The 288,358-nt window shown below is 41.6% G+C and overlaps 7 protein-coding genes across 19 annotated transcripts; 2 read left to right on the forward strand and 5 right to left on the reverse strand.

Moving 5' to 3' along the window:
- Nucleotides 1-27,517: 27,517 nt before the first annotated feature.
- Nucleotides 27,518-136,360, reverse strand: LOC142366192 (ryanodine receptor 3). Of its 6 annotated transcripts, none has more exons than XM_075448009.1 (104): nt 136,152-136,360; nt 115,345-115,464; nt 110,829-110,933; nt 106,256-106,330; nt 106,016-106,094; nt 104,867-104,979; nt 103,621-103,720; nt 102,384-102,477; nt 101,493-101,567; nt 100,308-100,464; nt 99,514-99,678; nt 98,956-99,077; nt 97,830-98,010; nt 95,870-96,005; nt 93,366-93,461; nt 92,970-93,088; nt 91,197-91,330; nt 89,975-90,216; nt 89,644-89,836; nt 86,434-86,650; nt 86,257-86,361; nt 83,963-84,066; nt 82,600-82,683; nt 82,075-82,234; nt 80,850-80,997; nt 80,369-80,571; nt 80,108-80,282; nt 79,529-79,737; nt 79,237-79,436; nt 78,941-79,007; nt 78,694-78,854; nt 78,445-78,610; nt 76,729-76,815; nt 75,864-76,090; nt 74,476-75,280; nt 73,859-74,059; nt 71,144-71,246; nt 69,585-69,716; nt 64,009-64,282; nt 63,731-63,845; nt 63,286-63,418; nt 62,593-62,696; nt 62,320-62,455; nt 61,886-62,072; nt 61,642-61,750; nt 61,436-61,556; nt 60,737-60,906; nt 59,435-59,655; nt 59,089-59,179; nt 58,187-58,327; nt 57,428-57,591; nt 57,200-57,278; nt 56,883-56,972; nt 56,633-56,779; nt 56,330-56,392; nt 56,124-56,199; nt 55,723-55,846; nt 55,453-55,568; nt 55,306-55,373; nt 55,084-55,205; nt 54,863-54,912; nt 54,242-54,302; nt 53,169-53,407; nt 52,361-52,442; nt 52,148-52,278; nt 51,673-51,996; nt 51,250-51,490; nt 51,042-51,129; nt 50,865-50,957; nt 50,211-50,225; nt 49,204-49,374; nt 47,330-47,389; nt 47,121-47,255; nt 46,516-46,628; nt 44,416-44,512; nt 42,644-42,753; nt 42,313-42,364; nt 42,179-42,235; nt 41,986-42,085; nt 41,823-41,902; nt 41,669-41,745; nt 41,213-41,286; nt 40,199-40,216; nt 39,513-39,593; nt 39,280-39,368; nt 39,064-39,192; nt 38,820-38,924; nt 37,566-37,647; nt 36,110-37,422; nt 35,931-35,989; nt 35,626-35,800; nt 34,890-34,976; nt 34,602-34,799; nt 34,231-34,361; nt 34,094-34,136; nt 33,848-33,975; nt 33,679-33,739; nt 33,410-33,556; nt 31,694-31,828; nt 31,447-31,603; nt 31,166-31,230; nt 30,476-30,576; nt 29,862-29,913; nt 27,518-28,566 (listed from the first exon to the last, which is right to left on the reverse strand). In XM_075448009.1, exons 1-104 carry the CDS (start codon nt 136,197-136,199, stop codon nt 28,471-28,473), a joined length of 14,661 nt encoding a protein of 4,886 aa, XP_075304124.1. In that variant the 5' UTR covers nt 136,200-136,360; the 3' UTR covers nt 27,518-28,470. The 6 variants fall into 6 exon arrangements, with proteins under 6 accessions (XP_075304124.1, XP_075304123.1, XP_075304127.1 ...); XM_075448008.1 differs by having other exon boundaries at nt 55,708-55,846; XM_075448012.1 differs by lacking the exon at nt 50,211-50,225.
- Nucleotides 136,361-139,313: 2,953 nt separating this feature from the next.
- On the forward strand, nt 139,314-190,490 carry LOC142402565 (formin). Of its 2 annotated transcripts, XM_075488098.1 has the most exons (19): nt 139,314-139,395; nt 140,209-141,849; nt 148,151-148,317; nt 154,584-154,704; nt 156,127-156,188; nt 157,787-158,517; nt 160,812-160,953; nt 166,222-166,309; nt 169,153-169,214; nt 169,443-169,531; nt 170,364-170,493; nt 170,590-170,736; nt 170,851-170,910; nt 171,006-171,126; nt 177,502-177,594; nt 182,045-182,096; nt 186,852-187,001; nt 188,396-188,477; nt 188,577-190,490. In XM_075488098.1, the coding sequence occupies exons 2-19, from the start codon at nt 140,280-140,282 to the stop codon at nt 188,619-188,621; spliced, it is 3,912 nt and encodes a 1,303-aa protein (XP_075344213.1). In that variant the 5' UTR covers nt 139,314-139,395; nt 140,209-140,279; the 3' UTR covers nt 188,622-190,490. The 2 variants fall into 2 exon arrangements, with proteins under 2 accessions (XP_075344213.1, XP_075344212.1); XM_075488097.1 differs by lacking the exons at nt 139,314-139,395; nt 140,209-141,849; nt 148,151-148,317 and adding an exon at nt 152,015-154,461.
- A 535-nt stretch (nt 190,491-191,025) lies between these two features.
- grem1b (gremlin 1b) lies at nt 191,026-192,337 on the reverse strand. The gene has a single exon (XM_075447909.1). The coding sequence runs from the start codon at nt 192,335-192,337 to the stop codon at nt 191,789-191,791; it is 549 nt and encodes a 182-aa protein (XP_075304024.1). The 3' UTR covers nt 191,026-191,788.
- A 2,233-nt stretch (nt 192,338-194,570) lies between these two features.
- On the reverse strand, nt 194,571-202,016 carry arhgap11a (Rho GTPase activating protein 11A). Of its 3 annotated transcripts, none has more exons than XM_075448015.1 (12): nt 201,309-202,016; nt 200,435-200,502; nt 200,237-200,333; nt 199,889-200,145; nt 199,572-199,735; nt 199,337-199,477; nt 199,042-199,113; nt 198,486-198,659; nt 198,268-198,397; nt 197,373-197,481; nt 196,661-196,775; nt 194,571-196,574 (listed from the first exon to the last, which is right to left on the reverse strand). In XM_075448015.1, the coding sequence occupies exons 1-12, from the start codon at nt 201,435-201,437 to the stop codon at nt 195,136-195,138; spliced, it is 2,895 nt and encodes a 964-aa protein (XP_075304130.1). In that variant the 5' UTR covers nt 201,438-202,016; the 3' UTR covers nt 194,571-195,135. The 3 variants fall into 3 exon arrangements, with proteins under 3 accessions (XP_075304130.1, XP_075304132.1, XP_075304131.1); XM_075448017.1 differs by having other exon boundaries at nt 197,331-197,481; XM_075448016.1 differs by lacking the exon at nt 199,042-199,113.
- A 449-nt stretch (nt 202,017-202,465) lies between these two features.
- Nucleotides 202,466-205,688, reverse strand: actc1b (actin alpha cardiac muscle 1b). 2 transcript variants are annotated; one of them, XM_075448022.1, is made up of 9 exons: nt 205,579-205,688; nt 204,519-204,669; nt 204,280-204,408; nt 203,977-204,087; nt 203,804-203,888; nt 203,380-203,541; nt 203,099-203,290; nt 202,805-202,986; nt 202,466-202,710 (listed from the first exon to the last, which is right to left on the reverse strand). In XM_075448022.1, the coding sequence occupies exons 2-9, from the start codon at nt 204,645-204,647 to the stop codon at nt 202,567-202,569; spliced, it is 1,134 nt and encodes a 377-aa protein (XP_075304137.1). In that variant the 5' UTR covers nt 204,648-204,669; nt 205,579-205,688; the 3' UTR covers nt 202,466-202,566. The 2 variants fall into 2 exon arrangements, with proteins under 2 accessions (XP_075304137.1, XP_075304138.1); XM_075448023.1 differs by lacking the exon at nt 205,579-205,688 and adding an exon at nt 204,973-204,983.
- A 2,658-nt stretch (nt 205,689-208,346) lies between these two features.
- On the forward strand, nt 208,347-231,394 carry eif2ak4 (eukaryotic translation initiation factor 2 alpha kinase 4). Its single transcript, XM_075448014.1, has 39 exons — nt 208,347-208,749; nt 208,894-209,009; nt 211,048-211,150; nt 211,226-211,399; nt 211,748-211,828; nt 211,939-212,063; nt 212,162-212,256; nt 212,354-212,511; nt 212,641-213,179; nt 213,331-213,446; nt 214,380-214,534; nt 214,640-215,082; nt 215,175-215,247; nt 215,336-215,425; nt 215,506-215,628; nt 215,717-215,821; nt 215,915-215,978; nt 216,094-216,173; nt 216,269-216,370; nt 216,450-216,500; nt 216,587-216,823; nt 217,415-217,490; nt 217,782-217,903; nt 218,205-218,254; nt 218,924-219,092; nt 219,678-219,794; nt 219,918-219,983; nt 220,058-220,228; nt 220,322-220,456; nt 220,690-220,797; nt 221,175-221,303; nt 224,196-224,282; nt 224,362-224,474; nt 224,566-224,624; nt 224,982-225,085; nt 226,009-226,077; nt 226,741-226,785; nt 227,663-227,778; nt 230,718-231,394. The coding sequence occupies exons 1-39, from the start codon at nt 208,621-208,623 to the stop codon at nt 230,773-230,775; spliced, it is 4,953 nt and encodes a 1,650-aa protein (XP_075304129.1). The 5' UTR covers nt 208,347-208,620; the 3' UTR covers nt 230,776-231,394.
- A 1,224-nt stretch (nt 231,395-232,618) lies between these two features.
- Nucleotides 232,619-264,131, reverse strand: LOC142366197 (cysteine-rich motor neuron 1 protein). Of its 4 annotated transcripts, none has more exons than XM_075448018.1 (15): nt 263,426-264,131; nt 259,432-259,593; nt 258,985-259,158; nt 251,141-251,383; nt 247,793-247,972; nt 245,551-245,754; nt 244,450-244,578; nt 243,998-244,151; nt 241,557-241,678; nt 238,830-239,048; nt 237,758-237,973; nt 236,433-236,666; nt 235,639-235,746; nt 235,178-235,359; nt 232,619-234,809 (listed from the first exon to the last, which is right to left on the reverse strand). In XM_075448018.1, exons 1-15 carry the CDS (start codon nt 263,721-263,723, stop codon nt 234,615-234,617), a joined length of 2,820 nt encoding a protein of 939 aa, XP_075304133.1. In that variant the 5' UTR covers nt 263,724-264,131; the 3' UTR covers nt 232,619-234,614. The 4 variants fall into 4 exon arrangements, with proteins under 4 accessions (XP_075304133.1, XP_075304135.1, XP_075304134.1 ...); XM_075448020.1 differs by having other exon boundaries at nt 236,445-236,666; nt 263,426-264,130; XM_075448019.1 differs by having other exon boundaries at nt 235,178-235,356; nt 263,426-264,130.
- Between the last annotated feature and the right edge of the window lie 24,227 nt (nt 264,132-288,358).

Raw genomic sequence — 288,358 nt, forward strand, 5'->3', positions numbered from 1 at the left:
TGAAGTTCTGCTTTCAGAGATCCAAAAAGGAAAATCTGTCATTTCTAGCAGTGTCAGCAGTAGTTCGTAATGTCACCGAAATAAAAAATAAATGGTTTGATATGAAAATGGCTTAAAAAAATTAAAAAAATGTCTCGCCATGGGCAGGCGCTCGATGACTGAAACTAAAGCCGTGCAATCAGCTGTTGCCTCATCATAATGGCTCTTTGATGGGGCGGTTAATGAGGGGGTCTTCTGGCACCACACCTTCTGGTCTGCCTGGGCTGGTGGGAGACCCTTGTTCATGGCAATAGTGTGCAAATCTGGCATGCCTTCTCTGGGCTGTAGAGCAGTTTGCCCCCAGCTGTATGGAGACACCCACCAGCTCAGTGCGCTCCACGACAGCGCGGGGGCTTTGATGCGTATATGTGTGCATTGCTCCGATTATGATTTGCAGTCCAGCCACGGCATGAAAGTCCCTCTTAATTTGTACTAGTTGGACAGCGGTGTATGGGAATTTGATGTACCATGGGTGATAAACTGATGAGAGTTTGGACCAAGGGGAGCGCACGACTCACAGAGGACACCCCCGATCTGTCTCTCATCTCCCTCTGAAAGGTTCAGTGGCCAAAAATCCAAAGATGAGGACCTGGGCGTGTGGTGGAATTGGGTTTGATCGGCGTGTTTCTCTCTGGAGTTGTGGCTCTAGCAAGCTGCATATTCTAAATCGCGATGTCAGCCATTCGTTTGTCTCCACACGTTCTCTTCAAGAGCCTGACGCGCTAAGGCATCCGAAAGTAGAAAATCAGCCGCTGGTTACGCTTCCCATTAACCTTGTTATATACAGATTCAGATTAACCTTCGATTAGTGCACAATTTAAGTCAAACAGAATAATTTCAGCGTCATTATGGGGTATAATGTATATCTTTATTTATGTTTTCTTCAAAGTAATTAAATATACAATCCATTAGTCAATCAAACTTGATTGGAACAACAGCGGACTATTTTACGAAACTCCTACGACAGGTTAGCCTGGGAATTCCCATGCTGCTTTGCGCTCGATTTCATTCTCACTGCAAAGTCAGCCTGGAAACCACCGCCCTTATTTTTGCTAGAGTTTGGGAACCAATCACAGAACGACGGGGGGAGCAAGACGATGACGACGTCCATGCGCTACACCGAAGCTTGTAGAGCGTTAATCCAACATGACAGCGGACACAACGTTACCGTTCAATGCAGCCTTAGAAAGTGTTTCACCCTAGGGTCATTTGAACCGTGATATCCAGCCAAGTAGCCCACCCGAAGTTTTTCCGATATTGGCTGAACATCAGCTGAGTTACCGAGTTATTAAATTACCACACTAAAATCACATGTCATGACACCAAACTTCTACAGTAGTACAAATATGGTCTGTACTCACCAAACGATGCATTTGGAAGTTTGTACATAGTCCAGGAGTTTATTATTATCATCAACACAAGCCTGATAGCTTTTCTGCTGCTAAAGCTTCGTTGACGTCACTTCTGGGAGCTGGGAGCTTCAAAGTAAGATGAGGGTTGATCTACTACTGTAGACAACAAAGCAAGGCTGCTCAATTTCTCCATTATTAAAATAAATTCACAACTCTACAACATAAAAATTCATGTAGAATATAGCATATAGGCCTACTTTGTTGTCAATTTGAGTAGCTTAGAGCGCAAGTTTACTTTTATTTTCCATTTTTTTCTTCTTCCTCGTCGAATTTCTGTCGTCATGTGGTATAAGTGATACAATTGGCTATGAATCGCGCGCAAAGCAGCATGGGAAGAACCTGACGTCATTTGATAGACATTCGTAGCGCCCAATAAACGGCTCTAGGCATTCGTAAACCACGCCTCAAATACGAGAAAATGCACACCTAGTTCCCAGACCACCATCTCATCGAGATTGTGGACGCGTCAGCCAGGCTAACGACAGGTCTGGATCACTCGTGAATTCTGTTCGTATCTGAAAGAAAACGTAAAATACGAAAAGATTGGTGAATGCGCAAATTCTCTTAAATAACTCGTACGGACGATTTAAGAACAAATCTGTGCGTACGAACGCTTCTTGCATGAGGCCCATTGTTTTTTGCCTGAGACAAGTCTTTCCATATCGTTTTCAGCTCAGGTACGTGTCAGGACCCCTGCTGCGTTTGTTATAAGAATGTGTTTTTGTATGCTAACAGAAGCTCATGGGGTTTCTTGTTGTTCATTAGTAAGATCAGTTAACTTCAATATCCTTGAATAATTGATTGACACATTTAACGTAAAGTGGCTTCTTGATGAAGAGAGATGAGGACAGTGAAGACATGAAAGATGAAAGAGTTGCTTTTAATGGAAAATAAACACAGATGGCCTCCCCAACTGCTGAAAAGTCCTTATGCATTGACTGTCAGAGGTATGGCGTCACACCACTGGAGTATCGAGAAAATATTAGAAGTGACACATCTTCAAAAGTTTGAGGATGAGTCAAGGCTAATTCATAAAGTGCACTTTGACAGTTTGAAGTGCCACTCTTGTCTTTTTAAGATGCCTCAAGTATGGCTCTTTCATTTCCATTCTAAATAAGGTTCCCATCATGGTTTGGAGTGGATGCAAGGAAGGAGGACCCAGGTGCAGATACGGGTCAGGAGCCAGGAGATAACTGAAAACTTGGTTTATTATTGAATAGAAGTGAAAACCACAGCCAAGCTGGAAATACCAAAAAGCTGAACTAGTAAAAACAACAAACACCTAAGGAAACCAGCAAAACCAGACAGCCGGGGGAAACCCCATGGGTATATCAACGGCAGGATCGTGCAAAGAATGAAGAAAACTGGGAGACTAAATACTGTGGGGAGAGTGATTAGTGAGAACATACAGCTGAGGATAATGAGCACAGGTGAAGGGAGTGGAGCTGACGACTGGCAGGAGGGAACTGAGGAAAGGTGAGGAAATGGCAGGACAAAGGCCCCGTTTATACGATAGGAAGACACAGATATTTTCCTGCGGTTTGGCCTCTCATTTACACCAAAACCCCATTTTTAATCACAGAAAACGATTATTTCTAAAACCTCCGGCCAAAGTGGAGATTTCTGATAACGCCGGTTGACGTAGGTGCATTGCCTACCAACGTCGCCCCCGCCGGTTTTGGATCCGACCTGGGCGAACCGCGGTCTGGTGGGAAAACTTCGAGAAAGAAGTCGGCCTCCCGGAGGAGTGGCACGAGAACTTTCGAATGTCACGGTCATCCCTACTGTCGCTTTCGGAGTTACTGCGTCCGACCATAGAAGGTCAGACTACTGTTATGCGGTCGCCAGTCAGTGTTGAGAAAAAAAGTTTCCCTCACCCTGTACTATTTGGCTGATGAGGGTAGACTTCGTAAAACGGCAAACGCATTCCTTTCCCAACACTGCCGCCAATAGTTTTGGCATATTTATGCGGGTTGATGTAAATGACAAGTTTTTTGAAAACGATGTTGTGTGCACAATGTTATTATTGAAAACGGAGGGGGGGGAATATTCTTTTCTCTAAATACCCGGCAATGTGTAAATGTGGCCTGAACTAAAATACTAAACAGAGTCGAACCAGAAAAAAACACAAAAAATACATGGATCGTGACAGTGCTATCCATGGTTTAATGATGAGGTTTACTTTCCTGTGGTGTTGTGTGCTAAAGTGATGTTGAAGTTGCACTGATTTCCCAACTGAGTGACAGAATTTAGAAAAGACAGCAACTTTCGATGACTCACATAGAATCTGCTGCCAAAGGCTTCATATGAAAAAGCAAGAGGCGTTGGTGACATTAACTCAGGAGAAAGATTTGAGAACACAAATATCTGTCAGACCAAAAGTAAAAAACTATTCTCATCCAGGGGTCATTTAAAACGGCTGTAAGTCAAAGGGTCCTGTGTTCCCTGAATTTGAGACCAATTTGCTCCAGTTGCTGATTTACAGTACTGATGTTTCACTCACTGTTTACTTTATGTTTCTCTTACTTTTTCACTTCCTGCTTTGTTAGGTTTAGATATCAAACATGCTTAGTTAGAATGAAACAACACAAATTCCGTTTTTAGGTTTAGTCACCCTAATTAGTTGGTTCGGTTTGTGGGCCAAAACAAGTTAGTAAAGTTAAAGGAGAAGATTATGGTTTATTATAATAAAGTATGTGATACCAACAGAGTGACAAAAGCCTTGCACGTTACATGGTTTCAACCCCTTCCAGCATACTAGAATGAATTCTGTGTAACATGCAATTGAGTCCATGTGTAATTGTGTAAAGCTGGCAATTGCTGGAGAATTCACAGTGAATGTATATACAATATTTTCTTCCTCCTACACTGCATATGCCCCTGGAGCATAACAGATACTATATTGCATGAGCTGCAGTGACCATTAGGGATACGGACCACAATTGTTAAGGGAATTCAGGATAATCCTAATTTTTCAACTTGTGAATACAATTAAACACATTTAAAGATAGGATTATACAGCAGCAATGATATCTTATCAATAAGATGCAGTTCCATCTATCTCTCTGCAAGATAAGAATGGCAACATAAAATCCAGATGGCAACTTTAATGCTAGCTTTGGGCACTGGTGATAACTGCCTGCATTGTTTTATGAACACAATAACCTAAAGCTATCTAAGCCAAGTGCTTGGACAGAAAAAATCATGAAGCTGTGTGAAAAACAGCAGTAAATTGTATTTATAAGCTTGTGGCTGGGTGAAAATACCTGTGGAAGGCACTTGAGGCTTCCACAGTGGATCAAGTGTCACTATAGTATCCGTTTTCTCCTTTCAGTGCTGTTTAGAGTAAAATTAGCTGTTTTCTACAGCTTTTTAATCCCAGGACAATCAAGAGTTATAGAGGGATGCTTGTTCAATGTGCTGGAGTTGCTTTACTCCCTATCCATGTTGCAACAACCTGTTGTGCAACAATCAAAGTGAAACCCTTTGTTCTCAGAGGGATGTCAGTGTGGATTTCTGCAACGTTGGTTTTGACTATGAAGAGGGGACTTACAGATAAATGCAATGAATATGTTCTGGCTGACAAAGGCTTGCTGTCCTCTCCTGATATGTGACAACTTCAACAGCATGAGCTTAACGGTGACCAAAAGGAGACAAAAATATGCCTCCAGAAACCAAAGACTCAAGGACAGGCAACCCGCATTGGCCTTCTTCTGCAGCCTATGGACGAGTCCACAGCTTGTCTTTCTGTCTCTTTTTTTCCCCTTTCCTGATCTGAAGACGGTCAGTATGATTCATGTCACTGTTTTCTTTTATTCTTGTTTCTGGTTGCACTGCCCCCTCAATGACGCAGGTTGTCAAAAACGGTAAGCTATGATTGGTCAGTGACTAATGTGTTATGTATTTTGGCCAAGTCACAGCAAGAAGTCATGACTCTATAATCGCAGCAATGATAAATGAAGTGCATGTTAAAGCTGGCTTTGCAAACAAGCTGGTTTAGTTTTTGAGTATGCCAAAGCCTCAGAGAGCTGATATTATGGCTGCAGTCTTATCATTTAAATCAAATATTGCTCTATGACCCGTCCTGGACAACCAACTTTAGATCAAGCGGTCAAAAGGGTGTAGCTTTTACATCCCGAGTGTGAGGGTGGCCATTCATCAGCGCTGACGCTCCAAATTACACATGTTGATTCAGGCAAACATCCAAGGAGGAGTAAATGGACCATGAAGTGCATATTCAAAACTGCTCAGAAGAATGGAGAGACATTATGAAAAGCTTTTAGAGAATTCCCTCTGCATCCCTTCAAGATTTGCATTTGTCAGCAGCAGTGTCAACCACATTCATAGTGTCCAGTGAGAATAACATGCATTATTCATAGATAGGATGAGCATCACAACATTTAATTATGCATTCACAGTCTTCATCAGCATCTTCAGTAACATTTCTGCTTTTGCTGAGTGATCCTGCTAATATGTGACTGCCCTTCTCCCCAAAATGTCCCCGTGTGGCATTTATTCATGACTGTAGAAAGTTACTGCATTTAAAGAATATGCGACTTGTAGTGGCTGCGAGAGCAACTGCATGTGAAGAATATAAATGGTGTCTGTGACAGTACGCTCGCGTTGTAAACATATATTTTTGCCCTAATCATTTTTGTTTTCTCAGCCCTACGAAATAGTTTTTATTTCTAACCTGAACCATGTTATTTTTATAAAGCCAACTATGTGACAATGTTTCGTCTTAATGTAACATGTTTAATGTAACCAAAGCAACCAGTAAAATGATGCCCACAAGGATGATGGCTGTGTTGTAAGAAGAATGTATTTAAGTCCTAATCACGTTAATTTTCTAACCCAAACCAAATGTAGCATCGCGATAGTTCTGGCAGACCACGTTGTCAACGCGCCCTTTGGCTATTGGCTGACGCCGACCCAACCCTTATGGCTGTCCACAAACCAACTGCGCTTATTGGTAATAGGCTGCTGCTCGCAATTGGATGCTGGCATTTGGGGCGCTTCATTTAAACTTGGTTGCTGTCACTGTTCTTTTTGCTTCCTGCTTGCACCCACCACCTCCCCTGCTCCACCGACTTTTCATTGCAAACAATGTCATACTGTTGTCATTGTTGCTTGCTCTGTTCTAGGGGGTTTGTTGCCTTTACAGCAAATGGAAGACACTCCACCTGAGGATGCTGCTGTTCCCTGTCTTGGCTTCCATGGAGCTCATGGAAAAGTCGGGAACTTCCTCCGAACAGAGCCATACCGCCAAACACAAATTGTAGGCATTCAGAATAAGCTTCTGAAATTTATCTCTGTTTCTCGTCTCATTTTGACAAGAGTGGTTCTGACAGAACTAATGTTATTGTTCAAACCAAAGCAAGAAGTGACAACCAAGAAGTTGTTGTGTTCTCAGTAATGTTGCACAAAGGCCTATGGTTAAAAGCACAGCACTTACTGTAGTTGCTCCATCCATCTACCATTCCTTCCTCTGTATGATTAGAACTTAGGGATTTCTTCAAACAAAACACTTGACAATGATGTCGGTTCTGGTGTGGAATCACTCATGAGTCAAATTTCCCTTCTTCTGCTTGTAAGGGCAATACTTTACACAACGCCATTGTGAGATGCATTAAGGGATATGAACAAGCCATTCATATGACTGTTTCAGCTGGAGGACTTGCTGACTTGATTGATTTACTTCCCGATTTTCATTGCTATTCACCAGCTGTGAATAGAATGATGTGATCGAACCGTAATCATCATCATGAAGATTGCTTCCTACCTTGAAAAGCAGTATTCAAAAAGGCGGCAGCATTTTGAATGACAGCCTTCTCATTAGGGATACGTGGATCATTACCAATCATTTTTATACCCACCGACTACAACCAATTATCTTGATTACAGTCATTCGTTTGTCTTTGTGCCAGCCAGAAGACATCTCCATCTCCAATGTTTCTTTTGGCTTTGTGCGCTAACTGTATGTTTTTGTTGGAGGAGCTGAGAAGAAGCGAGATTAAATAAGATGGTGTTATCCTTGACATTTTCTCTATCACTTTTTACTGCCTCACACATACTTGTTCTTTCCCTGTCTGGTCCTCCGTATAATCCTCTCACCTTCTCGTCTGCGCTCAGATCCATCTACAGTAGTAAGCTTACCTTTTTTCTGAGATTTGAGGGTTCATGGTCCAGGAATGTGATCAGGATCAAGATTATGGAATATAAAGATATATATATATATATATATATATATATATATCACATTGAAGGAATAGTCTGACATTTTGGGAAAATGTTCTTATCCTATTTTTTTTCCAAGAGATAGAATAGATCAAATCAAATATATGCTGCAAAGATTGAGGACTTCACAACCAAATTTGTGGGACAAATGCGCCTGTCTCCAGTATTGGGGGGGGGCACGTCGCCCCCGTGCCCCCCGTTTCCTACGCCTATGGTTACATCATTTAAAAAACACTTGTAATGGTCACAAAAATGTTCCAATGTGATCGTCTGCTCTTGCTTGACATCTTCACTGTCTATCATCTGTCTCATTAAAGGAAATTTCTGCCATTTGTGTCACTCAGTGACTTTTCATTCTGTATAATATGCCATTAGAAGTTAAGAAGACACATTGCATCATTTCCTAAAATTATTATACTGTCCTCCCAAAACAGCCCCGTGGATCTTTTGTTCACACAGGCCATGGCAACTTATAATTATGTTCAAAAGGCCCTGAGAGTGTCAAACTGGCATCAGTGATGGCAAAATTTGCATTGACCATTTGCCTTATAGATGGGGATTGAAAACTGAGCCCACGTGAGAACCTGTTACAGATTCTCCAAATCATTGGATTCTTACACTTCTGATTTTAACAATCCCTCTAATCACAAAGGTCGTCATTCGTCTCTCACGGCACAAATTCCTTATTCTCACGCAGAGAAAAACAAATTCAAATTTTATAATGTTGTGGTGTAAAAAGAGGAGACAAGCATCTCCAGTCTCCCAAACTTGGCAATTCATACACCCCACAGAGCAAGATCTCTACCCCACTTGAGAAATACATCTCTCTGCCTCTTGCTGATATTCTTTTCTCATCAGTTTGAATGACTTATTCCCATTATCTGTACGGAGTTGACAAAGACATTAAACCCAAAGTTTAATAAGTTTCAGATAGTAAGCAGTTGTGTTGATGCTTAAAACCTGTAGTGGTAGTGGTTTAAAAAAAATGGGTTGAGAATTGTTAAGGGGATTGATAAAGAATCAAATTGATAAAAAACATTTATACACTGGGATTACCTAAATATAATCAATTCACCTCTAAAAAGCATGAAGAATGTATTTTAGTCCAATCCATTATGTTTAACCTTAACCAGGTAGTTTGTATATCTTGACTTGATTCCATACTCTATGAATGATTGTTCTGCTTTATCATATTAAATATGGAACTAAGAGCTTCGATAAGGATAACTAGACCTCTTTTTTTCTCTTTAAGGAAAAAGAAAGTCCAGTTGCCCTTCTCCAGCCTCTCTGGATTACCGTGACCTGGACGACAGAGAAACAGAGACAGAGACACAAGGCTAGTAGAAACTGAAATTTACAACAATTAGTGAGACTGACATATAATAAATGGCAACCAGGACATGATGTGCTAAAGTATTTAAATCTGTGATTATAATATATTTGCAGAGAAGAGAAAGAAGTCAGCAGTCAGTACCCAGCCAAAGCTTCAAGATACAGTTTTATCCGGCAGGAGGGAGGGTAATGGAAACTCCATTGTAGGGAGTCATTTATTTTGAAACAAGATGAAAAAAAACAACGAGTAATTGCTCTCACTGCAAGACTTCAACCAAGAAAGTTGCCAAAGATCCATTTAAAGACAATTACATGGAGAGCATCTTCACAGAGCCTGATAATCCAAAAGGCCTTAGTGCTGGTTTGAGAAAGTTTTTTTTCTTTCACCCTTCAGACAATAAAGCTTTTTACCATCACTCATTAAAGACAACTGCACAAATGTGTAAGACCCTCTCTTCTGGCCCAGACAACAGTAACAGTTCTGATGAGTGCTCTTGTCTTGTAGGTTAGTGTCACACGATAGAAACCATAAGGAACCCCATGTTTTAAAATTATCCTTATTCTTTATGAAAGTAACCCTTAAGAATATGTGTGTGTTTTTTAGAATTTTTTTTTTTTTATTACAGTTTTTACCGCTAACCCTAACCATTTATGGGTGACAGTAAAGTAGGAAAGTAAGAAAGCACAAGTGATAGGGAAGTAGAAAAGTGAAATGACTGTGGAAAAGGTGCGGAAAGAATCTCAAACTCTCACCACTCACCGTCCTCCTCCTCATACAAAACTAAATCCACACAGTGTTACATGAGTACATCGTCATGAGACTTTGCAGGAGAACAATGTCATCATGCAGAAGATGCAGCATTTGAATGCTATCACAGAGAGAATGTAGCATTTTCATTTAGAGAAAGAAACAAGTGTGGGAAAGCATAGGGATGGTACAATTTTGGAGCCTTTTTAAATGTGAAATTGCAATGTTTTGCACTGTGGACTACATTCTGCCATGAGGTTGTGTTGTAACTTTGAACTGCAGAGCTCGAGCAAGAAGGCGACAAGAGTAAATGAGGACAGAATTTTAAATCGACATAAATATTCCCAAAACGTCTCCTAGTCTCACTTCACCATAAATGGAACAACCCGATCTCATGTTAGATTGGACAATAGCTGCATTGTCCAAAGTGTAAAACAGTGCAGCCTCAAAACTGTACCATGGCTACTTTTACCATCATGGTCAAAGAAAATAGCAGGCTAGGAATGCAATGCTATCTCACAATTTACAACCATGAACTGACGCGTGTTCTGGTAAGATTGGGTTGAATTCTAATGATAAATAGGATCATCTTAAGAAGAAGCTTACAGAGTTTATGTTGCTGTTTTTGCAGCTCCAACCCTATAAAATGTAATCAACAATTATATTGCCATAAACAAATAATCACTTTGAGATCAACAAAATCATTTTTTTGAGTAAAAATTTATTTTTTCTATATAATCGTTTAAGTCACAAAAACATACACTGACTGATATTATGTTGTACTTGAACACAGTTCTGTATTTGGTTCTAAAATGAATACAAAAAAAAAAAAGCCATTTTTTTCAGCTGCTCAAGAAATGTCAAAACTTTCTCCTTTTGTGGGAACATCAACAGCTACTGTCTATCAACTTCAACCTCCTTCATAAAAACATTGAGGGTGGTGCAGATCTGGATAGGTGGGAAAATACCTGTATCTCTAAATATAAAGACAAATAAAGAAAAATTTTCTATATATTTTCAAGCTCCTCCGGACACCAGTTGCAAAAGTGAGCTTTTTTAAAAATCTGAAAAAGATGTTCCTGCAAACACTCTAAAATGAAGCTCAGCATGCAACACCACTTTGACATGTGGTAAAATTCTGCAACAATCTCTGTCATGGAAAATCATTAAACTGCAGCACACAGTGGAAGTGCTGTAGTGTTTCATTTTTGCAATTGTATTAAACTTAAAAGAACGTAACACAACATGGCAGGAAATCTAGACGATCTCCACATATAAATCACTATGCAGGAAAAATAAAAATAATTACTGGACGGGGGTGGGGGGGCTCAGTTTTATTACTAAACACGAGGGGCAAAAATTTCTCTGTAGACTAATGATCGCAGCATTTAATAATGAAGCCATTTGCTGGATGAGTGAAGACCCTCATAAAGTATCTTTGTGTCTTTAAGAGCTGTCATCATATTATCTTCAGAAAAGATTATGATTAATCTCAAAGGGTAAAAAAACATTCATTTCAATAAATGCTTGGGAAGTTTAATGGCCTTTTTACAAATTAAACCTTTCTCAGTAGTGAAGCTGATGACAAGACAAGGCACACAGGGTCTGTGTGTGATTAATTAAGGTTTGGGTAAAACAGAAAAAGATGTTCAATGTAATATTATGTAACTGGATTGTGGACTTGTATAATAGAAACTTTAAACTGCTGGCACTGTATGTCTGTCTGTCCTACTTATGTCTGCAGTTTTACAGTAGGTCATCTTTTGCTCCTAAATGTCGGTTTGTTCTCATTGTATAATACATTGTTTTGTTGGGAAATGGTTCATCTTTGTATTCTTATAAACTAAGCCTGAACAGTTTCAGATAACTTGTTTCATTCATCGGTAAATGAGCAGCACAGCACACGAGCCTTCCACGCCTCTTTGCTACTTTCTTGTATGTAATCTTTAGTTGCTTAATATCCACCCCACTGTCATGTCCTGTCCCGAAATGCCATTAAGCTCATATTGTTATGACACCTCTTTAAAATATTGGAGTTTACTCGATAAAGCAGATAGCCTTGCAGTTGATATCACTCAGTCCTGATGTCCAACAGGTCTGCTTGTTTGTGGCACAGATTTTTTTCATCACAGAAATGAGCTGAAATGATTGTGTTCATAGATTGGCACAATGTTAGTGGATTGCCAACTGTGTTGCAGTAGGTTTGGCCTCAGGATGGGTCTCACAACCACTTTTTGGTGATCTTGCTCTTGTCTCAGTTTCAGACAGAGTGCACTGTCTGGCTGTGATTTGAAAACTCCCTGCATTAAATGCAACCAATAACTTGACTCGTTTCTAATTTTAAATGTTTTGTGACGTCTGGAACCCATCGTCTTACTTTCAGAGAGTAAATGCAAGAGAATGGCAGGGAGTGGAGGCTAGCTGAAAGGACATGTAGCCCAATTCCTCCATGATAAAATGTGTCTGCTTAAACCACAGAGAGTTTATCTGAAAAAGAAGAACAAAAAGAAAAAAACACAGCCCTGTGTAAGTTCTGCAGCCCAATGCTTTCTGGGATGACTGGAACCATGTCCAACTTTTATGGGCGCTTGAATCCGAAACATATAGAGAGTTTAATGTAAGTGAAGCTAGCAAAGCATTATATAACACTTGTATTCTGTTTCTGTATCAAAACCTCTCAGAAATATCTTGATGCAAGCTAGTTTGGAGGGAATTAACAGCTCAAGTTGTCATAAGAGGATAATCTGCTCCACCTGACCAACGTTCAACACTTGTTGGACGTTCCATTAATCATAATTGTATGCCGCTAACTCTACAGCTTAGTTTTATCCAATTATCTTCTTTGTCAACCTGGAACAACTGTCTCTTCATAGGCCAACTGTTTTCAGTAGGCTACTTTATACAGTAGTTTGGAAATGAGGGTTATTGAGAGCAGCCAGGAGTGACTTAACCTGCAGAGTGTGTGAAAGAAAGCGAACTACTCAGAGTCTACTAAATACACCATTTTATTAAGTTATTAATAGATCAGTTTGAATGTTTTTTTTTAGTTTGAGTTGGCTACACAAATGCAGATTAGGTTTGAGGGAAATACTCACATCTAAGATGCATCAAGATGCCAGTGTGGAAGACTTTTAATCAGTTCACAAAAAAAATAATAATAATAATTTTCTGTGTGTTGATAATACAATTTTGAGTTAGGATATGGAAGCACTTTGGCTTCTATGAAGTTGAACTGAAATACTTTGGGTTACACAACAAACATTTCCAGCTGGAGAAGGATGAAAAACACTTGGTTGTAGCTGCTGCTCACTAAGACCATCGAGAAAGCGATGTCAAAGCTTCATCCAAACTCGAAAATGATGAAGCAAATTACAAACTCCATTGCATCTTTTATTGCCAAGGATCTGTGTCTGTAGTCGGTATTAAAACCTGTTTTATTTGTTATATTGCGCACTTTGGAGCTGAGACACAATGTCCCGTCTTGAAGATATTTTATTGTGATCTCTAAACTCTAAACTCTAACTATGCACTTTATCACAGATGATTAGAAATTTCTTGTGTGCTCCAAACAACAGCAGTGGGTGATTATTTTGGCCATTTCACATAACAAGAGGACGTTGGTTAGAAATTTGTTATTTCTGTTTGTGATTCAGAATAATGCTGATATCTGTATTTGGATCAAAAGCATGCTTCTATGAGCACTCTTTTCCTTACCTGTTGGTTCTTTTTCAGTTGTTGGAATGGAAAAAAAGATGCATCAAGCTGCACCGATAAGTATTTTACAATCGCATACCAGGCCTGTGAATCGAATCAATGTGAATCTAATCGAATCTGATCAAATCATGAGGTAACTCGAGATTTCCATCCCCAATAAAGGTCATTTTAACCTTTGATCCAGTTAAATCATACTGCTTGTGTGTTTCAGGGTCACCATTCACTAAGAAGAGTCTAAGTCGATTTCACCTCCTTTGGTGTTATTTGTTCACAGAAAACAAAGGAAAATTCTAAGAAATTAGATAGACCTCTGTAAAGCTTCATAGTTTACCAAGACATTTCTTAAGGTGCAAAACAGGTTCAAATTTTGAGAAGGATCTTGTAATTTGCACAAATCAAAATGTGCCTACAGCTAAATTCATACTAATACTAGCAATGCTGATAACAAAATTGGACTTTCTGTTTGCTATTTGGCCGTACGGATACTCCGATTCATGAACCTGTTCCATAATCCAAAATTGATCCATACACATTATATGCAAGCAAAGAAAGTCTAGCTTCTTGCACAATCCTCTTAACAATCATTCTGTCCAGAGAGGTTTGGCCCATGGTGTCAGAGTTGGATCTGTACTTGAATTGTCCCCTGCCGTGTCAGCACAATAGAATACCCATGGAGTGAGCGCAGCCTGTTCAGCTCCCCTCAATCCCTCACTCAGCACTGCTCACCCTGCATCACTGCATGTCTGCACTGCTGGTCCTGCAGCATACAGTTTCTCAACAGCTCATGTGCCCTGTCTAACCTTGAACATGAAATGGATTGTGCACAAACAACAACAACAAAAAAAACAAGTTGTCTGCAAAAATCCAAATCTTTTAGCTGCTGTGGATATACATTTTTTGTCAGGAATCAGTTCCGGTAGAAGGTTTTAAAACTGTATCTGACAGAAGAAGCTATTTTCTCACTGATACTGTAGTGAGTGAAGAGTGTCCCCTCCATGCTTTGTAAACCTTGGCTTTTTTAATGAAACCTCCGTCCAGCAGGCTTCATGCTTGTTTTATCGAAACAACACAAGAAACTTCAGCAGTTGTGTTATTGACCCTCTGTCTTTGCCAGTTTAAATAACCTAGATCTGGCAATTCAAACATCTAAACAAAAGACAAAATGCATAATGTTGACATGTGTCATTAAAATAGGCTGTGAATGAGAAAACAACTCCACTGAGCTTCATCTTCTTTTTGTAACCCCTAGTGATTTCAAATTTAGTTACTCACTTATTTTAAACTCACTTAAGTTTGCCTTTTTTTCTTTTTATCTCCATCTGTCTCTTTAGCCTCGTTTCCACTATGCAGTCCGGTACGGGTCGGTTCAGAACGGTTCGCTTATTTCAGTGTTTCCACTACCACAAAGCGCACCGGTCCAATGGAACCCGTTACCATTTTTGTAACCCTTCTGCATGGGGTACCCAGCACACAGGACCGGTTCCAGGCTCTGCTCTCCGTTGTTGGTGAGGAGGCTGTGCAGCGGGAGCTCGATGGCGCTGTGCGAAACGAAAAAGTTTTCCAGCTGATTGCCGCAAAAATGGTAGAGTGGTTTCAACCGGACGGCGAGCCAGTGTCGCATTAAGCTGAAGAAGCTTAGAGGTGGTTCGAAATTATGGAAATTATTTGTTATTTGCTGTTATTTTCTATTTACGCTTCGGCACGCACTCTGCCCACCCCTGAGGGTCCCCTTTGTACAGTGGGAACGCAAAGCGGCCCAACCCATACCGGACTGCATAGTGGAAACGAGGTTTTTGTGTCACGGTATTTGCCTGGTTTTGATTCTTCTCAACCTGCTTCAGAATGGCAAGTCATTTGGCAGCTCGTTCATGCTCACACTATTTTCTTAGCGTTGGCAGAGTAATATCAACGAACATCCAGTACAAAATGTCAAATAAAACACGACAGAAGCAACTTTTCGCAACGAAATTTGATATTGATGACCAGTGCACACCAGTAACCACTCCGGTGAGTTGATTATTTTGAAAACGGACGTTTATTGTGCTTTTACGGACCTTTTAGGACATGCACATGACTTGCCGTTCTGAAGCAGGTTGAGAAGTCAAAATTAGGCAAATACCGGAGACAGCAGTAAACATCAAAAAAGCGGTGAGGGGGGTTCTAAAACATTGCAGACGACTCAGAAAATAGGCTTAATGTTGAAAATACCGCAGTTCCCCTTTAACTGATTGAAGAATAAAAACGCTGCAGAAGCAACAAGTGCTTCATATTCGCATGGGTTGATGTGAGGTGCTTCATTAGATTTGAGTTACTTGAGGCAGACGTGGATAAAGTTTTTTTCCGTGGGCATAGAGTGCATGTTACATAAACATTTTTGCCTTTTATCTCCACGGGTCTCACCCGTAGTGCCGGTACTTCCAGTTAGAGAATACTACCTTTGAACTTTCCTAGCTCGTTGCCGTTTGTTACGGCCACCAAGGCACAACATATTTGGAGGCCACGAGACAAGATTGAGGGTTCAAAAATATATATTTTATTATTAAACTCTCTGGAACTTTAGTTCTTGATTCGGCTGCTTTTGATTTTCTGTGAAGAAAAGAGAGTTAACTTCCCTCAGTTTTCCCGTGTCCCAAAAAGAAAGAAAAGGGAAAAACACAACCCCAAAAGTATTAACAGAAAGTTGGACCTGGTGAGACGATCAAACAGAACAAAACGGTACAGCAGGGGGCCAACCCTATACAGGGCCGTCGAAGCCCCTGCTAGTACCGGACTAAAGTGAAAAAAACCTAATGCCAAAGAAAGATCGAAACCAGGACAACCGGTCCCACCAGGCCAAAATCATAACGAGAAAACGAGCAAACAAAGACTAACCAAAAATACCGCATGGCAGGCTGGAGACGTCAGCTGCGGCCTACAGCGACTGGACGCGCGCGCACCGAGTCCGGACGCGTTCCCGTTGGTGCTGGAGCAAGCGGAAGCGAGCGGCAAGGTGGAAGTGGAATTTTCGACATGTCAAAACCCAGCCTATTAATAGGCCAGCGCCACAAATTAACGTAAACTAATTACTAATGTGCCCAAAGCACATAACACCGTTGTCGCTGTCTTGTGTGTGTTTAGTAGTAGTGGTCAGCGCGTGCAGTGAGACAGCGTGAGCAGGTCATCCGCCCACACAGCCAATCATCATCGCATTTGCAACGGTGTCATCATCCCCACCCCTGCTCTCTCCAGGCAGCATGCAGCTGATGTGTACCCGAAAGCCTACAACCAAAGTGTAGTAACGTGCCACTTTATATTCTCAGTAACGATAACGGCGTTGTAACAATGGGAAAAGTAATTAATTAGATTACTCCATTACTGGAAAAATAACGCCGATAGTAACGCCGTTATACTTAAACGCCGTTACTCCCAACACTGTATATCTGTTACAGAAGCAATGCCGGAACTGCACCAGAAGCTCAATGGAAGCTCCTGACTTCACATTTGAACACGCAAACCCTTTATTCTCTATGAAGCAACATATTTTTCATCAACGAATGTCTCATAAAACTGATCTTTTTCAAGAAAAGACTTTGGCTGTCAAAAAAAAAGACACTTTCTAAGAAGTCTTTTCTAAGACACAGAATGTAGTGGTACAAGCCTGGCACACAGAGCGACAGAGAGATGGGGAGCCAGATTTAAAAATCAGGAAATGAGCAAAAACCAAAAAAGAAGCAGCATCTGGCTGCACTTCAGTAATATTGGAGACTGTGAAGCTGAGTGCAGAATTTGTAACATGAAAATATCCGTCAGCAACAAACCTGCATAGACATCTCTGAACCGCCCATCCGTCAGTGCAGCTGCCAACCACTGACCCTGGAAAAGTGTCCTGCACTTATATACCACGTCCGTATGCAACTCAAACCAGAGAAAGCACCCAGTGACCCTGAATGAAAAGCCATTTGGGAGCCGTAAGAGACGGCTCTTCTAAGAGACCCGAGCCAAAAGAGCCAAATCTTTGAAAAGAGCTCGACCACCCATCACTAGTGGAAGTATCATTGTTTGGTGTCAGGGATCAGAGGGCTTGATTATGTTTTGTTTGAAATTGGACCTTTTAACAGCACAGAAGCAAATCCTCCAAGAAAGTCTCAATTTTGATCTTAAAGCAGTTTGAAGAATTGTATAAAAAACGGATTTATCACTTTGCTTTTTCCTTTGGACCGCAACAATGACACAAAAAAATTGTTGCGACGTGAAAATGAGGTGTTAGTGTGAATATGGCTCATGTAAACAGAGCACAAAATCATTTATTTGGGGAAAATAAAGCTGAAATTTGCTTGGTACATCACAAAATTGCATACCGATACAGACACAGGGCCTTAAATTGTGCGGCAGCAGTGATGTCATTCACTGTGTCAATAAAAAAGTACCAAAGCGTTCTTTCTTGATCTTCAGTCGTGTACATACAACTCCCGAAGTAGCCACCAGGAAATAATGAGACAGTCCATGATTTCGGACCTGTCTTGTTCTTCACCTATTTTTCTTAGGCCGAGTCCACACATACATTGGTAATTTTGACCTGTTTTACCTCCTTTATTTGAAAAAATAAGAAACAAGCTTTGTAGCACATCCTGACACCTCTGTTCTTCAGTGTAGTTGTAACTGCATATTAATATGGAGACATGTAAAAAGACCTGCTAACAAGGTTAGTATCAATTTAGTATCTGTGACATCGAAAAACACAAAGACACACATTCTGACTTTGCAAGCCAAAATCTTTGGATTTTCATTCCACTCACAACCTCCTTACTATGTTGCGTCTTGTTTTTTTCATATAAGTTAAGATCGTTGTGGTCTTTATCTGCCTGGGTGTCTGCGAGTTGAGTAATCATTTCCTTGTTTGTATTTCTGCCTTTGCTTTGTAATCCATGTCTGTGGTTGGGACCCAGGAATTTGGGGGAAATCCCTTTTTTATGAGCGGTACTTTTTTTTTTAAGCTTTGTCATTTCTGTTGTTCTTGTTACTTTACACTTTCTCATTCAACACCAAACTCTGGGTTTTAAGAATAATATTAAAAATAAAATAGCAGTATTCCCACTTCTGACATCATGGCAGATGTAAAATACCAATAAGTACGTAGAGGGAGGAAGACAAATTTTTGACTGGTATTTATTCATTGGCAAGAAATACAACGCATAACTTGTGTTGTTGCAGGTTGGGTTAATATAAAGGTTTATATTCCTGCAATATGAGCAGTTTTCAATTATAACAAGGCTTTAACAATAAGGCTTTAAGCTGAAGGTAAATTATTTTGCTGTCCTAAGAATCCTATGCCAAAGCAAACAGTTAGAGACCATCAGAGTTGAAGAGTGCAATTATCTAAATTGTCCTTCTCCCACTTATCTCAATATAAGATGATGTAGCTTCCAGGGTGTTGTTTGTTGTGTGAAGGTTCCTGACAGGAAGCACAAGGGACCATACTGTATGTAGCTTCTTCTCACCAGTCGGACACTTGTCTGCAGGTGGCCTGCCTGCTCTATGTGACAGCACAGACTGTGGCTCAAGCTGCTCTCTTTTTCTTCCCGTCTCAAGCGATCTGTCACTCCACTGCGGCCGTGCACCATGAGGGGCCTTAATGACAGGCCAGATACAACTTTCAGCCATATTGCATCAGCACTGCAGTGGGAATCATACAGAGAGGACGACAGGAGTTGAAACCTACAGACAGAAGTGGAGCGAATGTTGCCAGACTGACTGTCGACAAAACTAGTTTTAAAAAATGCCATTTTAAACCACAAAGTTATACAAAAGCAAAAAAAAATTAATTATGTTTTGTTGATGTTTGAGAGGTTACCTGGGTAGGGTAGTACCAGAAGAAAGAGTGAAATGTCACCTATGTTGTGTCACTATATCCTTAAAGGGACACTATGTAATAAATTAAGTCATTTATTAGCTCAAATCTACATATTCATTCATAAGTTAGTCCTCATTGGTGTAAAATTATCTCTGTCAAAAATCTCACTTATCCTCCCTGAGTGAAGAATAACTTGTCTGTATCTACATAGAGCGGGTAAGCTCTATGGAGGCCGCCATGTCCTTCCGGTCTATGAAAAACGACGAAGTGCCGAGAGGGACATAAAGCACTCGAATCGCGATTTCCCCGCCAGGCCTGCAAGCGGAAATGACGTCATTGTGACGTCATTTCCGCTGAATGGCTTATTACAGCCGCTAATGCTAAATAGATTTTATCTCGTAAATGATCCCACTAATAATGCATTGATTGTTTCCAAACTTCTGCCGTAGTACACATAGGCTCTTAACTCACAAAACGAGGCATTAGAAAGTTTGTAAGTTTACCGGGAGTTTATTTACCGCTGCTAATGCTGCTTAATGCTAACGCTGCTAATTCTAACGCTGCGTCGACGTATCTTCCGGTAACTCCCGGAATATGACTAATTGCATTGTTCTCACACCAAAGGCTATGTCAACTTATGTTATCTGACATGTTAACTGTCATCTGTATTTATAGTGTTGTTGTATGTGTGTTATGTAATCCTTTGTACTGTGTGTCTTGATGTCTTTTTGTTTGTATGGACCTTGAGTCTGAAGCCGTAGCTTCTTGAATCTTGACACATTCCGCTTGCCGTAGTTCAAGAAGTTGCAACGCACATTTGAAAACGTGAGGCGCTAGAGAGCAAATTCATTCGACTTTGCAAAATAAAATTGCACCACTAGATGGGGGAAGAAATTACATAATGTCCCTTTAAGCCTCTGTCCATGGTCCATGTTTTGTAATGGCTCTGTGCTTGAGTTTATATGTTAAGAGTCCTTTGCTACAAGCTACCCCCTAAATCAGTGTTTCCCAACCGGGGGTACGCGTACCCCTAGTGGTACGCGGAGGTACTCCAGGGGTTACGCGGCACACGGGGAGTTTTTTTTATTTTTTTTTTTATTAAGGCCTCACACATTTATGGAGGACTGTTTATGAAGGAGACTCCAGTTTTGTGATGAATGTTACATGAGTTAGGCCTGTTAATGTATTCTTATAAAGAGAGAAATGTTACTTGTTTAAGTTAGATAACAAAGGAAGATTATTTTTGATTTAGTATCTATACTATTTTGGTTAATTATTTATATTTCAAGAAAATGTTTTTTATTCTTATGTTGAATTCAACGGAGGTTAAAAAAAAAAGAGAGAAAGCCTGAGAATTTTATGTTCAAGTTAAGGATATTAAATAAAATGATTTTCATGTAATAACCACTGTGTTGCTCTACTTTTGGAGAATCATCGCACGCGTTGTATGTGTGAGGGGGTACTCATGGTGTGACAAGAAGGCTCAGGGGGTACTCAGGCCAAAAAAGGTTGGGAAACACTGCCCTAAATGACCTCTTTCCTTAAAACTTTCCCCTTCTTTGAAACCGGGTAAGGTAATGGAGTAACTGTGTAAAACGCACTGGGACACAACAGTGCATCTTTACTCTTTCATGCATGAATTCTGGCATCCAGGGTGTGTTTTTTTTTTCTTGGGCTTTCTAAAACAGATTTTGATGATGTCAATTTTCTGAAGAGTTTTTCAAATGTCTGCTCTGGTGAAGACACTTTTAAATGTTCATTTGTAATGACAGCTTAATGAGGGAGATTTTGTCTCAACTATGAGAATTAAATTGCTTTAATACACCATAATCACTACTTTTGACATATTTCATTCATACATACACACATTATATATATGTAGACACAGATTCCTTCAGTCCTGAATACAGTGAGTTTGTCAGTTTAGCTGTATCTGATAAATGAAGAGGCACACTTTTCTATATCCGTAGCAACACAACACCTGTTTGCACTTTTAACTTCACTTAGTGGGTTCCATTTGCATTTTACATTTGTTTCTTTGGACAAACTTGATCTCAATATGAACAAAATGTTCAACATACGATAGTAAATCTATATTTGATATTGTTTTGTAAAAAACACACAAAAATGGGATAAAGAAGAGAAAGACAAACGAAAAAATCCATACACCAGCCATTGTGGTGATATCGTTTTAAAGTTTGAAGTCAACTTTAGTATTCAATAGATGGGGCCATTACTAATCAAATTAAAAACTAGCTGTATTAAAGACTGCTTCGAAAAGGTGATTGAGATAACAAACTCAAAAGGAATCAATTGAAGAGTTGCTTTTTTTTGCTTGTTTTGAATAACTGTCCACTGCATGAAAATGGTCGGAGCTGCTTGTCTACAATCTTCTTGGTTACCACTGACGATCTTTGCCAAATCAGTGCCTTTCTGAAAAGATCTGAGATTTTAAACCTGAGCTGCTCTGAGCAGCAGCAGAGAAAAGCTAGATTTATTTATTCATTTTTTTGGTGGAAAGCTTTGTCTTTAGCCACATAGAAGTAGAAATAACCGACAAAAAATGTTGGCACTCCGCAGAGAAAAGTGCTCCATAGATACTCAGCCCAGAGGATGAAATGGTAAGGTGATGGCCTTTAATATCCGAAAGGTGAAAGATCTGGTAAAACATACATCAGAGCTCTGAAAATGACTGAGAAGTGATGTGATGTAACTTTTTACAACTTAGGTGGTGGAAGTATATGACTGTCATTGGCCAAGTAAAGCTACACCTATGAGGAATTTGTCTGGGTATGTTAGGGCCAGACAATAATAGTGAGTAATAATAATGAGAACAATGATAGTGACAAAAATAGTATAAATATGACAATAAAAGTATAAATCTGTAAGAATAGATGGGAAATAAAATGTGGAGCCAGGTATGACAAAGTCTTTTTGTATGCCAGTTGGTCCACTTTTTGGGTGCATACGATATTTTCAAAATAGGTGAAAGGAGTTTTATCATGTGCCACAATCAGGTCAGAATGTCCATGTGTCCAAAACTTTGATTCGTGACCAACTTCGCTTGTACTCAGCGCATTAGCAAACACTAAGAAATGCAGATTGAGACCATGGTAAATGTACCACCTTTGATTTGCATAATATCATCAGATGATATTAGCTTGTAGCTTATAAATCCACAACAGTGAGGCTCTGACATTGACTGAGAGAAACCAAGGACTTTATATGCACAGGAGACTGATAAGCCAGTGAGTGCAGCTGTGATGATTGACCATCAGAAACCAGGTGCAGAGAAAACCAAACAGTAGGGGGGGCAACAGAGCTGAGGCAAGATAGATTAAGACTACGTTAGATAAATATAAAACAAAAGCAAAGACAGCAACTAAGGCAATCATAGAGAGACTAGAAAATTAACATAAAAGTACATCGAGAATTGACTAATACAGAGAATAAATCCCAATTTAAACCCATAACACCAAAACACTTTGACCACAAACATGGAAACAGAATCCAACAAAACACAGAAAAAACAAGATAAATAAATCTAACCCAAAGTCACCAAATAAAACAGAAAAACTAAAAATGCTAACATGTACACAAAAAAAAAGTTGTTTACTTGATCACCATTCTTTAAATGAAGATGATTCGTGTGGCTGCAGTTCACTGCATGCAGTGGCGTGCACAGACATTTTGGGGGGCAAGTGCTCGGGGGGGGGGCACTTTTTAGCGCACGTGGAACACTATATTAGAAAAAAAATTACACGCACATGTAGGGGTGGGCGATATGGGCAAAAAAATATATCTCGATATTTTTTAGGATTTTCACGATAAAGATATTTTGACGATATTTTAAAAAAAATTAAACTTGCGTTAAGATCACAATAAAATGAACACAAGCATGCAAGTCTAAGCACACACGGCCGGTACAGTGAAACTGCGAATGGCTCAGTTATGGTTCCTTTGATCGCTCTACCGTTACTTGGATAACTGTGGCAATTCTAGAGCTAATACATGCAAAACAAGCGCTGACCTTCGGGGATGCGTGCATTTATCAGACCCAAAACCCATGCGGGGTGCCTCTCGGGGTGCCGCTGCCGCTTTGGTGACTCTAGATAACCTCGAGCCGTTTCTCAGGCTACTTCTCCCTCCGGAGAGGGAGCCTGAGAAACGGCTACCACATCCAAGCAGGCGCGCAAATTACCCACTCCCGACTCGGGGAGGTAGTGACGAAAAATAACAATACAGGACTCTTTCAATTCTTTAACCGGGATCAATTGAAGGGCAAGTCTGGTGCCAGCAGCCGCGGTAATTCCAGCTCCAATAGCGCATCTTAAAGTTGCTGCAGTTAAAAAGCTCGTAGTTGGATCTCGGGATCGAGCTGACGGTCCGCCGCGAGGCGAGCTACCGTCTGTCCCAGCCCCTGCCTCTCGGCGCCCCCTCGATTCTCTTAGCTGAGTGTCCCGCGGGGTCCGAAGCGTTTACTTTGAAAAAAATTGAGTGTTTGTTCAAAGCAGGGCGTGGCGTGGCGCCGTGGTAAGGGCAGAGGACCACTGGCGCCGCACATTATTGATTTTTGGTGATTGAAAAAAAAAAAAAATATATATATACTGTATATATATAAGTAGCCTATATCTCGATATTGCAAAATGACTCATCGTCAAAACAACATTCACGATAATTTCGCAAACGATACATATCGCCCACCCCTACGCACATGTTGAATGAAATTAAAGTGTACTGCTCTAAAGCAGCATCCTCCTTGGTGCCATGTCTTTAAAGATGTTGATGACCTCGCTGTGATTTATCGCAATGTCTTTTTCAATGGCAAGCAAGAGAAGGTCAGAGAGCCTTTCTTCACCACACAGGCTTCTTAGTTTACTTTTGATGATTTTCAGCTTGGAAAATGATCTTTCAACTGAAGCAGTCGTCACTGGTAATGTTGCATATATTCGGATCATTTTGACAAAGGCAGGAAAGATCAGCTGGCCATTGTTTTCCCTCAGTGTTGAAAGTATTTCTTGTAGGTTCTCTGAAGTAAAGCTGGAGTGGAAGACCTTTAGTTCTGTCTTTAGCTGCTCCTCATCTTCTCCATAGAACTCACAGAGAATGTGCATAGCTTCCATGGCTTCTGTGCTTGGTGTGCCTACCCAGTTAGCATGTACAGTTAAGGGCTGGAATGACTCAATTATTCTTCATCTGGGGCTTCATCTAATATCCAGAAAGGTGAAATACAAGCTATCTCCTGAAATATGCCTCCACTGACTCAAACTGAGCACCTACTTGAGACACTGTTACTGCACAACAAAATGATTACACGTTGGGCTTAGAGGGCAAACGGTAAGATTTTACTTGATCTGTATGTTACCTGGCTGGTGGGGCACGGGAGAAGAATCCTGCCTGCGACCTGCCTGGGTGTGTGTGAGGAGGTGGCTCATTTCGGGGCATTGTTTTCAGTCGTTTTTAATCGCTCAGGTTTTCAAAAGATCATTTCAAAACCGGCCTCAGTAAAATGTTAATAATAATAATAATTAAAAATGTCTATGTATGCACGCCACTGACTGCATGCATGCATGCTGGCTTGGCAACATATTTTTCTGCATAAAGGAGCGAAACGTTGATGAATGGTGGTTTCTGGCTGATGACCCTGCAGCTGACCCATGGGCACCGGAGGAGGTGCGACAGGCAGCAATGCCCAGCAGGTTTTAACAGCTACCTGTATAATCTTTCTGATGATAAACTAACAATTCTGCTGGTCTATTGTATGAGACAGTAGAAACAAATGAAAAATAAGGAAAATATATACATGTAACAGTGGCAGTGAGCCATCAAACAAGTGTGACACAACTTGTGAGGGACTCCATGCCTGCAGTGAAACATTACAAAGGTCATATAGATTACACTGACCAAATATCATTTTGATCACATTATGTCCCTATGAGGAATTTTTTAACATACAAGGCCTTTTGAGAAGCTGCGACAGAGACGTTTTCCTACATCTGTTGCTGAAAACCACATAAAACACTTGGGCCTACTTCTCCTTACATGTGGCCAAGTTGAACAAGCTTGTGCTTTTTCATAACCGCTTTAGAAACGCTTTTTGTTTGTGGAGAGTTTGTAATGGTAGCCTAATGCCTTCCAAAGGCTATTGCATGATTAATTCAGTGAATTCTATTTTAGAAAATAATTGCCCCACAGCAGTTTTTACCAGCTCTGTCAGTCACAGGTGAATGTTGGGGGCTTTGTGTGTGCATTGTTTTTAAACTTAGTGTTGTGCAGGCGAAGGGCAATCATGTATCTGCTTGTTGTCTCACAGTTTCCAGTCAGAGATTATGAGCCGATTTCATCATTTAGTATGTTATGTTATTCCTTGGTGCCTTCACGGATTTGATAGTGTGACGTGCTTCCACGAAATGCGTTTTGGAGAGACGACTTCAGAGAAATCTTTTCTTGTGAAGCACAGCTTAAGCCCTGTTATTTGTAGGTCATTCAGAGTAACTAGTTAATGTTTTCGAGTGTGTTTGTGTGTGTGTTTAAATGCCTGTTTTAACCCTCTCTTAAATGTGGGTGAATAATAAATGGATCTCTTTGGAAATCTCGTCAATTTTTTTATCTAACTTGTGGCAGAAAAGATCATTTATGAGTACAGAAATTTGTGAATGTAACAGTAAGCGTGTTTATCTAACGATAAAACATAATCAGTCACAAAGTGGTGCTAACTTATCCACTAAACTTCATTATTACATTGGCTCCTGATCATTAAATTGGTGTGTTCCAGGCTTGTTTTCTCTGTTCATAATCAGATGTTGCTATGATACTTGAAACAGTGAAACATGTTAAGTAGAAGCGTGTACATAAATACCCTATATCCTCAGCAAGCTGCTGACGAAGAAGATTATAGGCCTCACCTCATTGACTTGACCGTGGGGCACAAAAACATAAAGGGGATGAGGTTTTCATTGATTTGAAGGTTTACTGATTTATTTGTTGCCATTTCGTTTTGTGAGAACGATTACCCAGAGTTTTCATTATGTCAAATTACAGAGAATTGTCACATCTCTGATGATACACATTAGCTTTCCCCTGTTCCCTTTATGGAACATGTGTCGTGGTCTGTGTCTTTTTGTGTCACTTCCTGACTTTTTTCCTCAGTTCCCTCCTGCCTGCTCATTAACTCCTCCATCTCACCTGTGTTCACCTATCCTAAGCTGCACTTATTCACCAATCACTCTCCCCACAGTGTTTAGTCTCCTTGAAGTTTCACAGCATTGGTCAGATCTTCTGCACTCCTCAGGTTGTCCTCCCATTGCTGCTTGGTTTTGTTTTCCCAGTTCATTTCTTGCTCCTAGTCGTTTTTGTCAGTTCCTGGGTTTTATTTTTCTAGGGTTCTTTTGGTATTGGTTCGCCGGGCCTTTTGTTAAAAATAAATCGTTTTTCTTTTCAATTTACCTCCTGGCTTCCAATCAGCATCTGCACTCGGCTCCTCCTTCCTCGCCACCTCCAACACGTAGCGCTACATAAAGCAGGACTGCTTGGTGGAGCTTGGAACAAAATATTTCAAACTTTAAATAATTTGCTCTGAGATTGTCATGCACTCGGAACAATATTTACTAAAAGTTCATTTAACTATGACAAAACATTTCAAAATAGTAGTAACTGTCTTTGGGATGTTGTTACAAGTCATTCGGTGGAAGACAAACAGCAATGAGTTGCTTCATAATTTAAAAGAATATCACTTTGACTACCAGAACCTCGGCAGAGCTGTTACAGATTGAGGAGGCAGAGTTGCTCACAGCAGCAGGCTGCAGCACTGTGTGGTGCCCGAGGTGTGGTGACATGATGCGAGTTGACAGGTGGCACCATGGGTAATATTGCTAAAACTCCCATCATGCAGCCTGCTGAGATCCCATCCTACCTCTCTGGCCAACCAAATGTGAGCCCTTACTCAGCTGCTGCTTATTTATTTCTACATTGTGATTAAAAGCTGCAGGAACGTCACAGTTGGGATATCGCTTGGAGGTTTTGGGCAAGTGACATTCATTTAGAAGTAAAGCTAAAGGCTTAATGCACACAGTAGGTATATTATTCTTAAAAGTTCTGAATTAGCAGCAGAGACAGATGTTGACTTTGTGGACTGAAATAACTCGCTGCATCAGAGCTTTTAGACTTGGAGTGTTCTCGATAGGAAGAGAAGTGTTAACATTAACAGTTTTTCGATAATTTCTTTATTTTTTTTTCCCATCAAAAGAAATGCACAGATCAACAAAGCTATTACATACAAATGGCCATACAATAGCATTTTTTGTTTGTTCATGTTTGAGGGGTGATCAGTAAATTCTCTTGTCATTTTTACACTCTGTATCTTGAACATTTGCAGTTATGCTGCATTCAGCAACAAAATGAAAACGCAACAATGCTGTTCTTCCGTGTTCAAATGAAAACGTTCAGCCACAAACTTCATACTGTATCTGGTCAGTGACGAGTTACCGCTCCACCAAAACTGTACTAACATACAACAAAGAAAAAAACAAAAGTTTTGCATAGCTTCATTGTAATGTAGATACAGTACTGTAAGGCACTTCATGAGGAATTTTAGGCATTTTTTTTTTAACCTTTTACCACTTCATTCTACAAACTTCACCTTAATATGCAATGTTACAACATCTTTTTTTTTTTTCCTTTGTTTTTTTTCGTTAGATCACACGTTTGCACACTATGTGTATCTACTATACTTCTCTGCTTTTCGTTTGGCATTAAGTCTCAAGTACAACATTCATACATTGTGCATAATATGACTGACACATTGTCTCATAACCCCACACAACCCACCATTTCTCAAAAAGACAAACAAAGAAAAGAAAAAACAATTGTGCAATGACTTTGGGTTATGTGGAGTAAAAGGCAACACGCTGTCAAAAACAAGTTCCAAATCTAATAGAGAACCAATAAGTCTGAGCGAGTTACAGGTCTATTTCCTCATAGACTGGTACTGTACCAATGGTGAGAAGGGCACATGTGACCCCGCCTCCTCACCCCACCCCTCCACTGTTTTTTTTTTTCTTGATTTAAAAAAAGTAGTCTCTCTCATAGTTCCCCTCAAACAAGCCCAGAGCAATGCTGGGCCGACTGTGTGAGCATGTTGTAGTTAGTCATAGTGTAGTCTATCCAAGCAGATCTTCATACTGCTTGCGGAAGCAGTCTCCAGCTGGGAAGAAATCCCACAAGCGCTCCTGATACATCTTCCACACGTACGACTCCTGGACACAGATAGAGAGATAAGTCTTTGCCCAGAGTCTCAACATGTTCTTCTTAAAGAGGAAATCTCAAGACATCTTTCCTTAGTGTGCCGTGTCTTTTCTGTGGTCTACAAAGTTATGAAGAGCGCATCAAATTGAGTTAGACTTTCCACTGAGAACACTCCTTCTGGATTTTGTAAAACACCTCGTTGGCAGTGGAGGCTTTTCTTCCCGTTCTTGTTTACATCACCAAGTAACACATGTGCATAATGCCCAACTGGCTTGGTACAGCTATGACAATGAATGTGCAGCTGTCTTGCGCTCCACCATTTTCAACCAGTTTTTAATTTCTCTTGGCTAATTAGGATGAGTGGGCCAATTTCTTTGAGTGGGAAGTAGTTCTTGAGATTAAGATAAAAAACAAAAGAAAATTGTGTATGTAGGCGCAGGGTCTCTGGAGGTTAACCAGAAAGGAGGTAGAACAAAGCGTTTCAGACAGTGCAGGAGGTGTAACGTACATTATGGCTTTATCTGCTTTTTCGAGCAAATAAAGCAAAACCTCCCAGAAATAAAATTAGGAACTTGTAGGAGAGCACAGTATGTTTAAGGCTGAACCTATTCTAAATGCAATTAGAAATGTTTCAATTTTCACAAATAAATGGTCACATATTAATCATATTTCAAATCTTTTACAGTGTGTTAGGCTGCTGTAGGTGACAATTTGAGCTGGTGATCATTGACTTGGCTTTCAACGTTGGTACACACTCAAACATTTTTGAAAAAATAACAACTACCCTCTTTTTGCTCCTCTTTAAAGACTAACAATGTGGCAGTTTCACAAAGGTACCCCATTGAGCTGGGCATAAATGACAGACGGCAGGTTACCAAACTCAAAGTTAAACTCCATTACATTTCTACTATTTTATATTCTGAGTTCAGATTTCCAGGATTGACAGTTTCAAAGCAGCCCACCTTGTTAGTCCGTCAAGTTAAAGTTAGTTAACGAGACCTTCCGGGTATTGATACTGAAATTAATAGAATATTGTGCAAAATTTCCTTAGTAAATTTGCAGTAATGGCATGTTTTCTAGTAATCATTATTGACCAACTTTCCCCCTATTACCTTGATAATTTCTCTTTCTCATTATTTGGATCAGATTTTATTTCTATCTGCCTGTTATCTTAACAAAAACAACGAGCACCACAAAAAGCACCAGTCAGGAGTCTGGACACCTGCCTATTCATTTTGAATGAGTGTATATAAACTGCGTACAAATGACACAGTGAAAGTTCATTAGTAATGAAGTGATACTCTACCTGGCCAGTGTGCTCTGTCTCATCCTTGTTGATAAGGTACATCAGGAAAAACCTTTAAAAAAAACAAAAAAATATCCCACCAAATTAGTCTATTACTATGGGTAAAACAGCGAACAGAAAGCGGCAGAAAGCTGTGCTGATGCGCATTTGATTTCAGCAACACTCGTCACATAATGCCTCGCTCTGTTCCCAGGAGGCTTCAAAAATTCTGACGTAAGTGTCTAAACAAAGTAACAGCAGCCCATCTCCATCACCGAATCACCTGTTGTTTCCCAAATCAAGTGTAAATGGCAATGAGCTTCTGTATGTCAGTGAGCGTCACAGCATGCCAAATCATGATGAATACTGTATGAGAGCACGCTATCACAAACCTATTTCCCAATAACGTTCATGGCATTAAATCGTAATGAAGCAACATTATGAGGCCGATCTCATATCCCTCAGCCGGCTGACTGTGACAGTCACCTTTTGGGGTTTTGGTCATCTGGATCACTGCAGCTATTGGTGACTATGACCCCAGTACTGTGCTAATGTGCTAAAGCAGAAAAGAAGCAATACACGATGGTGAAAAATGACAACAAACTAAGGTTCTTGTATTGAATATTCATACTCACAGGTAGTTTGCCAAATTGTGCTCTTGTAAGGTGTGGGTCTCAAAACCATGGGGTGTTGTGTCGAAGTAATCATTACCGATGCCACAAATGAAACATTTGGTCTGAGGATGGAAAATTGAGAAAACATGATTACAGCACACACTTTGTTTTTGCCGTCTGAGCTTCATTGTGTGAGCTCTGCTAATCCAGAGACAGGTTTGCATCAGTTTTGATGGGATTTTTCCCAATAAAGGCCAGTTCATTTGTCCGGACAGTACTACTCAGCCTGTTGGCAGCTGTGTGATGTCTTCTGAGAATCTGAACATTTCCAAAGCCTGATAAAGATAACCCTGAAGATTACTGAAGGCAGCAATCTCTACCCATTGCAAGTCCAAGGTTGCATATTCTCACGTATTTTCTCCAAAACTTCGCTCTAACCACTGAAAACTGTAAACACAACTTTTATTTTCCCACATTAAAAACAATGGCTAAAAGTGCACTGACATTTTGACTTTTTAAATACTCAAGAGAGAAGGAGGTCGGAAAAGCGCGCTACGTGTTTAAACTCCAGAGTGGAATTAATGATGAGCACTTCACTGCATCCATTAAAATCACCATAACACACTGATCTCCTTCATTTGAACCTGCTGACCCTGAGTCTCCCTTAGCTTTCCATAAGATAATGCAGGTGTGAATCAAATGTCCTCTCACTTCCATGTCTTCTTTGACTTGCTCCTGTTGGTCTCTCAGCTCTCCAAAGGCATCAATGATCAAACCTGCAGCCACAAAGACATTTCTGTGAGTATAATAGACATAATAGGGTGTGTAATGTAGATATAGTACTGCAATGGGGAGTATTGAAAGTGTGCAGGAAGCCAGCATCTTTGTTTTAATTGGCCAAGCCTATGACGTTGCTTCATGTTAATATTCATTGCTGAAATCTGAATATCTTTGAAATAAAAACCGTGTGTATGTGCAGAGCCCAGACTTACCCTGGATGATGGCCAAGAGAATGACGATCACAAAGAAGAAAAAAGTGATGTCAAAAAGGATGCGGTAGAGCTCATAGGGGTCACCAGCTGGGTCCTCGATCTCATCCCCGATGCCGCCTCCTGCTCTCACCCCAACATACATGTGGAATAGGTAGCACTGTGGAAACAAGGAGGGTCAGTTCAAATGAGAGACTAAGAGACAAGTTGAGGATGAGTCTAAGCAGTCTGAACCACTGCATCTGTTTACCGTCATCATGTCATCACACTTCATGTCAGGCTCATCCTCATCCTCACTCTTGTTGTAGAACTTCCTGAAGAAGTTGAAGGCCACCACAGTGTAGAGATAAACCACAACTGCCAGCAGGCCCACTGTCAACACCAGCTGCGAAGGAACACAGAGAGCAGCCCTTAGAGACCACTCATGTTTTGGTTTTGGAACACTGTAGACAAAATGCTCTCTGTAACAAATGGCAAAACCTTCAGGAGGAATTCAACGGCTCAGGAACAAGTTGGTTCAAAATCAGAAGGGATGAGAAATCCTATACAGAAGCTGTTTATTAAAAGAAAATAAATGAATGTACACTATCAGATGTAGTTTAGACACTGATTTACTTGTCAGCTTAAAAGGAAACAACAGAGAAAGTGACAGTAAAGTGGATTTGGATTGACAGCATGATTGATCAGCCCACAGGCCGCTGAGTCGGGAAACTGGTGACGTTTCCTTGTGGCCTCGCCATTTTGGAGTATTTTTACCCTCTGTGACTAACGCAACATTAAATTTTGATTTCTGCCTCTAGCCGTTTTACAGAAGATCCACTGTGAGAACAGATTCAAATGAGGACATTTGAGCCATTTGAACTCAAACTTTTAAATAACTTTGGTTTATTCATCTATTATTTATTGGTTTATAGATTTTAGCATCCCAGCTTCCTTCCTCCCTTCTTGCACACCTCTTTTTATCCCTACAACCTACTAATGTTATCTCATGAAGTAGAGATGCTCAGTTTGGAAATAAAGAAACAAGATGTGACAAAGAACATACAAAATTTACAAGATGGAACTCTACCGGTGCACCATGCATATAAAGGAGGAGCATTACAGAAGGTAAAATACGTAGGCTGGATTTCAGCCAGCTATGTAATAGAACAGAGGTTTTTCCTCAGAGGGTGGGAGCCTAACTCCCATAGAAAAAAATAAGTGAGCTTAGCCAGGTGACTAGCATGCTGTATAGCTTACTAAAATGTTCATCACAGAGCCGAAAGCAAATCATGTTAAAAATATTTGTTCCTTATTGGTCAAAACTGGTGAAAATCTACAAGGTAGAGACAGACAGGAATTTAACTGGCAGAGCCAAAATGCCATCAGTGGAGCAGTGACATTCAAGCAGTGATAAAACTGTGTCTCACGTCAGGGAATTAACAGATGCTGCTATCAACGCAACCTTTAAAAAAAATGCTGTGTAAAACTGTCATTTCCCTTTTGGTGAATTTTGAAAAAAACAAAAAACAAAAAAACATCCTCTCTTGATAAAAGAAAAGTTGTATCACACTGTTAAGATACAAAAAACATGAATTCTGGCCTATTTATTTTCTAAGATATACTTGAGCTGAGAATATATCACTCCCCAAGAGGAGTTGAGTATTTTGCAATACTGGATTATCAGAAACTTTTTCTGAACATTTATCAAAAATCTATCTAAATGTATGTATTTCTTACATTTTGGAAGATGTTGAACCGCAGGATTGTAGATTCTGTCGAAGTCTTTGTATGTCTTAATGCAACTCTCCATACTGTTTATTCTAAGGTTTTGAGTCACTGAAGGCCTCTTGGTTAACTTTTTTTCTCATAAAATAGCCCCAAGGGCCAAAACTTTCCTGATTCTCGTGAAACCAACATCAGCTTCCAACTCTGCAGTGGCCCCTGCTGTTTGGAAGAAAAACTGCATCACACTCTTCCTCCTCACCTGTTTGCCATTATGGGTGACAGAGGAAAGGATGGTGCGGAGGGTCTTGAAGCCCATAGCGATGTCCAACAGATGGGCAGCAAAGAAGAAGTTGTTGTAGTGGCCCAGAATGGACATGGTGGTGTACCAAACTAGATACAGGAATGACTGGTGAAGACACAAAATTGATTAGGATCCACGTGTTCTGTCATAATATCATCTCTTAAACCATTTAATCACCCATCAAAACACAGAGTACCTCCAATTCATCATCAACTTTTAAAACTTACATTATCTGTAAACACCACCCCCAATTTCCAGACATGGTACTTTGTATCGATTGAGCCCAACCTGGCAACAGAGAAAAGTTGATATGAAAGGCTCATATTTTCAGTTTGACCTCTATTTTTGCTTCCAGCAGTCCCAGCTTGACAGCTATTTATCGGTCTAATCTCTCACCATGACACCAGCGAGGCCTCCTTCGCAACAGTTTCCTCTGTGGGGTTGAAATCCAGGGCACTCTTGTCCAACCCCAGCAGCTCTGCTATCCTCTCAGCTCCGTACAGGTCTCCATACTTCTTTATCACCTACAAACAGCAGCCACAGAGAGGAGGACACTGTAACTGCCATTCAAAAGGTTCAGGCAGAGTTAATGCACAGCTTGTGTACAGTACAGATTTAACCCAAATTCCATTAGCCACTTACTTTGCGTTTGACAAATTTATCCCAGTAGTTGTTAGGAAACGAACTGATAAAAACAGAAAAAAAACAGCATTAAACTGTTGTTTGTAAAAGATTATGACTCAGAATTTAACAACTGTGCTGTGCTGTAGCTGACTCACGGAGTGTTGATGACCAGCCTGTCCCACTGTCCTTTGATGTCGTCATCAGACGGCTGTTCAGTGATGTAGAGCCCAGCAAATTCCAACTTCCTTGCTATCTCCTTCTCCCGCTTGAACACTACCAGAGGCACCTGGAGCAACCAGATTTGTGTTAAATGAGACCACGATACAGAAGTGTTAAAAGAAAAAAAGCAATTTCTGAAAACAACGTTGGGAAGAAACCGACATTCCTGTAAAACTGTGCATGCAAGATGTATTTTAGTGTTCTTGTTCATTCCTGTAGGTACATGAATGCCGAATCAGTGTGAGAAAATAACAGTTCTAAATGTCTGGTGGGTTTCACTCTTACACCTTTAATGGAGTTAACGTACCTTCAGGTAGTAGTAGCCCACAACGCACAGGAAAGATATGATCGTGTGTAGTATTGCCAAGCAGCGAAGCGTTGGCGCCATGTAACCCGTGCTCTCCTGCAGGACAAAGTACTCGAGAGCTCCTTCATCCTCCTCCTCCTCTCCGGCTCTACCTCGACCGTTCCAGGGATCTTCATCGTCTGAGAAATCCCCGGTCACCTGGAAGACAATCAGACAATTTTAAGAGTTCGACAAAGCACTGTGAAACCCCCACTGCATACATCAGGAGATGTTTAACTAAGAATGTACCTTGTAGAAGAGAAGAATGAAGTTGATAGCAAAGGCAACAAAAAGTGCCAGAAAGCGGAGGTTGTAGAAATTTCTGGCCAGGTAGTTCTGTGAGAAACATGATCAGAAAAATATTGGGATTTGGTGTAGTTTAGCAACAAGGGTATTTTTTTTTTCCATTCTTAATGTGCTTAAACTAACCTCTAGTTTTTTTTAATAAAATGGGTTTGCAATCAATTTTTATCAGTGATTATTTAAGCAGAAAACCACATTGTTATGATAAAACTTCCCTCTGACTATAAGATGTTAATTCTATGCAAAATCTAAATACCATGAGTGAATTCCCTGCAGGTTATGCAGATGTACAGTGGTTTATTCAGCCTGAAGTAAAATTTGCATTAGCTTTACAAAGAATTAGTGAGGAATTTTCAATTAGGTGCAGGCAGCAGGAATTAATTTCAAGTACCACGTCTGTTCTTTTCTCTAGAGAAACCACCATTCATTTTGAATATCAGCCACAATTAGTTATTCCTGACATTTGTTTCAGATGGAATTATGTAAGGGGATGTCACAAAGAGGGTCCCACCAATTTACATTAATTAGAGATTTATAAAGCACAGGTCAATAAGTCGCACAAGGGTGTCTGACGAGGTTTTTTATGCTCGTGAGTCAGATACATGCACATCGTGCACATCTGAAATAATCATTTTATAAATGAGGCCTTGGTCTTAAGAGTGTTCTGTGGGAAATATCTGACCAGCATCTTAGTCTGGTAGATTTCCAAGCCAGCAAAGAAGCTGGCCATGAAGGCCTCTGGTGGTTCTTTCCTCAGACCGAGCCTTTTCTTCGGGGCTCTCTTCTCTTGCACTGGGGGTTCTTGGGGGGTTTCATCTTTGGCCTTGTCATGGTCCTTCTTCTCACCGTCCTCTGAACTGCAAGCAATATTATTCTGTTAGCGACAGACTGTGCAGTCTTTTAAGAGAATCCATCCAATTGCCAGATATTGTACATACTGTATATAAAAAGGCTCTTTAAAAAGAGTCTACTCTAAATTACACTCACTCTCCTTTCTCTGAATCAGATTTGTAGTCTCCATTTGAAGACGTCTTCTTTGCAGCCATCTAGAACAAAAACAATACTTATGTGAATAATTTTTACATTCGGTAAAAAAGAAAGTCATAAATGAAGACATAATGACAAATAGTGCTACATCCGTTTTTTTTCTAAACACGGTTACTGACCTGTGCCTTTTTCTGCCTGACAGCACTGGCTATTGATGGAGCGTCTCCCACCACCACCTCAGATACATCCCCCAAGCCTGGCTCAGCCCCATGCTTGCCCTCTCTTTTGGGCTGTATGTTGAGCAGTTCAGCCATCAGGTCGGCCTCTGTTGCATCACCCTGAGCCAACTGACCCATCTCCGCCAACGCCGATGCCTCATTCGCCTCCATCTTCTCTGCTTCCAACACATCTCCGTGGATCCCAAACTGAGTGGGGTCTGGCATGTTTCCCAAAATATCCGTCACCTTCATATTCTTAGCTCCCTCAACGAAGCCGCCCCCAAACATTGTGGTCCACAAGATATGGAAGAAACCCCAAACTAGGCTGTAGACAAAATGGAACAGGCCTGTGATGATCATCCAAAAGAAGGAGAAGAAGCCCTGCACCATCTCCTTCACACTCATTTTCCTGAATTTCCTGTACTGCCGCCTCATGCTCTTGAGAGTGAGCAGCTGTCGGAAGTGACAGAAGCTCTTTCTCATCGAGATGCAGGCAATGGTGAAGGCTGACGAAGACTCCATCATCACGCTCTCCTCATCTTCCTCTTCCTGGTTCTCCACCACGCTCTGGCTGTCATCCTCATCTTCTTCCAGAAGCTCAACTGGGTCCGGCTCTGAGATCTGAGAAGCCAGCTGCATCTCAAAGATGGTGTCTTCGCAAAAGTTGACAAACAGTTCCATCTTCTCGCTCTCCCCACCCTCATTGACTACATCGAATATGAACTGACGCTTTGACTCTTTCACCTGTGGCTTTTCCCACTGCGTGCGACTCGACTCGCTGATCTCAAAGTAGACTCTCTCGATGCGCTTGGCTCCCCCCATGATCTCAATACGACCCAAGAACGGCTCAAAGTAACTGAGAACGCTCTCAGCCAGGTCGAGGAACGTTGACAGGCGACTATCATGGGGCATATGCTCCGAGAGGTTGGTTAGCAACACAGCTACATTGAAGCCGATGTCTTTGGCTGGTTCGTGAAATCTCTCCACAAACTGCTTGTAGCTGAACAAGTCGTTCTCATCAGCCTCAGCACAGGAGAGAAGAAACTCAATCTCAGATTGAGAGTACTGTTTCTGGTTCTCCATGGACTTCTGGAAGTCCTTCTTGGAGATGACCCCTTTGCTCTCCGGGTCACACTCCTTGAAGCTATCTGAAGTGGTCAAGTCCTTCAACTTGAGAAACATGTCAAAAAATTTAAGAATCATCTCCACATTACTGGAGGATTCCACCAAGGTGTCCACCATCTGTTTGCCAATAGTTCCATTGACAACATTACCTGTGAAACCATAAAGAGAATAAAGCAATGTTTGTCAGGAAACAGAGGAACAGGAAACACTCCTTTTGCATTGAAAAAAAAATCTAATTATTTGATTCAGTTCCGAGCAAACCTCTTTCATGAAAGTCTGATAACAGACTAACCTTCAAGAAGAGAGAGCATCATGACGATCATGTCCTTCTGCAAGTCCAGCAGCTCCTTCAATAATTCGATCTGACTGGAGTCCTGATAGGAGAAGGGAGAGGAGGGAAGCCTTGAGAGTACATCACAGACCACTGATGGCCTTCCTGTAAGGACACCCTTTCAAAAACCCTGAGCTGCAGTAGAGGAAATCAAGGCTTCTTGGAATTCTTTTGAGAGACAGAAGGTCCCTCTAGGTAACATCCATCCATCATCACCAAGGCTGATGTTATTTTGCTGTCTCGGAGCAGATGGCTGGGTCAGTCTAACTTATTTAGGGTCTCTACGGAGCCTGTACTCCACGTGCCAAAAATCGAAACCATATTCTGATGGGCTGAATTCAACTCCCTCCACCTGTGCTCTCCCTCACCATGATTTCCACTGTCAGATCCTGCCCTTTGTTAAGAGACTATGAGATTTTTGGTTGTTTGTATTTTTTCATTCCACTATTGGATGACTGGAAATTTCATAGATGGAGTCATACATCAGCTGGCTGAGTGAACTGACATGTTCCGTTGTACTGCAGTGGCTTGAGGTTATCCTCGAGGCTGGAGAGACCTCTGGTGGCGTTATATAAAACATCATTTGTGTACAGTTTTTTAACTCAACAAAACCATGAGCAGTTTCATAGAAACATACTTCTGTTAGTTTTATATTTAAAATTGACATTTTTACACACATAATTACAGCTAACTAAATGTACACACGGCTATGTGTTCGAGCTTATGGACACTCATGGTAAATGTCAGAATGTCACTGAGTTCAGCTGAGGTTTGGTTGGAGCCGAGATGATAACCCACACATATATCTATAAATAAAATAAATTATAGCGGCGTATGTGGGTACACTGGCATTAGCAAAGAATTGGCTAGTGTTGCAGCTTCCAGAGGCTTTCAGCAGCAGCCTCATAATAATGTTAAAAGCAACTGTGAGTTTCTTTTTTTTTGTAGTGACACCACAGGTAGCCAACATAGATAAATAAAGCTTGACAAAGAGACATCTTTGTGGTTATAGTCGGTATTCTAAATCAGCAACATATCAGCTGTTAAAAAATCTCCAGTGAAGGTAAAAATGCAGCAAATGATACAAATGGTGATTGGAAAACATTCAAATAAAATAACAATATGGAAAATGTTTTTGTTTTTTTTCTCTCTAAGAATCAGAACGACAATACGAAACTACAATGCGGCATTTTTTTTCAGACATGAAACACATACCTGTGATAACTTCATCTGCATGTTGGCAAAAACATGCAGGAAGCCCACCACTGCATCCCACAGCCTGCTGTGAGCCAGACTCTGCTGATTACCTATGCACGGGCCCTGGGGCACACAGCAGTGTGACACAGAGGGAACACAGACAATTAGATCATCAGAAATATCCTCGGGATGTTAAAGGACACGATGGGTTATTCATATACTGTAAATTCAAATTGTAGAGCAGTGTGTTGTGATGGCATACCTGAATATACTCCGTTAAAGAGTTAAAGACCTGTTTGGCCACTGCTAGCGCTTTGGAAAAGTTTCTCTGTCCGGCCTCATCAATGATATCCTTACCAGAATAGTACCAGTAGAAATCACTGATTGATTCCTAAGAAAATAGAACAATAAATGATTTCAGTCATTTTTTTTGTAAACCATATTGATGATCTATACATGATCCGCCACAAAGTGATACCTGGAGCCTGAGCAAGTAGTCCACAGTGCTAATGATAATGTTGACGGTTGTTGTATTTCCTGTCTGAGTCCTCAGGAAATTTTGAAAATCTAAATAAAATGACAGAAAAGGATCATTTGTTGCAGTCGAGTACCTCCAAAGCAAAATCTAAATTATTAAAACCTCCTCAAAAACAAGCAAATCGAGAAAATGATGTATTTAACTCTGTTGTATGGAAAAAAAAGTCCACCTACCGTTATTGTGACCCTCACAAAGAAGCTGCAGAAACCTAAAGAGATCCTTAGTGAACTCATCGTTCTGCAGTACCTTGGAACCTGAGAACAGGAAATTAGATTACCTGTCCTTTTCAGTGATAAGAAGCCTAAAGAGCCATCATTTTAATGGCATCAGAGCTTACTTAGTATTTACCCACTCATAAAGCTGTTTGTCTAGTTGTTAAACAGCATCAAATTATGTGCATTATACTCAAGAGTTTAGAGCACATACAAACGGTCAAGTGCATCATAGCAAAAATCAAAACAAGGTTAAAGATAGGAGTAAAACTGAGCCTTGTCGTTTATTACCAGCAAAGCTTTGTTGTTTTGTACAAACAAAGCTTTAGGAGATTTAGTTCTTAACAAATACTGGTTAGTATCATCAAAATAAAAAAAAAAACACAAGTAACAAGCACTGACGTCTCATAAAAGAAGAAGTGGAAAGGTTTGAGTAAGTTTTTGGGAGTTTGACCATGGACTGATGTAAAAAGAGCATGCATGCGTTCCTTCAGTCCAGGGTACAGAGATGGTAGTTATATTGCATTCAGAAGAAGGGAGGGGGAGGAAGGGGCCGGGAGGAAATGAAAGGAATAAAGGATTGGGGCGGAGAGCAATCAAGATATAAGCATTGCATAAAATGAGTAGAATCTAAACCATGTATTTACCCCGCTCACTCACGTTGACTGCGACCGATGACATAAAAACATGGTCAGAAGAAAACAAACGAAACAAAAGCAGACATAAGCAAAGGAGAAGACATCGAGATTCAATCAGAAGAAGTAGGAACAGGAGAGAATGATAGGGCTGTAGATATATACTTCACATACATTGATTTATGACACTGACATACAGTAACCATTCTTAAAAGTCTTAAGGTAGAGTCTGCTTGTGAGGCAGGGGTTTAAAGTTAGACAAGCTAAAAGTTACCATCACTTATGCCTGGGCTTATGAAGTGAAAATGAGCTGGAGTATGAATGATAAAAAAAACATATTCATATACTGTATGCAATCCATCAGTTTTAATAGAAACCTGTTATTAAAAAGTGATTCTTTATTGGATGTATTTGTGACTGTGGGTGTTTTTTAGTGGCAGACAAGGGCCAGACAGGACTTTGACATACAGTAGCACAGGTTTACCTGCAGGTTGACATGACAACATGTAACGAGAGACGAACATGATATGGAGATGGACTTGAGCGACAACAAACTAAAGAGCAAATGTTCTGTCAAGCTAACCCCTTCTGCATCTCTTTCGCTGTCATTTACAAGCAAACCTTTCATTCTGTTTGCTGGGTGACGTCGCTAAAAGTTGAGAACTTGGTTCACACATTGTATCAGTATGCGGCTCGATACCCAATCTGCTGCACAGATTAAGCTACCAATTTTATCACCTCTGTTTCATTGCCGGTTTATGAAGATACTTTCCGGTCTGCAGCAGATCAGCATTCAGTGATAGCACAGAGTGCTGAAAAGTAAACTGCTGAACTTTTACTGTCGAGGTTCTGTCTATGTTGCGACTTTTCAACAGTGACATAAGCAGATGACTTGCAGTCCATTTAACTCTTCCATGGATAAATGCTCTATGCTTCTCTCCTTGCAGAGGACAAGTTGTTGGCTCACAAAGTTAAGAGTCAGCTAGTGCTGTGTTGGAGTTTACCGCGTTTATCCTTCTCACTTACTTGATCCCTCTTCAGTAACCATACCCAGACCTTCAGCTTTGTTTTGCCTTTCAAAAGCATTCAGGTCAAGGACGCTGTCCAAAAAGAAAGACACACACTGAACTATTATACGATGAATTTCAGTGGCATGTACATCTGCAACAGATATCTTAAAGGAGCACTCCAATAACTTAACTTAAAGAAATAGCAAATATCAAAACCCAGAGGGATTTATTTTTAGGTTAGAGTTCAACAGGGAAACATATGCAAAATGAATGTCAATCATAAATTCAAGAAGGGAAACTAAAAAGACTGAGCTGAAACAAGATCAGTAGTGTTTTCTTAGATCTTGATGTTACTGCTTGAGTCAAGTGTAACTGGTGGAGTCCCCCTTTAAGATGCAGTTGAAACAAAAAGGAAATAATGTTGTTTGTAATTGTGTAATAATTGTGTAATAATCAATCATGGCTCCGTTACCTGCATGACATCATCAGTCCAGACAAACTTTTGAAAAATCCAACATCTCTTTTTTCCTTCAGATAGTCCAGCATTTTCTGTATCAGGATAAATCAAAGTAAAGTTCAAATCAACCTGAATCTGTCAATTCTTCGAATTGAAAAGGGCTGCTTACCAGCTGGACCAGTATGTTTCCCCCGTTGAGAATGGAGATGCCTAGCTTGAGGGTGAAAGTCACAGTAGCAGCGAGACGACCTGAGGGGAATAAATCAGGGATGATAGTTCAACCACAGACTGCTGCTGCATGGTGGCAGACAGGTCGTTGTGCGTTTTCCTACCTTTGCTGGCACTGATCATCTGCAGCACCATCTCTGCAGCCCCTCGATCGTGGAGTCGGGCTTGCTGATACAACATCTTTTGTTTCTCCATTTCTTTTTCCTGTATGACATCAGAAAGTGCTCCATTCATTCATTATATTTAAACTGATTAGAAAACTGGGATGCAGAACATTTTTCTGAAAATCAACAGTACCTCAAACGTTTTCTCTTTGCCTTCCTCTTCTTCCTCTTCTTCACCCTCAGCACAACTCTGGCAGAGAAAGCGAATGTCAAACCAGCACTTCTTTTGCAGGGCAGCATGCGAGAGTAATATAGAGAATGAGGTACCTTTGCCATCATATCCGCATAGGCAATATACAAGGGATCCTCTTCCAGAGAACTAACAAAGAAGGAAGATACATTTCTGGTGGTTAAACTTTGTACACCTGACATTCACATCTCATATACTTTTAGCTGCTTTACCAACAAGACTGGAGAGAAATACTAAAACACTGCTTGTGGTTCCTTCCTAATATAAAATATGGCTATGATTTATGCTTAATGTTCTCTTTATTAGCTGAGAAGTGAGCCAAAACAATTATGTAGCACAGATGGGGCAGCTTGTCCTGGAGCCAAGTGACCAGGTGTGTGTGTGTGTGTGTGTGTGTATGTATTTTACCTGCATTCAGTCAGAGCATTGTGGCTGAAATGCAGAATGAGTTGGTGAAGAGGGTCTGGCTGTTTTCTGACCTCTTCCTCTTCCTCCTCCTCCACTTTAGGTTGTGTTTTCTGGACAAAAACATAGAAATCAACCGAGGAGTACTCCTAAATTCAACCATATCAACTGCTCAACTAACAGAAAATCTGCACACTAACACTTAAAAAAACCTTTCAACATCTCTTAACAGAATCAGGTTTCAAATTAAAAGAAATGCTGGCATGCACAAAATAGACCACAAGCAAATGCATGCATCCATGTACATGCTAGTATACACACAAACACACACAGAGAGGGTGATGTTCAGCAGTGTTAGATATGAATGGAGTTAGGCATGACTCTCCTGTTGTAGACATGGTATCATTTGATACCAGAGCAGAAAAAAAGTCTGTTTTATGGCTGGATGAGGTTTATCATGTCCCATGTCTATGATTTCAAACAACATAGTAATATCTGACGGTAGTAAAAAAAAAAAAAAAAAAAAAAAAAAAAAAAAAAAAAAAAACAGTAATAAAATCCAGTTTTATCTTAATTTCATGACTGAAAAAGAAAGAACAGAACTGTGAGGGCTAATAACACTTTTTAAGATGTTATGTTGTGGTGATTTGTGAAATTTGATTTTCGTATTTTCAGATTTCTTTTATGGTTTGCAAAATGCAAAAAAGTGTTCCATTAGGTTCCATAAGTTTCATTTTATTTATTTTTTTCTGTTACTGTTTTATTTCTAAAAATGGGTTTTCTGTTTTGTCATATTGTTGTTTTTGGTTGTGCTTTTGTGAAATGTTGTATTTTGAATGAGTCATTTCTGAATAGTTAGGTTTTGTGTTTTACATTTCATGAAATTCTCTTGAGTGGTTTGCTTTGTGTTTTGTTTTTTTTGTTGTTTTCTGTGATGTTTCTGTGTTTTGCTTTCAGTAATGCAGTGTTTTCTGACGTGGTGTGTTTGTTTTTTTGTTGCTGTGCTCCTCTGTGAAATATCGTCTTCTATTTTGCTGCAAAACCTTGTATTCTCTTATTTTGTTGTTCTGAAATCTGCATTTCATGCTTTCTTCTTTTGCTATGTCCAGTGTTATAAAGTCTTTCTATTTTTAGAGTGAAAAAGAGTTTAAGGCTTCATAAATATTTCAAGATCCTAAGAACTGAAGCCTCTTCAGGGTTCAGTCCAGTTCATTACACCTGAAGCTCTTAGTCTGAAGATGATCTTGGTGACTGACTGTCCTCACAGATGAACAATGCACAAACATCTAGAGAACGTTGACAAATTGTAGATTTCATTTTATTGTCGAATACAAAGGCATATTTTTTCTGGAGCACTTTTGTGAAGTTGCAAAGGTGATCTGCTGTGCTTTCACTACAACAAATTTCGTGCATGACTGTAAAGCTGTGAAAATTTAGGAAAGAAACGGAGCTTTCATAAATTTCCCCGGTAAGTCGAAGCATCTTGACAGGATGCTTTCTTACCTCAGTTGGATGGGACACAGAGGTCAACTGACATCAGCTGGCTCTGACATCAGCGGTGATGTCATGCTCAACAAAAGTGGGTCTAGATAAAGACCACGGCATTGATGACTGAGAATGACTCAGTGATACACGGTGGAAGCGGGGTGAATTTGACACTTCTGGCACTGAAAGTACTAAGTAGAGGAGAGTGGTACGAGTGATACAAGGCTCCCCGCAACACATGACTACCGTCATGAAGACACCGGGGAGGGGGAGACAACACGAATACTTACTGCAAGGTCCTGCACTAGCTTCTCCTCAAAAGAGTACTCCTCTGTTTCTATCCATATTCTCTGATAGGCCAGGAGGAAGAGGTTAATAGAGCGATGCCTAGGGAGGGGTAAGAGGAGATTAGCCAGGGTTAGATAGGAGTGCAAAGCAGGGGAGAGGTCCCTTTAGGAGGGGATCATAATGGTTAGTTTGAGGCTACTGGTACTACCAACTGGTTGCCTAACATTTACAGGCTTCCTGCCAGACTGCTGAGTTGGTCAACATTTGAGAAAAAAAAATAAATTAATTCTAGTCCTTAAATCTCATCTGCAGTTAGACATGACGCTCACAAACGGTTACAGTTGAAAGTGTTTGAATATGCAACAGTAAAAGGAATAAACTGCAACCATTCTCCCATTTGTTAGGAGTTAGCTTAGCATTAAAACTGAAGGTTAGCATAGCAACATTTTGCAAGCAAGTCGCTGCACCTAGCCAATCCAGTTTATAACTCATGTAGAAAAACATAATTTTTTTTTTGGTACTGTATCATGACATAACGAGCTCATTAGCAAATAGGGTTGCCACCTGTGTCTGACAAAAATCCTGGACATTTTGACCATCGAATCGACCTTTATGTTTGTAAGCAACGGTGCCTTTCGCACATCTAACCCAAGATAAAAACCGTCATTCTAAGCGACAATTGTATAGCTAAAATTAGTAAGAATGACAATTTCTAGTTATTTGTTTAGTTAATTGCTTTATTTAATAGCAGACCTTTATTATTTTGATATATTTTCAACAGTTTTTAGTTGTGGACACCTGGAGGCACACACACTCTCCGTCTCCACCTTACCATTTCTAATGAACCTCCATGGTGCGTGCCCCCACCACCACCACCCATGTTATGCTACGTCATTTTTGTAGAGCCAATAAGGCTGTGTATTATGGACGTAGGCACGCTTCAATTAAACTGAAACACACATTTTGCGCATCATGTACAAAAATCCGGGACATTCAGTGTCCCGGATTTTTATTTTTATTTTCGTGGACAGACCATGAAAATCCTGGACAATCAGGAAAATCCTGGACAGGTGGCAACCCTATTAGCAAACCTTTCCCAAGAAATGACACAAAAGCACTTTATCACTTTTTTGGCTAGCTCATGCGTCAAGCTCAGTCTGGCTGACTTCAGACTAAGCTTATGTTGTGTTACTGTAAATGTGTGGCCCAGTGGAAATACCAGTGAAAATTAAAGTTAAATCTTGTGGCAGAAACCAGGCCTGAAGGAGAGCAAACGGTAGTTAAGGAGAAGACCGCAAGTCAAAGAGGCAGCAACACTGGATCAGAGTTACATTACCGTCAGCACTGAGAGCAGACTGTCACAGTCTGTGTTCACATGCATTATCTCCAGCCAAATGTGTCGGTAAGCTTTCAGGAAGTAATTTTTGTTTTTGTGCCTGAGGGGATGAGGTAGAGGCACAATAGAATGTGATACTGAGGACAGAACAAAGATTTAACAGAGATACAAAGGAGAAAAATATTAGAAATCCAGTACGCAATAGCCTCACATCCTTACCTCTTTCGTGGATTCATCACAAAAAAAAAAACAAATAAAAAAGTAGTTGCTCCAGCATTGTGCATGCAATCTTGTAATCATAAGCTACGCTTGATCATATTTCACTGTCAACAACTCTGAATAAATGAGCCATGCTGTCAGGCAGGCAGGTGGCCTCATCTGAGCACATATTGAAGACGGACACCCCGAGGTCAGGCTTCATAATTATTTTCCTCCATACTGCAGCACTCTGCCCGACTTCCTGTGATTGAGTTACAGAGCAGCAGGCCATGAAATTGCCAGTGTCCATTCTTTTCTACTCTTATAAGTAGATAACAGCTATAGGCTAGACATGTGTTTTACAAACAGAGAGAGGATGTTCATTAATGCAGGCTCAGAACCCAAGAAAAGTGAAAGAGGATTGTGAGAAAATGGCAAGGAGAGCTGAGGCTGCCTCTTTCTGCTGGAGAGAAGTTTTCATTTGATTATCACAGAGCTGTTTAGATTGGGACAATGATATGAATAGGACAAGTGTGAACATTTTAGGTGTAACACTGCACAGTAATACCTCGGCAGATTATAAAGTGGAGCCATTCGGAAGCAGGCGACAACTGCTCGCTTTCTCTGTTTGGACAGTAATTTCTGCCAGACGCATTTTTTGGATCTCAGTGGCTGTTCCACCTAATGAAAGTAGAAGAGATAATATCATTCAAACATTTTCAAACAAGGAAAACCACAGAAATAACTCACTGCTAAGAAGTGTTTTTTTTCATCATGCATCAATTATTTCCTCACTAATGGTGTTTTATATTTTGGTTACTCATCCTGAACTTGTCTATTCCTTATTTCCTGTGTGAAAGCAGAGAGAACTTTCACGAATGACTGCAGTTAAGTTTAGTCATCTGTGACAAACCAAATAGAAAGCACAGGTTTTTTTTTTTAAACCACAGATGGGAGGATAAGCTGTGATATTTTTATACACAGCCCCAAAGCAACTCTGCAGTTACCATTGCTGTCCTTAACAGCTTTGTTTGAGTTAAATGTATGTCCAGATCTTTGTTCAGTGAACCTGACCCCTTAATATTTTTGATATGCACCACGGTTTAATAATAAGACCCTCCCTGAACGTCACTTATGGCTCAAAGTGAGGCAGCAAAAGTGTAAATGTTTGACCTGCTCCAGGTTGAAGACAGCAGCAGAGATCCTCTGGATACGATCCACCACTCTTTCAGGGTTGGGAGGCCCCTCGATCCTCATCGCTATGTCTTTGTACAGGTACAGCTGCCACCTCACAGCAGGGTCCTCTGACTAAGAGTGAAATTCACGAAAACATGTCAGACCCATATCATATAAAAGCTATTACCGTAAAAAAAATTGCATACCTTTTCTCGCAGGTGGAGATTCTGACAAATGTGGTCTTTCACCTCTTCATCCGTATCTTTCTGCAATGAGAAGGAACAAAACAACTTGCTATAGAAGGAGATGGAGATGTATTGACATGATAATGTGCTTAGATTAAAAGTATTAAAGGCAGAAAAATATTATCTGTAACTGTTATTCTACTGTATATTGTATGATTTGATTATTGTTACTTTCACATTGATGTAAAACAAATATTTTAGAGTTCTAGCTAATTGAACTAAAGATCCTTTTCAATTATTTTGTAGACAAGAAATGATTGTATTCCCTGTGGATTAATACTGATTTCATTTGTTTAATGTTGTCCATTAATTGTTAATTAATTGTTATTATTAACAATCCAGAAAATAGTGAAACATGATGTCAGTTGTTAAAAAAATTTAAATATTTAATCATTTATTGTAACTTGATCCACTGATTAATTAAAGTCCCACTCTCTGAATAACTTATCTGTTGTACTGAATATTGTTACATTTTATGATTTCGCCATTAAAAAATAAAAAAACACTCTGAGGGCTTTATCACTGCATGGAGCATGACCTCCAATTTCTTCCTGATTCAGTAAGTGGGGACATATGAACGTGCTAATGAGCTCCACCCATATCTACACCTCTACATTTCCTCAAAGTCTCCTTTGATTACTCAATTCTCACTCTGTTATGCTCAAATTGTAAAGACCAAACAGCAAAAAAAAAAAATTATTCAGCTGCTGGCACCAGAATCAAGGGCTTTTCACATAAGATGCAGCAACTGCTTGCACCTGTACAGCCGTGTGGGTCTGTTGGACCCAGGGAAGACACACAGTCTGCCTGGGTATCATCGTTCGAGAGTTAGCTGTGTGAGAAGTCTGACATTGTGTGCAGCCACCTGCGCGGGGAAACCTGCTTCCCTTTAGGATTTTTGAGCCCTGTGCCACAGACACAGGGTGTTTTCTCGTCGAAACAACATGGCTTTTTCCCTGGCAACATGAATTGCAAACAAGAGTAGATCAGAGAGAAAAGACATCACATCCCCGCTCTGTCTTGCTTTGCCCTGGTCAGCTGGGAGGAGCGATTTGCCATGGCGTCTTGCAAGAAAATGAAGAAATGTAACTTTTTGACATGGCTGCTCATACAGTAGCACAGAGCAGTATCTCTTAGATAAATGGTTGGAACAGCTTCAAACTTTGTAATTAGTTTAGTTGCAAACCCAAGCTGTTGATGGATCAAATTTCCGAAAAATTAATCCTGCAAATCTGTGTCCTCTCTGGTAGGCAGAGAGATGAGATGAGACACTGGAATGTCTCCAAAAAAACTATCAACTATCAACATCCGCTTCAGTTAAACATCTTTAGATGAGATATGAAGGCTTACAGAATCTGATTTCATGTTATTACAGTCATAAACACAACATGTCATCTATGGCATCTCAGCAACCAGAGAAAAGCACGTCAGCTTTGCTTCTCTACCTGGCTTGTGCTGGCTAAAACCTGCTCTAGTTGCACCCAGCAAGTAGCCAGGATTTGTTTTGATTGGTTGGTGCTGGTTCCTCCAAATAACCTACAGCGAACATTGGGGCTGTCTGACTTTGTCTTTGAGGATAAGGGCGGTAATTGGTATGGTAATGATGGATGATGTTGCTCGTGATACGTTTTGTGAAAACGTTGATTTTTAGTGGAGGGAGACTTGAGTAATCATTTCACTTCTACCTGTATAAACTACTGGGTAGTTTAACTTACGTACCTTACATGTATAGCTATATATACAACAATTTTTTTAACAATTATGTACTAAAAAAATTATACACTAATATATTATACTGTGTATCTCTTCTTGCAGTAGCATTCTTGCTTTCTCACCATGAGGTAGCGGGTCTTAGCAAGAGTGATGAGTTCCTGATCCCCAGGTGTACACATGTTGAGGCCAATCGGCAGCATCTTCTTCAGAGCGGCTACAATCAACGAGGTCTGGATGGAGTAGAACTCACCGCGCCTCTTCTTGTGTTTCCTCTCCTGGTCTTGCCCTCCAGACTGGAAAGTTTACCATAATAACCTCAGAAAAACACTTACGGATGAACAAACTGTAAGTGCTTCAAGCGGCTGGATAAGTTCTTCTTTCAAAGGTAGCTGAGATTAATGTTGCACTAAAAGAATTCCTGTCAACACATGAGAGTTTTCTATCTAACGGAGGGAGCACTAACACTGTATTTGAACAAAAGCCAGAAACAATTGAGGCATTCATTTTTCAGCCTTAGCAAAAACTGTGACTTGAGTTAATCATCACTGCCACCAAAACATTAAGGATGAGGCCTCACACCTCAGCTGAAAAGCAGAACTGCTTCTGTAAGAACTGAGAGATATTGTTAGTGATGCAAGACTGTAATGCTGAGCCAACCCAGTGCAACTGACTCAGTGAAAAGAGCAATCTCCATGTCAACATTTATATATATTTATATATTTATATATATATATATATATAGTACATAGTGTTTACACTGTCACACACACATACAACTTCATGACACATAGACTACAACAACATATACATATACTATAACTACTGGCCAAACACATCTGAGTATCACAATCAATCAACTCCACACATGATCACATGATTTGCCAGAGAAGAGCAGGGCTTCATTACTCCATATACAAAGTGTTCCACCCATAAGGCAATGAGGAATGACCAAAGTGACCATGTCACACGTGGTGATGAATGGAGGCCACAGATAATCTGGTAACAATATATAACTACACTATAGACTATGTAGCACAGCGGCACAAGCTATTGGCTTTTCTGCTTGGCAACTCGAGCATTTAAGCCAATAAGCTGGCAGGAAAACAGCTCATGCACTGCATCACTCTACCTTTTCCTTAAAGGACTGTTTGAGATAGAGAGATAGAAGGATAGAAAGAGACAGACAGATAGAGGCAAAAAAGGATGAGAGGGCAATTAATGAATGCGCAAAGTCCTCAAAACAGCTGAAGCAGGCAGACATGAAATTAAATGCTGGCAGGGGCTGAGAGATGAAAGTTAGTTAGTCTTGTCGATTGTAACAAACATGCATGTGTATTCATATTCACACAATATACACACACATATGTACATTTTAATATAGCCATATCTTTATAAGTTATATACTGCTTTCAAATTTGAAGCAACGGTGCTACAGTCAGAGTTTTCTTTGCCACAGGTGTGTGTATTGAGGTATGTGTTTACACATAGCTCCTGACACTGTCTTGAACATTCGACATGTTAACATGTGAGCACATGTAAACACACCTAATGTGTTAACATGGCAGGGAAAATGTTAACATGTATCTTGCAAGTAAACTTAAGTTTGCTTTTCTTGTCTGTCTCTCAGAAACATGAACATGAACATTTTCATTTTTTTTCTTTTCTTTTAATGCCATGATGGGTTAAACTGCCAAGAAAGACTGAAAGGGCGTGAATCTGCTGCAGAGTAAAGTCCAGAATAAGATAACAATGTTGAAAATAAGTGGGTAGGTACAAAGGCTACCTTAGACATCTTTGTTTTATTGTCTCCAGTCAAGAAGGAAAGGTTGTTGATTTCATTCTGAACCACAAAGTTCTGCTCTTCTCTTTTGAAATTCTGGAAAACAGAAAAATAGTAGTCAGCTATGCAACCATCATATTGACGTTCAGACCAACAGATTCAACAGATTTAATCATTTACATGTGACTTGCACCAGAGGATGAATATCTCTGCCACCATTTTGAAGAGCTCATTGGAGTCTGAATCTGGTTCTTTCAGCCACCTGGACCTGCAAGAAGTAGAAAAAGAATAGCACACTCACCGTAATCCCTCTGCAGACAGCAACATCTGCCCCACTTCTAAATACTCCTTGAAAACAACTCCTTCAGTGACTGCTCCGTCAGCTAACCTGTTGTTGTCCACGTAGCGAATGAGCATGGGGTAAAATGCGTACAGGTCCCTGCAGAGCACGGCGAACTCATCCAGGATGAGCAGCTCGGCCTCCTGGGTGTCCCCTTTACTGTCTGCCTTGAGAAGCTCTTCTTCAGCTACCACCTTCACCGTCTTCTTCTTCAGTTTCTCCAGCGTGGGCAGGAAGTGGCTCTTCAACAGGTCTGCACGGGCCTTGCTGATGATGGGTTGCACATAAACTGGAAAGTGAAAGAAAGGAGTCATTGATTTTGCCAATCATGATTAATTCAAGCATGAAAGTGTGCACAATGAGTGCATATGCATGCTTAAAATGTCACAGTTACCATATTTTTTCATCATTTTGATAACTCCTCATAACTTCACCACATAGAACTGAGCTGCGGTAGTATCTAACACCCACCTGCAATTCTCTTCATCCACGAGGCCTCATCGATACCCAAGTTGTTGTTGAGGATCTTCAGGATGTTGCCAAGGATGAGGCTGAGGTGCTCCGAGGTGACGGTGGTGCAGCAGATGCTTCCCCCGCTGGCCGGCTGGTTTTCAGGACCCCTTTCCCACCAGTACGACAGGTAGTTACACAGCATGGGTAGCACCACCTCAATCACATGGGGCATCTCTGTGTATCGTGCTCCAGACTCAGCCATGTCATTGATGTCCTTCATTATGCCATCAAGCCGCGGCATTCCTGGACACATCTCCTCCACTGAGTCTCGTATCCCAAGGACTACAACATCCCACAGGATTGAGATGTGATTACAGCAACTTTTACACCAGCAAGTTATGTAGTTTGTACTTTTATCTTTTGTTCACGGAAGTCCATTACCCATGGTGACAACTGTTCGGGAACTTTTGGGTTTTGAAATAAAGTAACTCACCGGCTCGATCTCTGGCACTCTTGGTATTAAACACGGAGCAGGGGTTGTACATGTTGAGCAGCGGCTCCAGGAAGGCTACAGGCATGGCCCCAGCCAAAGTCGCCAGACACTGACCGAGAGCTGGCAGCTGCCTGAGGAACAAAAAAAAATTGATTAAATAAGTTTCTTTGCCAAGGTTATGCTCGATCAATGCGACGCTGAAGCTTGGGATACCTCTCCACATAAATGTTTTTCCCAGTGCCCAGTGCATAGAGGCTGGTCAGGATTCGATAGCAGGACACTTGGACATCATCCACTGGGAATATGAAAAAAATTGAAAATCAGTAAAAATGAAGTTGCATCTAAAGTTGTATCAGTAAAGCTGACATGACAAAACCGACAAAATAATGAGATAAGCGTTGTGTTGATAAAACTTTGTTTTTCTAACTGATCATCTTTCATATCAACGCAGTCAAACTCTCCACATTCTTTTAGGGTGTAAGTATGCTCCCTCTATGGTCAAAGACATTTCTGTAAAGTCATTCCTCTCATCACAATCTTCCATGGAGCTGTTTCAAATGCTATAGTTGGGCTTAACTTTTAGCCCATCTTCCTGCCTTAACTGATTGTCAAAAATTGCACAACCTCAGCAAATCCAGTGAAATACATGATTAAGCTCTGTTAATGTCTCTGGTCCTATTTCATGCTTGATCCTCCCTCGAATACATATCCAACACAAAGATAGCAGCACACGAATGAGTAAAATTTTGCCCCCGAACAGTATGCGTAAAAGTCTTGGTAAATATGGCTGCAAGTTACAACATCATTATTACTCAATGAAAATGTTTAAGAATATGCCAAAACGCTTAGTACACATCACAGGGTATGACAGAAATTAGATTATTTTCTAAAGTACTGGTGAAAACTTCTTACATGTAAAAATTGTGTAATCGTGTTTTACATTGAACTTGACACTTGATTCTAGTTTTTTTGCAGCCTTTCAAGCGGCCTGTTTGATCATTTCTTTGCCGTCAGGACTCACAAAGCAGGTCTACTCCAAAGTGGTGTTGAGTGATGTGTTCAAACAGAGCAGTTAGGATGGGAAGCAGAGCCACGGTGGTGTAGTTGATATTCTGCGACACCCCTTTCATCTGGGAGCGGGAGTGAGTGAACTTCCCAAGCTTCAGGTTCTCAAAAGTCTTCTCCAGGTCCTCCGCAGCGTTCTCAAAGAACGTCCTCAGTCCCACCCTCACCTGCTCCGAGCCCGACTTCATAACTGTCCTGTTCGCGTAAAGAAGAGCGGGAAAAAATTACTGAAAGCAAAGAGGAAGGTACGCAAGAGTAGGGCTATAATAAAGTAGCGGAAACCTCTTGGTATGCAAATATGCAATTACTTTAGTGTCGCGGTGTGTAAAGGTTTCAGTCATGAAATATGAGACATGTTCATCGACCTGACTGCCTTCATACTGAAACATAAATTATTTATTTAATGAACTAGGTGAATATTTAATTCAAGGTGAATCTGCAAGAGATGAAGCTTCGAAAGAACTATATGAAAAAGCATGAAACATTAATATGATTAGTGTTCACAGTTCATAACATTGGTAAAAATGAACTGCCCATTGTTCAGCCTTGATGTGTCATAGAAGGAAGGAAAAATGAGAAACAGAGTCTGTGGGCGTTGGTTGTAGCTCTTCAGCACAAACAAGACACAATAATGCATTGCTGATTTAGCCTCATTATGTGTGAGCTGCATTAACAAACAGTACACCGTCTCTAAAGAACACTATGAGCCGTGGGCAACATGTGCCGCATGAATTTGTGCTGCTTACTTAAATGCCAGAGCAGGCTCTTAGTAAATGCCATCACCTCCCAAAAGAATTATGGCAGTTTGAAAAGAAACTCTCACAACAAAAATGCTTCTCTTTCGGGTCCAGATGGGGTTAGATCCACTTATCCGTGGAAGGCTGTAAATAGCTACCAAAATAGTAGATGTTTAAGCAAATCATTAAAGTAAGGACCCTTGGGTTTTTTTTTCAACTTTTCATTTCATGAAGAGAACTGAAAGCTGCTGAGTTTCTTTTGTGCTCAGATCTTTGCCTAGTTTGCACCCACCTGGTGTCCAGAGTGTGTGCCAGGATGTGCAGACAGCTGACCATGGTGGTGGAGTCACTCCCTACAAAGAACCACAAACACAGAGAGTCACCATTTTCTCCTCCTCAGGTTTGCTTCTGGCCTCTGTTTCCCCCTGTATCTGTGTACACTTAGTCATTACTTACTTTGTAAACCAGTATATACTCCCTGGCTTTCTCTTTTCTCTAGAAAAGGCAATCAAATGGTTGGAGAGGTTGGACCTAACCTTTGCCTGTTCTGTCTCCAAATACCTCATTTTGCATGATCCCTGCCTGGTAACTAAACTTTAGAATTTGGTTGTATCAGCCTCTGCTCTCCTGCATTTGGCTCCTCTTGAGAGTTTTAAAGTTTCTTATTTAACTCTAGGCAAAAAAAAAAAAAAAAATGTTTTTAAGTAAATGTAAAAAGTAAAAAAAAAATCTACAATATGTCAAAGGATTGGCTGCAGGCCCAAAGGGAATTTTACAGATAAGTGTTTCAATAAAAGCCTTGAGCAGAAGTATTTAGCGAGCTGTTAATAAAAGCCCTAAGACAACACACACACACACACAAGCAAATACACGTGCCCCCGCATCCCTGAACAGTCAATTTTAATCAGCTTACCAAAGAGTGAAATCCTATGTCTGACAAGAGCTGCCAGTTTACAAAACAAGCTGAAGGCATGAAGAATAGAAACAGGGAGGAAATCAGAAAATCACAATGGGTTGATTCTTCAATCAAAGATTAGAAATTAAGAGTTTAAGATTTCACACAGAAAATGGTAAGTCATACTACTGTCATGTCGTGCTGCTGTGCCTATAGTCCCAATATGTGAGAGCCGTTACCTGGTGACCATCTCCTTCTCTTTGTTGGAGGCGTAGCCACTGCTGCTTAGGTTCTTGTTGGGGGAGGAGAGGAAGTACAGAGAGTGGTTCTTGAAGTACTGGTCGATGAGAGGGAGAAGAACCTGAAGGAAAGCCACAATGATCCCAAGAGCAGATCAGGTTAATGGGCACGGGCAAGTACTCCATACATGATCAGCAAACGTATTTGTGCTACTTCCTTACTTTTGCGAAAAACTTGATCTCTTGTTCATGAGGTGACCGGTCGGTTTTTCCACTTGCAGCCATGGCCTCTATATAGAGAAAATATATTTAGTTTTAAGAAACAAGACTGCTGTGAGTCTCTTTTAACTCTGTGTTATATTGTTATACCTAAGTGGGTAATGAATTCTTGGGCGGAGTCAACATACTTGAGCAGCTTCTTGAGGAATTTATAGGCAAACCTTTTCTCCATGGAGGAAGAATCCTGCTCTAAGTCCTTCAGACCTCTGCAACGTAAGAACGTATTATTATAGAACAATTTGCTTTCTCATAGTGCAATACTCGCATTTGATAATATTTGATAAAGCACTCCACCAATGTGGTTAGAAGTGCTGTAAAGATCATATCATAACATCAGTGACATACTCTCTGCGAATTGACCTTATGATGCTATAGCCATTAATTTGCAGGAAGCGAAAGAGATCCTGAGCCTTCTCTCGGTCACGAGCCTTCTCCTTTGCTGTCAGCGTGTCGTAGGGTACCAACAGAGGATGCGTTCCTCCACCTGGAACCACAAATAACCCAGTGTTCAGACATGATTAAGTCTGTCTCTCCACCGAGCGTCTATGTGAGGGCAGATGGAGTGGCAGCACCTCTCAGCTGAACCAATTTAGTCAGGACTAGTGAGGCACACTCGTGCATACAGTCACAAGCACATTTAAACACAACATCCCTGCAGCTCTTGTTAATCCATCCGCACAGATACTTAAAAAGTCTCTCTGTCTGTTTTGCAGGTGTCTTTGTGAAGTATGCGCTCTTGATTGCCTTCATTAGCAACCCACCTCTGCTTCCAAGGTCACTTTTTTTCTTCTTGGCCCAGATGTTATGGTAATTCTCAGCCACAACCTCCAGCATCCCCTTGGACCAAAGACAAAAAGAGAAAAAATTCAGCGAGGAGCATATACTGCTTTTGATCTCACATTCATCAGAGAGGTCATTTGAAACAAAAAAAGAAGGAAGTACAACAAACAAGCGTAGAGTCACTCACCTGCAGTTCTCTGGACAGAACCACGTTGCTTGTGTCTATTGGGCTGGGATTGAAGCCATTGGCCTGGAAATGGAAATAGAAATTAGATGCTGTGAGCACACAGTGTCAATGTGTTAACACAACACCTCAATAACGATATTTATGCGTGCAGCAGACACAGACTTGATTTCATGACCCTTATTCACTGCATACTAATACTGCACCTCAGCCTGGATGCATTATGAACCTTTTTCAACACATTATTAATGGTCAGGTGTAATTACGAAGCAATTCAAGACAAAAACTTTCATGTTTGAACTGTACCTGAGAAGCCTGAGAGATTTTTCTCATTTTCTCATTCTCCCTCTGTAGAGACATGCTCTCTCCATCCTTTGTCCTGTCGATGCTCCAGCCCATTGCCAGCATACTTTTCAGAGACTCCCTAATTGGCCCTCTGTAAATCTCCTTCTCCTGGAGCATGGTGTCACAAATTAATAACAAATAATAAACTAAGAGGCAACCTAAAGGCATTCATCTTTAGGTTGTCTCTCCCGTGTGCTGTATTGTACTGCACCTTTTCTGTCAGGGCTTTGTAGGTTCGGAGCTGAGGGTGAGTCTTCGCCTTCTCATCCACGCTGTCTCCATATTTCCAGCCCAGCTGCACCTGCGACAGAAGCAGAGAGAGCTGCCACAAAAGGAAAAACTGTCCCTTACACTTTCAGTCCCCTGCTCATGGGAGCTACCATTTGGGGTGAGTGACTTTGAAGTTGAGTACGTATCAGAAATTAAGGAGTCCGAATGCATTTAGCTCTTTCTGTTCTGCGCTCTTGTAATACTTTAACATTTAATGCCCATTACGCCCCTAGTGGATGCTCATATTTTTGTCCTTACCTTCTCTGCAGACCATTTCTCATGGCAATGCTCAGCATATTTGTTGGCAAAATGCTCAAGCTTCTCTGGAAGAGCAATGCTAGAGAAAAAAAAAAACATTTCAAAATTACTCTGAAAGTGTGTGCCATTTTATGTTAGTGAAGTCACTTTCATTTCAATAAAAATTCAATATATTAAGTCAGGGTGATGCACCATTTTTAATCGATTACTGACTCTAAAACGGCTTACTTAGCAGTATTGATGGGTTTAGGGTCAAAGTTTCCCTGAGCATCTACAGACATAGGCTTTTCCACCGTGGTACTAATAGAGGCATCAACGTAATCTGGTGGCAAGGCTCCGGCTATGGCACTGAGACAAGGCATGGCCATCTTGAACAGCTCTGGGTCATATTTCTGCATGGGGAAAGAGAGAACGATAAAGTTAAAGGTTTCATTCACTGCCTGGAATATGTCATTATACAACAGTTCTGCAAGCAGAAATTTTACTTAACAAATACAAATAATTAGCCTGGTTGTCAATTTAAGCTGGATCTAAATAAGGCTGTAAAGTCTCTCTAGTCAGTGCCGGGCTAGCGGAAGAGACGTTAATGAAGAATTATTCTAAAAGCTGAACAACCAGCACGCTAGAGGCTTTGGATCAATGATGGCTTCCCAGTTATTGATGTTTTCAGACCAGCCCTTGGCATGGCCTCCTTTCATTAGCAGACATTTAGAGAGATGTGCTGAGGCCAGCTATCTGCATTGCTAATAAGGTATTTGTGTCAATGAGGCCCTTGCATGTATACTTGTTAGCCAAGACCAGGATAAATTCTGCCTATTCCACTGATTTGTTTATCACTTCTATGGAACAACTGCAGTTACGCATTCTTAGAAAGTGGTCATTAAAAACTAGTTGATCCCAGGGATTTGCCAAACACATGTTAAGGAAAATGATGTGGTCAAAACAAAAACATGAAGGAAACAAAGAGGAAATAGAACGGCATCTTACCCTCTGGGACAGAGAGTCAAAGACTCCCCAGAAGATCCTCTTGGTGAGCAGTAGTTCATCTTCTGATGCTGTACCAAAGCTGCCCCAGCCCGACGGGAGGCAGTAGTACTTCCAGTTCTGCTCATAATGATTGGTAAGCAGCTGGAGGACACAAAGAAGACAAAGGGCAAGACTTATAGTGATATATGCAGAATTTAGTAAAGTGGGTGGCTCATGACATTAAGCACCAATTCTGCCTACAGTTGTACACGCCTGTGCTAGAAAATACTTAAATTGAAACAGCTGCAGATGTGGAATGATTATCCCCATTGTAATGAAACACAAATGAAAGTAAGAAAAAGCAACCGTGTCTAAAATTCCACTGGCCATTCGAAATCTATTCCTTCTCTAGATGAAGTGGTGCAGCAGAGCCAACAGGCCTGTGATCGCATAATCCAACACTTCATCCCATTGTTTTCCCTCCTCTAGCCGCCTGCTTCTTGCACACCAGATTATTAACACCACAAGTGTGTTACCACCATGCACCTATGAGTGTGCCAGTGTGAAAGAGAGAGGTGAAGAACCGCTATGTTACATCACGGGTACACCTTCACTGGAGCTGGTGGAAATAGGTTATTGGTAGCTCCCTGGCAAGCAGACAGTCGAATAAACTGAGGGAATAGATTGCGACCGAGCAGCAACCACACAGAAATGAAATGGGGCTAGATTTTTTTAGAAAAGAAAAAGAGAAGAAAAATGAAAAAAAAAAAAAGAAAATCAGACACAAGAAGCAGTTAAGAAGGTGTACAGGGAATAATCAGATTTGAGGCAGGCAGGGCAACATGGGATATAGGATCAAAGATGACGAACTGAATTAAATAGGTAATATAAAGATGAAAATAAATTCGGAATTTTTTTCTAACCCTCAGAGGCATCTTGCAGTATTCAGTCAGCAAGGGCACATCAAAGACGAGGCGACGCAGGAGCTGCTGCAGCATGGAGGGACGGAGGTGCCTGCAGAAGAGGGTGAGAGGAGATAAGACTGTTGCCGCCCTGAGCTTCTTCGGACTTTAACCTAGTTTGTCACACTGACTTAAAGTAATATCTCGAGAAACCTGGCTGAGAGGTATATTAGAATGTTCCTAGAAAGCTGATAAAACGTGCTGTTGATCTTTGCTAATCCTGCCAGGTGAGATATTGAAAAACACATTTTATCACTGGCTAAAGAATCTTTTAAGCCCAGAAATAGAGTTTTACTGTGCTTCTCACTTGCAAACGGACAGCAGACACTCCTCTATGGCATCTCTTTGTGCCTTGGTCAGTGAACGGCCCTTGGAGAGGCGGTAGATGGTGTGCAGGGTGGAGTCGATGAGGGTGGCGTAGTGCTCGGTGCCGGCAAAGAGAGGTGCGCAGCGGGTGAGGAGGGGCAGTATGGCTGAACCGATGTAGCGATTCATAGCCAGGGCCGTCTCAGTGGTGCACAGACCCTCCTGTAGAGAGAAAAGCAAAATCCGGTTCACAATGTTAGAAATAACACCCTCAAGTTTAGTTAGTTTATTGGTATCTGTATCAAGTGCTGGTATTGTCTATTGAAAGGAAACTTTCAAAAGGAAACCAAAAATATCTCAGATTTGTACACATGCAAGGATTAAACTAAATATGTGTCAGTGTAATCAGTACTGCGTGTTTCCTGATAGAAGAGATGATTGCCGTAGGTTGAGTGATATTCTTAAGTGTTTCCATATCAACCTTAGGGACTGCCAGAGCAAATCCAGAATGAGTCAAACGAGTTATCCAAGTCTTTTTTGAGAGCTTTCTCTGCCGTCAAGATCAGAACTCAAACTCTCAAACACATACACAAGCTCTCACCATAACTGCCCTCAAAGACTACCAGAGGCCAAAAAAAGCTATGGCATATTCCATGTTTCTGTGCTTTCATTAAATATTGGAAAAACTTTCTCCCATCAGACGCCACATTGAAGATATTGACAGGTGAAGTGAATGAATACAGTTTTGCAATCAAGTGTTCAACTGGATCCTGGCTTTCATTAAACCCCCCAAAAACTCTGTTAGAGACAGAGCACAGCAGGACACTGTTCTCTGCTGGGCTGCACAAACTGCTCAGTATTGAACGAGGTTCCAAAATTCCCAGATTGCAGTTTGACTGAGCATCTGCCAGACAAGCTAGAACCCAACCCAAAGCAACTGCTTAACATCCTGAGGCCAGACAGACATCACAGGGCATCCGCAGTGGTCGATGGTGGCTGTCTTGGTGACCTTGAGGAGGATTTGCACAATAATAGCCAGATGTTTTTTATCATGTGGCTGGTCGGTGTATACGGATTTAAGAGCTCAGAGTTGAGCAATTGAGCCAGTTTTCCTGTACATCCTCAAAACTCAATAAAATTCAGCTAGAATATACAAGTTAAAACAAAACCAGAGCTCAATGATAGTTTCTTGTAATACTAGAATACAATGCTCCCACACATTACTGATCCTGATTCTCCATGATGAGGTTCATTGGTTGGCTATTCAGTGCTTCTCTCCCACGCTGTTGTCAGCTCTACCTACCGTATCCAGAGAGGTAGCAGCCCTCAGATCAGGGAGGAAGCCCACTTCCAGCAGGTGGAGCAGAAAGCTCTGATCTTCAATACCATACACCCTGTCTAAAAACAGCACCATGGGAGCTTTGTGGTCCGGGCAAAAACAGGCTGACATGTCTGGCTCGGTCACTGATCCATCTGAGGGAAATCAATACAGACACAGAAAGGCAAAATATTGGAACAGCGTAAACCATGCAGGTTGTGAAGTGGTGAAATACCCAGGGAGAAGTGTACAGTACATAATGGCAAGTCTTTTCTGATTAGGAGAGCCATGTGTATTCATTAGGCTGCATACGGCAGTTTTCTGGTGCTGGAGCCTCTTCATTCTTGGCCTGCTGACAAAGCTTGTGTGGCGGTGCTCACGGCAGCAAATTTAAGAGCCGAGTCTTGCCATGCTTATGCAGATCAATCAATAGAGCATGACAGCTCGCTATAGAAATCATCTGGCTTACTCAGAGTCATGGGAGTGAACAGTAAAGTGTAGTGCTGATTAAAAAGGCATGAGCAGAGAAATGAAATCAATAACTTTCCGCTTCGCATTGGACGTGCACAGCTTTGTTACCATTGTACTTTAATGTGTGCAACACATCCTGATGTGACGTGTAAATAACAAGAATGTACTATCTGATGGAAGTATATAAAAAAAAGCAGACATCCTCACGAGTACCTTTGTTGATAATAGGCATTTTAAGGGGAATACTGATAATTCCCACGAGGTCCTCAGTGGGCACCAGGGAGCGCAGGATGGCACGAATACGGAGAGCCTCACCTTTCCCCTTGTTGATCAGCTGATGAAAAGGCGAGCAAATGAAACGGGATAAAACAGCAAACAAGTTAAAGAAGGACGAGGAAATGTCACAGCTTAAAACATACGTGCATCTCAGGGGCACAGCGTCCCAACAGGTCAATGAGTGCAGAGTAAAATGACATGATGGCATTGCCCATGTGGACCACCTCCTCCTCATCATCGCCATCAGCAGACCTAGCACGGGAAAAAGGAAGAAGATAAGGAAGAACAGCAACCGCAAAGACACAAGTAAAGGAATATTAAACAGTCGGTTGAAAGGTAATGCCTTAGCATTGCTTATTGACACTTTGCTTGATTTTCATGGCTCACATGTCAGAGCTGAATCCCTGCACGGAGCCTGGCAGGTCCAAAGCCGGCGTCTCAGAGATCTTAATGGCTTCCTTCATAGCAGCCAATAGGCCGTTGCCTCCTTCTCCTCTCAGGGCAGGTCCAAAACACTCTGGACGACGAATGAGCAATTTGACCACAACACTGGAGTTCTCTTCCACACTCTCACCTGGAACACAAACACAAAAACCACTTGGCTGCATACGCTCAGGATAACACATCACTTTACACTTCAAAACTCTACATATGGCGACTCGATTTTAAAGACAAAACTCCAGGTATGCCCAAGCAGCTGGAGTTCTTTCAAGCCTTTTTTAGTTTTTTAGCATGTTTTCCAAAAAGAAGCAGAAAAAAAGCTAAACAAAAACAGTGAGAGATGAAATTATAGAGAGACTGGAGAGTAGCTGCAGTCATACCGTTAACAAAGACAGCAAAGCGCAGGAAGGACAGATAGCGCTCTCCTTCAATGGGGTTCCATCCAATGTCTGGGTAACCTTTAGCCAGAAGCATTGGACAACTCTGGAGACCACAACCGGCCAAGTAGGTGACCACCTGCAGGTATGTAACATAGATTACATCCCATTGGGCTCAACATATCCATATTCATTCAGATCCCCCACCTTCATTTGACTTTCTCTATGAATCAAGCAGACTTATTCTAAACTATAACAATAGAAACAAAGTCCTGCCTTGTCCAGATCAGGTTCTTCCAGTGCCAGAGCCAGGCCGTTGTTGTCCATCACAGAGGAAGCAGCTACATCTAGAGGAGTGGATCCCCTCATACCTGGAGAAGCTGCAACACAAAGCGCACGCAGGGTCAGCGAACTTGCCAGTGCTTTTATTTTATATGCACATAAAAATAAAATAAAAAAAACAGCAGGGGGTGGTATTTCCTCTCTTAAAATGTAATCAGCAGCTTATCCACCAACACTTGCCTCCAGATTAGTGTCACCTAAGGCTCAATAGGTTGTGTTCACATTATTTATACAATTTGGTTAAAGCTTATTTGCATGGTCCAATTTAAAAAAAAAAAAATTAATGCCATTATTTCTCTTAAACTGTTTATTTTTTATTCATTGCCACAAAACTTCATGACTGGCTAAATGTTTGCATGAAGCAGTCGGTTGATGTCAAAAGTTTTTTATGAAAACTTATTCAATTAGTCTTTTATACTTCCATTCAGGTAATTTAACAACCACCAAATACTGCCTTCATTTCATGTTCATCATCTAGCATATTTTACACCAAATGTTTTGGCTGATTCTTGATCAGTTAGTGCTGCCTTCAACAGGTAAAAATGACGGATCAGGTTACTGTAGCTTCAGTAGCCATCAGACCATTGTCCAGTCAACATGAGGGCTAATGAACAGAGCTGCACCCACCGAGTCCCACGCTGCTGTTCTCCAGCAGGTAGCTGAGGTGGTCAAACATCGCTTTCTGGTTCTGGCGGCTGATCCGGCAGAAGTAGCAGAGGAAGCGACAACAGCTGGCAACCATTTTAGGGAAGGCAATTTCCTGCGGGGTGGCACAAATAGAGTAAGTGGTATCCTCCCTTGGATTTTAATACTAGATCAGACATCACGTTTCAGTCCTATTTTCAGGCAGCAATGTTACAGTTTCATTAACGGTGGTTGATGCTGTCACAGCCACATCATCATTTATAAACACTCATCCTTTAACCATACTTCACACAGAAAAGCTAAAGTGAAAAACTGGACGAAAAAATACAAATGCTTTGTTTCTAGTGAGGAAGAGTTGTGGAGTGCATGGGTGCCTCTTAACAAACTGATACAGCAGAGATAAATCTAAGAGTAGAAGTTGTGAAACCTGGGACTTGTCTCCTCCGAGTACATTAACCATGACCTCCATGACAGTCTCATGCATGCCCAGTATCCTCATCAGATTTGGGTGCTGGTAGAACACTTTGTTGTTCATGATGTCACTGCAAAGTAAAATGAAATACTATATAGCAGACATTCAATAAAAACGGGTGACAAATTACAACAAAATAAAAAATAATAACTTATTCAAACAGATTTTTCATTTCACAGAAGGAGTTTATCACCTAATCTCAGAGGAAGCTGATCTCTCATCTAAGAACCTACCCAAGTCCATCTATCATGAGCTTCTCCTCCTCTTTTCCCATTCGAACTGACAGCAGAGATCTGATCTGACCGAGGGAGGCAAGGAGGTTTATGGTGTCCTGGACTGAGGCAGCACTTATGGTGTAAGTCTTCCTCATGGCTCGGAGCAGCTCTCCAATGCTGTCGTACTGTCTCCTCAGCAGGCTGAACATCTTGCGAACGAGCTCTGGGTCCTGGATATGACACTCCTGGGCCCAGCTGACCATGGTCTGAGAGATGAGCTCCTTCAGATTGGCTGGACAGAAGGTTGAGAAAAAATGAGTCAATGTTCTTTGTATGGGTTTTCAAAAATTAGAATTGCTAGTAAGAACATGTCACCATCTTTTTTAAGGGCACATTCTAAATGGAGCAAGCTAGAAACTTTGATGATATATCACAGCCCCATTTCTAAAAAAGCTGTGATACTAAAAAAGAAAGATCAAATCAAAACAGAATCCATTGATTTCCAAACTATTTAAACTGTATATTAAAAAAAACTACAACGGCATGGACATTACGTATTGTCTAATAGCCTTTATTTAAAGGACATTTATCTTAGAGTACATCTATGTCATCTCATCGCAGAGATTGATGAAAATCACCACATTTAACACAACCAAAGAGTTGTTTTTTGTGTGTGTTTATCATTTCTGGAGGAATAGAACTGCACTGATACAAATCGACAACTTTAACTCACTGATGCTTGGTGTGAGGCGGCAGGCAGTACACATAACTGTTTCCACTTAGAATGACTGCCAAGAGAAGTGGGAATGAATCAAAACACTACAGATATGAGCCATAAAACAACAACACTGAGTTCAAAGATGCTAAAATAAAAGGGAGATGACAAAGTTGGGTCAGAATTTTCAAGCTATTATCAATTATTTCTATTATCATTGTCATCATTGCTTTTTGACTTCATCACACTACATACTGTACATAAGCTTTCATTTACTTTCACAAGTCATATAATGGAAAAAATAGCTGTGTGTAACAACACAGTTACTAGTTTTGGAAAGGAATGTTGGTTCAACCAATGCAGGATTTTCTACATATATATCTATATATTGTTGGCCTTAAGAGGAAAATAAACTTTAACCTTCCTTCTATTCACTGACATGACAGCAAGAGAAAGCGACCCTCATTAGGTTGATTCTACTACTCCAATCACAGAGCTCTATTAGGCTGCAAGAGTTCCCACTTGACAGGTTGCGCTCTGCTTTTTATACACAGCCAGTGCTTGATTTCAGTAAGAAAAAGAAAAATATGTTTCAGTGATGAAAATGAGACCTTGAGCATGGAGCATTAAATAAATACAGACGGCTCCTTCTAAGCCTTCGTTGTGGTTTCAGCTTAAGAAAAAGAACAGCAGAGCGGTGTCATAGAAGCTACTGAACTCCACTTTTAAAGCATAGGGGATCAGATGTGTTTGGTGCAGACCTTTTTTTCTGTTGTGTGGAAAGGAAAACACAACTTTCAAGCTCATTCACGAAAAGACACACTTTCAGCGTAGGAAAAAAAAATCCTTTTGCGTAAAGAGTAGAGAAGGGAAGTTGCTACGACAATAATTGTTGTGCTCCTGTGGTTAAAAGGAGACTTGATTTGTTCGAGGGTTATCCGTAAAGCATCATTAAAACCAGATCAATACATTGTGTGACTTAGGGTGTAGGTTTGTTCTTAGGATATAAATACACTAAAAGGGAAAAAACATTCAGGACCATAAAAAATGGAGTTATTTACTGATTTACTGAAGTTAGCCGATTGCATTTTTAAGACCACTTTGAATGGCATGTATTTTAAGACTATTTGACAGAGGGCTGTTGATCAATGCAGTCTATCCAATGAAGTGTCTCTACAGCAGAATGACAGCAGTAAGAGAGCCCGCTGCCAGGAGGTGTGCAGATGTCAGAAAAAGTCCCGAAGCGTCAGCTTGTTCCAAAATGAGAAGTGGCATTTCATCCTCTTAGCCAACATGCTTCACAACACCTGACTATAGAACACATCCACTTGTTCTCTTTTCATCTGTTTTGGTGTCAAATGCGCGTCACCAGCATTTCCCCCTCAACAAACAAAGCTGGCTGTTAAAGAGTTCCATTAATAGGAACTAGCATCTTTTATGGTGTGAGAATCCGCACACACACCTCTAATGCTCTGTCTCACACACAAGCACGGATTTCTTCAAGGCAGGTCATCACGTCTGAGCATTAAATGCCTCAGCTGGATGAACCATTCATCAGAGGAGGAAAACGGCTTCCGAGCTCCTTTTACTTCTCCCTTTTGAAATAATGGCCATGACAGCGGCGGCGCCCCTATCTTCAGGGTCTCTGGGAGTGAAACGATGCGATGGGGAGGAGAAGTTATAGCTGGCGTCGCAGCACAGAATAGGTCATATGTTGTCTTCACTCGCCACCCTTACTTCCTCCTCATAAACCCTCTTGTTAAATCCAAATAAAACTATCTATTTGGCATGCAGATCAAAAGAAGGACCAAGTCCAATTAGCATTTTTTAGCCAACGGCTAAAAATGGCTTTCAATTTGTCCTTTAGTCCATACTAAAGCAACTCAAACACCAATGCACGGATTGCTCTGAAATCTGTGCAGGTATTTATGTTGCTGGATGAACCTTAGTTTGATGACAGCTTGACCTTTCCTCAATGGAATATCTTGATATATATAATGGATAGATATGCCTTGAAGCTTTTTCTTCTTGAGGACTGATTAATCAGCAGAGCTTTTAAAGCAACGTGACACATAGAAATGCAAGTGACACCCTTTTCAACTGTGTCTTATGACCCGCAAGAATGCTGTTTTCACACAGAAAGATGTGTGTTTAAATAAGTTCTAAATTAGCTTACACTCGCTTAAAATGCCATAAGACTATAAGTAATAAGCTAAATTAAATAAGCTACAACAAGCTGATTAAATTTCTAATTGACAGTGGTATGATGTTTAGTAACTCACATTACTTTTCAGGGAACTAGCATGGAACAATCAGGGCATAAAGGGATGGTATTCCACTGACTCCCGCATGCTGTGTTGGACCACATACTCTGATCAACACTCCTCTATGAGATAGTAAGACTGTATTTACAGCCACCACAGCAGGACTGAAAGTGAGATGCCAATGGTTGTGATCAATCCCCTCTCTCATCTGTACCAGCTGTTGCTGTCAGTTTTATAGCTCTCATGCGTGACAATATGCAAGAAAAACATGTGTGTCTGCAAAAGAAAAGAAAAAGAAAAAAAAGTGAGCTCCATGCCCATTTTTGTTAGAAGCAGCATCGATAAATACCGCAGGCTCATTTGAAAGGGGGCTTTTCTCACTAAACTCCTTATTGGAACTTGACCAGTACCAATAAGGACCTAAGTCTGTGGTGGTGGTATTTTCTGCAGAGACACACTCTTCTGCTTTTATTTTTCTTTATTTCTTCGTATCTTCCTGTGTTTGGGTATAGATTAAGTAGTCATTGCCCACAAGGATAGTGCCAAGGTATGAGTTCTAAAAGAATGGCACCCTATAACAAACCCTTCTCCTCGCTTTTCTTTATTCTCTGCGTGTGTATCAGTGCAACATGCACATTCAATCTCAATCAGTAGAACAGGGATGTTCACATTAATCCACTAATGGGGGAGCTTAACTTGTGGGTAGTGTGTATTTCTAGTATTTTCTATTTGTGCTTTTAAAAAAGTAACCACTGTGAATTTGAACAGGAGATAGTTATGCCTTTTATTACTCTTTCACTTCTCTGATTTACCACCTTTTATGCCACTGCGGTGGCCAAGTTTGAATGCTGCATTTGCAAACTCTAACCCCTTACTCGGCTTTTAAAATATGTTCCGCAAAAATCCATCAGGCGTACCTTTTGAGATACAGAACTTCTGATAACCTGTATCACATTACACCAATGAAGCGACATACCGTAAATGACATAGTTCTCTACAACAACCTATAAAGGGATCGATTTGTAAACTGTAAAAAAAAAAATTAAACTCTTACTACAAACATATGCAGCCATAAAATGACTTTTTGCAGATTTTCTGTCATGTTACTCGTCTCTTTTGCTCTCCGATGCCCAGAGATTTTAGTTAAATGTGATGACTCCGAACTTTTGTGCCACTAAAAACTTGTCTTCCGATCCGTCAGCCATAAAACCCTACAGAGACCATCACCACCATGAGCCAAAGCATTAGTTTCAGGAAATATACTCTATTTTCATTCCGCTTTTCTCCCTGAGATGTGTGCGGTGGTCTATAAGCTGTCCTGTCAGGGTCACACCGAATTCCTGTGGAGAGATTGCCTTTGATTGTCTTTAGTCAGCAACACAGATTTAATCCGCAGATACATTCTCAGGATTTCAAGCTGAATCTTAGAGCGCTTTCGAAACGGAGGACAACAGACTATTTCACATCAGGTAGTCCATAGATAATCAAAAGCAGCTGCAAGGGAGTTTTTTCAACATAATTTTAGGTGTCTTAACGTCGCAGTAGACAAAGAAATACGAAAATAAATAAAGAAAGAAGAAATAAAGAAAGAAAGAAATACGCTGTTGAAAAAAAAACTCAACGCATCCAGCTGCGAGCAGCGGTTTCAAACCACTCTCCTGCTTTTACACTAAACAATGAGACAGAACAAACAAGAAAAGGTAGAGTGCATTTATATCAGTTAAGAAGTAATCTGCATTAGTAATTTGGATGTCCCTGACATAAGTGGTACGCCAGACGAAAAAACAATCCAACTATTGTTTCACCACATCGATTGATCACAGCATCTGGAATGGCTTTTCCTTTGCGGTGTATGTGCTCGTCCTTTTGTAGTTTTCCCCATCCATACATGCGTGTGTCTGTGGGTTTAATCAGGTGAAGGGTATAGCTATAAACTCTGTTTTTTTTCTTTTTATTATTCTCTCAGTTTTTCTCTCTCCCTTCACAGAGCAGCTGACAGAGGACGCTCTTCACTCTGGAACATCTCCTCCACCAGGCTGCATATTACCATAATAAAATTGAAAAGAAATTGGAATGGAAATGACTGCTATAGAGCGACTCAGTCCACACAGCAGCCACTGGTTGACATACAGGCAAGACTGAGGAAGCTAGAAATGCAATACAGGTGCCCCTCCTGTCAATATTACCCTTCTTTTGTGCCAGGCGCACAGACAGAGAGCTTGTACTAGAAGAGGTGAAAAAGGGCAGGAACAAGCAGAATGTACATGGGAGTAAATAGAATAGAAATTAATTTAGTGGTTGTTCTTTGTAGGGAGAAAAAAGAACTGTTATTTGGTCGAAGAAAAAAAGCAACCTCTTCAATTTCTTTCTTTGGTTTAGGGAGAGGAAAAGAGAATCTGTCACCTTCAAAGATTTAACTCTTTCCAATGTGTTGCTACGGATACAATGTCATAAGTGGTTTAATGTTTTCTGAACGGGGTAATGATCAGTTTTAATCGACATCACAAGGCCAATCGTGAATAGATTCTTTATCAAGGTTCACGTGCAATGGTTCAGTAAGCATCAGGGCTTCAGTGATGAGTCAATTGTTCTAATAAAAGCAGCGAGTTCCTCACATGGTGCAGCTTGCTCCTTCTCCGTGGGCTCTTCTGCTTTGTGAGACTGACTTTTGATCTTGTTCACCAGCATTAAGAGGCGACCTTTAATAGATGTGTCTTGCTCGTATTCATCTTCCTCCATAGGGATTCCTACAAAAAAAAAAAAAAGACAGACATACACAATGTATACGTGGTATAATCAAGCATCATCTCTGTCAGGCTTGGCTGCCTGTGGGTTCGATAGAGGTCTTGTATGCATTATGCAAAGAACAGGATGTACAGCATCACTCTCCTATTTTTAAAACAATTTTATGTTGTCTTTTATTGTTCTCTGTAGGGAGGGTGCCACGGCACGTTGACATAACACGGCAAAGCTGGGATTCCTATTCGCTCAGAAGTAGCATGGAGGGTTGAGCAAATTAATTATTTATCAAAATGTCAGAACAATCGTAGAGGCACTGAACTATACATCCTCAGTGGAGAGATGGAAAAAAATACAGAGTGAAAAAAAGAAGCACTTCATGAAGGATTGGTACAATTCTGCTGATGCCGACACAATAGCAGCTCAGAAAATAGTAGGAAAAATGTACAATCAATACAAAAGCCCTCCACATTTCTCTTTCCCAAGGTTGATTTTTTATTTTTTTTGTCCCATGCGTTTTGCGCAGCTACGAAGCAAATCATATCTGCCAGGATTCATTTCTATTTTTGAACAAATTCCATCTAGAACTAAACCCTTAATGTTTAACAAAGCAAAGCTTTTATTTCTCTCAGGAATTTTACTCCCGTGTGTGGAAAACTACGAGCGAACCAAGTTACATTCGGATTTTTTCTCAATGCACTTGTTTATTTGCAGCCTTCAGAGTTAGTGGCGTAAGAAAGCGCCATGACAAAATTCTTTTCATCATCTTTTCATGATCAACCTTCACTGAGGCAGCACAGGCATGGCCTCTGAAATGCTGTATTGTGCTCCCCTACAATAAATCTCATGTTTGGGAAGAAACTACAAATTCTCAATAGAATTTAAGTCAGCTGAGGAAGTGGGCCAAGTCATTACTCACCTTTAAAGCTTTAAAGGCCCTTAGGCCTTCATACATCTTATACTTAGTGACACAGTGTGTGCCCTCCCCAGCACCGAGACAGAGCCCTGATAATTATTCTCAAGTTGCTTTTTGTGAAAAAAGGGGTGCTGGGCTTTTGCAATTGGAAGCTGCCTCATCATTAAGCATCTTAATGTAAGGTATTAATCACTTTAAACTACACACTCGCTCTTTACACAAACCCATTTCACTTGAAAATGCTAAAATCTTTAGCGTTCATTTGTGCGTGGACTGAATTTGGATAATGTGTGTTAAGTTCCGAACCCTCTCTTGCATCGTAATTGTGTCCGCTGTGTATTTTTACATCATGATCCATGCTACCAGTTCATGCCGCTTTTGTAAAACGCCTGCAATAAATCCTAAATTGACTTCAGCAATACAAGACCTCAGCATAATGCTAAAAACAATAACGCTCATTTTGTGATAAACGGAACCAATAAAGCAGCTCCTAAAGATTTTGCTAGATCTGAATCTCACCACAATGGAGCTGCAGCTGGTTGTGAAAAATGTAGAGTTCCTCCTGGATGTCTGTGGGACACGGACAGTCCTCGCCCATGCTGAAGGTAAGCAGCATGTTGATCTGAAATTTGGAAAAAAAAATCAGAACGACTTGTGACCTTTTTGCCGTATCACTGGTGACTCTTCTTGTGGTAAGTTTCAAATGACATGTGAAATAGATATAATCTTATTGTAAGAATCACAGAGAGAAAAGGAAACCAGCTTAAGTGGATCACAGACTAAAGGACAACATGACACGTCATTAAAGTAGCTATGAAGCCCTGTACTCTGTCTCCAGCTGTGACCTTAAAGAGACACAGTAAGAGACACTGTAACGAATGTGCCTGTGTGCGTGCATGCGTGGTGGAGTGTGCCCTCACAGTGAGACCTTAGATTCATTTGCCTTGGAGCTTTGCTCGACACACTTACAGAGGAGCACTTTCAGGAACACTTAGAATAAGGTGCAACTTTTACTCTTTATAGGCTGAGGGGCCAAACTGGGACACATTCAATGAATTGAAGTCTAACGGTTGGAAGTGGAATTAACCATGGGTATGTGGAAAATCCCAGATGTTCTGGAAGTTCTCCTGTCATTTATCCAGTTACATGCATAGTTTGAAGCAGAGAGCATGAAAATCATCTTTCTATTCACTGTAGAATTGCATTCAGTTTTTTAATTAGTTCTTTGAATAATGAGCCAACCTTTAATATAAAACGTCACACTTCAGATGCAACTTATAAGCTTGGCCTGATTAGATATTTTGAGATCTATGAACATGTATATAACTCGTAATAATTCCATAGCTATCCAACTCTTACTATATTAACGACCATGACACAAGAAAAAAAACAAAATTATTTTCGTTACACCAAAGCCAAGCTTTTGAAAGCCAAGTAAAACATTCCAGTCTGACCAAAACTGAAATTCTCAAAGTTGAACTAACACAGCTACAGAGGCCGTGAAATGAATTACTCCTGCCTGATAACGGCCTGGGCACTAAGCGCATGCTCCACGGTTCCTATTGAGTACACCAAAGAAGAAGCTGGTAACTACAAAGGATATAGTGCATCTTTTAGTGAAAACAGTAAAATGTAAGTGGATGTTAATGGAGCATTTCCATTAAATTGGCTCTCTAACACATATTTTCCTATTTCTTTTGGCAGATGACTAACCCCATCAGCAATTGTAATTGAAACTCAGCCCATAAAGACTATGTGTAAACTCACAGTCACTCAAAGCATCTCCAGACTGCTGCTCTCCTCTAATAAAATGCAGATTTTATAATCGCTGCATCATCGGACAAAATCACCATTCCAGCAACATAAGGACAACATAGCTGTAGTGAATTCACTCGTGCTTTGATGTATGATGAGCTCCTACAGAGAAAGTTAGGAGTGGCAGGATGCCTTGGATGTTTTTCTCACACAGTCCACAGAATTGGACATACTTTGGTTTATGAATCAATTCTCATCCCAGGCATGTATATGGGTGTAAAGGAAAGTAGTCAAATCAGCTGACCAATTCGAGCTATTACCATAGCTCAACTTAACTGTGCATGCTGAAGAAGTGCAAACACACACACACGAGTGAACGACAGCAGCAAAACAGCAGTAAAGAGTCTCTTTACTGTATGAAGCCAATAATGTGTTGTTACATGTCAATGTTAGGTCAATGTTAGGTCAATGTTAGATCAATGTGGCTCCTGATCTGTCGCCCTGAAGATTGCAGGATTGGTTACATAACCGGGACACTTCTGGGACATTTCTGGGAAATGGTCAATGGTTTCCACGGTGGAAGTACTCAGCCATGGTGTTGACAACTTGTTTCTATCACTGTCTTCTATCATAGAAAAAGCACTACATGAAGAAAGTTTAAAAACTAGATTTTCACTAGAGGCTATCTGGAAAAAAAAAAGCCAGCTCTATTTTTAGACCTGCAGAAAAAAAAAAAATAAGAAAAGAAAAAACTAAAAGAAGCGGTGAATAAAAACTGAAGGTCCTACGCGCCCACACAGGTGATTCCACTTATTTTCAACCCTTAGAGCTCCTCAGTCATGTGGGGGAGTAGACTGTAATGTGGAATGGGGATTTAAAATTGGCAGGTCCGGTGAGGTAGTTGCAGGGCTGAATTGACGTGAGTGTGAAGACGAGTCGGTGTGGGAATCCAACACAGACTCTCTTGTTTTCCGTCCCTCCTCTAATTCCACAATGCCTGTATGCTGTTTGAATGCATACTATGGGGCACTTCTATGTCACTTTTGCTTTGTTTTGTGTGAACAGGCAAAGGTCAGTGGCTTAACAAGGGTGTACTCTTTGTGCCGTGAACAATATCTGGTTTAAAGTGGATAAATCTATAATTGTTCTCAATGCAAGGAGTCCTGGCTGCTTATCCACCGTCATATGATTATTCAGGCTATACTATATCAATAATGAAGTAATTTTCTTCTGGCTGGAATGAGATTTCCCTTAAATTTGATGTCAATAAAATCACATCATCCACTGATTCATTACATATTTGTAAACAATTCATGACAATGCACGTATAAAATAAAAACTTTTGAAGCCCCCTTTGGCTGCACCACTCAACAACCAACTATAGATGCTGAAAGCATACGGGCACTTAAATTAGAGTGGCTCATCCTGAGCTTTCAAACCACATTGCCATCTTTTTTTTCAGCATTGGTTTGGTCTCACCTGCTCTTGAGGAGGTGATCTGAACTCTTTGGTCTTCTTTGCTGTAACAGCCGCAGACATATTGAGGGCCAGCATGAGCTCATTGTAGCGGAACTTCTGGTTGTACTGCAGTTTGGAGACAAAGTTGTCGGAAAAGGACACGATAGCCTCGATGCGGTGCTTCAGCTCACAGTCACAGAAATAGTGCAGCAGCTCGCACATCTGGGGAGCAGACAAGAGGAGGGGAAACATTTGCTCGGACGCAAGCAGCGTCAGCGCTGTGTGTCAACGTGCAGCTCTTACAAGCAAGACTGGCAGAAAAACATTAAAACCCATGATGACTTCACATTATCCCACTTGTTAAAAAGACATCTATTCCCAAGAGATCATTTGTTCAACGTGAGACAGCCATTTCATGTTTGACTGACCTCTGAATAGGCCTATTACAGCAGAGCAGTTATGGAGCATGTGATTGAGAGCACAGCTGTGTCTTTCGCGGTGAACTGGTACTTCTGCATGTAAGTGTTCATTGATTTTCATGTTTTCATGATTTACCTTCATTGCTTTACATGAATGCTTAACACATTTAGGATGAGGCTAAATCTTCTGTGCGCGAACGCATGTATTTTCATTATTACCTGTCGTTTGACGGGCTCCGGCAGCCTTTTCTCCAGCAGTCCCTTCATTGGCTGTTTCGCCTCTTTGGCTGCCTCCTCCTCTCCAGCTTCCACTGCCTTCTCCTCCGTCCCCGTCAGTCCTTCTTTGTCTATGGCACCTGTGACCCCCTCCTCGCGTGTCTCTCTGAAGACATTTCGGTCAATGAGCTGTAAAATCTTTTGGACGTCCTCGCTGCATAAAACCCCCATAGTCAGCAAGGTGCTGATGAGCCTCAAGATTGGCACAAACTGGTACTCCACACCTCCTCCAACAGGATCTCGAATGTGGTGCCCACCACCTTGAACAGCCTCTGTCAACATTAAAATAGCTTTCTCTTTCAGTGCATCAAGTGGGATTTGGGGACTGTACAGATAATCCCGTTTGGTGCTGATGAAACAGGGCGGGGTAAAGTTGAGGCGGGGTTTAAGAGAGGTGCTAAGCCCCACCCCTGGCGGGAGGTGCTTTTTAGAAGCATCAGAAAAGAGACGAATGGAGCGTGTCTCAGCTGTAACTGGAATGATGAACTCATCTTTCATCATGAGTCGGGCCTCTTTGGCTGTTTCCAGGTGGATGCTGATCAGGACATTGTAGAAGCCCTCGCGTAACATGCCAGACAGGTACTGATTGTCTATGGTGTATAAAAGTTGTGACTGGTCCAGGTGGCTGCAGAGGGCGTGGGCCACACGGGTGTTTCCCAGTGCACAGAGGGCACAGTAGAGCTTCAGGGTGTGGTAGTGGAACGTCTTCATGTCCTCCTGCTCCGACAGCTCCATGATGTCGACGCACCTTTGAAAAGAAGAGAGCCGGTTGTTTCCAAAGTACAAAGTTGTTTCCAAATGGACAAATTTCTGTGTCCGACGATGCATTTCACAAGATTCCCTATGGTATTCACTCTTGATTGTGTTTAGAACTGCAAACAACCCATCAGTGGATGATGAAAATACAGGAAACCATAGAGATAGATTTTTTCCGTACATCAGTCAAAAACAGTGGTAATAAACCAGCAAATCCTCATTTTGAGAAGCTTGAACAGTTGGTGACTGAGATAATGAATGATTCACAATTGAAATTTCCTATGTATCAGCTTTTTAAAGGAAGCTCATTACAGGACGTTAAATGAGAAAAAAACTATTACTCTGATGTCCGACAGCTAAAAATAAAGATACAGTAAGCAAGAACTGAACTCACTTTGTCTACTGATCAGCTGGGGAAAAGATATGAGCACTTAACTCATATTTAAAAATGTTCTTAGTTTTTTAACTCCCTGTTCTGAATTAAACATTTGACATTTGATGTACCATATAATATATGTGGAAGCCATGTATTGACTTGCGTGTTTGTAATTCCTTTAAGATCCGTGAAAACATACCTGTTCTCCTCGGGTATGTGCACAGCCAACATCTGCAAGGGCTCCACACACTGAACCACCCAGCCGTGCCTCTCATTCACTCGTGCCGTCTCCACTTTAAGGAAGGTGTTGGGCATGCGGCTCCACAGCACTGCATTTATGGTCTGGACATATAGTCGTGGGGGGCACTGGGGCACCGGGTTCTTGTGTTCGCTCTTAAAAATGGCTGAAGACAGCGGCATGGCATTCTGCAGAAGTACAAAAAAAAAGGTGGACTGCAAGGATGAACTCTGAGCTCTTCTACAACGTTCTTTCATTTTGATAAAGTTTTAAAAGACACTTCTCTGGGACAGAAAGTTCTTTTAAACTGTATGAGTATCATTTATCATTTCTCTTTTAGAGTTGTGTCAATCAAACTTTATTTATATAGCCCTTTACAAATAGCCAACTGGTACTCAAAGTGCTTTACAACAGGATAAAACCAACAATACATAAAACAAAACATAAAACACGATTCAGAAATGGTAAAAGTGCTAAAAGTGCTAAAAGTGCTGCAGGGCATTAAAAGCCTTCCACGAGTGCCACGTTTCTTGCTCGGTTATGCATTTTCTGCCCTGAAAAATAGCATCTTTTTTTGGTATGGCTCTTAATATCTTTGCAGGCATTTGCATGATGATGTATTAGACTTGAAGCTCTGGCGGGAGGGTGTAAAGCTATAAATCCTCCAGGGAAGAGGTTTTATCTCAGAATACAGTGTCAAGTAGAAGGAACAGTGAGAACAGGGCTAAATGAGTGCATAAGAAGATTCTAACTTTGTCCTTATGGAACTGCAGACATCCTACTGTACAGCGATCATTTTGTAATGGAGAATATGATGGGACTCTACCTTTATTTTTGCCAGTTCAAACTGAAAGAGGTTTGGGCTCGTAGGTCGCACAAACACAGCAGGAAAGAGCTTTGTGTTTGGTTCCACCTAGAGCAAAGAAAACGTAGAAACAGGAAGTTAAAACCAAAACTTGAGCAGGAATAGGAGAGCGTGAGTTGCAGAAAGCCACTTAATGGTGCGTCATAAAAACCTTTCTCTTAGTGTATGCACACCTTTGTGTGTATGCGTGTGTGTGCGTGTGTGTGTGTGTGTGTGTGTGATGATCTCAGAGTGTCGGCTGGCAGGATGAGTCAGCTTCACAGAATTTCAGTGACGAACAACGTAAGAAGATTATACCACTTGAAAGGTTCTTTAAGATTAAGTTCTAAAAGTACATCTGAACCAGAAAATTCCAAGTAAAAAATTCAACAACACAGGCGCCACTGCTCTTTTAGGAAAACATGAAACGGTTTGCAAAGAGTTGCTCTCAAGATCAACAGACTGAGCAGCAGAATGACTTGATAGAATGAGTGAGCAGCTGAACAGGCAGTAATTTTGCAAGGACGGGTCATTCGAAAGACCCTGTGCATTGACACGGACAACAAATGAAAATAAATTCCAAAAACCATGTAAAAAAAAAAAAATCAAGACACTGTGCTAAAGATTTTTAATTCTATTGATGGCACTGGCATGTAAAGGCTTAAAAAAGACCCCTTTTTGTCCTGACATTATATGTAGGGCAATAGAAAGCAATATGAATGTACGCATCACCCAGTTTTAGACTGAAATTTAAAAATAATACCAAAATATTTCAACAAGATTTGGTGCATATCGTGTGAAGCTGTACCCAGCTCAAGTTGTTAATGGATTAAAACTGTTTAGCCTTTATTAACCACCTATAACTCAAGCCCCACCACGTTTGCAGCATACTACTGGCAACATGTTTTGCTACTCATGTGCATGTATCTTCCTTTCTGATCCTTCCTTTTCTCTTGGCTTGTGTCTACAAGCCTCAGAAAGTGTCGATCCAATATTGTATCCTCCCTCATTTGCAGCTACTGGTTAGCTCAGTAAGCTTAGTGCAGCAACTGTGTACTGTAGTAGTACTGGGATATGTAGTACTATCATTTCACCTCGTTACTTTTTGACATCCCGTACATACATGGCTAAATTCACTATTTGACTAAACTGCTGATGGCATCAGTTTTAAGACATTTATGAATGAGAACATCATAATTACAACTTTTTTCTAGTAAATAAAAGTAGGAAAATCACATTGTTTCACAAATGCTGTTGCTTCTCATTCCAAAAACATTGAAAGTCTTTGTACAGTACAACACACTGTACTATGTTGAGCTACAAATGTAATTAAGTTTCAGCATCAGATTCATAAAGCAAACAACAAAGCATGATTATAAAAGCAAATACAGCAGCAAATATGACTATTTCTATATTCTAAGACATACACACAGACACACACATATATATAAATATATGTAGAATAAGATGTAACTTTGATTTATGGATTTGGTTGACTGTTTAAATATGCAGAATATATGGAATATATTTTGTAATTTGTTTGATTACCGATCGTCCATCTTTATTTCAATGTCCTGCAGTTTTTTTAGTCTATGTCGTATCTGTTGTGTTTTGAGTGAACCGCTGTAAAAGTTGTACTATTCTGCATTAGCTAGAAGGATAGCTTAACAAATCCTAACATGTTCTTGTATTCTGCACCTGGTAGGATGTGGATATCTCCTTGCCGTTGACAGAGAATGTCACCAGACCGGTTGCCAGGTCGATCAGACAGCCAATCTCCAGGTCGACGTTGGTGCGACTCGAGGCGTGGGCAGAGCTGGTCACATCACCGCCCCACACCATGTAGCAGTTGCTCCTCCTCACACTGCCAATCAACAGCAGATAAAGACATTTTTCACATTTCATGTGACAGTTTTAATGCATAGGATGGTGAACGAGGGCCCTCACCTCTCATGGACTCGTCCTCGTTCGTCACCCAGGGTTACAGTCACTGTTCGGTTCTTGCTGAGGTTAAAGTTGTTGCTATAGTAATGGTAATCGGGGGTTACCCATCCCACCCATACACACGAAGGGTCCTGACCTGCGAAGACTCTCACTGAGTGGTAGTACTGTTACAAAACATAGAGGAGTTAGTGATAAATGTGGGTGTTCCACCTAAAAGGTGCCATTATGGAGAGAAGGTTATCAAATGTACCGTGGTGATGCTGCTGTAGTCCACTCGTCTACTTTCCTCGCTGTGCCTCACAGATCTTAACGGATATCTATGAGACACCAAATTAAACAGGTGATGATTAAGTAAACAGCTAGTTTGGCTTTATCATTTACTTGACTACTATAACATGATACAACAGATAGATTTAACTGCATCACCTTAACTTCAAACATTCATTACACAAAGTGAAACTGACTTTACATCAACATCCACTTAATGGCACGATAGTTTGTTTTTTGCAACAGGGCTTAAAGTCCTAATTTCGGAAAGGTCAGCACCTGTGTTTAACTTTAAGGATATCCTCCTCATGCACTCCATTCATGTCTACAACAGGACTGGTCTTGAAGAAGGAGTGGAACTCTACAGGCATGCTGAGACGACAAAACACCATGTCAGCATTGGTGTTCTGAGTACCGAACGTCTTGTGAGTGACTTTAAGACACGGAGGGCTGTCAACGGTTCCGTCAATCCTGGTTACCTGCAAATCGGAGGAAAAAAAGGATTGAATCTGTCACCTGCCAAATTTTGTCTTTTGTAAACAGCAAATGTTTCACTGCGCTCTCATCTTACTGCGATGTGGTTGTGGTTCTTTGGCACATTGACAAAAGTGGGCAGACGCTTGCTGAACCACATGGTGACCTCTCTGTTCATGTTGACAGCAAACGGTTCAAATCCCTCCTGCAGGCCACACATCGTGTAGAACTTAAAGGTGCTGGCATCCTTCCCCAGATTCATGCGGCCCACCTGAGCCAGACCAAGACTACACACTGGAATGAAGCCTGAAGGACGGCGATAGGAAGTAAATGAGGAACAGAGGAGAGATGTAGAGGTAGGAAATAATAAAAGCTCCAAGAACCCATACAGCAGGAAGGCGGGGGAAATCAATCCAGCTTTTGCAGAAAGGCAATATACAACTGTCATATCAAATAAGGAGGATTTTATCACAGGGACCCACTTATTTTCAGCTACTATCCCAAGCATGCCCATTTTAGGTTAAAGCTCGCTGCTCTGAAGGGGAGGACCTTATTAAAAGATGATAAGATGTCTAACAACTCTTCCTTGAATCGCTTCATGAGTCTGACGCTCCCTGACCTTAAGCTACTTTAAGTCACTCACATCATACCCACATTTAAACATGCACTTTCTCACCATCCTCAGTTTCAAAGTCGGTGAAGCAGAGTTCAGAGCCTTTGGTTGTAATCAGGATCTCTCCATTAAGAGTGAAGATCATGGACTTGTCCTCCATGTTGATCATGCAGCCCACTACATCCCCAGCATGCCAGCAGCGCCCAAACAATCGGCCGCCCATGTTGAGACAGTGGCCCTGTGTACAACATATGCTTGTAGAAATAAATTGCCACATTAGTGATACAATAAATGAGACTGATTAAGGTTTGCTTGACAGCTTACCCGGTATCCATCAAAAACAAAAGCTAGCTCATCTGTGCCAAGCTCCACATCTGGCTTACATCCAGGTCTGGCCCAGCCTACTCTCATGTCGCCTCCCGTAACGGCCTCAAATTCAAAGTACCATTTTCCAGTCCTCACAGCGTACGTCCTCTCTACTCTGAAGAAACGGATCTTATCGATGCTGAGGCGCTCAACCACTTGTGCTACAGGGTGGAAGAGACAGACACAGCACAAGATACAGAACAAATACAGAATTCCATTTTTGGAAATACTGCTTACAAAAGACTGGTGGGTACACTCGAATGCAAGCCTTTCAATACTCTTTTTGATTTTACATAAATGGAAAGAGGGTGGGAGGCATAATCCTATATCTGGACTGGAAGATTAAGTCAGGGCATAATGCAATCAGCATTTTATTATGTCCTATGTAACTCGAACTTCAGTGCATTTTGATAGGCGTAACTGCATGGGTGAAACTCACCGCCTTCCTGGTCTGAGGGCTCAATGTTGTATCCGTATCCAATCAGAGTGCGGATAGCCTCCCGCAGGCTGTCCCTGTTCGACTTCTTGGTACGCTCATCCAGCAGCACATAGGGAACAAGGCGAGGGTTACGCTTGCTCTTCAGATCCTGTGCAGAGAAGAGGAGATTTGGAAAAATGTTATGCTGATGAGAACTCACTCCCAAACAGCCCTGTTTGTCTCATCAGTTTTCATTCTGAATCGAGGCACGGTCATATAGCTGTGGCATTTATTACTGCTATGCTGTCAGTCTCTTTATTTTAGAGGTTAATTGACCATGTAGTATGTTGCCATTGGGCTATTGCTGCTCACTGCTTCTTCTATATTTCTGTCATATCCATTAGCATTAGTCCCACCGGGGGCCATGGCACAGTTATGTTTGTGTTGTATTAGCACTACTTAAGCAGATCTGTGGTGCTTTATTTGAAGTCTTGCAGTTATTATTTTGTAGGTTCCACACCACAGCGCATGACTGGAAACCTTGTGGATTTCATAGAAGGCACTGGTCAGGTATTAGGTGCCATTTTGTCAGGGACAGCTCATCTGTAAGCCTTAAATTAAGCTTTGGAAGATAGCATGAGGACAGATTTAAAAAAAAAAATCAGTGAGCAGAATGTTTCCTCATTATTGATGAGCCTTTAATAACCCAGTGAGTTTGCTTTCTACATAGTATTTTCCACAATGCAAGTCGTGTAAGTAAAAGGAAGCATAGACTTGAAAGATGGATTTCACAGGGCACTCTTTTATTTGCATATGGCATGTTATACATTCAGTTAAGAAAGAGAAAAAGCTATGATTCCTATGACAGTTTGTCATATCCAGATTCATGGCAAGAGTAATAAAACGGAACAAAAGCTGTCTGCACAGCTGTACATGCATAGCATTTATCTGGTGGATGCTTGTATGCAGTGTGTTCTATGGCTTGTTGTCCTTTGTTGCAGAACATCTTGTGCATTCAATAATGTTTTGTAGTTCAGAGATGTCAGACTGTCTGACAAGTATTCTAATAAGATATACATAGATTTTGTGGTAGATTCATAAATGATCAATGCCGGAGAGAAATCTGGAAACAGAGAAACATGCCTTTTTATATATCAGAGAAGTCTTTTTTCCTCTTAGTATTTCTACTTAAAATGACTTTTAGTTTTGGTGCCGACGTCCTAAACATGAGTGGACTGTGGCATACCTGCTGAATGCCGTAGGTCCATCCCTGTTTGATGCGGTCTTTGGCCCACACATTGTGTGCATTCTCTGCCAGTTTGTCCACTAGCAGCTCCTGACCTGGAGTCAGTTTGATATCAGACAGGTCCAGAGGGGATGGTTTATAACCATTGGACATCATATAGCTACCAGGAAAAAGACATAAAGAAATATTTCTCCATCAGTTGTGGGTGTACTGAGAGTAAATCCAACAGGACTAGTTCTAGCCACATTTACAGCCCGAGAGAAATTTCATGGCAGTACATTGTGTTAACATTTACTGTCCTTTTTTTTTTTGCTCCATATTGTTGGAAATATTCTGAAAGTATTGGGCTTTGTATGTTCTGAATTACAGTTTCATCTAAATCTCTTAACAGACATGTTGTTTTTTCACATTAAAGATATTGCAGTTACGGTTATAATTTCCAGCTAGATGTTTGTACCATGAGATATGAACTGAACAACAACCCAACAAAAAAATAGTGTTGCTTTTATAATCGAGCCCACTTACTTCTTCTGTAGTTTTATCTTTTTGAGGGAGTCCTCAGCATTTGGATTCACGTGAACAACACGGCAGCCTAATGCCAGGAGAGTCCTGAGAAAGGAAAAAACACATCCTGTGAGAAAAATCTGCACAGAACATCAGTACTGATGTTACAGTACGTCTCAGCACAGTAGCAGCAAACATGTGGTGTTGGAAACAGATTAGGACATGCACAAGTTTCGCCCGTTTCTGCCTGTTTGAAGAGAAAGGCGAAACAAAACTACAATGAATGAAATAGGTTTGAAATCTACTTGACAAAATTTCTCCACTCCTTGTTAAATGATAATGTGGCAATAAAAATGAGTTTGATGTAATTCAGAAACCCATCAGCGACAGCCAGTCCTTCAATCAAGCACATCCATACTGATTGTAGCACACCTTGGTCTTTCCCTTTATCCTTCTAAGAGCATTTAGGTGAACTAGTGGGATTAAATTTAAGTGTAATCTCTATAAACTGATATCAGCACACACCGAGGAATAATCTGTGAACAAGGGATACAGTTTTGTTACCTAAAGGTTTGTTGGTTTCTGTCCACAGACCAAGTAGTTTTGAGAAATTACGTTTGTGGTTGAATGCATATAAAAAGTTGCATGGACAGTTAAAGACAAACTGGCTCATCTGCTGACGACAAAGATTTTCATTTAAATCTATCTATGCATTCAAATAGCCACTGGTAAAAGGAACAGCAAGTCTTGGCCCAGATATCCATTAGCTGTTATCTGCTGGCTATACTGCAAGCCCCGAAACATTGAGCCAAGTCAGCTCAAATTACCTTACAGGACCTAGGAAAAACAGCTGTTGATGCTCATTAGCCTGGAAAAGGTTACAAAAGCATTGTAAAGAGTTTGGACTCCACAAATCCTGAAGACAGATTGTGTAGAGTGGAGGAAAATTCATTACCTTCATCAACCTCCTTGGAGATCAACCAACAAAAATCACTCCAAGAGCAAAGAGTATATTAGTCACTTTGATAGTGGTCTCATGATCATTAACACTTGCCAGAGGAACATGAGAAAGCGTATCAAGACAAAATCAGCAAGCACGGAAGTGGTTGTACCACAGTCTGAGGAAACCGGCACACATACCAGTGTTAAGGTTTTTCCTGCTCTGCTGATGTGCTAACTGGTTTAGTTGCAATTATTGCTGCATAAGGGGGTCCCATAATATATTGAAAATAAAAGCTTACATACTTTTGCAACTTATATTGTGCAACATTTGATATATTCTTCTTATCAGTGAGTTATTTACTGTAATGTTTTGTCTCATTTGCATAATTCAGTTCTTTCTCGACAGACCACGAAGAAGATCAACCCATAATGCTCAACGTACTTCAGAGTCTCCGTTGACATCTGCAGATTGTAGTTCTTTTCTGTTTCTGGCAGCTTTGAGAAATCCACCAGGCACGGATGCTGCCGCTTATTATCATCCCTTATCTGTGAGACGGAAAAAAAACAGTTAAAATATATCAACTTTCTTCTGTTGCTTTGTTTTTCATTAGCACCATATATATGGATACCACATGGACAGGTTTGTTAAATATACTGTATGTATATGAAATATACATCCTTGTAAGTCATTGCGAGCTAACAAGGGAGCTGGCATGTGGTTTGAGTGCAGGGTGTGACTGCTTGCAGTGGTAAGACAGTCAGACGGAAAGTCTCTAGTGAACATGTTATGGAAGAGGAACAGGGGAGCATGTTTTCTTGGAGGAGATATTGAAAGGTGCGCGTCTGGAATACTGTGCTTTAATGTGTCTCTGAAGGCTTTATGCCGAATAATCTCTTTGACAATGCTGCTTAGAGGAGGTGGCATGGCTGTGGTGGATGTTAACCAAGAAAACATGCAAGGCTGCGTACAGATATGCAACCGTGTGTGTTGGGGGGAGGGGGGTTCAAAGAACATCAGCCAGCTCTTCTGTGAATAGTACAAGAACTATGGGAAAATATGCAATTAACCTGGATGAACAACACCAGTGTTGCTTATTCCTCCTGGTGTGGTACCTCAAATGAAAATGCTGTTGTGATCAAATGTAAATATTGGAAACTGAATGTCACATATTAAGCTGCAGTTAATATGTGCACCTTATCTAATATGATTACCACTACTGTATCTGACTCTTTGCGACCCTTTTGTAGACAAACCTTTCTTTTCTCTCTTGCTAACTATTCATGAATAAATGTTGTGTTGTGGCTTTGTAAAGAGTAAAGGACTGTATAAAAGCGGAGGGAGGATTCTCAAATCTATGTTTGTATTATAGACATAAGAGCTGAGTTCCAGGCTGTTGTTGGTTTTGTTGCTTTAAGACCAAACAGGTTACTTTGGCATCGTTTTGTGGCTCATTTACAATAAACCAAAAAGTCTTAAGTCATGAATCTTTTGCATGTTTATTACTATCTTTTATATTATACTTTGCAAGTAAAATTCTGTTTCTCAGTTGACAGATTTGAATTGAATTGTTTGAAGAAATTCTCTTAAAGTCTTGCCTTGAGTTAAATGAGAAAAATTGTCAGTTGGCCTACTTGATCCAGAAGACTTGTGGCTTGGCTTACCATAAGCTGTTCTAACATTTTTCTCAAAGAACACGTTTACACCAGAAATCTTCAATAGTTAACATCTTGCCCCCTTTATTGCTCCAACATAACCTCTGAAAAGCTTCCATTGCCTCTGAGAAAAATAGTCACGCTTTTGATAGAGCAATGCTAGCTGCTTCTTTCTGCCTTTGTAATCACAACATTTTGGTTTACATTTGGATTTTTCAACCAATAAGTCAACACCTAATCCAGTTGCTAATTAGATCCGCTCAGAGGCACCAGGTGGCTGATTTTAGCCTCTGTGGGTATTCAAGCTAGCGGTTCACTCCAATATTTGCTAAGCCTACCATCTTCGGCTTTAGCTTCACATTTAGCATATATCCTGTAACTCTTGTAAAAAAATATATTCAAAAAATAACAATGGGACTAAATGGTTAATTATATAACAGTGTTATAAACTCTCTCAGTGTAAACAGGCCTCTCAAATAGGACTCATAGTCACCTGTAGTCCTGCAATTTAAATTTTGATGATGGGTCATCCCTTGGGTTTACATTCCAATGACAGCCTTTGGAGAAATAATTAAACAACCCCAAAGCCTTTCTTTCTAAAAGAAGAATAAATCAAGATAGACTATTACAATTCTGACTTTGCTCTTGGTTTATTGCAGCGTCGAAATTGCCAAACATCCTGTTCTGCTCATGGGTGAAACGATACTAACTCATGACTTATTCTAAGACACACAATAACACAATGACGTTGCTACAAACAAACAAACTGGAGTGAAGCGTCTAAATGAGCACTATGAAAATAATTGAACACTAAAAATGAGAGTGTTCTTTTCACTTACCCTCTTTTTGGTGTGAACCGCAAATTATAAAAGAGAAAGCAAGATGATGTACAGGCTTCTGCGATGGTTACATTCTGCAACTACTCATAACATTTTTCATTTTCATTGACAAAATGTGTAATCATGATGTTTATCTCTCAACAAACATGGCAAAATGTATGGGTTATGCTTTTTTTTTTTTATCTTTTCCACCTAAGTGATGATCTTGTTGCAAGAGCAAAGAAATAATGAGCCTATTTCTTACCTTGCCATATGTCCATCCCAACTCAATCTTATTCATGCCCCACAGTTCATGAATGTTCTCAGCCAACCTGTCCCGAACCTTTTCCAAATGAGGCGGCATGACAATCTGAAGCAGAATGAATATCATTGAGACCTTTGTTGTATGAATCACCACTTCGCACTCCTCCTGTGAGCTTACCTGGCTGGTCTCCACAGGTGTGGGGATGAAGGAGGCCTGCGACATGAACTGGGCAGTGCCCAGCAGATCTCGGACTCCATCCGCATCTCTCTTGTACTCTTTCACTGGCTCCACCTTCATTTTCTCTTTGGGCAGAAGAGCCTCATAACATGGAGCATAACTCGATGGAGGCAGGAACTTAAAGTCGCCATGTCTGCCCCCCAACAGGAAACGTACCCTAATGAGAGAAGATGTTTGTTGAAAATGAGGGAAGAAAAAAAAAAAGGGTGTGTAAATATCAAATATATTAAAACGGGTAGCTTACTCATTAAAAAAAAAAAGCAGCCAGTGAAAAGAAAATCAACCACCAATCAACTTAACCACCTTTTCCTCTTTGTTATCGGTTTCATTCAGTTCTGCTCTATCAGGGGCCAGTTGAGCTCTGAAAAAGGGTCTCCAGAGGCTGCCCAAAATAACTTCACGAGTAGTAGAGGTGACGCAACCAAGCCCGTTCTGTCTGGAGCTCTCAATTATTGAGCAGTGAAGTTTTGTGGCTGTCATTTTCTGGCACGTTTAAATCCATGGAGATGTTCACCCTTTTCACTGGGTCAGTTTCAAGTACAAGCATGGTGGTGTCTAACCTAACATTCAAGACTGGTCACATGGGGCCATTTTTGCACAGGAAATAGTGAAGTATAACTAAATCCTAACTGGCAGACTGAAGTGGCAAATTTTATCAATCAGTGGCAAGATTTGATTTAATGAACTTCTTTTTCTTTTCTTTTTTATTTTGAGCACACAAATCAGTTCTTCAGCTGGGGTTTTTAGGATTTTAAGGGATGCAGCGTAAAAAGATCTGAATGAAATTAAGCTAGTCAGGTTACAGTGGCTACTCCTATCATTTCTGTCTGTGAGAGTTGCTGACAACTTGTCAGAATGTTCATATAAAAACTGTACATTAGTGTATTGAGGAAAAGGTCAAAGACACACAAAACAAAAATGTACCAAAAAAAAAAAAAAAGAAGAAGATTTATACAAAAATGATTCCCTGTCAGTGATATGACACACCGGGAGTGTGTGGCTGTGCTTTAGAATGTGACCACTGTAAAAAGTGTATATCCTCGTTAGCACTGAAAACAAGAGGAGCGTGCACAGTCACTTTGTTCTTTGCAAAAATATGTCTAATTTCAGCATTGTTAGTACAGAAGCATAGTAATGTTTTGGAAAACAACCTGGCGCTGAACTTGCTAATTGAGATGAAACTCGGGTACAGTTTACCTCACTATGCTAATGAGATCAACTGCTAGTACAGAACATTTAGGGACTCAACTAATGATATTACACTGGTGCAAGTACACACAAGAGAGAAGCTGTGACTGTTTAATTTCTCCAAATTTACAAGTACGTGAGTTACGGTACTGAAGGCTTATTCATTTGTAGCTTTTCTCAATGCAAATGCTGTGTTTTTTCGGGGCTATGTTTTGTTATTTAATTTTTATTCAATAAAAAAAGAAAGAATCTTAATGTACTGCAGTCCTCTATTATGCTCAACTTTTTATTTAATTTTTTTAGGAAGATGCAGACAGCATATATGCAAGACACATGATATTAATGGACAACACAAATTAGATCCACCACACGTGTGTGGCTGGTATCAGTTTTGTAAATTAGTGAATTTTCCGAAGTGATCGGGTTGCTAAATCAATGGCAATACACAAGCTTCAATAAATAAGCGATACTTGACATTAGAAAATGATTTCTTCTTTTTTTTTTCATTTCAATTATTGATACAGATTAACAGTAAAAGTCAAAAGAGAAAGCATATTTGGAAAAAAAAAAAAGGCATGTTGCTTTAATCGCATGCAACCCCCCACACTAGAAGATCTGCTATTACTTATTCATGAATGAATTTTTCCATCGGGCAGTAAGTAATTAATTCAGTTTCTGATGGTTTATATGAAAAAATTAAATCATACTCATCTCTTGGTGTCAAGTGTCTGACAATGGAAAACTGTTGATGCAAAATGCTGCTGTGCTCTTCGATAGCAAAGTCAGTCATGGAAAAACTGCTAGAGCATGAAATTCCATTTTAAAGGCTTGTCAATCACTCTATCTGTGGTCACCATGACAACCAAGAGGAATATGAAGGCTGCCTTGTTTTTAACCTGTGTCTAATGTAAATGCTTTGAAGTGTATACACGAGACCTGAAAAATACAGAAAATTGATTTAATGAATTTCACATGCGCATCTAGATTTTGAAATATTTGGAAATAGACTGTTTCTGGCTGTTTGTGGAAAATATAGGCTTAAAAATCAGACTTTCAGCTTTCATTTTTTTTATTTTCCCTTCAAGATTGAAGAGATGGTTTAAGTGTGGCTAAGAATAGCTTTTTGTAATTTGCAGAAAGAGCAATTTCAGAGGTTCAGATGTAACTGAACAATTCACAGTTGACAGGTGACAACTATTCATTCTCTTTTGATCAGTTCAGCAGTTAAAAAGGTCTGGAGTTGAATCCAAGTGTGGCCTTTGCATTTTGGGAGCTGTGAACCAACATGCTTTGAGAAGGGCTCTAATTGAAAGTCAGAAAGAAAGTAAAAATCTGATGGTGACAACCTTTATACAGATGAACAAAAAGTAGCATCCAAGACAAATGGGTTGTGACTGTGGAGTTTTCATCATCCACTCCAGGAGGAATGCATATCATTATCCTAGTCTACCATAAAAAGATCACACGATTAAGGCAAATGCAGAAGTTTCAGCACTACGTGTAAACCATTCATCAGCCTAAAGATAGCTTTGGACTTTGGACAGATGAAACTGAGATCAAGCTAAAAGAGACGCAAAGAAAAACATATGGAAAGAGCTTTGAATGGCTTGCCTTCTGAAGCATAAAACACAATCTGTAAAAGATGTAGCACAGACACGTGACCTCCTTATGGCACTGGGTCATCAGAGATTATGTGTCAGCAGATAAAATGAATACCGACAAGTACAGGGATAAACTGTCTGATATGAGTCAACCAGATGCAGCAGAGTTGATTAGATGGTGCTTTATGCTACAGATGGACAATAAACCTAAACACACTGCGAAAGACACCCATGAGTTTTTTATGGTAGGCAAATGTTTACCTTCTGCAAAAGCACCTAATATCAACTAGATCAAACTCCATGTCACTTGTAGAAGACAGGCCACAGACCACCACAAAGGAGGAATGTAATAAACACTCACTTCACCCCTGCAGAGAAGCTGACGACAGGGAAGAAGAGTCCGTCTGTGTTGAAATTTTCAAACATGCCCTGGACGGGCTGTCCGTTAATCCTGAAGGAAATGCTGGGCGCTCCCAGGTCCAGACAACAGCTCACCACGTCCTCTGAGGTCAGGATGTGCTGGTTCACAGACGCGACCGCCCGCGGGATACGACCTGTTTACCACACACACGGTTATGTTAATGCCACCTGGAGAGGGATGCTGGTAAAGATCAAAGTCTGTCAAACACACAATGTGTAACGATCTCAGTCACACACACACATAATCACTGAGATACCCTCCTCTAACTCACCTGACCAGAGGTGGAGTCCGTCAAAACCATACGAGTAGAGATCATCCCCTACTCCATTGCCCCCCCAGCCTTCACCTCCCCCAGGGTAGGGTGCATAACCTTTGCTGTTGGCCCAGCCCACTCTGAGGTGGGAGGGCTCGCTGGTTACAAAGTGGTCCACCTGATCGATCATCAGCTCATAGTACCACTTCTTATATTGAGCTGAGCCCTCACTCACCCCCAGGAAGATGTTTGGTCTCATACTGGCGAGGAAGTGAAATGTGAAATCATTAAATGTCGCCCAGAGGAGCAAAGATCTGTTCAGATATCAAGTTGGGATATTTCATTTCTCACAAAAAAAAAAAAATGCAAAAGTTTAGCCCAAGGACATGATCGTTTGTATCTAATGCATTTGGGTGTTGAACTGAAAAAGTCATTTCACTAGTGAGCAGGCAAAGACAAAATAAGAAAATAAAATGGCAATAATAAGGAAAAATAGAAGATGTACTGTAACAGCCCAGTATGATCTAAGCATACAGTGTCTCATGGCCTGAATGTTACATATGGTTGAGTGTGCATAGTCCACATTCCAGTTTGTAGAACATGTTTTTAAGGCTACATGACCCACAATAGGCGTATGGGTTCAGGTGCATACCCTGTTCACCAAATTCCATAGCCCACAGATTTAAAAGCTGAATATACAGTTGCACATAATGAAATCCTTGGGACTCTGGAGCTGGTTTAACTTAATTTAACACATTGTTACCATAAAATGGGTGACACTGTAAGTAAAACCCCAATTCCCCCAAAAATGTGGACACTGTGTTAAAATTTAGATGGAAACAGAATACAATGATTTGCAAGTCTCAAAGTATTCATGATAGAACATATAAAACGTATCAAATATTGTAGTGAGACGTCTTACCATTTCATGAAAATATACGAATGTCTCACTTTCCAAATTTGATATGTTTCTATGTCCTATTGTTCTGTTTTTATTTAAATTTTACACAGATCCCAAAAAATATGGGGAACTGGAGGAGAAGTCACTAAGAACTCACCTGGTACACCAATTGTGCCTTTGCTGAAATCACCTGATAACATTTATTTGACTGAGACTACTTTCCTACTTAATCACGGCTTTTTTAAGCATAATTTTGGAATGTCATTAAATAATCATGAACTAGAATATCCGAGAAGCATGAATTTGAGGGATGGCGTGGTGGGCGGATGGTTTTCTCACCTCTGGACGTCATTGACCAGCTGGGTTTGTAACAGCAGATCTCTTTTGGGCAGCAAGTGGTCACAGATGAGGTTCTGATTGGTTCGCACAGCTACACCATTGCACACACACAGCGAGCAGAGCACATCCAAAATCTAAAATGAGAGCAGAGGCGTCAGGGAGAATAATAAAAAAAAACACTGAGTGTAAGACCACAGAAGCCCTCCAGAAGCTGATTACGTATTTAATTCATTTTCCCTGTTAAAAGCTGTATATGAATCCATACCCTCCCAGAAATGACTAATTATCTGTGTCCCTAATAACTGTCCAGGTTGCTTCTCAGGGGACAGCCTCTTTTCATGCAACCACTGCATAATTACTCTGTGATGCTTACTGGAAGTAAAAACATGTCCAATAATATCCCTTTGATGTTGTCTTAACATAGCTGTAGAATTAATCGGGCCGGGAAGTTCAGCCAAGGGTGACAGGCTGCTTTATCATTGACCTTTTCCTCCTGCTTTCATAGCAAAATGATACACTCAGGCAGATTTATGACCCGGGCCAGCGACCTGCTCCTTATCTCATTTCACCGGTAAACAGATTGATTGGTGACAGGACGGGCCACAAACCCCAAACCCCCCCCCCCATCACGAATTGAGGTTTACGCTGGTTAAAGGTAAAAGCAATCAATTAATAGCTGAGGAGAAGAAGAGGTGACAAAAGAACCCTTGAGGAAACTGGCATGGAAATCAATATGCATCCAATGAATGCTCTCAGGGAGCCTAATGAGGACAGAACTGGAGATGAGTATATGCAAAAAAAAATACGCAGAGTGCAGTCTCACTGGCTCTTGTGCACTTCCTTGTTTGACTTAAAAAAATGTTGTAATTCAGTATGGAGATTTCTTGCTAAGAGTTAGATTGGACAATCAGACCCAGCAGCTCTGTAACTTTGACGATTTCAAACATGAACACCAGGGGTTTTCAGGAGAAAATGAAGATAATTTATTATGGACTTTATCTGTTCACACAAACACATCTCAAGAGCCTTTCTGCTGAAGATGTGCTCTCCCGGTTGGAAATGCAGGGGAAGAGTTGTCTAAAGTGTGCAGGAGGCAGCACGAGATGCAGAAGTTAGACTATGGAAATCGCTGTGTTTTCAATTTTCAATTTTTTCTTTTCTTTTCAGCCCTTCGTAGCAGAAATCTGGATTGTGATTTTCAAGGCTTAAACGAAAGCTGCACAAACCTTTTAAAGCTTTTTATGAACACGTATTAAAATTGTGGCTCCAGAGCAACCCTCCTACCATTGCCATTTACTTTAGCAGTCAGCTGCATTCACTCAATGGAGAAAATGACTTTAATTATTCAACTTGAAAAGAGGAAAGGAGACGAAACACTGTGAAAAAACTGGCTCATTGTAATCGTCTAGACTTTTTTGTCTTGAGATCTTCATATGCATCATGAACTGTACCTTCTGATTGTGCTGTTATAGCCCAGATCTCATTAGTTCTATGTTCGTCAAACACAATCATAAAGGTAAAAGGTACATAAAAATACATACAACTCTAAAAATGGCAAACCATTCCATTGAGAACATACTTCCTTGTATTTTCCGCATTTTCACCAACACCTTAAACATGTACATCTTCATACATAAGGTTGCATCCACTGGAGCACATTCTCCGTACACATCAACATCATTATAAACAAAAGCAGAGCCCAGAGGTGTATTTCATATCGCAACAGTCTCCTGCTTTTTACATTTGACCGCAGCGCTGCTACTTAGTGCTCACCTTGTGGTTGCGTCCGTGCTTGTAAAGCAGTGATATGATGGACTTAATGTGTCCTCTCTGGATGATATTGAGCGCCTCAGGGCTCTCAATTAGAATGCAGTGCAGAACTTCCAGGATGCCTGCACAACCACAAAATTCATCAATTAGTTGACACCCGCACAAGAGAAAGACGCAGCAGAGGACACTTGTTAGAGACATCCAGTCCACACGGATCAACAGAGAACAATGAGTGCTGCTGGTACAACATGAACTATAAATATAGAACATAGAAGCACCACCAGTACAGGCACCTATGGATTGCTATCAAAGGAACTTAGTTTGCATTGTCTCACTGTTGTTATTCAAAATGCTTCACTTTTACTGGAGGCAGAGTTTGTTAAAGAACGATGTGTGTACCTGAAGAAGACTCCAATCTTTCCAACTTGCTCACCAGCCAGTCCAAGTTGTTAGAGAACTGGGTGCAATTGTTCCGGTTGCCTCGGATTAACGCTGCTGCAAGTCACAAGAACAGAATGTGCATAAGTCAAACTGGACTAAAGAAAGAAACGTTTGATTGATCGATTTCAATGTGCAGCCTAACTCGACGTCTTACAAAGTAGCAAAACAATGTCACCCAAAGGTGGAGAGCACAAATTCGTGCCAAAGCCAGTTAGGGGGGGGTATAAGCTTTGACACTCTTGTACATATTAATTTTGGAGGGTGTCTAAGATGCCTGGAGAGAGTGGGACAAGGAGAAGACAGAGACACAAGCAGATGAACACACCCAGACAATGTATGTATTGGCAAAAAAAAGACAGGGTCATCTAATGGAGACAGACGGAGAAGTAAAGGAGGAAGGCATCCCAAATCCACTTAGCGCTGCACCAGGTGTGAGGAGGAGGGAACAGGGGGGGACAGAGACGTGGTTGGAACACTAATTTGAGCCAAGAGGTGAAATCAGTGCAAACAAGAGTGTGAAGGACACTCTTGAAGGGTGGAGGGAGTTTTGTGAAGCAAGATGAAAGATTAACTTTGCATCTGGCCCGCCCAGATTCTCTTAAACGAGGCATATGCATATATAAACACACAAAAAAAGTACGTTCTCTTTTAATTCTAAGATTTGACATGTCAGGAGAGTAAAAAAAAAACATATTTTCCTTCAAAGGTCTTAAAAATGAGTTCAAATGAACGAGAGATCACATGTTAGAAACTAAGCCGAAATCCTGGAATCTGTTTGTGCCAGTCTAAGGGTCACGGCCCCGGGTGCTCCAACTACAACTGGTCCCACTGTTACCTTATCAGCAGTTTTTCCATGTCCTCATTCAGCCTTTTTTTTTCACGCGTCTTGTGTTCCTGCTTCTTTATGTTGAGTTTGCTTGCATTGCTACACCTGTCATTACTGCCTTCTTCTTCTCCTTCTTTGTCAACGATCACAATGGCTGGTTGGTTGGTTCACCAGCTTATCATTCTTGATCTGGAAAAGCCATAGGATCCTACATCTGTAAATCTCCACCACCTGTAGAGGCTTCTCCCATTTCCAACCCATACCCAGTACAGATTTACCTGTACAGTATTCCAACCACTTAGTTATGGCGTTCCATGTATGCCGTACCTGCTTGCATCTTACGCCCCACAGCTATGTGCTGGATTGTCTCAGAGCTCTCTTTGCACAGTCTGCACCAGTTGCTCTGTTTGGTGTGGTTAACCCCGGGCTCTTTTGCTCCCGTGCTCAGCACTTGTACTTGTAGAGCCACAATCTGTGCGTTTGTTCTCCCTTTCAGAATAGCCTTTTCTAGCAACTGATAGGACTTCTAGAGACCAGCCACTTTGTTAAATCTGCTGGTGTCACATGCCTTGCAGGGGCTTATTCTTCCATGATGGTTTCTCCTCTTCTTCCTCTCCCTGGCTGGGGTTCAGCTGCCTGAGGCATTCACCGAGCAGTTCATCACTAGGGCCATCTACCTGATGGACTCCGGGATCTTTGCTGTTTCTTCCTGGATAGTTGCTCCGATGCTCACTAGCCCCCGGCCTCCTTCCTTCCTAAACAGTCTCAGGGGATCAGACTTTGGGTGAAACCCAGCATGCATTGTAAAGAACTTTACCCCTGATATTTGAGGTTTCTATCACCAGGGATGTAACTGGCAGTGCATATGACTTGATTGCTCAGACTTTGTCCTTCCCATTCACCTGACTCCTCTTCACCCTTTCTCTTTCTAGGTTCTTAGTTGTAACTGACTTCCTTGCAGCCTCTTCATGTTTGCTATTTGTCTGTGGGACCCCAAGGTATTTGTAGCTGTCTTGTACATCTGCTATGTTGCCTTCTGGTAGTTCAGTCCCCTTGGTGGTGGTCATCTTGCCGCTCTTTGAAGCCATTCCACTAAATTTATCTAGTCCAAACGACATTCCGACATCACTGCTGACGGCAGGATGTGCAAACAGAGAAACAAACAAAAAAAGAGAGCAAAACAACGTTCTCATTTTAGTGAGATATGTTTATGTCTGATGGGGCATATGGCTGCAGTGTAAAGGTTTAAAGAGTTTTTTTTTTTTTTTCAATGGTGGTGGTTGCAGGAAGAAGCAGACAAAACAGATAACAACACAGTGAAAAAAACGTAAACTGTGCCAAGAGGGGACACCCAATTTTTTTGTGTTTATGTGTCTGTGGTTGTGGGCTGACTGTCGTTGTTGGGCTGCTGCCCAAGAAGCACATCACATAAACTGGACACAGTTTTGTATGAATACAATGAATATACATGTAAATGACTGGTAAACTATCAGGTCAGCACAGAACTGAATCATCCCACCGCCAGCTACTTTATCTGCAAAAGACTCACCTCTGAGATTCATTAAAGTAGTTAGTCTACGTGTGTGTGCATGTACGTTTACACGCGTGTGTGGTATGTGCTTCACTGGCTTATTACCCAGGAGCTCATAGAGCAGGTTGAGAATGTCCTTCCATGCTGCTCCGGCCTCTGACCCGGCACACTCCCCAAAGTGGGCCGCACTGTTGTAGACGTTCAGACGATCAATACAGTTCACCACAAGAGTCAGCATTCCCTAAAAAAAAAACACACAGTCACCCAACACGTGAACAGAATTCTATTGCTCAAGGAAAGAAAATCACATATACACCACGTGCACATTAATGAACTTCTAATTAACTTTCTATGCACATTCTCTGGCTTCAAACTGTAAAATGTGAATTCTTTTCATGTCATACATATTAGTGAAGCAAGGAATAAGTGTAACTAACAATTGAGAGGGAAAAAACATCAGTCATATATTCATTCCTCAGGTGAAGTGAGCAAAAAAAAAACTAATCTAACTGACACTGAAAGGTCAGAACATTTGAACTGCTACCCTGGCAGACAACTCTTGTGAATTAGCTAAACTATTGATGCGAGAGCATTGCAAAATCAAAGGTTTTGCTGCCAACTGGGTCTGACAAGAAAAATGAAGGGGAAGAAGAGGTGCAAATTAGCAACCACGGGACTGGAGGAAAACTAAATATGAGGCAAGTAAGGCAGTAATTATCCTCCAGTGGTAACTAGTCCACACATGCAACCTTCCTGAAGTGTTCAGAATTACAAATGCTCACCGACATGGCAAATGTTCAGTAGACTAGAACATGACCACCATTGCTGAATATGTTCAAGTGTGGACCAACAAATACACAAAAACTTTCCTAACTGGATTTAAGACCCATTGAAAATTGGCTAGTCCTTCTCAAACATGAGATTTACCGCGAGAGCAGACGGTACACCTCTATGACCAGCAGTGTGAGAGCTGGGGTTGCTGCTTTAGCAAAAGTCGATCACGAACAGAACAAGAAACTAAAATAAAAACTTCATTCATAAAAGGAAGTTATTGAAAGAAAAGATAGCCATATTGGTCAATGAAATTACTGCAAGACCAAAAATATCATTGAATGTCACGTGGTGTAATACTGTATTTATTACACTTATTTTAAAAAATAAATCAGAAGACACAAATGAGAGGGGAAAGATTTTTTTAAGAGCCTAATAGGTGAAATCTGTCTCCCGCTTTGAATCGGCTGACCATCCTGAACGAAGCTGTCTGCTGGACCATTTGGTGGATGTGTCATAGTGATTGATGCTGCAGAGGAATATCTACAGTGATCAGATGTGCAAAATGGATGGCGTTAAAAGACAAAATGGAAATTGCAGGTGATTTGTAATGCTGGCGAAAATCATGAGTCAGCAGTTACAGTGACAAATTGACCTCCTGGATGTAATATCTTAGGTGTGGGATAGGGACTGTCTACTTTGGCCTGTTATATTCACACAGAGAAATAGATTAAATACTGTGTTAAAATTCTGCAAATGGATATTTTAGGATAATATTAATCTGTTAAAAAATAATTACAAATACAGCATTTTATCAATTCCTACTTATCTGAGGTCTCTAAAAGATTTGTTGATAAATTCATGATGTTTTCACCAGAGTGAATAAAGGGCAGTTTAGTTAGTTAGCATCACAGGGCCCCTCAGTAAGGCAGCAGACATATAATAATTGATGAAAGCAATTTAGGCCCTAGCGGCTTAGCAGGAAGCTTCAGTGCACTCACGCCCGCCTTGGGGAGAACTTATAACACAAAAATTGCTGACACATTCATACGCAGCGCCTCCAAATTCTGGATGGCAATGAAACATGCCACAAAGGATCAATTGCTTTTGCAGGTTTGCCTCTGCTATGGGCTCAGTCACACATGCAGTCCCTTACTAAACTGCCTCAAACACACCTCTTTGCTCGGGGGTTTTGCAATACTCTTGCTGCACTGCGGAGCAGATGGTGATATTATTAATTGATATTTCATATGAGCTGCTAGTTTACTCAGTCTTCTGTGATGGTGACACTCACTTCTTGTTTGAAGAGGTTCTGCCTGTTCTTGAGGGAGCGCAGCTTGATCTGCCTCTCTTCATGTTCCAGCTCAGCATCAGGGAGCTGGAAATAGGTGATGAGGTCATTGAGGGTTTGGAGCACCTCCTCGACAGGCAGGGCGACCAGTGCTCTGTTCTTAACGCTCAGGCAATCAAGGTCTCTGTGATGGGGACACAGACAAATAAACACACACACACATATATATAAACAGTGTAAATATATATACATATATATATATGAATATGAGAATGTTAAAGCTATATCAGATGACAAATCTTAATGGAGAGTGTTTAAAAAATTCTGTATTTATCTTTATGTATATATTTATACAGAATTATTAACACTAACATTAACACTCTCCATTAAGATTTGTCATCTGATATAGCTTTAACATTCTCACATTCATCACAAATCCAATGAACCACTGATAAATACCCTCTAATTGGGAGGCTGGGCTGACTTCAGGATAGGCAGCGATGACTAACACAATGTTTAGCCCACAAATTCATTCATGCTGAAATACTGATTTCCACTGGCCTGCTAAAAATAGCTCCTGTCGTATGCATGGGAAGGGTGAGGGCAGAGACGTACGTGTCACAGCCGCAGGGGAGGCTGACAGCCTCTCACATGTTTCCACCACGAGTGCCCCTCAGCCTGACCCGGGGGACTTTGGTAAGAAATAATGGTAGCATCCATTTATGGGCCACGGATCTCTTTTTCGTAGCAGGCTGTACGTAGCTGTGATGCTGTTGCAGTGGTTGCCATTTGGAGACACATGACTGCACCACTGAGTGAGCTGTCTAGTGTTTTGGCACCCCACTCATTCAAACTCACAAGCCCATAGCGGGACTCTCCACTGGTTTGGACAGTTTGACAGACTGGGGCACTTTGGGACGTCAACTATAAGTCTTGAGCTATATCATTTGGTAATGTGGCGGCATCACAGACTTGCTTTAATCATCTTTATCTTATGTAACTTGTACTTATGGCCCCGCATTTTGCAAATTACCGTGGCGAAGTGTCTAAAGACAAATGTGAATGGTAATTTGATTTAATTGGGTAATTTGTGCAATCATATCACGGTGCGCAGAGGTGAGTAACATACCTGATGAATCGGTTAAAGAGTAGTGTCGTGTTGCGGATGATTCGTGCAGCGCGGGACTCTTCGTGTTGACAGCGCTGAAGGGTCAACCCATCGTCCATGTGACCCTCAGAATGTAAACACGCCTTGAGAGGGAGAGAATGAGGTGAGACAATTGATAAGATGATATAGGAAAAGGGAGTAAAAGACAGATAGAGGAAGTATTTAATGAAGACAAGGTTTCCAGCATCCGTAACCAGCAGTGAGACATAATGTCTGGAACACAGGTGCTGACACTACAGGCTATCTGGCAGTGTTTAAATGGAGGACACGTTGTCAAACACATAACTGCACACACACGTTTCTATCAATTCTGCTACAGCAGACAAGGGACAAGGTTTATATTTAGTAGAGGCGGAGATACAAAAAACAATCTTCAATCCTAACCCAATCAACTCATTACCCTTGATATAATTATCTGCTCAGCGGAATCTTACTTATCTATTAATTGGAATTGTTTTTCATTTGGATGTTCGCTTTTACATATAAAGATGTTTCCTGCTTGTGTGTGTTGCCACTCACTCTTCTCTTGAGGGGACCCAGACGAGAAGATTTAACATCAGGTGCCTGGTAGGAGAGCCACAGACCTGTGGCCACGTGCATGATGAAGCAGAGTGAATCCCCATACTTAATCTCCGCCACCCCCATGCCCTCAATGTCCCGCTTGGGGCTCTGCTCCAGCTTCTCCTGCACAGGGGAGTAGAGAAGGAAGAAAGCTGTCCTATGACGTGCATGAGTATGCTAGCACAATGCATAGAAATGCAAATGGAATGCAAACGTGTTCTAAATCAAATCACCAAACAAATGTCCGCTGCATCTGCTGTTTATGGCTCCACTCATCCCACTGAGGGGAATGTATTTGTCCTGCTATTAGGATACTAAAGCGGTCATGAAGAATCCAGTGATAAATTACTGCAATTATACTGTATAATGAACACTTTAAAATCCACCTTTTTAAGGGTCACTAATTGGTTCACAATCAGTGGTCATATCTAGAAACGCCATTACGCCAAGTACAGCTAAATGGTCGGTTCAGTTGCAGTTGGCAAATTCAACTCTATTAACCTCTATGGTGTAGTTTTCAATGCACCAATAAGTATTGTAATTTTCATTGTCCTTGACAGAAATGGGGATTTTCCAGCCTAATGATTGTGGGTGGTTCTTTTGTAAAAGGTTTAAAGGTGATCCTTTCAGTTTCACGAGGAAGCCTCTGGCTGATCTCATGTAACACAGGTCACCTTGAGGAAGAGTGGATACTGATGTGCACACATTCTTGTGTGTGTCTGTGCCTTTGCATCTGTGTGTGGAGTGCTTGCCTTTGACGCTCTGAAGCAGAAGGCTGTGGCGACCGTGTCAGACCTCTCACGGTCCTGGAGGACCAGCCCCCTGTCCTCAGTCAGGGCCAGGTAGTGACCAGTGGTCAGGTGTCGTAGTCGAAAGGCCTGCCCCCAGCGGATGTGGCTCCCACTCCAGCTGTCGAGTTAAAGCGCCGATACATTAAAACTGAGCATACGAGCAATAATCAAAGAGAGAAAAATACATTTTACAAGCCTTCTAATTAGTTTATCTAAAGTTGCAGCCAGCTGTTTATCATCTATTGTGGATGTGACTGAAACAAACCAAGCAAATAGCTTCAAACTTTTCTCTAATTATACATGTTTTTGCTGTTTAGGAAGTTCAAAACAAAGTGATGTGACAAATATCATTATGTGACAGTGTAAAACAAGCAGGGTCAAAGACGTGAGGGATGAAGGGAAATGAGAAAGACTGGAGAAGATAAACCATGTTAAGTCATAGGTTAAGAGAAAGTAGGACGAATTGAGAAATAGGTACAGAGAAAAAAATGGAAAGATGAAACAGCAGACGAATAGAAATGATGAGATGGAAAAATACAATGGAATAGAATGGAATTTTTTTTATTTTCTTCAAAAATCAACAAGTTACCCGCACAACTGAATTAAGCTACTCTTACAGCTCGAGCTAGCCATTTAATTAGACCATTGTACTTGCCCCAGAATACATGCACAGAGTGGAATCAAGTTACTGACTGCAGTTTTTCTGACACCACACGCTTCAGACTGTGTGACAAAACGTTCTGCCGCTTCTCTGTGGGAGCTCATCATAAGTGCAGCTGAATTCACTGCACAGCTTAGGCTACTTAAATGGGGATTTTGTCCCATGACGCTGTGGTTATAAAATCAGGATTTTTATCAGAGCAGAGCGGCAGTCAGAAAGTGTGTTGACACGTAATCTTAATGTGCTGATTTTTTGTCACAGATGCATATAGTCGTCTCACAAAGGAAACAGAAAACTATGAATTTGGCTAGATCAACATACACTTACACTGCTTTTACAAAAAGATGCAAAAGGTGGAAATATGAAGCAGGTCTGGTTTAGGTCGTACTAATCCTTTTTTTGTTTTTTCTAGTGTCATGTAAGCATCCCAAATGAAAGAGAGCATGAAAGAAAGGAATGAAGAGATCTCATATAGTTTAGCCCACCTAATTCGAAGTGGCTCCAGCCTCCACAAGGACCTTGCCTTGGCACCTGCTTTACCCGTCTCATAGTTGACTATCCTGGGGAGGCCAGAAAAGGATGAGTTGTTGGTCCATCTGTGGATGTTGTAACTGTCTAGCCACCACTTACACTGTCAAGGTCATTCCTCCTAGCTTAAGAAGAATACCTCTTCTTATCACAGCTCTCATTTGTCACACTGATATTCACCCGCTAGATGTTTGACTAAAACACAGACACACACTATGGGCTGTATACACTCTGCAAACAACAGCATCACATCACTCAAGCAGAGACGTGTGTGCCCTGATAACCTGCAGCTACACTGTCTATCAGTGATATGGGTGACTGGGTCCGAAGATAAAAGAAAACACTCATCACCCCATGGTGACGGCTCGGAGTGTGTTTGATCTGCCCCAGAAAAATTTAAGACCTCAAAAAAGAAAGCTCTTTCTCCTGAATTTCAAGGGCAACATGAGGACAAAAGCTAAAGCTAAAATTAGCATCTAGTCCCGCCCCCGTGATTGCCATGCTCTGTTCTAAAAATAGACAGTGTGTGAGTATGTGTGTGTCCAAAAGGAAGCAGCGCATCTACTGGCGTCTTGCTGACGCGTATGGGCTGTGCCCACTCTTTTGACCCACTTCAAGCCCCGTGTGTCATTTTTATTCAGCCTGCCTTATCTGTGGTGACACCTAAAACTAACATCAGCATCCATTTTGACTCCCTAAAAAGCCAAGTGTTACACTGCTCTGTGGTTTTCATTAGGGGGTGAGGGGAAGCAAAGGCAACATCGAACCCACAGCTCTCATATGTGCTATTGAACTGCCCCCACCGTGCTTCTGGGTATCCTAGCTTATAGCTGTTTTGCATTCCGCACCTCTGCTGCTCTTCACTCTGATCTGATCCCGGGATGGTCACCACCTCATCATGACCATGGAACAAGCGCATCACATGACCGCCCAGCAGGTAACCTATTAGAGGAGGGAAAGTACAAGATTTAAATGTAGTGACTTCAGTTTTGCTGCCGCTTCTGCAGACACTGTGAGTCAGCTCAGTGATGCACACTGGATAAATGGACTATCTAGCTCACAACCATGTGGTATGAATTCAAAGAGCACTTTCACAATTAGTTGGTTCATCCAGATACAATAAGCATGCATGTTTGCATCACCAGATCCATTTATAACCAGAAATTAAATGAATGTAAGAAAAGGGTGTTGAATCCCTGGGGCTTTATGTTAACTAATTAGTGCGATTCACTGCATTTTCTAAACCACATTCATCTGGCAGCTTAAGGGCTTTTTTTTTTAACCACTCAAAGTTCTTTGAGAATACAAGCCACATTCACCCATTCATACCTAAATTAATACAGCACTTCTTGTTCTACACAGTGTTAAAGGCTGCGGAGCACTTTTTTCTCCATCGTCCACCCACACACACACACAGATGAATGCTTCGAATGTAATGTGGGGCTCAGTGTCTTGGGCCAGGACACAACTCAACTCAACAATGGGATTTTGCCAAAAGAAGTGAGAAAACCCAGCCATCATTTGGGCCTAATATCTCAAGCCTACTTTACGGTAGAGATATCATTCAGTTTCTAAGTTTAAATGGATCACACAGTGTTGGACCTTTACAGAATGAGTCTGTATTTGAACCAATTTTACAGTTTTGTACAGTTACAGTTTTATGATTTTTTTGGGGAGATTTTTTTTCCACGGAAGGCTCAGAGTGGAGTGCAGTGATATACATATATTCAAAAATTTTGACCCTGTGAAACACTTCTCTCATCAGATGTGACATTGCAATAGGCCACATGGTTTTTGAGCTCTGAAATTTCTGGTCAGATTTGGAGATGAAAGGTCAGTTTTATCTACCATAAATCTTTATAATACCCGGAAGATTATTAGAGAATGTATCAGTGTATCTAGCGCAATATTCTGACACTCATGGTTCAAGAGTTTCAATAAAACTTATAGTGTTTATTATATTGTTTGTCTAAGGCTTTATTTCTAGCCTGCCACCCGGTCTGCTTCTGTCTGCCAAACGGAGAGGTAATCTGTAGCAGCTGCATTGAAACCCTTCTAAAATAAAATGAATTGATTGCATCTTACCTTCTTCTATGTTGCTACCAGAGCAGATAGGATGGACGTTCCACAGCGTCTGCATGAAGGAAGCATCCACCTGGATGTTGCCATTGGAAATGGATAAGTGCTGTGGGAAAGATCACATGTAACACTTACTTATTTCTGCAAGCGACACAAGAGACAGCAAAACAAACGACAGTATATGGACTGAGTTGTCGAAGACTGTTTGTGGATAAAGATGGAGAAATGAAAACGGATCTTATGATACATGAGCAGGGTTGGAATATAAAAAGAATTAGCACCATGAACATTTCACAGTAAATCGATATTGCAAGTCTGACACAATTAATTCATCATGAAAATTGAAGATGACACGAGTTCAGCTGGAGTTTTAAACCCTCAGTGATACCTGATGTGGAAGAAAACTCCAGTTTATTGTTGAGTGGTGAGCGAATCTTGAGAATGACTGGCAGATGTCTCGAGCGTTTGATGGTTTTTGCCCTCTGGAGGGTGTGATGCCATAAATATGTTTAACACAGTGTTTGCGCATCCAGATGACAAGTTTTGTGGCAGCTGTGTCTTGATCATTCCTGCTACCCAGAGTCTCTCTGTTGCCCTTAGGTGGTATATGTCCCCATATACCACTATGTGGCTTACAGCTGGGACAAACTACCAGACTGAAATGGGTGACAGAGGTCATCTGTCGGTGCCCTGACCATTGTGGGGGGGTTAAACGCCGCCTGGCTGGTGTCATCTGCTTCATGAATCACAGTGAACATGTTTCCAGAGTTATCATAGCACTGTGTTTTGATGCTGAGCTCATGACAAGGTTGGTATAATGTTTAAAGAAGCTTTTTGCTGAAAAGGCCAGTTCACAAGTGCATTACGAGATAATCAGCATCAATGGGAGAGAGATGTGGGATGTGACAAGGATGATAACAGAAGAGGTTGATTTGAAATGGCACTGGCAGCAGACGAAAGAAATCATAATCCACTTAACCAGATATTTCCAGTGCAGATCAAATTTTGTTTAAGGTAGCTGTAAGCAGTCTTGCAGTCATGCCAAGAAAAAAGGAGTGATCCTGGAGAGATGTGTCGAGGTGAGTACAGCATGAAGTGAAAGGACTCGGCCTTATCAGAAATTTCGTTACATGTGGAAGCAGAGTTGATTTTCTCCTGCTAGCACCTCTATATTATGCGTACGCACACACAATACACACGTTCGCTCACTCTAGCTAAACTTCAAGGAACACATGGCAAACGGTAAACTTACAAGGTATCTCTCTGAGGACACACTGACAAGAATGAGGTCATCACCAATGCGGACTTTCTCTCCCTCTGACCTCTGTTTGGAGGCCGGGTGGATCGTCCACCAACAGGCTTCACCTACAAAAATAAACACATAACACGCACTTACACACAACGCCTATAAATGTTAATGGAAAAGGGCCAAACGACCCTAACCCTTTTGGGGTTTCTCACTGTCTATCAATGTACTAAACTGTTTTGTTTTTTTTGTGCATGTGAAACGTCTTTTTTTCACAAAAGGGAGCTTGCTCCTGAACTACCTGAAAATGCCTAATTTTAGTCTATACTTTTCCTCTTTTACTTATCTACATCACTGTGAAAGACAAATGCATAACGCCTGCCAAGTGACTTGTTTGGCACGCATAAAACAAAGTGAAAAGAGAAAACAGAGTGGGCGGCCACGATTTTTATCTTAGAGACAATAGCTCAAATGGAACATTTTGGACAAATTGTGAAAACATATGCTGCAGCAAAGCATTTAGACAATACTGTGTATTGCAGTGAACAGCATATATATTTATAGATTTATAGTAGATGAGACCCAAAATTATATAAAAAAATCTGAAAATAACCATAATGGGCGCTTTCATTCTGCTCGGATATCTGTTATTACAAGGGCTGCCCTCTAATAATCGACTTAACCCTTAATGTTTCGTTATTTGGGTTTAAGGTTGGCAGCTATGCTTGAGTATAGGCCTATACTCGTATTTTTCTTTTGAAGTTATACTAGGGGAACAGCTTATCTACTGTACTCCATTGTGTAGATTAAATCATAGTAACGAGGAGGAAAAAAGGGTCCAAAAATCAGGATACAACAACGAGACTATCAAACATGTGTCTCTGTTACAGATACGTAGCCCAGATGCAATGATTACATCTGAGCTACATATTTGTAACAGAGGCACACTGTGTGTCTACAGTGCTCCACGGGGTATATCAACCGAGATGCTGAAAAGAAACACAGGGAAATTCAGTTATGAGTAAATGAGGTGCAAAGATAAGGGAAGGGGAGCTTGGAGAAAGTAAGAGGGCCAAACATAGACAGCAAGAACAGACCCACAAAAAATGGGAAAGATGGGGATGAAAGGAAACTGTGCCAGAGCTTCTCTTTTACCTGTTGAATCCTCCTGCAGTCCAACATCAAAGGAAAGCTTATCTGTTTGTGACCTTGATGTCTTCAAACAGGCCAGGTACTGTGGTCGGCACACACATCAAACCACAAGAGACAGCAGCTGTCAGATACACTTTCCTCTGCTGGTGACTTGCTCATAAAGTATTATAAATTGATAATAATTCATAAATATTGCTGCACTAGACTTTTTCTTTTCTATGGTGGTTGCATGTGATCTCTCACCATAGAGCTGAAGGAATGCCGCAGGAGGATGGCGTGTCCATAGAGTAGAGTCTTGTGTCCGCCGCTCTGCGCTGCCTGTAGAGACGATTCACAAAAACACACACACAACACATGTCAGTGTGAGCTCCTCACAAAACAGCCCCAATGGTCCACCTTCGACTGCTCCAACCTCCACCCGACCTCTGACACTGAATGTTGACCTCAGCGAATACCTCCTCACTGCCGCCGATGACCTCAAGCAGGGGGCACTTATTTCCTCAGGAGGGTTTTCCAATGAAGACATGCAATCTGACTCGCCACAAGAAGATGGAGTTACGGGCTCCTGTATCCGTGAGCAAACCGGATACGGGGTCATCTTTCCCGACTAGGGAAATGTGGGAAGGATGCACAACTACTGTCAGTCTCTAGCAAGGAATGACTTCATAGCTTCTGGGGTTGGGTTAAGATGCGGGAAGGGGACAAACGGTATCTCTACTGGGAGAGATGCAAAGGGGATAAAAAGGGGCTTTTGTTGATTTTCTTCGGCAAGCAACTCCTATGTTACTCACCTTCCTTATGAGCCTCTAGGATGCATTAATGTAAGAAAGAGTATCATTAGAACAACTGTTCTCCTGTGCTACTAAGTGTTATTTTGATCTTTGGAAGAGAGTCTTTAGACACATTGGCAATAAGTCACTCCCTGACACATCAGTCAAGCAGTGAAGGGAAACAGGTTAACTTGTTCTGGCTTTTTAGAAAGCAATGTTCTTGCTCTGATGTCTAGAAATTATTTCTGAAACCTTGCCAAACAGCCACATTTAACTGAAATAAAAATGAAACTGAAACTACAAACTGCAGGACACTAATATATCTGCCAAATAAAGTGTATGTCAATTCTCTTGAATTTTGACATAATTCTGATCATCTAATATTTGACAGATATGTAAGCATTGCTGTGCCATGTACAGTCTCTCCTTTCTTTATGCCACTTGTTTCTCTTCTTCTTTCGCCCTCTTTATTTGCTTCGATTGGTTACTGGGACAATAGCCCACCTGTGATTTGATGCAGTTGTGTTGTGCACTGCAGCACTGGCTTCAAGGCTTCTTCTGTGCTGCTGGCTACGGTTATATGCTGGCTGAGGTACTGAGCTTAATGCAGCGAGGCACATCGAGCTGCAATCACCCCAACTAATACCTTTAAGTCTCACGCTCACTTCCAACGCTGTGCAGTGCGTTATTAGGAGGAAAGCGAATTTTCTAAAGGCAGAAACACAATGCAGCAAAACTCAAAAACTCCTTGTGAAATGAGCAAAACTGTAACAATGTCGGATCGATAAACTATAAAAGGAAAATATTCCTGAATCACAGAGGGATAAGAGAACAAAACAGTTCATGTACTGTATAGTTAGTAGAGTTTTTGACAAGAGAAACACCTTCATATCAATTTAGATATTTGACATTCAGCAGGATGCAGCCACTTGGAGTGTGAGCCCTGCAGTAGTTTATGCGTGGTCGCAGTGTTGTGGCTTCTCTCGGTAAACAAAGGATGGGAACAGCAGAGGAACAGAAAGCAAAAGAAACTCAAGCCCGTCAGAGGCCATCAGAGGACATCTGTCAGCCCTTACAAAAACTGTTCAGTGCTGGTGGACACTGATTTAAATTGAGGATGGCATTTACGCTACTTTTTGCAAGTTATTTCTGCAGGTCTTCAACACGTCTCACTGACTTCCGACTAAAACAGCAGGAACCAGCCATTTGCTCCAGCCACTGCCTATTGATAAGCCCATCTGTTCAAAGACGTATTGATTTTAGAGCCTCGGCCGAGACATATTCAACCTCGCCTTTCCCCTTTAATGGTGCTTCCTCCGGTGACATTTCAGCACAGGAGAAGAATGATGACTCGGGAGACAATATCGAAAACAGATAAACGTGAGCATAAAGGATGCACAAGAAGTATCACAGTGAAAATGGCCAATCCATGCCATCTCAAGTCCAAAATATCCAGGTCTTTGCTGCAAAGTCGCATATGGTATAAAAGGCTCAGAAATATGACCTGAAATGAGCAAATTAACTATCGAAATCAAGTTTTTTAATTTGAACTGGTCTAGGCGATAGCAAGTAATGTTTTATGTTGTTTAAGTGGATACGCCACAGGTGAAGTCGAACTAAAATATATCACAACAACAATTACACAGTTGATTAGTTTCCCTTCCTTAATTTGCTAACAGAAATCTGAACACTGGATTAAGCCAAGTTCAAAATTCAGGTCATATTCGGGTCAAATATTCCTACGGAAAAGATTTTGAGTCCTTCTTTTATCATTTAGTAAATAGAAAACACTGTCAACAGCCAGAAAAGAAAATCTGTTTTCAGGAATAAAATATGGTTCTAACTGAGATATAAACAAGCTCTCTTGCGAAAACCTGAAGAAAAACAGGACAGCGTTAAAAAGAAAAATTCAGTGCCGCTAAAGTCAAGCTTTCTGGGTAAGAATACATTTTATATCAATTTACAGGTAAATAATTCTACTAAGAAGTCACCATAAAACTTTAAGTGATTCAAGACAATTATTTTCTTATCATATAAATGTTATGAAATGTTACATTTGAATGTGCAAATGAGAATCTAATCAAACATTCACTGGTTTGCATGAATGTCCTTTAGACAAATCATTGTAGAATAAACATTTAAAGATATATTTTGAGCAGATTCTTTCTTTTGTCTGACAGAGAGCCCAAAATCTTTAAAAACTGTGGTTTTTGTTTGTATTACCAAATAAATAGCTGTTACAAGCAGATGTAAGCAAATTACTTTAACTCAATGTTCCATTTCAGTGGTGATGGTTGGATTAGATCAAATGTGAGGATACTCTCATTTTTCCATTCACATGGACGGATGGAGAAATCTCTACATAGATTGATGTAAAGATGGAGGATAAAGACAGAAAACAAAACATAAACATGTATTTTTGTTTTTTTTCCTTTTTGAATTAAGATGCGTTTCTGATTTCAATCAGATTTATTTTCTTCAAGGCCATGAAAATTGATGAGATCTAAAAAGAGATCTTTCAGCTTTACACGGCCAATTCAAGTGGTTGTTTAGAGCTTCCTGTTACTTTTCTTTTTTGTCATCGAAGGCTAACACCCCCCACAACAGAGTGGAACTAATGGTCCATTATTCTGCTGCAAATAAACTCCACTCTTGACACGTTTTGAGCATTAAAAACTGAGGATTTAAAGACATTTTCATAGTAATTAGGCATAAAGCACTAAGTTGTAAACAGACAAAAGCTTTAAAGAGTCAATCTGGGAGTTTTTCAAAACTACGTCTCTCGTGATCATTTCGTGTGTGGTTGCAGAAATGTTTGTGTCAGCTAAGATATTTGCATCCTCTCATAGCATCTCATGACTGCAGGAAAAGACTGTAACAAATAAGGGCTTATCCAATATGGTGGGCTGCAGAAAATTAAATGAAACTGTAATGAACATCCATCTCAATCCCCTGAGGACAAGACAAATGTTAATCTGATGCTAATCCAGCAATGGAGACACTCAAACTATCCAGGAGTGGAAGTGAAAAGTGATATATGAGGAGACCCTTATTGGGAAGTCCACACAAAACTCTATGAGAAACCATCTATTCACACAGTGTGCACAAAAAAATCTATATGATCATCAGTTATTTCAAAGCTTTGGTGTGATAATCTACAAGTTCCCATGATTCCTGATGTAAAGACAAATACTCAGTGGTGACACAATGAGTGGGAGAAACCACAGGAGATCAATAAGGAAAGAACAGATGAGTAAATTGTGTGGTGTAATGTATCTGCTGAGTTATGCGTGCATAAGGGATGAGAGAGGAATGGCATGAAGGGTGAACATACCCATCGATCCGGGCCTCGTGTCTTTCATGTGGAGGATGGAGATTATACACAGAGAATAGAAGATAAAGATGGAAGAATAACACATCTGTTAAAACAATGCGAACGAGAGGGAAACATACTTGGAAGAAGACAACTAACAAAATGTCAGGAGCACAGAATAAAGTAGTAAATGAATTCTAATTATCAACAAGTACAACCACAAGGTATTGATTACATCTGCAGATTTCCACCTCTCCTCTTCACTTTGACGAAGTTGGCAGTTCTTGGAAAAATCCAGGGATCCAAAACCACTTTCAGCTAGATGTCTGAATCACTTGATTCAGACATCTAGTTTTGGAACTACAGTGACCTAATAATGCTGTTTTTCTTCAAGCCTTGATGTTATTCAAAGGGCGAAAATACTATGCTGCAATTAAGGAAAAGCTGCAGTAATGCCTGGGTATCCCCTTCATCCTCATCAATATTCATAGTGGCTCTCTGCAGCAAGGGTGCCCTGGCCAGTGTAATGGACCTATTTTCCCTATTAACCTCTTTTCAGTGACTGAACAATTTAAAAATCTTCAACTTAGCGCTTTGCATTCATTACAACTGGCTCTTTGGAAAGCCACAACAAAGTGGGGCATACATTGCTTGACTTAGGGATGGCTTACATTCAGCTGAAGTACAGATTGTCTGAGTGTGTGTGTTAGGATTTGTGTTTTCCATCACTCACCCCTTCACTGTTCTGTCCGCTCTTAGCCAGCATCTCCTGCAGGGCACGCACTGACAGAGACTGCTCCAGTACGAAGGTGCAGATGCACAGGTCTGGAGGCACATACTGCAACAACAGAGGATCTCGAGTTAAAAGTGAAAACAGCTTAATGATCTTATTAAGGGGTTTCTGTAGGCTACTGTTTTTTACTGTATAATTTCCAGTATTTCCTTGTGGTCTCTATTTTGTAATGTCTGCCTTCCTGGGGGAAAAAAAAAACTGAAATGAAAAAGAAAGCCCAATTCAAAGCTAGGAGATGCTAGATTGGCCCAGTTAGATGGATGCTCTACTGTGACTGGTTGATATGTTGTCGGGCAACTGGTGAAGATTTTTGTCAATAGCTCCAGCTGATGTGAAATTTTGCTTCTGCTTAGCCTTATCTCTTTAAACAGATGCATTCATTTCAAAACAAAGAATCTACTGGCAAAGGACAAAAGCTTTGATGCAGGATGCGTTCAAGTTTCCATTTGGAGTCCAAATTATGAGAAAATCTGAGCAACAGCAACAGTGAACAGTCATTTAGAGCAGAAGAGGCCGAAATAGAAACCACCAACTGTCACGTGATGATAATTTTTTCCATTCAATGGTATTGTACAGAACAGGAAGCCCTGGCCAATATGTTTATTTGACATAATTCAGATATCAGCTAGCTACGCTCATAGGCTGTATAAAAAGGTTAGAGTTTTAGTAATAAGCTTACAAACTGGCTGCAGATGGTAGCAGCGTATCTATGGGAGTAAGATCAAATCTAATATTCTAAGTCGTAAAAAAAAAGACATAATATTCCTTTAAATTATCCAGCCTTACATCAAAACAATTATTCTTTTGCTACGGAGGCAAAACATCCTCATAAGCCAGGAGAAGAAAACTGCTCCCTGGTCTACAAAGATATTAATGATTAGATGTCTACTTGTAAAATTGGTGCTGACTGTTGCATTTTTGCGGAAACTCAAACCAAGTTTGTCTTAATCGTGTGGGTGAAATTAATTTAAAGGTACTTTATAAACATTAAGTGCTCTCAGGTCGGTCTGTGCTCAGATGAGCCAGGTCTTGGAAACAAAAAGAGAAAAAACAAAGACGTTGCCTAAGCAGGGCAGTACCAGACAGGACAGGCAATTCAATGACAGAATGGGGAAAGCAGCGATGGGGATATTGTGACCACAAGATAAATTATATCAACCTGAATATTCTGGCTGCCACCTGCCTGAGTATCTCAACTCCTCCAAAAGTGGATCATTCACACAGGTGTCTCTAACCTCATTCGAAAAGTTCCTACAGTCCAGTTTCAGGCTCAAGATATTGGATTTATGTTTAATAACAATCACAATCTAAATGCATTTTATTTTGAGAGATGGTGTGAATTTATTTTAATGCTAAATATCTCAATGCTCTTGTATTCCACGTATAGCAACATTCCCTCAAATATACTTAAAGGAGCAGTTTGGGATTTACATTTTAATTATGAACAGTTCTTTTTTAATGCTAATTAAAACAGAACTGAAATAGAGTGAATACTACTTCAGGTGGCCACAAACTATAATGTTCCCCTGTATCTTAGGTGGTATGAAAAGTCTGCAAAATCTGTCAATAGGCCCTACTTAAAACTTTAAGTTATTCATTTTTCACAACTTGTTTTATCTGCTAGCAAGACGTGAAGAGAGTTTGCACTTTTACATGAACCCTGACACATATGACACATAGTGTGTGAAATGTGAAGCTATTTTTCAGGAAACCGCTAGTTTAGGTTAACGTAAACTGAAAGCAGGGGACACCTAGCAGCCTGGCTACCTCGAGAAAAAAAAGAAAAGCATTGCACACCTTAATTTCACGAACACAATAGTTTTTTTTTTCCTTATATCTTGGCATTGAAACAGTTTGACTAAATTTGTTGCATTCTGCCGGATAGCTTCCCAGTGCAAGCAAGAAGCAGTCAAATCTCTTGTAAAATCATAACGCATACGTGTTTGTTTTTTTAACAGCTTCCCTGCTAGATGGATGTTCATGTATCCTATGGTTGGCTTTACCTTTAAGGTGTTTCTAGGCAGATTATTTATTTTTTTCTTATGGCCGGACAGGCTTCCTGCTTCCACATGTTTCTGGTCTTTGTGCATAGCTAACTCTCCCTGAAGCTGCGGCCCTGACAAAATGTGAAAATCGTAATAATAAAACACAAAACCATGACACGCAAAATATCGCACAAAACACAACAGCAAACCAAAGACACAAGAAATCACATTTCAGACAATATAACCAAAGAAAAGATGTGAAAAGCACGAACTTGCTCATCCAAATTTTTTGGCAAGAATAAACTCAATTCCGAAAACATCACACTGTTCACATTTACTGGAAAGATGAACACATACGTTCGACATTCACCCTTCTCTATGAACAGTATAACCGTGTTACAGCTGTTTGTGGCATTTTTGTTTGTTTTCACTCTAGCCTGGCCTTCTCTCTAACAGTCACTCTCGAGAAATCAAATAAAGGGCCTGCAATCAGGTCTTACCCTCATCTCTCCAAGTGATTAACAGCTGACCTCTGCTCTCCTTAGTCATGACACAGTAACATTTGGTGCGGAGGGACCTGCCTTCAGAAACCAGGGCAGTGAAATGAATGACTAAGAGGGCAGAAGGGGATGACAAGTATCCGACCCTGGCATGATGCTCTCTCCGATAGCAGAGAATGGAGACAGCTTTACAGCAGGCTGGCAATGCCAGACATTTGGTTTATGACCAATCGTGTGATGTGGGAAAGAGTTGAGCTGAATGGTGGGCAAGAATAGATCCCGTCTTTATTTCTGTCTCCAGAGAGGGGGGTTCGAAAATGTTAAAGCTGTTTACTCCGCGGAGGGGACTTCAGACCCTTCAACTGGTTTTCAGCCTAATTTAAGGGGTGCTGAAACAACATTGCTGAAGGAAGAAGTTTAATTTACAAATATCTGTTGGACATTGCTTGGTCTGGACACCAACAAAGACACAGCATCACTGCCATAATGGCAGGTGGGCATCCCTCCAGTGGTCATAATATTGAGTCTCTGACAGACGGGAGCTGCTGGTTGTATATCAAAATCAAGCAGCTTTTCACAGGCTGATTGATGTTGCCATTTAAACTGTGCACACTTTAAATCAACCTCATCCTGCCACTTGGTTCTCTGCCCGATTACTAGACTAGTTCATCAAAGAAAAGGAGGCCTCCTATTGAGTTGTCCACTTTAAATGATCCTACTGTGTTTTTTTCACAGCTCTGCCATTGCCCCCAAAGGTGGGGTAATGCCTTTTCATAAAAACAACTGATAATGAAGATTAAGTGCACGACTGAGAGAATATCCGTCACATCTGTCAGGTGTAATTACCATCCAGTATGGGCGAAAGTCTAACATCCCCATCCAGCATACACGCACTGTTTGGGAGAACATAAAATGCTAGTGGTGCACGGATCTTTGCTCGCATGTAAATTCTAATTAACACCATTTGCTCTTCCCATTTCCTCAGCCCTCTCACTTTGTCCCTCTCTCCCTGGGTGGCATCCGTGTCTCCTGAATGTTAAGTCACACACACTGTATAAGCCTGTTTGAGAGAGCTTAATCTCAGACAATATTAATTGACTAAGATTAAAAGACAATCAATGTGGAAGAGGCCGATAAACTGTAGTTTCATTCGCAGCTTTACTAAAGGAAAGCCAGATGAGCAGCAGAGCAGTAGCGGTCTGTAAAAAGTGAGCGTCTCCAAAACACGATCATCATTTTGACATTTTCCACTAATTAGTTGAATGCCAGACTGAGCATGAGCTCTGTTATATGTATTTTATACACAAAAATGCACTATGGTGGCAGCCTGCTGATCAAAAAAACCAAAAAAAACCAAATTAATTATATTTCCTAAAACCTTGCACTCAGAAGCTAAAACTGGGAAACACACATCCAACCAAGAAAAAAGCCAATAAGCAATAACAGCTAACAACCCAGCTGCTTATGAAACAATCCATCAAACATATCCAGGGACGTAATTTCAGGGTATTATCATCTGACAGCAGGCCTATAGAGATGTGACGTCGCTGAACCCTTTTAAGAGATGCTCATGAAGGAGACTGCGATAGATGTGAGCTGTTGTTCTCACTTTGATGAGGCATTGAGGTTCCTCTTTGAGCATCTAAGCCAGGCTTCTCCGATTGTTTGCTGGACCTAAAGAAGATAAACCAAGCGGATGTCTCCAATCTGGCTGTATGCATTCTTTCATGCAGTCCACTTTTCTCCCAAATGTCTCATGTGGCATTTGTTTATTACATTAGTGTCTGACTATGTAGAAGAGCATAAATTTGATGATATAACTGCAACCAAAAACAAATCAAATCATTCCAAGTGCATGATGCTGAATTTTGATCAAAAAGCAAAGCAGAGACATGGATCTCACTGTTCCCCTGAATGATTTTCTAGATCTGAGAAAATCGAGGGGAGCAACGCTGGAGTCAGCATGCCTACCTTTGCCTCAGATGTGGGCTCCAGGTAACACAGTCGATTGCCCAGCCCCTCGGCAGCCAGGCAGAACTTGCGATTCTCCTTTTGGATACAAGCCACGCACTGGAGCACCACTTCATCATCCTGTCAAGAGAAAACTGACTTCAGTCTGTGCTTCTGTGGGAGCAGGAATGTAGACACTGATATTTTATGTGTGTGCGTGTGTGTGTCAAGTCCTGAGAGACACTAAATACAGCCACACACATGCCCACTTTAGTCCATTGATCAAGGGAAACTCTTGGACCACTGTGGCCTGGAAAGTGTTCCTTCTCTCTTCAGCCATCTTTTTAATTTCTTTTTCAAAAAGCTACAGGTTAAGTTGATAAACTTGGCATCTAAGTTTCAGCAAATCTACTTGGGTTGGCCTGAAACACTGGCTTTAGTTATGACCCAACATGTTTTCCTTACCTTTCTGGCTTTAAGGTACAGAGGGAGAATGAGGGGACAAAGTTGATGCATTTTTCTCTGAAGGGGAAGTAGCAGACTCGAACTGACGTGTGTACATGCTGCTCTAGACAACGATATCGTTCTCAGTTTTCTTTTGATTATGCAATGCTATTTGATATTTCAAAGTGCAAACAGATACAATTCCAAAGCACCTGTATTTGGCCAATTTGCACAAGCAAACGCCAATGGTTACGTAAGGTTCTTTGCTGCAATGTGACAACCAAGGGTTTGCTGTTTTTCTGTACACTTTGTGCACTGTGACGATGTCTCAAAGCAGGCACATTTACAGATGTGTTGATAACTGTGACTCTTCCTTATAGGCAGAATATCAAAAAAATATCCGGGAGCAAGACTGTTAGCTATATTAAAGAACAATCCACACTATATATTATATTGCAATATAAAACTGAAAATTCAACATATGTCTTCCATATAACTTATCCCTTTTTCTTCTTTCCCCTCGCACTTGCAGAGGTGGAGGAGTGGGGAGGAGCTGCTGGGGGAGGTTTACCCCACTAAATGTGATCATCTAGCAGAGACCACATCTTTAACTGATCCCTTTTAGTCAACCAAATCTCCTTCAGGCTGTATGAAAGAGGTAGAAAAAAATTGTCCGGATCTTTTCATGGGTTAAGAGGAAATAATTGTTCAGTTAAATGAATGCATTATGTGTGTGAAAGTGTAACATTAAATTACTTTTATGCTGCATTAGTAATCATGCATGAAACTGTGTCTGCATATTCAAGCATTTAGGCCTATTTATTACTATTTCTCCCAAACCTAAACATATACGTTGAATTTTGCATCCTCTATCCAATCAAACAATTGTTTGATACAGTAACTATGAATGTCTTTGACAGGTAACCATTGACTATTGCTAATGATTGACGGCACATTATCTATAACTGTTTAGCAGAGTGTTCATGTTAAAGAAAGTCATGAAGAGAAAGCTCCTGTTTTCATTTCTGTCTTTGCATCAGAGACATTCATTACTGTGCAAAAGTAAGTGGTTTATAAGTTGCCTTAAAAGGGCCAGACTGTCTCTTAATCTTTTAAAAAAGGTCCTCAGCAAAGGCGTCTAAACTTGTGTCAACATTGGCTGCTTTGTGTCCCTCAATTTACATCCGGTCCTTGTACACGACCCTTTTCAGAGTATCATCGTTTTGTTGGTTTGTTCAAGTCAAGTCAAGTCAAAGTTTATTTATATAGCACATTTCATATTGTTACATAGACTCAATGCGCTTTAGTAAAAGAAAGAACAGTTAAAACAAAAAAAAACAAAAAAAAACACTTAAATATACTTAAAACCCAATAAAATGAAATAGTACAATACAAAAATCAGTTCAGCTTAAATATGAATGATGTGAATTATACATGCATTTCAAAGGCAACTCACTCAAGGGATTTACCACTGTTTGTGTGTACACATTACAGAAAACTTGGCAAAGAACCAATATCAATATATAATAGTCAGAACAAAAGGCAGCCAACAACAAAAGAAAAGCTTTGGAATGTCCTTCAAGAAGCCTGGAGAACTACTCTTGGTGTATTTTTGTTTCTCCATTTATATTAGCATGTTTCGATAAATCACTGCACCTGTTTTGACTTCCTGTCACTATATTAAGAAATCAAAGGTGGCTCAAGACTTTTGCACGGTAGCGTACATCAGATAAGAAAGTCTCGAAGTCTCAAAATAAGCATTCTTTGAGCATAAGTGCTCAATACAAACATTTGAGGCTGCTGCTGTGTAAATGAGTTGATTGTGTTTATAGTGTTGGCCTTGTAAACGCTGAATTGGACATAGTTACTCTTTACGACAGCAGAGCAAGCAGAAATTTGCTGATATTGGCTGCTGTGGGACAGAGAGGGGCGGGAGCTTATGCACAATTGCCAGCTCCATTATTCAATGCAAGGGGGATCGTGCCGAGAGCAGAATGCAGCAATAGTAGTAGTAACAGTAAAGCACTCCATTACAGTTGCGCAAGGTGCACAACAGAAGCACAGCAATGAGGAAATCCATTTCATGTTGGTGCACATAGAAGCATGCCATGAACGTCCCGATGACACGCCTCAAGACCATCACAACCGTGAATGACACATTTTGTTTCGTGTTGATGCACACATGTGCATCAGATGCAGTACAAGGCGAGATTGTAATTCTGAGCAATATCAGAAGCCTCAGTCTGTGAGGACTTTCAACTTCAATTGTGAGCACTTGTGTCGCTTCATTCTTGACAATGCCACTAATGTGGTTTGGATTCGATCAAAGTGAGTTGATAATGTCCAAAAAATGTTGCTGAAAGATCTGAAAATGTCCAATAAGCAAACATGGGAATAGTTCACCAACACAATGGCTTTTATCAGTAAATACATATGAAGTTTTTAATCCAACAAGGAACATAATTATGGAAATAAATGTCGAAACTAAATTTCCCATGTAAAGGTGCCATTTATGAATGTTATGGGAAAGACTCTGGATGATGATGAAGGTCTCAAATCAATATGAAAATGTTATTCAACTCAGATGCAGACTGAAATGAATAGCCCCTTTATGGTAACCCAAAACTTGGCAGGGTTAGATCATACCATCAGTCTCCCTGCTGAGGGAGAAAGCAGACGGTGGGTTTGGGCCAAATCAGGATAGTATTGATTCATAGATCGCATTCCTGTCTATCTGAGTGCCAAGATGCTCACACACATACAGAATCATATCTCTTGATTCAGAGAAGGCAACTCTCATGTCTCTGAATCTGTCTAGCCATCAAACGGTCATCTTCCTCTGCGTTACCACCTCCCAGATTCTTGCACTGTAACCTCTAACGCTGTCAGTCTCTCCATCGGGCCCTTTTGAACCTGATTTCACACAGGAAAAGGGGTTGGGGTCACTTGCTGCTCTTAATCATTCCAATAGATAAGCACTAAGTAAGTAAGGCTGGCGGTAAAGAAGATTCTCTCCTTAATTTGGGATGGGTTGGTACACAATCTGAAGAAAATATCTCATTTTAGGACATTCTGTTGCTTCAAGCTGTCTAAAGCTCTTTGTGTGTCTAAAGAAGCAATTTAAAAGATAAACCACACCAGAGTGCTCTACAGAAAGGCAAAGAGTAACTCTAGTCCTATCAGAGATAATGAAACATCAAACTTCAAGAAAAAATCCCTCGACTTTTGTAATCATACAAACCACTAAAAATTGAAACCCCTGGCTATATTTTGGGGTCAGGAAAAAAAAAACATGTTTTGATGTAAAAGCCTTTCCAAACCCTGCATGTTTCTCACAAAACAGCACTGTATGGGAAAGCCAAAGTGATACCAGGCTCCTTTGTCTCGAAAAACTTCAGAAAGAAGGCACGATTTCTAGAAATATAAAATTGGCTGCGGTGACTGAGCTGCAAATTGAAAAGTAAAGATTTTCAAATAAATTGCTGAATGAAGACAAGGGGTCAATAAATGCTAACAGCTCGGTGATTATGTAATGACATAACATTAGCATGCTATCGCGCTCATAACAGCAGAGCCAACATGCTGATGTTTAAAGTTTCTGTGAAACAGCTGGCAGAGTGATATTCTACATATTTACATGTATGCTGCATAAACAGAGGCTTGGGAGGCAACACTTAGAGCAGTGGGCTCAAACTGACAGTTTAGTTCAGTGTGACATAAAGCAAGACATATATAACACTGAACCGTCAAATTAGATTTTATTAGGACTTAAACGTGCATCAAGTTTACTTCAACATATTAGCATTAGTATTTTCTAATTAAATGCATAAACATGGTGAACACCAGAAATATCAACAGAATTCATCCTCAGACAATCAAACAGCTGCTGTGATATTTCAGTCTGATCTAAAATGTGAACTGACAACCAAACAAACTGATTTCACACAAGATAATTCAAAATCAGTACTTAAGCTAATTATTGGCACTGTTAAAGAAAACATAATTAATTCAGCTGAGAAGTGAGCTGAGCCCCCAAGGGCACCTTGGTATTAAATTGACTCAATCGTAATACTCCCTCTCTTCCACCACATCATTCTTCCAAGCTCTGTGCAAAGACATGCCTTTGTCACCTCCACCGTGAACATGTGTGTGTAAGAGCGACAGCAACAGCATAAAGCTCCACCGTTCTCTGGTGAGACTCGTGTGAGTAATGCTAAAGAATGTCAATGAGCATACTCTGAGGACAACGTGTCTTATTTTTCCCATTACAAGCAATCACGGTCTCCACGTGCATATAGGAATACTGACAATGGTGGAGACATCTGCATAAAGACAGGATGGCATAGTGAAAGCGTCCTCTATAAGGCTGCATTGAATCAATTACAGTTCCTAACACTGAACTTTGTGGTTTGTTTCACTATCAATACTGCTTTCAAATGAGTAACTGTTGCAGCTGATAGATGTGCAGGGTTTTTTTTTTTAGCATGTTTTTCTCTTATCCAGTATCCTCATCCCTCACCATCCCTGTTTTCATCACTGCTGCAAATAGGTTTATATTCCAGCCCTCCAGAAAACAAAGTACTCCTCTCAAGTACCCCAACAAGTAAAGGCAAACTAAATCAAAAAGCTCTCAGTCTTTAGGTGCAGCACAGTTTAAGGCATCAGCTCACGGGACACTCTCACAACCTTATTTCGTGCAACACAAGGCTGCAGAGTATTTGCTTGAATACTGTTAGCTGTTATGCTGCAAACAAGTGGAACAAACTGCCAGTGGAGATCACCAAATGTAGACATTTTTAAATCCAGGTTAAAAACATTTCTTTTCTCGTGTGTCTATGCATGAAATCTGCACGGTATCATTTAACTTATCCAGACTGTTGCTTGTTTTTAATCATTTTAATTTGTTTCTTTTTATGTTCTTGTATGTATTTTTAATGCTTCTTCCACTCCCCACTGCAATGCTTTTATTTTATGTGAAGCACTTTGAATTGTTTTGTACATGAAATGTGCTATACAAATAAATTTGACTTGACTTGACTTGAACATCCTGGAAGCACTAAAATAACCACTGTTAAGCCAAAGTCATAACATATCTGGCCAAGTCACAAATAAACCAGAGAAAGTGAAGAAAACGCTCACACTGGTGTTTGTGCCAGGGCATAAACTGCTTCAGTATTTCATGTTTTGTTCCAATGGCTCCCATGAGACTTGTTTTACCACTATATTTTCCACACAGAACTTTACACTTGTGCCATCACAATCCCTCGTCTCATTTCATGTGAGGCATTTTACAGAGTAACTAACTGAAGTCTATGAAATCATATAAACCCTGCATAATAGTAATAAACCTTAGGAGTGCAGTTCACAACCAAAGGACAAGAAAAGCGAGAAAAGTAGTTTCGTCATTAGATTTTTTTTTTTTTTTAAATCGGTTTCCCAAGGTTCTTTGACTCCAGTCAGAACCACCATCTTCCATGTCAAAAAAAGATAAATAAAGCTTTCACATCAAGTTAAGCTGCAAGAACTGCATCCACTCAAACTATTGTACAAACTGTCTGAGTGCATGAATCAAACCATTCTGGTGCAACAGGACATGTAAATACCTAAAAAGAGTTCATAAAGAAAAGTCAATTATACCTCCCATTAAGAGGAAATTGCCATTGCTAAGTATATCCCATCAAAGTTAAGACTCGTGGTGATAAAATCCAGGTTTCACTCCTGCAGCTGCAGCAGCTCTCTGCCTTTGAGGTCAGATTTGTTCTGTCCTCTTTAGCTTGATCCTTTGCCAAAAAATCAACAGCAAGCTGATCCAAACGTGGCACCAAGCAGCCCCCAGAGAGGAGGTTGGAAAGTAGATAGACATAGGTGAAAGGAAAGGGAAGGAAAGGGAAGGAGTAGGTAGAGTGTTATGGAAAAATATTCTATCCCAATGCAGTCCAACACTGCAATCTGCAGCACTTGCCTCCACTTGCCTTTGTCCCCATGTGACATTATTTTGCTGTGTAATGGTAATAAATGTCCATCATCACCCAGGGCCTCATATCAGTGAATGCTGTTTAGAGACCAGCTCTCACACAGAGACTTTATTCCAGACAGATTGATTCTGCTGGTTGGGCACTGCAGAACAAAACACAGCTGGACAGCAACTGTACCCCAAGCACACTGTCCTCCTTTGACTTTCATGTCTCACAAGCACACATACACAGTACATGGCTACAGAAAAGATCTGGGGCCAGATGCGTACACACAAACACCAGATAAAAACATGAACACCTTTTCCTACACACAAACTATTTTAGAATGGAAGAATGTGCTGTGACGATATCCGCACCTCATGCATTCTTCAGACGATGCATCCATGTTCTTGCAGCAACTTAACCCTGATTTAGTGAAGTGGAAATTAAAATGTATTTTTTCAAAGAAAAAAGGCTTATTTGCCGTTTATTAGTAATTTGACCATTTATTTATTTATTTATCTATTTATCTATCTATCATTTGCTCTGAGCTTTTCCCATTCAGCAGTTGCTGTTTTGTTTGTGATTTCAGAACTGAGACCACCAAATAAAACAAATAAAAAAATATCTCCTGTTTTTTTGCTTCACAGACATTTGGTAAGTAGTCACACAATGATCTGAGATGTTACAGAGAGCAACCATACATACTGTATGCATGGCTTTATAAAAGTGGCAAAATGACTGTGTTACACACACTGATTTAGCCATGAAGCTATATACAGATTTATGCATCTGTCCCCTGGTGTTTCTCAACCCCATTGTGATATATTCACAGCGACAACATGAAGGAAAAAATAAAGTAGGCAGAAGAGATCTGCAGTCTTTAACAATGCACTGTAAAAAAAAAAAAACAATGGAGATTTGAGGAACCATTGTATCTTTAAATCCATGTTTTCATTTTCATCAACACCAATAGTCATGTTGAAAATATTTCTGTGGACATAGAGTCCTAACCCAAATAAGTGTTACATAAACGCAGAACTTCATGTAATCATTTGAATAAAACTAAGTAAAAACTCTATTCAGAATGGATTCACAGCTAAATTTCTGGCAGTCACGCTGGAGTTTGTGATGCTATAGCAACTATCTGCATCACAAAAATTCTCAGACATTGCTCCATCTTTTCCTATAATATATACTACTACTCTAGTATCAAATGAAGTACTGAGGCAAGAATGTTTGTTCCAGAATAATCTGGTAGAGATTACAGCTCTCTGCTGGTTTACTGTCAGAGTGATTCACAGGCTTGCAGCCTAATGCTCTCACACACTGTGGTGTGACAGCAGTGAAGAGGCAAAGAGAAAGAGAACAACAACCAAACAAAGTTTGGACCAGGGGAGTGAAGCTTTGTTCTCGTGGCTCAGAGTTGCTGTGTAAATGGGAGCGCTAATGCTCATCTCGAGGCAAACTGCTGAACATGCTGCCCGCAGTGCACAGACAGAGTGAGAGAAGAAGAGATGGAAAAAGCAAACAGAGACATAGAGAGCACAAAGACCTCACACACAGACAGACATCGTTAAAATCCCAAGGCCATGGTGACACAACAAATTAATCATGACATCCGTTAAAATTCTACCCTTCTGTAAAGGCTATGCTGAGGATAACAGCCTTATAGCTTGTTATTGAACTGTGTCCAGAGGCCAGGTGCTGCTACAAAATGCACGCACTATGTGAATACCAGATTCGAGTTAATAAATACATTTTCTAAACTGTGTGCTTTAGATCTAATGATGGTGTACAATGTCAGGCTAAGTGAGTCATGTTTAACTATAGCCCACATGCAATTTCTTAACGGGTGTTACAAGCCCATAACAGAACATCCTGAGTCAGCTCAATCGCTTTACACCACCATCCACACCAAGCTCTGCTGACATTCCAAGAATGAATAAATGAGAAAATACCATCAAGACACTGGGAGATAATCTAATCTCAGGTGTTTCAATAGTCCTACCCATATTTGATGCACTCGGGCTGATTCTGTCTGTGTGCGAGTGTGCTTAAGAGTCATCTGGCACATACTAGGTTTCAGACCTGGACTGTCTGAACACAGCAGGCAATCTAATTACCCAATCACCATACACACTATACAGCTGTGAACAGCAGCGACCATATGGACCAAGGCCATCCATCTTGAAGATTGGACAGGTATGGCAATCACTGTGAAGCTACATCTTACGTGGCACAAAATGTTTGGAGCTGTTTTTGGCTTTGTGCTGTAAGAGTACGTCACGGCATACAACGGATATACCAAACAAGTGAAAGAGTATTTAGAATGGGGGTGTGATGCGCAGCAGGTCATCTGAGAGGAAAGTTTATACAGCATATGAGTGAGCTCTGCAGGCAAATTAAATCCCTCCCAGGTCTGGATGTATTAAGTCTGGCTTCATTTATCAGTGCTGAAGGAGCAAAGCAGGCCAGCTGTGAAGTGTTTCATTGTACCATGCAGCACTGCTCTGCCTCATTGCTGTCTTTAATGTGAAAAGCTAAGTAAGAGTTTTCATCCCCTCTCTTCTTGCTTCAGGCTTCAACTATTCAAGCTACTTAAAAATGAAATGATTATAAAAAAAAACACTGGAAATGAAGATGTGTGTACTGTTTCCATGTGCTTGGAGTTGTTATTGCACTTTACCCCTGACTACAGGACGACACTGGGGATGCTTAGAGGCAACATGTGACAACACTGCAGCTACTAGCCTTGCACCAGAGAACAAAGGGAGCAGACTGCTTTTCTCCACCACAGCTTACTGTCCACGCAGCATCCTCGCTTATTGGGGGAACTGAGACTTTTTAGGGCAGAGCGGAGAGAATTGAAAACAAGCTGCTTTGACCTCCTGAGGAGCAATGTGCTGTATTTTTAGGGAAAAAGCTTTCCTGGAGGTCCAAAGGGGGAGCAACACTTACAGATGCAGCATTAGTGTCTTTCCTGTGTCCAGGAAGTCAAGCATGGTTTTGACTCCCTCGCTCAACTCTGTGACGCTAGAGAAAGTCCCAGTTGGTACAGGAATGGAAATTATACTTTGGTGTCAGGTCAAGGAAGTGGAAGGACTGGATATCTGACCTCGAATGTCAACACGAGCAAAGACTGCAGTTAATTCAGAACATTTGTTGTGCCATTCAAAGGTGGTTTGCTTAGTTTAGCTGGCGAGGCAAAAACTGGAAACAATTTATTGCTTTTTAACAGTTTATGTTGAGCTAAACTGCTTCCAGGTTAATTTAGCTATGCTAGGTTATAAAAATAGAGCGATTTGTACAAAAACTTATGAGCAAAAGCAGCAACTTCACCATTGATATACTGTATGTGAAAAGATTGAGCAGTGACTCCCACGGTTCACCTAAGCTCTTTAGTTTTTACAGAAATTAAACAAATAAGATATTACTTATCAATATGCCAGGTATGAGCTGGTCAATGCTGGAGGCTGTAGAATTATAACTACAAATCATGTATGAGAGCTATGATCAAAGCCTTGGTGGGAAAGCAAACAGTCATATTTTTATGTTATCAAATTGTTTATAAATAATAAATTGCCAAGCCTTTTTCATGGTATTACAGTGATCAAACAGTTCTTTTAATTTCTAATAACTTGTATGTCTCCACTGGGATTATGTATCACTCTTCATCCATATGCTTGAGGTTGTATTTCTTTGCCATTAATCCTTCCTGGATTCTTGATGGGATTCTGTGTTGGCAATTAAAAAAAAAAAAACACTCCGACTGTATGTATCTGATCATTGTCTTATCCATACATCCATTTTATATACCTGCTTAATCCAATTCAGGGTCGCAGGGGGGATGGAGCCTATCCCAGCTGCCCTTGGGCAAAAGATGGGGTGCACCCTGTATTGGTTTCCAGCACAGAGGCCCACAACCATACTCACAACCACACTCGGGTAAGTTTAGAATCACCAGTCAACCTAACTTGTATGTTTTTGAACAGTGGGAGGCAGTCAGAGGCAGGCACCAATATCATATCAATATAAATTTCTTTGAAAATAACTCTCATAACACTCGTGCTGCATCAGAAATGAAATGTAAAAGCATGCATGTTACATCAGGTCTGAATGTGTTAGCGTGGATATTTTTGGAGATGTCAATTTTCATAAACATATATTAGAAAAAATAAATAATTCAAATCCTTAACACATTGTCGAACCATCTTTAGAAAATTGTTGATATGGAAATCATCCATCCATTTTCTGCACCCACTTTGTAGGGTTGTAGGAGGCAGGAATCTATCCAAGTGGGCAGTAATTGAGAAACAGGGAACACCCTGTTGCCAGTCAGAGAAAACCTACTGATCACATTAAGACTCATTAGAAATAAAAAAAATAGCATGAGGTATGAATAATTATTGGCTCGATTATATTTCACAGTTCCAAAAGTGCGCAGATAACAGTGTCTACAAGGTCTTTGCCAGGAAAGGCATGGTTTTATATTCTACTGACATTCCTTTTGCCCAGTTCTGCAGAGACCTTGACGGAGTAACAGTATCCCACTTATTCCATATATAGGCAATAACAGTGATCGTGCCATCACTTTCTTTTGATTGAAAATAGCCACTGTCCTTCAGTGCATGATCTGACAAAAATTCTTCAGTACACTCATCCATGTGATTCTGAGCATAAGTTGTGTCGGTCTCCCAGAACAGAGGAGAGCAGAGACTGAACTACAGCTGAGGCACCATTGTGTCAAACTCGATTTGCTCAGAGACTCCTGATGAAAACCAGGTGAAGGGTTCTGGTGTCACAGCCAAAGCACAGCTGAGACTCAGAGAAAAGGATCACACTTCGGAGGAGAGGGACTTTTGGAGCAAAGAGATTATCTGACTTAGTGACTAACCTACGAACATGCCCCTCTGAGAGAAGTGTCATGAAAACGCAGATGTTTGTGCTCAAAAAACATACTGCATGGCTCAACTCATCTGAGCCCATCGTTGTGACACAGCTTCTTGAAGGGCAATTTCTCCCGCATCCTAAATCAACCAGTAACACTCTGATTTGTCATACAATTCAAGAAGAGGCTCTCAAAAACCTGGCGAGGGACTTTTTCAAGTGTCAGCTCCTCAGCTATTTTACCGCACTACTACGTCTCTAAGATGAGAGGGCGCCGAGAAAAACTGAGCAATGTTGAAGAGAAGCTCAGCCCAGCAGATGCATAAAAACGCTCCCCTTCCTTGATGTGTTCCCTCACCTGCAGGGTTAGACATAAACCAAACTATAAAAGTTCTCTCTGCAGACTCCAGGAGGAAAGTAGAAGGTGGTAAGACGATATATGTTAGAAAGGAATGATGTTGAAAACTGAAAACACAATAGAGAGAAGGTTTCAGCAAGCATGTGTGTGGCTGAGAGTGTCGCTGCTGCAAATGCAACACTCATGAATCTCTCGCACTGTTTGCTGGCGAGCGCACACTTTTTCATAACACACATTGTTGACTCTGCAGCAATAAGGCCCAATAAAGGAGGTGAAAATGTCTCCTTGTATGCGCTGTAGTCTTGAAACCTTCCAGACATCGCTCCAATTTCTGAGCAAAGCAACGGTTGTGTGTGAAGATTGAGCAAACTATTACACACACTCAGTCAATCAATTCGATTCATCGCTAACAAACAGGTGACATTACAATCCAGATTGTCAAGGCTTGCTTAAAGAAAGTTTCTCCTGTAAAGTGAGCCTCAACAGCAGCAGATTGAAGCAGCAAACACTCCTCTAATGGCTTATTAGAGGCACAGTGGGGAGACAGAACATTAGACATAATTGCGCCAGATACTGAAGCTGCTTTATGTAGGAGGGGAATGATTAACATACACGACCAATAGTAGTTATTTTAATGATTTTTATTTGAGGGGAACCATTAGAAGCAGTGGCATTGTTTCTGTGGTAACAGCAATGTCAGTTGCACAAAGATCCCAATCCTAAAAAGTGTTGTTTGTCATTTCAGGAAGGTGGTTTTATTCATTGAAATGAGTGACCTTTTTACCATGATGCCATGTGTCATGGTTTTGGGCTTCTGTTGGTTCTAAAATCACTCACTTTCATGCCTCCAAGTCTTTTTTGCTTCCAGCCCTTTTCAATTCTCCTCCATTTTTACGCATCGCCAGAGACCAGTAATCTAATCAGCCTTCTCCATATACATAACTCCCTTTGTTTTCTGCTAGCTCTAGCTCTCAAGCCATTTTCACTTTATTCCTCCGTTGTAACTGTGTGTTTCTTAGCAGGATTATGCAAAAGAATATAAGGCCAGATTTTAGAAACTAGGTGGAGAGTTGGAGCATAGACAGAATATTAACCCATTACATTTTTTTTGTCATTCCTTTGAATCTTCTTAATGGATTTTTAATTTTTTCATTGCAATTTTCTACCCTCCTTGCTGTTTTGACTCACTTCACTCATTATATATGTGCATGACTTCTCTCTTAGGTGTAAAACTTTGAGTTTTATGACTTTTCTCTCTGTCTAGTGTCCTATGTTTGACTCACCCTCTTTACTGACATCACATCAAATATCTAACTATGTGTGTATCTTCACAAAAGGCTGCAAACTGTTTAGTCATGGCTAAATATCAAACAGATTGATGTTTTATTTTCCTTAAAGTTCCAAATGAGCCAAACTTTTTCTCACTGAATAGATTTCATGCCATCCCTACTGCTTATTGTAGCTTGGACGTTAAGCATTTTAACCATTCTTATTTTTCAAAAGACATCATAGTTTTCAATTGTAACTTCAAATTGTGTTACTGTAGCAGCTAAGCATGTTGTGGTCAGTGACAGTACCTGCTCGACTGCCCAGTTACACAAAACATTCATACTCTCAAACCTTAACTGTTGTAATGTCTCTCATTATATTTATTAGAGGTTTTTTCATCAATATAGAAACTACAAGCTACAGTGTGTCTTTGTGATCCACCTCTGTGACTAAACATTACTGCTGATGACTACGATCCTGACATCATTCTGTAAAGTATGTGGATAAAATATATTGTCAACTTGAGGTATTTGTCATATATGTGTTAGGGAAAATAATTGACCAAAGACAAAACTGACTGAGAAGTGTGAGACTGAAAGAAAAAGGGTCCAATTAAAAATTCAACTGCTGCTTCAGCACCAAGGACAGTACCATGAATCAATAAATAGCACAGTAAGGTCACTGTCAGGGCCACAGACATGCAACATTAAAAATGGCAGTCAAAAAATAGATCAATGTGTCCAGCAGACTAGACTTATATAATCAACTAAAGAAGGCCTCTGTACCCACTCTGCTACAAGGCTATGTGAGGGTGTGGAAGGTTGCCAGTGGAGAAGCATTTTGATCATTGTGCAAACAAGAGAGCTGGTGGACCCCCCAAACACCCTACAAAAGCATCTGTAGGTCTGTAAGTAATGCCAATATAGTTTCTATTGTTTTTCTTGCTAAGATTAAGATTCTGTAAGCCGTCATTTCTGCCACTACTGGGGTCTGTCACTTAAAAAATAACAAGCGATGCAGCTTCTTGATGTTATGGAGTAGCGTGAGATTATGAGAAATGTCGTCCATTTCCAAATGAAAATTTATCTGATGTGACTTTGAAGAAATTATGTTCATGGACAAGGTGATGCATTAAAGTTTTGTTCATGTTATGTTTAGTCACGTACTTAAGTGCACATCATTTCATTCTAATGATATAACTGCCAGTAATGTTTGCTCTGTTAATTGCTAACTTGCCCTAAAACTAGTTGCGTTAGTATTACTGTATGTGTGTCAGAGAAAGAACTACACATTAATCTGTGTATGAATGGGTGACTGTGAATTATAGTTGAAAGCTTTGAGACTAGAGAGGGTTACACAAATGCAACCAATTTACAGCCAATACGGCGGCTTCTGTGGTTATTGTCATGCGGCGAAAGCCATACAATTTTTACCTGTGAAATGAACCTTCACAAATGGACCTGCATTCAGCTGATCTATGACAGAGGAATTCAAAAAGAGATAAGTGAAAGGAGAGGGAGCAACAAACCAGGGTAAATTTGTAGGGAGCGTAGATTTTGTTTTGCAACAAAAGATAAAGATTTTTTTTTTAAATAAATTCAAAGAAAAGAGCCAAACATAAACTGCCAAGAACCTACAGCAAAGAGAAGCAAAGATGGAGTTGTTAGCTCTGGAGGAGGCAGCAGCTAACGATGGGGACTGGAGGTGGTGCAGCCTGTGTGGCAAGTGCACACAGCCTCATGGCGTTTGAGGCGCTTGCTGGCTTAATTACAGTACAATGTTGTAGTCCAAAGCAGCTAACCATGGTTATCAGTAAGTGGCTGAAATACACAACAAGGAAACCAAACATCACCATGGCATCAGGGTTAGTGGTATTTTTCAAGATAATGGAGACAAATTATTTTGTTCCTGGCCAGACTAGCAACACTGATTGGGGTTTAAAGTGTATTCTTTTTTCCATTTTATAAATAGGAAAGGAAGATGCTGGAAAAGTTTCTCCCACATAACATCCAATAGTGTACTGTAAGTGCGCAGAAGAGTGACATAACTGAACTCGTCTCAGGCGCATTAGTCAGCACTGTCACATCGAGATCATGTGATTCAGAAGCTAAAAAAAACAAAAATGGCATGCATGTTGGAGGTCCTCAACCACAGGGGAAAGGTCTTCTATAGGAGGAAGCTTCCTACACTGCCTTCATCAAATATTCATTCTCTAAAACACTCCATCAATCAGGCCCGCTTACTGCATGCCACTGACATTGCTGAGGAAATTTCTTCATTTAGTGCCACGATCAATAGCTCATTACAGCAGCTTTACACTGGGTTGTCTCTGGGCAGACGTGCTGGCTTAATTCCCTCTACATCACAGGCCTATCTGATCTGTCCATCTTCATCACACAACAGCCTCCTTCTGAAAAACACATCCAATCTAAAACCACACACACACACACACACTCACTTTTCTGCAAGCTAAGTTTTTGAAAGTGCGATTTTGAGAACTGTGAATGAGTTTTTAGCCAAGCTAATAAGCAAAATGAGAAAAATCGATATTGTAGTGTAGGGGCAGTGGTATACCTCATGTTCATGTGCAGCACAGACATATATAATATATACAGTATTTGATCGATGAGATGCCTTATGCATGATCTACCTTTGCAGTTGAATTGCAACAGGCAAAGAAATGTGAAAATTCAAAATTTTCACACACTATTTGTTTATTACGACTTACTTGTGAACATAACAGCTGGCAGAAACATATGCAAACAACACCGGGCAAGGTAATATAACCTACAACACTTTGCATTAACAGAAGAAGATTTCTTAGTTTTGAATCTGAGCCACTAGGCTCAAAATGCCTTTGGTTGCTAGTGAAGCTGAGCTATTACTTTTTATAACTCAACCATGAAATGACAGCAGACCTCATCATAATAACATTAAAGTTCCCTTCCTTAGTGTCAAGTAGAATGCAGGGATGTGCTGAACTGAAGTCCCATCTGGGAGAATAATTTCATGGTAATCTCAAATAATTAGAGACAGGCCAAGTGACAGAGCTACAGGAGGAGTGAATGTGAATCCCTGTGCAAACAAGTTTAAACTTACAGTCATGTGAAAAAAAAGACAGTACACTGTCTTAAGTTGTAAGATTTTATGTATTAAGGCATGATGTAAAAATTATTATTAGATAAATCTAACCTCAGATGAACAACAACACAACACATTACATTGTGTCATCCTTTTATCTAACAAAAAGTAAGCAAAATTGCAAGAGCAGTGAGTGAAAAAATAAGTATATTGTCACTGCTTCCAATGGGAATTAAGAGGGCAAGTAGCAAACTGGTGTTGCTAATCAAATGCACTTGATTAATTGATCATCTGCAAGGGTGAGCACCTCTATAAAAGTTGAGCATTCAGATATGAGATAACACAAAGTCAAGGAGGAAAAACCATCAGCAATAAACTCACAGAGGAAAATCTTGCTGCCCATCCATCTAGGCAGGGTTATAATGCAATTTCCAAACTATCTGGAGTTCATCATTCATTCATTCATTCATCAGATTATTTACAAGTACAATGATCAAAGTGAAGATGTTTGATCAAAAGGCACAGCACCATAAAAATCTAACTCTGTCTATCAGCACAAATGCATCATACCAACTGTCAAGCTCGGAGGTGGAGGGATGATGGTTTGGGCTTGTTTACAGCCGCAGAACGTGGGCACGTTGCAGTCACTGAGTTGACCATGAACTTCTCCGTCTACCAAAGTATTCTAGACTCAAATGTCAGGACATCGTTTTTTCGGACGAATTTGGGCAACAAAATAACTATCCCAAATGAAGCAACATCATAAAGTTTGAAGTCTAGTTTATCAGAGGTTTTCATTAACTTTTAATATGGCATAACTATGTTGGAGCTACCTTACATTCTGCAACATTGTTTGGGGACCTTATTATCCCACTCACATTCGTAGGCTTTATCTTTTGCAGAATTACTACATTTATCTGCAGGGTTGCTCACTCACTCGCTCACTTGAATTAGCTTGAATTTATTTTACGTTTTAACATTCATAAATGTCAAACTTGCGTTTTCATTTGCCTGCTTTATGTCTTATGTCTTGTGAAGCACATCCTATCAACAGCTGTGAAAACAATTACGATGAGTCAAGTAAAACCGCAACACATCTGACTCCACTTTCAAATATAGGCCTGGTACATGTTTGTTGAGCCAAACTTAATTCCTATTCAGATCTTATATGTATTTATGTTTGCTTCATGGAGTTGTTTTTTACTCAAATGATGTTCGATATGTGTACAAACATTTATAATCACTCATTTATATAACATACTTTCATACACTGTTTCGGTTTTATGTCTTATGTTTATGTGTAATGGTGATAAACTTTTAAGTTGTTTTATTTATATTTTACTCTATCTGTGGTATGTTTGTTTATTTTGTCTGACTACATTACCTTGGTATTTGCTTTTTTTTATATATATATAATGAGGTTAGATTTATTTTCAACCCCCCCACTGGGTATTCTTTATATCTCACCTGCACAGTTTGTTTGTTTTTATGGCTTTGTTTATTTGTGCAAATAAAATTAGTCGTAAAATAATTTTGACTCACTAAACATGACTGTGCTTGCCTCTGGATCACCTTCACGGGTGCTCTCCTACTAAAACAGCAGGTTACATCTTGCACGGTGTTCAGATGAACACATTACTAATAAATGTCCATAGCACACAAAGCTACAGTCACTAATGAGATAAAAAAAGAAATCAGGACAAGTGAACCAAGTGAGTGCAAATTATGACAAAAGGGAAATAAGAAGAGAGCAGAAAAGAACAGAAAAGCCCAACATTAATAGAGGAGCAGAAAAGAGACACCCAGCAGGGTGTACACAGCTCCAGCTCCGAAGGCACAGGCCCGGCCAAAATTAACTCTTTTCTGCTCTTCCACTCTTGCTCTTTCTTCTGAAGCAGCTTGTTTTGGCTTATTGCATTATTCCTCTGCGTTGCTGCATCGACAGTCATCGCCTGGATGCAAAGTGAGGTTTGTGCCTTCACATAAACAAGCCATGTGCTGCCACAGCGCATTAGTCACAGCCTTAGTCTGGCCTTTTCAAAGTTGCTACACCCACTCAAACTGCTAATAGATCCCCAGAATTTGATATTCGCCTAGCAGGGATCCTCACAACAGAGAAGCTGTGTGTGTGTGTGTGTGTGTGTGTGTGTGTAGGATGCTGCACCATGCATTTACTAATAAGTGGCCTTTTGTCAGGATGATCTTAAATGAAACAAAAAGAAAAGCAGAGTGTGCCAAGAACAAAAGTTTGTCATGATTCCTTCTTCTTCTTCTCCTCAACACAACACATGTAACAAAAGCAATTCATTTAGATAACTAAGTTTACATAACAAGCACCCTGGGCAACATAACCATCAGTTGATATCTTATTCACTATGCTGCTTATTATAGGGATGGTGCATCTGAGGACTTTTACAAACAGGACAAATAGAATATGCAGGCTCACTGAACTCTCTGTGCAGCTGTATGACATTAAACAGCAGTTTGTGGGAGAAGCTTTTCTCTGCATCTCCTGACTCACAATCAGCACCGTTCCTCTTCCTGCGACATCAAATTACCCATGGCTGAGAGATAGCCTCGCTCTGTTCCTCTCCTCCTCTGCTCTCCTCCCACTGAGTTGGGTTTATAGGCAGTGGTCCGGCAGGGGTAATTTCTGCTACCACTCCAGGGAAATTACTTTGTGTTGTTGTAGAAAAGGCAGTTTGCAAACTGCTTTATCAAGCTCCTTGACTCCAATAACAGTCAACATTTGAATGCAAGCGAGAAATACAGCCTTTACATTTCCACACACACAAAGTGATACTAATGTAACGGCAAGGATGGGGACTGTGTGACTGTGTAGCTGAGCATCTGTTTCTGCAGGACTGATTCTAGCCGAGGAAAAATGTACTTCTTTGTACATGTGCGCATGCTCTCATACATTCATACTTGTATCTGTTCTGCTCTTCTAGGCTGGAGTGGTTCAGCTGTGTGTCTTGCTTGGCTGATGAATAATTTCTGCACTGTGCTCTGCTGTGGCACGTCTGGTGCAGCCTGTCTGCACCACACAGCTACAGCTTGGCATTTGCATTCAGCACACACACACACACGTGCGCACAGACACACACTTTTGCGCTCATGAACACCAAGCTTGCTCAAAGCACCCCGATCCCAATATCCTCATCATCAGCTGCTTCAGCATGGAGTGACGCAACAAGCTGTTTAGTTTCCTTTAAAACAACAGCCATTTCCTATTAGTGTAACACGTGCAGGAAAATGACCACCGCACACCTGACAAATTGGCAAATCTAAATCTACTAACCAACAACTGTCAAAGAGGGTTGTGTGTAACAATCTTGACTGCAGACTATGGTGGCATTTAAGTTCAAGGCCCAAAATGAGAAGAAATGGTGCTGAAATGTCAACTCTATTTTGAAGTGGCAGGCATGCTGATGTGATGACCTCTTTGTACTGCGGTTAAAAGGTTGGGAGGGTTGCAGGACAAATAAGTAGAAGGCTTCAGCTTTTTTTCTTCTAAGTAAAAATAAGGAACATTTAAAGATCACCACCAGGGTTGCAAGCATGGTTTTTTTTTCTTAGTCGAAGGTTCTATTAAATCTGTTGTTGAAGATTCCCTGGAGGAAAATTTGTGCCCACTTTGTTTGGTTAAATCTAATTATTAAAATACTTTTTCAAAAGGTGTTTCAAAATCTCTTTTGTGGGAAAAATTGCAACATAAATATCATAGGGCTATAAAATGAGAATACCAGCACTGTGGTGGCCTCAGTGTACAGCATGTTGCACATCTGTGAGCAGCTTAATACAGGGAGACCACAAGCAGTAGTGCCAGTGATATGTGCAACCAAACACCTCCTGCTGGCCTCAGGGGCTTGCCGGAAGACCTCCAGCGCTCTGCTCCTTCATCTATCCTGGACGAGTGTATATTTTCAGACGTGATGTGCTTCTAAATGCATTTGTCCATGGATGTGCCGGTCATGTCATTGTCTATCTTTGTTTACAGTGGAAAATGTCACATATTTTCAAGCTTAAACACTCATCCTCAGCTAAAGAAATACATCTCAACTAAGCAGCAAATATTTCCACTGTAGCGCAGAGCTGTGGCCATCTAGAGCAAATGATGTGCAGTCTCTGTGTTATCTTAAATTATTGCCCCTTTATACAAGCATGCATTAGACTGTGTCTATATAGGCTTTGCAGCCAATAAGTGAAACAACATGAGTAATCTGGCTTGTCTGCAACCACACTGCATCGATTACAAAATGCTGTCAATGGATCATTTGCATAGACCTTTTGCTGGTGCACAGGAGCCCTGGGTGACTGTCTGGACAGGCTGCATACCCAGCAAGGTTACCACGTTTTAATATATCACACAGCTGGTTCAGAACCCATTTTCCTCAAAGAGACAAAAGTGATGCCAGAGCAACAATTAAGCCGTTTGATTCTGTGAGTTACTTTAAGTTCAATCACAGCGCCTGTACTGTCAGACTTGGTCCAATTGTGGACACATGATGATAACAAGGAAGCAGCATGGTGCAAAGGTTAGTTTTCCACGGCACGGATATTGCTGCTGTTAACTTCTTGAGACGGAGGCTGCAGAAAAGACAATAGCTGTCAGTGAGCGATGCGCAAAACAATAGAGCACTATCACTGCCTGTAAAATCAGCAAGAAGGCAGGGGGTTATCAAAGGCTACCTGTTAAAGCAGCGGATTAATTTAGGAAAGTGGCCGGCAATCGACAGAATGAATCGCACATACATGAAATAGAGAGCTACACACATTTTCTCAACCACCGGAGTAGCGCTTCAAGTGCAAGCGGCCGGAAATGTACTTACAGTCCTGAGGAACTGAATCTCATCCTCTCCTTCTCCACCTTCAGCCATGGCTGCAAAGGAGCCCGTTCAGACTCCACTGGCTCCTCTCTCCTATCGATATTAGCATATAGCTAATCCACGGCCGTACAGCGGGGAGAATTCCGCAGCATGTGTCAGTCAAGCCCCTGTGCTCACGCCCCGCTCGCCGGAGGAGGAGTGTGGGCTGGAGCAACTGGGGATGGTGTGAAGTGCTGAAGCACAGACACAAGCAGCGGGGTCTCTATCTTCGACGTAACCGACAGAGCTTATTAATACAGACCTGAAAGCGCGAATATTCAAACAATTATTGCGCTGAATAGAGACGAGCACTGCCGCGTGAGGCTGTTTTTCTCGCCATGTCTCTCTGACAGCACGCTAAGGTGTTTCCACTGAGCTGTTTCCAATGTGGGTTCACTTCAGCACCATGGTCAGCGCACCAATGCTCCCACTGTGGAAAGTGCATCCACGGCTTGTTTGTGTGGCCGCTGGTTGTTTCTTTACGTTTTATGAAGGACAGCAACAGGACTGGCTATTGATTGCATGACTGTCCGCACATTTCTGGGCAGCTTGATGCATCATTCCTCCTGCTGGAATGAACACAAATCACAACATTTTCAACGATCATGTCTCTATGAAACACAACGTTTGACATGATGTGGATATGCAGCGAGAAAATGCCAGTGATTTATGTTGCTTTTTTTTTCTTTTTAAGTCCCAGAGACTAATTCTAGCTGCGTGTCATCCTAAAAAAGAGCCCATTAAAAAGCTATCCTGCAAAACTGACATATTATTGTTCTATTTGAAACATTTGGACTGGATGAGACACCATTGAATTATTAATCAAATGAGATTAAACTCAGTTAAACATTAATGGAAGCAAAGTAAGGCTTTCTTCCTCAACAGTGCAGATCATACTGTTCTAACCACTGTTTGCAAAGGCTGCTCACACTGCCCAAGCACCAGAAAGCTCACCCATTTCCACAGCTACAGTAAATATACATTGACTGAATGCTCCCTTATCTTGATCCAATGCTACCCTCTAATGTTCGTGCTGTGAACTGCTGAGACCAGATCCGTGAAGGCATTATTCCTTGCTCCCTTTCTCTGTCCTCTCTTAACCCTTCCCAACTTTTCTCCACTCATGTCATATATCCTAATTTCTCTGAAATTTAAGTATACAATGTATTCTTTATACCAGTCAAATTTGCAGCAGATTCTATTAAAACATGGCTAAAAATTAAAATGTTGGAATCTTTTACAGGGCCTACCGAGTTGTGCCTCACTCACTGCTGTTTTGGTTATATCATTGACAAAAGATAATTTCTGATTTAAAATATTATATACCCAGGTGGCATCTGGAGATGGCTGCAAGTGGCACATTCTCATATTCTAGTTCACTTCAATAAGATCTCCTCCAGAGCGTGCACATATAGTGATGCTGCATACTCAGGTTTTAACATCTGTTATTCTCTAAGCCCTCCTTTCAGTCAAATTTACCTGAGATTCCTATGAAGTATGAGTCTGTATTGATGCATATCTTTATATCACTTTATTCTTCCCTCCCCTGTTCTCTGTAGCTACTACAGGTGGCCCTGAGGTGCAAAACACTACACAACCAAAAACAAAACAAAACAAAAAAAGAGTTAAAAAAAAACATGTTCAAAAATGTATTTTAAAAACAGCATTTTTAGAAATCACAACAAAACACAGAACATATTTCATAAAACAACATATTTGCAGTTTGTTTTCAGTTATCTTAAAATGCAACATGTTGTTTGTTCTTTTTTGTTCAAAGTAGATTGTTTTTTTTTTAATAATGTGGTATATATTTTTATTCAGCATTACTTAACCAAGAAACAGAAACTCTTTTATTTAGAAAATCTCTTTTCCAAGAGTGTTCTGGCCAAGATAGGCAGCAGCTCATGTGAGAGGAAATAGCACACGCCGCAAACCAATTCATATAAATTTGAATGTCATAAAAAAAAGAAAGGAAGGAATTATAATTCCTCTTGATTTTAAACATCAAAAGCTTACACATACATGTACATAATTAATACAATAAATTCCTGTCCATATTTGAAGGATATAGGTCTGGGGATAGATTAGGAGAAGATCAATAATAGCTTTATATATGACTGCATAGTGTTAAGATTGCCACCCTTCACGTGAGTGATCTGGGTTCAAATCCTGACCCTACCTCCAGTAAGGGGTCATTAGGCAAGACCCCCTTACCCTACCTGGGATGTGAGTGTAAGTTGCTTTGGATAAAAGTGTCTGCCCAATGCATAAGCTTTAAATATTAGACAATATGCCAATATCTAAGTCTGTGGTAGGACAAAGTAGACGATCCATTCTCAGAATAAAATATGCTGCGGTGTGGAAAAGTTTAAAGGTTTTTGATGAACCTTAGTGCTTCATGGTGGGCTGTATTCAATATATGTAAGAACTGCAAAGATACATTTACAATTCCATTGTCTTTTAAGTGTATTCTGATTTTCTTTCTTATTTTCTGGTTTCGTGCCTTTTTATCCCCCCATCAAATATTGCTCTGCTGTTTCTCAGATGTTGCTTGATTTTGATCTGATTTGCATTTTTACTAAAGGTTGTTAAATTAAATTATTATTTTGATGGTTTTGTTTTTTGGTCATTTGAGAGTTACGGGTCAAGGACAACAGGGTTTGAGTTAAAATCCCACTGACAGACACAAATAAATACATTATTAATTATATGCAACAACTATATGCAATTATCTTATAGATTCTAAGTCAATAAGATCATTTTCTAAGTCTTAGAAAGTGCTGGTAGGTTTCCAGAGTCATCGGCTGATACACACGTTAGCCACTAGGTGTTTCTCTTTCCCAAAATATGAGAACACGTCAGCCTTTAACAAGTACGCTTTTTGCAAAGGTTCACCTGGGAAATTGCCAGCAATTGATTCGATCATGACAACAACTTTCAAGCACCCCAAATTTCTTTCCCCAGTGTAATTGGGACCGACTGAAACCCATCACATGTCCTACCTGCAAGCTGCAGCTGCACTGACTCAAACTGGGGGCTGTGCTGGAATACTAAACAACCAATCAGAGAGCAGGGAGTGAGCGGCGAGGTTCCCCATTGGACCAAACTCCCGTTGATCACGACCAAGGAGCTCAGTGGAGCAGCGGTGAGCCTTGGCCGGCTGCAGTACAGAGATGAGAGGAAATATTTCGCTTTGCCACCAAAACGGGTGAGTAACTGTTTATCTTTTAATAAGTGTTTTTACCTGCTGCAGGGGCGGCTGGCTACGACTCACTGTCAGCCTCTGATAAAGAACGCAGTACATTAACTTGGCGCTCACAAGAGGGTGATTTGTAGTTTTTAATATGTGAGATGTTTAATTATCATAAATTCAGCAAGGTTTTCGTCGATTTAACTTTGGGAGTCAGAGCCCCGAAAGCTTGACAGATGATTTAACTCAGCTGCCATCTTAGCACTGACAAATACACTCCTGGTTGTTGCAAGGTGACAGTTGCCTAACCCACGGGATTATGTTATGATACAATCAGTTGAGGGACGTTAGGGTTAACATTTTAAGCGCATATGAAATTTGTGGCTCTTAAGCTTGTAAACATGTTTGATGGCAGCCCTGCGTGGGGCTCTGCTTGTGTCGTCACCTTGTGGGGACTCTGACTGCGGCAGCTTGTGAAATGTTTATGAAATGCGGTTTAGAAATGTTTCATGTACCTTTTATAGAGATATGTGGGAGAGGAGGATGAGGATGAAATAGGTTTTGAAAGGTAAGTGTGTATAAAAGTGCAGGCTGGTTTAATATGTTTTCTCTAGGATTCAATAACATATTAGACAGTAGGATCCGGAGGGCCCAGTGTTGTGACAGGACAGAAACAATATGCAGTGAGAGAATTAAAAGATGATCTTTAATTAAAGCTTAACACAACAAAAAAGCATTTTTTTCTTTCAGAAGATTTATTAATTTAGCTTGATTTATATCCTGTGTGTCTAAAGTCAGATTTATCTCTGTGTGCTACTTTCTCTTTGACAGGACTGGGTCAGGCAATGAATAGCCCAAGCCCGCTCACTCCGTCTGCAGCACTTACTCAGTGAGGGATTAACATGGTACCCATCATGCAGGGCACACACACCGTCTTGCTTCTGTATACACCCATTCGTGAGCTAAGCAGCATCAGCCTCTACTTCCCCAAGAGGCGGGCCCCGAGCTTCAAATACAAGACCCGCACCTCTCATTCAGAAAACGCTGGAAATGAACATGACTGGGGGAAGGAGGATCTTGCAGAGTCCAAACAAAGAGGCCAGTCTTCTGACTCCTTGGTCAAACTCTTTAACTCCCAGCAAGCAACAAAGGAAGCAGTTGCAGAGCTGTGTTGGCTGACGGCTGAGCACCACCAGCTGCTGGTGGATCTGTTGTCACTGTGTCGGGACTGCGCTAACAAAGTCAGGATGGGTAACCAGGATGGGAAGCTCCAGGATTATGTGGAGGGTCAGGAAGTTCATTCAGGGGGTCAAGTTCTCAGCAACACCTCCAAATACTCCCACGCTGAGCATAAGCGGGGTGCATCCAAGAGCAAAAAGCTGAAGAAGATGGGAGGAAAGAAGCTTGACAGCGCTGAGGATTTTCTACACAGTAAGATGAAAAGGAAATTTACCAAAGGACATTCGTATGTGGAGCTTCCAAATGAGAACAAGTTGTCCACATCTGAAGCTTCAAAAGCAGATCCGATCCCAAAGATAACAGAAACGGACTATGTATCTGACAGCCCGGTGACCGGCTCTTATGTCAGCGCTGTCAGTGAGCCCATCCTGCCGATGGACGAACCATTCAAGATCGCCCATGAGAGCTGGGACTTCATGGAGAACAATCGCACGTTTGACCCTGACATGGACTTCTGTAATGACTTCTCAGAGTGTGAAGAAGAGCTGGGTTATAGGTCATCCTCTTGCAGTCTGATTGATGGTCTGAACAGACGAGAAAGTGGAAGCAACCTTCGCCCTGTTAAACGGTTCGATCCTGTGGGTGAGACGTTCGCTGGAAATGCATCAACAAGCAAGTCAGCCCAACAGCTTTACAGTGAAATCAACCAAAGGAACACGGGGGTCAGGGTAGTTGCCAAAGTGCAGGATGTGGAAGGTAAAGTGCACCGCATCAACCACACAAGTCCAGACAGAGCTGGGCCACATCCAGGGAATGGTAGATGTCAGCAGGAAAACGGAGAGAATATGGGGTCAAACAGAGACCACCTGCTGGGAGTCGGTAAGGAAAACACTTTTAACAAACTCTCTGAGGGACTACGGCTGCCCCTGTCCCACACTACAGAGCCCTCAGCCCCAGCCAGATCCCACTTAAAGAGCCCCACTTCACCGTCTCTCGCAGGGGTCTTCAACACTTCTTTCCCAGCTTCAAACAGCCTCCAGAGCATGTCCCCAGTGCTGTCCCCTCTATCTTCCAAGCAAGTGAGCCCACAACTCAACCACCGCATCGTACTGCTTTCAGATCAGGACGTAGACCCCGATCGAGACAGCTCCAGTAACACAGATGAACCCAAAATCTTCACCGAGGTCATCGACAAGAATGGCAACAAGCGAACTGTCACTCATCTGGAGCTGGACCTCAGCAGACGGCCGAGCAACTCCAAGTGGAACTCCTCGAGTAACTCCACAACAACAGGTGAGCCGTTAAAAATCCCACTTTAAACACACAGTCATGTTCAAACTCCCTACCTTGATGTGAGTAAAGACATCAGTCCTTTTATCGTGTCAGTGGCACGAAACGTTTGTTAGAATATGCCCTTTATCTGATCACTGATGCAAAGAACAGAACAAGAAAAAGAGATGCTTGAAAGAGATACAGCCGTGTGTGTGTGTGCTTGTTTGTGTTCTCCAGAGTCTCTGTTAGTTTGTCGCTTCTGTGGTTTTTAATAACTTTAAATTAAAAACTCCCCAACAGAGCTGAGCAAGGGGCTAGCAGAGCCTGAGAATGATGTTGCTGGTGATCCATTTTAACTCACTCAGCAGGACGACAGGGAGAGCACAGATTAATGGGTATGTCCCAGATCAAAGGCATAAAGTTGACACAGAGTTCAACCTGACAAGAGTTCTCATGAGCAAAGTCATGAACTGAAGCATTGCCAGTTTAAACTCTCTGAGATCTGCGGTGCCCCCCCCCCCCCCCAACCCATATCCCACCTAGTTCACAGTTAGCTGGAGGAAAATCGGCGGACACAAAAACTAGAGAAAAAAGGATTAGAATTTCCTTATTTATTGTTGTATTTTTTATTATAATCTCACCTGGTGCATGTAAATCTGAGAATTAAGCTCTCGCAATTGTACTCTGCATATCTTTGTAAAACCACCGTCATGGTACAGTATAAGCCCGGTTCAGAGATGTCAGTATGATTTTTCATCAATAATCAGCCACCAGACTCGTGTTTTCTTTCCCAGCTTGTATTTAGCTCACTTGGTCATGCCTTTCTGTGACCTCTTGCCTTTTAGATCAGTAGAGGAGAATTTTCTGTGTCAGTTTGGAGTTACTCCACCTTCAGTTGATTTATCACCAGCTATACAGTCAAAGCCAAAATGTTTAACGTTCTTTTTTGCAGTTTGTGTTTTTCAACAGTGATGCCCGTCTTTGTCTTGGTCTGTGAAATCCTGTTTGATTCAGTGTGAAGCTCTTGAGTGCCTTTTGTGGCATGTTTCCACAAATTTCACAACTTCTCTCACTGGGTTTGTCCTTTCTGCCACATCATTGAAGCATCTTAACAGTTTGATGACTGTAAAATTTCTCGACGACGTGAAGTGTTGAAGCAGGCATTTAAAGGTCTTTGACAATTAACCAGTTGTCTTTGAAGTGATGTTTTTTGATGATGGCATTTTATGATTTTCAACAGTCAGACCCCTTCTCCTTCATCAATTAATTCGGGTCACGTGAAGACTGAAAATGAAATTATGTGAGCCTTAATTGTTTTTAATTTTGTTTGATTGATAGTTTGATTTATAGATTGATTTTTGATTATTCTCATATATTTGTCATGATATCCTAAATTCTGGCCATACAGTTCAGTGTTTCCCATAACTCTGACCAGGAGAGCACCTTATATAAAGTAGATCTTCATCTCATGACTCCTCCTCAATAACTCCTTCTTTTTGGAACTGCAAACGCACAGCATTCTGTTGAATGACGCCTGTTTAACTACTAATTTATGGCAAATAATAACAGGACATTTGTCATGTCCGTTTAAACAATGTTACCCCTATTGAAAAAGCAATTCTGCATTTGTTTTGGAAGCTGGGGTATTTCCGTGGTTACACCATAGACCAACATGTACTCGCCCAGGCGACACAGCCAGCAATCCTCAACTCAGTTTATAGAGGAGTGCTGAGCTGTATGGACCTAAGCTAATTGGTGGGTTTGGGAAAATATGGTCCAGATTTACTCATGAGGAGAAGATTTGGATCAGTGCCCTCTGAAAGGACTCTGTCTCTGCAAGAACTTATCCAGGCACACACACACACAGATGCCACACAAATCATCCGCATTCTGTGAAATTAGACTCCACTGCTGTTCTTTGTTTCTTGAGCATGAGCCTGAAGTTACCCAGAGTTGTCTCCAGTACGATGCTGTCTTCATACTACATGCTGCAAAATCACCCGAGTGAAGGCCCAAGCCATTTAATCTTAAACAAATTCCCTCTCAGTTTTGCTTAGCTGTTTAGTAGATTGCCCTTGTGTTGCTTGATAATTGAATACACTTCAGATGTTAACTCAGATAAATGAACATCACAGGGCCCAGCCAATAGGGATAAGTGGGTCAGTTTGAAGTCCGTCACTTCATGGTTTGCAAAGGTTGAATTAATTAAGGTCCGGGCTCTTTAATCTGGGCCCTCTAATTGAAGCTCAGTGCTTATTAATGAGTGTGATCATGCAGGTGCTAATGGTGTTTTTAAAATGACAAATTCTCTTGTTTACTTCATGCACGAATACTCTCAAGCTACACTGCATAATGGAGAACCTCAGCATTTTGGTGACAAAAATAAGCCTAAATACCATTTTACGGCCACATAAGAGACTGTAAACACTCTTAAATCCTGCATTATTGCTCACTAACTGGTGTTTTACCTTTTAGGATTATACAGCATTTGCCTTATTGCCATTCTACAAGCAAAATAATAATAATTAAAGAATAACATGCATTTTACTTTTAATGTGACGAGAGCTACAGTAGAGCAAAGGATACATTGTGTAATGTTTAATTTCATCAAGAATAACACAAAACGGTTTTGTGTTTACTGGGTAAGCTATCTTTTTAGGCAATGTAGAAATCAGGGTTGAGAAACCTTACTGAGCTGATAATCTGATTTATTATTTATTTATTTTCTTTCTGAATTTCAGTTGGGAGATCAGAAATTCCAAGTTGCCAATGTCCACTGAATGCAGCATAACTCTGTCTCACATTCTCCATTAACCCCTTACCCAACTCCCTGCTTATTATTGCCTGACAAGTGGCAGCCAATACCATAATCGGATTACCTAATATGTTCCAACAAGGTCATGTGCAACCGATCAGCGCAGAGAAAGGTCCATCACCCTGCTCTCCCTGGCCGCTGTCATTCAACCCAGTGTACACTGCCATGCTGCATTGTTCCAACCAGTGAAGACAATGTTCAGCTATATTCAGATAATGAAGTCTATTCTGCCAAAACAGGCTACAAGAGCTTCTCACTCAGTCTGTCTCACTGTTGCTGTGTGCAGCATACAAGAAAACAAAGCACAAAGGTCCTTTTGTTGTAATGTATAACCTATTTTTTTTTTTTAATAGATAACTTTGCTTGGAAAATGTCAGCTATGTTGCATCTCTGGAAGTTTAGCATGAGCAGCATTAAATGGGCTCTCCTCAATGTTCTTGCTATTTCAATCCCACCAGTGGAAGTTAACCAAATTCCCTTTCATCTGATTCATGGCCTGCCAGGTGCAATAAAAGCACTCTTCACTTTACCCCAGCTCTGTATATCCCATCAGGCTCCAAAAGTGTATCTCAAATAGATTATGACGTCTCTGCGAGCATCATGTCATGCTGCGTTTCTGCTTTGGCTCTCGGGCAGGGCTCTCGGGCAGGGCTCTGCAGCGCTCTTCTCTCAGTTCCCACTTGTAGCTGCGTTTCTGTGAACCTTAGACCCGACATCCAAACCAGTCAATTATCATCTAGCATGACAGTCATGCAGGCCAACGAGCCTGTGTACAGAAAAATGCCTTTGACAGGTGGAAAAGAAGCAGAGTGATTTATAAATCCTGCATTTATCATGATTTATATACAAAATAAAAAGTCATTGAATTTCCTCTTTGATTAAAAGTGATGGAGGGAGGTGGAGGCTACCAGATGTATTGGGCATATCTCATGGCCCAGTGCTTTTACTTTGAATGATGAGGTTATAGAATTTAGCATATTAAATAGGACACATTGGGCGATGCCGTTTGGTTATTTTGTTTTTGTTTTCTGAGAATGTGACGCTGGGCTGTTTAAAGATAGAATTATTTGATGTATTAATGCATATTCATAATGAATGCATAATTTTGTTATTTTTGACTTGCCTCGTCTGCAGTTCTCCCTTTACATTATTCAACAATGATCACCATTACTAATTACTCCTTGCCGGAGAGGAAGTGGGTTATTGATTTAAGTGTGTCTAATTTCACAGCACTGTAGACTTTAACGGGAAATGTTCAAGGCTTTCTGCCACTTCTTTCTCAATGGAAGGTTATCGTATATGTAAGTATGGCAGAATTTACTGCACAGATGTTGTCTTTAAGTTAAATGAATGGGGATTTTTGTCAAATGATGCTGCAATTTTAAAATCAGGACTTTATCAGAGCAGAGCGACAATCTGGAAAATATTTTAAGTGACAGTGTTCATGTAGTCTTTGTGGGCTGCCTTTCAGACACCATTTCTGATGTTCGACAAAAGTTTCAGAAAAATGTGTGAATGAGAGCAACTTGGTTGGGAATCTTGTTGTATTAGTATACTCTTAGAATTTAGTGTTTTACAAAAAGCTTTCTTTCAATGTGAAACAATCGGCCACAACATTAAAGCCACTGACAGGTAAAGTGAGTAAAACCGCTTGTCTTATTACAATAGAGTGGATGTTACTTTGACATTCATCTTTAGTAGGAGCCTCCCCTAGCAGGAAAAATACTTAGAAAGGGCTCAAAAACCTACTCCATATTAGGGAGGTTGTCATGAGTGAGGCTTGAATGCTCTGTTCTCTCCCTGTCCAGGTGGTGGCAGTGTGGGCCATCTTATTGATCATTATTTAAAAGACCGTTTGCTTCACTTGGTTGTCAGCTGCACGCACACATGGACAAACAACCATTCAAGATTGTTTAACCTTTCATATTATTGTAAATACATTAAGGAACACGGCAAACAAATGTATTTGGGGATGTAGCAGGTGAATAACACTGTGGCCTGTGCAAGAACCAGGAACTGTGGAGAGAGCTGTTCCTGATCAGTAGTTTCTTTTCTTGGCCCAGATTGGGCTTAACTCTGCATTTGGAACCATCCCAGCTACAGTCAGCAGTTCCCACTGCGGGATCATGCAGCGCTGCATTATCATAATGAGAAGTTATTAATCTAATCCTACAGTTTTTTTTTTCCTGCTGTCAAAATCCACAGTAATTGCAGGGACTGGAGGCGTCGCTGCTGTTGCATAATGAGCGATTGTGCTAGAATACTGAATCTGAAATTCAATACTTCCATTTTTCTATGAAGACCCCCCTTTGGTTTGGGTGTGTGGGCTCTCAGAGCTGAATTGAAAGCATTGACACACAAGACTCTGGGGATCTATTCAAGTCTCTACATGACTGCACAGCAGTCGTGTAATACTGTATAACCTCTTTAAGGATTCTCATGCTGAAGTTATGGGATATGTTAGCATCTTATCGAACAGAAAGTGAGCTGTATTTCTCAGTTTTCACATCATGAGACAGATCAAGGTGTTGTCTTACATTTGTAGGAAGTTGAGTTCATCTAAATCTATCTCCTCCCCTCATCTTTGCCTCCCTTTTACTCTTCCCTCTACTTGTCCCTGCCCTATTCTTTTTCTTTTTTACTATTCGTCCCTCCACTTGCATCACTGACTCTCTTAAGAGACTGAATGCAGACATCTTAGCATGATGTGCCATACGTCTGTGCATGTGTTCTGCAGGTTGGTGCAGTGTCTGCAGTGAGTCTCTGAGCAGTGGATATTAAGGGCCAGGTATTCTGTGTTCTGGCATTCACAGCATCCTGCAGTAAGAATAGCTCAGAAAGGCTGAGTTCCTGTAGGTATTATATTTTAGCTTTGTTTACCAAGCAGGCTTCAGGCTTATAGTGCAATCATCATCTCTCACAGTCAAAAGAGGGCAGCCTCTCTCAATGTGAATTTAAATCTTACCCTCTACATCAGGGCCTTAGGATGACTTAGCATACAGTGCTAATCACTAACACCTACCTGCACAGTGGTAGTACTGAGCAATGCTTTGTCATGTTTGCATTACAATAAAGATGTCATGGATAGAAATCAACATTATATAGTAGGTTTTGTCTTAGAAAGGATTGTTCTGCAGCTTAATTTTCTTATTGGATCAGTGTGGTGATGTTGATGATGGGAACAAGGGCAGATAAAAATAGCTGTGTGCCCTCGAGCCTGCCACAAAACAGAGGTCTATCTTGCTGCCTGTTTGATGTAAGAGATTCTGATGCATGCTTTATTGCTTTCCACCTTGTACCATTGTTGTCGTTGTTACCCTTGTATGTGAAATGAAAGCAACTTGCTTCAGTCAGAGATGCTTAGTTAACCATGTCACACACAACCCCCACCTGTTACGCTGTTATTTTTTCGCTTTTTGCAATTAGTTCATGCTTTGATAGCCTGTGCCTCACACAGTGTAGAGCATTGATTACCCAGTGGCCCTGTGTTTGTTTGTGTTTGTGTAGAAGATTCCCTCTTGCGTCAGGAGGATATTTGGATGCTGGATGGTGATGACCCCCAAGAGCCTCTTTGCCGTGTTCCACGACCTGATCACCTGGACTTCCTACGCATCACGCCACCCGAGGATGACATCATCGGAGACACACCTTACTATCCCAAGCTGGAGTGCACGGTGAGAGCCCACAAATATTAGCAACAGAAACACGTAAAGGCCAAAATTGTCTGGAAGGATCATTTTCACTTCTGCAGAACTGCACCCGTGGCTCTCTGTTTTTCTTTTCCCCCACGTGAAGCTCAAGGGGATTTCTCTCCACCGGGGTATTTGATCACCTGATCATGAATTCTTAGAAATGGATTAGCAGGTCATGGATTCTAAGCTGGAGACCGGGGTCAAAACTGACTGAGATAATTTCACTCAAGGCCCTTAGATTCAGAACAAACAAGAAAAAAACACTACATAACACTACATTCCTACTATACATTAAAGGTGGGGTCTCTGATGTTTTCTGGAGCATTTTTTATCATATTGTCTGAAAACCTCCTCACGACCCCATTGCACCCACTAAAATAGAATGTTTGGAAAAAAACTAAATCTTTTAGTCCATTGTAGAGGGTGTAGCAAGAGGAAATGTCTGACCAATAGAAGTAATGATGATAGTTACTTCTATTGGATTCTGACACGCCAATCAACCGTCAGCCCCCCTCCCCCCTGCGCGTTCACAGACTCGTGACTCGTTCATGTGTTTTGAAGGCGTGGTTTCGAGGGGTGGGCTGATGGGAAAGGCAAGGTTGTGTATTTTCAAAAATATAGCTTGCAGGAACCGTTTTTCCAAGATCTCAGACCCCACCTTTAAAGGGGAACTGCGGTATTTTCAACATTAAGCCTCTTTTCTGAGTCGTCTGCAATGTTTTAGAACCCCCCTCACCGCTTTTTTGATGTTTACTGCTGTCTCCGGTATTTGCCTAATTTTGATTCTTCTCAACCTGCTTCAGAATGGCAAGTCATGCGCATGTCTAGAAAGGTCCGTAAAAGCACAATAAACGTCCGTTTTCAAAATAATCAACTCACCGGAGTGGTTACTGGTGTGCACTGGTAATCCATATCAAATTTCGTGGCAAAAAGTTGCTTCTTTCGTGTTTTATTTGGCAGCTCGTTCATGCTCGCACTATTTTCTTAGCGGTGGCGGAGTAATATCAACGAACATCCAGTACAAAATGTCAAATAAAACACGACAGAAGCAACTTTTCGCCACGAAATTTGATATGGATTACCAGTGCACACCAGTAACCACTCCGGTGAGTTGATTATTTTGAAAACGGACGTTTATTGTGCTTTTACGGACCTTTCTAGACATGCGCATGACTTGCCACTCTGAAGCAGGTTGAGAAGAATCAAAATTAGGCAAATACCGGAGACAGCAGTAAACATCAAAAAAGCGGTGAGGGGGGTTCTAAAACATTGCAGACGACTCAGAAAAGAGGCTTAATGTTGAAAATACCGCAGTTCCCCTTTAAGGACGTATTCAGACCAGGAAAGTCCGATTGTTCACTTGGTTTGGTCCGAACCTTTTTTTTTCATTTTGGTGCGGTTCGCTTTCAGACTGTACATTTCAGTAAACGGACCAAAATATTTCAACAAAGCCACGCGCCCTGAAGTCGTTCGGCTATTGGTCAGAATCGACACGCGCAACACAAAGTGCTAAGTTCAAAAGTGAATGTAGTCATGGACGCTTTCCGTGCCGTTATTGCTTTTAATATAATCAAAACTATATGTTTTTTCAACGTTTTGCTATTTTCACAACTGTGATTTGTGAGCGTTTTTATGAGTGCACTCCAAATATATGATATGTGGGCATCTGCCCAAACGTCCACAAGAGCACGGGTCTCCTCTTCGGCCCACGTTTGTCCCCTACTCATTTTCGGTCTAGAAATATTATTTTCGGTCTTTCGTTAGCTTTACCACAGCCGGTCTAGTAATTAGAAGAACGACGCTCTGTTCTGTTACCTAGCAGCAGACAAACGACGGATGCTCCCGAGGTACAAAAAAGCAAAAAGTCTGGGATTAGTTCCGGTCTGCTTTCACACCTCCAAAAGATCCGCACCAGGGTTCGTTTGATCCGGACCGAGTCCGACCTTTCAGCTCGGTCTCGGTCCGCTTGTTTGGTCTGGACCAGAGTTCGGTGGTTTGTATTCAGACCATCCCAAAAGGTCCGAACCAACGAAAATCTGGTCCGTTTGGTCGTTTGGTCCGGACCAAACGAGGTAGGTGTGAATACGCCCTTAGTTTACATGCACCTTGGAAGAAAGTAAAAATGTGCCAAAAGCCTTTCCTCCGCTTCAACTCAAAACAATTAGCTGTTTTCAGGTACTTTAGATTGCAAGTATGTATAACCTGTGACAAACTTCTGAATGGTGTGAGAATGATCTGAATATTATGCATCAAGATTCCATCACGCTGTCTGGGGTGGGTCTTCATTCCTGTGGCAGAAGAGGCAGATTACCTGGGTGTGGGTATTGTTTTCTAAGACATTAGAACCACCCTGGCTGTAAGCATAATCACTTAACATACCAGTACAAATGCCTTGCTTTACAGACAGATACTCTATTCTCATGCAGGGAACATTGTTCTCACATATGTTGTTGTGGCACGGCTTCTTTGTCACTGTCATATTTTTCACAGCAATTGAACACAAAGTATTCTCAGTGTGCTGCTACTGCTGAATACACAGAGGGATGGAAGATGGAGCATGTCACCATCCGTGTTTATCTGTAACTTGTAAATGAATAATGTCACTTCAGAGATGATGTCTGTCACATATCATTTCACATCGATCATAGTGCCTCTTTTTAACACAACCTCCAGTGGGATTTAGTGTGTATGAATGAGCTCTGCTGCAGTGTAGTTCCTCAGCAACAGGAGCCCATTGTGGCTCTTTTAGGAAACTGCACAAGAATGTTAAAAACATTTACATCATTCATGGAGTAGCCTACTTTCAACTGAATTGAACTTATTTCAGTTTTAGTGTCACCTTTTGAAGCTTATCCCCCTATATTTGTAATTTATGCTTAAGTTGTTGTAAAAGTCAATTTAAAAAAAAACATTTCTAAAGCATGATTTAATGCAATGTGCCCAGTGGTTGGTCCAGATTAGACTGTGCTTAGCCTGAAGGAATGCTTTCAAAAAGGGTGACCTTTAGTTGCTATGGGCAACCACAGTTTGAATGTTTCTTTCAGGCCCTCTTACCTTACCTTCATCTAAAAGTATATCAAAGATTATAGAGCAGATGTTATCAAGGAAAAGTCTTAAAATCTTTTCCATCTTCTCCATACATACACTGTTTTTGTTCGCATCTATATTTAAACTAGCCTTAGCAAACAAGTGTTTCAAACATCATTAGAAACAGACTCCTTACAGCTCAACTTAGTTTTTATCTAAGTAACCCCGTATGGAGAATACGTTGACATTCATAGTTAAGGTAGGTGAATCAAATGTCTTTTCTTTTCTTTTTTCCAGCTGAATTCAGCCCTGTTTTCTCAAATGTTCATGGGCTGCTAATCACATGTTTGCGTATTAGCATATTAGCTCAACTGCCTTTCACCAGGCTGCCTAATCACCTTGTCTTAAGCCCTGTGTTGTAGCAGCTCACCACTTTATGGTACAATGCTGCCTTACAGGATCTCCACACCTCTTTACCTTACCTCAAGCTGACTCCCCTGTGCTTGTTCTCAGCTATTTTACGGAAGTGAGCAGAGGTAATAGGACACCTGTGGTGCCTGGCTCTGCAGGTCCCCTCCCTTCCTGGGAGGGACCTGAGGGGAGGCGTCCCCGGACTGGGTAAACCAGTGAAACGCTTTTTTTTTTTTCCTCCAACCTGAGGGGATTTTCTCACACACCAGCACACAAGTGATCCTGTAAACTGAGACCGACACACGCAGAAGAAGACAGACTCAGGCTTGAAGCACTGTTTAGTCATGGATTCCAGACTGCACACCGGCACATAGAGAAGTACAGCCAACAACTTTACGGACAATACCTCTCAGACTGTCAAGAAGAGTTGGAAATGTTTTTTGTGATTGGCGGATGAACTCTGTTCTCCTGCTGTACAAGAGAGATTACAACAGGACAGGCTTTCACCATCCTGCAGATTGACTTTATTTGCTGTGTCATGGAAGTCTTGCTCGCCGGGAGGAGACTAAACACTACCACTGGCAACATACAGCCAGTAGTCTTTATGTGATATTGTGAAAGTCCACCATATGCGACTTGTTTGTGTGTCATTAAGCAGGATTACAGATTAGTTTTGTTGTAAATTGTGGCCTCCAGGAGAAGGTAAGAGAAGCGGGGGAGCTTTGTCCACACAAAGGCCTTTTGTTCCCTGCTGTACTTGTGGAATAGGAGCAAGTTGGACAACTGGCACTGAGGAGATGAACCTTTTGGGAGATTTTTAATAGACGCTGGAACTGCTATCTGTTCTGGTTTACCTCTGTTTGCTCTTAGCTGGAGTGACACTGAGTAAAAATGGACTGTGCAAGTAATAACTCGGATGAACAGGGGAAGCTGCCCACAAGTTCTATCTTGAATGTCTTCAGCAATATCTTCACACGGGATCGGGGCACCTCTTCAGATATGAATCCAGCCGTGTTGACGTCTTTCAAAGAGCTGTCAGATGGAGAGACCAGCGTAGATGGAAGTAGTCAAATTAAGAGGGAGGAAAACCTGGAAGGAAGGCTATATGTGCTTCAGGATAATGTGACTGTTCCGTGTGATTCAACACAAAAAGCTGAATCAGCCATGAAGAATTCTAGTGAACAAGTTAACGTGGAACTTGAAGCTGCAGTTGACCCTGATCTGGTACAGGTCACAAGAGTGGATACATATAGTGACACAGAAATTGAGGATGATGAAGTGGCCGATAGTCTGTCGGAGAAATGTGTTGATTCCAGTCGGTCTGTTCCATCTTCCGGGGACAATGACGCAGTGAAAGATGGAAATGGAGATGAGCCAAAAGTGCCTGTCTTTAGAACACACAAATTTCAAGAAAAATCGCGCGTAGAGGCTATTTTATTTTCTAGTAGATTTGTCAGTAGAGGTAAGCCAGCTCTGGTCTCTTCAGTGTCAAAACAGGAAGATCTTGGTAGTTCAAAGGAAAGTACTCCCACAGCGTCTGTGGTTACAGAGACATTACCTGCTGAGAAGAGTGCTAGGCTGGACTTGGCATCAAATGAGAATGATGAGTATGCTGGCAGAGATTGTTTTCAGCCAGTTCCCTCAGTCATCTCTGGGCCTGTTATTTCGGAGTCTCCTGGCCATAACAGTGACGTGGCCTCTCCATTAAAACAGACGCAAAATGAGGAGATACATGAGCAAAGAGATGGGAATGGACCTGAGGAGCCCAACTCCATCCAGTTGTCCTCTTCTGCTTCTTCCAACCAAAAGTCTCCTGAAATCTCAAACCAATCATCATCCAATCCAGAGGAGCAAACGGACACTGCAGGTTTGACACTTTCAAAGTCTGAGATACTCACATCTACGTTATCCGCACCCGAAGAGTCCACAAGTGACAGACAGCCACCTGCTAGCCCTGCTGCACAATGCCGAACCGATCCAAACACACCAGAATCAAGTACAGCACCACCAGCTTCATCTGCTGCCACCCCCTCCACCTCTTCCAACTCATCTCCATCTAAGGGCACAACAACACTCTCATCACCTCCATCCTTCCAGATGCCAGCTCTCTTCAGCGGTTTGCGGGTGCTGAAGAAAGGAGCGGTTGGGGAAGACAGGGAGATGGTTTCAGAGATCAAGCAGAGGGAGAAGGATGCTGAACTGGCCCTGCTCAGCCTTAAGAAGTCAGTAAACAAAGCCAGGCTCTTTCCCGAGCAGAAGACAACCTCTCCTGTCAAAAAGCACTCTGAACTTAAACCCGCTGCAGAGTCTAAAAGAACTGTGGTGGGACAACACACAGAGCCGCTCAGCCCAGACAACCGTGATGATACTAAAAGGTCAAATGAGCAGGAGGGCGATAATGTTCATGGCGAAAAAGAGTTTGAGAATGGAGAAAGGGTTGCAGGAGAGAAAACGTCAGGCTCTAAAAGTCCCGCATGCCCAACTGAGAAAAAGAAAACCTCTGACCTGGCCTATGAAACTTTCAGGAGCATTTTTGGCCCCAAGACTGTGAAAAAGGAGAAGACAGAAGATATTGATATAGAGGCAGTGAAAAAGAAAATCAAGAATGACAAGGAAAATCTGCGGTCCATTTTTGAAAGAACCTCCAGATCTCCGAGCAAGGATTTCACAAGTCCCGCGGAGACCAGTGTATGCAGCCGCTACATTTAAAATCTCAGTGCCACATATTCACATTTATATTTGCCTGGTGCCTTGTATTTACAACAGAGAGGTGAATGATCAGAGTTTTCTCACGCGTTTTCTCCCTACAGTCAGAGGTTACGTCCCCTACAGACAGCGAGGACCGGACTCCAGGACGCCTTCAGGCTGTGTGGCCCCCTCCCAAACCTAAGGATGAGGAGGAGAAGGTGGGCCTCAAGTACACAGAGGCAGGTAAGAACTTCGAGCTGGTAGGTTTAGACATTGTGTTGGTTTATATTTAAGGGAATGCTGTAAAAAGGACCATGACAGTAAGGCTTCCATGGATACACTACCCACTGATTGGTTTTGTGGATAGCAGCCAGCAGAGCTACAATATAACCATTTAAAAGAATCTCTTGTTTGGGATAAGTGTCATCATTAAACCACAGAAACAAAAGTAGAGCCACCATTATCTAATTCTTGAGCACTCACATTTTAAATGTCTGAGACGGCTAAGTAAGAGCAGCATGCCGCAAACATCTTTAAAATCCATTATGACTTTTATGTGGTTCATGGCACAACAGTGAAGCCTGTGTCTGCGTTAGTGGGATAAACCTTTTAATGGAATTGGTTTCTTCAGCCCATCTAGTACTCTAAAGGTGTAATGACACACAAATAGACTAAAAGCACACATGGTTGATTAAGTTACAAAGTAAAAAGCTTTCTTTCAGGCTCAAGGTTCGGTGAATCTATCAGGAGAATAGATAGATAAGAGCTGATGGGGTTTATTACAGTAATCTGTGCTCCATGTTCCAGCTGTGTTCTTGTTAAAGAGAATAGAGTTTGGAATGTGAGAAGTTGAGAAAAAGTCCAGAGGATGTCCCATATAGATAAAAGCAAGATATGTGCACATTTACCATATACATACCCTTGAAATATTTGTCTCTTGACTCACACATTTATGATTCTAGTCTTTAGTGTGCATTAAATTGCATTTAAAGCATGCATTTATCAAGAACTGTTTGTTAAAGTTCATTTTAAGATGAACCGGATATAGTTACTGACTCAGATTAATCATTACCAGAGCACAATCTTAATCAGCACGTCAAACTGCTTAAATACTCTGTGCTGCTGCATTACTTACGAACAGGATATCACGAAGAAGATGAACCTGTTCTGAATCTTTTTTTACAGTAAATGGAAGCGAACCCTGACAAATGTTGAACTGAGAGACAAATCTGAAGGGCCAAATCCCCTCAAATGTATTGAAAGCTACAGCAGCCAAGAGAGCTCAGCCTACTGCAACTTATGACAACTTTTAATCACATGATTCGGATATTATTTCAGATATGTGTAAACCTAGCTTCAGTCTTATTATAATAGTCCATTTTATGAGCTGATAAAGTTGGCACCAGTCTGTGGTGTATGTTCTCAGAGTTTACTGTAACACTGTGAAAGTTTGATGGATGTTTAATCCTCGCTTTATTTGTACCAACAGATCAGCGGTTTTTGTTTTGTGTTTTCACCTGACAAAATGTTTTTCTGTCACTTAGTGAAATTGAAACCAGTTGGTTGAGTTGTATCCTTGGAGTGACACACCCTTCTGTTGTATTGTATTGTTTAAAGACTGATTGATGGAATAGCAACAAGTGTACATGTTTTTGCTTCTTTCAGAGCACCAGGCTGCTCTCTTGCAGCTTAAGAGAGAGTGCAAAGAAGATCTGGAGAGGATGCACGTAAGTTGACTGCAACAAAGGTGGATTGAGAACATGTGCATCTGAACAAAAACTGCACCTGTTGTCTCTCAGGAGACAATTTATAGTTCTCCAAACTTGTTGACTCCAAAGATGAGCACTTAAAATTGATGTGACGTATTGAAATGAAACATTACAAGTGCATTATTTTTTTATTTTTTTATCTGTAACATTAGTGAGATATCCGAAAACATTTATGAGGCCCTTGTGACTATACAGCACTCTTCACTTGCAGCTGATAGCTGTGGCCACAAGATGGCGCTAAGTAAGCATGAAATGTTCAGATACAAAAGCCACAGTATTGCGAAGTATGTTGAGGGTTTTTTCTTACGGCACAAAAACTTTGCAGATGTTTGTGATGTTGCTACATGGCATCTATAAAAGGTCTTCTGGCGTACTCAGAGAAACTGTCCTCCCACAATAGACGGGTTTAAAAAGAGCCTTTATTTAATAAAGGAGGAGAGGAGAGAGGAGATATTGCATCTGAAATTTAGTTGGACCCCGAAAGCACTGAGATTATGATCAGAATGGCACAAATAACATTTCTTTACAATGGAACTAACTTTATTAAAGAAAAAGAGTGGATAATGTCCTGATTTGTAATACTCACGTTTAGCCTTTTTACACCATTTCAGTGTTTGATCATTTAAAATTAATACATCAAAGACAAAGTTATGACAGTTTTGCTTTCAAATGTTGGAAAAAAAGAAACAAAAGAATTGTTTTTTATTGACTCCAGTTGAAGCATTCATTCAAACTTTGGCTGCTAATGTTCAGCCCTTACCACACACACACACACACGCACACACAGAGACAGACTGTTGATGGATATCTCTCTCATCTCCATCATGACGGCTCTCTCCAAATCCTTCTTAAAGGTGTCAGTGTTCCATTGATCAAAAGCAAACGTTTGGAGCTGTGCTACACAGGTGTCTCCCCTCCGCCAACTTAAGCAAGAATCAAACTTGCCTTTTGGAAAAGCAAAAAGCAAAATAAAGTAGTTCTGGCAGCGTTACTTAATTTGTAGCACTGATAAATTGCTTTATGGTCCACTGCCTTGAAAAGTCTGACCTCAGACTTGGTTTCTCAGCCGAGTTGGTCTGCTAGAAACCTTTAATTTGATGTCAACCATTTAAAGGGTTTCTGTTTACACTGAGAAACTTGTACCACACTTGGCCCACAACAGAGGTTGGGAACGTGCTTATTTCTAATTCTAAACTGACATGACTTAATAAGGAACATGTGGAAGATTTATTTCTTCTCTGTCCCAAATCAGAACTTCGCTCTGCATGGATTGTTTGAATTGTAAAAATGAAAACTGGAGTTACTAGATTTCTCCCTAAGAGTTAGATTAGCCTCAGATTAGCTAAAAATTTGGCTGAAAAGAATTGAAATAATAATATAATTGTTACTGTTCAGTGAAGAATCAGTCCCATGGAAGAATAAATAAACACCATAATTGGAGCTCACTCCAAGAAAAGCATTATCCACTGCCTTATACAGCTTTATTATGTGAATTCAAATGACTGAGGTTGTGACACTGGGTATTTATTTTCGATCTGGCATTCTGCTCTTTACAGTCTGACTTTGAGCTTAACATTTTCCAACTGCGAGGGGAGCATGCTGTGTCGATATCAAACCTGGAGGGAGTCATTGCTAAGCTGCAAAGAGACCAGTTATACAGCACTGGTCAGGAGCGTGGTGAGGTCCGTGATGCCGCTGTGTCCACTGCAGATGACCTTTCTCCTAAGACCTGCCGCACTGTGGGCATCCAGACGGACCGGGAGACTTTCATTAAGAGCCCTGAGGGTGATGGAGGTGGCCTCGCTCTCAGCCCCAACCAGAGCCTGCCTAAAAAGCTCAACTTGGACTCAATCGGACTGAATCTAAAAGCTGAAACGACCCCAGGTCCTTCCTGTCCACCCCCACCGCCTCCCCCTCCTCCCCCTCTTCCACCAAGCCTTTCAGGACCACCACCACCACCACCCCCTCCTCCCCCTTTGCCAGGTCACACTGGAGTGCCGCCACCACCTCCTCCACCACCTCTTCCCCCAGGATGTGGCCCACCACCTCCACCACCTCTTCCCCCAGGATGTGGCCCGCCACCTCCACCACCTCCACCTCCTCCACCTGGTCTACCTGGAAGTGGACCACCTCCTCCTCCCCCACCTCCAGGCTGCGGCCCTCCACCTCCTCCCCCAATGGGGGGGTTCGGCCAGAAAGTAGAAACGGCCCCGCGGAAATCTGCCATTGAGCCTGCTTGTCCCATGAAGCCTCTGTACTGGACCAGGATACAGATACAGGAAAATAAGTATGTATACATTTTATTTGCATATATTTGAATACACACTATCGGCATTACAGTTTTTAAACAAATCTTCAAGTTAGACAACCTCACAGGTCCTGTTACTAATACACTTCCCCACTCATCTTTTGCCTGTGTAGCTCTAAATAAATGGGTTCAGATAATCTAGCTAAGCCGCTGGTCTGCTGGATCATGGGACTGCTTGAGGTTCTTGCCCTGTTGGACCTTCCTGTGCTGATGTTTCTGTTGTCCAAGATCTTATTTCAGATACAAATGGTGGCTAAAACTAAGTTGTAAAATACCAAACTTTTCTTGCATAATTGTATTTTGTATTCATTATTACAGATAGAAAGTTTACACCTTGACTTACAGTCGTCAGGCTGGTGTAAACTTTGATGTGAACACTTCTATTTTTTATTCTCCCAGTCTAATGTCCCACTCAGTCAAATCAAGATTATTTGTCTGTTATTTTAGTTTTTTTTGGTTTTTTTAAAAGCTACTCAGTATCCATTGGTAGCAGCTTAAAAAAATCCAGTTTTGAACAAACCCATTTGAAGGATACATACCACATACAGAACAAATCTTCAGATTGATCATGTCACTTGTTTTATTTGTTTTGGCTATTAAAGTTTTATTGCTTTTAGTCTCACCTTGGTTAGTGATCTAAACCTTATGTTTTGCAGAGCTCCCTCAGAATGTTACTGAACTGCCGAAGTAGAGACAGACTTGGGTGACAGTCAGAGCTGAAAGAGCTGTACTGTTATCCAATGAGGCCTACAGCTTCATTGGCTGTAGCTTAATGGGGTCCTCATGCATGGAGGTATTAAAGATGTAGTTGGTGCACAACACTCTTTCTTCTAAAGGCCCTACTGAAATACACTGTAATAATGAGTGGATTATCCAGACCATTTACAGTGGCTGTGGTTGTTACCTCCAAGTGCCAGCTTTCCAGCTTTATGGCCTTGTATTTCCATGGCTGGATTAGTGGGGGAAGCTGAGCTGTGGTTCTCTCGCAGGTCTCGGCCAGCACCGGAGGACTGACGGACTACATGGCAGCGGTTTCTTGTCGGCTATAAATTAAACTGTAAAGGGACAAGTTAAGGGGCATTAAATGGGTCAGATGTTTAACTATAGCTGGATCAGCTGTGTGATCTCTGTTAATGGTGTGAGAATTTTGAGTTATATGGGGCAGCACTGTAAGCTTTGAAATGATGCCCAAAGTTTGAACGTAAGCTGAAACGCAAAGTATAGTTTATTTTTGGCAGGACAGACTTTCTTGGGAAGCTGCGTGTTAGATTTTTAGTGTGTATTTTAATTAGGTAATGGTTAGAATCCCGTCACTCAAAAAGCTGTCTTGCATGAAGATCTTTTGATGGGCTTTGAAGCTATTTTCTTTCCTATGCTAGGTTCAAATAAGAAAATCAGAGGAGGATTTTTTGAGACAGTATCATTATGTTCTCAACATAAAAAATCTTGGCTGCTCCAGAGAAGTCTCCTCCCTATTGCAGTCGAAGGCCAGCATAGATTTACTTGACCCTCATTGAGTCACTGTGGTCTTGCCGTTGATTGTTCTGGTATTTAAGGCATGATGAGCTACGCAATTCTTGCGTTAATGTCTTGTTCCCTGGGTTCTTTTTCTCACTCTAAACGGGCCTTGACAGATGAGCTGTAATGTCATTAAACACTGACTTGCAAGAGGAACTTCGGCGTGTGAAAAGATAATTGGAAATCATGAGCGTCGTCATTACAAAGTCTTTGTTTAGAATATTTGATTCCAAGCCTTTTGAATGGGCTATTAATGTCCATTTGATTAACAGACTCGGGGAGGGAAGGGAGAGCCAGAAGACGTATTTGTAACAGCGAAGTGCTGAACATCCTCTTGACTTTAGCCACCTCTTGTTCTCGTTTCTGCCTCTGTTTTTTTCCACGTTACTCAGCAACTTCTGAAACACAACATTTGCCTCCCTGATTTTGTCCTTATGGGAAATGGACCTACAATACAGAAACAAGCATGTATGAATCTTTTGTTATTTTTATCACCTAGCTCATAAACAGTGCTTTTCAAAGTCTAGATCGTAGGAGTTCCTGCCAAGATTTTGTCACCCTGCAAAATGGAAAATGGAAACCAGCTCGAATAAACATCATATAAGCCTCCACAAATAGAAGTTTGTTAAGCTCGTGTAGCCTCTTTGTTGCTTGTTTTCTCTCTCGGCCACTGAGATAAATTGCTTTGCACCCTTTAACCTGAGTCTTGATGTATCAGTTTGTTAGAATATTTTTTTTGTTTGTTTTTTTTTTAGCAACAACACACTATGGGGTTCTCTGAAGGAGCCTGACATTGTCAACGCCAATGAGTTTGAGGATCTTTTCTCTAAGGCCACACTACAACAGAAGAAGAAGCCCCTGTCTGACACTTATGAGAAGAAAGCGAAAACCAAGAAGGTAGAGTAACTCAGCTTGGGTTTTCTAGCATGTTGTCTTTCCCTTTGGTTTTGGGTGCTGGCATTCACCTTTGAACCCCTCTTCTGATGGGGGTTATTTTGCACATCTTCCTACCTGCAGCCATGTTCTTTTGTTTAGCTTTGTTGAAGAATGCTTTTGTGTGCTCTCATTATCAATCATGAATCCCACAAAGATATAACAAACGGTAATTCAGGACGAAATGGATTGCGAGTCTCATCAGATCCTCCTCCAGACGGTTGCCTGTAGTTGCCAGGTCTTACACTGGGCCAACTCAGGCTATCAAGTTCACTCCCTTGTGTGTCTGTGTGTGTGTGTGTGTTTTTTTTCTCTCCTTTTGGGTAATTTGCTTTTGCTGCACAGAACTGTATTATAGACAGGGCTTCAGATGTATATATTTTTTCCAGTTGTGAAAGCTTTTGTTAAGGTGGAGCAAGTCAAGAGTTGATCCACTATTCCCTTTCACCCTCCAAAGACTTCATTTTTGATGTCCTGTCAAATGTTTGCGACTCTGCACTTCTCCTGCCGCCGGCGCTGTGTCAGCGGCCTGGCTGCCTCATGGTCTTCACCCTGGCGTCCGAGCAGTTAAAAATCGGCCACCGCCTCAGACTCTCCGCTAAATCCATACACATCCCCTATTCTGATCAATTTGTAAAGGCTCCATTCTGCTCCAGAGGGCCACAGGGTGTGTGTGTTTTTCTGTCCTTGGTCTCCACCCCTACATCTCTCTGTTCAGACTTGGTCATTCAAACTGTCCAACATTTGATCCAACTCAGACAGCTGTCTCCTGTCTTTGCCTACATCAGCTTGGAGTAAGCTTGACCGCTCTAATGGAAACTGTTGATTCTAATTGATATCAATCAAAAAGAAAATGATGGTGTTTAAAGAAGGAGCTTTAAGGCACACTGTCCAGGGCTACTATCTATGTTTAGACATTGTATTTCTAGTACTGTTATTTTACAGTATTTTTGTATTCAACATAAAGTTCAGCATTTAGAGTCCAATACAAGGATTAAAGAGGAAAAGAAAATGTGCTGTTTTCAGCCACCTTAGAAGTTCAGCTTCCTGGAACCCACGTCGCAATAATAGAGACTTGTTTACTTGATCATTTTTAATCCTTGAAGGTTTATATTCGGAGTGGAAGGGAGAGAAATCATTTGAGAGAGAAATCATCTGAATCACCAGCTGATGATGACTTCCAAGAAGTTCAGCATGGGAACGAAAAGAGGGGAAAGAACAGGGAGGGTAGAGGGGAAGGAATGAGACTGGGACTGAGACAGAAAACTAGGTGCTATTGAGTCGAAGACAACTGGATTACAGAGGTAGATGTTACCAGGAGGAGAGCAAATAAGGACAAAGCAGATGATGTACAAGGGGAAGATAGAGAGTCTGTCAGCACTGAATCTGTAAAAACTAAAATGTTGGGACTTGACAAGAGAGTAAAAGTTATTCAGAATAAATGGTTATTACATTTATACTGCAATTCAAAGGCAGGTAATCACTGTCATGTATTGAAATGAAAATATGTTATATTAAGCGATTATATCTAATTCACGAGAGAAATGGGATTTTTTTTTTTACCAGTTGCAGCTGTTGCTCTCTTTTGCAGTTGTTTTAGGTACTCTTATTATCCCACATTTTTTTCTTTTTATTTATCGTTCAAGTTTTACTGTCCTTTTTTGTTTTTTTTTGGTATTTTTCACTTGCACCAACTACTTTTTATTACATCTAAAGTTCCCACAAATCTGTTACTGAAACAGTTTGGATACGTTGTACAATATGAAGCACGAATTTACAACCTATTTAAACACTATATTTCAATGAAAATAGCATATCAAATGTTTAAACTGAGAACATTTGTACTCTTCCAAATGGTATGCCAGTTTGAATCCTTTCTTTAAAAAAGCAATACAAAGAGGTGAGTCTAAAAAAGTCAAAACTCAAAGCCAGTTATTTGAATGGGCAACTGGCTAGTCATTTGGTAGCGCCTCTGAAAACCTTTGGTCAGTGAACACATTTCATCACTCCATAAGCAACTGGAAGTTAAAACTCCATTATGCAAAGAAAAAAGATGTATAAACAAGATGCGGAAAGATTGATGTCTTCTTCGAGAATTAATAGGTTTTGGAAACGGATGCTGTGTCCTCTGGCTAAAGAGGAGAGGGACCATCCTACTTGTCAGCAGTGCACAGCTCAAAAGTTAACAGCTGTGATGGTATAAAGGTGTATTAATGCATATAGCATGAGTAGCTTGTACATCTGTGAAAGCACCGTTAATACTGGACAGTGCATATAGGTTTCAGAACTGCCTTTTTCAGGGAAAAAGTCACCTGAACCCTGTGTTTGATTAAAAACGGGGTTCGGGTGACTTCCACACATTGCTTTCTATCTTTATATACATTTTAGTGTCACCACTTTGGGGTATTTTTGGCAGTCTATTGAATTATTTATCACTCTCACAATTTTCATTATCAAGTTTTATATATATATGTCTGTCTTTCTCAATCAGTTATAACTTGGACTATGAAAGGGCAAGTTCTTGCCTGAATAATTATGCAAAGCCATAACTTAGCGGTTTTATAAATGTGTGCCCAGGCTAGACGTTTTACTCTGATGGAATCTGACCACACAGTAGTGTGAATGACCACCAATACCAGTTCACACACAGACTACCTGCCTCCAGTGTCTGTCAGCACACACTCAGTCTGCGAATATGTGTTTGTATCAGTGTGAGGAGAGTGTGCTTTTGTCACCGTTTGTCCGCCTGTGATTTTGTTTGCATATGCACCAGCGTGTGTGTGTGTGTGTGTGTGTGTGTGTGTGTGTGTGTGTGTGTGTGTGTGTGTGTGTGTGTGTGTGTGTGTGTGTGTGTGTGTGTGTGTGTGTGTGTGTGTGTGTGTGTGTGTGTGTGTGCGTGCGTGCGTGCGTGTGTGTGTGAGAGATGACAGCACGTCCTCACAAGTCATTATGCACTTGCTCAGAAAGTGTTACCAGATCATGCTAACGCCACAGCCCGGGGCTCCGCATGGCAAGAGGAGATGAGTGGGTGGGAATGGAATGCGCGTCTGCATTATGCATATGATCCACTTCCCCACTTTCCAACAACTGCGCACGCCAAAAGTTAAAACTTTGGGGGGTGCAACCGATGCCTACGTGAGTGAGTTAATCTTTATCATGTGTGCCATAGAAAAATCAAAGCTCTTGTTTACTCTGGATCCCTTCGCTCTCCGCTGATTAACATATCAAAGCCGGGGAGATGACATGGAAGAGAGCTCTCCCACCGGAGCAGACTGGACCGGACCGGACTGGACCGGGGGTATAATTGCATGCATGTGGCTTCACTCCACTGGCTAGAGGAAGCAATGAAAACGGAGCACCTATAGGAGTGAAGGGGGGGGGGGGTGCTGAGAATGGGCATGTTGGTGCATTCTTGTGAGATTGTGGAAGGAGGCAGATATGGATGAAGATGAAGAAATCATTCCAGCTTAATGCGCTGTTGAGTTTGTGTGCAAATATGTGCATCAGTAAACACAGTTTCCTATACACACATAAATCAAAGCTGTATCAAGTTTATACACGGCCGATCTTGTTAAACAAACACTGTATTTAACCGTTTATAATTTACGAGCAATCACTGTAGGTTTATGAAAGACATATTTGAAGTCCTGGCTATGACGTGAGAGTGTGGGTGTAAGATTAACACTGCTGGGTGAGAATGGGGTGGGTAATGATGGGAAGTCTTGTTCCAGCTGTTATTGTAACATGTGCCTGGGTGATTCCAGACAGATAATGAGACAGACTGTCAGTGATGAGCAGACTGATTTCTCAGCCAGTGTAAACTATCCGCTCTGTTTTGAATCTGCATCCTACATCGTTTTACATCAGCCACCTGCTGTGGCTCAAAGCTCGCAGTGTCTCCCTCCATCATTTTATTTATTTTCTTAGCCCGCTCATGTTTTTTCTTCATGTTTTTTTTTTTTTCCCCTAGTCTTTGTTACTCAAACGTCCATCAATTTCAAATGAAAACCTGCCTTCACTTCCTCTTTTATCCACAGGAGGGAGCCATTAGATCTTGCTGTCTACCTGTCTCAGCATCAGCATCGGCCAGCTCCCCCCCACCCCCACCCCACCTTCCCAAGCTGTTTGCGTGTCTAAAACCAAGCATCCAGCATCAGTTGTCTTTTCTCATTAACTTAACTGTTTAGGCTAATTGGCGAGTTCTGCAGCTACGGTGAGCGGGAAGGGTTCCTGGGCTGCTTTTAGTGTGGCCCGTCCAAAGTGGTTAATTAGAGGTGTTGGGAAAGCCTGGTACTCAGCCGTCTCAAGTCCCCAGAGTGGGAGATCCCCAGTGATCCAGGTAATAGAGCTGGAAGCAGCATGGCACCCACTAACGCCCTGTAATGCAATACCCACTTCTAAGGCTTCTGCTCTCCAGCTCCCACTGGACAGCCCAGTAGCCGACAACGCCATAATACCTAATGAAGAAGCCTGACACATTAACTTTTAGAGCAGGGCTTTACCTTGCCAAAACTTTCTCTGGCTTTACGGCTAATTCAGTCATAAGTAATTGTGACCATGTGTAGGCACAAATAAAAATCCTGTGAATTTATAGTTTGTTATAAAAACCCTGCTTCTCTTCGCCTTGCTCTTCTAGACTGTCCTTTTATGGTACTACTTTTGCCTTTGTACTTTCACTGCGACTTGATATTTTTTGATTATATCTCACACGTGTTCTTGGGTAAACTGGAGGAGGTGCTTTGTTGTACAACTTCGCTCCCACATAGACAAAGTGAGTCTGTTATTTGTGCGTGCCCCACACTTCCCGGCCATTTGCGTCAGGGTGACAGGTTATAACAATGAGCGTTGATAAGTTTGCTCATTAGGGTCAATCCAGATGATTCGCAGGCCGCCTGGACTAAATTGAGCTTCAGGTGTGGATCATTGTCTGTCATCTGTTTCCACAGCCTCAGAGGAGGCTAAATTTATTTTTCCCAGCCTCTTATTACTTGATTTAGCTATTTATATACTGTCCATTCCTCAGTTTAATTTATGCCTCTGTCTGAATAACAGAATATAAGATAGCTGCTGGGAGAAATCTAAGGTATGAGGTTAACTTGACACCAAAATATCAATTGTTGCCTTCAGAAAATGAGTAATGCGTTGTAATTGGTATTCTAGACTGTAATTGCTCTGAATCTTATGAAAACTTAAACCTCCGTGACATAAATTCCATTCGTTTTCTTTTTCTAGATTATCAAACTGCTGGATGGGAAGCGTTCACAGGCAGTCGGCATCCTCATTTCAAGCCTGCATCTAGAGATGAAGGACATTCAGCAAGGTGAGCAATATTCCCTCCGTCTGATCAACATCTCGAGTAGCTTGTGAACACTAGGTCATTGTCACGTCTTTCAGTAAAGGCGCTCTGATTTAGTTGCAGCAGCAACAACCTAAATTTACCTTCCCATTTAACAATAAACTGAGGAGGACTCCTGATGAAGTGCAGATGGAGTTATTTTGAGAGATGAGATAGTGAACCCTGCAGTGGAGGATAAATTCCTACCTCTTGACGGCAACTAATTTGTAATTTGAGACTTCTTTTGGATTAATCTATGACTCAAGTGGAACCTTGCGGATGATTTTTCCACTTACCACAGTGGGAAAGAAAATGCTTCGATATGTCAAAATGAGATTGCAACAGTGTGATGAAAGCAGCCTTTCTGTTTTTCTGTCAGGCTTCCTGCACTGTTTAAAATCAAATGGCCATCCCCTTCATTTAAAGAGCTTTATAGATTGATTGCATGCTTGGTTGCTCTGTGGAAAATGCAGGCGTGTGTGGCTGCATTGGGTGTGTAAACTCATAGTATGTGTGTTGGGGACATTGTAGATGGGCAAGGAATTACTCCTGTCCTGGGACTGTGGCGGAGAAGTGCCTGCCGCCTGCTAGTCTGAGCATGCGGCCAGCGGATCTGTTTATTGTAGCCAGTGACGGTTTCCACAAGCCTAATGGGACTGACACCCCACTAATGATCTAAGCATGTACAAAACCACGTTCCACATTTAGCAGACACTGTGCTACCACATAAAACCACCTCAAACGCAAGCCAAAGAGTACATACACCAGTGCAACCATCTTGTTTAGATTTTTTTTTCCTTTCCCCTCAATTTCTTTTTCTCTTATGTTAGTTTTGCAGAGGTGCTTTGGTAAAACGGCCTGTTCCCACCCAGCGTGAGGCTGCCTCCTTTTGCCTTAATGGGAGGTGTATGTGAAATGGACAATTTGAATTTGACAATAAAGGACAGGACCTTAAAAAGCACTTCTAAAGACCGGCCTTGCCTGCTTGCCTCCCCTTTGTTGCCAAATTAAAAGGACATGGTACATGTAATGCAATTACAGCTACGAGGGAGGGAGAAGGAGGGAAAGGCAGCCTTCTGGTTAAGAGAAGGGGTCAAAAACACCCGTCGCAGTGACTGAGGGACCTCAAGGGCCACCATGGTTCAAGGGCAAGGGGAGGCTCTCCCCCACACACCACCTCACTGCACGTACACAAACACACTTACACACAGGAGTGAAAAGTGGAAGGAGAGGGTGTGAGGCCGTTGGCAGGCAGGCTTTGATCTGTCTGTGTGGAGAGATATCCGGCTCCCCTCAGATCAGAGTGCTCCTGTGCACACTGGGGCAAGCCCCCCTTTGGTGTGTGATTGACGGCTGCATGGCTGAGGGACTGAATAATCCACTCTAATAAGATGTAGGAAATGGACCTCCAGCGTTTACTCTGATCCACACTCTGGGACCACATTGACAGCTTCTCTGCTACAGAACAGCTGTGAACCAGAGTGGAAGTTGGTGCGGGATTAGGAAGACAAAGGCAAATTGTTCAAATTAGCATGTGCGTTTTTACTGACAAAACTTTACAGTGCCTTACATTTACCCTATTTGGATGAAATAAAGGATAAAAACATTTGAATAGCACGCCAAGGTAATCGTTAAAGCATCTCCCTCTTTGAAATTCTTATAATTATTCTAAGTTTAGTATTTGTGGAGTTTTGGAGAACAAAAGATTTGAGAGCAAGATGAATAAAGTAAAGGTCCAGCTACCTGGGAGTTCAACCACAGATCCTTTACTTAAGGACCCTAACCATTTGGCCATTGTGTTACCACAATTTAAAATGATTTTGATAAGCAATTGATTTCATCCTCTCCGTTTGACTGACTCAACAGACAAGCTTGGGTACATATCTACAGTGTAGGTTTCACTACATTTTTTTTCCTCCTCTTGGATTCCTGTTATGTGATTCATCTGAAAGATTCTTTCTTTTGCTAAGTGACTGATTTAAGAGGAGAATTTGATGCACAGGCATCCTTAGCTGACACCAACCAGGCAACTGTCAGGTGATCCAGAAGCAGAGGAGCCGTCCTTCTCATCATGACGCCCTACTCCCCCTCCAAGTCATAAACCTCTGACACCCCTGAGACAGTGAACAGGAATTACGTTTCCTTTATTGTGCTGTTCTTTTCTGTCCTCCATGCATATGTTTGCTTTTTGAACTTTTAAGTAAAAAGACACAGTCTGCTGGTGAAAACATCCCTCTGTTTCTCACCCATCTCACCTTCTGCTGCCCCGCTCTATAATAATTAGTAAGCTGTTGGCTGTGGTGGTTCTCGCTGTGGGCTCAGAGGTTAAGCAGTTTCAGGCTTTCTCCTCTGAGCCATGCCGAGAGGCTTTGTCCCCCATTTTGCTTGAGAAGGGAGGAGATGATCTCCAGTACAGGCCCGGCGTCTGTGGTCTCTGCACCCACAGCGTGACTTCCAACTTCACCACATAAAACTAAAATTCTACTTGTATAATTCCACTACATGGTTTACAAATTCTGCATTTTGATTTTTGGGGTAGATGTGGTGTAGTGTGCAAGTAGCGCCCTGGTTTAAGTTTGATGTTCTTTTTTGTGGTTTTGACAAAAGATTTTTTTCTCTAACGTACAAGATTCCTCAAATACAGATTTGCAACAAATATGATTTTTAGTGTAACTGATGACAAACTACAGGGCTACCATCGGTTTATGTTTGTCATCAGGCTTGTTTCTCACTGTCAGCACTTAAAAGGAGGCAAGCTTGGGCCAAGATTTTTTCCATTTATAAGTCTGGCTGCTTTTAATGAATATATCTTTCTATATCTTTACCAGCTGTTCTTAATGTGGACCATTCTGTGGTGGATCTGGAGACCATTGAGGCTTTGTATGAAAATGTAAGTAAGTGTATATTTAACATAAAGTGGTGAGAAGGATGAGGCTGCTATGTCACGTGATACTTGAAACGTGAAAGAGAATTAATAAAAATTGTATTTATTTATATTCTAATGCTTAACATTTTTATAATCATTGCTAACAATGTTCTCCCTCTGAAACAACTGCATTTGTACAATATAAAGTTGTGTAAATTTCGATTATGGACCGTGTGTTGTGTGTCCTCACAGAGGGCCACCAGTGATGAGATGGGCAAAATAACGAAACATTATCAGACGTCAAAAGAAGATGAAGTCAAACTACTGGACAAACCTGAGCAGTAAGATCGTTTTTACCAGTTGTTCTAAGATGATTTTAATTTGATAATGTTGGAAATTCAACTTTCATGAATCATAGTAAATCTGCCCATCTTTATGGAAAATATGGAGCTTTGATATCAAATGTTCAGGACGACTGCATTTTTCTCCCATATTTCTAATTTCTTTAAGTAATTTAGCCAGATGAATGAATGAAAAACCTACATTTACACAAAGGGGCATAATTTGCAGATTTAGATCAACTTATTTTTTTCTTTTGTTTCAACATATTTTTTTCGACAGCTTGTCTGCACGGTTGTGCATTATTGGACAATGCTTCAGTAGTTCAGTAGTTCCTGTTGGGATTAAGTAGTGCAGGCCAGTTAACGAGGCTTGGACCCAATGGTGCCGCTCAGCCTGGTCTTCCTATTTCCATGTTTGACCAGAGCTGTCACTATCGCTGCCTGAGTCATCTTTACTCAGTGTCTACCTCTATCAGCAGACCCTAATCACACAGGATGTTACCGCTCCGCTCCCCTCCGACACGGCACTGTTTACATAAGTCGTCCCACATCAGGCCAGAGCTGTCTTTGATCAGTCTCTGTGCACCGCTTGCTGCTTTCCCTCCACCCGACCCCATGGACCTTTCAAACCCAGCCGAGCAGCGCTGCTCATGACTATCAGCTGCCTGCCTGCCTGAGAACACCAACATTGACTCAACCGGCCTGTGTGGGGAAGCTCGGCCTGCCAAGGCCCCAAAATAGTTCTTCCTGTTAGACATTTTGTTTAATTCTGTCATAACACATCACACCCCATTCCTCCTCCTCCTCTCCCCTCTGCCCTTTTGTTTTCCAGGTTTCTCTATGAGCTCTCCCAGATTCCTGACTTTGCAGGCCGAGCGCACTGCATCATCTTCCAGTCAGTATTCCTTGACATCATCTCGTCTATACGTCGCAAGGTGGAGATTGTCTCCAATGTCTCTAAAGTAAGGAAATCAGATCAACAAACACAGCTTCAGAAGTGTCTTTAAGACACGTGAAAAGTTGGCTTACTCTAATATTTATGTGTTTTTCCGTGTCAGGATCTGCTCGAGTGTGATAGCTTGCGGGATGTGATTGGCCTTGTTTTGGCGTTCGGGAACTATATGAATGGAGGGAACAGGACAAGAGGTCAGGCGGATGGCTTTGGCCTGGAGATCCTCCCTAAGCTAAAGGATGTCAAGAGCAGGGTAAATGACACTTAAAAGCTTACCACAGTGCCATGATGTTTTGGTGAGTATTAAAGTAAAGGGCTCAGACATTTGTTTTAATCTTGATTTTCCCTTTTTGTTCTTTTTATTTAGGACAATCGCACCAACCTGGTGGATTATGTGGTTTTATACTACCTGCGTAATTTTGACAAGGTAAGTCAAATCACTTGCATCAAACAGAAAAAAAAAAAACTTCCATTTTTAACATCTGTAACGCCACATTCATGAACTTTTCCGTTTGTTTTCAGCATGCTGGTACAGAAAAGAGTGTGTTCCCTTTGCCAGAGTCTCAAGACTTCTTCCAGGCTGCTCAGGTCAAGTTCGACGACCTCACCAAAGACATTAGAAAACTGAAGAGAGATCTAACTGGTAGGACATGACCTGTTGGGTCAATACCTTTCAAGCTTAAACATAACACCAGCTCAGATTTGACTGATTTGGTCATATTTGTTAAATTGCTTATCAGTTAGTGTAATTGCATACATTACCTTCTTTCACCAGAGCAGTTTGAATGTAAATGAACCTCTAATGGCGTCTTCCCGCCTCCACTCTGTGAGTTTTGCACCCATTTCAGGACCTAGGAAGGCCCACGGCAGTTTTTCCCAGTTTCCAAATAATACATCTTAACTGCCACTGTCATCATAACACCTCAGGCTCTCCTGTTTTGACACCAGTGGCAGAACATTTAGAAGCATCTTCGTGTTTTGGTCTCCAGGGCATTTTTAAAGCAAGAGTAATCACAAGAGTTCCATTTCAATTAGACCGCTTTGCAGCAACAGTTGGAGGATAAATAAACAAATACACTTTTGATGTTCTGTTCTTGTTACGTCCTGGCCGCCAAGCCACTCAGTAAGCCAGCCAGTTAGTCTTGGCCAGGGCCATGCAGAGGTTAAAGGCGATGCCCCCCAGTCCCCTGGTGTCTGTCGTTGTTTAAATCAAGCAATAATACGGCATATGAAAGCAATTAGATATGCTCCACATTGCTGTTAAAGCCCTCTCCTCTCTGACCTGAGGGAAAAATACAAAGACTCTACTAAAGTACCCAGACCCACCTCAAGCTGTCACTCATTTATTAGGAAAAATGGAAGACCTGAAGACAATAAATGCAACATAAGGGCCCTCGTATTTGATCTCTACTGCAGCGCAGTCTGGCACAGTAGTCCTCGGGGGTATTAGCATCAGAGGGCGGGCATTGGATTCTGGATGTTTGGTGAGCTCCACCTATGACTCCCACCATTTTTATCCTCTTCAGCCGCCAGGAATAAATATTTATGCCTGGCTATTATAAACCAGCCTAGAGAACGCAACTGGTCTTAATTATAAAGCTAACACAGATCACTTCCATCCACAACGTGAACGCTGTCTGACACTGCGAAGCTAACACTGAATCACACTGAGGTTTACATGCAATGTTTGACTTTGGCGAGTGAAGCGACCTGCCCCTCACCTGATCCTGAGGTGGCGACTGCAGTGATTGGCAGTGTCTTGCCCTCCAGACTTGGAACAAAGGTCAAGAGACTTGATGCTAATGGTGAGGAATTAATTTCTCGTAGCTTGATCCCCTCCTTCATATCACTGCTGACAGTTTCCACGTGTTCATCACGAACAAATCTCTGGCAGATACTGCATCTGAATCTACACATGAGTGTCCAAGCAGGAGTTATGACTTTCTTTGCTTTGCTTGTCATCGGTGATGCTCCGGGACGGGCCGCCATCCGCTTGGCTGCCCTCTTCTTCACTGGCTTTTGCAGAAACATGATCCTCTTTTGATGGGGTTTCCTGTTTGGGGAGAGGGTGATGACCTCTCTTTGGACTCCACTCAAGGGAGAGGGATGAGTGAGAGGCCACGAGTACCTACTGTAGGACTCTGAGCGAGCAATGTCTTACATTTAGTTTTATGCCGCTATTAACGTGTTCATTCAACTGTCTAAGAACTAAATACTACTTCCATCACTGAAATTATGTTCAACTAGATCTTCCTCACAAGAAGCTACAATTCTTATTTAAGTTACCCTTTCAAATTACCACTTTCAGATCAGTGACTACGTACAAAAAGATTCCTTTAACTGCCACATAATTGAACAAGACAGACGGGCAGGGATGCAACCGAATGAAATAGGATCAAATAAAAAGAAACAGTCAGAGCTCATTTGCTACTCAGAGGAGTTTAGTGTTTCACAGAAGGCCTGGCCCAGGTTAGGCATTCATCACTGTGGCAAATCAGACAGTGTCCTGATTTTAAATGGCCTTTAATGTCAGGTTCAGGCAGCGCCTTTAGCCTGAGGTCTGTTTTACGACAGAGGCTCCACTCAGAGCACCGTGTGTGAAGTCGGCATGCGGAGATGCTGTCGCACCTCCTCTGACTAAACTGGACAAAAATAATGTGAAATTTGGGGGATTTTTTTTAAACAATTTGTTGCATATGATCATACTAGATAAGACCGCTTCTTAATTTTTAGTGAAACTGTAAATATTTCAGCAAATGCATTTAAATCATTTAATCAGCACGCAAATGAGCTCTTTTACTAGATAAGACTTTTTTACATGTTGAGTAAGTAGGACAAGCGCAGATGAATACAGTCCTGACTCGTGTAGAAAGATTTTTTTATTATCTTTTTTTTTTTTTTCACACTTTTTGGATCCATATTTTTTTACCAAGGTTAATGTCTCACCTCGTATTCTAAGTCCCGGTCAGAGTCTTTTACCTGTCAGTGCTGTGCTCTCCGGCAAAAATGTGGGAGAAGAGTTGCAGTTAGTTGTATATGGCTTGATTTATGGGGGATAAAGCGGGGAGAGAAGGTCTTACCTTTTCCCTGCTGAGGCAGTCTTTTGGCTGGCTTTGCTGAGAGGCTGTAGTATTTTTCATCCCATAGAAAGGAGAGCTGGAAGCCTGACAGTCTGCTGGAACTAAATATAATTGGAGATCAGTGAGAGAATTCTCTTTCCAGGTATAAATAACTAGAATACGCCAGAGCTGGAGCATTGAACTGGTTTAACCTCGAAAGAAAATATATTGTTGCGTCAGGTTTTATGAGTGTCATTGTCTGTTTCTGCATGTATGTATTTGTACAACTAAATTTGACTCTTAAGGGGCGAAAAATATTACATGAATTGGAGCTGCTGTTCAGCTGGTGCATTATCTTACGTGCAGAAACCAGAAACACATGTGTTGTATGTGCAGTTGCTCTTGTTTGTTAACTCCCTCAATGTTTATGCTTCACCATGATCCACTGCTTCAGAGTTGGAGCGGTGGCGGGGTGTTATTGCCACATTTTGGAGTTGGAAACATTCATCAAACAGCCAGAGTGGAGATATTGTGGTGTTCCACAGATTTTTCCATCCACTGTTGACAATATTCTTTAAATCCACACATTGTAATTGTGAATTGTCTTGGTGTGCTGAGATTTCCTGGTCCCTGCAAAGCTTACTGAACAAAATGTTTCTCCTCTTACAAGTACATATTGCTATCAAAGACATTAATTTTACAAACCACACGGGGTCGGATGTGAAGCAGAAGTTTGGCTTTCCTGTTGCTTTTTCTTATCACGGACTCCACGGCCGGCAGCGCCCCCTTTACACACAGCTGTTCCCTCTCATCCATTCAGATATGATGGATTTAGCAGCGGCCCCATAGAGATGCACATTTGCAAGTGTTGGTTGAGTGCCTCCTCACATCGGTTCTGATTAGCTCTGTTTATCCTCACAGAGTGGCTAGTTGTACATTCCTGCTAAAAAATCTAAAGAAAAATTCAAGTTTTCCCTTGTTTGGCAGGTTTAATAAAGTCAGTAGACCTCTCAGTGACCAATAAGCTGATGTGCGTCTTGAAGCTTGTTTTATTAAGGACGTGGAGTCAAGCACAAAACCCCAACTCTCACTGATTTATTGATTTCATTAATGTATTGATACAGACGACATTCACATCCCTGTTGCAAAGCTGCTGAGTGAATCTGTTTCCCTCTGTGCCAACAGTGGAGCACTTTAAAGATCGGAGCTGTGGTTCCCATCAATATCCTGGCTGTCTGTGGTGGTAAAATAGTCCTCTGTGGTTCCATGAGTGGACAAAGAGCCTGATAGGCTTCTCAGTATGAAAGAGTAAACACGGTTGTATAATTGTTGTTGTAAGCTAGACAGTCATTGTGTTTTGATGCATATTTGCTAAACAAACAAAACTGCAACGACGTGAGTTTAAACTGATCACAGATTATTAAAAAAAAACATGAAAAATATCAAATTGCAGTAATAATCATTTAAGGGGTTTTTCGTGACAAATTTACTGGACATGAACAAGGAGCACGTTTTTCCATCATGCATGTAGCCCATCCAAGGAAAAATTATGCAAACATGTCTTTAAAAAAGCTGGATGTGAAAACATATTGTAGCCACACCACAATATTCTTTTTTTTGTTGCCATTCCTTCTGTCTCGTATTAGTTTTTTAGGCTATTCGTTACCTCGGACATTACAACTCGCGCTCCAGTTGCACGGACTTTATTTGTGAAAAGAAAAATCTTCAGCAAAGGCCCTTATTATCTGAGGTCTTTTGGCTAGACTGGTGGCATCACTCATGTACTTAAAGGCAAATCCTCCTTGTTGAATGCACTTTTCCAAAAAGTGTGTTATCACTCCAAGACAATGTCTCATACTCAAGCTTTTAGTTTTTATTCTTTACAGCTGTTGTGTTTTTGTGGGCTTCCTCCTTGTGGCTTTTGCTGTCTGGACCACATTTGGAAGTGAGCCGCCTCTAAATTGTAGACTTGCTGTTTTGAACACGATTTTAATGGGTCCTTTTGAGTTGGGGGATTTCTGGTAAGGAAACATGGTTTATCCAAACATACTGTTTTGATTGTCATAGTTGTTTGGTCATTGATTTCTTTTTTTTTTTTTTTTTTTTTTTGATATATGTATATATAACTACTGGTTTTCACTATATTTAAAAGGTGTTTCGGCATTCAGATGGTGTGACTGTGTGTAACTACTCAGTTATGATGCTCACACATTGCGTTTCCTCCCTAACATTATCAAGACATCCAATGAATTAAAGATGTCATAGTCTGAGTATACTGCGTTGCAGGTGCAGCATCTCTGCATGCAACGATCTAAAAGCTACGACGCAGCAAAGTAAGACAGCAGCCAGACCAGTTAATGATCTTGTTCTGTTGCAGAACAATTTAGCAATGCAGTCATAAGCAAGTAAAGGTATTTATTGCGGCCATTAATGACTTACAGGTTAGAGGATTCTGCCAAAGTTCTTTCACCAGGCGCCTGTGTGCATAGTAACCTAGGCTTACAGTTGAGAGGAAATGGGGAAAGGTTCAGCTGGAACGTGCTCAGTCACGGCTGTTTCCTCTGAGCTTGTGTGAGTTGGATCATTTGGCACGACAACGAAAAACCATCCACAAACCACAAACACATCTGCCGCACTCGCATGCAGTAGAGTGTTTTGGGTAAAGAACAATACCACTGTGCTGCACACCATTTTGTAAAATGTTTTTCAATATAAGTTAGCAAAATTGACTGAAGATATTAGTAAATGCAACACACTGAAAAGCATATTACCAGTATTATTTATTTATATATATATATATATATATATATATAGTATTACAGTATTATATATTACCAGTACCACTTGATGCTATTCACCAGTAGTAACAGCAGAAATGAGGAGATCAAGGGAAAAAAAAGGTAACTATACAAAAACAAAACTGAAGTTTAAAGTTCAAAATGTAAAAACTGAAAGCGCCCACAGTTTAATTAAATCTCATTGTCGCAGTACAAAGGCTGTAGGCGCTGCATTACACATGTCTGTAATGATGAGTAGAAGATGTAAAGGTCACTAACAGGCAACAAAACAAGAGCAGTCCAAGACTGCATACCTGTTCAAGGCTAAATGGAAAATTCCTGGATCCACTTTGGATCAAAAAAAAAAAAAAAAAACTGAACCATCCAAATATCCCATGTGGACGAAACCAATCACCGCGGCCATACGCAATTTTTTTTATTTTTTTGTTTTTCTTTCTTTCCAGTGGGACACGGTGTAATTTCCTGTCAGCATGTTTCTTGCCGTCTTGGGACCTGAGCTTTTTATTTTGTATGCGTTTCTTTGTTTTGTTTTTATTTCTCCTGGCTATTTAAGATGAGTAGGACCTGATAAGTCTAAGATCTCAGCATCGCCTTTGAACTGAAAGTAGTTTTTGAGAGGGAAAGAAAATTTATACAATACCTAGTGTCCCCATATGGAAATGAAAAAATTGTTCCTTTCTACAGAGAAGGTTCTTACGTGTGCCATGAAGGCAAAAACCTCCAAGTCATTGTAAAATCATTTTGGGAATTTTTTTCTTCTAAACCGTCGTTCACATCAATCTTCCCTCCTGCAATACTTGATGTAATGTAAATGAAGATCATCGGAGGTCAGTATGGCTGCGAGATGGATCGCCACTCTCCACAGGAACGAATTTCAAGTACCAGGACTGAAGGCCCGATACATGAGACGTGCAGCTCACCCAGCAGAGACTTTTCTTTGCTGTTGCACTGTCTGGACAGATGTGTGTATGACAAACGCATATGTGTAACGATGAAAGTGGCTTTAGTATCCCAGATCTATTTAACAGAAACATTAGAGACCCCCTTTCAGTATTCCATTTTCTACATAACGCATTTTTTTAGATCTTTCACTCGTGCCGTTAATGCCTGTTTGGTCATCACTTGTCTGACCTTTATTCTTTGTTTTTCTCTTTCCGTCAGCTTGTGAGAAGGATGTGCAGAAAGTGTGCGCTAACTCATCAGAGGAACACCTGCAGCCTTTTAAGGAAAAGATGGAAGCATTCATATCTTCTGGTAAGTCGGGCTGATATTCTTTTTATTTGCTGCAAAGTCATGTGTCCCTGTTTTAACTCTGCTTGTTATTTAAATTTCTTTTTTTTTAATGCATACATATATATATATATATATATATATATATTTTTTTTTTTTTTTTTTTTTTTTTTCACTATTTTGGTTTTATCTTATAGAATGTGGCTTCTCAGTGTTTTTATTTAAGTTGCTAAGTTGATGGCAAGCAAATTAAATAATTTCAGCCTTTTCTCCCAAACTCACTCAATATCAATTAAGTTCTGTGTACTTTAAAACTCCTTCAGACGAACAGAAAAAAAAGAGAATCAGAAAGAGAGATCCAGTGCGAAGCCAACACGCAAAATGACTGCCAAAGAAATCAAACAAAAATAAAAAGTCAGACATTACCGCTGAAACTCATTGCATTAAATCACCGATGTAGCCTTGCGCTGCCAAAACGGCAATAGAGGCTTGTCACCTTGTTTGAATAAGTTTGCGTAATCTCTGGCTCTCCTTTTACTGGGTTTCTGTCCTAAATCTTTTTATGCCACTGAGACCGTCAGTTGAGATGAAGGATAAGCTGTTTAAATCACTCCTACGCCCTCCAAATCGTGCACAATGACACACTCATGTCCTCACCGTCAGGTAGTGATAATGAATGTTTGCCTTTGGTCCCACTCACAAGCTGGTCTGTCTCATGCGACGTTGTTAAGAAAATTCTCAGTGTCTTCAAAGATGAAACCTTCATTTGGACAGAATATTTACGGCCGAGGAGATGGCCGTGAAACCGAGCGTACAGAGGTAAAAAGGCCCTGTTTTCACCCAGATACACAGCATGGGGCCTTTAAAAAAGAGAGAGTTATAATTATGTTTTTTGCTATGTCAGACAGTCAGCTGGCTGCCGGAGGATCTGTCTCCCAGTGCATGTGTGTGTTTTTGTTCTTGCTGAGAGAGGGCGTCTCGCTGCGCTGTAAGACAGCATGAGGACAGGAGTCTACAGGCCTGTAGAAGGGATCACATTGCTTCTAACATGGTTCTCATGTACTCTCAGCTTCTATAAAGCCGGCAGGACATCTCTGGCTTCGGCCTTGTAAAGCCTGGCCGGCCTCAGTGGATGCCTCCTGGAGACCACCGGCACGGGAGCAGAGCTTCCCTGAAACACTCTGATCATCTTGCTCTTTGTACCTTTTCTGACCCAGGCACTGGTGAACAGCTGCCAAAACCTCTTTCTTTGTGTATTTTTTTATTTTATTTTTTTTTTTTTACACTTAACATTTGACACCCTGTCAAAGTGTTCCAACTTTATGCCTTTTATTGTGCCGTCAAACGTTGCTTTGGGGTTATGAGAAGCCTGAAATAAACCCCAAAAGAAAGCAATGACAAACACAGAGTCCCAACATAGCTGATTAAAAATACTTTTATTACTTTAGTTCAGCAGGAAGTGAGCAGCTGAAGGTGAGAATTAAACACATATAAAGATTTGGGCTGAAATTTCTGTTTCACTGAAACCTTTCTGTGCATCTGAGTTACTGCCATTAAACAAAAAAAAAAAAAAAGTTTTTTTCTTCTCCTGCTACCACACCAGTACCAGGGGTCTGTACTGCCGGGCTTAATGAGGTGACTTAAGGTTTAACCCTGGATTTCCAGTGTCAGTAGTTGTTCACTTCTTACGTGGATGCATCCATATGGAACACGATGGTGAAAACCCAAGCTGCCGCAGAGTGGGTTGTGTTTGGGATAAGAAAGGATCACCTCTCTTTAAAAAATGGGAACTCCGTGTATGCGTCGAAAGTCTCTTCTCTCATGTCTCGCTCAATAGTTTGACACTAAATCTATTTTATCCGTTGAGTTATAGTGGAAGTAACTGATTATCTTAACTAGAGAATTATCAAAGCTTAACCTTGTTGACCTCAAAAGATTTGCAGGTAACATTTGTAAACTTGTCTAGATTATGTTAATTGCCTCCAAGACAATTGATTTTCTGTGTTGTTAATCAGTTAGGGTGGTTAGGATTGGTTGAGCTTTATCAAAAAAATGAACCTTGGGTATGTTGAGCTCGCTTCACATTACAGGTCAGGGGTTGGTGAGGTGGCACCAGAGACTGGTTAGTCAGCCAGATTAAAATCCACCTTTCCCAAATGCTTTTGCTAGCCTGTAGACTCTGACCTGATATTGGAAGAAGCATTGAAAAGACATCATCCACCAGAATTATTTAAATGAGTTCCTTCCCCGCAGGCTTTGGTCAGTGTCAAAGACTGTGGTTTCCACTGGCTACAAAATGGCATCGGTTTTTAAAGGCACATCCTGGACATAAACCTTCCTGTAGAATATTTGTTAAAAACGTTTTTTTTTTCATGTTAACATTGCTTTGGGAGGAGTGCAGTGTATTCGGCGTTTTGCAATGATTCCATGACTTCAAAAGGGCAAAAACAAAGCAATAGCATTCACATCAAAGGGCGGCTGAGGCTGTAAAACTCTGACTCATCTCGGAATGAGTGAATTTCTCAGTCAGGTAAAAGCTCTTGCAGCTCGCGCACAGATACATGTGTCGCACACATGATTTTACATCTTGAAACAAACATGTAAGAACCAAGAAAAGAGGTGGAAGTCTGCTCGGACAGAGTAATTTTTCCCTCATGCAGAGAATGAACAAATACAGACTAAACTTTGCGCAGGGAGTTTAGCCTGAGCAGATCCTGCAGGTGAGCCTAAATGCCATGCGCTCTGCCTTTTAAACGTGCTAAACCTGTGGGATCTCTCCTGAATCTAAATCAAGGGCTCCATCCTCTTGTATGGCTGCTCTTGCTCCTCCTTCAGGCTGAGTCTTACCTCTAGAACTCTCATTATTATATTTGATCTGTTTTAATTATGTCCCCTTTGATCAGTGTTTCATAATCTTCATTTTAGACTTGACACTCTTATTTTTAACTATTCTTTAAAGAACAAAATGGAAAAAACAAAATTTCCAGATCAATGTTACTTATAAATATGTTTGTCTAATATTCTTTTTTTGACTTATTCTTCAATAAGAACTCATTGCAACATCTGGGGACGCTCTGAGTGACATATTTTTCAAGTTAAATATACTCCATGACTAACAGAAAAAACAATTCCTGCATTTAATCTCAGCTTGTGTACGTCTCATTTCACTGGCTGTCCATGGAAAAAACTTGTGTATCATCACATCTTTGGACTTTCTTTGTTGTCCGTGAGTCAGACCAAGCAACCAAACCTCCACTTGTTAGAGTGATTGTGAATTACGTAGACGAGTTAGAATTTGCTGGTAATAACTGTCTGCGGAAGCTGGTTTTGATGAAGTCTTTGAGACTCGTCTGAGCTCAGAGATGAGTGTGAAGATGAGGGAAGATGTTTTGCGGGAATCTTCAGCATCCCTCTTAGACCGCTCTTCATCTCTTTGTTATCTAGCTGCAGGGTAAAGCGGCCGTTTGGAAAAGTGTGTCAGAGTTTTAAAGCCCTAATTTATTGTCCCTCTCAGCATGCACGTCTCATAACTTTCTAGTTAGCGACTAGTGGTTTCATGTTAACATTGGGAGCAGAGGAGGAGAAACTTCACACATCCCCTCGCTGGGCCGTTCTCTTTCTCTCAGCCTCTCGGCTCCTGTGCCACCTCTGAACAGTCGCACCAGAGGGGTACCTCAGGCGCCAGCCTGACCCCCACTGAGACTAACGCCATTGGTCACGGCCCCTCTCCTTTTCCCCTTCCTTCTTTTATTCCAGACATGGCCACCCCCCTTCATTAGGTTTACCCAACAACATGTAAAAAAAGGAGTGAAAATAAAATGGGTTGTTGATCGCAGGCTTTAGCTCACCTTCTCCCAAAAGACCCCCAAACCTGCCTTTGAACAATTTTTTGGAGACTTCCCCCTCTTAAATCTTCAAGTAGGAAAGGTCCCCCATCATTGTAAAAAGGATGAATCTGGAAAAATGCAATAAATCTGAGATCACAGGCACTCTCTGGCCCTAGATAAATTCTTGCACCTCGGCCTGGCCCGCCGCACACATCTGCCTTGCATTTAGACACTTTTACATGGCAAGAGTCCACAGGAGCCTCCAGTTCCCAAGCCTCTCTGTTTTAGCTACAACACGCACATGTATGTCAACACATACACACACACTGCACAAACAGAACACCGCTCCCTGCCCCCGAGCCCAGGCATCACTCGCTCACACTTTGGAGCGTCAACACATAGAGACATGTCAAACTTCCCAATGTGCTTAGCAGTCAAATGAGTAACATGCTCGCTCTCCATGATATCGCAACCCTGAGCTCCTCTTCTTCGCCCCTGAACTGATAACGCTCAGGATAACTAATGAACACAGCGCCGCCCTTTGGTGTCAGTGGCTGTCAGCACAAAATGTTTGGTTATCTGTGTCAACACAAGCCTCATAATCTGCCACACAAATCTCTCTAAATGTTTTCTGTCTTGTGTTGCAGCTCAAAAGGAGCATTCTGCTGAAGAAGGCCGGCTCAATGCAGCTCAGAAAAGGTAGGAAACCAACTGTAACAAGCACAAGACGCAGCACTTCTGCGATATTACCTTATCTTCATAGAGATAACATGGCTGGTATCAGATAAGTCCAACGATTGCTATTTATGTAAACGATATTGGTAGCAGCTGATAAAGTTTCCAGAGGGAAAAAATTGTTTCTTAGTATTTATCGGCTTTGTTGAAAAAGTCAGCCAATGGCTGGGCAGTTTAAGTATGATTTGAATTTGACATTTCAGCAGTTATACACCTGTGCTAACTTCTAGGCCTTTTTGACAGTAAAGACAAATAAAACTGCCCTCTGCTCAACAGAAACAGCAATCTGAATTCACATAAATGTGTAAACCTGGATGCCCTGAGCCTCCTCCCCTGCTGTTCCTATCATTCTTATCTGCCATGTTTTGTGCAGAAGACTCCCGAGAGTTTTATGAGAGGCATCTTGATTTGTAGGCATAAGACACACTGGCAGCCGCTGAGCTCGCTGTCCGAGGGAAATCATATCTGGAACGTTTCATATTGGAAAAAGATGGTGGAGCAGACAAACAAAGCAAATAGATTATTTTTTCTGTGTTTGGATAGAGAGCAGAGTTGTTTGCTTTATATCGTAACGCTCCAGCTTCCAAAATAAATCACTGGAGCACATAAAGAAGACAGTGAAAGACACCGGACGCAAGAAAATGGAACCTATAAACAATTAGAAAGTTGATTGCTTTGGACACCATCATAACTCAACAAATGGCTCTGAACTGCTCTGCTTCATGTTGCCGTTTTAGAGCCAACAGAATCATTTAAGTATGGCTGCACTTCTCATTCTCTGAATGCCTCCCTCACTATAGAGTGATATCCACTGAACCACACCTAAATGTGTGTGTGTGTTTGTGTGCATTTGCACCCTCTTGTGCATGAGTGACACCACTGTAACTAAGGTGTTGAACTTGGAGGGGAATATTGATCAAAAGGGTCCCGCAGCTGACGGCACCTTTGCTTTTAATGAAGTTCTCCTTTTAATTTCACCTAGGAAAGGGGCTGGCTGCCTGGTGCTAGGTAAAGCAGGAGGGAGGCAGGGGTCTCTCTCTCGCTCGCAGGTTCCCACAGAGCCACCTCGTAAAAGTGACACGCTGTTGATGAATATGGGCGTCAGCGGGCTCTCCGGGCCCTGGGTGGGCTCCCACATCTGTTCTGGTTGAGGGATCGTCGCACAAACGGCAGCAGTGGCAAAATTATTGCCAAAAGAAAAAGACGGCACATCCACGGTGTGACAAAATACCTCGGCCTCAACCTGTTAGTCCACATCAGAGAGCAGGGGAGAACAACATGAATCAGGATACTGAAAAGAATCAGGGCAACGTGTCAACCCTCAAAATGTTTTCAGATCATGGCAATAAGAAAAACTTTGTAATTGAACCACAGTTGACAATTATTTGATTTATTATTCTGGTTATTGTTTTCTTAGTTATTACGAAACGGGACAAAATGGGGAAACTTTTTCTCTCTTTCTTGTAAATCCCAGAAACAGTTTAAATTACGGGATTTGATTGATCAACAGTGTAAAATGCCAAAAAGTATTCCATTTGTAGCCAGACGGGAAATTAACTCAAAAAGTAAATCAGAAAAGTAATAATTCATTATCGAAATAGTTTATAAAATTATTTTCTTTTAATTCAGTTATACCTTAAAAAACTATTTTTTCCTCTTTAATGACAAGAACTGAAAGCTTTTATAAGAGTATCTGCTCATATTTAAATCTGGATTTTGCCTTGACTAGATGTTTTCTGAACGGATTCATTTGGTCTGAATGGAAACTACACAAATGGCAGGTGTTTAGAAAAAAACATTTACAATTCCCAGAACCTCTTCTTAATGTTCAGTTTATTATCCTCCACTGTTAAGTGGAAGAACCCACAAACCTATTTACTCATGTAAAACAAAAACTTGTGGTCTTGAGCTTGTTTTGTATCATTCTTTTATACCCTTAAATGTAGATAAATCTACAGATGCCAATGATTTGTGGGTGTTTAATCAGTTAATCGAAAATAGTATGAGGACAACATGTCAAATTGATGTTAAGGGACACAAAAAATGCATTTATTTATTTCTTATTGTTCTGTTTTGTCTTGAATATATTCTCCTTCTTTAATTGATGTCAGCAACACCTTTTTAAAGTAACCAAAGTAACCAAAAACAAACGGTTAAATAGAAAGAAAACAGTAATAGGATTGGGTATTAAAGTCATTTAAAAGTAAAGCTGAGAAGAGGTTACCCTTTCCTCGTGAGACTTGTTGTCTTTGTGTTTCTCAATGGAAAATTGTAATGGCATTATGCGCAATAGCAATACCAAAGCACTTTCTGCTGGTAATACAATATTAAAAGAGCCTAACCGGCCTGCAGTCAAGACCTGTCACTGTCTGAAAATGTTTGCTGCATTACAAAACATAACATGCGAAAGGTCCAGCACAGTTGAGCACTCGAAATTCTTCATCAAGCAAAATGTTTCACTTCAAAAGCTACAGCCGCTGGTCTTGTCAGAGTGCTGTTAAGAGAGAAGGTGATGCAAGACGGCAGTAAACATGCACTCGTCCCAACTTTTTGGAAATAATAAACAGTGATCTTTTATCAGCTTCAACATTCATTTATGTTGTCCTTATACTATTTTCAACCAAAAAAATTGGGTTTAAATCATTGGCAAGTTATTGCATTCTGGTTTTATTTACATCTCACACAGCATGCCAACTTTTTGGAAACATTGAAACAATACACACCTGCAGTAGCACTTTAGGCAAATGTGGAATTAGAAGTGCATTTTTTCACATTTAGAGATGAACGCAAATTTTAACATTGGACTCCTCTGGTGTAGCTAGAAAATTAGAAAAAACATACTAATCATATTTTGAGATTTTGATTAATACGTCATTGAGGCACATAAATATGTTTCATTGCCAAGAAACACAGTAACATTATTTTTTAAATAACCGAAAAAGTTCTAATGAAACTGCTCGAAGCAATTTAAAGCCTAATTGTCAAGCGTCTACGTTATGACAATTACATCTACAAAGTTCATATCCTGTTTGATCATTACTTGGCTTTTTCCTCAACATGCAGTCTTAATTTGTCTGCTTCATGTTTGGGCTCCACCGAGGTTTCCTGGTTCTGTCCTCAGTTCTGTCTCATTAAGTTTCCTTCTCCCCCATCACGCTCAATTTCATTTGGCCCAAGTGCCGCCTCTAAAGTCACCGTAAAGCTTTGGTTTTGTTGGTGCAAGTGGGCGTATTATTCCTCTTGGACATAAGATGAAAATGGCCTCTGATTTGTGCCTCTGCTGAATCAGCCAACAACATGCAGTTTACTTCTGCTGTCTTTTTTACTGGGGAAACAAAGGAATGCAGAGTTGCCTGTCCAAATATTCCTCTGATTCTCACGGCTGTTCATGGTTTTGTAATGGGTCTTTTTTTATAGCTGTCAGTAAGGAATGCCGACTGTGGGTGCTGCAGTAAACCCTCTCACGGCAATGGCATCATAGCATAGATTAAAGAAGTCTCTGTGTTTGTGTGCAAGTGCAATCGGTCTGTGCTCTCAAATAAACAGAGATCTGCTTGATTTTGCTTGTGTTTTGTAGGCATGTGTTAGTTTGTTGCATCTGTTTTGAGTGCTGCTTTGTGTCTCTACTTGTTTCACATGCGCAGGTGGCTAAAAAGAAAAGCTCGATTTGCTTGATTTGTTCGAGCTTTGACATAATGACCCTGGGTCAGGAGAGGAGCTGACAGATAAGAGTCCCTGTTCGTCATGCTAGACCAGGCCAGCTGCAGCCAGACTACCTGTGACGGCACGTCTGTTTGGTCAATCAAAACATCTCGGAGCCTTGTTCTTCCACCTTCAGAGCGATCTTCAGCGCTCCCTGTTTTGAGCATCCCAGTAAAATGAAGCATCAATAGGAAATGGGGAGCAGAAATTCCTGCTTTTTTTAGACTTCTCGCTGGGCACCATTTCACTCCACCTGAACATGTCTTATATTAGTGTTACAAAAAGCCACCTAGCATCTGGAGGTCAGAGCCTACCCGGGTGTCAATGGGACAGCGTCCCTTGAATCATGGCCCCCTTTTATCAACCCTCTGACAGGCACAGCTAGAAAAGCTCTTTCATGTTTGTGTTAGCGGAGGGAATCCGAAGCAGCAGGCTGTTTTTCATGTCATATGTGTACTGCTGAGAGCCTCGTGAGGAGTTCGTATTTGGTTACAATTGAATTAGCAGAGGGGCTGGCTAACAGTGGTGCTACAGAGAATCCATATATTTACACAGATCAGATTTGTCTGATGTTTCATCGTTGATTGTCTGCCAGTATTTTCTTGGAGCTGTGAGTTCTACAGTTCAGCGTGTGTGTGTGTGTGTGTTTGAGAGAGAGATGGTGTGCCTGTTCTTGGCCATCTCTATCTCCTCTGGCAGTCTTCACTCTGCAGGCTGTGGAGGTCAATGCGATAATGGAGCCGCCGCTACTGGCTCTCCCCTGTGCCCCAGCGGGGTGGACACTCTCCTTCCAGCTCTGTTTCTCGCCTCTTACTCTGACTACATCCATCAATTTCAGTGGTGCAATGTCTAAATTAAAATGTGTTCACAATGGATTCTGCATTATTTTTTGGAACTACTTAACTTTCTTGTAGCCTGTTCATGCCGTTCTTGCTGAGCTGCTCACCAAAGTGCACTTTTATCCCCATCCGAGGTCATTTACGGCTGTTCAAGCTTCTGCTGTGTTTCCTTCTGCAGTTTCCAGGATGTGGCGAGCTACTTTGGTGTAAAACCAAAGTCTGGGGATAAAGAAGTGACTCCGAATTACGTCTTCATGCTCTGGTACGAGTTCTGCAACGACTTCAAGAACACCTGGATACGACAAAGCAAGAACATCTCCAAGGAGAGGTGAGTTGAATTCTTGAATAGTTGTGCCATTAATTTCTCTGTCTTAAAGATTTAGTTTACTTGTCGGGAGGAGTTAGTAGCGCAGGGTTATTTCAGATTCTTTAAAGAAAAATAAGATGGATAGAATTTCATAATGGGGAACAAGGGATTCAGTACTTTTGGAGCTGGAAGCCACAATGGTGTCTTAAAATTTGTGATATTTCTGCTGGGAAAATGTGAATGTTTTTTAAATGTTTCTCTCTGCAGTGCTCCAAATACTTGTCTTAAATTTCCAGAGGGTTGTTTCAAGGGACATATTTTAAGTGCCTCGTCTTTTCAGAATGTGTAAAGTAAAGCAAGGCCTCAAACTGCATTTCTTATCTCTGTCAGCTTTGGAAAGGTGCTTAACACCTCTGAACATCATGTCAAATTAGCACAGAGAGTACAAAGGTGATTTGCAGATGCTGGGTTGTAATTAAAGTAAAGAGAGAGGCCATGAAAGAGGAGGCAGATGAGAGTAGCTGAGGCCTCTGTCCTGTTTTTAAAGGACTGGGGCCTGAATTTATGATCTTTTCTCTGACCTGAGGCGTCATGTTGGGGGTAGTGTTATTACACTGAGAGACTGCAGACCCTCCTGGCGGCCGCCTGGCTTTACTGGCAAGCGGACAGGGGCCTTTGGCCATTAAAAGGCTGCGCATCAAGGGAGAACTGATGAGCACAATAATGATGCTGGACGTGCAGCCCAAAGTGTAGAACAGCCGCGCGTGCAGAGACGACTTGTGGCTCTCGGAGTTGAGCGGAGAGCCGCCGCTCCAGACAGACTTTGGAGTTGTAAGTGTTAAGTTTCGGGCGGTGCCTTCGTGGCCCTCGTCGCATTCTGAAGGTGAAATCGCACATCGATTTCTTTGGCTTCATGTGGGCTCCTGCACATATGTTTGCTTTCCGAACAAAGTCTGCCAAGTTTCATTCACTCCCTGCGACATGGAGACTTTCACAGCCCGGCCGTGGATCCTTGTGCTCTCTTTTAATTGTAATCGCGTCTCACATTACTCACAGCTGATTGTGCTTATGTACAATTAACTTTATTTTAAATACTGTTTGCACACTCATAAAAACCAAGTGTTTTTTTTAAAGGCTACCTCATTATCTCATCAACCCACTGTCATTCTCTACTGCTTTCACTGACCGCAAACTCCAAAGAGGGTGTGTGTGTGTGTGTGTGTGTGTGTGTGTGTGTGTGTGTGTGTGTGTGTGTGTGTGTGTGTGTGTTTGGCCCTAGGGAGATACTTAAATGTCTTCCAAGGACGCCATGATGAGAAGTTTCTCTCTCAGTCTGCTTTATTTTTAGTGTGTACTTTTAGTTTTAAATGTTCTGCTAATATGAAACCATTGTGGGTATTTTTCTTCGTCTATAGGTTGAAGGAAGCCCAAGAAAACATCAAGAAGATCACGGCAGAGAAGCGAGTTGAAACCAAGAAAATCAATGCCAACAGTTTGGTAAGAAAGGATCTATATTCAGCAAAGAAGTAGAATTTCCTGAAAGCTGCTTAGGACAGAAATCAGGGCGCTGAATCTTTATGTGCTTGTTGCCAACAGAAAGAGAGGCTGCGGCAGAAGGAAGCCGGGGTGTCTTCCAGCTGAGTGAAATGACGAATGAGGAAGCAGAAGAAGAATTGAGAAAGCACGTAGGCCCCATCCCTACTGTTTTTAGCACCGGCCTCTCAATAACAAAATAAAACCTCCCCGGCCGTATTTCTGCCCCACTAACAGCACTGAACTCATCCCGTTCCTAAGCCATGCCCTGCACTCCACCACCTCCATATTGAGCTTTTTCTGTACAACCCTTGCTGCGAGAATGCATGGCTGACATAGCAGAAAGTAAGCAGGAGTCTTCAAGGCCAAAGGTTGACCTCATTCATCCAGTGTAGCATGACCTCGGAGTGTCCAGCTTGTGAAAGGTCTGTGGGGTTCAGCGGGATTCTCAGCCGTGCCAAAAGGCTCCTTTTGGATGTTAGGAAGCTGAGAATGGTCTCTTTCCTAATCTTTATCAGCCAGCATACAGTACGCACTGAACATGCTCCGAAATGTTGAAAATATTCAGCCGCTGGTGCTGTTGCAGGAACAGATATGGCTTCCTGGTAATGTCTGCCGACAGGAAAATCCCTGTTGACAAAACATCTCACTCGCTCTCAAAGCAGGAAATTAGCAGTTCCCAGAGTCCTTTACAGCTTCTAATTCACTATGTCATTAAGAGTCTTGTAAATATGTCATAATATAGGATCGGCAGGGACTTGGCAGCTTCAAGGAATATGATAAATTACCTCCACTCTGCTTCAAGTGCAGATGAAGACATGTTGAGTTTCAATTGCTGTGTATAGGTTGTGTGCCAGCATGTGGAGGTTTTGCTGTGTTGTGTGTTGCACTGCACCAGACTGACCTCTCCTGGGTGACAGCCAGAGGAGAGCAGAACCTGGCAGCGAGTCTGACGCTGAGCCTCGAGCCCCCTCACCTACACAAACGTGTTCTTAAAACCACCTGAAGAACCAAACGACTTTTGGCCATACACTCACCCACCTACAATTTATGAAAAAGGAAGAAATAAAAGAAGTTGTGCTGTTATCACCTTGCGTCCAGCACACTTTTAAGCACTTTCCTGCTTGTGTTAGCTGTATGTTGCTGCACGCTGTAAACCACACTCCCCGTTATTGCTAATTGCGTGCATTTTTTAAAAAGAATTGTCTTGCATTTTTGCACCTCTTTTCCTATGTAAGACTATGGGTTATTTGCTAGAAGATGTTTAAACTTTTATGCTTCATGATAAGATCCTGTTAGGTTTTTGTTTTTAAGACAGTGCGTTATTAAAGTTGAGCTTTATGTAAAAATGTTTGACTAAACCACGCTCCATTGAAGAAAAGTCTATTTATGTAAAGAGAGAATTATTTAATGCCAAAAACATCAGCTCTGTTCTCTTTTTTTTAAGCTTTCTTAGTAATAAGTGAATTGACCTAGAAGCTGCTTGATGGCTCATTCAGATGAAATATATATTTTCACATGGATGTTACTTGTATGTTGTGCACATCTGCAATGAAACTGAAATTCTTTGCATAGAGTGAAGAGAGATGCCTTTTCTGCTTCGTTTCGGGTAATGAGAGGAGTTTAAGATTGTCACCTCAAGCCATCTGAGTTGTAATACCTCAGACTTCCAGATATGAGACTATCCATAAAACTGCACTTTGATTTATTTTTTTAATCTCCAAAGTCTTTCATGGATGCCATTTATTTTCTATAAAGGTTGAAGACTTTGATCTGCTATATTTTCCTTCTGAGGGGTCGAATAACAAAAAAAAATCAGCTGATGTTGAGCAAGGACTTGCAGCCTTTCTTGTGTGTGAATATGTCGGTTCAAGTAACCCTCAGAAGCTCTCGCATAGGTGCTCTGTAATTTTATGGAATTGTTTTAAATTTCGAGAATAAACTACTGGATGCCTAATAAATCATTTGGATGAGGAATCGCACTTTGAAATTTGTGTTGAACCACTTCCACTTCCGCTGTCCACAACAACAATAGATCTGATATTTATTAAAGAAGACTGAGTCATCAAAGGGTTTGTGATCATAAAGTGTCTGGCCAGCTCAATAAAACTTAGTCAGAATGAAGTCTTAACAGCCCAGCCTTGTTTCTGAACATTTAAACTTGTTGTTGAGTCTCTCCTGAAATAAAGTCAATAGTTTTAGCAAGAAGAATTTGTCATGCTTCCTTTTTTTTTCTCAAACTGAACCCAGTTCAATAAGGGAATAGCATTAAACCTATTTGCTCTTTGGAAAATGCTGCCAGCCGCCCAATACCTCAGGATAGACATAATTTCCCAATTCAAATGGATTAAAAAAAAAGGAGTCAAATGACATCACATAAAGAGATAATTGGAATGAGCAACCGCATATACTCAGGTTTCCCAAAGTTAGTGCAAATGAGTAAGTAAGATGTCACTCCACGCACAATAATGGGTAATCTCGCATTTTGTTTAATACAATTTTCTACACAATGAATTACAAATAATATGCACAATATTACAGCATCCGTTTATTAGGTTTTTGTGGATAATTTAATGGAGGGAATATACAAACCGGCTAAATCAAAGATGGCTTTACATTTTACACCTATTCAGTCTCGATATTAAACCATCACTGTACATCGACCCTATAAACTAACTAAGGAGCCTCTTGTTTCTAAAGGCTATTTGAGTATAGGCTCCCAACTTAAACGGAAAAAAAAAAAAAAACATCTGCTACGAAATTCACAGAAATCAATTAGGATAACCTTGAAAGATTTTTTTGAAATATCGAGATAAAATCACATTTTTTTCATTTACAAATATTCATTAATCAAATTCCACACAGTGGAAACATCCAGTTCTACAAACTTATGCGTAAAATACAGGTCAAGGACAGAAATATTTCCCCGTCACACCTAGTGTCTGGAGCAGTGAGTTATTGGAAAGAACCGGGGCTTCGCGGTCCTTATTCTTTGCTTCTACTTGGGGTGAGAAAGCCGTGCGTAAAATGTGCCCGTTTGAATTCGGGGTTTCCGTGCAGTGATGTTTGATTTGAAACTCGTGAGGAGTAAAATGTTGAAGTTTTTAAAATTGCATGTCCATTTTATTTTTTTTTTTCACACGTTGTGCAAGAAGATAATCGTGCGTGCTTTTGTATGTGGTGCACATCTCCAGACGGAGACAGGCAGGTGTTCTCAGAACACTTTAACAACAATCCTGTCATCGAGGAATAACGCGCATACCATCACTGCGTGTTTAGTCCAGGTCTATGGAAATGCAGCGGCACTGTTTGACGCGCTGGATGCGTTTCTTCTTGGTGGGCGGCTGCAAGTCCGGACAGTTCAAAGTAAAAGTCATGGTGGTAAAACGCTTCGGCTTGCAAAATGAGCAGGACTGGAAGGCACCCTCCTCCCTGCGGATGTGCCTTGGGATGTAGAAGGAGTTGCACTGTCCGTAACAGAAACGGTTGATGATGGTGCGGCTTTCGCAGCCTTCCTCGTGGATTGTCTGTTTTAGAGGCTGCGTCTTGCACCAGTCCCGTTTTAAATACTGGCGCTCCGTCACATGTAGGGCTTCCTGGCTGGACTCCAGCACCTCATCGGCTGGTGAGGATGAGCCCGGCCTCTGGCGGGACCCAGAGCCCGCCTGCGGAGGCTGCGGTTGCTGCTCCGATTCGTTTGGGTTGCTTTTTTCAGGATGAGGAATGGCCCCTTGTGAACCTCGGTTTCTTTTTAAATCCACAGGAGAGGACAGCAACCCAATGATGAAAACCACACTGCAAAAGATGCGCGTCGAGATGGCCATCCTTGGGGAGAAGAGAGGACAAAAGAATGAATTTCCTCAGCCTTTCAACTTCGGAAGCGTTACGCACAGCTGTCAAAGCTTTTACGCAGCGTAAAAACGCAGAGTGAACTTTTTCTTTCTTTGAAACCGCATGAAAATGAGACTTCAGTAGATTAGACTTTATTATTATTATTCTAATAACCCTATGCCAGTTAGATGCTTCTATAGTTTATCCATAATCCAAAAAAAGCTATCACCGAGTCCACACATGCTCACCGTAACTAACATGCAGTTTTGTTATTTCTGTAGACTATATGGTTCAAATCTAAGTGGTGGCAGATGATAGGGATGGATTCCAAAGAGAATAGCCGGAAATTAACCTACCTGTGTGAGTCTGCACTGCTACAAGAGGGATGATGTGATCCTGTCGGTCCTCTTCGGCACCTTCGGGTGTGATAGGCACCTACGGCAGTCGACTGTACACTGGTGGGACTGTGGATGGGTGGGAGACTAAGCGCTCCATAGACAGGGGCCAGGGGGTTTAATACAAATTGCTCCAGCGCCGGACTGTCTCCCTTTAAATGTCTGCCAGCTGAGATGTGCACAACAGTTATTGGCTAAGCAAGTAGAGAAAATCAAGACTATCCGCCCCCTCAACACTTCGTTGAACCCACTTCAAGAAGGCAGACAACCGAGGAAGAGCGAGGGCAGGCAGGCAGGGAAGAGGAAGAAAAGAGGGAGGAGGAGGAGGAGGAGGAGGAGGAGGAGGAGGAGGAGGAGGAGGAGGAGGAGGAGGAGGAGGAGGAGGAGGAGGAGGAGGAGGAGGAGGAGGAGGAGGAGGAGGAGAGAGAAGAGGAGCCGAGAGTGAGGCCTGGAGTTTATGCGCACGTGGAAAAGCTGCAAGTTATTTTCTTTTATAGAGATAATATCACTCAAAACATTGCCATTACAGCATGAAAGGGGTTCGTGCATGAAGAGCTGATGATAACAGAACAGCACACAATGACACATTCTATAAATAATTTCCTCCAAATTCATAAAAGTTGTCCGAAATACTTCATCTTTATTACATATGGGTGATGGATGTTGATCTTAAAATTAAGATCATCTTAGATTACAGAGTAGGCCTGAGGGGGAAATTTCATTGGAGCCATGTATTGCTCTGTATGTTAGACACCCACTGGGGAAGTTGATACACTGGGAACCAGTAGGTTATTTTCTAAGATTATTTAAGTGCGCTGACGTGTTAAGTTACACCCTCAACAATTTCCTAATCATGTAAATGTGTTCATCTCAGTTTATTATGTTCAAATTTCTCTTTATTAACCCTATAATTGACCCACAAGTGTTTCACATTTTTATTTACTTGTTTTTTGTTTTTTTTAAAGTTCAAGTTAAGGGCGATTGTGAAATAGCCCGTGGTTGTTTTGTGAATGCTTGTACTCTCAAATATGCTAAGTCAAGTTATGAATATTAATCACCAAAAACACATTTGAGCACGGGATTGTGGGTTAACTGATCATCTTTACAGTTGCATTAACACCAGCGCTTTACAACCTGGCAACGATCCTCTCAACGGCTTTACATGGATGTATAAAACATCATTAAATCAGACAGTGAACATAAATAAAAGCTGTTAAAAACAGTGAAAATTTGGTGCGCTCTCACCATAAACCACTTTATGATGAGAGACTCCCATCACTGCAATAACCGACGACCTTAACGGTACATTGTGTCCAAGTCCAATTTATCCTGTTATACATGAAAAACGTCCAAGTTTCTGTTGGACAGCGGAAAACCAATCTCTAGAAACTCATTAGATTCAGATCGAATGTTTAATAGCGGCTGGGAGTTTTTTTTTTTTTATTTTAGACTTTTTTGGCTCACGCGGTTGATTTTTCAAATAGCAGAACAGTATTTGTTTCATAAAGGAACCTCCGGAGACGGAGGCACAAGAACTTTGCTAAAAGATATACTGCAAACAGTAATGCGTTTCTCAACAACTGTCATTAAACACATTAGAAGTGGATAAAAGTCTTAACAAGCGAGTTAAAGCCGTCACCTCAGTTTCAGGTTGACTGAATGAATTCTTGACCCTTTTACAATTTGAACTGGGGCCTAAATGAAAGCGCGCGCTGGTGTGCTGATGTGTGAAAAGTTGCTGTCGGACGCCCCCTAGTGGCTTCGCCAAGACTCAAGAATCATTTCTGCGAACAGAAAAGTCAACCACCAAAACTTCAACTGTAAGCCGTCTTATTTTATTTGTCTGAAGCAGTTCACAAGGCAAAGCGTTTTCAGAACATTGTGGAAATAATTATCGGCAGTAAACGGATGGTTTAAACAACATTATTCGGCTTTTCGTTTATTTTTTTTCCCATGAAAAGGTGCATTTTGTTCTCCAAATAAAACAGTAAGAAAATATTCTGATTAAACAAAAAAAAAAAAAAAAAAAAGAAGAAACATTTTCACTTGTATCCCCGACATACATCTACCTCAGCATTCACTGTAAAATGCATAAATAAGGGAGAGCTCACTGATCAAACTTTCTCAGTCACACCACCAATCACATTTTACATAATCTCCAAGCACACTTTCCAAGCTGACGTGTCCATATCCAACACATGTAAGGCGCTTCAACATCTCCCAAAAAGGTTCCAAAACAGCTTCTACTGTAACCAAAAAAATAAATTAAGACACTGAAGATATGTCTAAATGGGAATGTTTAATGTCACGTCGTCTTACCAGACAGACACCTGCACATTAAAAAAGGAAAAAGGAGAAAGAAAAAAAAACGTAGAAGAAAAAGGAAGAGAAGCCCACTATAAATCGATGGGTTTTGTAGCTGACAGCAGTCTTCCTTGGTTCAGAGGGTTTCTGGGAGAACCTCGGTAATAGTTCATGTCGTTCGCTGCCATCTCCTGCAACAGAGGCTTCTGGGCCCCTGATGGCTCAGAAGCAGAGCAGTCCATTTTGGCCTTTGGTTGGACCTTGTTGGTCATATCGCTCAGAGCACCAAACGTGGATTTTCGGGGCAAGGTGCTTGGCTTTTTTGGTGGGACTGGAGGAGGTTTCTTTATAGAGCATGAGCTGCTGGACGGTCCCTGGTGAGGCTTGAGCTGTGGGTGAGGGGAGAGGCCACTTTCTAGACTCACAGCCTTTGCCACATGACCGCTCTGGCAGGCAGTGAACTCGGCTCTCCTCACGGGTCTGCTGCGCTCTCCCAGAAGAGAGTTGATCCTGCGGACGGTCAGCTGCACGGGGGTGCGCTGGAACTTGAGTGGCGACCTGATTTGTTTTCTCTCTGAGCCGGTGGGAGAGTAAAGGGTGAGCCGGTTGAAGTGTTGAATGTGTTCTGCCACCCGGCGCTTTTCGGCCTCCTGGCTGTGTGGTGAGAGGGGCTGCTGCTTTTGGACTTTAGTACCAACTTCTGGAAACAAGTCGATCTTCTCGTGTAATTTGCGAACTGGAGTACCCGTTTTAGATGATGTCACAAGCTCATCTTTGAATTCACCGCTGGGCTTGTATGGCGTCGAATGCAGTCCAGAGGAGACGCCCAGTTTGAAATGAGCAGGACTCTGGATGTCCAGAGCATCAATAAGCCTACTACTGTTCACCTCCTCTGCCTCCAATTCAACTTGTCCCATCATGGAATTATGAAGGATGCTGAACCGGGCAGCCATGCCATCCTTAATCACCGGAGTACAGTGTGCACTAGATTCTAACATTACGCTATCAATATGCAAAGGAGAGAGTGCAGCGATGTCAAAAGTAACGTTCTGCGCATTAGCCAGAAAGCTCTGCTGAGTTGAGAAGCCGGAGGCCGCCGTGTCCACAGACAAAACTCTGACCGCAGGTGGAGTAACGGGGATGCCGCCTGATGGTTTTATCACACTTTCTCCCGTTGAGCTGCAGGGGTCATCTTTGCCAGCCTGGAGGCCACTCTGCCGCTCTGTGGACACCCTCTGGATTTTCAGAAGCGTTGGACCCGTCTGTCTCTCGCTCTGCAGACTCTCTGCGCTGGAAGCACAGCACAGCTTCATTGGCAGACTGCTCACTGCTGGAGGCTTGAGTGTGATGATGGCCGGCTCGGACATGTAGTTGTTCCTGAGGCACATGGTCATGGGGGTGTCTGTGAGAGAACCTCTTCTGAAAGCCTGGGCTCCTGCAGGCGTTTCCCCATTCCACGAAGTCTGGTAGGGAGTCGAGTCACACCGGGGTGTCAGCAGGTTGTCTTCGGACTTGCTGATGTGCTTGGAGGCTGGAAAAGCAAGTAGACCATCAGCATCCGTTACAATTCAAGGGACGATTGTCAGAACAGTAAGGCTACAGTTTTGTGGTACTCACACTTGGATTCAGCTTTTCGGGGCAGAGCTGTTGGACTGAACTCTGTCTCTTTGGTGAAAAGGAAACTGGTGGTGCTCTCCTGTGTGGCAAGTCGCCAGCCAATGGACTCAGATCCCTTCACCACCAGCATGAAAGGAGAAATGAATATTGAAAGAAAGATTGAGCTAGTATTTTGTTAAAAAAAGGACCCAACAGAAATGACCCAAAATGTAACATTGATAGGTTAATAGCATGTTTTGGGGATTAGTTCTTCAGAGGATGATAGAAATCACTCAGAAGAAACAAGATGTTCGATCTGTTTTTAACAAACTTTTTATTTAGGCAAGAATATACAGATAGCTCTCATTCATTCTAAACAGCTCAACCAGTGTACCCAGAGACACAATATATTAAAGGTACAATCCTATGGCTTTGTACCATACACAATGAACATTTATTTTCTACTATTACAAAATGTTAAAAGATGCAATACAGATCATCTTTAAAACCCCGCATGCATTTAGTTCAAACGTATTAGCGACTGAAAGTAAACTTAAGACTGTTATACAACAAAAAAGTGCCACTGTGCACCAGTTCATCCCAGCTTTAAAGTGGGTGTGCAAACACATTATTGGATTTTAATAGAGTTAATTTCATCGTGTGAATTCTATTAATACGTTTAATAGTGAACCCGATAAGTGGTCGGGTTCTGTTGTTGGGCCGCCACACTTACAGCATCTTTGCTGCTCTTCCCCAGGCTAAAACGCAAGCGCAGAGACTTGCGCGGAGCTTCTTTTTTGCCGGCTTTAGGAGAAAAGCAGCCGGCTCTTCCAGACTCAATTCTGAAAGAGACACGATAAAAATGAAAATGACAAATAGGAGATTGTACGCGACATATCAAGTTAGCTGTCTGCTTTCTGTCATCACAGCTGCCTCCCCTTTTATCCCCACTGAAAAGCCAATAAATGTATAAAAGCTTAATTTATGGTAACACTTCATCTTTTTTCCTGTGACTGTGCCAATGACTGCGCCTTACTTTAGTGGAATTCTATGTGGCAGCACCGGTGTCATATTTTCTTAAAGGACAATTTCGGTCGTTTACAACATCCAGCTGTATTGCCCAATCTACCCATGATTTAGCCATAGCAAAGACGCAAAAAAATGTCATCCGACCCTGACAGTGTTGCTTGCACGGAGATTTCGGACTGACAACATAGCCATGGGGGCATCAATTTATATTGTGTTTTAAACGCTATTTTTATACCTCTTCTACAGCTCCAAACAACATAACACTTACATGGTAGACACTTCGGTTTGGCTTTAGGGACCCTCTACTCACTACCACGTAAGTGTTATGTTGTTTGGAGCTGTAGAAGAGGTATAAAAATAGCGTTTAAAACACAATATAAATTGATGCCCCCATGGCTATGTTGTCAGTCCAAAATCTCCGTGCAAGCAACACTGTCAGGGTCGGATGACATTTTTTTGCGTCTTTGCTATGGCTAAATCATGGGTAGATTGGGCAATACAGCTGGATGTTGTAAACGACCGAAATTGTCCTTTAAGAGGCCAACAAGAAAAAAACAACAACAGAATTTTGAATGATATAAAGCAAAGAATTTGTTTACCTGCTGACAGCTTGCCTGCCACTAAGACGTTTGCTCTTCCTCCTTACAGAGGTAGCGGATTGCCTTCTAGATCTCCCTGCTGACAAGAGGGTATTTTGAGAAGAGTCCAAGACCCCTGAAGCACTGTAGGCTGAGAAATACAGAGAAGAAAATATGGAAACTTAAGCAACTTAATTTTAAAGATTGCAAACACAGTTTTATCAAACCATCACGAGTACCTGATCCAGGTGTGGAGGTTCCGTTGAATAAAGCGTTGGGAAGTAATTCTATCCCGAGGCTCTTTTTGACAGATTTACGTTTCTTGTTTGAAAATCCAAAAGAGTGACCGGATTCCAAGGGAAGCTTTCGCTTGGAAGATGGTGTTGCAATCACAGGAGTCGCAGAGGAAAAGACTGGCGAAATTACAAGAGAATTAACTTCATCAAACACATGTAGATTTGTTCCTAAATGATAGAAAAACATTCCAAAAGTGATTTTGAACCAAAGCACCAAGAAATAACAGGTTTAGGCATTTGTGGATCACTATCCATGCAATCGATCAGAAGACAGGCAAAGAAACAAAAGCCAGGCATCACTTCATTCTTCATTATCAAAGCGAATGTGTGTCGAGTTCATCTGAAGCAGACCAAAAGATTTAGTGTCAAGTAAAATAAAGAGTTTGATTTCCGTTTGGAGGGCAGAAAGCTCGCCATCTCACGTGCATATGAGCTGGATTATTATGGTATCTTCATGCTTCTTGAAATAAATCTCATCTCATTTGACGACAGTACCTACCAAGACTGTCTGCCTGGGAGACTTTTGTGGGTGTTCTATTAGTTATCTTATTCAGTGCACCATTGACCATATCTGGAATGTGACACAAATTCAAGCACCGTTTAAAAATCATACAATTGATTTACGGTCACTGCAACACAGTGCATCAGTTATTTTGGATACGTTTGCTTTATGCTCCTAAATGTTTTTGGGGTGGTTATACCAAGTGCCAATAGAAATAATCTGACCACCTCGAGGCTCGGTTCATACATTTGTAAATTTCAGCGAATGAATAGATCTCTGATAACAGTCTTACCGCCAAAGCTCCGTCTGATTTTCTTCTTCAGCCCTGAGTTTAAGTCCAGCTCTTCGAGTTCATCTTGAGAGGGAGACAGAAGCCCTGCCTCACAGCCCATCATGCTTGGCACTTTCTCTTGGAGAAACTGTGGTAACGCCCCTGAAACGTAGAAGCACAGCCAGGTGCTTAGTGGTGCACGGCAGTGTAGCCCGACACACAGATGGAAGTGCAGGAAAGATGCCTCAGGTCATACCAAAGCTGCAAGCGTTTTCTATGAAGCAGTGCACTATGGACGCCTGTAGTTTTAGGCGTTTCTCCGTGGCGGCGTTCATCTTCTCTGAACCATCTCCAGAGTGAAGGAGGTTTGGGGCCAATATCACAGACAAATTACTGCTATCCATTTTATTTTCTGCACTCCTGTGATCAAGCAGACAAAATTCAAATAAAACATTTTAACAGTGATAAAATGTCAGAGGAATATCAGAAATATCTATGATAAATGTTTGTAAATAATCAAGAAGATGCTGAATCGGATAAAATAAAGCAACCGGCTACAAGTAATAAGAGTACCTTTGGGACACAGTGTGAAGGAAGTCAAAAAAGTGACGCAGGACACAAGTGTTTCTGTCTGGCAGAACACAAGACAGCAACATGGTGGCTGAGGTTCTGTCCTCCTCAGTGGGGAGCTGCTGAGCCTTGACGAAGGCGTCCTGCAGCTCTGTGGGCAGCACAGGGTCTGGAAGCTCCCTGAAGAACTGCTTAACCATACCCGCCACGTCACACGGAAGAGCGGTGGACAGGCACTCCTCTCCCGCATCCAGTTTAGCCTGAACAGACAAAGCACAGCTTTATTATCTGGGCCTCGCCCAGCCTCGAGGTCTCTGAGTGAAAGCAAGGCCAGCCTCAGCCATCACTCACCCTGAGCGCTTTCAGGCGAACCACGGAGCCCGATTTCCTGAACAGGCCCTCGGTGTCGACATGTGCCAGCAGCTTCATACATGCATCAACCAGAAAGCTAAGAGCACAGGGAAATATTAGTGCAAAATTTACAACGGGTGCAAGTTATAACTTGCCAACTGAGAGCTCAAGAAAAATAAATGAAGCATGTCTACTCACCGTGGCACGCTCCCACATTCCATGTTATAGTGCGGTAAGCTGTCCAAGGCCACACCAAAAACCTTTGTCTGGGAAAATGGTAGAAATAAAATATCAACACTGCTCAGTGATAGATTTTGAACACCATTTAAAAAGAAGAAGAGCCCATCATCGCAACCCTTGTGCATTGATCTATATGGCTGACAGAATTGCTTTTGATTACACAGCTGGTTGGATACCAAACATTCCTATGCATGTGTGAATAATGTGATGTTCATCTCAAATCTCTAGAACCTTCAATTCTTGACTTCTACAGAGTCTGGGGTAAAGCTGAAAGCTTGTTTACCCCTCCTTTCACAATTTAGGGATAAAAATGCAGAAGTTCAACTTTCACCGCAAAAGTCACAAAATCTGTTGCAACAATCCTTGTGACTCCTGAGAGCCAATTACATGAAAGCAAGAAAAATACTATCTTTTTTTTTTAAATACTGGAAACACTGCAAAACACACAGAGTTTAAATGTTGCTGTCATTTGTCCAATTAATTTCGACATAATGTGCAAAGAAAAGCAGCCACAAGCTGTCAACATTTGTGGGAGTGCACTCCCCTTTTTGTGTTTTATTTGATTACTTATTTTACTGGCAAAAGGCGTTTGTGGGGTAAATAATCAAAGGCATGAACACACAAAAGCAGCTGACTAACATCGGTGACAGCAGTCTGAAAACAAATGTCTCCTCAGACGTGGAGGGTGCTTTCGGCCGTATGCTAATTTGTTTTCAAGCTTGTTTTGTGGTTAGCAGAACAGATTATCAAGTGCACAGTCTTCGGTACATTTTCCATATAAGGCTTGAAACAGCTCTGCTATAATGTGGTGGCAGATTCTCTATAAACTTACCGAGTTGCTGGCTGTTGACTTGCAGCTGCCTGCTTTGTTTTTGTTCCAGTTCTTTGTCTTTATCCCATAAGCTGTGCGGAGCTGCTGCACAGCCACCAGGCGCATTACATTTCTCTCCACTACCTTCATTTTTACTAGTCTGCCTTAAAACTTTACAAAACGCGTTCTTTAGCTTCCTTTGCCACTCTTACCTCACTTTCTCCTGTTGAGTCAAAATATACACCGACATTCGCAACAGCTCAGCCTTCAACTCAGTCTAACTCGATTGCTTTACTCAAGTCTGGCACCAACTCATCCTCGCGTGAAACTGATTATAGCTGCTCACGAGGCTTAAGCTCAACAACCGTCTAACAGATCAACACCAAGAGGAACGAAAAAAACAAAAAAAGTGAACGATTTGTCCAATATCACATTATGAAGCGCCTATCTTCATGCATCAGTCGCAATCATGCAGTTAGCTAGCAAACGTTAGCCGGGGAAGTTAGCAAGTCACATTAGCTTTTTAGCAAGTCTTACTCAAAAAAACACAAACGCTTCTCGTTATCCCACGACATTACATCGCCCTTTGTCTCTTTTCAATCGGTAAAATATCACTTACACCTATTTAAATAGTTTGCTAGCTAACTGCATTGTGCTACAGTTCGCTCGTCAAATCGTTTGCCAAGTTTGTCGGACTGTTTCCGGAGTACATTCAAACAGCGGCGCTCCCTACGCTCTGCGTGATGATTGGTTGGAGACTGTTTGAACAAACTTTCCGGGGATGCGTGTTTTAATGTTGAGGTTCGCCTGAATGGGCGGTGCACTTTCCATTCGAGAGCATCAACTTTCGAATGGACGCGTCATTACAACCGGGCGACTCTGTAGTTTAAACTATTCGCATCTTTCACACAGAAAATGCCTGGTTTGGACCTCGAAACACATCCTGTTTACTGCGGCTGACTGAAAGGAGTTATTTATGCTCAACGAGCCCACTTAAAATTGAGAGTACACACCAGAGCGCTAGAAAACTGTCCTCATATACATATATATATGAATAGATAGATAGATAGATAGATAGATAGATAGATAGATAGATAGATAGATAGATAGATAATAATTTTTCTTCTACCCATATTAATGTGTAATGTTTTCTGTCAATCACAATACAGTACACGAAAGACTCTCAGAAAGGCTTATCTTTATTACAATCGAAGACAGACACATATATACAGTTGGCAATGATGTAAAGATGCACAGATGAGAAGAATTGGCTATGTGTTTAGAAGCATTTCCTGTGGACAATGGAGGGGCCAGCTTCATCATACTCCTGTTTGCTGATCCACATCTGCTGGAAAGTTGAAAGGGAAGCCAGGATAGAGCCACCGATCCAGACAGAGTACTTCCTCTCAGGTGGAGCAATGATCTAAGGAAGAAATAGACAACCTGTTAAGTTTCCCTGAGTATTTATTTGCTTCACCCATGAGTGGGATTACTGAAACACTTTGCCATTCTCTCACCTTGATCTTCATGGTGCTTGGGGCCAGAGCTGTAATCTCCTTCTGCATACGGTCAGCAATACCAGGGTACATAGTGGTACCACCAGACAGAACATTGTTGGCATACAGGTCCTTACGGATGTCAATGTCACACTTCATGATGCTGTTGTAAGCAGTCTCATGGATGCCAGCAGACTCCATGCCTGATTGGAATGAGCAAAACAATTAAATAAAAAAATTGTAACAGAAGTGTCATTCAACGATTCAAGCAAAAACATTAAACGTAACCAAATTAAGCGCATGTGCTGAACCCACCAATGAAAGAAGGCTGGAAGAGGGTCTCTGGGCAACGGAAACGCTCATTACCAATGGTGATGACCTGACCGTCGGGCAGCTCATAGCTCTTTTCCAGGGAGGAAGAGGAGGCAGCGGTCGCCATCTCATTCTCAAAGTCAAGAGCCACATAGCACAGCTTCTCCTTGATGTCACGCACAATCTCACGTTCAGCTGAGGAGCGAAAGGTTTTGAGTATTGAGGACGGGAACATAAGCATCTCCACATACATACAAATCAAATGGATGACAGTATCACCTTACCAGTTGTGACAAAGGAGTAACCACGCTCAGTCAGGATCTTCATCAGATAATCAGTCAGGTCGCGACCAGCCAGATCCAGACGCATGATGGCGTGTGGGAGAGCATAACCCTCATAGACGGGGACATTGTGGGTCACACCATCACCAGAATCCAGCACAATACCTTCAGCAAGCAAAGAAGAGCAGTTAGGTATGCATACTTGAGAGGGTGAGTTAAATGTTTGTCATCTCTGCCTTTTGTGTCACATTATAAACGTAATATTATTGACGTCTGTGGACCCAACTTTGCAGACAAGGGATTAACACCTCCCTTTTACAACGGGGTAGGAATCCATACAAATGTCACAAACATTTGTTGCATACTCACACATTAATGCTGGAGATTTTCAATTTTAAAACTGGGTACATATAAAATGATTACTAACCAGTGGTACGGCCAGAGGCATACAGAGACAGCACAGCCTGGATGGCCACGTACATTGCAGGAACATTGAAGGTTTCAAACATAATCTGCAACGAGAATCAAACAGAATGAGGAAAACTTGCCTCAGCTTGAGTGGTGATATGATAGAAAAAAAATGGAAGAGGCTTTAAGTACCTGAGTCATCTTCTCCCTGTTGGCTTTTGGGTTCAGGGGGGCCTCAGTAAGCAGGGTGGGGTGCTCCTCAGGGGCCACACGCAGCTCATTGTAGAAGGTGTGGTGCCAGATCTGACAGAAGAAAACAACAGCTGATATCAGGTCAGGAAACTGATGGCTGGATAAACAACAGCCAGGTCTTGACAATAAATTGCTGAATCTATAAATAGCGTATGATGACGACTGGCCAGGCTGTAAATTCTAAAGAGCGCCGAGGGTCAGCTGCCTCGGATGCGCCAAATTAGTCTCCCTGTCAATACACACCTTCTCCATATCATCCCAGTTGGTGATGATGCCATGCTCAATGGGGTACTTAAGAGTCAAGATACCCCTCTTGCTCTGAGCCTCATCACCAACGTAGCTGTCCTTCTGACCCATACCCACCATCACACCCTAAGGAAGGAGGCACAAGAGAAACATTAGACATTACTCTTACTTTTAATCATTCTTACTGAGTAGGAATGGTTTCTTTTTAGAGATGATGTTTTTTTTTTTTAGTGTACCTGATGGCGGGGCCTTCCAACAATGGAAGGGAAGACAGCACGGGGAGCATCATCTCCGGCAAATCCAGCCTTGACCAAGCCAGAGCCGTTGTCGCACACAAGTGCAGTAGTTTCCTCATCGTCACACATGATTGAGCTAAATTGGGATGGTCTAAAATTTGAGCAGGGGGAATGGACACACAAAGAGACAAAGGTTATGGCTGTGGAGTTAGGAGCAGCTGCAACAAAGACCTGTTGTTGTTGTTGAACAGTCACAGATTTTTTTCTCAGGATTGTCTAAAAAGGTGATTAATTGATTTATCATGTAATGTCTTTATGATTGATATGCATATTAGATGCTATTTAAAATGCTCTGAAGGCCTGTCAACAAATCATCTGTTCTTCCGGCATTATTTAAACGTTTACACCACCCACCATCATAAAGCTATTTACCGAGTGCAAATTCAACTTGCCACAAGGTGCTATTTTGGTCTTAGAGTTGAGCAACCATTGATACCATATCTCCAAAGTCATGATTGTTCCCGGTACTTCTCAGAGCTGCTGATGAAGCACCAAAAAGGGGCATAACAGAAATCTATTTTAAGCTCAGAACCCTTGCTGTGCTTAACAGGGTGAAACAAGTGACACAAGGATCTTCATCTATTTCGGGTCAGTAGTGGCAGGCCAGGATCCATCTGTCTGCACTGTGACGCTTTTGTTTTATTACTCAGCTCCATGTTCCAGCTGCCTATTAACTTCAATCATTCGGCCATTGGTAAACAAAAAACTTAAAGTAATGCAACAAAAGCAAGTTTGAGTCCTATCGTAATCCTTCCCTGTGGACACTTTCCCTACAACTCATTCATTGCAGAAGAACTCATCATCCACTAAGTGCTCATTAACCATCGCTTTGCATTTACAACACCATAACCAGCAACAACAGCTTTAACTCTACCACACAAGTCAAATTAGTAATTACAATGTGTCATTCATATAATTCCTATTATACAACAGTTTGTCCTTTTTTTTAAAAAAAAGCAGCTACCTTAGCACTATCCTCAATGATTCAGAGTGTACTCACCAAGGTGCTTGGTACACGGATGCTTCCACTGGGACAAAGCTCACGGTGAGGAAAGCCCCCTTAAATAAAGCCCACGCTGAGTCCAGGGACCAGGGGCGGGGCCGAGGGTTCACACAAGTCCAAATAAGAGCTTCCAACATAAATCAATAGGCCCCCGTAAAATAGGTGGGCTTCTACCTCTAAAAGGAAGTGAGTAAATGAATTGACAGTTTTCATGAAATTATGAATAAAAAGTTCAGCAGTTGTTGTTTGGTCTTTGGAAACAGGAAGTGCAAAGATTATTACCAACAAAGTATTTGTTTATATTACAATTATTTTGCGTAAAACAACAAGGAAAGGAATGAGAGCTAAGTGCTTTAGTACTGTTTAAAGTCCCAATATGTATGTGTTGCTGAGTGATTTCTTTTAGCTCATGAGTAATCCAGTATATCTTTGTCACTATGATGTTTTAAGTGCTTTAATTTATCCAAAGTCAAAGTTGACTCTGCACCAGGCAGGGATGTTTATAGAATAGAATACAATAGAAAAATACTTTATTCATCTCAACCCTTAGAAGCATTACTCTACCCGTAGCACCTAGAAGGCATAGTAAGCTGACCCAGTAAACGCAGAGTCACTGGTGTCTCATTAAGGTGAAGAGAACATTGTATGGCTGTAAACCATCCTGCTACTGCTGGTATGCACACCGAGCCTCCTCATCGTGGGGAACAGCTGATGGGAATGCCAGCCAGGCTCTGTGTCTAATCTGGCTAACTGAGTAGGTTGGCCGTGTCAGTGCTTCATCCTGATTGGCTCAGTCGTCTCCTTGTAGGGTTATGGGGAGTACCAGAGTCATTTATGAGCAACCACTGAGGTTCCTGAGTTATGAGTTTTAAAAGAGGAGCTCCATATTTGTGCCAACCACTACTTGCAGTCTATTTTCCTTGATGTGCACTGTACCTTATGAGGGAATATTGTTGTTCCTGAAGGAATTATTTAGTTCGACGTTCATTTGTTTCCAAAGCAAATATCATATATGTCCAAATCTCACAGAATAGGCTTCCGATATTAAATAACATTTTTGAGTCAGACCTTCATGTAAGAAAATGCAGAAAACAAAATGTGAGCTTATATCATAGCTGAAAGAATGCGAGAGCATTCTCTTACTCCACACAACCCTGCTTTATCCCCCTATTTATAGCTATATCTCCTCAGATAGGAGCTGGATGGAGCATCTCACGGTTATTTGGATGAAAAAAACAAGACGTTAGAATAGATTGGACTGATACTTTTCCAGGAAAAGATAAATGACTCATGATTATCCTTTTCTACAAGGTGACAAACTGTATTCAAGCTTAAACTGTGAATATTAAGAAAAAAATAAAGCATGCCTCAAAAACACTTTAAGTATTATATAAAAGTACGTTATCATGAGTTTTGCATTCTTCATGAAGGGCTGCAACAGTTCTCTTATAGTAACACCATTCCATCCAAGCAGCAGGCGTATGCTTACATTTATAGGCGACAAATGAAAGGAAAACCCTGAATAAATGTGGGGACAAACTATTCAATTCAGTTTTATTTCTAAAGCGCCAAATCACAACAAACGTCATCTCAAGGCACTTCACAGATACAGCCCAAACAGATCAAATACATATGCTTTCACACAAATGCTCAGTTAAGCAAATGACATCCAGTCAAGCTCTATGACATGTATGAAAACACTGAGCTGTTGATTTGTATCCAGACAGCAAGAGGAAAAGATGTCACTGATTTTGAAAAATGGTTCATTGCTGTGGCACTAACTGCAGGAGCCTCATTCACAAGAAGAATAATGTCATTATCAGTCATCTTTAAATCAGAGTTGCTTTTCACCCACTTCATAAATCTGACATATCTTACTAGCTAATTAACACTTTTTTTTTTACCACTTTTGATTTAAAAAAAAAAAACTGCAAATCATGCATTAAAATACTCTGTGAATACAAATAAATAACTTTATGTCAGCCAACTTTAAAAGCCCAGTTGCACATCAGTGTGTCAAAAATCATAATCAAATGGCACAATGCTTCTATAACAATGATATGCAAGGTGATGTTTTTTTGTTGAAAAGTGGTATAGTGACATAGTATCGTGGTCAGATGTTGTTTTTCTGCATCTGGGCTAAAGCAGCTCGTCATCTCTCTTGAAATGACAAATCACACAAGGTAATCATGAAGGCATTCTTGACAGGAAATCTGTCTGTGAGCTGAATTTCAACAGGAAAATGTTTCATGTTGCCTGGAAATGAGAACATATGAGTTCCATTTAATTACCAGATACTCTTTTAATCCCCAAAGGAAAATGACACCATTGTAGAGTAAATAAACGAATAACAATCATTAGTCTTCGTAAGCACTCACTGGGTAGATATTATTGTGGACAGGATTGACCGCCTGTATCATTATTTATGTCAGAAGAGCTGAAGAAGGCTCAGATCGTTTGATCGCTATGTTGTGTAGAAGTTGTGAAGTGTTGTCCACCCTCACACTCATTGAGGTGTTGAGCAGCTTGTGCAGCATTCTTCTCTGCACAATCTCACTCTTTAGTTACTGATATTAGTAAACAACGCAGTCATTTTTTGTCATATTTTTCTTTTGCATTTTTAAATCCCACAATGTATTGTGGAATTTGAAGCAGAGCATCCACCCTGCAGATTTCCTATCTGATGTATCCAAGCCTCTCAGCACCTGCGAGGAACTATTATCGCCCCCTGGAGGTCATTCTCGAGGAAGCAACGTGATGACGTTTCACTTGCGACGGACAGCCTTCAACAGCCATGCGCCAGTTGCAGCGTTGTTGTGGTCGCGTGTGGACAGTAATAAAATACAGAGAACAGTGTAACGCAAGTACATGCCAAGGAGTTGTGTATCGGATCCTCTAAAGTTCGAGTTTGTAAAGAATCGGAGGGGAGGGGATCGGCGGTGAGTGCAGCGGCGGGCTGAGCAGCTCCTCTTCCTCCTTCGTTCTGACGGCTGTGGGTGAGACAGGACGAGGGGACTGCCATGTAGCTGAGGCAGAAGAATGAGCAGTCAGCACACTCAGACAGGTGGGACAGACGACCACACGGTGCAGCAGGAAAATGAACTAGAAGCCCTTGCGTCTATCTTCGGAGAGGATTTCCAGGACCTGCGGGACAAGGACCCGTGGAAGGTAGCTAGAGAAGTTAGCGGAATGCACAGCATGTAGTGAGCAAGATGATGGCTTAAACTCTACAAGCACTGCTGTTAACTTGTAGTGAATAGCAGTTATTATGCCCACCAGCAACAAGTGAGGCACGTGTGACTTGACTTTCAGGTTAAAAGGCCTCCAGAGCTGCACCTCTGCCTGCGGCCCAATGGGCTGAACAGTCGGCAGGAACCCTACGTGACTGTGGACCTGCAGGTGAAATGTCCCCCAAAGTACCCGGACGTGTGAGTATTCTGCTCTCAGCTAATCTTTGACGCGTAATCTATATGTTTGCACATATAGTGTCCAGCTGGGTGTCGGTATGAGGCACAGATGCCCACCCTGCTTGCAAACACGTCTCTTGCTGACCCTTCCAGTGTCAGAAAACTGTTGAGATTTTGCATTATAGAAACACGGTCTGTACTGTAAGAGGTCCCCAAAACACAGAGTTCTGTGAGGTTGTATTATTGTTAATGCACTCAGAACACACTGATTTTTTTCCGGTCATCTGAAATCTCTACTGTATTCTTGAAATAGTCTCCATTTATAAGACCCTCTGCAGAGATTATATGTCTACAAAGAGACAGAAAATAAGACATTAATACAAGACAAATAATAAGAAAATACCTAATTAACAGTCCCCTTGTTTTTTATTACAGTTTCCCATACAAGTATTTACTGCATTGTGCAAAACAGCTACATTATTCAAAATACAGTTTGCATAACTAATTATAGTTGTATTTCAACTTATTGTTCCTCTGCATATTTTTGTTTTTGCAACAAACAGGCAGGTATGGATCGCTGTGCGTTTGTTCTCTTTTTTTTCTGGTTAAAAAAGAAAAGACGATTGAAAAATACCAGACATTGCAGCCATGGGAGAGGTTTTTTTTTTATATCAGGTTACAGCTGCTTTTGCAACAAGGATTAGACTTACATTCTTAAAAAGATGAAATCTTTTTTAAATGTGTGAAAGTTTTTGTGTTAGAAAGTAGGAGAGAAAAGATATTTTGTCAAGGACATCTTTGTGAATTGACTTGAAATATTTTTGTGTATTATTAGTTAGACTTTTTTCCCCCAATTTTTTTATTCTAAAGCCATATTTGCTGGCCAGTGTCTGATAGGATAAACCACCTTTGCCAGTTAAACAGCCCACAAAGGTTTGCTTTGTGTAAAGTAAGAGAACATATGTTATCTGTACATTGTTGCACTTTTTTGAGCAGTAAACTTTTAGGTTTTGTCATGAATTTTAGGGGCCTGTTGAAATGTCCTTTTAGGCAAAGTGATAAATACACAATATTTTCAAATACTGTAATTTATCCAATGGATAAAAATTGACTGAAACAGATACGTTTGGGATTAGTCTTCATTCATATCATAAACCATTATTTATATAAAGTAGAGTTTATATGACGGGCTTCTGTAGATTCTACTTAGTGGCAGGGATGTCCTAAGTCGGCCCTTGAGGGCCACTGTCCTGCAGCTTTTAGATGTTTCCCTGCTTCAACACACCTGATTCAGATGAAATGGATCTCTTCAAAAGATTGTTAAGTTCTGCACAAGCCTGCTAATGATGCATTGATCTGAATCAGGTGTGCTGAAGCAGGGAAACGTCGAAAACCTGCAGGACAGCGGCCCTCGAGGACCAACTTAGGACAACCCTGACTTAGTGCAATCTATAAATGCCACCTAAAGCATCTTAAAGGAAAAAAGCAGAAAGTAAAAAAAAAAAATCAGTATTCTTGGAGAAGAGGTGTCTGAGGGTACCTGATCTGGGATTTTTATTAAACTAAATTATAGAACATGTTAATACCACTTCTGACCAAAATGTTCCTGTGTAACAACAATGGGCAGCTATCAAATTCTGAAAGTTGATTTTCTGTTCCGCAAACTGTCCCAGTGAGTCTTATATGGCACAAGTCAGACATCGAAGTAATAGAAACAGATTTTAATGCTTTAAATTTGCTCAATTTGGTACATATTTGAGCGCAATTTTGTGAAAAACATGAATATATGTGATGCATAACACACAGCTCGTAGGAAACAATCCCACAGCCTCTGCCATGGCTAAATGAAAACTGAGATTCTTCATCTAATTCATGTTCTAATCTACTTATAGCCTTAAAGCAATTTATCTTGATTTTATCCACATGGACTCACATGGAAGAAATTGGAAAGAAGCCCGGGTGACTGTCCCACATACCTGTTAGTGGTTTAAGCCCAGTGTAGAGTTTTAATGCCATCCTGATCATTCTTTCTTTTTTGCATATGATGGGGCACCAACAGGCCGCCAGAGCTGGAGCTGAAGAACGCCAAAGGTCTTTCAAACGAAAACCTGCAGAACCTCCAGAGTGAACTCACCAAGCTGGCAGCGCTCCGATGTGGGGAGGTGAGGATGCACTGACACGTCGTGCAGTCCCATGCTTATCCAGATTTTCCATCGCCTTATCTCCTGCCCTCTCAGGTGATGATTTACGAGCTAGCAGACCACATCCAGGGATTCCTGAGCGTGCACAACAAGCCTCCATCGCGCTCCTTCCACGAGGAGATGCTGAAGAACCAGCAGAGGCAGCAGGAGAAACGAGCCCAGGAGGAGCAGCAGAAAATGGACCAGCAGCGCAAAAAGGAGGAGGAGATGGTAAGGAAGGGAGACGAAACAATACGCGTTATTTGTGGTGGTGCTGTAATGTCATTTTGAAGTGATTTGTCTGGGCCTGTTGCACAAACAAAATTATCTTTATCTTCTTCTTGAGGGAGTAATAAAGTTTATTTAATCTTCTCTGTGTAATTTGATAAAAAAAAAATCATTAACATTATCAATCTAAAGGAGAAGCATGAAAGCCTCAGCTGGTTCATACGTGAAAAATTCGTAAGAAAGAAAGAGGATTTAATGTGGCGAAACTGATTTGAACCTTTTCAGAATCTTTGACGTTGTGGCTTTTTGGGAATTTTATTAAAATTAACTTTTTTTTCTTCATTGTCACAGGAAAAAGAGATCATGGCTGTAATCCAGAGGAGGGAGGAGGAGAAGCGGGAAGAGAAGAGACGAAAGGAAATGGCCAAACAGGTGTTTGTCATAAAGTATTTCCACCAGTGGTTGTAGAGATTCAGAACACAAAGAACATTGTCAGGATTTACTCTCTTTTGGTTTACAACTCGATGTCTTTATGTTAAAAGGAGCGACTTGAGAGTAAGGAGTTAGGGAGGAGTCCACCGAGCCCAGGCGGAATTCACCCTGAACTGACTGAAGTCAAGAAAGCTGCCGGTAACCGCCGGCGCACTACTTCAAATACACGCCACAGGTACAAAGTGAACGTCCGGCACATTTACAAATACCTTCAACTCCTCCTCGGGTTTAGAAATCTAACACTCGTGCCTGGAAATGTACATGTTTTACCAGGCGCGACACAGTGAATGACGATCGCCCGCAGGAGCTGCTCCACTTCAGCAGCAGCATTTTTGGAGAACTTGTTGTCCACAAGGGGAAAAGTTTAGGTGAGAGCCATTAGGGGTAATGCTGTTGGTCTGGTGTCAAGTGCCTTAATCCCCCTCAGTAACCCACGAGATTGTTTAACGTGTATGTTTTTGACAGGTGAAAGCCAGCGGCTCGGCCGCAGCGTCTACTGTGGATTTGAAGCGAACTCGGGTGAATTCTCTGTGATCTATGAGTGGTCGTTGCGCTGGAACAAGAAGATGGGCAAGTTCTTCACCAGTCAGGAGAAAGAAAAGATTGACAACTGTAAAAAGCAGGCAAGTAGAGACACAGCTGTTTATTTCTAAGACAACATATATATATATATATAGCTTTTTAAGAGCAGAAAAATCATCTTTAATGTAATTTTTTAACATTCTTGCTTACCACTTTCAACTGCTGTGTAGATCCATGCAGCAGAGAATGAGTTCAACTCCCTCTTGCGGCTGGACCATCCAAACTTGGTGCACTACACGGCGCTGAACTCCGTGGAGAAGGAGGACTGCATTGTTGTAAACCTGTTGGCGGAGCACGTGGCTGGGATGAACCTGAACCAAAGCCTGACCGCCCACAGCCCAGTCCCTCTGGATAAGCTCTGCCAGTACACGGCCCAGCTGCTGGCTGCCCTCGACTACCTTCACTCCAACTCTGTGGTCCACAAGCAGCTCGGAGCCTCCAGCGTGCTGGTGGATTCTGAGGGCAACGTTCGACTGACTGATTACAGCTTGTCAAAAAGGTTTGCTGAGATTTGCAAAGAAGACATTTTCGAGCAAGTCCATGTGCGTTTCTCTGAGGGTACAGCGATGCCAACAAAGACGGGCAAGAAGGGGGACGTGTGGAACCTGGGGCTGATGCTGCTGGCACTCAGTCAGGGGAAAGAAGTGGAAGAGTATCCAGTGACGGTGCCGACCAGCCTGCCCGCTGACTTCCAGGATTTCCTCCTCAAGTAAGTACAGATGGAGGCCTCGACATTTTCTTACATGAATGTTTTAGCCAATTTGATATAGATTATTTTATTTTTAGTAACCATTTTCATTAATTTACTCCAGCTTGTTGACAGAGAGTTGCCTCTTATACTGTGTGCGTTTGTGTTATAGGTGTGTGTGCCTGAATGATGCTGAACGCTGGACAACTCAGCAGCTCTTGGAGCACTCTTTCCTCAAGCCTCCTTCACCCAAAAACCTGCCACATTACCAGGAAAGCAGCCCAGAAGGTTGCAAATTCCTCACTTTGCCATGTTTCAATTAGATGGACAAAATATTTAAAGCACAACTGTACAAAAAAATCAGCACTATTTGAACCTCTTGATTGAGTTAACTTTTTATTAACATGCGTGATTGGCACTATCGATCGGAGCAAAACAGCCAAACATCTCAGAACAACAGATAAACATGTTGACAGCAGCTCTAAACATACCGTATTTACATCATGTTAAAAACAACCAAAATGGTCACTTCAAAGATACACTCCAATTCAAACCAGTTACAATCAAATTAAATTAATTCAATTCCGAATTAGTCAAATTCATACAAAGGCAAATGGAAAAATGTCCTGAGCAAGCATGAGGCGATGTTTGGGAGAGAAAAAAACTCCCATTTAACCTTAATCAGAACCAGGAGGAGCGGCCATCTGCCTCGACCAGCTGGAAATTAAGAGCACAGGAAAGACTATAACACCTGGCCAGGGTTAGCTGCTGAGAATGAGAAACACAAGTTAATGACAACAATAATGTCACAAGCCCCAAGCATGATCACACATTGCATGACAAAATGACAAAACTGCTGCCGTATTGTAATTTTCACCGAGCTGCGTAGCAGCTTAGCTCAAGCCCGTAGCGGACGATTTCTGGTACAAAGTTTGAGAAATCAAAAGTTCCTATTAAGGCTTAACCCTAACAACCTATATAGCATCAAGAGTGTCCAAACCCTAGTATTTTACAAATACAAAAATAATGCACTAATCTGGCAAAAACAAAAAAAGTGATTTATGCTTCCATATTATAAAACAGAGAAAAGCAACAGGTACACACAATCATGAAACCATTAGCTAAACAGTGTTTGCTACTTTTGTTTAAAAAAAAAAAAGAAAATATTGATTTTTTTTCTTTTTTTTTTTTTTCTTTTTTCTTTCTTTTGTAATATTCCAGATCTAGCTGTGGACTTTGCGTCGTCAGTGATCCCCCACAGCCACATCCTCAACGCTCCTTTCACTTCAGGGATGCAGAGGCAGTTTTCTCGCTACTTCAGTGAGTTTGAGGAACTACAGCTTCTGGGAAAAGGAGCCTTTGGTGCCGTAATTAAGGTCAACTGCACTTTATTTTCACCCCCCTTGGTCTAAACAGCATTGAGTTATCGTCATCGCCATGGCATGAAAGTTATATTCAGTTTCCCGTCTTTGGACATGCAGGTACAGAACAAACTAGATGGCTGCTACTATGCTGTGAAGCGTATCCAGGTCAACCCAGCCAGTAAGCAGTTCAGACGCATCAAAGGCGAAGTGACGCTGCTCTCGCGCCTGAACCATGAGAACATCGTCCGCTATTACAACGCGTGGATCGAGCGGCATGAGCTGCCCCCCACAGGAGTGCTGAGCAACAGCGACAGCTCGGAGGCGCAGAGCACAGCGGACAGGGAGCCACAGCGCAGAGATCCACCGCAGCGCTTCAACGAGCTCGGGCTCGCAGACAACGTGGAGGACGTTGCGCCGCCTCCGGCTCTGTCCAGCTCCGTGGAGTGGTCCACTACCATCGAGAGATCATCTAGCGCCAAGTGCAGCGGACACCAGTCAAGTGATGAGGATGATGAGGACGAGGATGAGGATGAAGAAGATGTATTTGGGGCTTCTTTCCTGTATGTTTTTTTTAATTTTTTTTTAAGTTTTACTTTAATTGTTCTCAAACTTTTGTCAAACAGGTTTTTGCTCTTCTTTCATTTCTATTCAGGCCATCAGATAGCGACTCGGGGAGTGACATCATCTTCGATAATGGTGGCGAGAGCACAGACGAGATGTCACAGGTTTGAAACATTTGATGGCATCATCCATTCTATTTGTCCTTGTTCGGCAGTATCTGGTACGGGGCAACAAACGTTTTTTAATCTGCAGGTTGAGCCGAGCAAGAGGCTGGTGACCGACACCACGGAGAGCTCAGACTCTGACCGACATCTCACCATAGCACATTACTTGTACATACAGGCAAGCCTCTCATTTATTCTTCACGTTTACCCATCAAAATGTTTGCTTTACTTCTGACACATGCTTTCTATTCCTGACAGATGGAATACTGTGAAAAGAGCACTTTAAGGGACACGATAGATCAAAGCCTGTACCAAGACCAGAATCGGTTATGGAGACTATTCAGAGAGATACTGGATGGCCTTGCCTACATCCATGAGCAGGTTTGGAACTAGTTTATTAAATATATAATTGTTATACATGAATGAAGCTTTGTTTCAGAATCCCTCATGGCCCTCGGCTCTCTTTCAGGGTATGATTCACAGGGACTTGAAGCCTGTCAACATCTTCCTTGACTCGCAGGACCATGTAAAAATCGGAGACTTTGGCCTGGCTACAGACCATCCTGCTAATGTGGTACGCAGTTTCAAGCTTCGTCCAGCTGAAGAGCTCTTTAAAGTATAAAAGTTGGCTACGATACGATCTTTTTAAGAGTTCTCTCTGTCTCAGGCTGCAGGTAAAGTTGAACTGGAAGAGAGCGGCTCTGCGCTGATGCCCAAACCAGACCCGACAGGTGCAGACACTTTAGATATACAATACTCCTGTAACACTGAGCATTGATGGACATGGAAGATGGGATTCATTCCCTTATTTGACACCTTGATTTTCTTTTGTATCACTGTCTTCAGGTAACTTGACCGGCATGGTTGGCACAGCCCTCTATGTCAGTCCGGAGGTTCAAGGAAACACCAAAGCTACTTATAACCAAGTAAGTAAAGTAAAATTTAGTTTTGTGGCTTAATACCCACAACTTAACCTTTTACCTCTGTATGTCCTTCATCATTTGTATTTATCCATGCACAGAAAGTTGACCTGTTTAGCCTGGGCATCATCCTCTTTGAGATGTCCTACCGGCCGATGACCACTGGTGCCGAGCGCATCTCTGTCCTGAGCCAGCTGCGCGTGGTACGTTAGGAGAAGTAATGAGCTAAAGGTGGTTTCTGAACTTGCTTCTTATTAAACACCATCTCCTTGAACACTGCAGGAGCCTATCTCCTTCCCGGAGGACTTTGCTCCAGATGTGCAGGAAAGACAGGTGACAGTAGCACAGAGTTTTGTTTTAGATCTCTTTCCTCCTTGCTCTGAAATCCCAGTCCAACGGTCTTCCTTTGTGATCTTTAGATGAGCGTTTTAGAGTGGCTGCTGAAACATGACCCAGCCCTTCGGCCCACTGCTCAGGAGCTGCTAAAGAGCGAACTGCTGCCGCCGCCTCAGATGGAGGAGTCGGAGCTTCATGAGGTGCTGCAGCACACCATGGCTAACGTCAACGGCAAGGCCTACCGCACGATGGTGGGCCAGCTGTTTGCCCAGAACACCTCTCATGTCATGGATTACACCTATGACATAGACCTGCATAAGGTGAGGTGCTGCTAAAGTGGACAGCTTCTGGTAGTAAATAATGTTTCATTGTTTTTACATTGGACCATGTCAAAGCAGTTCCTTTCCATTATATTTCAGTTTCAGCTTGATTTAGCGTATTTTGCATTGAACCACTTGTCGGAATCTTGAATATTCGTGCGCCTAATACCTTTTGTCCTGTGGAGGGCTGCTGGAGCCTATCCCTGCAGCCATCACAGTGCTAACAGAGGGAAACGAATGACCATGCACACTCAGACTCTCAAATAGAGCCGATTGCCTTACATACACGTATTTAAACTGTGAGAGGAAACTAGTGCAGGTACAGGGAGGACATGTGAGCACAGAGAGGCCACAGCTGACCAACAGAGTTGAGCTACTGTGAGGAAACCGGATGAGTAACCATACCAATGGGGGATTTTTTTTTTTTTTTTTTAAACTTTCGTTTCCTTTCTCTACCTGTAGATGTCACTACAGACACATAAATGGCTGCATTGCCCCCTCTCTTTTTCCCACTCTGCTTCAACAGGTAAGCAGAGGGCCTTTTCGTCTTTCATCAGTCCCTGACAGGCTGTTTGTTTGCTCTCTCTTTAGGGCAGCTTCAGCTTCAGCAGTGCCAAATTGCAGCAGCATGTGTATGAAACCATCACCAGGATCTTTAAGAAGCATGGTGAGTGCACTACCGTTGTTTCATGTGAGAGCCTCAGTTTGCTCAAAAGCAAATCCCTTACTCTGCTGACCTGTTGTCAGAGTGTTTTAGGACCCGCAGTGTGCGGCGGTTAACAATAAGCTCACTGTTGGGCAGCACAGATTCCACACGTGTCAGTGTTACCTTTTGTGCAAGTTGTTGATCATATCCAGCTGTACTTAGTATCTACTAACATGTTATCAGTTCTCTTTGGGGTCGGGGGTCGCTTTATCTCATAGAAATGTAGCAGTAATGCGTAACGCTCGTCTTCAGGTGCGGTGCGTCTCCAGACCCCGCTGCTTCTCCCCAGAAACAGGAAGCTGTATGATGGCAGCGAGCTGGCCTGCTTCATGGACCACAGCGGAATGCTGGTTACACTGCCCTATGACCTTCGTGTGAGTCGAATGGACATAACACACACACACACACACACACACACACACACACACACACACACACACAGGGGTGCATGTACATGCTGGCACACAAACACCATTTATAGAGCCATTTGCATTAGCGAATGCAAACACTCGCAGTGTGAGGCTGCAATCAGCAGCCGCCTTAAGATCCTGCTGCCTCAGGAAACCCTGAGGACTAAATGGTTGTTTCCACACTGTGATTGATTACAGCCTGGTATGCACTGACTGCGCTGTCATTATAAGTGCACCCTGTGTCTCAACTCTGTTTTCACTTTAGATGGCGTTCGCGAGATATGTCGGCCGCAATAATATAACACACCTGAAGAGGTAAAGTTGAAGTTTTGAAATGATTTAACACATCTTTTAACACTTTTCTTATGCCTAAGTAACATTCTTTTTGACATGGTCTTACAAAGTAAAAGCTGGGACACTGTAAAACTTGAATAGATGCAGAATTCTGTGATTTGTGAGCAATTATACCAGAGTGGCATCTTCAGTGGCATCTTTCTGGGGTTTAACACTTTGTGACTGCACACCTAAAAACCAAAGAAAAAAACAATAAAAATAAAATTGGAAAGAATTAGGGAAACACAAAATATGACAAAGAAAGCTTTGAACTGCAGTTAAAGCCCCTGCATCTGACATGAATGGTAAAACTTTTTACATCAAATTACAGCAGCTGATACAGCAAGTTATTTTATCTGAAGATCTTGAGGTTGGAATGTCTTTGAGATCAAACCTAGAGCTTTAAGAATCTCTAGTTATTTGTTTTGTGCAAGCTCCAACACTACAGCAACAGGGCTGTTTGACTGTTAATTAACGTTGTGATTTACCTCAGAAAAACTCAGAAGTGTAGTAGCGTAGTAGCTAAGGTTTTGTGGTAATTGACTCGAATATGTCCCAAAATGTCAAAAGGGATGTTTTTCTTTCGTGATGTCATATAGAGCAGATGCACAGTCACCGTGTCACTCAGTCATTTCTTATGTTTGCCTCAAGGTACAGCATCGAGCGCGTGTTCCGTCCCAGGAAGCTGGATCGTGCACATCCGAGGGAGCTTCTAGAGTGTGCCTTTGACATTATCACCCCCGTCACCAACACCCTTCTCCCTGATGCAGAGACCATTTACACCATCTCTGAAATAGTCCAGGAGTTCCCAGCGCTTCAGGTTATACACACGGCATGCACGAGTCTGTGCTGTGCTGCTTTGTTGCCACTCTCACTCAGACAGAACAGCTAGTTCACAGACTGATGTATCATTCTCTTGTTTTTCCCCGAGTGCCATTAGCTCAGCTTGACCTTTTGTTGTTTTTTCCCCTTTACTTCCCGCTCGCATTCTTAACATACCAAAATGCGTGTAAGCCTGACTGATTTACACTGTATTTATTGTTTGTGTAGTAAATCTGCTATGCGTGGCTGTGTCCGGTTCCTTCCCTCCCTTCCAGTACAGTCCATTTCCTGTCCACATTCATCCCAGTGCTGTCAGTCTCCAGTCCCAGCTCTCTTTGGATGCCTCATGTACCCAGTCAACCTTGAGTCTGGCCTCTAGTTCATCCCTCATAGATCCTGTTTCTGATCCTATCCACTGCCCTGCTCTTTGTGTGAAAGCTTTTAACAATATGTGAGTCAGACAGAATGAGAGGGCAGCCGGACACAACAGTCATTATTCACTGAGGTGCTCATTGTATGGTGGTGCTGTTGGTATTGACTGTAATTGCACCTGAGAGGGTTAAAGGTGTGTTTGTGACTGCAGGAAAGGAACTATAATATCTACCTGAACCACACCAGCTTGTTGAAGGCCATCCTGCTGCACAGCGGTGTGCCTGAGGACAAACTGAGCCAGGCCTCCAACATTCTGTGTGACGCCATGGTCAGTGCAGCTTTCATACGCTGTGTGTTATTGATATGCTGGTATGAACAAATCAGCAGTGTCCTTGGCAGATATAGAACAGGTTGCGCTTTTTTTTTTCCCTGATGTCTGTTTTTACTGCAGAACGAAAAGCTGACCAAACGCGAGGTGGAGGCAAAGTTCTGCAACTTTTCACTCTCGACCAACAGTGTAGGTGTTCCGTGCATGCAAATGCGTTCAGTTCTCCAGCAGCGCACTTGCACTCACTCATCTCTTGATTTCAGCTGCAGACGCTGTACAAGTACATAGAACAGAAGGGAAATCTGCAGGAGCTGGAACCACTTCTGACATCGCTCACCAAGCAGAAGACCGCCGTCACCCAGCTGGCCAAGCAGGGTCTCAAGGACCTGGAAGAGCTCACTATGCTTTTGCGCAATCTTGGCATTAAACTGAGGGTGATTAAGATTACAAAGAACTGAAGGGTGAAAAAAAAGGTGGCACTTTGCGTGTTTTTCACTGTATTAAATGCAGGTGTACCTCATTTCTAGGTGGTGGTCAACTTAGGTTTGGTATACAAAGTGCAGCACCACTCCGGTGTCATCTTCCAGTTTGTGGCTTTCATCAGGAAACGCAAACGAACTGTACCAGATATACTGGCTGCTGGAGGACGCTATGATCACATGGTGGGTTTTACGGTCATCTGTCCACATGTCACACATTAAAAACCAATAGATAAATCATCAAATTGTAACCTAAATACACAGCTATTATTTGAAAAAATATGGGTTCTTTTCCTTCAGCATATGCACGTATGTGAGGCCCATTCCATCCCTGTCGGTATCAATTCCATATGAAGCTGTTCTGGTAATGCGCCCCATTTGGTATCTTTCTGTGGTTTGTTCTTCGTTCTGTCAAGATCCTGGAATTTCGAGGGCCAGCTCCCACAGTGCCAGTCCCAAATGCAGTGGGGGCCAGCATCGCTCTGGACAAAGTCTGTGCTGCCATAGCCAGCATGGAGGAGCCAGTGAGATGCACACGCACACACACACGCACGCACACACACATACACACACACACAGATCTAACATTACTAATTATTGTAATGAAGGAGCAGCAGGCAGTTTCATATTTAATGATGCCTTTTTACAGCAGTCGGCTGCCACACAGACACTTTTAGAAACACGTTAATAACTATGATCACTGCTGCTCTTGACTCCATGGACTTATTTTTGGCGGCACATAATTTTCTATTTTTTGGATTCAGACAGAAAACGGTCTGAAATTACTCATTTATTACACCCACACCATATCTGAAGACAATTCTCTGTATTTAGAATATTTGACTGAGGACAATTGTACATTCTTGCCTAGCGTGATCATATCTGTCGTTCTTTGCATCAGCCCACAGTCAGCTCCTGTGATGCTCTGGTGGTCCCAGTGGGACACTCTTCCATGTCCAGAGCCATCAATGTTGTCCAGAAACTGTGGAGCTTCGGCGTCTCAGCGGACATCGCCTACGATGTCTCACAGGTTAGCAGCATAACTGTTTTCCACGTAAATCACCAAAGGAAACTAATTGTGAATTACAATAGCGGGATACTTTTTGTGCCCAAACGTTTACGTATACATCTTGAATGTAAGGGGTCTATATCTTGTCCTATTGCTGGGGCATGACCCAGCAAAAAGTGATGATGAGCAGCGAGGGTGGAGTGTATCTCTTCTCTCATTACTTAATCACAGCTCTAATCTGTCAGAGTGATCAGAGTTTCTGTGTCACTCACAGTTGACTAAACAATTCACTGAAATGTAATAAATTCAACTGATTGTCTTTGTGTCAGCCATAAGATCAAGGTGGGCTTATGCGCCGCAATTGCCGCTGGATGTAATTCGGGCCTCTTGTGTAGGCGCTGGCAGATAAACCCTGTAAATGCATACTCAACGCACGTGTGGCATGTGTTTGTTGTGTTAATAGTGCAGATCCAGTCATGGGCAAGGAAAGGAGAAAAAAAAAATTTGAAGTGCTATATTAGATGCAAAATGAGTATACACACCCCAGTGCAGCATAAATCATCAATAGTTTTCTTTTGGAAATGACAACCTCTGGAATACAAATAAGAACCAGGTTTAATTTCATGCAGCATTTGGAAAACAATTTTGGATCCTTTTTAAATCTTTTGCTTAGGTTCATACTGGCTGGCAAGAAGACTTATTCCTTGTCTTTGTGGCTTCATTGCTGTTGTTACTGCCATTTGTAAATAAGTGTGATATAGCCACATTCCACAAGCCATCCCTGCCAGCCGGATCTTTGCAGGGTATATTTCCCTCGCTCACTTTCTCCACAATTCCTGTCCGTTTCTCTCTAGCAGTAATGCTCCTACCATATAAAGGCAAAAATGCGGCAGACGTTTGAGAAAGTGCTCAAAACTCTTTCACCATGGTGTTGCAAGTAGAGCAAAACTCTACAAGAGTGTCTTTGACTTCGGGTCAGGGAAACCAGTTTAGTTTTTATCTGTCAGTTGATTAAGTTAATTACTTTTTGGCACCGCTGTGGAGCGAAAAACTACAAACACTCACATGCTTGTATTTATTTATATATATATATTTTTACATGCACTATGAGAACCAGATTATGAAAAGAGGCAGAGTCCTCTTCTCTCTTGGTCACTCGTTTAATGTGTCTTTTGGAGGTGTGAAAGGGAAACGGCTGCATAGATAATGTACGTAAGGCATTTTTAAACATGCAGAATTTCAGTGAGGTTGTGTTCACCCTCTAACGTTCATCTATCCGAGCTCTTGTTTTTGCCTAAACCTAACCACGTCTCAGATTTTTGTACATTTTATAGTGGACAGCAGGAACCATTAAAATGGTTACCTTCCAGGATGCACATCCCGTGTGCTTCTGGTCTTGTAGTATCCTCATCCCTCCCACAGAGGGCAACACTCAAGTTCTGTTCTTGTGGAGAACTTTGCTCATTTGTCAGCAACAGGCTTATTGTGACAGCATCAGAAATGGGAATTATTGTTGAGTCTGAGCTATGTGTAGTGCTCGCATTTGAAAGGCGCTCACTTACATAACACAGTACTGTTATTTCTGCAGGGACTGACGCCACATCAGTTGTTGATCAGGCACACTTATAATGAAGTCTTTTGATGGTTTGCTGTTAATAGTAACAGTGCTGTAATTGAAAGATAGCCAAGCTTAGGGTCACATCCTTTTCAAGGGCATTCATTTATCCTCTGGTTTTATGTCAGTGTTTTAACGCCCTCCTGTTTTTTCCTCCTCTGCTTATTAGAACTTATTGTTGTCTTAATTTTCCACCTCTGCAGTGACTGCTTTGACGGGCCTCATTGTCTGTTGATTCTGGCACAGAACACAAGTGTTTGTCCACCCTTACATGCTCCTTGGAGTCCTTAGAAGCAACTTGGAGAGTTTAAGTCACACCTAAAACAAACAGCATTAAGTTCCAGATGAGTGTTTGAGTGTGTTTATCTTGATTATGTATGCAGGCAAGTGCCTTAATCAGTGAAAAGCTGGTGAGGACACTGTGTGCAGACCTCCTCACCCATCACTCCCCTTCGCTCGATTTTTGTTAACACTGTTCACACGGTGTTCTTTCACCAGACAGATACTGCAGCTTTAGGTCATCCTTGAGAGATGGGTCCACTCTTTTAACACTTTATTAGGAAAATATGGCAACCCCCCTTCCACATACTGTCAGCTAAGACCCTGAGCTGCCCATCTTCCGCCAGGCAGTAGCTTACCTTTGACACAATTCGATCTGGAAGTGAGAAAGTTTCAAGAAAAGAGGAAGTATAAAAGCTGACTTGATGACAAAGCAAAGTGACACACATATACACAAACACACCACGGCACACTGCAGAGTTTGTTCCTAACAATCATTAACTATTCCAAAAGAGGAGCCAAGCTGAAATCAATGAGAAGAAATTGGGCCAACGCGGACGTAAGCATACTTACTCACCGTCATGGTTGAATGCATTGAATGTACGTTGGTTTTGGTCTTAAGTCCCGCCTTACCTCACCTCCCACTCCTGAGAGTCCATGCAAAAATCGATTTAAAATCAATAAATGCAGCAATTGCAGAACTTTTAGGTCACAATGTAGATAATGAAGTTGGGAAGTACCCAAACTTAGATGATGTAGTTCTGGTGTATTCACAAGTTGATCTGTGATTAATGGAAGAAAACACTTGTCCGAGATTATAGTTCTCTGAAATCCAGAGCTCACATTGGCCAGCATCCACAGGCCCAATCATAAAAGCAAATAGACCATCCATCCATTTTCTATACCCGCTTAATCCATTTTTTTTTTTTTTTTTACTACGTCGTCACGATGTGTTGTCACAGCTCAGTTGCACCTTTAAAGTGTTTTTGATGATTCAGGTTATTATTTTGTGTGTTCAGTCTCAGGAAACGCAGTTGGAGCACTGCAGGCTGGCAGGCATCACGTGCATGGCCCTCGTCTCTGACAAAGAAGGAAACTATGTTAAGGTGAACCAACGTGCAGTATAGGAAGGCTGTAGGAAGGCCGTGTACACCAGCACATGGTAAATAGATTTTGTTTCCTTAGGTAAAGTCCTTAGAGAAGGACAGACAGTCCGAGAAACGAATTCCTGAGTCGGACTTGGTGGACCACATCATTCAGAAATGTCGGACCAAATTCTTTGATGAGAGGAACACCAGGTAAAGACATTTTTGTGTAATGCGCTGCTCAGATGTCTGTGGTGGATGTTCAGGAGTTGTTCTCCTGAATGTTGTCCTTGTGTCTTTGCAGGGAAATCTCTGAAAGCATGACCCTTCAGAACCCTAAAGGATCGCAGCTCAACAACACGGGTACTGACAGCCGCCACACTTTTAACAGGCAGTCTCTATATGCTGGATGTTACATAAGCGGAGCATTAAACAAACGCCTTACTGTTTCCATACAGTTAGGCTACGGCCCCATTAATGTGCTGCATGTTATATGAATATGTGGTATTTAGCTGATTTTCCCAGATTGATGAGCAAACACTGCGACGGAAGAATGAGCTCAACTGTTAGATTTCTCACCGTTTTTGTTTTTTTGCATGAACTGTTCTAATTAAACTGCACGTTAGTCGAACAAGGGTACATTTCAAACATGTGTTTACCTGCGGGATATAACTTTAAGCCATGGTGTAATGGCTGAGTAAATATGCAAATTGTCTCCAGGCTCTTCGGAGCAGCATGGGAGCAGCAGCACCACAAACATGAATGTGAACGTCATTAGCCCAGAGAAAGTTTCTGCAAGTACTAGACGACGCTACGAGACTCAGGTTTGTGATGCATTGATACTCCCAGAGATGGAACTTTGCTTCCTCTCTTATTAAATCCATCTCTATCTGCTCCTCAATCACATTGCTCTCTGTCTAACCCTTTCAGCCTATATAATTCAAATGCGTCTCTTCTTTCTTTTCTCAATCAATCAAGCAAAAAACAAACCTTTCTTTTGCTTCTGCTGATCACCGTTATCACCTTATTTACTGCTTATCGAAGGTGGGACACTGAAGCAAAAAGAATTAGATCCAAAAATCATTCCCGCTGAGAGCGTGGGGATTAAAGGCCTGCCCTGTTCTGCTTGTTCCTGTTTTCGTGCTACACCTGCCCATCAGAACATCTCTCTGCAGCGCTGACCCCCTAAATTTACGGCTTGTGACTCACTTAAATGAAGTCAGCTGTGACCTCTCAGCTTGTACTCAGGCCTTTGTGTTGACTCAAGCTGTGAGCAGTTCAACCATCATGAGTTGGGTCAGTTTCAAGCTGCATTTTCAGCTACTTTTTTCCTTGTGTAACACTCTGTAGAGCTGACGTTGGGTGATCACTTTACGCCAACCAATGTTCTTTTATTGAAAAGCTGATAATTAAAGCTGTGATTGAAGCTGTAGACTGTTTTCATGACACAGTCTCACACAAGGGCCATTGTGCTAACACAGTGTGAACAGATGATGTTTCTGTGAAGTCTTTTTGGGTCTCTTTGCATGGCTGCTTCAAACATTTGAGCATTTCATGACAAATAAGGCGCTTTTAACTTCAAACTTTTCCAATGGTTTCTTTAGATGAAGATAGTATGTGAAAATAGTTTTTTTTCCAGCAATTTGATTTTCATGGGAACAGTTATTTGCTTTTTCTCTTCCTCACTTTTTTTTTTTTTTCCCTTTTTTTGGTTCTTTTTAGTTACACTCTCTTTCTCCCATTTCAGATCCAAACAAGATTACAGAATCTTGGTAGCAATTTGCAGAACAAGAGCAATGACATTGAGGTTCTTGCAGTAAGTCTGTTTGTTTACTCATTTCATCCCTTTTTTTTCCCCACTCCTCTCCTACCTTATCTGTTCAACTCGTGTGAAATCGCAGAATGCGTAAAGGGCTTCTGATAGCTAAAACAACAAACATCCCTGGGAGCAGCCCCTTTTTAGAGTTATTTTCCTTGTGCTTAAACCCCCTGCTGGTGGTGAGATGGCTGTGAATCTGTTCCAGTTGCTACAGAACAATGAACACTAAACAGAAGGCAGCCAGCGTGTCATTTTGGGTGGATGTAAATGGTTGCCATCTTGAGTTTATTTGTGGCTGCGTCGTAGATTTATGGCCAGATACTCTTAAAGTAAATCCTCCGTGCTTGTCTTATTTACACTGTTGCTGCATATTTCAAATCATTTCTCAACCCTGTTTGGATCTGGACTGCTTCTGGGATGCGGCTGTAAACAGAATTTATTGAGCCACAAAGGCATAATCACTTTGATGCTGGCAAGCAGTTATACAAGTCCCCGTTGTTGCATGTCCATCAAGTCAAGCTGTGTGAATCCAGAAGGCCTTGAGCCTCTCGATGCATCTTTATAACGTTGACAGTACGTCTTATCAAAATATCTAAAATATTGTGTTGTGTGTTGCATTGTTGCAGTGTCAGATAAGGCTCCGTTGCTTTTATCCTGCAGGTGGATTTGCAGAAGGAAACGCTGATCAACTTCCTGTCTCTGGAGGTGGGTTCCCTACTAGCTTCATCAAAAGCACAGCACAGTTAATAAAAGGCTACATCCCGACGAAGGACATGAGGGCGGGCGGGAAATACAAAGAACAGTCAGTAGAGGTCAAGGTCCGAGACAGGAAGAGGGAATCCCGTCTCCTTCCTTTCAGGACCCGTCTGATGAGAAGTGGCGCGAGGGAACTCCCCAGAACTTTTACTTTTCCACAGCCAAGGAGACCCGAGAGTCTAACTTCACACCCCTTTGACAAGGCTAACATATGCGACAGACATGCTTTGCAGTTAACAAAACACACTCTTAGGAAGTGTGAATATTCACATTCCAAACTTTTCACCATGACTTTTCGCACAAAAAATCCCAGCTTCCCCTCAGCAAATGCTAATTATAGAGTGGAAAAACAAAGAAAGCTCAAAATGCCCTCAACGCTGCAGTTATATAAGCCAAAGCCTCTGCTTCAAAAATGATTGGGCCACCTTTACAGTCAGCCCTTTGCAGCACATGTGTTAAAGACAAAGCGCTCAGTGTATAAAACCCAAAACAATACACACTGTGGAATCCTTGGAAGGGCTGGTTTTAATATGGCAAATAACCCAAAGTCACACTGTTGCTTTGTAGCTTTACTGCCCTGTTACACTTGACATGCAAAACTATACTTCAGGGTTACGGATGAAAAAACTCTTCTTCTTTCCTCTGAATGTTGTCTACATTACGATTCTGAGATCTGTTAACAAACATGGCACCGAGCGGTTAACAGATATATCGCCTAATCTCTTCCAGGCTCTGTTTGGTGTCCTGGGTTGGGTCTTGCATGCTCCTGAGTTTTATTCTCTCTTAGTTTCTCTTTTTAACATCCGCTCTTTGTCTTCTTCACCAGTTTGAAAGTGAAGAACAATTTAACAGCAGCGTCAAGACTCTGCTGTCTCATCTCCCGAAGCAGCGCTACCTGAAGTCCATCTGTGATGAGATCCACCACTTTAAGATCATCAAAAGGTGCACTGCCATGTGATGTTTGAGTTGCCCTTGACTTTTTTACTTTTGAATTTCATCTGGTGTTCATGTCATAGGAAAAAAAACAAAGGGACATTTCATGATAAACCAATCAAGCAAACAATACTCTCATTAATTCATAATCAGATATCAGTACAAGTAACAATGAGGGGATCGAGCGGTTCAGCAGGGCGGCGATCTGGAGAAGAGTGAAAACGTCTTTGTCACAACACTCTCGGGTGCTGCTCTTTGCCCTTTTGCCAGTGAGAAAATCTTCTCCAAGTTTGATATAATTGAGTAATAAGCAGCTACGCTAAATCCTTAGACCTGCCGTTGTTGTCACACCTACTACCTCCCTGTAGCTGCCTGCTAAAAGACTGTACACATTGTGCATCGGCATAGCTGGGAGTGCTTTTAGCAAAGGGTTGTGATAGATGGATATCAAAAGAGAAAACAAAAACTTATTGAGACTTGTTCTGGAAATCATCCGTTCCAATTTTGGCAAAGATGTCGCTTAATCTGGCATGTTGTTCAAATTAAGTTATGCCTATAGATGAACAGCGAACCCCAACCCAACGGTGGCACTGCAGATGTTGAGTCATAGATATCAAACGTGAAAAGAATTACGGTATTAACCCACGTTTCAAATTTCAAAACTTTTTACCATGCCATTCTGCGGTTCCTGGAGACCTATCATGACAAAGTAAGAAGGAGGAATACATTAAAAAGCCAGACACATTATGGGTGCCTGCGGGGCTTTGCTACTTGGCCCTCAATAAAATAAGACTATGTGGTCACTCGAGTGTCTCTTTGAGGTTTGCCTTGCCTTTATCCCAGGAGTTGGGTTGGAGAACTAGAAATAAACATTAACCTGCTAGTGGCAAAGTTAAAAGACATCAAACTTAGCACTATCCATCATCTGGGAATTCTGAACATTTGTACCAAGTTTCAGTTCCCAGTATAGATTTTGGAATAGATACTAAGCTGCAGAATGTTGCCAGATGCCCAAGTTAAAAGCTCGAGTCCACATAGTACTCCCTCAGCTGTAATGAATAGAGAGTGTAGGGACAGAAAGAAAAAAAAACAACAACAAATATGTTGTCTTTGTAGTATGCAAGAGGAAAAAGGTCTTATGGATTATTCGAAAATGGGGCACGTTATGAATAATCTTTCATGTCAGATGGTATAAACTGTGTTTCTTCTCCATACCTGGAAGCACTGTATGCTTCTTTAGAGTTAAATAATTTTGACTTATTTGCAAAGGATATATTTTTTTTGTCCTACCTTGTGTATATTTTTGCAAAATTTTTCCTACAATACACATTGAAAATTTTTTTTGGGGGGGGGATAAAAAACACATAATTTTTATCCTTTTAATCCCTGCTGGTGTCTTCCCACTTCTAGCTTGTTATTTTTCCTCAAAATAAAGCCCAAAGCAAACAGTTAAAAATGTTAAAGACAATGTTTAAAAGAGCACGACAGACTTCCTTTTGCAGGTTGCTGCCACTCCCAAACTCCAGCCAAACCCACACACTCCAGGTGTAACAGTGACAGCCGGGCCTTCAAAGAGAGCTGTTAGACAGATAACCATTGCCTTGAGGAACATTAAATCCTCAGCTGATCCTATTTCCTGAGGTGAAATCTGGAGAAGGCTTTGCCTTGTTTGGTCCTCTGGTGTCTGGCTCGTAACATTTCAATACCTAAACTGACCGACGAAGGCCAACTGCCTTATGTTTGAGCTTCAAGAGCTTCTGTGAGGGGCCGTAGAGAGCAACCCTCTGAGGGATCCGGCAGATTTTCTCTTTCATGAATGAGAACTGAACAAGAAAGAATCAAAGCGTCTCCAGAGCAGTTGGTTTTAATTTCCTGTCTCTGCTTTGTGTTTGAGTTGCCATTGAGGGGGTTAAACACTTGACTGATAAACAAGCGTTACAGAAGCAACAGTGGTTACATTCAGCATCTGTTTTCATCATTTTGTTTAGTCGTTTTCATTGAACGTGGGGCACAGGCAGCTGAGGCCAGATGAGTGGGTAAAGGACTTGTGCAACAGTCACCTTGCTGCAGCAGGACCATAAACTCAACTTATCTGAGGGGCTTTTGCAGGCACTTACTTTTTCTGTGAGCCGAAACGACTTGGGGAAAGAGCTGCATGTAAACCTGTGTCTTCACCGCTGTTTCAACCCTTCCGCAGCCACGCTGACGGCTCTGTAAGTCTGTGCTTAGACACGTTTGGACCTTTAATTATGCCTGCATGAGACCATCCACGCAGTCATTATGCTGACCTTAGTTTTTCTTTTGGTTTTTCTTTTCTCGTGTATATTGTTTACGCGCAGTCATTATGTTGCAAATGCAGCTACTTAGAAAGGCTGGCTTTTTTTTTTTTTTATGCCGGAGCCTTTCACTTCTCAGCCAATTCTTTGCAGAATCTGTAGCTAAAAATGACCTGGAAATTTGACAGGGAGAGGCTATATCTGTAGCACTAAACTCTGAGCACAGTGTGGGCTTATGGGAATTAGTTTTAGTGAGGTATTTCGTGATAAATAAGTATAGGGCAAACTCGAATTTGGATGTGCCAGATGTTGTTATACACCAGTACAATACTACATCACATTGCTGTTGTATTTGGTCGTTAGTGTGGTTAGTTATTTAAACAAGGGATTTCATATTTTAAGTATTGATGTTATGTCTGTCGGCTTTGAGTTACGAGGCTCTGTCTCCCTGGATATGGACTCCTGGCAGGATTGCCTCCCCTTGTTAAACGGAACTGGCTTCTTAATAAAGTTTCCAGAAACACTCCTGGCTGGCTTTCATGGTCCTGATTTTGAGATGTTCCATTTTTGAAGTCGGACATCTTTTTTTTTTTTTTTTTTTTTTTTTTTTTTTTTTTTTTTTTTTTTTAAATCGTTTTGTTCTATAACAAACACATGTTGTCCTTTTTTCAGGGTGGCTCTGGTGGTCTTGTACAGCTATAAGGATGACTACTACAAGATCCTTCTGTGAGAAACAAGAGATTCCACTTTGCCCGAGGTTCACTCGACTCTCAGAGACTGTTTTTATCCTTGGACCTACAGAATCCGCGTGAAGATCGTAAATTTTCCATTTGGAAAAATGTCAGCCCCAAAGACACAAATGACTTTGTTTTTTACCGTGTTGAGTGCTGATTCAGCTTATTAGAGCCAAACTCTGCATCTTTCTCAAAACCTTTTGGGCTTACCTGGTCTAGACTAGAGGTCCGCTGGACTTCACTGCCTTAATAGAACTAGATAAATTGTAAGAGAAAGGGCTTTTTACTGAAGATTATGTGTCATGAGTAGAAAATGTTATATTTATAATTAGTAGCAGAGTGGATGGAAGAAATAAAACACTCTTTTTCCTCATGCTGTGCCTGTGTCTGTAAGTATGACAGTCAAATATACTTAATAAATTTTCATCCTTAGTATGTTGATGATTACCAATCCTAACATTCAATTTTACCTCACTACTTGTGGTGGTGCCTCAAAAATGTTGAACTCTGAAGAACTTTCTGTAATTATGTAAATATTACCTAAAACAGATTTTCTGCCTTCAAAAGATAAGCAATCAAAAACATGGAAAACACGATTAAATAAATGAGATTCTATTTAATTTTTTATATATTTCTTAAGGAATCTATTGTTGCATACCAGTGAGTGGCAAAACAATGTGGATTTCAAGGATAAACTGTTCATTTGAAGGTGAGGTAAAGATTTTGATGTTTTTAATCAATGGAATGATAATCGGGTGTAAATGGGTGCATTGCGTTAAAAAAAAAACTGTGATCAAAATGGTCTTCATAGGTTCTTTCTGGGAGTTTGTCATCATGTGAACAAAAGAGATTTCTGAGGAATTTCAAAAAAGAATTTGTTGATGCTCATCAAGCTAGGGAAGCTCACAGTTTACAGTAAGACTGTACAATTACAGGGAATTCAGGATCATTGTTACTCTCCCCACCAATGGTTTACCAATGAAAATCATTCAGAAAACCAGGCATGTAAAAGTCTGAGTGGTCAAACAAAAGGTAGGGTAACTAAACGCCTCTCATCTTGAGTTATGTTAGTGTTCATGAGTCCACCATCAAAGAAGAACTTTACCATATCTGTGAAAAATGGAGGTGGTTGTTGTTTGAGCCCATTTTGCCACCACTGACTGAACAATACATGCTCAACTATACCAACAAAGTTGAAAAGCCCAGTGTTCACAAAGCAAGAGTACCACTAGTTGCACTCACTAAAACAGATTCTCATCAACTTGTGTTTTTCAGAGAAAGAATTTAAGTTATGAAGTTCGTAACTCCTGAAATATTTCTGAGTAGCACAACTTGTGAAAGCTTTATGTTGCAGTTGCAGTATTTGAAATATTCAAGTCATGGGACACTGGCCTCAGTGTTTGCTTTATTGATTCTTCCGGAGAAGCTTCCTCATCTTGATGTTTATCGGTGAGTTTTGCAGAACAAGTCAAAACAACAGCGCAGGACTGTTCAGGTTTCCGGGTCCGGCCCGTATACCTTTTTGCGTCTTCCCGCGTGTTATTATCCCATTGGATAGATGAGGTCTTCTTCCTTTTTCACTAGTTCTTAAATCTCAGAGAACCCCTCCCCTATACCTCTGGTATACACATCTGCATCTGCTTCTTAGATAAGAGAAACTGGAAAGCAAGAGAAAACAAACAGATAAAAAGAGAATAAAAGACCAATTTCCATTTCGAGTGGAAGTCCAGAACCAGATGTGCATGGGCATGCAAGTGAAGCAGAAGCACTAACTTATACCATCTTAATGACATCACTACTCTTCCTGGAGTTGAAATTTAAATATCAGCGCAAGCCACCTTGATTCAAACATTTATTTTTTTCAAAATGAGTGTAAATGTTACAGTTTATAATCTAAGAACCATATTTACAAGATTTGCAACAGTGAAATAAATAAGGTTGTACAGAATATAGCAGATAGAAATGGTAAATGGTCTACAAGGTACAGCAGCTTCGGCTACTAAAAGTTCATTTAGAAAAAAAAAAAACTTAAACTATATTTTAGTATTAATAAATAAAGCTATGTAAAAAATAAATAAGGTATTCTTCTGTCCTACTTATTCAAACTACTTTTTTTTTTTTTTTTTTACACAAAGAACAAAGAATTGAATAAGCTCTTACAGTTACCTCTTCATTTTAAAGCACACAAACACATACAAATGTACTGAAATCACTTCAATATGAATTTGTTTCTAACCAATTTTGGCATCAAAATGGTCTCTGCATTGAAATATTAGCAATGGACTGAGAATTCCTATCCAAAAACTAGGCTTGGAATTCGTCTGCGATGCTTCTCAGATTCTGTCCCTCCTTGAACAGATCAGAGTGGTACGGAGCCTCTCTCTGCAGTGTGTCCGCTCAAGTGCTTTAACATCGCTGTGCACTTAATATGCCCATCAAATCCCAGATTAGGGACTTTATCCCTCCAGGAATCCAGCAGGGAGCTTTTTTTCGTACACTGGCTCCAAAGAAAAGTGCTCTTTAACTCTCTTTAACGCGCTGTGATGGTGCAATGTGTACGACTATGTACATGACTGTGCACATGCTAGCAAGCTCCCCTTATGTCAACACATCACATTATTCACCTGGATATGAAGAGCTGATGAGATCATTAACTCTTCGTTACTTGTGTGTAAGTTACCTTTTTTTCCTTGATATAGTCTAACAGTTATTGAGATGCCCACAATGAAAATGCATTAAGGCTTTAGAATTAAGGCTTTACAAAGAATCGTTACAAAATATTGCCGATGCAAGTGCGCAATAGCTCCCTGCACACACAGCTTTGTATGAAGTGAGGCATCAAAGACATTCCACATAGATCCAGAGGAAACACCTGCACTTCTTTTCTTTACCCCTCTGTTGTTCACTAAATGACACCATCTGAATGAACATCACTCCTCTCCAGCTCTGAAATCTTTGAGATGAACTACGTCCTTCTGGCTGGTTTGAAAGACCCAAAAAATCCCATAAGGGTGAATGGAAAGTCGAGGACCATTAGTTACAGTTTAGAGAGCACATTTCTTCTTAATGAAACTGCCATTGGCAGTTGGGGGGGGAATGTTATGACTGACATTTCAAAAATCTTTCAATCTGGCCCTACAGAGACTGCCACGATTAAAACAAGAGGTGGCCAAGTACAAGACAACATCTAGTATAAATACTGTAGAAATATACAAAAACTAAGAAACCACACATTCTAAAGCAGGGGTTCAGATCTGGGGGTGTTTGTAAAACCTGCTGGCCCGAGGTGTTCAATTTTACGGTTCTTTTGGCCTCCCTACTGATAACAATGTTTGCATCCATGAAGCACTTCTGCACTGGAAAGGTGAAGCATCCTCAATGTCCTTTTTATAGTCCAAACCCCTGTCCTAAAGCTTTTTATGCTCCTCTTATTGGCCCGAAGTTCCAAGTTTCAAAAGAGCCAATAAGAAACAGTAATATTACAGTGTTCACAGTCAGAGGAGCCTCTCAGGCTGACTCCCTTTCTGTTTTAAAAGCACAGCCCAAAGTTGCTGTGTCCTTTACGTGTCCCCTTGTCCATCAACCTCCCAGTATGCCACTCCATCTGGACATCCAAACACAGAAGAACATGGACACGATGAAAAAGGTTGACACTTGTTTGGTCTCTTGTCGAAAATCCTCGGTTTAACTGTCACACAAAGGGAAGGGTGGGAAGAAGGCGGCTCCCCAGGTGTGTGCATGGTTACACAAACCACAAGGGCCACAGCAGGAGAGAGTGAGAAATGCAGGACAGCTCTGACCTGCAGAGTTTTTTTGTTTGTTTGTTTGTTTTCTCTTAGCGTGGCGTCCAGTCGTTGCCCATGCTGAGCTTGGCCCTGGGGATGGTCATCTTCTCTGTGCAGGGGGAGCTCATTTCTGGAGAGAAGTGGATGATGCCGCAGTCATTCTTTACATTCTGAAATTTGTTCTCCTTAGAGGGCTCCATGTAGACCACTGAATTCTTGTTTATGTGCTTCTTCAAGATCACAGTCTGCAGAAGGGTGAAGAAGGAAAAAGAACACACTGAGGCCACCATTTGGTTCACAGCTTGACAGCAATAACAGTTTGCTAATTTGTGTAGTTGGCTTCCAAAATAGGTGATAACTTAATTCTTTTGGCATTACAGCCTCATTTAAATATTGAGATTTTACGAGCGGCATGGCCTTCTTCCGTTGGAATAAAAACAGGCCAAGGGAAACATCATTTATCCTAACGTCATGACAGCTTTAGTGCTGGTTGAAACAGGAACTGAAAGATCAAGGAAAAAAACCTCCTGAGCCATCTACATTTTAGCTGGAGGGAGTCTGTAATTTGGCCTCATTTTAAGCAGATTTTTGTGATTTACAGAGGATCTCTCACCTTCTTTGGTGCACTGTAGCAGGACATCTGCACCCACTTCTTTTTCTTGTTGATGAGTAATGCTACTATGAGGAAAATGATGATGGCCAAGAGGAGGCCTGCCAGAATCCAGGCTGCCGATTGGTAAACGAGGGCCATCTCCGTCTGGCTTGGATAATTCTCACCCAAACCTGGCTCATCTGCTGGACACAAACCAAACCGATTTTTAATAGCCATCATAAACAGCTCAATTCTATGGCTAACCATTTGGAAGATATTCAGCCTCAGTCATTCAGACTGGAAAATTACTGCAGGGAGTCTCAATGAGAGATCGTGTTTAGACTGTGTGAATTCATAATAAGTTTATCAAGCCATTCCAAACATTAAAGATGGTTATCTCTTTGGCAAAGCAGCCAAATGAAGAACAAGACTGGGCCAGGACTGGGGGAGGTTGAGGAGGGGAAGGTTTAATAAGCAGTTACCTGACTCAGCAGTGATGGTGGTAATCCAGTGTGGAATCGCCGCTTTAGTAGTGACTGTTCCTTTAGGGGCACTGGTGGACACCACCACCGGCACGGATGTTGTCACCTCTGTTCAGACAGGAGTAACATATCAATATGGCTGGTGTTATGCAGAACTAGCCAGGCATAAATATTTCTAACAGCAAGTTATTGTTTACAGTCTCTGATGTCTCAGCTGATAAGCTGTGTTTATAGGACCTGTCCTCTTAACTTCTACTGGACGGGTCTGTGAAGGCATTACGTAAAAAAGCTCTGTTTTCCACCAGGCAACTAACAAAAACAAAAGACCTGGTGGCATGGCACCATACCAGGGGAAACAATAGAGGTTTTCGTCTATGGGAAAAGCTGACATGGAACTTTGCCTTCCTGTGCTGCTGCAGGCGAGAGCATTGCAGGCCGAATCAGTCGGGGACAGGAAAAACGTGTGAATGTGCGGATGCTCGAGGAATGTTTTCGCTCTGAGTGGACTCTGAGTGTGTCGCATGGAATGTTTTGTGAGTGATGGTGTTTGCTTATATAGCAACAGAGTGGCTAGGTCTGACGAACAAACACGCACCCACAATCTTTACACTGGCTACAAACTCTTTTCAATGAATTATAACTGTATCAAGATTATTTTTGGAAACAAAGTGAGAAGTGTAACATACACTACATATAATCTACCAGTTCTTTTAAAATGATAACAATGCCCTGAGTAATTGGCAAGTTCTACACAGCAACTTTAAGAAGGCTGCTTTCTCTTTATTGAGACACACCTAAAAACTCACCGAGACAGTGTGGGCAGCACTGGCCTTTGCGTAAAACTGGTACCCTGCAGTTGGCAGCCGGACAGCGCTGAGAGAAACACTGAATGGTGCCGTTGTTGCAGGTACAGCTGGTGCAGGCGTTGGCCCTCCATGAGTCCCCAGCGAGCAGCACGTCTCCTTCGCTTGTTATGCAGTACTCCTGTTGGCTGTTGTTCACTGGCAGCAAGGGGTTCAGTGTCTCGTCTACAGGTGGAAACAGATGTAAATAGGATTAGCAATGAAACAATGGTTATGACTGTGTGGCATTTCACATTAGAGCCACTTACCTCACCTAATCAAACCTGGAAATGAATGGAAAATGGCCCACTTTTGTCTGAGTTGCATAAGTGTGAGGGTCCTGCTTCCGTATTCAACCCTCCTATATAACATCTCAATCCACAAGGCTTATTGGGCCTTAAAAACTGCTTTCAAGATAAGATGCTTTACTGTATGTCAAACACAAAGGCAAGTGACTCCATATGGCAGATGTCGGTTCAGTCTCCGTCCTTATCTCTGGCTCTTTCATCACACCCCCACAGGCCTGAGATCTATGGCCTTTTCATGACCGGGGGACTTCATTAGCATGTACACACTGCCCTGCTCTACTGTACACATACATCACAGTGCCTGTCAGTGAGATGTGTATTATTCCCACATTCCTGGTGACCAGGCCCATAGATATATCAAAGCCTGGTCTCTGACAGTCTCCTTTTGTGAGGGGAGATTCAGCGATAAGGTGGGCCGGCATTCTCAAGGAGCAGCTCTCAGGCGCAGTCATGCATTGCTGATTTGTGGGCCTCATGTTTGGGAGTGCTTGGGATATGTTGTTTATAAGTTTATAAATGTGTAAGAGATACTGAAGTGTTTGGGCTCAGTTGTAAATAAAAACCTGCATGTGGTTTTGCATTTGTCTACACATTTGTGCCAAAGTATATTCTCATCACAAGAGAAATGGCAAAGATTCAGGAAGATTAGTTGCATTCTTGGCCTTCCAGCAATCAAAGACGAGCCTCTGGTGTGGGTCGCTGTGTGAAAGCTGTCCATATGTGCTACCGCCTGCCTGGAGGATTTCTATGTAAACCCGACTGGTCTTGGCTGGTTTCTTTATGAGTCTGTGTGGCTGACATTGAACTGCCCAACAGAGCAAATTGCAAGCCTTTCTAAAACCACATGCTGATAGCACATCCGAAACAGCTTTATACTTCTCTGCTTCTAACCCAACTTCTGCTCCTACTGAAGTCTTTCACTTCTTTTCTTTCTGAAAGTACCCATCTTAACCTTTTTTTTTTGCTTACCTGGGCACACATAGCAACAGGTGTCCTTGCTCCTGACTGGTGTCTGGCAGAGAGCCGGGGGACACACTTCAGTTTCGCACAGGACACGTCCCTTTCTGCAGGTGCAGCGTGTGCACTCGTCCAGGTTCCAAGTCTCCCCCTCCACGTAAAACTCCCCGCCAGGTGCTCGGCACACCACCATGTCCATCCCCTCTGGCTGACCACTGCCCGACTCATCTGCAGCAGAAATTAGGGGAAGAAGGGAAACCATCACATTTGTCCTCCAACATCCAATTTGCATTCCCACGAGCTTTCACAGGCATTCATTCATTCATTCAACCTTCAACTTCAACAGCTACATGATAACGTGAAACCAAAATATTCAAAAAGTAAACCGAGCCTATTTTGCTAACACCGGTTTAGTTGTAAACAGCTTTACTGTCCAGCAGAGTAGCAGACATCTGCAAAGAGTTAGCCTGCTGTCCCCTGACTGCATAGAGTGCATAGCTTCTGAAAGTTGTAGACATTCTTTCACTTCTAAATATTTGAACAGCCAACTGAGTTGCTTCTCCATAAATATCTCTCATGAGTTGGAGAGTTGTGGATAGAAAAGTTTGCCGAGGGTGACAGTTCTGGACTGCAGATGGGCCAGTTTAGTGCTTGGGCTCTTTTATTACAGAGGCATCATGTTGCATTACGTTCGCAGTTTGGTTATATCTTGCCTAAATAAATATATCGTTCGACAATAGTGGAGCCTGCACAAATGTGTAAGTTACATATGTACCTTGCTGAAATGTTGCCCTATACCACCACAGATGTTAGCCTTTGGGCTATGTCCTATTAAGCCAAACGATTCCTCTCCTTTTTTTTTATGTATGGTTATGATAATAATTTAGATATAAATGCTAAGATAAAAATAATTAACACGAGCGTGGATTAAAGTCACTATGTCACTACTAATACATGCTGAGTGTAGAATTATTATTACCAAGGGACCGACCAAAAGTATGAAAATAATATCCAAGATGTATCAACAAGAAATGATCCTTTAATCCTGTGTAAATAAAGTCATGACTGAAATGCAGAGACGTACCCTCACAGGTAGGACAACACTGGTCAGGCTTAACAACAGGATGAGAGCAGCTGGGCATGGGGCAGGATATGAGCACACACATCTCCCGTCCAGAGTGGCAGTAGCAGTCACGACAGCCGTCGTGCCAGCTATCACCCTCCTCATGACGTTGCCCATTGGAAGTTAGGCAATAGCTGGGAGCCTGGGTCGGGACGGTGGTGCTTGGGACATGGCCACTTTCTAGAAACACAAAAATGAAAGGCACAGACATTAATGGGGCGGCACAGGACTTGTAGACAGCTATTTCATGTACTGAAACTTTCCCCAGTCCATATTTGGTCATCCTTCATTGTTAATTAAAGTCTATAATGCAGCCAAAAATGAAGATGGATAAATATCCCACGTTCTTTGGAAGCTGACAAAAAAATGAATAGGTAACTAACATTTTATACTTTCCTTTGGCCGGATACACGACTTTACTATGTCATTTAAAAAGAAAAAAAAAGAGCGGGAGGGGAAGCCATTAAAGTGTTGGGATCATAAAACACCAATTATAGCTAGAAAAATAAATTGAAAGAAAATTTTAGATTTAAGTCCTTTCATATGATGAATTATGGTTCTGTATATCCTATGATGAAGGGAAAAAAAGCTTTGCATTTAGAGAATTTGACCAGAACTTATCATTACTGCCACTGGGGTACTTCTGGGTCATTTCACTAAGTTAGGAACCTTCCTAAAAGACAAAAAAACAAAAGACCATTCGACTGCACCCAGTGACCTTATTGTCACAGCACAACTTTTTAAGGTGGAAGAAAACTGGAATAAACTAGAACCCAGTGAGCGGCACAGTTTAGGCAGATGTCTGGATGCATCTTTTATAGTTATATCTGAAAAAACCATGCGAAAAATTGAATTAGATTCAATTCAATCATACTTCCAAAAAATAGTTGTTGTTTTTTTGTGGCTAAATGTTTTGGTAGAGAACAGAGAGGCATATTCATGAGTTTTGAAATCCAGTAAAGAGTGATTTATTTGGAGTGGGTAGTGGTCAGCGTGTTTGTGGGGAGGAGGAGCCAGGTGCACTGCTGTCCTTGCCATACAAGAAAACAGTATGAGGTCGAAGTATTTATAATGCAGCTAAATTGGCTAAATAAACACGTCACATAAAATGTGGCTGAGCAGAGATATAGATATAAAGTTAAACACCAACACGAACCAAAACAAGCAAACATAAAACTTTCCGTCTCACAGCAGAGCAGCAAAAGGTCACACGGAATCGAAGGTGCATCTTAGGATCACAAGTTCAGCACTGCCTAAAGTCGCTTTCTCAGTTTAGCTTCTACTCCAATACAGCTTATCATTCAAACATCGTGGTGTAGCTCCTGTAAGCTACAGCACAATGTTTGTAAGGTGGTTGTTAGAAAAAAGATAATTAAGTGAAACAGACAAGTTTTCATCAGCGGCATCCCATGAATGAGACATTTTTCCTTAATTGTGTTCTGGTGAGGTCCTTTGAAGGTCATCAAACTCAGTAGGTAAGACACTTTCAACAGTTTATTATCAAACCTCCATTTAACCAAGACTCCTGTGATGGTAAGAATGTCCTGGCCAAGACAAGTAGCAGCTCAGTAAATTTTACATGTACACATCATATGAAACGAACAACAAGGCCATCAAAACTATAAACATCCCAAAGCAAAGGCAACAGACACTTATTTGTCAAGTCAATGCTTTAGTAAGACCTGCTCTTTAAGATTTAAGCAGTTTTTGAGCTGATTCCAAGTGTGACCACTTAGTCTCACAAGGTGCGTTATACAGTATTATAAGCTTGTTGTATAGACATAAAGCCTGATGGGGCATAGATACAGCACCATACACCACAGCATCATCAGCATAAAAGTGAAAATTGGCATTTGATTTTTTTAATATTCAAGGGGTCCCAAGACCGACCCCTGAGGAGCACCCTTGATTACAAAGAGGTATTTGGAACTGATGTCTCTGAAAATTTTGAATCAGGCAGATCAGTGTGTACAAACCGTCCCACAGTGTGGTCAGACACATCAGCACTAATGGGTCCTCGAATTAATACTGCATGTGTCAAAATCAATAAAAAGGACTGCACAGTGTTGCTAATTGTCCCCAATAGGCCCACTGGACTACATTTGTATGAATACTAAAAAATGCAAAAGAAAACCAACAAAAAACACTATATTCATCATACTGTACAATGCCATCTGGCCATCTTTCTGTCTAAAACACTGCATTTTGGCTTCTGTCTGTTCAATTTTTATTTTTATTTTTTACACAAAAAGGTTCGCAAACTAAAAGAACATTCAAACGGGGAACAATCTACTTAAACGTAAGTGCTGTATTATCCATTGTTAGTGATCTCAATTCACAATAATCATGTAAATGTTCTTATTTTACCCCATGCATTCCACAAATTTCATGAATTTTAGTTTGGCAATTTTTGTGTAATATTAATGATCCACATACTAAAGGCCCCAGTCACAAACCTCCACTTCCGCTCTCAGTAAGGACAAAGGAACCTGGGCACAGTTAAAAGTTGAAAGGCATGTACCTTTAGCAGGCAGATGTAAACAAAGTACCCAACCTCGGTGAATTACGGGCTGTGTGGGACTTCGATTCTGATCGTTTTTACGACTCATTTGCAACTTTTTCTTGTTACCATACCCTTGTGTTTCTTTAACTATGATGAGTATCTGACTTCCAAGAGGATTCTCTTACCTTTACACATGCAGATGGAGCAGCCCTTCCTGTTCTGACGATAGCCATTGTTGCAGTGCTTGTCACAGGTAAAGGGAGGACACTTGACACAGCGACACATCTCACAGCCATGCTTATTCCTCCTACAGGATGACAACCAGTGAATCAAAGTCAGTTTTCTACAACAGTTGAGTCAGGAGGTCAGAAATACCAGCCAAATGGAGTTCGAGATCAGTGGAACAGACTGGTGTTGTGACACAGTGAAACCCAGATGCTCAAGTCATGAATAATCAACATCTGGACCTACTTTGCCCCCTCCATATTAGCTCCCTTTGAAGAACGGCAAATAAAAGGCCAAACATGTGAGATGCCTGTGGTTTGCACATCATACCAGCCTTAAAGAGTTTGAAAGGGGCAATCTAAAGCCAATTCAGATGCTTCCAATTCATCCCGTTACCATCTTTATTGCTCCTAAAGCCTCTGGCAAACATACAGTATGAAGGCATTAGTGAGCAGTGGCCAGATAAGATCTTATGCAGATAATGAGAGCTTGTTGTTGCAGAAAAAAAAAAGTGGGAGATAGAGGCTTCTAACGGTCATAGCTGATGGCTGATAATTTTACTTAACTGACCAGGAAAGTAACTCAAAAGAGCAACTCTAAAGAGATAAGCTTGCATATACAGAGAGGAACAGTATGAAGTAAAGAAGCTGTAGAAGCTGGAAACAGACCAGTTGGATTCAATTAACTACCTAATAAAACATGGATGAGCTGCAGGTTGATAAACTGTCAAAACCCAGATAAAAGAATGACCCCATTCTCCCCTTCTCTCATTCTAGACTTCCTCACCATCCCTCCCCGTCTCGTTCATTCTCACTGAGCCTTCTTCTCTGCCTTCATCTCCAGGTAAGTGATGATGCCCATTTCATGCTGAGGCCTCCTAAAGCCTCGGTAATTACCCCTATTAATCTTCATCTGCCAAAATCAGACCCTGAAACCTATGATGCGTACATTATAGAGGACACAAAATTCAGGCTCAGCAAACAGAGGAACCTATCTATGCTGAAGCAGCAATAACAGCTACAGAAACAACACTACGAGAGGCTGAACAGCGTCTCACTGTACAAACACAGAGACAGAGTCAGTCGACCTTGGAGCAACGCTTTGTTTAAAGATGGTATGAGGAATGCCAAGCAGTGCTTTGGGCTCCAGGGGGATAGAGGAGTTTGAGGAGACATTTGGGGCCCCGGCCTTAGATTGCTGGCTCAGCACAACTTCCAGTGTGGCGCAACTGTGACGGCCAGCACAATGCCATCGAGGACCCAAGTGGTCAGAGTCCAGATTTTGAGCGATAAAGAGATAAAGAGCTTAAACACTTCTTAAGCGGCAGGTATTACCCTTAAAAAATTAAAAATTAAAAAAATTAAAATGTTAACACAAGGGTTTTGCTCATGTATGTTAATTTTTACAAGGTTTGTATTCATCCTGCTTTGGATATGTACATTAATATACTTACAGGACGTCATTAATGCATTCAGTACAAACACAGAGATCATTTGCTCTTTCTGTTCCATTGTGGTGGCCACATGGAGGAGTCCTGTGTTAAAGGACAGATCTGCACTGTGAGACCGGCAAGCTCTCAAAGGATTTCAGACTTCTGAAGCAAGACCTGAACAGCTGCTTCTAAAGGATAAAGCCACGACTTCCTGCCCCTCTTTTCGCCAAAGGATTTTCCTCATCCTCGCTCCTCTCTTCTGCAGACTCATCTTTAGCTTTGGCTCCGGAGAGCACGATCGGGATATCAGGAGGATCCCGACAATATACATTTCATAAAGGCCACTTTTGTCCTGATGTGTTTTTTATCATTGTTTTGAGACAGGATGATGATTTATGAAATGAGAGTGGTGCCTGGGGACCAGGCGTCCCCATACAAAGCACTTCCAGATGTTTGATTGGGTTAAATGGGATTAGGAGGAGAGGAGTTGCAGGGGGTTGGGAGGCTAATGTGGACCTCACAGAAATGTACTCGCACACAAACAGACATGCATGCACTTGCATGTAGATTTAGAAACCCGGGAATGGCCACCAAGGTAGGTAAGCTCTTTGATCTTGCATTGGAAGAACTGTTCTCACTAACTAATGAACTGGCACTGGCTGCAAGGCACCACAAAAAAATACTGAACTTATTATAGCATCGTAGCAAGAGGTGTCAAGCCAAAATAACTTAAAAGCTCGATTTTTACATGGTTCATTCAGAAATGAATCAAGTTTCAATTGAATAACACAATTTCCGAAGACTGCAACTCACATAAGCTTTTCTGTGTAATGAGTGTGTAAAAGCAAACCAGCATGCTACTTTACTGACAGAGACAGATGCTTTTAAACAGACTGAAAGCATGGATGAGAAATGGGTCTAGCTGGACTCTGACGATGAGAAACCCACAGGGTCAGAGGGTGTACGTACACATATCCATAAGGGCAGGTCTTTGTGCAGGTCAGAGGTCGGCACTTGGGCGTGGGGATGCTGCACTTGCACACCTCACAGCCAAAGTCATCCCTCTCATATCCCATTGGGCATTGCAGAGAACAGTATTTTCCCAGGTCAGGACAGGAGTCATCTGAAAGAGTTGGGAGAGAGGTCATCTGATCATGGGCGCAACAATCCATCAAAAAGCCAAAGCATGATTTGCTATGCTCACGGGAACATTCCCGCGACAGAGAGCCTTGCAGACACAAATAAGCTGTGATGGATATCAGCATACCTATGCTTCAGTCAAAACCAAGTGGTTGCCAAATTCTTTAGACACCGGTAGCAGCAAACAGGTAAATACACGTATCAATTCTTCACTCGTCTGAAAGTGATTCCCTGAAATTTAACCCTTGAGGTTCAACGAAGAATGAGGAAACACAACTTACTGTTGAGACACTGGCAGAGGAGACATCCACTTTTGTCTTGATGGAAGCCATAGGGGCAGTCATTCCCTGACAGGGAGCAGTTTTCCAGGGGCGGGCACAACATGGGGCTAACTGTTTCATAAGAAGGCTCTGGAGAACAAAGAGATGATGGAGGGAGGGTCATTTGCAAGAGGAAAAACTCAAGGACAAAAATTTAGGTCACAAATTGGAATGGACATGGTAAGTATTTGGGTTTAATAAACCAAACTCCTCTTTGAAATGCAAAGATACTTTCAATGCATATTACAAAATTGGAAATAGTTCTGTTTACAGTGTGTGCGTGTGTGCACATGCAAGTGCGCGCTTGAAGTCTCTCAGTTGTAATGTTTCATCCATATTCCTCGTGCCAACTGTAATAGCTACTCCTTTACACTGCCCAAAACAGTAATTACAGATAAATGTTGAGCAATTACACTAGGGTGGGTCGCACCGTGAGAGGTATTATACTTCTCTGTCTTATTGTGCAGAGCAGTCTCCCATTAATAAGTCAAGTGTGTCTTGCAGATGTACAGTATAAGCTCCATGACAACCAGTGAAGATGAGCAAGTGTCCGCTGGGATAAGTCATATTCAAGAAACTGCTCCACATCGCCTTGATCTCGGGCCAGTTTTAGAGTGAATCCGCAGTAAATGAGGACAGAACTAAAGGCACACATGCACCCTCACTTCTGCCATCAAACACCTCTGGCCACGTTCTGTGGGAGGAGCAGTTCAACGAGCTGTGACTAATTATGCCAAAAAAAAAATCCACTTCAATTATGCAGCCTCCTGCTTTAAAAGCATGCTGTAACCTCACTCACACAGGTGGGTCTCATTTTGGTGGGCAAGGGTAATAAAGGAACATAAAGAACCCTGCAGCTTGAAGAATGCTCTGTGGCCTCCTCTTTAATGAGCCCACGCCGACATGCTCACTGTAGCAAAGCTGTGGGGCCACATGAGCCTTCAACATGTGGTATGCGGGTTAATGTGTAGCTCATATAGATCATAAAGATTTTTTTTTCTGCGTAACAGACAGAAGACTCTTAAAAGACAAGCTCTACTTGGTGCGAAGACCCACAAATACCTTCGCAGAAGGGACAGCACTCTCCGGGGATCTTCACAGGGTTTTGGCAACTCTGTTTGCAGGCCATGGCTGTACAGTGTGGTTCTCCATCCACACACTGGCAGAAGGTGCAGTCGTCCTCTTTCCACTGCTCCTCATGGGCTCGCAGCTTATTGTTGACCCAGCAACTGGCTTTAGTGCTGTCCATGGACAGTAACTCCACATCTAAGAGGGGTAAAAAAAAAAAAGACATGTACGTATGAATTTTGGGGGAAAGCGAGAGAACAATCTTTGACTGGATTGTCAGCTGAGTAATTTGTAAAGTTTGGTTTAGCAACCGTGGTTGAAATCTTTTAAATCCAACCCAAAGCTGCAGTGTCCAATGTGTCCATACACGTCTCTACTTTGACTGAATAACAGGAGGCAGAGTGAGCACAGAGAGGCAGGATACTCCACATGGAAGCTAACAAGATATGGAAATTGGCCTTTGACCAAGAGCTAAGGAAAAAACACTGATGATTTCAGATTACTTATTTACATTTATAAGTGGGGAGAGGCTCTTGGCTTTATGATAACATATGTATGGATTTAAGTTCAAATGGGGCGGGGGTGAAGTTTGGGGTATTCTGTCGTCCTGAGGGAGATTTAGTAATTGGAAACACAGAGAGGCTGATGACTTTCATAACGTCTTGTCTCAACAGTGTCAACTCACACTTTTAGTAAAAGTTTGAACTCATCCATGTGAGTTTTAGCTGTGATCTCTCAGGTCGAAGGCTAGTAAAGAATTTCATACCCTAAATTTCTCAACATAGCAAAGCAAGCAGGATTTATTCATTTTTTTTTAGATCTACTCATTAGCCTTACGTTGAAGCCATGAAGTCTTAAATAGTTTAAAAGCCAATCTGAGAAGCTATTTTGCTCAGCTGGAGGTAATGGATGACGCCTGAGCCCAGCTCTGAGAGCCTTGCTTCTTAATTTGCAGTTTAATTGGTTTTTCAGGGAAGTTAGAAGGCAGCCTCAGCCCTTTCCCTGTGTCAGTGTTGAAAAATACATATTTCTGTGTGTTCACATGTATGGCACAACTTATTAAGAGTGTGAAAGGGAAAAAGTTCTCTTGTCCTCTCATAGAGGCTAAAACTTTGTCTGTTGAGGTTCCAATATAATTTCCTTTTGGGATAAATAAAGGATTTTTTCCCTTCTTCCCATCTTTTTTTTTACTCATACTTAATTCTTGCTTTAATGTTACTGTTATAACAGAAACTTGAAAGGTTTACATGCTTAATATTAGCAAACAGATCTAAAAATAAAATAAATAACGGCTGGTTGAAAGTGATGGAGCATTTTCAAAATGGTCATTGTGGGGCTCACAATACAAGTACATAATATTTTCTAGTTGGATTACTGACTAAGTTTGATTCCCCACACCATGTTGACCTGGCTAAGGGTCAAACACTTACTAAATTACTTCTAAATTCAAGCTGCAGTCACTGATAATATTAGAACAAGGTGAAAATTACATTCGAGTTTGGCATGTGTTAGTGGAAGTCTCATCTTCAGTTCACCTGTAGCTCTGTCTTTAGTTATCACATATCAAAAAATACTATAGAAATGTTTGTGCATACATACATTACTTACATTACAACATTACTTTGAGTGTTAAAGACACTTTTCTCTGTAAAAAATGGTAGCTTTCATAACCAAATGATGAAAGAATCCATACCATCTATACAGCTGCAGACTAGAAGATGTAGCTCCAACACTGACTGCTCAGCAGTCTTTTTCTTTGTCCTCCTCCCTCCCTCATGCATCTGATTAACTGTAGCCATGCAGGCAGAGGCCAAAGCTGGCTACCATCTCCAGCCAAGGGCTTCTGGAAAACTGTAATGTGGTTGCCATATGCGCAGCATGCCCTTTTCGTTTAACAATGCCAAAAACACATTTCAGAGCACCCTACCTGGCTTTGAGCACATGTGTTTTTGCAAGTGTCTCCCCATTAAGCCAGATCCAGATCTTACAAAGCCAAGCCGCACACACTGAAAGTCTCCCCAGTGTAAATGAATCCCTGGCGGTCTCCTCTTACACGCCACGTATGTTAACAACTATGGAAGCCGGTTATACGAGGGAGCCATCAAGGTGGGGTCTCTGGGTGTGAGTGTCAGGTAAAATAGATTTTGAATCGGCTTTAAATTACACTGTTTGAACAGTCTGATGTTCATCAAAATGATGCCACATTTGAACAAGATAACAACAGAAATGAGTGTACCTATGCAGACGGGGCAGCACTCGCCCTCAGGAATGTAGAAGTTTTCACAGTCCAGCTCAGCACACTCTGCCTTGGAGCAGAAGGAGATTCCTCCTCGGCACTGACACAGCCAGCAAGGGTCCATGCGGTACACCTCTCCCTCTTGGAACTCTTTTCCATTGTGGACGCACTTGGGAGAGACTGAGGAGAGGAACATGGAAAAGAGGAATGTAGTCAAGATTAAACTGAATTCCATGTGGGAAGGAACACACACTGCAGTTTATGATAAGTGCATGACACCAGAACTTTCTCATCATGACTATGGTACGTGAGAAAAAAAAAAAATCACAACTGTGTACAATCAATGACAGATAAATAAAAATCTGATTGCATCTTATTGATGAGGGAATGTTTTATCTAATCTGAATGGTGCTGAGGAGCAGTCGGATGGCTGAAGTTAGGCCTTTGGAGTGAAAAATGGCATTTATCAGACAATGAAACCGAGTCAGTGGGGAAACATTTCACAGGGATCTATCAAATCTTGAAAGGTCTCTGGACACTTGCAGAGCAGAGTAAAAGAAAAACAGTATGAGTCTGAGGCTTTGGCAGAATCTGGGCTCATGTGTTCTGATGGCAGGTAGAGTGAATCAATGCTCTGCCCTGTCTTTCTCAAAAGCATTAAAGCATTTAGCTTTCAGCTTCAGCTTTCAGTTGCATTCTCCCAACCTTGAAATAAAATTTGCTTCGTCACATCCCTTTTGGAAATGGTTCAATAAGTGTCAGTGTGTTTCTGGATCTAAGCATGGAGGAGGAAGACAGTTGGAGGAGAGGCTGAAAAATAACCACAGAAATGCCAAAAGTTGCAGTTTTCTCAAAATGAAAGTAACAGGCTCAATCGTTTGAAATTAATTAGGGTATTTTTGTGTCCAGAGATGGAAAGACTACAGCATAACAACTAAATGGTAACTGTAAACTATGCAATTAAATTCACCACAGTGGTTTGGGTGGCTCAACATTATGAGATCAAAAGTAACCACATCGTACCTTTTAATCTAACACACTTCAACATGAGGAAAGTGTGACAATGTGGTTATGTAAGAAAGTCTCCACACTCACAGAGGAGTACTAGCTAGGTGAATAAATGTACTGCACAGATGGAGGCGAATGCGGGGGCAGAGCTTTCTATAAATAAGAGCAGAGGTTACAGCAGCATCTGTATGCCATACCTTTGAGTGCAGACTCAAAGCGTCTGCGCCAATGACCCCATGCCTCCCGACAACCAGAGCTGCGCGCTTAACACGAAGCAGGTGCGGCAGCTGAGTTGAAAGTCAAGAGGGGATTTGCTGATCTTTTATTCTCCTCCTTGCCATTTTTTTTTGTCTTTTTTCTCCCCAACTCTTTATTTCTGCTGCCCCGCTTTGCGTGCAGCAAAACCAAGCAGAGAAAATGCAATAAGCACTTTGGCTGGCCGAAATCAAAAGGCGAGTTAATGGTTCTTTAACGCTCACAGAAGCAATAGGAAGTCACATGAGGGGATGCTCACATGTGATTTCCGCAGTGTTTGTTAATGGTAATCCCTAAAACAACTTGTGGCTAAATTCCATTCATGCTTTTTGATGTTCAGTCTTCTTTAAATTAAGGTGAGGATTGGATGTGGAGATAAACGGGCAGTAAAACATTGTCCAAAAGCTTTTCTAAATCATTCACAATGAACTGGTATTCTGGTGGTGCACAGGGCATAAAAACCAAACCCACTCTGAGAAACTTTTCCCAGGAATGAATAATGAAGGGATTTGTCAGCATCAGCTTTAGAAATAGAAATAGCTAAACTCATGTCACTAACAAAACCACTTATCAACTTCTGAGAACAGGGCTATTGTAGACTGCATGTTTATAACTAAGTCAAGCTGAGCTCCCTGAGAATCATTAGTGTGGTGATCTCAGCCTTGTTGCTTAACACCAGCATAAATCTCAACGCAACATGTGCAGTGCGGAACCAAATTTGCATCCCCTCCTGACAACAGGGGACATATTCAGAAGATGTGCCAGCAGAAAGTGGTGATAAACAGCAGCTAAACAGGATCAAACGGGATCATCTGTAACGTCCAATGACATTAGGTCAGGACTGTTAAATATAGCAGTTCTTCAGCCAATAGTGAAGCAGAGTTCATTGTTCATGGAGGCCAAAAGACACAGGTGGAGCATATTGAAAGTGCACACACTGACCCTGACTAAATATCAGCCCGCAGCCAAGTGGGCAATGGAAACAAGTTAATCAGTCCAAGCCTCCCAGAGACACAATGTGTGGTGAGTGTGTTCTATTGAAAGATGGCATTTCAAAGCAATTTAGACTTTATAAGATGCAGTATTTGCAGATGGGGCTTTGGAGACCACTGCAGGAATGGGGAGCTGACAAGGGAGCCCAGTGCGTGTCCTTGTCCATGTTCCCGTATGTGGAGCTCTCTGACATGCCATGCAGTCATGCAGGCCTAACGGACAGTAGAAGCAGCACAAAAGGCATCAAGCTCCAGGTCCAAAGAGCAGCAGACACTTGTTATCAAAACACTGATCCCATGGCCCCCACGGCTGCCATTCAGCCCCCGCCGGCCTGCCGGACTCGATTACCCTCCCCACTGGCAGACTGGAGCACATAAAAAGCATTCCCATCAATGAACTGTTGAACCTTTTCCCTTCTGGATGTGTGACCAGACAGGAACCCTTTGACACTGCACTTCTGTTGAGCAAATTCATAGCCTAAGCACTTTTCTGGTCACTGGGCTTGTTAAGTCCATTAATTCCAGGACACGGCACTCATTTATACATCTGGAGGGGCCAGAATGGGAATTTGTTCTGTTGGTAAAACACTGAATATTTGTTGGGGGCACAGAGTAAACAGGCCAATACCACAGGTCCCCTCCCTTTCCTCCGGACTCTCCTGGCTGCCTCTGCTTCATGACAGAGGCACGCCGAAGTTTAAACATCTGTTCTCTCTTACGTCTTTTTCCCCTCTGTATTTCCTCTACCCCGGTTGCACCAGATGAGAAAATGGTACACCAGCTAATTTGAGAAAAGCCTGTTTTTTTTTTTGTTTTGCTTCTCTTTCGGCAACCCTAAAAAAAAAAAAAAAAAAGGTCTTTGAATCATGGCCCTTTAACTCTCTGGGGCATTGACCCTGCGTGATAAACAGCCAAACAGTAATTATCCAATCAGCAACTTTCCTTTTTCCTGTGGACAAAAGTAGGAAGGAAAGCCTTACATGAAGGAAACTAATCGCCTTCAATAACACCATGCATATAACACCAACTGTGCAAAAGCCGCTGATAGCGGGAGAGCAATCAAAGTGTAAATTGAGCATCTCAGTGCAATCACCTTTTTGGCACTCAAAGACATCACAGCAATCCCCTGGCTGACCGCTGGCCTCACTAATTGATACAGGGTGCTGTCCGCCTGGACACTGTGGCTTGTGGCAGGTTTGGAGGTCGCAAGTGCATTGGGCTGGTATGGAGGGGCAGCAACCAGCAGGGGGTGTATAACTCTTGGTGAGAACTGAACCCACAGGGCAGGAGGGCACCTGAAGAGCAGGACATGTCACCCCAGCACACCTCAGCTCCTCTGCAAAGAAAACACACACATGGTTATACATGCAACTTTAGGCCAAACGGAAGCTCAGAGGAGACAGAGCCTTTTCTGTTGCCGGTCCGAAACTTTGGAACGACCTCCCGTTTCACATTAGACACGCCCCTTCACTGCCCATTTTTAAAACCCGTCTTAAGACCCATTTTTATTCCCTGGCTTTTAACCCAGCATGAGACTCTGTTTCTAGTGTTGTTTTATTGTTTTTATTATTTTAATATTGTTGTTGTTTATTGTTGTTTTTACATTGTTTTTGTGTTTTAAGCCTTCTTTTATTTTGTGTTGTACAGCATTTTGTTTCAGCCACAGCTGTGTTAAAAGGCTATATAATAAAGTTGATGATGATGATGATGATGTGCAGGTTGGTGAGGAGAATACAAGTTTATGCAAACACGAACAGTGAAAGGAACAGACACGGATTGAGTTTTTCCTTTCATTTTCCCATTTCGGGTGACACTACCTTCAACTGCTTTTGGCTCTGACAGTGCAATCACTGTTCTCTCAGAGGAAGGAGGGGAGCTGCTGTGCTTACATGTTAGGGTGCATGTCTGTGTGAGACGGCTGTCTGCTTGTAGTGTCAGCTGAGCCACTTTAGACCGATGCTGCTCACATTACAGACTAAAAGGCTGAGTTCACACACTCACCCAACACAAACTGTGCACAGTCATCAGATCCACACTTCAGTCCGTGACAGCTTTACGGCATCGTGTCAAGGAAGCGAGAGCGCAGCGCTCTCTCAACACGACAAGGCTCTCCGCATATCCTGTCGACTCGACTCTGATCCCACCCTGCCTGGCTCAACTGGCCCATAATCCAAACAGCCCCTCATGCTCTGAAACCAGTCATTAATAGCAGCCAACCTTCAACAGAGCTTTTCTTCATACCAGCTTACAGACTCCCCTTCACTTAGCATACCAGGGCATGTTTGTCTATTCATCTGCAGAGCCAACATAATAGCGCTGATACCCCTTGTTAGGGGGGGAAATAGGTGCAGGGGTACAGCTAATCTGAGCAAGGGTATATTTTGGAGCCTTTTCAGGAAAATAAAAAGTGGATCAACCCTCTTTACAGATATTGCATGAGAAAAGTAGCTTCTTTAGAAAGGATGGATTACTCAAACCAAAGGGATGTGTTTGTTTTGGTTCTCGGTGTTGTTGTAATGTACACAAGACAGGCAGAGCAGAGGTATTGTGGAAAACAGAGTGACGTCCTATCCTGTTATCAATCAACTACTATTTATGGCTAGTTATCTCCAGATCTCCCAGGTGAAAAATGCAGATGATGAACATTTTGCAGCACGTTTAGAGGAAGAGTGGAGAAAGAGAGGAAAGGCAGTATTTACATGCGTGGGGATCATGGCTGAAAATGTGATCATCCATATCTAGTTGAAATCATCCCATTTACAGGAGAAAATGTGTCAACAAATGGCTGCAGCATGTGGAAGTTAAATCAAGAGGGTTATAATTCGGTTATGAGAGATGCTTGACAATCTTTGCATACATCTGGTTTTTGAGGAGAGGGAATGTAACAGGCTGAGATTGCATAACAGAGTTTGGGGTTTTAGTTCCACAAAGTTTCCAGAGTTTTGCTGATGGTCTGCCCAGACTGATGCTGGCTCCACAGCGCAATACGAGTCTCTCAGAGGATACGTCTGTAACCTGACATTTAAAGAACGGTAAATGGATCCCTCTGAGTTTTGCCACCAGTAAGCAGGTTGAGGATCCAGACAGCTCATGCCCTGATAATGATTCTGCCCTGCTACAAGTTGGCCAATGAATCAAACCATGCATTCTTATTTATTACATTTTCAAAAGATAGATTCTGTCGTCTCACCTGATGCTCTGTTGGGTTGTGGCTAAGTACCTGTTTGATTTCTGCCTGACTTAGAATAAACAGAGGAGAACTTCTCTGGCTGTGACTGCTGTAGTCCGGTGGGTGGAGGTAACATAACTGACATAAGAAATTGAAGAGAAGGGAAATGTTGAATTTTTCTGGCGCCGGATAAATACGGCAGGAGTGTGAGGTATCTGTTACTGTAATGTTTACTCAAGCAACCGTGGAACAGTGAGGACTGCCACAAAGCTCTCATTGATAAACTCTCTAGCTGAATAGTGTCATACAAAATGAGGGAAAACCCTTGAATTAAGCAAGGCTACAACCCTTTTAACGGTTTTTGGCCTATTTTCTATGCTGGACCAAAATAAACTTCACTTGGAAGTGCTGATTGCCGATGTTTTACTTCCAATAAAGTCCAACACTGTCTGCTGCTGCTCAGTTTAAGACTGGTTTTGCATATGAAAACCTCAGGCTTTTAAAAGCCACAGAAAATGCGCTGGGACAATCTTGCGCAAGGTTCCGCACTGAAAAACACTTTCTGTGTATTGTATGTGCCTCCGAGAAGGCTGATTACTCTTTCAGTGGTGATAATGGCTGGGGTTAGAGAGCGCTGGGAAAAGCAGCTGGCAGACACACCATTGTCATTCTAATGAATAGAATTGTATCCATCTGTGGAAATGGTCCAACCCTTGCAGGTCTAATTAATATCATTTTTAGCTGGAACATTCATAAGCACAATAGGCAAACACAGAGGATGGAAAAAGTCAGCAGTAATTGGATTTCATCCTGCGCAGTTTGTGTTCTATCTCTTAGTATAAATGGCTGTAATTAGTGAGTCAGCAACCACAGAACCAATCTTTCTATCACAATAGTGGCAATACTCCAGCTAGCACGAACACAAAGACCCTGATTTGGTATGCTTGATAAATTCTCTCTGCAGATTAGGCAACATGTGCTCTTTTATGACTTGGAGATAGCAAAGAATGGAAAACCTTTGACCATAAAGCCCAACTCGCAACAATATGTGATTTCTAATACTCATTGACTCACACACACAATGCTGGTCTGGAAAAGGTGAGATGTGGAAATTGTCTTGTAACTACAGAGTGGTCTCTTTTGTAAACAATGCATTTTTTCTGGCATCTCTGCAGCTCATTGAGGAAAGAAAAATACTAAATTCTGAAGTTTTTTTCTTTTCTTCCCTTCCAGACTGGTTACAAGGAGCGTAGTTTTTCCCCAAAGCAGAGCAACTCCACCAGGAAGAGGAGGCTGCGTTGACAGCCTGAGTTTACTCATGGAAAAAGTGCACAATGTGAGTTCTGTTCACAGACTGACTTTGGAAACAAGTCAGGGGAGAACAAAGCCGTCTCAGTCCAGCTGCCCTCCGTGGGTTTGTGTTCTGTCCTCAGGTTTTATAAAGTTGCTCCACAAGGGGACACATCAGGGCCGTCTCTCACATTAAGCTGTGGGGGTCTGGCCCCACGCCCACCAGCAGTTACAACTGAGAAAGTCTGGATTGTTCACTGTCTGCATGGGTATATGTGTGAGGGCAGAGGAGTAGATCTAGGAGGTGGTCCATGCCAAAAGGCAGAGACAGGGTCACCAGGTAGAAACACTTAACACCATAGCCAAAGGCTCGAAGTCGCCAGGCGTAGTCATGCAGCAGCCGGCAGTCCTGCATCTGCTGCATGACTTGTTATCTTGCTCTTTAGCTAATATTTGCAGGTTTACAGACATGATCTCAGCCTCTTAACTTACACCACAGCAGATGTGTGATTGAGCGAGGTCACGAGAATATCCACGACTTGTAGGGGAATATTTGCACATCGATGTATTCATGTAGGTTTGTGTGTGCACAGCAATTGTACAAAGTATGTGCACATTCCAGTGAAACGCACCAGCTCCGTGCTGTCAAATAGTACAAAACTAGATCAGTGATGAAGAGTCAGACTAAGGAGTCTGTTCCCCAGACACAAATGAACCACCACATTTGGCTGTACCAGGTGAAAAAAAAAAAGCATGGGATAAAACTAAATACTCTGCTTCAGTGGGCTGCACATTGAGCACTTTAGAACAAAATTGAACAGTTGGCACTTTTACTGTCCCTCAGATTCATGACTTATGTGTTGCAACTGAAGAAAACAAGTCTACGGGAGACCTGGGATGTAAACAGCTGTTGAGTAAATCGTAAAAGAGACAGTTGTATTGCGTATGAGTTTTGGCCCTGGGAATCTTTTCCCTTGCAGGGAAAAAAGGGAACAGAATGATGATCGAACACAAGGGCCAGAGAACATCAGGGGCTGGCTTAGGCTTCAGTTAGAGTGTCTTTGATTTGTTAACAGTTATGCCTGAGTCAATCAGTAGAGATTTTAGGCCTAAAAAAAAGATAATAGGTTAGACCTGGACATGTGGAAGGGGTCTAAAACGATATGCATGTGTATTTTAGCTGTTCCTGCGGGACTAATGCTGTCTGGCTTGGTTAGTGGCTGACCAAGAGTCGGAAGTGGATTGACAGATATCCCCAAAATGCCTTTGAGGGAACTTTTTTGTCTAAATATCCACACAGGAATCACTTTCCACACACTTATAAATACACACTCTGGGAACCGACGGGGCCGCAGTTTCTTTAGACGGCACACAAACACTCAGCACTGAGACGTCTCGTGCCCCCGCCAGACGATGGCGGTCTGGCTTGGCCAGTAATAGCCCTGCCACAAAGAGGCTGCAGCCAAGCAGAACTAACAGTCCTTTCAGAGGGGCAGAGAAAGGCAGGACGGAGGTGGGTATATGTAGGCAAGCAGATTTGTGAAAGTGAGGTCAGTTGGTGCCATGGCATCATAGTGGGCACCGCTTCCCTGTCTGATGAACCACTTGTGAACTACCGCATGCCTGTGAGGCCCATTTCTTCAGTCGATCCCCAACACTAGACCCTGGGAGTGAGTAGGTGATGGCTTGACTGCTTCAGCATAACGTGGGTTTCCAACTCCCATTACCTCTGACCATATGTGAGCATCAAGTGATGCCGGTTGCATGAAACACAAAAGAATGCATAACCTACCGTTGCATTCTCCTATTAGTAAGCAATAACAGGAGAATTCCTCTAAAATAGCACTGAGGGACGTTATCATGAATGAAATATGTAAACCATCCCAGAGTGTAAGACTACCAAACACCACCCTACCATGACCCTGGGGCCTGTATACAAATTCCTCAACAAAATGGTTAGCTTCTGTTGTGATTTCTTATCTTTCTGCATCTGCCCTTCCTCTGCTGCACTTATCACATCCTCTTTCGTCCCTGACATGTGGACAAAACGTCTGGTGTACCATGTTGCTTCTAACGGAATGATAACAAATGACATCAGAGTTTAGTAAACTACTAAAACATGAAGCATCATAAAGTCGAACATCAACAGCAGTGAGGTTGAGTTTTAATAGATCTTGTTGAGTCACAGTAAAAGGGTAAACCAATAAGACCACTGATAGGGCTTTTTCCTTTCTATGGTTTTGGGCCTAAAACCTTCTCCAGGATCTGAACAGGAATCCTAACAACATCTAGGCCTGGAAACACGAACCACCTACCTGACTGGACTGTAAATGCCTTGTCTTTATGTAAAGCACATTGAGTGGCCTATGGTATGAAATGCACTATATAAATAAAGATGCCTTGCCTAGAATTGCTGCTGCAGCCGAAATGCTTCTGCCAGGTTCTGTGAGTCTAGACCAGAACTGATACTGATGCGCATGGTCAAAATACAACTTTTGGAGAGTTGGTGTAAAACCAAAATAAAGCCAGGGCAAACTATATTAAGACTTAAAATGATGGATTCTTACATATTGGGGAACTTTTGCCAACAGGTGTGTTTCCCTGTAGATGTTCATAGTGTCCTCAAGTTCACTCAAATCCATCCCTTCTACTACACTCAACTGTCAAAACCCAATAGTTAAATGCTGAACTTCATGTTTAAGAACAGCTGTTTGCAAACCAATGGCTGGTGTCACGGCAACCACCTTTAACTTCTATATGACGTATATGCTAAAGACGAGTCCTATCAGTGGAGCTCTTATGTCATGAGAGCAGGTTTACAGGAAGCATTCACTCAAGCAGGACATGGTAACACAGATCTTACTAAGTACTTATGTCTAAAGACTATGAAGGGTTGATGGACACAGTGACTATGGAGTCCAACAGGACTGAGAGTCCCAGTCTGCTCACAGAGGAAGCTCCTTCTGATGACAGACAAAGGAAAATCTCTGCCCCGACATCAAGACAAACAAGATAACTATCTCACTCAGACACATGCATAAACACACGCAAACACGCGGGCTCATTACACACGTGTTGATGTAGCATATGAGCACATGCAAGCACACGCATGTGGGCATCGTCCCACGTGCAGATGTATCCTGTGAGACAAAACAGATGCACACATCCTGATCTTCTGCTTAATGACGGGCCATAACAAGGGTGGTGCTGCGGTGAAAACTCATAAGCTGCTAAAAAATGTTGTTTACAGTTTTCACTGGTGTGAGTTTAAACTGTGAGGCAGTGGGCTCAGGCTTTGAGAGGACTTACAAAACACAGACAGTTCATCTTTTATTGAAACACTGGACTTGATGATACGTCTAGACAATATGATGTTTGATGAACACTCTTCCTGTGGGATTTACCGCATAAATGGTTCAAGATAAACATCCATACAGCTGTACTGTGGATGTTCTGTAATAACCTTGCTGTTAGCTGTAGACTAAACAAACTTTAATGTGTCTTCATGGCTTGTTGCCAGCCACAGTATTGGTTATCTAGCAACCAGTTTTTTCCATCTGAAATTCTTCAAAGGATGGAAGCTTGTAGACAGGCAGTCCCACTCACATGCTTTAGACCTGTTCACTACAACAGCAAACTACTTTTAATTTGACTTAAGCAGATTTATTAGGGGGAGTTCTACGTGGTGCATTCACTGAACAGTCTTGTTCTATTTTACCAAATGCCACTCAGGAGGCAGTCAGCACTTAACGCCTGTCTATCTTCGAGACACCTCACAGTCCAAATGAGGAAACTAAACTCACTCTGCCAATAAAGTTTTTCAAACAGAGGTGTCAATCAAAGAAGCAGCTAAGATCGGAGGTAAACACACACTCTTTTATCTGCTCGCTTCATTCAGAAGATTCTCCTTTTCCCTTCTGGCACAGTAGAGGCATTCATGCTGCTCTCTATTCACTCACACCTTAATGACAGTCTTGACAGCTCTCCTTCTCTAAATGCAGATCTTTTCCAATTTTTTTTGCTTCTGTCAGCCTAACTCACACGTTTGCTCTTTCGCTCTCAAGATCTTTCATCTGTTTTCCCCCGCCTCCTCATCCTCTACATTACTGTGACAAGAATTAAGCAGAAAAATAAAAATATCATATTTGAGCTTCAAATCTAAGAGTGAACATATTTAATCCCAAGGTTTTTTTTGGTCAGCAATAATATGTTTCCCTTCACACATAATGAGCTGTGACATAAGGAATGCCGTGGTTGTGTTTCATTCGTGAGGGGATTTGATCAAGAAAAACTTTAGAAGCTGTGCCTTGTTTCCTGTATATGAATACTTCTATTAATAACGGAGAAATATTCAGCTCTGTGATGTAAATGTTACCTTGCTGTTGTGGGATTTATTTCAGAAACTAAATAACTCGTGCTAAGTCGAGCTCCTGACCGCCTACTGCGCGCTTGTCAATCTCAGGCCATTTGAGGGTTACCTGCTGCTTCTTGGCACTGGCTGCGGTTGATGTAGGCGAAGTGGTGGTGGCAGCTCTGAGACTCGCACACACAGCCCTCAGCAGTCAGGTTACACCCGGAGAACATGCACTCTGGGTTGGACGGTCCCACGTACTTCTCTCGGTGTCTTTCCCGGTGCTCGTGCCTCCTGCCATCTGAAATCCAGCCATGGACACACAAAACCACAGTCACCAATGACTCACACACAATAGCAGCTCTCAAGGGAGAGCACAGAACCACTACACAAAGCTTGTGTGTGTGTTTAGCTTGTGTGTCATCACTATGATATGCAAGAGCCACCTCAGAGCCACATCTGTTATGGATTAGCTCCTCTCTGTGGATGGTATTATACCCTCTAACTCAGATCGTGCTCCGATATGTGCATCTGTGTCTTTTAACATAGAAACAGATGGAAAGCAAGAGCTCACCTGACTTACTGGTCTTCATACAGGTCTCTTGGTCCGGATAGATGAAAGAGGCCAAGCAGGAGTGACGGGCATCGCACACACACTGGTCTCCTGCTCTGTCACAGCCCATCATCAGAGGACAACGCTCATCCTCCAGACCTGCATCTGGACGGTCAGGAAGTACTGTGGGGCACAGTAGCAGCCTTGTTTCTCAATTTCTCTTAACATTTACATGAACCAAAATAGCAATAAACAAGCACTGGAAAGAGATACAGGTTAAGCAAAAGTCAAAAAGAAATGAGTTAGACATCAAGATTTGTTCATCAGAGTTGCTGAGGGGTTAGCCAGCTCGCAGCCTCTGTTGCAACACACTACATTGGCACAACCAACACTCAAGTGACCAGTGTATTTCTGGACTGCAGTCCCTCCTCCCTCTTCCTTGTGCCACACTACTACAGCTTCGGAGCCCATTTGTTTGCTTTTGTTCCACAGTATGGGGCCCTCCCAGGGTCTCCATCTTTGCCGGCTGCAGCAACACCTCCCCTGAACTGAAGCCATTTGCACCATGCCCACATATTGTTGCTTCTTCCAATGAGCGTTACCCCCGGGGTGGCACTGCAAGGCTTAGCCCCGCTTGGACAGAACTTTACGATGGTAAGGAATGTCACGTTAGAGCCGTGTGAGCTGAATATCCATCAAGATCCTGAGATTAAAAGGGCCCCAACATACACATTACCCTTAGTGTTCCCTTCACATTCATGCATGAATAAACACACACATATATACGCCCAAATTACCCTCCTTCATTGCTATCCAAGAGCAATAAGAGTGGCAGCAGAGTAAACAGGATGAGACAAACTGTTACACAGAGTATCCCCTTCCCAGGCATTTAGCTCCCAGGCCTCAAATCAACAGCGTGGAAGCATGACTGCAGCTCGTCAAAACACGCCGGCTTTTTTCTCCAAACGGCAACACATCAGAACAATGCACCAGCGGAATACGTGTCAAAGGTTTAACCGTCCAATACAAACATGACCTCTTCATAGTGTATCTACCCGGCTACTGTAGAGATCCTACCTCAATAAAAGCCTGGTAAGATGAGAATCTGAGAATAATGAGATGGTTTTAAGTGAAAGAAATCCAACCCCATGGCTTTGCCTTTAAATGCTGCAAATGATAATATAACACATATGTTTATCAATATTAATACGAAACAGATGAGAATGGGACCATCTCTTGCTGCGATAAAATGAACTGCTGAAGTGAATCATTGTGACTGCAACAGAAAACATCCCCCTAAACTCTTCGAGCAGACTTTGCTGATGACTCCTGCACTACAAGCACCACAGTAAACACTGGCCAGTGGAAGCTGTGAAGGTAATGTTACCTTTAACCTGAGCCAGCCGGAGCTTTTAATAGCTCTCCCAGAACGCCAGTGAACTGGCAAAGCACAAGCAGCCTTTTCAATAAACCCAACCAAAACTTTCTCTGTGATTTCCTTTCACCCTAGAATGATCCTCACCTCCACATTTTTCCATCCCGAGGCTTTCCTGTGCCTGTGAGCGTGTTTTGATTTGAGATGATGGTAGAGCTCGTCTGTGTGAGGTGCTAAATCTGGTTTGTAGAAAGGAGGCAGGAGGCAAAACAATTATGGTAAGGCTGGACAGTGAAGACATTGTCTTACCTAATTTTAGCTTGACCCCCTTTTTACATTTCTTCTAAGCTGTCTCAGCCTAGGACCCTTAAGCCCAGCCGGAGTCTGTTATGGTCCTTCCTGGTTATCTGTTATCCGGTCTGGCATGGCTCGAGCTAAAGTATATGAGGCTTCATCACAGGGGGATTCCTCTCTTAGCCACTGAGACTGCTTGTCTTGGCGTCCAGAGCCAAGACGGGAAAACTGACCTCTAGAGGCCCTAAGGCTGATAGGGAGCTTAAAAGGAAGTCTTTGAAACGTTAGATAATACTAGAGGAAGGGAGAAGTAGAAGGCATGTGAAGGAGGGCAGTGCACATAGCGTCCCTGTAAGACAGGCATTCTGTCACATGGTATGTTAAGTGTCTGGAGCTTGAAGAACTTGGCTTGGGAGGACAGACATAAGAAAACAGTTAGAAACTAAAAAAAAAAAAGATTTTGGTACAACTGATTTCACCTCACTGACAGACTTTTCACTGAAGCTAAAATGATCAGGTTAACAGGATAGATGATGTCTCCACAGTACAGGTGCATGTTGACTATGCTGCTACTATCATTCAGTTTTTTAAAAGATTTTTGTCAGCTGAAGAGCCTAAATGTCAGAATGATACCTTATTCAAATACTTCACATAGTTTTTGGTGAGCCAGAATTGTTTTTTGGGGTTTGCACAACTATTTCTGGTTTTGCATCTTCGGGAATACAGAGATTTACTGGCAACAAAGCTGAGAATTACACATTTATCCAGTAAGACAGACTAAAAATTCACTCTCAGCACATTTAAAGTTCTTTAGAGATACTTCTTTTTCGCATAAAATTTCCAGGACAGGCAAACAGCAATACAATAACTAGCTTTCCTTCGACAATAGAAGCCCAAACACCAAGGTATCTCACTTATACAATATGTAACATGTCACTTGAACTATAAAATTGCGTCTTCGCTGACAGATTTTGACCACCCAGTAAATCAAACTGAGAGCAGAAAAGCAGGGGGATCAGAAAAGCGGAAACATTTACCCCATACTCTTGATTGCAGGACTAATCACTTTAAGACCTTTGCAGCTTGAGGAGGGAAATCACGGATCAGCCTCCAGCAGCCAGCCTACTGTGGGCCCAGAAAACACACTGGGAGGTGTTGATTTACCCCCACCTAGACCCTTTGGGATATCGAGGCTGTGTGCATATGTGTGGCTGATTTAGGGGGTCAGCAGCAGGACCAGAAGCATGACTCAGTCAGAGGAGCCAGTAGGTCTCCCGCTCATTCAAAAGCTGTTAAATTGCAGAGGAGATGTCCTCCAGACGCCTGTGCAAGAGGCATAATCAGCACCCGTGTCTCCTGGGAACACCTGGGGAACAGAGAACCATGAAAAAACCCTGTTAAAGACCTGACATGGACCACCCTAAAGAGGGATGATGGAAGGGCAGGGTCACGAGATTCAAGCCCCCAACTGAGAGCTGCTTACTCTCTCTTACAGTCCTGTCAGTCCTCCTCAATCATCCCAGAAACAAGCTGTACAGTGTGCAGGTGGCACAGCCGGAGGGGGTCCTTCCACTAGTTATTTGGTCCTCAGGGGAAGGCCAATGCTACAGACTCCTTCCACAAGCGAGGAACCTAAAACCTTGCACACTTCTTTGAAGCAGAGAAAGTTACTCAAATTGTGCGTAAAATGAGCACATCCACTGTACGGAAGGCTAGCGCTGCTTGATGAGAACAGAACAGTGTGGCATTGTGGATTTGCAGCGCTGCAAATGAAAAAACCTGCAATCATGCTGTCAGACTGTTTAGAGGCACTCTGAGGAACACAGTGAAGCCAACCGTGTAAACAATACAGACAAAAACCGGGCTGCTTGCTTTTATCAAATTACAAAGTGCCCCCATGTATTAAAATGAAGTGCTGGTCGCAACAAAAGTGATCCTCAACTTTGGACTGTTGCAGATTCTCTCAGCTCTATTCTAGATGCTGTTTAAGTGAAAAGAACAGGACCTACTACTACAAGAGCTAAGACCTTGAGCCAAATCTCTGCTGCCAGATGTATTCTCGTGCTTCTGAGGTAAAATGGAATGGGGCTTTGAGTGAAAGTAAATTGTCGAACATGTCTCCTCTGCTGGCAGTCAAGAGCCCCTCAGACTTGAGGAACTACTCCAGGCACCCAGAGACAAGGTGCCACAGACGCTGCAGTCACTGAATGACGTTTGAATGGTGCCCAACTGAAGAATTTGGAGTTCAACAATCGCATTAACACATTCTCTCTCCTTTCTGTGTTGTTGCTTATGATTTATAAACGTGATCATTCAATTAAGTGCACACGAGATAGTTTTACTCACCTTTACATACTCCGATTTCAGGGATGGTGGCAGCTCCGGTTTTGTTGATAGAGGCGCAGGTCAGCCCCAGGGCGCAGTAGCCGTGAGCCCAGTCCTGGCCGCCGCAGGGCTCCCACTCCAGCCTGGCGCACTGATCACAGCATCCGCACGGATCCTTCGCCAATGTCCGGCCACCTTCGCAACCGTGCGGGGATTTGACGGGACAAGTCCGGAGGTTACACGGCGTGCACTCATGAGCCAAGAGCGCCCGCACCAAAAAGAGGACGTTCAGTAACACAACGGAGCATTTGTGGGACATGTTTCCAAAACCCTTCAGTAAGACTTCCAGAGAAACGATCCGCTTCTGTCAGATAACAAACCACATGAACCCACCTCGGTTTACGCCACTAGACCCAGGCTATCTTCAAAGTTGTCAAGTCTTCTATAAAGTGTTGTGACGAGTCTTCTCTTCTAGATTGCTGCTTCTTTCACAGCAGCTCACTTCAAAAGCAAACGCACCTCGAGACAGGAGTGTGCGGATGCGTTTTAAGTGGCAGCAATATCCAAAGACAAAGCTTCAGCGTGAGCAGGTAGACGCACGTCCCAAGCGCCTCATCCGCTTGATCAAATGCGCGTAGAAATCCAACACCAAGATTGCGGACGTCCGCCGGGGCTCGCTACTGTCAGCCACACATAAACGCGCAATCTGAGTCTTAAATTGACATACAGGCATATAGAAATTACCGCTGCACCCCTCCCCCTGAGTGACACAGGCACCGACCAGTCAGAGGGAAAGAAAGGAGGGAGGATTTGAACTGATTTATCCGTGCCCGACAACTTGCTGCTGTGCTGCTCAATGATGCAACTTTAAATGTCACACATGTAAGTTCTTCTTTGTGCGTCATGACCTTTGTTTTTGAAGAATGTATATTCTTTTATTTAAACCCCAGTGAATTATCAGGGAAAAATAAAATAAATCACCTGTGGCATTACTGTACTGTAAGGCTGTTGATCATATACTGAATTTCACAGGCTACATTTCTTGTAAGGCTCTTGTTTCTCCCGTTTGTTTTGCATCCCTGTTTGTCTGTAAGAGCTTTATAATGAAACATCCGGCCTTATCAAGACCATATATCACTCCACAGCTTTATTTACTGTGTGTGGAGGAGCGCACGTGTGCTTAGTTGTGTTTGTAGGTGTCCGATTGTGTATACAGATGGCTGCTGGGAGGTAAAAGGTTGTGTTGTGTTTGTTTAAGCTGTGTTAATGTGCTTGCATTGACAAATGGATGGTCTGTCTGTGGGTGGGCACAGCTGGCAGCTGATTGTCACAGTGTTACACATTGTTGTAACCCCAGCAATGCTTTGGCCCTCCTATTTTATGTTTCCCAACGTGGATAAATTCATATGAATTTTTGCCTTCAGTGCAAATATTTCCTCTTGAAACACCAATCAGATGTCATTTGGGATGACTTGACCCCCACTATGTCAGCACACAACACCACCTCCTTCATTTGCAACATCTGCCTGGAGCCACTCTCTCCAACACAAACACAACATCCAGGAAACCAGCGCCACAGCACGCATAATCAGCCCTTGAAACACAAATCAGCTCTTGTCCTCTGCCTCTCCCTCTTCCCTCCCGCTCTGTATCCCCTGCTTGAAGCACTCGTCAAATGGGTCGACCCGCTGACCGCTGGCCGGACACCCATCCTGGCTGATGACAGATCAGACCAGGACCTTGGACAGCCAGAGTTTCCATGCACTTGCCGAGAATGGGGCCAGATGGCAGCTCTCGCAGGACCCTCAGTCTGCTATCATAGGGTAGAGGGTTGTTTTTGGCCAGATGAAAAGGTCACAACAGCACTTGTGCTTTTGCTGTATCAGTTCAGTAACACAAATGCTATACAGGATCATAAGAAGAGTATTTTTCTCTGAGGGCACTTCAGTAGGCCAGAGATTGCACCTAAGATTCTTTCTGAACATGTGCATTGTATCAAATATTGCATGAATGTGGCATTTGGCAAACTTTCCATTGTTAAGTATGTCAGCAGTCAGATCATTCATAATTTTGGCTTTGTTTGAATGATCCAAGAAATTGAGGTCAATGCATAACTAACTGCACATGTCTGATTTCCATGTTCTTCTGCAACTCCGTGTTCCTGAGTGTTGGTAGACTCTCAATGGAGCAAACAGAGGTGGGGCACCGAAGGGCGTTTTACACGGCTTGAATAACTGTAGTGTGTGAGTGCTAATGATGCTCTCAGTCATGCTCTGAGTCACAGATCTCTGAGAAAATACAGATCATCAGCTACCCCCTCCCCTACACTGGAGCCCATGGTGTGGTGACTAAGAGGCAGGCTTTGTGGACATTGCTTCAGGTGACCTATTGTAAGCATCCCTGGCCACATCCCGAGGAAAGCTCAGGGTATGGGATCTGTCCCAAAGATAAGATGACCTCTCCTTCTGCCCAACACTCCTCTTGCCTCTCGCCATGTGCTGCAGTGGAGGTGTCAGGCTGCTGGTGAGGATGTGTTTCCAGGCCTGTAGATGAGTGTGAATGATGGTTATGGAAGTAAACTAAATGGAAGCAGCAATACAAGGCTGATGGCGATACAGGGCTGAATGTAAAGTGTGATATGGAGTGTTGAATGCATGCAAGTGCACAGCGTGCGGCACACCTGATTAAGAGAAGTGAGGATGTGCGCTAGGCTTTTTCCTCTCATGTATCAGTGTGCTGTCCTGGCTATCAACGGTGTTAAGCTTATCTTTGCATGAGCACATGGTGCCTTGCTGAACTCTACTTTTCTGATCCAGGCCAATGGATGGAGGTTGGGGTAAGGAGTGGGGGCTTAATGGCAATGCATACTGTTGAAAGAGTTTCAAAGCAATTCTCCTAAATAGCGGAAATATGGAGCATTTAGTGTGAACTAATGAATGGTCCGTTTCAAACCCAAAGCACATGATGTCATCAGTTTTTTTTTTTTTTTTTTAAAAACCAGTAAAATTGAGAAAAAATTTCTTGGAACACAATATTTTCACAAAATTAGCCAAAATAAGAAAACCACATGTAACACCATAGTTTTCCCAGAAAACAGCTGTACAACATATTGAGATAATAAGAAATAAACTAAGACGATCACTTCTCTTTTCCATCACTGCCATCCAAGGTGACTCCTGGACCCTGACAAAGTACCAAAACTTTTTCTAACATTAGGATCACAAAAACTCTGCCCACGATTTTCTTATGTAAGCAGATCATTTCTCTTTCTATGACATCTGGTTTATTTTTATTGTCTCTTTCGTCTGCCACTCTGTTTCCTCTTTCTCTCTGTGAGGTCTGGTCCAGTTGCTGTTTTGCTTGTGGGGACCATAATAATGTGTTGTGACACCGTCAGGTCTCCTGTGGTCTTCTTCTCTGTGTCCTGCAGTAACCCCAGAGTCGTCACAGCAGCACAGTGGCACCACAGTGATACACAACCCTGACTCCGAGTGGTGCTGCTTGAGCTTTAAAGGGCTCAGTGAGGTCAAACAGTCCTGAGGGTTCCATACGCACCTTAGGCTTTGTAGTCTGTGAAAATGGTATTTACTCTGAAGCATGCATCAGTTTAGTGAATCATGAATCTTGACGTGTAAATCACTGCTGTGCAAGCTGACCTATTTTTTTTTACTTATTTCCTTGAGATTTGACTGGATGGGTTCAATCTCAGTGTGATTTTAACCATAGTGACATGGGCTTAAAGATTCTCATGTTTATTGGTCACGCCACCATTTTGGTGCAGACTGAAATATTTCAACAAATATTGGAGCAATCCTCTAAACCTTACTCTGACAGCAAGTGAAAGTTTTGTCTCATACTGTAAAATATGTTCACCTTTACCAGATGGCCTAGCATCAATACAGACCTTCATGATTTCAAGACAATTTGCCTTATTCTTATTTGAAATCTTAATCACGGTTGATTCTCTCCACTAAGAGGATGATACTTTTTTGTGAAAGTACTTGACTTTTTGGATGGATTACCACGAAATTAGGTACTAAATTAATCTCCCTTGAGGAAAACATTGCACCCCACCTTTTATATAGCCCCTGTCAACAGGTAATAATTTGAATATGACCAATGTTTTTGTTGAGGACAACCTACAATAACAATGGAGGTCCCGCCAACATTAGCTTCTAACTTTCTAAACTGTGGTATGCAGCTGACAACATGCCATTTAAGCTTGAGTACTTGCCTTGTTATTGTGAACAAGTTACAATTTGGCTGTTTAAAGGTTCAGTGTGTGGTTTATGGGGATGTCTAGAGGTGAAATTGTCCCGTTGAAAGCATGCATAAATAACAGGTGTCTAGTTTTTGCAAAAAAGAAAGAAAGCAATATTGATAAGTCAGTGAACTGAATTTATAAGGCACATTTCTCCCCAAAAAATCATGATAGTGTATAAAAAAGGCCAATAATATGCATTAGAACAATATAGTAAAGTAAACATAAAAACCTATAAACGTAATGCCTAATCTCTAACTCAAGACAACAGTCAACAGAATGAATGCATCCAAAAGTTTCAGCTAATCAATGTCCCTAAATGTTTATTAACTGGGAATTGAACTCAACCCTGATCATTCTGTTTACAGCTTTACAGATGTTATTCTTGTCTCATTAGAAACTAAAGTTTCCCTCCCAACATGCACACTGTGCTCTTATTGTCAGGTTTGATGAAAGGGAAGTAACTAAGGAAACACGTGGACTACAAATAAAGAGTTTCAAGAAGTTCTGGGGAAGTCCTCTCAGTGGAGGACAATAACTCTCTCTGATGTGGACTTTATCACTTTGAGAACTTTTACTCTCACTAAAAGTTAACCAAAAAGTACAATATGTCGTCTTGATGTTTATAAGTCTTAAGAACACATCAACCGTGGGCAAAGTAACACGGTTTCATTTAGAATAGAATGTCTCTAAACTGTCCAAACACATCCAGCAGTTTCTATTTCCAACTAAATCAACACTTTTTAAAAGAGCTGTAATGACAACATAAGGTTTCTGGGTTCGACTGGCATCATGAGTAACTATGACTCAGCCCAAGACCCTTCCTCCAGTCATGGCTCAAATCCTCTGGCTCCAGATTATGCCCAGCTCTGGGCCTCACTCACTCTCACTTTCCCTGCACCCTTTTTACCGGACGATCCTGTGACCTTACAGAGAAAACTGCCACCAGCTTGTTTGACAAATACAAGTGGCATACTTGCTCACTCCTGTGGAGCTGCAGTGGAACGTTAAGTGGCCCTCTCAGAAGTTTTAATCTGCAAATCTTTGTGATGACGGTGAATTCCTTCGTGGATTGGAGTCTAAAAGAACCCCTGTGTCTCATTCCCATAACACCTGTCCTGTGTAATCTTCCCTTTCATACATGAGATCATTGAGACAGTTGTACTTCTGGACCTCAAAAGGTCTACAGTTACAGTAAATGAGCGGAGGGTGTGGCTACAACCCAGATTTTTGTCCTGATAATAAACTGCATTCAGTGGATGTAGCTGGACATATTTATTGTTTTAGGTTTAAAACTGTCTTGTTTTTGTATGCTTGGCGCTTGTAGGAATGTTTCAACATTCTCTAAGTGCAATTTTTGTGACATTATAAGAGTATTTTACCATTATAACACAAGTTTTGATTTCCAGATTGGGAGTCTTTGTGTTTCAATTCTTATTACCTCATATTTTGAGACATGATTTGGTCACAAATGTATTTTTTGTATTTTCACTCGCCCTTTAGTTCTTAGCTGGTTTCTATAAACTACCAAGGGAAAAGAAAAATCATGCCTACAGGCCTGCTAACTGTTCTGCCATGTTCATCACTTATGTTTGCCATTTGACACCGAGAAGGTAGGACGGAGTAAGATTACTCAGGCTTTGATGTTGCTGTTGTAAACTGCTTCCTGTTACATCTTGAAACATCACTGACAAGATGAAAGATAAGAGTAAACCAAAACAGTAAGCCAAAAGGCAATAAAGTGGTCCAACGTTCTGATGTTAGATGTAGTATTTCTGGATTTTTTCTTTGTGTTTTTACTGAACAATTCTTTTCATGCTACATTTAATTATAACTTAAAGTTGCCGTATACTGTACAACACAGCATCTCAGACCTAAACAGAACCAAAACTGATAGAGAGAAAATCTTAGGACTCTCTGACCTCCTTTTTTTTTAGATGAAGAGTGCAGTTTATTCAGAGGAAGAATATCTGGAAGATCCTCTCCAGCTGAGGTTGAATATCAGTGTTTAAAATGCATGAAAAAAAAACATCATTTCAAATGATTGATTAGCAGGTATATAATACAGAAAAATGACATTTAGGGTATTTTAGTCCTTCATTTGTCTTCTAATCTCTCCCAGAACTTATTACTTCCTCTCTTGGGGGAATGAAGCAACTTAAGGAGGAAGAGGAGATGAGTAATAGGGAAATTCTGTGCTTCTTCTTTCTCTCTGTTTTTTTGTTTTTTAGTCACAATGTTTCAGATCAGTCTCCGAAAGACCAAATGTGATTCATAAGATACGCCAGTTTTTCTTTCATAAGATAAGTTTTTCTTTCATAAGCTTTTATTTCAAACATCAGCATCTGAACGTTTTAGTTCTCAGCTATAAAATATCTTAGGTGCTCGTCTGCGCTGAAAAAACAAGGAAATGAAGAAAAAGCAGTAATCTACGTCAAATATTGATATATTTTTGTCAAGTAAATGATGCAGTCTTAGCAAATATCAATCAGTGATCTTTCTTTTTCTTGTTATGATTAACTAACATGTGGACATGCAAACATACACCTGTAAAAACACATGCTGTAATGGTTCTGGCAGTTTCTATGGGCAGTGGAGGAGGATCCACAGGTAAAGGCGCCAGATTTACAGGCAGACCTCCAGCTGGTGGAGGAATGTCACAACCTGTGTTTCAGCTGTAAATTCTCATAATTACAGTGCCACTCACTAAACGGCGATGTGAAACAACCACCTCGCGTGGGGAAAATGATCACTGCTTAATGTTATGTCTGGGACACAGAATTACTCCCGTCTTTGAGGGGGAGGAGCAGGCGGCAGAAGCAAGAATGTGAGAAATGTGTGAGTTCTCTGACCTTTACGAAGGTGAAGCAACAAATTGACATCATTAGCATAGCCGACATGTGCATACTTGAAGATACATGGGCCAAAGGAAAGTAGAAACAGGTCAAATGAGGGTGGAGTGAGAGCTACGTGCTGTATAAATACCTTTGTGGATCCATAAACTCTGTTTACTTGACTTATAAAACACAAGTTGGTGAAACAAAACACAAAATCACTGATGTGAGAGGGAATGAAAAGGTGATCACTACAACATGAAAACCCCTTTTTTCAGCAGGGCTTTCATGTTGGTCAGTGGGATAGTTCAAATGAGAGAATTGATACACCTATCATGTGATTCTATTCAAGATGAAGCTATTGTGACCTGTGAGACAGGAGGCAGGAGAAAAGAGAAAAAGCTGGCCGTTGTCACCTACATAGTCAGGCCCTTTTGCACTCTGAAAGTTCACTGAGTTAATTTCTGCTGTTTTAAAATTACGGGAGAGTGTGATTGTCCTGGAAATATTCTGGGACATGAAAACTACATTAGGTTGTTTGAGATTTTGAACTTTGTAAGTTAAACAGAAAAGCTGCCTGTTAAACAAAAAATCTGAGTGATGCAGTAAGTGGATTTAGTCATTTTTGGACAGAGACACTTATTTTCCCTGTTTCCACACTCTAAACTAAGTTAAGCTAAGGTAATTTGTCGTTGGCTCCAAATTCAAGTTCAATAGACAGTCAAGAGAGTGATATCAACCTTTTTATCTCTTTAAGAATGCAAACTAATTCAGTTGTCAGTGTGATGTTCCTGGTCTGCCATTACCAGTGAATGACCACCAGTGTTCCTTATTCAGTCTCTGATGAGGACATGAAATTAGTGATAAACAATCAATCTGTCCGTCATCTTATCTAATCCTTTTTTTGTAATTTTTTGGGGGAAAAAGTGCACAACATCAGCACTGTAGAACACTATGGCCCTTCTGGAACTGTGTTTTTCATTATCTCTTGGCATTAATTTAGTTGACTCATGCAGGACACATCAATTTAAGAAAAAAGCAAAAAAGAAACACATAATATTGGCATTTTTTGGACATCAGAACAACCCACTCCAAGACAAATTACTCATGCAGGCTGAGCTCTTTATAATATCATAAAACGTCCCTAAAACATTATGCTTATAATCAATAAATTAGACAGCAAAAGAGAGATTTCTCAGGGAGTAAATTCATGTAACAGTGGCTCTTCTCAATGCAGTGCTGCCACTGTGTGGTTGAAGAAAGGCAGCGCAGCTTAGGCAATGACCCACGACTCATCCCATGTTTTATCATCCAAAACATCAACCTTTGAGACAATAGCTCTGTCTGTCTGCCAGTCAGCTCTTGTGAAAAGAAACATCTGAAGGCAGGAAGCCTTTACATTTTCCAGCCCAAAGCTTTTACTGGCTTAGTCACACAGTCTTCCTGTTTTTCTCCCACCACTAACCACCAACAAACAATACTAGGAAGGGGTCTGCTCTTTGTCTAGACGGTGGTCCGTCAGCTGTGTCTGATCGGATTCATTTTGATGCCCCAACTGAAGCTTTGACAACTGACCTGCCTGGCTGAGGTCAATGGGACTACTGAGGTGAGGCTGTGTAGTGTACTTAGGTGGATCTTGCTCTTTGTTAACATTATACAACAAGCTGGGCATATTGTGACAGTTAATCAACATTTTTGCTTTAACTGAGGGATGCAGATGCTATCCTGAAAGTTTGCCATGTTGTTAGACACAACATTGCAATTGTCTAAGGTTCTATACATTTGTTGGACTATTATTGTTAGAGATAAAAATCATTGTGTAATTGCATATTTTCATCAGCAGAGGGAAGAATGACACAACTGTCCAAAATTCAAGGTTTCCTAAGGTCACTATCAACAACACAAAAATAAGAATAATTGATCAGTGAGACCCAAAGATAAAACAGAATCACGTAATTCACTATTTTTTCCACAGAGAGTGGGAAACAAGGGAAGGTAAAAGACAATAATGGTGACAATCCCTGGCCACAAAAGAACACTTGGACCCTGAAGTTACATGGTTCCTAGCCATCCGAATACTAGAATCTGTGTTACTTGTTATTTTCCAGAGATCCCACAATGCTACAGAGTGATTGATTTGTACACGCATTAGGGGCTCGGGGACATGCATTGCTTTAGAAAATTAATATCTAAACAAAAACTGTAGCAAAACTTCTTCGAGTTTTTGCTCATCGACTACAATCCAACATCTCTTCAACAATTTTGTCACTGTGACCGGCTTCCAACCGATTCATCCTACAATATTCTGCATACAACTCAGAACAAAGAAGAGGAAGCCCTGATCTAGGACTTGCTCTTATCATGCACAAACTGTAAATGTCAACACTGAAGCCTTGATGAGTCCTATTCATTCAAAACAATGACTGAGTTGATATAGTGTTTGGCTTGACAGATATGAGCATTGCTCTCTTTGAACCCCAAAGACTCCTTTGAGTAATTTGTTAGCTGACATTTGACATGACTGGTCCACCATGCAGGCTGCACATGACTATGAATGTGTGTGTGTAAGAGTATGTGTGAATAAGGGAGAGCTAGTGTCAAAGTAGGCATGGAGGTAGACTTTCTGGAGCCAGCTCCTACATGCCCTCTGACTACCTGTCACTGGTCAGAAAAACCTTGTCTCCCAGTGCAGACAAAGCGATAAGAGTGGCAAGAAGACTCAGCAAGAGGGGGAGATGAGGATGATGGGATGAGAGGTGAGACTTGGAAGAGGGTGCAAAAGTGTGAGTAAGTGGAGGGGCTGAAAGAAAGAGACAAAGAAGAGGCTGGATGAAGAGATGACAGGAAGAAAGAGCAGAAAGTCTTGCCCCGAGGCGTCGTTTCTCTGTCTGTGCTCAGTGCAGTGAGGCCAACAGCGGTGTCATACACAGCTGAAGACATTCACCAGCAGCCAAGAAGAACATCTGGATTTCACATAATGAAATGCAGTAGGCTGCAAAGTTTTTCTGTGCAAAAAAATAATAAATACAGTAGAGAACAGTCACTGAATGTCAATTAAATGTCTTTTAAAGAAAACTTCTGCACATGCACGTGCATGTAAACAGTATACAAAGACGGCACATTGTTCACATTTTTGCGTTTTTATGCTGTTACTGTTAGTGGATACTGAGATGGATGGATTACCATCTAACTGTCAGCAAGTGAAAGCAGTGTGTCTAATCCTGTGCCTGACTGTGCAAGTGCCAGTAAGTTAGAAATCTATCATTTCATGGTCTTATTTACTGCTTCCAAAAAACACTGCATACTCACAAGCGCACACACATGCACACACGAGTACAGCGCCTCGCTGTCCAACACATCCTCCGCTCTTCCCCTGCTTTTTTCAACATCCTCACACAATACAGAAGAGCTGCGCTCGGGTTACTCGTTCAGGTTGGACCTCTCGATTGCTCCCCGGGGCCGTTGGGAAGAGAAGAGGTGGAAGGGAGTAAACGTTTAAGAAAAATAAAGAATAAAAGAGGAGATGATGGAAGGAAGGTCCACAATAATAATAGTCTGTTTCCTTGCACGCTGAGGCCTGTAGCCTAACCTACTGCACCTGTTGTGGAAGTTAACTCTAGCTGGAGAGCGATATGTATGGGGGGGTGTTGTACGGGTCGGGTGGTGATCTAGTGTGGCACCTGTATCACGGCCCAAAGCCAGCTGGGATGAGGCCAGGCCTGTGCACAACTCGGTGCACTTTTTCAGTATCCATTCACTCTGTGCACTTAACGACCCCTGTAGCCTCATGTTAACCCTGCGCACATGTGCATATATGTGTGTGTGAGAAGTGTGCCTCATTTTCCCCACCTGCTAAGTCCCACTAGGTAATTGGGTAAGTGTGTAATATGGTTGGTCATGGGTATCTGCAGCCAGGCTGGGATAAATGTGACCCAGGCAGCAGCACAGTTTGTGAAATAACTGAGGATCTGTTTATGATTTTGGGATTGCTGTGGGCGGACTAGGGGGAGAGGAGATGTGGTAACGATCACATTTAGGTTTGGTTCAAGCTGCAGCATTGTATTATGAATCATTCACATCCCTCAATTCATTGGTTTGCATGTTATCACGCTTTTTTTAGAATAATTCAATTACCTCAGCAGTGTGTTGTGATTGAGTTGAAGGAGCTAAAATGAAAGGGAAACTTTACAGAACATAAGGTTTAACTGACTGACAGTGCACACTCATCACTCCTCATGAACAATCGCAATTTTATGACAGCACTGTAGAGCCCGGTTGGCCTCTAATGTGATCCATTGCTTCCAGAGCAGCCTTTATTGCCTATAACCCTCAGGGGACTGTGGGTTCTATATCTAACTGCCGATCTGTGCCACTGGTGTTTCACTGCAGCCACTTTAGACAAGAAGATGAGCATCTTTTTATAGTTGCATCACAATTTTCACTCTTGATGACATGTTTTCAACATGATCTTCTCTCTGAAGGAAGTCTCTGTATCCATCATATCCATCATATGGGAAGGAGGGGGGGTTAATGAGACAGCGCTCTATCCTGCTATTTCTGTAACTCTCCTCTGATGGCCTTCTTAGGGATGCTGTGTGACTCCACCATCAAGAGCAGTAAGTGTAGCGTGGAGCTTATTATCCTTCATTGCCTCCGTCAGGAACAGGAAATGAACTAAGCAGGGCTAGAGGCTGTTCCAGGGCATGAAATCTCCAAGGGGTTCTCACCAGAGTGATTATGAGACTTGTTATACCAACTAACCAAAACACAATTATCCAATTCCTTAAACTACATTTATGTAATAGGTTGCAATTGGTTTTGATATGTAGAGATAAGTTTGGGGTACACTAGAATGCCAAATTTTTTTTTCTAAAGTTACTTATTTTCTAAGTCTGGTTTTAAAAATATCTGCTTTGTTGTTTTTTCAGGGAATGTGTAACATTTTTAACTGAGCAGTCAGAAATGACTGACGAGGCGGTCGGTGGCGTAGTGGGTTAAGCAGCCGCCCCATGTACAGAGGCTACAGTCCTCGCTGCAGCTGGCCCCGGTTCGAGTCCCGCACCGGACGGCCCTTTGCTGCATGTCTTCCCCATCTCTCTGCTTCCTGTCTCTCTCTCCAACTGTCTATCCATTAAAGGCATAAAAAGCCCAAAAAAAATTTATAAAAAAAAAGAGAAATTACTGACAGCGACTGACCATAAATAGGTGACGATTGAGCACAAGCTGCCTGGAAAGACTGCCATGATGCTTCATATAAACATGTCTTCGCACTGTTTCCTGTGACTGACAGGGATGTCATGGGGCATTACTGCTTACTACATTCTTTTTCTCTCTGTTTCTTCCACTCAAAGCAACCTTCCTTGTCTTTTAAGTCCCAGCATCCAGCATGTCGCTTTCCATTAAATGCCTTCTCCTTTAGTCCATCCATTTACTTTAGTTTACCTCTCAGTGCCCCTTTCAATTCTTTTTCTTCTTAGCTCCCTCCTCCTCCCTCTGTTCCAAGTCTGTAGTTGTTGTCAGACAAGGCGGACTCTGTCTGAGCACTGCACTTGTGTGAATATGTGCATGGCTATGTGTGTGTTTGTAACTGTTGCTATCTGTGTGCACCATCATGCTCTATGTGTGTGAGTGTATTTAAGCACGTCTGGGCTGAGCCTTGGGGGCAGTCCTCCTTTGTCCTCCCAACCATCTCTCAGAGATGGATGTGTCTCCAGGGAATTGGCCCCAGAAGAAAAGCACCACTAGCTCGCTCATATTAAATTCTGCTGAGCAAATACAATCTACCAGCATGTTTCCCCTCCTCCCCTCTCTTTTCTTTTTTAGAAAGAGACTAATTTAATGTGTGTGCATGTGTGTGTACTCCAGTGGGGAACAGAAAGGCAAAGGAAAACTTGCTCCGAGAAATCAAAGTAAAAAGAGTCTTTACACTCATGTTCGAACAGTTTTAAGTTCAGAGTTATTCCTGCTTCTCACACACACATTTGGGAAACGCTTGCAGAAAGTGTTTATCATGCAGCAGGCAAGTGTATGTCATAGCTTGGATATCTTTAGAAAACATTTCAGTTCCTTTTGTTAACGCATTTGGACGCCATGCTTTTCCCCTCGAGCCTTTTTTGCCGCTGGCTTTTGCGTGCAGTGGCCTCCTTGCGCTGTTTTGGGGCCAGTGGCTGTCATGAAGTCATAAAAATGCGTGTTGGCTCTCAATAACAGACAGGGAAGTTGGGTTCCTTCTTCTCTCCTTTCTCCTAATACGTCCACTTGCTTCACCCTGATTCTTCCTTTGTCCCCTCCTCCCCCACGCTTAAGACTCAGCACCTGTGTGCCTCCTCCCCCCACCTCAACTTTTTCACTCCCTTTGGCAGGACGCCTGATGAACTGACACAATCACAAGTCTTTGCGTGAGAGGGAGTGCCTTGCTCTCCGCGCCTCGCTGATTTGTGTGTGAGCAGATAACATTTGTGTGTGTATTCCTGAGCAGCTTAGAAAGCAGACAAAGAGTCAAACTTTTAGTAGAGTTAAAGCTAAGCTTATGAACTTAAGGTGATTCAACTCTACTTGCACTAACCTCTAACCCTCTGCAACTACTCCTCTGCACTCCTCTCTGCCTCTCATCTTAACTTGCTACTGCCCTGCTTCAACATCTTATTAGTCGTCACACAGGCCGGCTGTGCAATTAATTTTGAAGTGAATTTACTAGTAAAGGGAGATTTTAATAGCCTTGCACCTGCTGTCTAGTAAATGGCACTATAAAACAGCTGGGGATGTAAAACTTTATTTCCACATCCCCGTGACCAAAGCCAGCCAGACCTTCCTCCCCCCTTTCAAACTCTGCAAACCTTGATTTTCTGTCACTTCTCCCTCTGATTGAGAAGCAAAGTGAGGGCTCACAAAACACCCTGCCATGTCTTCAAGGCATCAGTGGCTGCATGGCACTGCCTCAAACACATGGTTTTAATAGCCCGTCCTCACTCACTTTTTATTTTCTCTTTTTGATTCACTTGTTTTGTATTTCTGGGTCAGCACACGTGTACGTTCACACGAAGTAACCCCATATCACGATATTTCTTAACAGAAACAAAACTCTAAGACGGTCTTGTCACGGAGATGTGCTGGATTCCCACTCTGCATGCATTCACTCCCTGCGGCATGTGGCATTGATTGCACTATTCTGATCCCGCCATCAGCCAAGCAGTCCCTCAAGGTTAGGCAATAATGTATCACTCACAGCTCGTCTGCTGTTTCCACTGAACATCTTCCCTCTGGCAATATCAATTGTGTATGGTTTTCATCAGCAAAAAAAAGAAACCAATAATAATAATGATTAAAAAAATACTACCAAAGAAGAACCATTCTTCCTAGGTTTGACCTGTGTGCTGTAAGACAAAAAGCATCTGCAGGATTTGATTTTGCAAATAGAACAGCAGTTACAAAAGAGGTACAGGACAAAGTACCTAACTGAAAAATCTAACTGGATCATTAATGAACATACACATTTTTGGTGCAGTTCCTTTGAAAATGTACATATATTTTGATTCTCTTTGTGTGATTTACCAGCCTGGGATTCAGAAAAATGTGCTTTGATGAATAAAACAAAGATAAAGTCTTTCATTTCTTCTTCTTCAAAAAAAAAGTCGTTCAAATCATGTAGTCTAACGCGTTGACGAGGGTGCGCCGATGAGAGAAAGTGTTTTGTTAGTTAGTGTGTTTGTACAATATACACTTCAGAAGCTGTGTGATCTTCAAACAACCAACCATGACCAAAAGTAGCAGCTAATCTCCCATCATGTAACCATGGAGCAATCTGACCGAATCACGAATGGATGAAGACCGGTAATTAAAGCAGCGAATCCCCTCCATCAAAAGGATTTGGGAAGAGGTGGCTCCTCTTGAGTCACGCTGGCTGCTTTAATGTAACTCTCTAATTAGGCAGCAGAAGAGAAAATTTGGGAAAAAAAATAAGGCAAGATCCTTTGTTTTCCAAATAACGCAAACATTGAGACCCATCTTCATCTGGCAGCAATAACGGAACTCTCTAGTAGATTGTGTCTGACACGAACAACAATTACACACTGTGTTTGGTTCTCCCATTGAAGTAAGTTTTTAAACAAAGATTTAGTAGGCGCTGCCAAATGCTTTCAGCAGGCTTTTTTCCAATAAACTTGCTGCACTAGATACGCTCATGCATGAGCAGCAAATAGCAAGCGCTTCTGTCCTATAATATATCACCTGCACACTGGACAGTGGCCAGCAAAAGCCCCAAGCTGGGACAAGGGATTAAGGTTTTTAAGCAATCCCCTCCAGCCAAAAGTCTCCTGATGGAGCTGTGATGACTGGCTGGCACAATAGTCGCTAAACTCTCTGTGCAGCTACATATACTGGTGTGCTCATGTGAATATGAATGACTATATGTGCGAGTGTTTATATTTGTTGAGCAGATGTGAATGTTTTTGCAGTCACTGCGAACTAACTAAGGTCTTTAATTGACTGTTTCTGTATCCCATTTTGCTGGCATCTGCCGCCTTCACTTGAAAGGTCAAACGATAAAAATAACAGCAGACTAATAAAAATAAGGCTTGGGGTAAACAAAGCCAATAAAAAAAAACAAAAAACATTGAGAGATGTCTGGAGATCTAATTACAAAGTTGGAGTACTTGACAATTGTGACAATTGTGTTGTCAGAACGTGGCGGTATAGTTTCGCAGAGCTGTGATAAACGGAGCTAACGCCAAACACAGCTTTGAGTGGGAAGAGAGGAACGAAACAAGTGACCAGGGCCGTATATGAGAGAAAAAAGGAGAAAGGTCTTCAGAAATGTGTTTCAAGTGGGCATCGCAATTCAAAACAGTCTCACACAAGTTTCTGGGTAGTCTTTTTCAAAGTTCAGGAAACTATCACAAAATGTTTATCACAATAGGTTTTTGTCCCGCAACACAAGTTACTTTCTCCTAATTGTTTTTTTTTGTGTGTGGACACAAAAATCACAGCATAACGCAGAACGATCTCATGACTTTTTACGGACCTCTATAGGCGATCAGAGTGCATCTCTGCGTCTTACCCATGGCTTTGGTTATAAATTTTTATCTTTGTTGTTTACTTCTGCTTTTAGTGAGTATTTGGATAGTTTTAGGTTTGAAAAGTAATTCCTCAGTTTTAGGAGAAAAAAAAATATGGGTGGATACGGTTAGGATAACACAATTGCTCACATTAAGACAGATACTTACAGAACATCTAGCGCATTCGTAGAGTCATATATTACATCGAAAGTTGTGGTAACAGTCAAGAAAAGAAAACTCAATTTGTATCCATTAGTGCAAATTACGGACTTTTGTTTTCTGTCTATTTCACAAACTTCCATGGGACCAGGATGTGTTTTAATTATTTCATGTAAAACAGGCCTTGCAGAAACAACTGATGGTTCGTGTGATCAGTCATGTGACTAACATTTGCTAAGTCAGAACTGTGTTCCCATTTGCCTGAATGGAGCTAAGTTTTTCTGACACTAAACAGAAACTCTAAACTGCGATGGAGTTGATATTTATTTGTCTCTATTTGTTGAAGCACCAAACCTCACAAAATGTGTGACGTCTGTCACATGATGACAGAATGAACATTCTCATTGAGGCCTGGAGAAAATCTTGTCCAAATGGTACTGTTTACTGCCAGACTTTCTCATTTCTGGTTGCGTGTCTGTGAGTGCAGCAGAGGTTTGACTGCTGGTGCCAGTTGTGAACAGTAGTCCGTCATTAGCACTATTTCCATGTGACTAAGCTGCACTGCAGTGCACACACACATACTCACACACTTTCAAATAGTTGCATAAAAAAAAATCACACGTGCACACATGCACATACAGCACATGACCAAATGAAGAGGAACCATTGTTCAGCATGACAGGACCTCTTACACAGACACTCACAATTCTTCTGCATTGCCATTTGTGAAACCACCAGAGTCACCCTTGTTTTAATATTCAGAGGTTACATGCTTCCATCAACTACAAACACAAAATCCCTCTGTGTTCATGTCTGAAACGATGGCCTCTGTGCATGTGTGTTTCTCGTGGAACAGAAATCAGTGTTGTGTGACACAAATACATACTGAGATTTGAAGTGCACAGTGAAAATGCCCTTTGCCACCTCCTTAGCCTGTGTACTCCAGTTTGCCCAGTGCGATAGGGTCTCACAGAGCTGTCAGATTCTGGCAGGCAGTGACAGTGGCGGGCCATTAGCGTGCTGAGCCAAACCGGGTGAGGTCAAACAGCTGACCCCCAAGTTCTGTGGTTTAAATGGGACCTGGGATTCAGGGGCCAGGAGGTCAGGGGATGGAGGCATTTGACCGGCTTTTGAATTCTCTTCTCTTTTCTGAGTAGACCAAAACAAACATGTTCAACTATGATTTATGAGCTAATGGACTTCAGACTTTTTCTTTTTCTCATAATGTGATACTTGTTCTTTGACAGCTTTGAGTTTGTTGGACGTTTATGGCTTTAACACTTTTCACTTTCACTTCAAAGATATTTAAATATAATGACTGCTTGGTTGGAACTGACTGAAACATAATGTAAAGTTTAGACTGTTAATGCTTTCTCTGTTCCCTCTGGAAATATTTTCTGTGAGAAGAACTGAAAATCCAAGGAAATTCACATTATTCTACTTATGCTATTCGCCAATTGTCTCCATGCTTCTAAATACTGCTAACAGTGTGCCACGCACATAAAACTAGATCAGCATCAGTGGGGCACTCAATTCATGTTTGGACCTTTGGTTTTAGGAGTTAAAGCCAAACCTGAGCCATAGAGTCAAACATGCATTGTCTCATTTTGAATTAAAGTTCCATGTAGTAAACTGTTAAAAACTTGTGCTTAAATACTTAAGTGATGCATGAATTTTGGTAGTGACGTGTCGAACATGGCTAGATGCCTGCACAACAGAACTGAAGGACTATAAATTTTGACTGCAACTTATGTAAAGATTTACAGCTTAGAGCTTTAAAGCTGTAAATCTTTTGACAACTTCTTCAGTAAAGATGACAGTTTCACAGGCATGAATGCTAAATAGTCCTACACAGAACGTAGTGAGAGTGTGTGGTAAAAATCTGCTGCTGGGTAGCTACTGTCAGTAGCACACTTACATCAACAGCACATCCACCTTCATGAGGCTTAGGTTTAGTCTGTGGTTCTTCCTCTTCCAACTCTTAGTCGAGATGGTGACAACACTCAACTTTTTGATTGCTTGAAGTGCAACACTAGATACTATATCATAATGTATGTAGTCTTAATAATTGTCACCATACCTATCAGTGTGAATGCACTTATGCCCTCAATAAAGAAAGTGTAAGTACAAAAACACAGTTTTTTAAAACTTTTTGGTAAAATTCTCACCCGACATTTCTTCTGAAGTCCCTATTTGTGTGCGCATGGTACTGAAGGAACTAACTATACACAATTAGCAGCCATGTGAATGTAGCTTGCTGTGTAAGAGCGCTCTGAATGGTCAACACAACTCATAAACCACCTTATACAACCCGAATTGCAAAAGGGTTGGAATGGTGTGTAAAATGTTAACAGAAACATGATGCAATGATTTTGAAATCTGAAAAAAAAAAGAGTAACACTACAATCCCTGTTTATAATGCAGTGCCACCTGAGTGCCCAAAGATTCCTGGCATCCAGTATTGTTTTTTTTTTTTTTGGCCATGTCTCTTTGTTTGCAAAGACGTCTCCAGATTCTGCGAATCCTTTGATGATATTATGCACGGTAGATGACGGAATATTCAAAGTCTTCATATTTTTATGTTGAGGAACAATATTTTGACATTGCTTCACAACCCTAACCCCCTCCCCTCCAGAACAAGCCTTTCGCAAACAGACAAACCTCTCTTATGTGCTTTTTTATACCTAAGACCTGTTGCTAATTAATGTAATTAATTACAACATATTCCACTCGCTTTCTCTTTTATCTACAACTTACTTTTCCAGCCTTTGTTCCTCTCATCTCAACTTTTTTTTTACTTTTCCCTGCCATTAAAATCAAGATCAACTAATATTTTCACATTAAATCTGACATTTTACATATATCCTGGGTCCTATCGTTAATAAAATGTTGCTGCCCATTTTCTCTACTTTTCTCTTTGTTTTTTTACTGTCACAACTAGTCCACCATCTCCTCCCCCTCTCTAAGAGAAACACACCACAGCGGGTGCAGGTCTCATTGTGGCTGCTGCCAGTAATCTACTGTGTTCGCCTATAAAAAGGCAACTGTTGGAGGAAGACAACAATGACAACTAGATAACATGGATTGGAACAGTTGTGCAAAACTCCAGCTAACCTTGACTGGGTTTAGGTTTTTAAGATATGGTGAACTGTTGGGTGTAGATATAAAAAAAATCCTGTGAGTCACTGAGGCTTGACCTCACCTGTGATAACACATAACAGTCTTTGAAGCAGTTCCCATCACTATGAGAAGGATGTAATACCACATTTTACTGCAAAGACTGTTCTCCAGCTGAAGTCTATGGTGCTGTTTACACATACCCGGGTATTTTGAACGCATATTTTCTAACCTTCGTTTGCAAAAAAAACTAGGTGCACACAGCCCCGTTTTAAAAAAAAAACACGTCTACATTGATCCGCATAAATACGCTATCAAGAGCTGTTAAATTACACCAAGCCTGACGGTGGCAGTGTTAGAACAATGAGAATTCCACACAAGCCAATCAGAAGCCTAATAGAGAACCGCTGACAGGAAGAACTTCCGGATCCTTTTCAAGAAGAAAATATGGCGCCAGGCTCATGTGTGTGGACTGATAGCGAGACTGAGCTACTTTTACACGTTGCGCTGGACTATAAAACTGCTAAAGCCGTGAAAAATGTCTTTGTTGTTCAATACATTGTATGACTGTAATTTTCAAAATCACACAAGCGAGTATAGCTCTCAACAACAGAAATGCTGCTAGTAGCCTACCTCCATGCTTGCCAGATAAACAATGAATGGCGTTATCACGCTAGCATCCTGCCAATATGGCGGATAGGGGCGGGGCTCTGTACTATGACGACAACTCCTCATTCCATTCCCAAAACTCCGTTTTTGTCTCTTTCAACCAGTTTACACACAAACGCTAAATGGAGTTTTTAAAAAATCTCCACTTTTGCCGGAGTTTTTTTTTAGCTTCGTTTTCGGAGGAAAAAACTCCGTTTGTGTATAAACGAAAGGCACAAACGAAGGGAAAGGTCTTCGTTTATCAAAATACCCGGGTATGTGTAAACAGCACCTATATTCAACATCGACAAGCATTTATTGATCTATGTTTTGATTATTTATCAAATGTTTATTTCAAAAGAGAAAATGTTGTAATTCATAACATATTGCATTTCTAAAAGGAGGTCTGGGTTGAGTCTGGACTGACTTGCTCTTAGGTTATTGACTTTGAAAAGCCCGGACTGTTGTCTGAAATGTATGAATTACAGATGAAGCCACTTAGAATTGCCTCTTTCTGTCAAAGGCCAGCCAGTTTCTAACCAATTTCAGCCATGGACCGAGAATCATCTGGGAATCAATCTATTAATAACATCACTTGTTCATATATCAGGTCCCTGTTTTAGCTGATAGGCAAGACACACAAGAAACAGGATGCTGACGTGCAGTTCTCAGTTTACTCTTCAAACCTTTCAGAACACTTAACTTCTGAATCATTTATAAAGTTGTGAAGCTGGTTCACACTTGGTAAGACGTAGTAAACAACACAAGTACTTTTTAATCAAGGTTGTATTTGTAGGATTTCTACTCTTATTCGAATATATTTCCATAGAGTTTTGGTACTTTAAGTAGTTGATCTCCTTTTTCCGCACTGACATCTCTTAGTGCAACTTCTTATTGCTAAGTAAGTACAAAGAGCATTTACATGCTCTGCAAAACTGTCATTGGAACACATCTCTGCATGCAGTTAACTCACAGTATAAATGGCTATGCGTTAGAACCATTCTCGAGGCTCACAGTCACGTGCGAGTTTACAGCAACATCTCAATGCAAAAGTCAGTCTCACTTTGCCCCCCAAATTTTAGAAATCAGTTTGGTCACTGAAGCTGCACCAGGGCTTCTGACTGAAACTCCAGCAGCTGTTGTCGTTTTGTTACGGAGGGAACGCAAACACGCACAGCTGTGTGACTCGTCTGTAAAACCACAGATGCTCGAGGGAAATGCACCTGTGACAGAGTGAGATTATCACCCCTCTATGCAAGTGTCTAAGCCTGACCTTAGAACCACATCCCCTCACCATGCACATATACCCTAAACCAATACATGACTTTTTGTCTCCCCCATTCCATGTGTCTTCTTAAGCACTTGTGCAGTTTTATTACAGAGGCTTGAACTAAGGTTAAAAAAATTTAGAGAATTGCATACGAAAAGCATTAAACCTTGACCCCATTACCTGATTTAACAAATATGCAGTAGATAATAATACGACCGACTCCATTTGACAATCTTCGGGGACGTCATTACTGTTCCTGTTTTTTTGTTGAGGTGCACAGCCATGTGTCACAATATCGCTGCATTCCCTATGAAAACAAACAAGTGCCACACTGTCACTTCCCCTCTTGCACTATGAACCCCTGCTGGCATCCTGTGTCAGAGTGATAAGCCATCCCCTGATACCTCCCAGCCCCTCTCAGAACAAAAGAACCACAGGAAGAGGTCAGACACTTGCCCCATAAGCCTGCCAAGAAATTATAGCATTTCATATGTTTCAGGTTAAGGCTAACTCAAAACAAATCCCCCGACTGCACAGTCCTATCATGTACAATTAGGTGAAGCACAACTCACCTATGGGTGGACTGGTGTTATTTGGTTTTTTGAGATGATATACCTGCACGCTGTCAAATATTGGGATTCTGATCATCACTCGTCAGTTCTCTCACTTACCTGCTAATTGCACTGTTTCTTGTGACTTTTCATACAAGCTACATCCCCATGCTTTGTAATTTTCAGTCCATTTCAAAGGCAGCTGTCTCACCTGAGAAAGCATTTGTCCATGAGTCCTTTTAGCTGCACTGCTCTGTGCCAGTGGAGTTACAAAAGAAGCTATTAAGGCCCTTCAGTGGAAAGTCAAAGAGGACGGATTTAATGCTTGCCAGGGCCAGCCAAAGTCAAGCTGTTACTCACTTAACTCTCATGAGGTCCAGCGGCAAAAGAAAACCTGGAACATCGTCAACAGTGGTGGTTTCAATGTGGTGATGTTATAAAAGGTCCCCCTCTTTTCCAAACAGTCAAATCATCTGCTTTGGTCACATTTATTTATTTTGCCCGGTCACATCAAAAGAAATAAGCCAAACCAGAAAAGATGTTTAAACAGGGACTGTTGGTTTTTATCACCTGGCCCTTACCTTGCAACCTCATGACTGTAGTAAACACTGGTCACAGAGAATTGGGAAGAAAGATGTGGTAATGCAGAGTGGCACTGGGAGATCATGCTACATTCGAAAAGCAATATTCCTCTTTAGCCAAACAACAGGCTGTTGAACATTAATCTGATTCCGTGCAAAGGAAAACACCCCCAGTTGGGTCTTAGGTCTACATCTCTTATTCAAGTGTTACTGTATCGTAAATCACCAGGGTGAACCAAGAGCTGATTAATAAAGCTAAGAGCAAGTGGAGGGCAACACAAAACAGCTGTTTGTGCCTGCCTGAACCCATCAACCGTGGCTGATGAATCTTGAGAAGCCAGTTTCTTTTTTGTGCTTTGGGTATCAAATTTGTAAGGAAATCCTGCCAAATGTAGATATCAGTGCCAATAGAAATAAGACAGATGTTGGATGTGGAGTTTTTACATTGGTAGATCCGATATGTGATGGTTTTGAGAAAAAAAAACAGGCTTTGAGAGAGAGAGAGAGAGAGAGAGAGAGAGAGAGAGAGAGAGAGAGATAGAGGGAAAAAAGTACATTTTCAAAAGGGTGGAGAAGAAAAGGAGTGCTGAGTTTTAACCTGGCTACATCAAGATCACCACTGAAAGCAAAACAATAGAGCTGCAAGACACAGTCCCAACACCAACATATAGTATTGAGAGGATTTCACTGACCCTTTAAAAGATACTAATAAAATAACTTAAGATTTGTTATAGATGTTTACATCCCATTATTTTTACTTGATCTGAGACAGAACGCTGTAAAATGTTGCCTATTGGAGCAACCAACATGTGCAGAGCAATGTTATCGTCACTGAACTTGATTCTACATTTGTTTTCTGGTCCATTTTCCAGTCTAAGTCCAATATTACCTTTTCTTTCAGCTCTGTTTTACCCTCCACCTACTCCAGAGATTGCAAATAAGATAACAGATTAACAAAAATCTTTAATTCTCTGTTTTAGCCCCTGTTTCTTTAAGGCCGCCTCTTCCTTAATGGCATCGTCTGCCATGATTGGTGTGTCTATTGGTGAAAAAGTGGAAGTGCATTGTTGCACCTTTTTTGTTTACACTAATGTGCTCCATGGTGATATAGACAAGTCATGGAAAAGATGCCTGGACAACAAACAAGGCATAGAAGAAAAACTTCCTTTGGTGTGCAGGTCGTTGTAACTTTGAAGACATTAAACAAGGCCTAAACCAGTACAAAACATTAAGAGTAGGGCAGAAAAACCCTGAAGCATTATGTGAGCCTTTGATAAACAAATATTGATTGCAGTACCTTTAAAGTGCTCAGAAATTATACCACAATTGAAACGTACAACATGCCTTCAAAATGGACCTTGAGGTGAGAACTTAACAATCCATGACAGAAGGAGTAATTACACAAGTGACCATCACTTATATCTGATGATTACAGGGACAGAGAGTGCACACACATATCTTTCTCTTGCTGTTCTGTCTTTGCATAACAAGCTGTTTATTGTTCACAGCAGTATAAAATATTTTTTGACTTGTGAAAACGTTGGTAACTTGGTCAGAGTCTGGCTGTATCTCGGACAAAAGAGAGGAGAAGAGATGAAAGGCTAAATTGCATTGGAGATCCTTCTTTAGAACATCAAACAGAGTGTTTCTCGCAGCAGTCAGCAGGGCTCCGGGGGGACGGAGTTGTAATTTCCTGGCAGAGAGGGGCTGGACATGTGGGCACTACTCGGCCGACATCAAAGACACCAGACCTCGAGAACACTGACACACACTCTTTCGGTCTCTGTCTGTAACGTCTCTCCTTTTATCTGTTTCATTTTGTCCCCGTTTCTCAGGCATTCATTCTCCCCATCTTTCTCTTGCTGGCTTGCACAGATAGATTACAGAACTTATTCTTAATTTGAGTTGCCGGCAGCAAAATTCTGAAAGCAAGATGAGTTGTGAAAGCAAGAAAGATTGAAAGTGAGATATACTGTGAAGTGTGAAGATATTGGTTTTAGTTCTACATTTCAAGCCAACGATACTTTTGCCTGTCCACTTCCTTTTCAATCATGTCGTGTTTTGTTTATTCTTTTTCCCATTGTAGTCCATAGAGCCTTTTCAGCCTTATCAGTTGTTCAACGGCTGTCTTGTGTTGACTTTAAGGTTTAAAACAGAGGTGACCTCAGGGTAGGTCACTCCATCAATTCACACCGCTACATGTTATGTTACAACAAGCGCGACACCAACTGAACTAAACTTGTCAACATACACAGTATTTGGTTAGCTGCCACGGAGCAAAGCTCTTAAATCGGTAGGCTCATTGGATAATCGTTTTAACCACTAAATTGATTGAATCTCACTGTACGGTGTTCCTTTGACTCATGCTGCGTTTGTTCATTACTTGCACAAAATGCGACATATGCCCTTTCAAGAGCTTTTAATGATCTTTTACATATTGCTAATGCAAGTGTTACAACGAACATACAACGAACATGCTC

Source organism: Odontesthes bonariensis, chromosome 17, assembly GCF_027942865.1.
Source record: "Odontesthes bonariensis isolate fOdoBon6 chromosome 17, fOdoBon6.hap1, whole genome shotgun sequence".
Taxonomy (NCBI): domain Eukaryota; kingdom Metazoa; phylum Chordata; class Actinopteri; order Atheriniformes; family Atherinopsidae; genus Odontesthes; species Odontesthes bonariensis.

Bases quoted from the DNA above. Each gene is read 5' to 3' on its own strand.
- LOC142366192 (XM_075448008.1), bottom strand. From the start codon at position 136,199: ATGGCTGAAGGTGGAGAAGGAGAGGATGAGATTCAGTTCCTCAGGACT. The intron at 55,569-55,707 runs GTATGTCACTGA...CTTACGTTGCAG, and splicing joins ATAAGGTCAATTCGCAGAGA to AGGTCTGAAGGACTTAGAGC. The intron at 41,287-41,668 runs GTAACGGAGCCA...CTTTTTGGACAG, and splicing joins GGACTGATGATGTCATGCAG to CGTCCTTGACCTGAATGCTT.
- LOC142402565 (XM_075488097.1), top strand. From the start codon at position 152,665: ATGGACTGTGCAAGTAATAACTCGGATGAACAGGGGAAGCTGCCCACA. The intron at 160,954-166,221 runs GTAGAGTAACTC...TTCTTTTTCTAG, and splicing joins AGAAAGCGAAAACCAAGAAG to ATTATCAAACTGCTGGATGG. The intron at 177,595-182,044 runs GTAAGTCGGGCT...CTTGTGTTGCAG, and splicing joins GGAAGCATTCATATCTTCTG to CTCAAAAGGAGCATTCTGCT.
- grem1b (XM_075447909.1), bottom strand. From the start codon at position 192,337: ATGGCCATCTCGACGCGCATCTTTTGCAGTGTGGTTTTCATCATTGGG.
- arhgap11a (XM_075448017.1), bottom strand. From the start codon at position 201,437: ATGAAGGTAGTGGAGAGAAATGTAATGCGCCTGGTGGCTGTGCAGCAG. The intron at 200,146-200,236 runs GTGAGTGATGGC...TTGTCTGTTCAG, and splicing joins TTCGCCTGAAAGCGCTCAGG to GCTAAACTGGATGCGGGAGA. The intron at 199,114-199,336 runs GTAAGACTGTTA...GTCACATTCCAG, and splicing joins AATCAGACGGAGCTTTGGCG to ATATGGTCAATGGTGCACTG.
- actc1b (XM_075448022.1), bottom strand. From the start codon at position 204,647: ATGTGTGACGATGAGGAAACTACTGCACTTGTGTGCGACAACGGCTCT. The intron at 203,889-203,976 runs GTACTTAAAGCC...TTCTCGTTGCAG, and splicing joins ACAGGGAGAAGATGACTCAG to ATTATGTTTGAAACCTTCAA. The intron at 202,711-202,804 runs GTGAGAGAATGG...TTTCTTCCTTAG, and splicing joins CAAGCACCATGAAGATCAAG to ATCATTGCTCCACCTGAGAG.
- eif2ak4 (XM_075448014.1), top strand. From the start codon at position 208,621: ATGAGCAGTCAGCACACTCAGACAGGTGGGACAGACGACCACACGGTG. The intron at 211,151-211,225 runs GTGAGGATGCAC...CTGCCCTCTCAG, and splicing joins CAGCGCTCCGATGTGGGGAG to GTGATGATTTACGAGCTAGC. The intron at 211,829-211,938 runs GTGTTTGTCATA...TTATGTTAAAAG, and splicing joins GAAAGGAAATGGCCAAACAG to GAGCGACTTGAGAGTAAGGA.
- LOC142366197 (XM_075448018.1), bottom strand. From the start codon at position 263,723: ATGTCCCACAAATGCTCCGTTGTGTTACTGAACGTCCTCTTTTTGGTG. The intron at 259,594-263,425 runs GTGAGTAAAACT...TGTGCCCCACAG, and splicing joins TGAAATCGGAGTATGTAAAG to TACTTCCTGACCGTCCAGAT. The intron at 236,667-237,757 runs GTAAGCAAAAAA...TTCCACCTGTAG, and splicing joins CTGTTGCTATGTGTGCCCAG to ACGAGACACTGAACCCCTTG.